Source organism: Thunnus maccoyii, chromosome 2, assembly GCF_910596095.1.
Source record: "Thunnus maccoyii chromosome 2, fThuMac1.1, whole genome shotgun sequence".
Classification (NCBI taxonomy): Eukaryota; Metazoa; Chordata; class Actinopteri; order Scombriformes; family Scombridae; genus Thunnus; species Thunnus maccoyii.
The window spans coordinates 23,528,691-23,806,072 of NC_056534.1; the positions used below are offsets into that span (position 1 = coordinate 23,528,691).

General features: G+C 39.6%; 13 protein-coding genes, 1 long non-coding RNA gene and 2 other non-coding genes across 41 annotated transcripts; 7 read left to right on the top strand and 9 right to left on the bottom strand.

Annotated features, from left to right (window-relative positions):
• Positions 1-7,294: 7,294 nt before the first annotated feature.
• Positions 7,295-34,325, bottom strand: wdr17 (WD repeat domain 17). Of its 7 annotated transcripts, none has more exons than XM_042422832.1 (33): positions 32,586-34,325; positions 28,264-28,392; positions 27,565-27,748; positions 27,229-27,459; positions 26,899-27,009; positions 26,501-26,641; positions 26,026-26,148; positions 25,420-25,607; positions 25,095-25,263; positions 24,706-24,797; positions 24,265-24,347; positions 24,037-24,123; positions 23,462-23,626; positions 23,069-23,184; positions 21,765-21,851; positions 20,901-21,050; positions 20,683-20,813; positions 19,078-19,203; positions 18,775-18,930; positions 18,247-18,311; positions 17,447-17,579; positions 17,303-17,368; positions 17,112-17,200; positions 16,174-16,273; positions 15,906-16,045; positions 15,316-15,427; positions 15,042-15,183; positions 14,411-14,513; positions 14,153-14,254; positions 9,793-9,891; positions 8,704-8,771; positions 8,120-8,217; positions 7,295-8,017 (listed from the first exon to the last, which is right to left on the bottom strand). In XM_042422832.1, exons 2-33 carry the CDS (start codon positions 28,384-28,386, stop codon positions 7,898-7,900), a joined length of 3,900 nt encoding a protein of 1,299 aa, XP_042278766.1. In that variant the 5' UTR covers positions 28,387-28,392; positions 32,586-34,325; the 3' UTR covers positions 7,295-7,897. The 7 variants fall into 7 exon arrangements, 6 of the variants coding, with proteins under 6 accessions (XP_042278766.1, XP_042278751.1, XP_042278760.1 ...); XM_042422817.1 differs by lacking the exon at positions 32,586-34,325 and adding an exon at positions 31,808-31,946; XM_042422826.1 differs by lacking the exons at positions 17,303-17,368; positions 32,586-34,325 and adding an exon at positions 31,808-31,944.
• Positions 34,326-34,424: 99 nt separating this feature from the next.
• hmgb2a (high mobility group box 2a) lies at positions 34,425-37,216 on the bottom strand. The gene is made up of 5 exons (XM_042422958.1): positions 37,113-37,216; positions 36,088-36,247; positions 35,648-35,796; positions 35,343-35,517; positions 34,425-35,145 (listed from the first exon to the last, which is right to left on the bottom strand). Exons 2-5 carry the CDS (start codon positions 36,232-36,234, stop codon positions 34,972-34,974), a joined length of 645 nt encoding a protein of 214 aa, XP_042278892.1. The 5' UTR covers positions 36,235-36,247; positions 37,113-37,216; the 3' UTR covers positions 34,425-34,971.
• A 4,443-nt stretch (positions 37,217-41,659) lies between these two features.
• pmm2 (phosphomannomutase 2) lies at positions 41,660-50,175 on the top strand. Of its 2 annotated transcripts, none has more exons than XM_042399189.1 (8): positions 41,660-42,482; positions 44,512-44,623; positions 45,011-45,087; positions 45,294-45,385; positions 45,461-45,560; positions 46,373-46,448; positions 46,664-46,779; positions 48,583-50,175. In XM_042399189.1, exons 1-8 carry the CDS (start codon positions 42,408-42,410, stop codon positions 48,685-48,687), a joined length of 753 nt encoding a protein of 250 aa, XP_042255123.1. In that variant the 5' UTR covers positions 41,660-42,407; the 3' UTR covers positions 48,688-50,175. The 2 variants fall into 2 exon arrangements, with proteins under 2 accessions (XP_042255123.1, XP_042255132.1); XM_042399198.1 differs by lacking the exon at positions 41,660-42,482 and adding an exon at positions 43,601-43,745.
• Positions 50,176-51,545: 1,370 nt separating this feature from the next.
• On the bottom strand, positions 51,546-65,467 carry mtmr7b (myotubularin related protein 7b). Of its 2 annotated transcripts, none has more exons than XM_042393237.1 (14): positions 65,125-65,467; positions 64,063-64,188; positions 62,384-62,546; positions 61,833-61,990; positions 60,124-60,252; positions 59,892-60,026; positions 59,661-59,793; positions 59,376-59,485; positions 58,450-58,575; positions 58,274-58,323; positions 56,606-56,806; positions 55,638-55,772; positions 55,352-55,478; positions 51,546-54,352 (listed from the first exon to the last, which is right to left on the bottom strand). In XM_042393237.1, exons 1-14 carry the CDS (start codon positions 65,146-65,148, stop codon positions 53,978-53,980), a joined length of 1,992 nt encoding a protein of 663 aa, XP_042249171.1. In that variant the 5' UTR covers positions 65,149-65,467; the 3' UTR covers positions 51,546-53,977. The 2 variants fall into 2 exon arrangements, with proteins under 2 accessions (XP_042249171.1, XP_042249180.1); XM_042393246.1 differs by having other exon boundaries at positions 54,200-54,352; positions 55,303-55,478; positions 65,125-65,466.
• A 2,971-nt stretch (positions 65,468-68,438) lies between these two features.
• Positions 68,439-138,176, top strand: LOC121908717 (microtubule-associated tumor suppressor 1 homolog). 7 transcript variants are annotated; one of them, XM_042428961.1, is made up of 21 exons: positions 70,520-70,996; positions 72,250-72,308; positions 72,541-72,598; positions 92,064-93,743; positions 93,840-94,271; positions 96,895-97,126; positions 101,842-102,063; positions 106,513-106,761; positions 108,110-108,277; positions 118,745-118,786; positions 121,328-121,446; positions 121,691-122,038; positions 127,974-128,040; positions 132,553-132,676; positions 132,925-133,015; positions 133,693-133,798; positions 133,989-134,062; positions 134,714-134,812; positions 135,560-135,676; positions 135,933-136,030; positions 136,729-138,176. In XM_042428961.1, the coding sequence occupies exons 4-21, from the start codon at positions 92,544-92,546 to the stop codon at positions 136,940-136,942; spliced, it is 4,002 nt and encodes a 1,333-aa protein (XP_042284895.1). In that variant the 5' UTR covers positions 70,520-70,996; positions 72,250-72,308; positions 72,541-72,598; positions 92,064-92,543; the 3' UTR covers positions 136,943-138,176. The 7 variants fall into 7 exon arrangements, with proteins under 7 accessions (XP_042284920.1, XP_042284895.1, XP_042284910.1 ...); XM_042428976.1 differs by lacking the exons at positions 72,250-72,308; positions 72,541-72,598 and adding an exon at positions 80,129-80,246; XM_042428986.1 differs by lacking the exons at positions 70,520-70,996; positions 72,250-72,308; positions 72,541-72,598 and adding an exon at positions 68,439-68,461.
• Positions 138,177-138,178: 2 nt separating this feature from the next.
• On the bottom strand, positions 138,179-145,679 carry LOC121908752 (fibrinogen-like protein 1). 2 transcript variants are annotated; one of them, XM_042429031.1, is made up of 7 exons: positions 145,326-145,679; positions 140,118-140,286; positions 139,811-139,970; positions 139,634-139,731; positions 139,466-139,554; positions 138,776-138,969; positions 138,179-138,583 (listed from the first exon to the last, which is right to left on the bottom strand). In XM_042429031.1, exons 2-7 carry the CDS (start codon positions 140,227-140,229, stop codon positions 138,352-138,354), a joined length of 885 nt encoding a protein of 294 aa, XP_042284965.1. In that variant the 5' UTR covers positions 140,230-140,286; positions 145,326-145,679; the 3' UTR covers positions 138,179-138,351. The 2 variants fall into 2 exon arrangements, with proteins under 2 accessions (XP_042284965.1, XP_042284957.1); XM_042429023.1 differs by lacking the exon at positions 145,326-145,679 and adding an exon at positions 140,746-140,985.
• trnar-ucu lies at positions 145,513-145,604 on the top strand. Its single transcript is given in 2 exon segments — positions 145,513-145,549; positions 145,569-145,604. It is a non-coding gene; the product is annotated as a tRNA-Arg (tRNA).
• Positions 145,680-149,138: 3,459 nt separating the features above from the next.
• Positions 149,139-149,211, top strand: trnak-uuu. Its single transcript has one exon. It is a non-coding gene; the product is annotated as a tRNA-Lys (tRNA).
• A 2,391-nt stretch (positions 149,212-151,602) lies between these two features.
• Positions 151,603-158,382, top strand: LOC121884454 (scavenger receptor cysteine-rich type 1 protein M130-like). Its single transcript, XM_042393289.1, has 9 exons — positions 151,603-151,640; positions 151,952-152,242; positions 153,513-153,815; positions 153,954-154,271; positions 154,499-154,816; positions 155,496-155,798; positions 156,709-157,026; positions 157,163-157,483; positions 157,839-158,382. Exons 1-9 carry the CDS (start codon positions 151,607-151,609, stop codon positions 157,865-157,867), a joined length of 2,235 nt encoding a protein of 744 aa, XP_042249223.1. The 5' UTR covers positions 151,603-151,606; the 3' UTR covers positions 157,868-158,382.
• Positions 158,383-158,598: 216 nt separating this feature from the next.
• On the bottom strand, positions 158,599-178,561 carry patl1 (PAT1 homolog 1, processing body mRNA decay factor). Of its 2 annotated transcripts, none has more exons than XM_042390507.1 (20): positions 178,462-178,561; positions 174,986-175,091; positions 174,519-174,740; positions 173,996-174,244; positions 171,779-171,867; positions 171,164-171,244; positions 168,679-168,879; positions 168,101-168,202; positions 166,434-166,520; positions 165,453-165,670; positions 165,007-165,151; positions 164,039-164,156; positions 163,834-163,931; positions 161,639-161,698; positions 161,388-161,533; positions 161,101-161,260; positions 159,950-160,075; positions 159,411-159,502; positions 159,133-159,282; positions 158,599-158,964 (listed from the first exon to the last, which is right to left on the bottom strand). In XM_042390507.1, exons 1-20 carry the CDS (start codon positions 178,474-178,476, stop codon positions 158,943-158,945), a joined length of 2,487 nt encoding a protein of 828 aa, XP_042246441.1. In that variant the 5' UTR covers positions 178,477-178,561; the 3' UTR covers positions 158,599-158,942. The 2 variants fall into 2 exon arrangements, with proteins under 2 accessions (XP_042246441.1, XP_042246432.1); XM_042390498.1 differs by lacking the exon at positions 178,462-178,561 and adding an exon at positions 178,358-178,447.
• A 62-nt stretch (positions 178,562-178,623) lies between these two features.
• LOC121882332 lies at positions 178,624-184,233 on the top strand. Of its 4 annotated transcripts, none has more exons than XM_042390521.1 (5): positions 178,624-178,728; positions 179,205-179,368; positions 180,347-180,460; positions 182,477-183,125; positions 183,484-184,233. In XM_042390521.1, exons 2-5 carry the CDS (start codon positions 179,222-179,224, stop codon positions 183,711-183,713), a joined length of 1,140 nt encoding a protein of 379 aa, XP_042246455.1. In that variant the 5' UTR covers positions 178,624-178,728; positions 179,205-179,221; the 3' UTR covers positions 183,714-184,233. The 4 variants fall into 4 exon arrangements, with proteins under 4 accessions (XP_042246455.1, XP_042246480.1, XP_042246464.1 ...); XM_042390530.1 differs by having other exon boundaries at positions 178,625-178,723; positions 179,204-179,368; XM_042390538.1 differs by having other exon boundaries at positions 178,632-178,728; positions 179,209-179,368.
• Positions 184,234-193,316: 9,083 nt separating this feature from the next.
• LOC121904831 (CD48 antigen-like) lies at positions 193,317-209,119 on the bottom strand. Of its 2 annotated transcripts, none has more exons than XM_042422621.1 (6): positions 208,675-208,926; positions 204,261-204,560; positions 201,032-201,328; positions 200,792-200,902; positions 196,162-196,229; positions 193,317-194,892 (listed from the first exon to the last, which is right to left on the bottom strand). In XM_042422621.1, exons 1-6 carry the CDS (start codon positions 208,709-208,711, stop codon positions 194,737-194,739), a joined length of 969 nt encoding a protein of 322 aa, XP_042278555.1. In that variant the 5' UTR covers positions 208,712-208,926; the 3' UTR covers positions 193,317-194,736. The 2 variants fall into 2 exon arrangements, with proteins under 2 accessions (XP_042278555.1, XP_042278556.1); XM_042422622.1 differs by having other exon boundaries at positions 194,807-194,892; positions 200,788-200,902; positions 208,675-209,119.
• Positions 209,120-222,474: 13,355 nt separating this feature from the next.
• Positions 222,475-234,620, bottom strand: LOC121909054 (CD48 antigen-like). 3 transcript variants are annotated; one of them, XM_042429435.1, is made up of 5 exons: positions 234,604-234,620; positions 231,133-231,432; positions 227,509-227,808; positions 227,244-227,354; positions 222,475-223,302 (listed from the first exon to the last, which is right to left on the bottom strand). In XM_042429435.1, exons 2-5 carry the CDS (start codon positions 231,428-231,430, stop codon positions 222,980-222,982), a joined length of 1,032 nt encoding a protein of 343 aa, XP_042285369.1. In that variant the 5' UTR covers positions 231,431-231,432; positions 234,604-234,620; the 3' UTR covers positions 222,475-222,979. The 3 variants fall into 3 exon arrangements, with proteins under 3 accessions (XP_042285369.1, XP_042285359.1, XP_042285378.1); XM_042429425.1 differs by lacking the exon at positions 234,604-234,620 and adding an exon at positions 234,026-234,281; XM_042429444.1 differs by lacking the exon at positions 234,604-234,620 and adding an exon at positions 234,026-234,281 and having other exon boundaries at positions 227,240-227,354.
• Positions 234,621-235,875: 1,255 nt separating this feature from the next.
• LOC121909071 lies at positions 235,876-243,442 on the top strand. Its single transcript, XR_006099363.1, has 3 exons — positions 235,876-235,959; positions 240,591-240,770; positions 241,335-243,442. It is a non-coding gene; the product is annotated as an uncharacterized LOC121909071 (long non-coding RNA).
• Positions 243,443-243,530: 88 nt separating this feature from the next.
• LOC121909047 (NACHT, LRR and PYD domains-containing protein 3-like) lies at positions 243,531-258,299 on the bottom strand. The gene is made up of 15 exons (XM_042429414.1): positions 258,159-258,299; positions 256,443-256,597; positions 253,414-255,330; positions 252,546-252,722; positions 252,105-252,353; positions 251,720-251,890; positions 251,443-251,616; positions 248,464-248,513; positions 247,798-248,366; positions 247,640-247,695; positions 246,608-246,822; positions 246,177-246,445; positions 245,803-245,919; positions 245,563-245,704; positions 243,531-244,898 (listed from the first exon to the last, which is right to left on the bottom strand). The coding sequence occupies exons 2-15, from the start codon at positions 256,595-256,597 to the stop codon at positions 244,576-244,578; spliced, it is 4,584 nt and encodes a 1,527-aa protein (XP_042285348.1). The 5' UTR covers positions 258,159-258,299; the 3' UTR covers positions 243,531-244,575.
• A 1,511-nt stretch (positions 258,300-259,810) lies between these two features.
• Positions 259,811-272,054, bottom strand: LOC121883032. 4 transcript variants are annotated; one of them, XM_042391522.1, is made up of 11 exons: positions 271,937-272,054; positions 269,390-269,529; positions 267,584-267,671; positions 266,053-266,326; positions 265,303-265,623; positions 264,884-265,195; positions 264,176-264,264; positions 263,971-264,064; positions 262,015-262,116; positions 261,826-261,887; positions 259,811-261,348 (listed from the first exon to the last, which is right to left on the bottom strand). In XM_042391522.1, exons 4-9 carry the CDS (start codon positions 266,111-266,113, stop codon positions 262,016-262,018), a joined length of 978 nt encoding a protein of 325 aa, XP_042247456.1. In that variant the 5' UTR covers positions 266,114-266,326; positions 267,584-267,671; positions 269,390-269,529; positions 271,937-272,054; the 3' UTR covers positions 259,811-261,348; positions 261,826-261,887; position 262,015. The 4 variants fall into 4 exon arrangements, with proteins under 4 accessions (XP_042247456.1, XP_042247454.1, XP_042247455.1 ...); XM_042391520.1 differs by having other exon boundaries at positions 263,971-264,264; XM_042391521.1 differs by lacking the exons at positions 267,584-267,671; positions 269,390-269,529; positions 271,937-272,054 and adding an exon at positions 265,739-265,841 and having other exon boundaries at positions 263,971-264,264; positions 266,053-266,129.
• Between the last annotated feature and the right edge of the window lie 5,328 nt (positions 272,055-277,382).

The window sequence follows — 277,382 nt, forward strand, 5'->3', positions numbered from 1 at the left end:
CTCATCAGGAGGAGGGCCTTAAAGCGACAGACTGCCTGTTAAGAGACAGAGGCTGAACAATCCAAAAATAAAAATATAGAGCTGAAAATTAGTATAATAGATCCACTTTATTCATCCCCTGACTTAGGTGTAAGCACCACCTACAGGTCAAAATTAAAATAATAATAATAATGTTGATATCATGCTGTGTGCATGTTGATATGCATGTTAGCATTCAGCTTTTAATCAGGTTCATTTTAACATTCAAGTTGTAAAATTCAGTATTTTTCTGAACATCCACATCTTGGTGGTAAAATCAACATTTCTGAGCCCACCATACAAAAGATAAAACTCTTTTCATTTAGTTAACAACATGGTTGTTACTCTGGTGCCAATTCCTTTTACAGTTTTTGTTTTGTGTAGCATCTATCCAACAATACATTTTCTGGTCTGATCTTTACAGCCTCACAGGGCAGCTAAAATGGTTAGATCTTTGCTACTCATGTTATCTTTTTATGACAGGTTCAAACTGATTTATATTCTTCTTTTGCTGACTTCTTGTGGCAGTTGGGTAGATAGCATAGCTTAGCATAAAGACTGAAAGGGGAAAGACTACTAGAGGTCACTGTTCCCGGCTGTTGTTTGCTAGAAAATAACTCAAATAAAAAAACACAAATTGTTGTTTTTATATTTCAGTTTAATTGTTAATTAGTAAGCTTTAAAGATCTTGGTGGATGTATTTTTGATCACTCATCATAGCTTTCCCTCTACTTCCAGTCTTATACTAAGCCAGTTGATTGCTGGCTAGTATGTAGCTTCATATTTAGCATATATTAGTGATAGTGCATTGATCTTCTTTTCTAGTTATTGTCAAGAAAGTGAAAGAGTATTCCCTAAGATGTCAAAATGTTCCTTTAATTCACCCTTTTTGTCACAGTTAGCTAAGTTGGGGTCTGTTTGATTTACCACTTATGAAGCAATGAACACTGACTGTCCATTCTTGCAAACAAATAAACATATTGTTACGTCCCTCATTAAGCGGATGATGAGACATTAGCCGGTTTTCACTGCAACTTTATTGTGCACAATAACACAGGCTACTGTGGGCCATAGGCAATGCCAAAACAACAAAAAGACCTGCTGTAAACTCTATTTTCGATTACCCTCCTCGTATCTAGATTAATTGCTGAGTCCCCAAAACAGGAAGAAGAAGCACAACCCCCTCCAACTCTCAGCCAATTGCAAGTGCGCTATGTCCCACTGATCACTGTTACAGGTAGCTCACATGATGGACAGGCTTCACAGTGTCTAAGCTGACAACAACATCACTGACATTCACTGACAGTCTGGAAATATCAGTACTGCAACTCAACAGACCTTATGTCTGAACTAAACTAACATTTCTTACAGTAACAATCATAACAGTTAAACACTAACATGAACACACTCTGTTACACTAACCCCCTTCTCAAAGTCCCTCACCCCCAAGGGGCCAAACAAGGTCTTTCAGGTATCCTGGTGGCCTGTGGTCCCTCTGAGGCTGTGTCTGACCTGGGGAAAGGAGAAGAAGGGCCGGGGCAGAGTCTGGGGAAGGCACAGGGTAACGGGGCAAAAGTCCAGTACTGGGGGGTCAAGTGTGGTATACGAGCCATTGAAGAGGGCTCGTATACCATTGACATGGGGGAGTGTCAGAGCAGTGTCCAAAGTTCCTTGTGTCCCACACCCCGGACCTGGTGGGGTGGCCCTACCCTGATAGGGGGCAAACCTGTCTCGATGCAGGGCAACTCTCCTTCCCCTTGGCAGCAGCTCAACCCTATACACAACCTCACCCAGTCTCTCTAGGACCCTGCAAGGTCCCATCCATTCGCTTTCCAGCTTTGGGCACCTGCCTTTTTTCCTCTGCGGGCTGTGCACCCAGACCAACTCCTTGGCCTTGAAATGCTGTCCTCTGGCCTGCACATCTAAGTTCATCTTTTGTTTTGCCCCTGCACTCCGTAGCTGATCTCCCTGCCAAGTATGAAAGGGGCAGGAGAGCAGGAGGTGGAGTCCTGTGCACAGACCAGTATGCCATTAGCACAAGGGGCACATGGGTATCCCAGTCCTGTTGGTGTTTAGCTGTCACAATGGCCAGCTGTTGTGTCAGCGTGTGGTTAAATCTCTAAACCAGCCCATTGCTCTGAGGGTGGAGGGGTGTGATGCGGGTCTTGTGGGAGCCCAGTTTTTCACACATGGCCACAAACATGTGGGACTAAGAGTTCCTGCCCTGATCAGTGTGAATGACTTTGGGAACCTGAAACCTGTTGAACATTCCCTCCACCAGGGCATCCACTATGGTCTCTGCTTCCTGGTCCGGAAGGCAGTATGCCTCAGGCCACTTAGTGAAATAGTCCGTGGCAGTAAGGATGTAGCAGTTACCTCCCTCTGTGTGGGGAAATGGACCGAGGACATCAATGCTCACTTTCTCCATCGGGCACCCTGCTGGAAACTGCTGAAGCAGGGCATGAGATCTGTCTGTGGGCCCCTTACAAGCCATGCAGCTGTCACAGCAGCGGCAATAGAATCCCTGACAGAGGCAGCGGAGCATTTTGCCAACCTCGAAGTGACCAGATCCCAGAGCTCCATGCACCACCTGAAGCACCACCTCCCACAGGGCCCTTGGCACCACCACCTGCCAACATGTCTCTCCCGTAGCTGGTTCTTTCCACCCCCTCTGCAGCACTCTGTCACACAGACGCAAGACTTCAAACATTGACCAGAGTCCTTTTGTGACTCAAGAACACATGCCATCCTCCTCCCATGAGGGTTGGAACTGCATTGCCACCCATATGAGTACTAGCCTGATGTCAACATCCTCCTCCTGTTTGAGCCTCCACTCTGCTGCACCCACAGCACGCTCAGCCAGCTGCCGCTCTGGCCCCGCTGCCGCACATTTCACCTCAGTTTGCAGCTGCTCAGCCTCCTGTGCCTCCTTCTTCTCACAGTAGTGGCAGTCATCAGCGACGCAGGGCCGGCGGGACAGTGCACCCGCGTTTCCATGTTGTGTAGCTGGCCTGTGGACCAAGGAGAAGTTGTACGCCTGTAGCTCTTTGATCCAGCATGCCAGCTGGCCCTCCGGCTCTGTGAACGACATGAGCCACTGCAGGGCCGAGTGGTCAGTCCTGACCGTGAAGTGGAGACCTCCAAGGTAATATTTGAACTGTTGGATGGCACTGATCACAGTGAGTAGCTCCTGCCTAGTGACACAGTAGTGACATTACAGGACATGTCTTCTGAGATATGCCACCACTCTCCCCTCTTGATGTCACCTGGGCCAACACAGCCCTCGAGCCAACACTGCTAGCATCAGTGTAAAGGACGAAAGGCAGGGCAGGGTCAGGTGGGGAAAGGACCGGGGCCTCCATGAGGGCTCTCTGTTGTGTGGTGAATGCTGCCTGACACTCCTCTGACCACAGAAACGTCTCCCCTTTCTGCAGCAGACGGAATAGGGGTGCAGCTATGCAGGAGAACCCCCTCATGAACCTCTTGTAGTAGGATGACAGCCCCAGAGAGCTCTTCAGATCCTGCACAGAGCTTAGGGTGGGCCAGTCCTTTACAGCCTGCACCTTGTCGTCCATGGTGCTAACACTACCACCTCTGAGCCTGTGGCCCAGGAATGTGACCCTCTGCCTCAAAAAGCAGCATTTCTAGGGGTGCAGTTTCAGTCCTGCTGCCACCACCCTCTCCAGCACCCACCTAAGGACCTTGAGAGCCAACTCGAAGGACTCACCATGAACAAGAGTCGTCCAGGTACACAACACAACACATTCTTGGCGGGGGACACGAGCAAGCACCCTGTCCATCAGTTTCTCAAATGTGGCAGGGGCATTACAGAGGCCAAAGGGGAGGACCTTGAACTGCCACAAGCCCCAACGGGTGATTAAAGCAGTTTTGGGTCTGTCCTCAGGGGCATGGGGGGCCTGCCGGTATCTGCTGCGTAGGTACAGAGAAGAGAACCAGGAAGACCCCATCACTGTGTCCAGGGCCTCATAGATGTGCGGGACGGGGTATGGGTCCTTTTTGGTCACCTTGTTCAGGGGTCTGAAGTCCACACAGAACTGCCAGTCATCCTTTGTCTTTTTGGGGACCATGACAACTGGGGAGGCCCAGGAGCTGGTGGAAGGCTCAATGAGTCCAGCCCGTTGCATCTCCTGCAGGGCTTTGTCCGCTGCTGCCTGCCTGGCCAGTGGGAGGCGTTGAGGTCTCATCCTGATGAGTGGTGCGTTCCCAATTTCGATGTTGTGTTGAATGAGATCTGTCCGGCCAACATCATCTCCTTCAGCGAAAAAACAGTCCCTGAACTCCAGAAGGAGCTGCAACAGCAGACCTAGCTCACTGGGAGTCAGTCCATCACAGTTTCTCTGCCAGACCTCCCTCACAGCCACAACTCTCTTTCCTGGGTCAGGCAGCATGGCGGACACGGGGTGGGGGTGTAGGCCCTCGGTGGGCAGGGTGGAAAGTGGAGCAAGTAGTTAATTGGAGGGGGTGCAGCAGGTAGCTGGGAGAAATGGATGTGGCTGTAGACCAGTGGCAGGCGAGGTGGAGGGCCGTGTAGGTGGTTTAGTGGGGGGGTGCAGTGGGCAGCAATGTCGGTTGTTGTCTCGGCTGCTAGCACCGCAATGGTGTGGGCTGTGGTGCAGCCCGGCTGGGGCAGCCACTTAGACATCTGGATGATGTGTCCCTCTGGAAAAGTGAGTGTTCCTCTCTGGTGTCCATGACACAGTCTAATGCCCCAAGAACATCCAGCACCAGTATACAGTCCTCCAGATTCATAACCTGTCTTCTTTCCTACCCCCAGAGTCACTAATGCCTCTCCCACCATCGGGGTCCACTCTCCAGTAATTGTTTGAAGTCTCACTATGGTGGGGAAAACCATTGTGCCTTTATTCACCACATCGGGTTTCACCAGGGTTGCTGAAGAGCCTGTGTCCACCAGTGCAGAGCAGTGTGTCTCCCCAATAGTCACTGGGGCTTACCAGCAGTCCCCTATCCAGGTTCAGCCTAGTATCACAAGTCGCTCCAGCTGACCATCCACATCCTCTGCCGGTTGCACCACCCCCACCTGCTTGTGCTGTGCTGCATCTCTGCCTATGTAGGGTCGGGACACCACCTCGGGGATCCACATCATCCTGATTATGTGGTCCCCATCCCTTTTCCCTGCCCCGCAGGGACATTGGGGCACTGCCGAACCAGGTGGCCAGGCTGTCCACATCCCCAGCAGATCCTTGAGCGTGGCCTGGTCTGCTGCTTCTCCCAAAGTGAGGCAGCATGCACAAGCTGCATTAGTTCCTCCGCCCAGGCAGGTACTGCTGCATCCAAATCAGTCCCACTTGCAGTCCCCACCTTTAGTAAATTGTCCAATGTGGGCCCCAGGGGACCAGCACACAGCATCTCTCTCTACCAAGGCTAACTCCAAAGCCTCTAAGAGAGACCTGGGATGAGCCAGCAGCATCTGGATACGCAGGTTGGATGGTAGCAGTGTCTTGAGGAAATGGTCCCAGGCTACTTCACTCTGGATGGCAGGGGGCATGTGAGCATAAGTCCGGTGAACCAGCCCCTCAATGTCATTGGCAAGATCCCTCAGTTGCTCCCCCGGTCGTTGCTGTCGGCTGTACAGCTTAGACCGGAGCAGGCTAGCCACTGAGTATTCTCCAAACCGCCTCTCTAGCATTCCCACTAAAGCATCATAGTCACTCCTATCATTTGGGCTTAATAGCAGCAAGCTTGACAGAGCATCACCAGAAAGGCACATTGCTAGCTGATGGGCTTTCACTTCATGGACCAATTGCTGGCCTGGACTAACAGTTCAAACTGGGCATGAAATGCCTCCCAGTTGGCCTTGCCATCATACCTGGGAGTCTTTACTGAGGGTGGCCCCAGTTCACCATGGGGTTTGATAACTGTAATCCTGGCCACTGCTGTTTCCTCTTAGGTGATGCGTTCATTGTCAGAGTGGCTGGGGCAGCCAAAGCCAGCCTTGGCAGCCATTTTGACAGTCATCTCTCTCACCCGCTCTCTGGGCTCTGCCGCTGTCTAAGCCTCAGCAGCGCCGTAATGATCTCGTTCCTCAGCTCCCCCCATCACTTGATTTTTGACCAATCTCCTGGCAGCATGTTTCACACCGCAGAGCAGACACAGCAATCTTCTGTTAGCTCATTGTGGATGAGATGTTAGCTGGTTTTGACTGCAACTTTATTGCATACAATAACACAGGCTACTGTGGGCCTTAGCCAACGCCAAAACAACAAGAAGACCTGCTGTGAACTCTACACTAGCCTCTCACTTAGCCCCCTCATAACCGTTAAACACTAACATGAACACAGTCCATCAGTAGCTCCAGCTGTGTTTATGTTACTACTAGGCATGTGTTATAATTGAGATGGTGAAATTTGGCTGTGGGCCTATATGCATCAAGATAATGCAACATGTGAGTTGTTCCTTTAACTCCTGTGTCCTATGTGTGTGTTTCAATCAGTGTATACAAGGATTTAGTGGTTTGAACTGAAAAGTGAACTGTTATGCAGATTGTGACATATGGTTTGATCGCAGATGGGGTAATTTTTTGGGTTTTCCCATACCAGTCAAACTATCATTCTTTGTGTACTTTATCATTAAACAATTACATTTACATTACATAACAATTACATTGACCTTTTTGTGATGAAAGCACAAATCCAAAGGCTACATCATGTACATCATGTGTAGTCAATTTTTAATTCTCTTTAACACCTTGTTCTGCCTGTATACTATTTTGCCAGCTGCACTACCAATGCTTACTTAAACTTATGCTAATATGCCATCATATATTACATGCTGTAACATTATATATCACTGGTAAATGATGATTACAATTCTTACTTTCCAGAAGAGGGCATAGACATGAAGAGGGCATAGACATGCTTAATAACTCATGATGATGGAGATGCTCAACTGTTCTTGCATTTGCTAAAGAATTGTTCTTGCATTTAGATATGCATGAGTTCTGTTCATTCCTCTACATTACATGCATGAATTAATGCTTTTTCATTATTTTCATAATCTATTGTCAGTTGCCTTCAGGCAGAAGATGCTGCTGCATTTGTACCAAGAGCACGTGTAACAGACACTTTCTCTCCTCAGGCCATCTGTAGGCTCAGCACTGTCTGGTTTATGCACTTACATATTCTGCCCATCGTCTTTTACTGCTACGGTTCTTTGTTACTGATGTCATTTATGTTTTTACTATATATGTCTTATTTTTGTATCAATATGAGTGCAAAAAATAAGGACAAGTCTCAGATCAATATGCAGTGGTTGCTTTATTCCCGTATTTATTTATTTTTTTACAACAATAGAAGAAAGTAATTCAGATTTATACCCTGTATGTACATGCTTGTACCTTGAGGAAACATTCACTGGAGTAAAGAGGGAAGTCTATCACATGACCCACATGTATGTTTCTCATTCAATTGGAATCCCCTTTCACAAATGATGCATGATGATTTTATTGGCTATGTGTTCATCACATCACAGCTAAGCTAACCAATATCAAAATCTACCAAAACCATGAGCTTGTTTGAAACTTAATCAGCCTCACAGCATCACAAATGTATTTGTTTGCTGATGTCACTACATTTGTTGGCTCAGTAAATTATAAAAACAAAACAGTTAGCTGAAGCACAAAAATGTAATTTTCAGCCCATTTTTCATTTTTCTTTTCCATTACTACACTACTACTATCTGACTTTTGTTACTTTTCCCCCTCAAACCTGTAAACCCTTCTGATGGAATGTCCTCTTTGTGTGTGTGTTTGTGTGTGTGTGTGTGTGTGTGTATGTGTGTGTGTGCACACGTGTGTGTGTTCGTGCATGTGCGTGCATGTGCGTGTTTGTGTGTGTCTGTGTTAGAAGGGGTTGATGCGAACTCCTGTTCCCAGTGGGGAAAAGGGGTTGACTTTAGCCCACATTAGAGCATCGTTAAGGGAGATCGCTGATTTACCATCCTCCAGCAAAAACACTGGACCCTGTACATAAAGACAAAAACAGAAATGCATGAGAAAGGTCACACCTTGTCAAGACATAACAGCGTAGATACACACTAACTAATAAAACATAGAAACACACACCTGAATTCTGTGTCCAGTGAAACAGGACAGTTGCACATCTGAGTGGCTCGGCAGATTGGAGCCAGTCACATAATCAGCACCACACAAGACTGACACAGCTGAGAGAGGGAGGACACATGCTTTAATGGTTAAGGAAGACACATAATATGTTCTCACATTTCACCTAATATTTGGCAAACACTCAGCTAACTTAATAGTTAGTCCATTATAATTATTTATGGAGCCTTACCAGAGAATATTGCATTCTGCTTTCTGCTTCTTCTGCTCCTTCCTTCATTTCTCCCTCTATGCCTCACTTCTTGGCTCCTAACTCCTAATTTATTTCCCTCCTTCCCTGTATTGTCCTGTTAGTTTACAATCCACACGAGCCAATCACTAATCAGCATGCTTAGTCAAATTAGCTACACATGAGGCTCACTGCCCTTCTCAGCATCAACACTCTAGATACAATCAGAGCTATTATGACCATGACTGGGGTTTGTTGATCCAGATGTCTACACAAGTCTACGCAAAAATGTCTTTTATGATCAGTATTTGATTCCCATAAACTCTCCTGACAAACTGTTCAGAACTGCTATTTTTACCAGAGTCTGTTGGCTGGATTCTCCTCTCAAGGCAGCTGAACTCTTCTTTTTGACACTCTGATGGAGGACTGTTGAAAACAGACACACAGACAGAGGGACACTTGTGATGCTGTGTATATGCACATACGCAATGTAGAGGTATTATAGTGATAACAGTCGCTGTCAGTAAAACTATGCCAGTGAATTCAAAGATATGGTAGTGAGTATGCATATATTTGTAGATCTATATTTGATGTGTTACTGTTGGACAGACAACAGGACGACTGCTTCCATGAATGCCCTGTTCTTTGGGAGAAGATGTAGAGAGCAATGTTCTTCCTCATTACTGATTTCGAAGTGGTCTTCTTTGCAGCATTGGTGTCCAAACAGTCCACAATATTGATGCCACTCTTCCCTTATATGCCTGACATTACATATGCAAGGTCTACAGGCTAATTCTTGCAATTCAAAGTCTATTTCCTACACAAACCCAATGAAGTCTGTTAGCAGACTGCCAAGACACTATAGCTTGATCAAATGAAAGCCTCCATCTCCAGCCTCATTGATTCTAAAAAAGCTGCACAGCACTCCGAGCTCCTCCTTGGTTGACTTCACAAAAAGAAGTATGATCTGTCAGTTAGGCAATATCATGACCATCTTTGTCATCACATCCATCTCCAGAGGAGATTCAGAGGCTCTTCATGTATCTCAGGTCAGCTTAACTCTCTCCTCTTCTGTGTTGCCTTGGTAACTGGCCTCATCATGGCCTTAGCTCTTAGCTTTACTGGGCAGCTGAGACTGAGCATGATAACAATGCAGAGTCGTGACTATGACAACCTCGGCAGTGTTCCCCTCTTCACCATCTGCCTCTAAAGCGATTCTGCATCATTTACAGCAGATGATTGAGGAGAAAGCTCAGTTACCATCTTCCTCTTTAAACCTCTTCTCACAGTTGGTCTAATTGGTGTAAATGTATGTTTGTTTGTTTTTTTGCAAAATTATACTTCATGTATTGTATCAAATGTAATAATAACATTAATTTGAAATAACATTAACTGTGTGTGTGTGTGTGTGTGTGTGTGTGTGTGTGTGTGTGTGTGTATAACCTACTTGCTGTTACTTTGTGTGCAGACCCGCCAGGCATCCAGCTCCGCAGACAGCTGCTCGATCTTCAGTGGAACACACACTTCCCTTCGTTTCAACAACTGACTAAGATACAGAGAGGAAACATGGCAGTTGCATTACAGACTCATTATTATTATTATTTTGTGAATAACAATGGTTACAATACAGGTGAGGTACATGAACACATAAACAACCAAAGAGAGATAACAGATGGTAAGACAAAAAGAAACAGGAGGGTAAGACAAACTAAGGAATATGAGTGTGTCTACGCTCAGTGGGCCCAAAGGAGACCACGGCCTTGCCTGGAGCTGCACCGGAAACATCGAAAGCAGTGCGACAGGATGCAGAAGCTGGGCAAGCACGGAGGAGTGCAAGCGAGGCTAACTGTGAACCCATACAAACTGGCAGTTCCTACAGTCATGCTGCCTAATGTTCTCTGGACAGCAAAATGGATTATTTCACTCCCCCATCAGTACTGGTCACTCGTTGACATGCAAGAGCTGTTAACATTCAACTGAGACATGTACTTTCTTTATCCTTTCTGTTGTTGTTGCACTGCTGTGGGCTGGGAGGAACAACATTTCGGGGGGGGGGGGGGGTTGTGTATGCCAATACACAAGAAAATGACAATAAACTAAATCTTGAATCTTGAATCTTGAATCTATATGTGTGTGTCTGTGTGTCTGTGTGTGGAGTGTGTGCTGTGTGAGACCAGGGTGATGGGAGTGGGGTTTGGGGGGTTAGGTGAGCCAGGATAGAAAAACATTCATACACAAATACACTCATACCCACAGACATACTGGATACACAAACACATTCACATGGCACATGCATGCAAATATTTCTCCTCCCATATATGTGGGGTAAAAATAATAAATAAATATATCAGTCGTGGGGGTGGGGTTAGGTGGACTCAACGAGTGTGTGTATGTGTATGTGTAGGTGTATATGTATGCATGTGTGTGTGTGAGTGTGTGTGTTTGTGGGGTGTATGTGGGAGAAAAAAACATAAAAAACAACTGAGAGTAGAGGACAATTAATGATAATATGAAAAAAAAGTTTACGAATAAACTGGATCCAGAAAAGAAAAAGGGAGGGGAAATATCTGCATACACACATGACAATTAAATATACATGTACATGCATATGTTATCCACAGTAATCAATATCATAGTTGTCATTCTATAAACATGTGTGTTTCAATAATGTAATAATAATATTCATATATTTCATATATCCTATCATTCTTAACTTTATATCAATGCTGGACTGTGTAATAATTCACCTAATAACAGTTTCTATAATTGCATAAAGATAATAATAATAATAATCAACATGGCATGACAGTACATAATGTATGTATAGATAATATTAATAGTTGTCATATTTTGCAGATAGACAATGGTAGAGGACACTGTACGTTAAAGTAAAAGTATAAGCAAATCCTTAGATGAAGACAAAACAGAATGATGAATACAAGGGAAAAAAGAAAAAGAGAAAATTAAAAAAATAAATAAATAAAAGAAGAGGTGGGGTGTGATGCCTGTGTGTGTGCAGGTGCAGATCAGATTAAGAATTTGTAGGAATCACAATGTAAATGGAGTGACAGTTATGTGTATGGGCAATGATAGTGTGAATATTTATTGTGGATGGTTGACAGGCAAAAAGTGGTTATGAGTATAATTTGTGTGGAGATTAAGAATTAAGACTGTTGATAAATGGATTCCAAATTATGTCAAAATCATTGTTTTTGTTTTTGATGGAGGAGATAATTTTTCCATTGATATGTATTCAATTAGTAGTAGTAGTATTTTTCCAAATTGTAATATTGATTTTATTCCTTGATTTCCAGTTCATGAGGATAGTTTTCTTGGCAATGGGTAAGGCTACGGAGAGTCTTCTACTGCATGTATTGTTTGGGTTGATGTTGGAAACGTTTCCTAGTAGACAGAGTGATGGGGATAGTTGGATGTGGCAGCCCAAAAGAAGAGAGAGGATGTCAGTGATATCCCGCCAGAATTGTTTAATTGGTGTACAGGCCCATGTGTCATGCATATAGGTGTCATTAGTGTTTTGTGTAGAGTAAGGACAAATTTTAGTGTCTATAAAACCCATTTTCAACATCTTTTCCCCAGTGTAGTGTACTCGATGAATTATCTTATATTGTATGAGCTGGATGTTCGTGTTAGAGAATAGAGAGAAAATGTGTTTGCAGATTTGAGTGCAGAAGTCAGCAATGGGCTTAATTTGTAGATCTTGTTCTCATTTTTTGGAAGGGACAGATATTAAGTTGGACGTAGAGATTATCTTGTAGATTTCAGATATTAGTTGTTTTTTTTTTAGTTGTGATGTTGATTAGGTTTGATGGTAAGGAAGGCAATTCCAAGTTAGATGATTTGATGTTGATTTTTGTTTGAATGGAGGACTTAATCTGTAAGAAATTCTAGAAAGTGATTCTCCCTAATGGCGTACTTCTGGACCAAATGAGGGAATGTGACCAGAGTGTTATTATGAAAGATGTGTTTGAAATGTGTAATACCTTTACTAATCCATGATGTAAAGTTCATTGGTTTCCTGTTAATTAAGAAATCAGGTTTGTTCCATATGGGTGCGTGTATGGTAGGTGCAATTTTGGTGTTAGTTATTTGGTGAAATTCCCACCAGGCTGTCAGAGTTGTAGCTATTGTTGGGTTTTTGAAACAAGAGGGGCGAGTAATGGAACAGCTTATGAACGGTAGATCTGAAATATGGATGTCTTCGCATAATGTTTTCTCTATATCTATCCAAGAGTTGTCAGATTGATTTGGGTTGGACCATTTGTGGATGTATTGTAGTTGATGGGCAGTGAAGTAATGGAGGAAATTAGGTGCTTCCAGACCACCTTGGGATTTTTGTTTTTGTAAAGTAGTTAGTTTGATTCTGGGTTTTTTGTTTTTAAATAAAGTTTTGAGATAAATGAGTCTAGTGATTTGAACTGGGGATCATTGAGAACAGGTAATTTATCATAGGTACTATAGTCATTTTAATTGTTGCAATTCTGCCAGTGAGAGATATTGGTAGATTCATCCAATGTTGAAGGTTGTCCTCTATGGTTTTCAGGAGTGGGTTGAAGTTAAGGATGACTAACTCTGATAGCCTGGGGGAAATGTTAACTCCTAAATATGTGATATTACCGATGCGCAAAGAGAGAGGTAGGGTTTGGACTGCCACACCCCCGCTATTATGGCTAAGTGGTTGAGTGATGGATTTAGACCAGTTGATAGTGGAATCAGAGATTTTAGAGAAAATGTTTATGAGGAAGATGGTTTGGGGTAATGTGGTGAAGGGGTTTCATAGGTAAGGTAAAATATCATCTGCATAAAGACTTATCTTATGATGTGTATTTTTTGTTTGGATTCCAGTGATGTTCATGTTTTGACGGATAGCTGCTGCAAGTGGTTCTAAGAATAAAGTAAAAAAAAATAAAGATGGGGAGAGTGGGCATCCTTGCCTGGTACCCCTGTGCATAGTGAAGCGTTCTGATGTTAGTCCATTGGTGGATATCATGGCCATTGGTGATGTGTACAAAATCCTCACCCAGTGGATAAATGATTCACCAAAACCAAACTTTTTCAATGTGAAAAATAAAAATGTACTTTATCGAATGCTTTTTCTGCGTCCAGAGAGACAATGGCTGATGGTGAGTTGGTGTGTGATGTGTAGTAAATTATGTTGAATAGTCTTTGTAGGTTGCTAGATGAGTGTCTTCCTTTAATAAAGCCAGTTTGGTCTGGGTGAATAATGGATGTAATAACTTTTTCAATCCGTATTGCTAGGGCTTTGCTGATGATTTTTGTGTCTGTGTTGATGAGAGAAAGAGGGCGATGACTTGATGAGGAGGTGGGGTATTTGTCTGGTTTAATTCAAGAGTGATTGTAGCAGAGTTCATGTCTGTGTGTATTTACTTGGAAATACAAGAAGTGTGTTGATGTTTTCTTGGCTTGGTTTGTAACTTGATGAGTAGAGGTTGACATAAAAATCTTTGAAAGTCTTGTTTATTTCTTCTGGTGGACAGACTCTTTATTAATCCAATTTCAACCAGATTATGGCAGTTATTTAACAAAAAAAATCCTGTGTCAGCAGCCTGACGTCAGGCATCAAATTATGATTACAAACATTGCTGTACAGCTTTACCCAAATTAAATCATAGAGCTTCACTCAACATGTTCTTGCAGACTCATGATCTATTTAACAAAGCTGAATGATAAGCACATAGTACAAATAAAGGATTTATATCCACCAACTGGGAAGGGATCTAGCTGATGATGACCTAGCTCATGAGAACAAATAACAGTTGTGTGTCTACCTGGTGTATTCGTAGAGTGCAGGTACAATGCTGGAGTACTGTCTTCTAATGGCCAGCAGACCTCCAATATAACCACACAGGATCAGCAGCTCACTGCGGGCTCTACACACACACACACACACACACACACACACACACACACACACACACACACACACACACACACAAAGATCTATATGATGATCAAGTCTGATGAAGTAACATCATAATGGAAAATAATAAAAATAACTGCTAATACTAAAGTAATAATGGTTTTACTCAGTCAGTTTGGCCATGATGAGGCGGTCGGTTCTGATGTAGCTCATCAGGTCCAGGATTGGCTGAACACTATCCACTGTCCAAGCAGATCCAGTCAGCTGTTCTGGTAAGGATGCAAATTAAAGAGAGTTTCTGATTAAACACAGTTTTATAAAGATCGGAAGAGGTGATGTAAAGATTTAGTTTATTTTCTTCAGTTTAACACTACAGTTGTAATGCACAAGTAAGCACTAAGTGGTAGTTACTGGTGTTACTCTTATTACTAAATGAGTATCTTAATTGCATGTCTTTGAAGTCAGCAGTTGTGAGAAATGTTTGGGTTGCAATTACTATCAGGCCTAATTTTTTCTAGTGTCTTCATAAGGATTGTTTTAGAATGTATTTTAAAATATATATTAAATCTGCCCTCATCTGAGTGAAGAGGCAGGTGACAATTAACAAGGGGAAAGAAGGAGTCAGTATCAGTCAATGTCATAAGAGTGTTTTTCTCTCCAACTTTCAGGCCACCATGTCAAATCCAAGCATTTAAATATCCCCAATTTATTTCAGTTTCCAGGTCACTTGAATGAAGTTCATATTTAAAATGTGGAGACATTATGTTAGGTGGGTGCTGACACTGAGGTGTCAATACCTTTGACGTGATCTATTCCTATCTGAAGGGCGTTCTCAGGTTCAGAGCTCAGAAGGTGAAATTTAACAGCTGAGAACAGATCTCCTTCACACATGGCTTCCTCTGCCAAGGCCTTACACTCCTCTAATGAAGGGAGACCGCACTTGAATGACAAACAACACATAATCATAGTCACTGTAATAATCATTATTACTGATATCATTATCATCATCAAACATGGAGCCTCCATTCTGTTTTATCCATTTAACAAAAGCTTTAATGGTTGCCTACTCACCCTTTCATGTAATTGGTTGATGTCATCAGTGCTTCCTGGGTAAAATGCACACAGCTTAGCCAATAAAATGTCATTCTCAGGAATCATTTGCAGTAGATCAGCTGACAGCTCCCTAAATGTAAACACAGCAAAGAAAAGATAGTAAAGACTACACCTTACAAACAGCCACTGTGGATGCGTTGTTGTGTACTGTAACCCTGGTCCTATGAGCAAGCTCCTTGCTCATCTACAGTCAGTCAGACTGATGGAGGCAGAGGTGGGTTTTGGCCAAGCTGAAGAAAGGTTGGAGTTTATCCCGACAGGCTAACAGTTGGGCTACATATGTAGAAGTCAGAACAGGACTAAGGTTACAGTGAAAAACTCAGTGTTATTACAGCTGGCTTGTCATTAAATTCAACTTCTCACATGAAGGTAGATATCATCTAGCTGGATATGAGCACATTAATGGTTGGGATTGCAACATGAAAAGATCAAGATCAAATTATTTATAAGTAGGAAAAAGCAAATATAAGCTCACAGTTAAACAGGAAGGACTACTCTCAAGGATAACAAAGCATACACTGACTGGATATGTGTAGATGGATACTCACCATGTAGGTGTGATCATGTACTTCCTGGCCAAGAGTTCAAGGCAGTAAGCAGTGCTCTGATTAGCTGCTTCTCCTAAGACGATACCCACACATGCGGCCAACTCCAGCTCATTACCTCGGATCAGACTACACATGGCTAACTGGAAACATGCACACACAAATACATTTTACACATCATTTTGTTGACATAATCATAAGTAATAATAAATGTAAGAAAATGGAAAAATATATGTTGCTGGTGGTCACATGCACAAACTCATGAGTGTACCTTGATGTTGTCCACAGCTAGGTGGCAGCACGCTGCCAGGACAGCGCAGCCATCCTGGAAGTACCACTCAGCTAGTTCCCTACATACCTTATGGAGGAGACTGGACAGAAAAAGAGCAAATAAAACCAGGAATTATGATCATAAAGCATCAGCTCACATTCTGGGAGAAATCTCAAAGAGTTGTTAAATTAGCCTAATTTTTCATAGCAAGGATGTCCAGCTTATTTAGTAACACTAATGAAACTTTTATCTGGGTGAGAAGGTGTAGCTGACTAAAATGCCAGGTACAGTGCTGTTTTTAGACGCTGTGATTGTTTGATCCATTCCTCCGCACTACATCCTTATTCATCTAGATTGCACATTTAATCATCACACACAACTAGGTTACAAATATTGTACTGTGAGGACAAAGATTGGTAGCATTTAAGTTTTTATCTGTAATTTGAGTTTGGTTGCAGTAGCAATTTAAAGTTCTGCAAACTCACTGCTTTCAAAGGTATTTTAAATTCCTGTGACAAAAGTGGCCGTCAACAATTATGATTATGATTATTATGATTATTATGATTATTATGATTATTATTATATCATATTTTTTCATTTAAAGGGTCATATTTAAAGCAAGTCATAAGGTCGTCTGGCTCATCACCCTATTCCCTCTCTCGAACCTCAGGTATTAGTCTCCTATCCCGTCAAGTATCTACATTTGAGCTGTATCTCCTTTTGTCAGGTATCCTGAACTATAAGAAAGACATTGAATATCAGCACAATGTGTGTCCTAACAGCAGCTTCAGTCCAAAGGTATCTGTGTCAGACTTAAGCTGCCCATTTTGGTTAAGTGTCAGTTTCAAGTTCATTTCAACTTGCATAACAAAGGTAAATGATTAACAGAAAGTTAGCATTAGCGTGTGTGTGTGTGTGTGTGTGTGTGTAAGCTTTACCTCTGGTACTGTTGTCTGTTATCCACATCATTAGTGGTGTGGTTGACTGGAGAGCTTTGAGGTGCACGAATGTTTCCTTCACATGCTCCCTAAAAAAAGAATATTATTTTTTCTATTTATCTTTCTCCCATGACATATTTGTAAGTATACTTACATCAATATTATCACCACCATCTAAATTATTACTCAACTTCCTCATATCGTGCACCTCTCTGTCTGTTTCCTGTGTCCCACCACAAGCTACCATTCATCCATTCCTGAGGAAAACTACAGTTCTATCATCTCATTATTTCATTATTGTCCTTATATTTGGTATTCCTGCTCCCTCTCTGTACCTGTGCTATTAGCAAGGCTTCTAGCAGTTGTCCTCTGCCGGTGAAGAATGTTACAAGTTTTTTAATGTCTCCTGTGGCGATGCAGTATGGGATAGCGTCATCATTATCCTCAGCCATCAGCTGATCAGCTCTCCTGCAAAATAAGCATAATGAATCCAAGAGATAATGTATAACTATGAACAACATACAACACATAAAAGTTCATCATTTGAGCATTTCATCTTTAAAAGCTTCAGAATCTGTACATGAAAAAGGGGCAACATGACATCATGTTGAATGACAAGATGAATCATCCTGGACAAACTCTGACTATAGAAATGTAACAAAGTAAAGTTTGACACAGCTGTTCAGGGGACAATGTTTGATTAATAAACACTGCTGGAAACAAAAAGCCATTCATTTAGGTATGAGGTGTCAAGTCTGCAGAGCACACATTATGTCGTTTTTTTACACTCTGTAGTTTATTATTTTAAATTATATGAAGTATTTTGCCTGTTTATATTATTGGTGTTCCTGTTACTGTCTCTCTGATACATCAGATTATTTCCTCGGGAATCAAAAATTGTTGAAAATCTCTTCTTCTGTGTTATCTATGCAGATCTATATTTGCACTACACTATACTGGTGTTGTTCTTATTTTGTCCACCCCCAGTTTACCTGCATTAAGCAGTGGCATTCAGCACTGAAATGGCTCAAAAAAACACATCCTAGCACTCCTCAACTGAACAACATGTGCATTGGTTGTATTTATCACATTTATAATCGAAAAGCTGAAATGGAGAAACTGAAACATGGCTTACCTCTGCATGAGTTTCTTCCAGTACTTCATGGAGACTCCTGGTGCCACAGATAATGCTTTCTCCCACTGCAAGAGGGAGAGATAATGCCCACTCTTCATTACTTTAATACATTGTCAATATAACCATTTTCTTTGTTTTCATTTCTGTCTGTCCTCTCATAATAGAAATAACATCATAACTGTGGCTGTCACCAAATATACCTCAAGATAATAAAACTGGCTGGTTTGATGCCCAGACATCACTCGCTATAACCTCTCCCCTCTCTCAGAAGTCCTACATGCTAATCCATCTTTTCTCAATTTCTTTCACCTCCTGGTTCCAAAATGTTAATCAGATATCATTAACATCAGTGGTTTGACAACCGGTGGGAAACTTTGCTTGGTTTAAGGTCTTTGATTCAGGTATAATAAACATGAATTTGCATTTGACATTATATAATTGGAGCCGAAATAACAGTCTCACTAGTGTCAGAGTTTTTTTTTAATTGAGAGGGAAACAACTACACATGCACCCTCACACATACTGTACCTGTCCCAGCTCCACCATTAATTCACAGTATCGCTGAATCTGTCCCAGTCTCAGATGGATATCTGCTGCTTCTTTCAGCCTCTCCTCTTTACTGGGAGCTCCAATACCTCCTCCAAATTTAGACATCTTGACTATAGTGAGCTCCTGGGCCTCAGACTATGAATGAAGGAGAATGGAAGACAGTGGAAAAGAGAAGTAATACCCAAATACCTGCAGATTTTAACATTTTAACATTTTAATTATTGTCTCCAAAAGAACTTGAATGACGGAAAACTGAAAATTTGAGTGAAAAGTGACTCTTACTGTTTTAAACTTCAGCAGGTGTTTCATGTGCATCACTCCCTTACTGTAGCTGCCTGGTAGCAGTGAGTCATCCTGACCATTAATGACTGACACCAAGTCCCACAGGTTACTGCTGCCTCCTGGAGGCTGTAAGAGGATAAAGTACACACAAATATGCTCATCAATTCATCATAAATTTACATTTGTAAGTGACAGTATACTAAAATCTGTGTCTGCTGTTGTTTTTTACGAGATCTAAGACACTGGGTCAGACCTATTAGATTGATTCTACAAGCTGCCAAAGCTTGTTAAAGGCAATTTAAATGTGTGTATGACTTTGATATGCACATATCAATACTCAAATAATAGTTTTATTCTTTATTTGTTGTTGTTGTTGTTGTGGATGCAGTTGTCCACCACATGCAGGAAACAATGAAAATTTGAGGATTTTAAGAGCAAAAAGCCGGGTCCAGGTGAAGTGGCTGGACATTGACTTGCAAACTGTATTTTTTGATCTGAAAAACATTCTGAATATCTGCTTGTGTCTAAGTGAAATACCTTAGAGTGATACTCTCACTTGTTTTTAATCTCAACAGAAATACAGAGCTGGACCTCTATTTACATGCAGTAGAGAGAAGTTGTATTAAGGCTTTTTCTTCTCTAATCCTTTGTTTGATTTGCATTTCCTCTAAGTCAACATAAAATAAAGGGTGTGGAGGAAAGTGTTGACTCACCTTCCAATTGCGTTCCAAAGTCAAACAGTTTAAATGAGTTTCATACAGAATAAACAAAGCTGCACTTTCGTTAAGGCTCAAGATAATGTCGGGTAACCTCTGAATGCTTAGGGTAAAATCAAATGCATCTATAAACAATAACAGCTATATACTACACAGCTTCTCATCCTTCTGTTATTACCTTTTACCTTTTCACTACCTAATGTGAAAAATCGGTAACAAGAAGATTACAACAGTTTTATCTGCAATGTTTTTTAAAGCCTTAAGTGGCACTTCAAGGCCAGAAGAGGGCGTCAAAGACCTGAGTAAAAGCTATTGAAGCTTGATGGACTAGACTTGGGGTGCTAATCATGCTTCCCCCATTTCCTGACTGTTCTGCAGCCTTTGACCTATTCATCAACCAAATAAGGTATATATGATGTTCCAGCAACATAGAGAACCTTAAAAATTGATGTGCAAATCAGAAATTCAGATATACAGTACCAGTGAAAAGTTTGGACACACTTTCCCATTCACTAGAATGAGAAAGTATGTCCAAACTTTTCACTGGTACTGTATTTCTGTTTTATATCAGCATTTCCAGTTCTGAATTATATATCCCTCAGTGGGAAACATCAGCTTTGTACAGAATATGGTGGTTTTTGATAAATTACAAAGGACTCCAGAAGTTTAAGTGTGTACACATGCAGCATGTTTGTAGAACCTGAGGCTAAATCCTGTCCTAGCTGTGTTGTCTATCCTGAGATAAACTGCTGAAGTACATCAGAATCTGCAGGAACATTCAACAACTTTGACACATGATTGTCTACAGGCAGGCATCACGAAACTGAATTCAGTGTCATATCATCACATAACACCACCACTGTTAAATAAGTATTAAGAATGTAGTTACCGAAAAGCATTCAGAGAACCAGCGTAGCTTCTTGGCCCTGATGTCTAAGCTCAGTTTATCCAGATCCTGCTTGATGTCTCTGGACACTTTACCACAGAGCAGAGGTGGTGAGCCAGGAACCATAGCTGTATCTGCAGAGACACACATGCCCAGCATGGTTAAATAAGTCTTACATTAGAACACTGTAAGACAAAATAAGATCAGGAGTCTCTTCTTACCAGTGTTTCCTATTATCTTCTCCCAGGGCTGGTTGGTAAGGATGTTTAGTAGCAGTGGAGAGATGAGTGGTGTGAGAGACCACAGCCTCACTGTACTGTCTCTGCTACAGCTGGCCATGGTGAACGGACGACTCTGATGACATGTTAAACCTTCACACAGAGTTTGGTAAATACATTGGTGGCTCAGGTTTAAAACTCAATGGCAACAAGCATGTAATAAATCAAAATTTCACTGGGGCTTGTGTGTTACTGTATGTCTGCCAAGGAGAAGAAGAAAAGAGTTTTTAACTAATGGAGCCATCGTCTATTTATATAAGCACTTTGAGTAAAATGCAAATACAAATACAGTATTTTGCAATTTAAATACAACACAATATGGTGCCATTACTTTAAAATACGGTGCACTGTACATTGTACACCTGCTAGTAAAACACCATTGACCTAAACACCATGTTGTAGAGAACAAATGGCGGTCTTACAAAGACATGATGTCTCAGTTTTTTAGATTCAAAACTTCCAGTGGGCTTGCTCAGTTCCCAGTCCCTGAGGTAAATCTCCTTTAGGTTTCTCATTTCCAAAAGCTACATACAGTATGCAATATGTCTGGTCTTGTGAAAAGTAACACAGCACTGTACCATGCCTTTCTAAAACCATTGAAAACTGTATGTTCACATACATACAGCTCTAGAATCATACCAGCACATCACAGCAGGTCATATTTACTCAATTTAATTTATCTTAATTTCATGTAACTGATATTTCTATTGGATTTTCACTCAAGGACGTCATGCGGGACTTTACACCCGTCAAGTACCTCCAGTATTAATATTCTAGTATGTTATTCTTCCTATGACTCTGTCTTACCATAGACATCAGCTCCGTGGTCATAGACTGTATCTAGACATGTGCCGTCCCTTGTATCCCAAACTCTGATCGTATAATCCCAAGAACCTACAAACAAATACAGTATTTTGCAATTTAAATACAACACACTCTGATAATATGGTGCCATCACTTAAAAATACTGTGCACTGTACACTGTACACCTGTTAGTAAAACACCATTAACCTAAAATACAACACCATTAGCAATAGCTTAACAATACCTTTCATTACCATATTGGATGTGATAGAGAACTGTGACACAGCTATACAGCAGATGTCTTGTGTGTTCACTACAATCCAATATTTAAGATTAGGTGAAATTACTAATAGTACTGGTTCTATGCAAAAGTGGACTGCAGTATATCAACAGGGCTTGCAAGAGTTTAAGTTCTCACTCCTCTGTCACCTGAATGGCTGCAGAGATTTTAAGCTTTCTAAACAGGACGCCTGGTTTGATGCAGCATTTAAAAATTGGACGCTTCTTGAAACTCAGAAAAGCTTCAGTATTGATGCAGAGATGATATACATGTTGGAGAGACAAATTCTGATGTAGCTAACATTAGCTATATAAGCTAATCGTTATTGATGATGTGACATTGACTAACAGTCCACAAACATCATGACACTCTCCCATTGTGCTTAAACAGGAGGTCAACACATACAGTAGTTTAAACCTTTTTATTGTGCCCCAGTTACATTAGCTTTTACAACTAGTCTACGTACCTGAGCACGTCACTACATTCACCTTGTACTCAGTATAGGTGTGGACTGATGTAGTAATGTTGAATAGATATGCTAAACATTGTTGTAAAATGTAGCTTCTTATCGAAAGCACTATATCTGCTGTGGCTAACAGGTGGTAAACCTGGAGTTTTTAAATTAAAGTTCCACAAAAACGCTGACAATTGCAGGTATATGCACTCACTGATGTATATGTAGTTCCCAAAAGCTTTCACTAGATGTTGCTAAAGAGCCATATTTTACTGTCTGCACCTTCTCCATTTCTGATGGTGTACTTTTTTCTTGTTTCCCCTCATTTTAGATATGGGCCATGTCTTCCATATCATTAGTGGTAAAAATCTTTCATCTAAGTTACTTTTCAACACATCTACTTGCTTCTTGCCTGTCTGGTGTAGCAAGATGCAAGTAGCTCAACAGTGTAAACACTGATCACATAGCAATCAGAACAGAAGATAATTGGAAAACAAAGCACAAGGAGAAAAAAAAAAGTTCCGCTGTAAGTTGACAGGTTTTTATAAGTGACATTACTTTTAGTGACATTACCTGAAATGAGGAGGTAAGGGACCTCTGTGTTCCACATTAAGCCTCTGACTGGAGCTGTGTGACCACTCAGCACATTGATACACGCATCCTGTGTGTAATCCCATATACGAACAGTACTGCCCAAACAGAGACACACAAAGATTCCTCCTTTTAATTGATTTAACATGATTACTTAAAGGTCTAATCCTTATTTTCTTCACCACATGAAATACAGATATATATATATATACATATACAAGTGCAGTATTTATATTCTGAAATTATTTGCATCCTTGTCTTCTTTGCTGTTCCTTTTCATTTGCTGCTACAGCGAACCATTAAATGTCCATCACATCCAGGAAAAAACATTTTGAACAGTCTGTAGTACACCTCACTCTCTGTGTCTGTACTCACCCATCATCTGATCCGGAACACAGTATTCCCTCTCTGAGCGGAGACCAGCGGACATGGAATACTTTAGCTAAATGCCCAGTGAAGACCTTCAGAGGTTGGTCTGAGCTGGTGGCCAGGTAGTACACACGGACATTTTTATCCTCACAGCCTGTAGCAATCATATCCCTACAAAGAAAGAGAGAGAGGTTGGACATTATGTGAAAAACTGTGGCCACTTAGCAATTACCAGATGACACAATACCTTTATTTTTGACATAATGAATGTGTTTGAACATCACAATATGGAACAATTGTGTTACAATTATACAAAGAACAGAACAGTATTATACAAAGGACAGCTGTACACATTTTTTTTTACCATAATCCTGCTTTGTTTATCTAGGAATATCTTATAATTGTGTCTTTTTAAAGTGTTGTCTTTCAGGCACAGAGGTAATTATATATGAAAAATACATGAAATAAGTAAAGCAATAATTAATAGGTCTACCATAAGTATCCAGTTGCTGCATGAGGTGACTAGTGATTGTAAACAGTCTACCCCAATGAGAAAGATGACTGATGGGTTGAGCTCTTACTTGTTGTTTTGGCTCCAGTCACAGCCAAACACAGCCGCGGGATGTTTGTACTTATGGAGGATTTTACCATCAATGGTCCGGATGATACTGTTGTTAAAAACATGTAAAGATATAAAGGAATTTGAGATACATCAATGTCATAAATTCTTTTTGAAAACGTCAAGTGTTTTTACATCAAGGAACAACTATTCTCACAATGGAGATGTGTCAAGAGAGATGTCCACTTACCAGAATCCATCTCCACTACAGGTAGCAATCCTCTTAGAATCCTTATGGCTCCATGATATACAGAATATACCATTTTTACCATGCTGGGGGAAGAGAGAGAGAGAGAAGTCATCACCATATGATAAAAGATTTAGAGGGCTGTTTGACAACGACAGAACAATATAAGAGCAAATTTACTTCAAACTTTAATTAGAATAAACTGAACTGGAAAAAAAAGAAAATTCAAAGTTATTAACTGTTGCAGCTAAAATAATTACAGTCTTGAGTCATTTGTTAGTCCTCTAAAATGTGATGCAGTAGCATATCATAAGTGACACTAGTGACACCACTAAAGAACACATTTAGGACCTTTAATCATTACTAGTGTAATAATCATAAGTCCTAAATGTGTTCTTTAGTTACACAGTTACACAGTTTTACAGCACTGAAAGTCAAAGTAACCTCATTGAAGCGAGTGATGATCTTTCCTTTCCTAACGTCCCAGATGAATGCTCCATTACGAGAAGTTGCCCCCGCGATGCAGTTCAGGTCTCCTTCAAAGCACACACAGACAGAAAGGTCAACAACTTTGACATGAGCAGAAGATGATATGATGTGGTGTTACAATATTCTTGCCGGGATGGGACTCATTTATTTACTGTAGACAAATATGCTGACTGGGATGTTTATGTATGTTTTGCATCACCGACAGTAGAGAAGATTACAAGTGATTCTACAAGTGATCCTGAAGTCATTCTTCAGTTATTTCTGGTTCTAGTGATCAAGTTTCAAACAAAGATTTTATCGTATATTTGTATGTCTGTGTGTGTGTGTATGTGGAATTAATCTACCTGGAGCCCAGGACAGGGAGTAGACCACTCCTTCATTGCCAGGGGAGGTGTAAACAGCTGTTAGTGTGTTTGTGTCCCAGATTTTGATGGTTCCATCAAAACTAGCTGTGGCCAACAAGTTTGGATCATCGGGTTTAAACTTACAGTCGAAGATGGTCTCTACATGACCCTGGAAACGATATAAAAACGGAGAGAAAGAGAACTGTGCTGTAAATTCAACAAATTAACTAGTCCTTCAGTTTAAGATATTAGCTTTCTTATAAAATTATAAGCCAAGAACACAGTGTGAGGCATGTTCTTGCATTACTTATTTCATTCAGAATACCAGGTCTCGTAGGAAGTCCCACTTCTTAGCTCCCATGTCATAGAGTCCCACCCCTCCATCCATGAAGCAGCAGACAGCATGACCAGGAGGAAGAGAGAAGGACCGGTTCTGTGACAGGGTAGGGGGAGGTACCGCCTCACTGGTGGAACTGGTATGCTGACTTTTACTGGGACAACAGGAACTCTGAGCTGTGGAGAGAGACAAGTACAATATCTGGTTCTCTTATTCTAGAAATCTTGAAAGAATTTAAGCCTTGATATTTCTTCATAGTCAGTCTTAAACTCATGCCAGGGACGGAGCCTTACAAGAGGAGGAGAGCTTCTGCTCAGTGTTTGAATGGCTGCTTTAAACCCAGACAGTGTAAATGCAGTATAATAACTAACATTAGCAGATTTTGTATCTCCTCTATTGTGTTTTGGTGCCTGACACAAACAAAGCTGTCTTTCAGGAGCACCAATCTGAAGATATAGATTTAGTGTAAAACTTGCACTTGTAAGAATGTACTTTGGCACAAGATTTTTAAGCCCCTGCAGCTTTCAACAGTTGTGGTTTGTGCATTTCTGAAGTTTATACTGCAAGTCTAAAAGGTCTGATTCTAAATTTGACCTTTCTTGGCAAGAGGGGAGTTGAGGACGTGTAAAGCATGAAATCCGGTCTTCTTCAATTTAAAGCTGTCCAGAGGAGTAGAGCGAGACACATTCCATATCCTCAACACTCCAACCTGAGAGTCTGACAGAGAGACAGAGACAAATGAGACAAATGTCTTTGCAGCCAAAGGTCTTTAAACTGGTCAGTAAACTTAATGCATGGATGGTATTAATATTAACTCAGTCTACTATCTTAAAGTCCTAAAATATTAAGTATTACTGTAGTTTTAAGAAAATAAATGTACTCATGGATATGCAAATACAAATGTATAAATACATAGACAGATGGCTCGGTGCAACAACATTTCCCACACATCACCTAGCTGGTATGTTGGAGGCTGAGATGAAAGTCCAACTTACAGCGGTAAAAATATTGAGGCAGAAGTGAACCCAGATCACACACATACCCACATAAAAAATATGTGTTTTTTTACCTCCAGTGATGAACATGCCTGGTGCAGAGGGGACCCAGGCAAGACACTGAACTGATGCAGCGGCTGAGGGGAAGCAGAAGGACGTGATACAAACCAAGGCCTCACTGTCCACCAGCCTGATACCATTATGGAGGTTAGACACTGTGAGAGAGAGAATACATTCATCATTAAGCATCTGTGGTGGTTTTCATAGTCACAGATATTTATGTAATAACCAATGACTGCGTGGCTTACAGTCATATTTAGTACAAGTATGTTATTTCTTGGTACTAACTTGTAAATAAAAAGCAAAACTGGGCAGTAATTGTATCATAAATTTAAATGGTCCTTTATTCTTCTATTGTATGCCCCTTGGTGCTATTGACAACATAAGTTATAATATACTCATTTTGTACAACCTAGTAAATAGTCAGTTGACAAAAGGTCCCACTCCAGAGCACTGACTGGGTCCTCTTCATCTGTCCCCTCTAAAGACTCTGGACGTAACACATGCTTTTGGCTCTTACACCCTAAACAAGAAAAGTTAAAGAGGTTAATAATAATATTTGTGTTTACAGGCATGACTCTTCTTATGCAACGTGAAGGAAGGCTCAGGATTGGGCATGTATATGTAATAGTTCAGCTTTGAGTAATGAATATTAGTCAAAGAAAAGTTGCCAAAAGGACACAGTGGCATGTGCAATTGTGTTTTAATTTGATTTTTAATGAGTTGAGGAAAACAGCTATACCTGGCTGAAAAATAGACAAACTTCCATCTGTGTGTCCAAAAACCAGTTTGCCCTTCTTAGTGGGGTGCCATCTGAAGAGACAGATATCAGACAGGAAAGAGTGGGCTTCTTTATGCACTGTGACCCCGGGGTCAGGACCTCCATAGACCCAGATATACAGCGGACCTCGCTGGGAGACAAACGCCACTCCGTCAGCTGAGTTCCAGCACCAACTGACTGACGCAGGAACACCTGGGAAAGAAAGGGAGACACTGTAGTACTTTACGGATGGGAGGACAATGCAATAGCCTAACCTCTAACTGTGCCAATAAAAGCTGGTGTTGACCATCCATTTACCTTTAGTATTGTCCAGTCTTGCTACAGCCTTTTGTTCCGCTACGTTCCATACGATGAGCAGGTTATCAGCAGAGGCTGACGCAAACAGATCTGGATTGTCAGGACACCAGCTGATGGCTGTTATGGTCTTCTTATGTTCTGACATAATGGACCTCAACTTAAATTCATTGTACTGCTGGTCCAACTGCAAAGAGGAGATGGAGAGAATAACATTGAAAGAAAGAATCAAATGAAAAGAAAAATACAAGAGGCTCTGATTTTTTCCTGTGATTGATAACACATACAATTTATGAAACCTCATGAATATGCGATTGCAGACAGTTCATCCAGAAAAACTGGACTAAACTGACATATCAAACCAAAAGACAAAACCAAAAATGCATTGTGTTTGAATGAGATTTGGGTGGAGGACTATGAAAAATTATATTGTATGAGGTTTGCAGTATCTAGACAACATGTACTGTGTACTACTGTATTGACTATTGATCTCATGTGTATCAAGTCAACCATTCATCTCTTGCCTGTGATGAAAGCTAAGGTAGCAGTAAAATAACGGCAGCACAGTATGTAAGAGATGCTCCAGCAGGTAACCTCTAGCACATTTGCTTTCACATTCACACCCTCATGAAATCACACACACACACACACACACACACACACACACACACACACACACACACACACACACATACAGTTTACCTGGTAGATGTATATAGCTAGAGTAGCACAGTAGGCGAAGCGGTCCCCACTAGCAGCACACACATCTTTATTCCAGGGCTGACAGCCTGCTGCCAGCAAACCCACCTGCTTCACCTTGGCCATCCTCACCTGGAGACACACAATAGCAAAGCATGCTCATTAAGTTTGTATTCAAGTAGTTTGACAAAGAGGAATCATTTGCACAGATTCAGTATCTTGTTCAGTGTCTGATAAGTGGCCATGATTTTGTAGACAAGCGAGTTAGAATTAGCTCAATTGTGAATGAATAAATGAATGGCGGTAATAAGAAAACTGATATTTTTAGAATAACTTACCAATAACTAGTATTCTCCTGATTCCTCCATCATGGCTAAAATGTATCTCACACTTTGTCCTAAACCCATTGTCAGCTCATTTATATTGCTTTGTATTGTTAGGTGTTTGTTATTTTGTGTCCCAAGTTCCAACACATTACAATCCAGCACACCAATCACACTCAACTTAAACAACACAATTACATCAACTCATCTCTAACTAATATTTACCACAGCGTTGTGGTACTGGTTGCATTACAGTGTGCAGTTCTACTACTGCCACAGTAACACTGACAACACACTAACATACTATGTGGATCCACAGGTTGAAGAGGATAAGATGATTAAAGAGAAAGAGACATGTAGAGAGGATTGAATTAATCTGTGCTGTGATTGGCTAAGACTGCTGTTTATCTACTGACTGAGTACTGTTACTATGAGAAACTTGACTCACGTGACTCAGCTTACAATATGTCTGAATGATTAAACTCCACTTACACGTTCTCAAACTAAAATTATCCAACCCCCCTGGAGGAGATTTTCTTTCCTACCATAAGAATCAGAATTGATCTTGACATTTTTCTTGAGAGGATTTCAGGATAAGTGGATAGTTAAACCAGTCCTACGCATTTGCAGGATGTTTCTAGAAAGTATCTTCACTGGAGATGCTCTAAGAAATGATAACAGATTCATGAGTACCTACTATCTACTCACAGAAGCATGTTGAGTCCATAGAGCTGCACGAACAAATGTGAGCTCCATGTCTTATATTTAATCTTTTAGACTTTTATAATAAAACGTGGTTTTGAGGCATAATGGGTCGTTTCACCCAAATCTCAGAGGAGATAAAGAGGTGGAAGAAGGGAAACACGGGAGCAGGGATTTCCTATCAAAGGTAATCTTCAAAAAGCTGTGGATGTGCCCCATAGCCAGTTACCCTGTAACGTCATCCTGTAAGGTGCAAATTGGCTAATTTACATATTCTCATTTCTCACCGTCCATTCTCTTTTTGATTGCATAATGGTGTAATCATTTAAAGAGCAATGATGTGCAATTGTCACAGTAATGACTGCACAGCACTATGATGGAGAAAAATATAGGCAACAAGTGGACCTTTTTGGGCATCCCATAATTACATTTTACCAATATTTGTTGGCAAGTCTTTGAAACAAGATGTAGTTTTTACCTCTACTTTCTCTTATGTTTTGTTAATTTCCTCTGGTCAAAATGCCACTGTCTTGATCTTCTATTTTCTGTTTTTTCTAGTGTTTGGATTTCATTTTTTTGGGTCATTTGAGACATCTTTCACAAGAGTATTAATGTGATTGTTGGTATTAATTTGAGGCTGAAGGGCAACATCTGCATCAAGCCACAACCAGACTGATTTAATTACTCTAAATTGAGTGTATACATTAAACTATATCTTTGTAATAACTTGTATGATGATTGTAGGCATATCAGATTTCTACTATGCTTTTTGTTTTTAATATACAGACAGTTTAATTATACAAGATTCTTTTCAACCTTTTCAGCACCACAGACAGTAGCCTTAAACCTGTGTGTGAAATCACTCTGACTGCTGTTTTTGGAGATGTGAAAGTTCATGGAGTCACAGGTAGAAAACACTCCTCACCTCTAAGATCGATTGTTACTGGGAAACAGGGTCCTGAGAGGTTCTGGTCTCTCAACATGAAAGCCAGATTCATTAAAATTCAGTAGTACTCTTGTTGTTTTGGGAGCCTTGCTCTCACAGCGACACACACAGAAGAGAGGAGAAGAGGCTGAACTAGTGTTAGTGGAGCCTAATTAAAGGTAATAAATACTCACTTTTTTGCAGATGACATGGGTTTTTCTATAGACAGGGGCTGTGGACAGATGTAACTTTTTTGTAGTAACCCATGAACTTAACATGTTCATGTAATCAGATATTTGTTACTTCTCAAACTTTTGTCAATAATTTTGTTGCTCTACTTTATCGTCCTGAAATAGTTAAGTATGTATCTACAGCCAAAGTAGCAGCATGGTTCTGGGGATGGCAATGTTGGTTTGTTGATGGATTGCTGTGAACATTCATGTCCCCCAGAGGATGAATTGCGATCACTTTGGTGTTTGGTGTTTCATCTATTGTCATCATCAGGTCAGAGTTTCAATTTGTAATAAAAAATACTTTTTGACCAAATACCTGCAAACTAAAGATATTCCCATCAGCCTGTACTTAAGCTAATTGGCCAATGTCATCATGCTCAACCTATGATTGTGAACATAGTACACATTATGCCTGCTTAGCATCAGAATCTCGCTACCAGGTCAAAAGTGCATCAGTTGCATCACAGAATATACCGTCTCTTTAGAGAAAAGAGAAAGAAAAGATAATATCCATACATTATACTGTAGGTACACCATTCATTCAGTTTCAGCTGTTAGCACAGCATCAGCCTCTTTATCAGTTAAAGTGTCTTTTCTTAATTCAGTATTGCTACATTATGTGTAAATAAAGCAGCCTGTTAGGTACTGTGTGACACATAGACCCACTGAGACAGCCAGCAGCTTGGATATATGTAGGTGTGTGTCTGATTGGTGTCAGGAAAAAGGCCACTTTCTCTGGTGGAGTCCATTATTTTCTTCTTATTCTCCACAAATACACATTTTGAAATATTTTATGAATGTAACTTATAATATTATTTTGCAATTTGTAATATTTTATTGTATTATATTTATTTGACCAAGTATGTAATTTCTGTTATTGTTGTTAAATTTAAAAAACAAGTCTTTTGGTTGTAGACTTGCTATTTTCACCTCAATAAACTCATGAGCACAAAAGAAAAAAATAGACATTGTGACTTATCATAGCGGGAAGCCACAGATGGAATTACTAACATTAATGATGGCTCTTACATGAAGCCTCTCCAGAGTAGTACTGGCTCACCTAAATAGAATGCAGCCTTCATTCATGTTATCAGGTGGCGTGTGTTTTCTGTTTTGGCATGTCAAGATGTCTGCCATGGTAAAATAAGTCTATTACAGCTAAATATGTTCCCAGGGGGCCAATCAAGACTTCTCAGCCCTAAAGGGCAGAAGGTTGTCTCTCTCTCTCTCTCTCTCTCTCTCTCTCTCTCTCTCTCTCTCTCTCTCTCTCTCTCTCTCTCTCTCTCTCTCTCTCACACACACACACACACACACACACACACACACACACACACACACACACACACTTAAACCTGTACACATACGGATGAGGCAGTGCTGTGGTCATCATTACTCTGACACTTCTCCTCGAGGTGATTTATTCTCCAGTGAGCAGTTTTTATCATTTTCAGGTGAAATGAAAAGACTCTCTCGCTTTCTAATACCGAGAAAAAATTGAGTGAAAGGTGAAAGTTGTGTTACACGTCTACATTACACATGACCGCTGTTTCAATAGCGTTTCATTGATTAATATATCAGCACATACGCGGTTTTAACCCAGACGCCAGGCGTATTTTGCACCTGCAAAACACCAAAATCGTGCTCACTCGGTGCTGATTAACCGAAGAGGCGTTCACTTGTCACAAGGAAACTAAGTGAATCACAACAACGTCGTTTTAGATACGATAATAATGTAAAAGATGAACGCTCGCCTCCACCACCGTTAAATCAATAGGCTAACCCTGTTTGCAAGCTGCTAACGAGCTCTTTTCAACCCAAATTGCTGCCATCACTTCATTAGCCAACCAGACTCGGTGTGACGTTTCATTTCTGTCTGTTTCTATTTATATTTCAAAAATATGTAGATGCCATCAACAGGTCTCAGCAGCACAAACTAATCCGTGTGAAACTGTTTGTTACTGAGACACTTGAGTGTCGCAGATGTGGTCCGTCTGACACCACAGAACAGCAGACGCACATTCTGCAGGATTTATATCTGTTTATGTGTGCAGTGTGTATGTGTGTGTGTGTGTGTGTGTGTGTGTGTTTGTTTGTTTCAGCGCTAATGGGCTGCTGGTGTGTATAAGTGTATTTTCCTCTTACCGTCAGGTGTCGGCTGGCTCGTGCACCACGGACAGCTCCCAGGTGCTGATCTGTCCTCCGCTCACCGTCCTCCGGCGGCAGTGATTGGTCCGTGAGAATAATCACTTTGATCAGCTATTGGCTGTGTGGGGTGTCAATGATCTCTGTATTTACGCTCTTCTCATGACTCCAGCATGATGTATGATTATATTAGTGTGATCCAGCCAGGCTTCATTTCACTGGATCAAAACTTGTGTCTGGATCACTTCTACAGACTTGTTGGTCCTATTTTGCAATGACAGTTCAAATGTAATTAGCTGATTTAGGGTCAGTTCCGCACAGGGGTGGAAAAATGATCCTTTACTTAAGTGAAAGTAGTAATACAACAACCCAACAAATGTCCCATTACAAGTAATGGAGTATTTTGGAGTATTCCAAATATTGAGTAAAAGTACAAAACTATTATCAGCAAAATGTACTTTATGATAAATGACCCCTTTAATTGTTTGGGATATTATCACTTTACTGGCAGATTTGTTCACTTTTTATAATGAAATAAAACTTTAAGGACTCCATTCTATACTAAAATGACTTGATAAGAGTTCTTTTTTTTCACTGAACAATGAATAATATTTTACAAGTTACTACTAAAATTCATCTGCAAAATACAAAATCCACACATACACTGTCTAATCCACATGACTGCCATAAGGATCAGCCATAATCACCACTGAAATTCAGCTGACATCCAGCTGCGTCAGGCAGACATAAAGGTATGTGACAGCAGTTCTGGTAGTCAACAACTGTAGCAATTTTCTAATAATAGGCAAATCTTAGTGAGTAGACAGATTTAAGTAGGCAAACGGATGAAAGCGTGGAGCCCATAGTCAGTATTGTCTGTGCTACATTCTACATACTTAAATTATTACTTATTTATCCTTTAACATTAACATTAATAGAACATGACACTTTATCAAGCCCCCGTGACTGAGGGCAGTAACCATAGACCACTGCATACCTTCTTATCAATATATAGGCTATCACTTTCCCTTCAGGGGAAAACATCTAAAACTGATCCTAACTTGATAAACCAAGACATAACTTCAGCCAGCCTATTATTATAATTACCTTTAACTATACCAAGACATTCCACCAAGTGAACAGCTGACCATAAAAGAGGTATCATGAAAAGTAGGCCCACTACACAGTTTTCTCATTACAATGCAACCTTAATCAGTTGCTTGAATAGAAATTAGGTTTCCCCCCTACTATAAACTGCAGGTATGAGCAGATGATGTGCCCCTGCCCACAAGTGCTGAAATTCCTAATGGTCATGTGATGTGTTCATCATCATGAATGAAGCTGTTTTTCAGAGGGATGTTTCACTGAGTCCTTTAATTACAAATGTTAGTCACTTCAGAGGCTCTGGCTTTGTGGCCTTCTACCCTTTAAGCACCTAGTGCTGCTGATAGGCCTGTTTGACAACCCAGTCTACAGATCACACGACATTACACCCATACCGACCCTGTATGTTTGTAGTTCACAGTCACTTGCATACAAGTCATGTGCACATGGCATAAAACCAGCTTTGACACATTTTGTCATTCCCTATGTCAGAAAGACCCCTGTTAAATATAGTCGTTACATTATAGGGTTGTACAACATGTCTAACTTTTCATTTACACTGAAGATGTATGATTAGTTTGTGTAACCTTGGAGAATGCTTTTCCTGCATGCTTGAAGTACCCTCAACCTACAGATTCAGTACTTTACCCTTCAAGTGCCAAATTCATTACAGCAATACCATTATGAAATACTTCATAAATACCCGAGCATCCAATTAACTGACAGTCCACACAATTATAATCAATATACAAAATTTTATTACAAAAAAATTCGTTCTACATGAAAGTTTTCAAAGTTCCACATTAAAAATGGCTGCAAACATTTTAATCAAACTACAGATAAATCCTGGTAGTAAAATGACTGAAGAAACAGCACCACTGAACAGAACATAAGCAGTGCTTCCAGAAACAATAAATTCTTTAAAACTTGACTGATTTGCTGCTGCACAGTGCCTGTACAGGAGTTTTAGTCCATTGTAATATCAGTTTGGTACAGGAAATCCATATCTGAGTGCCCATTGAGATAGCAAAGAGGCTTGAAGATGTGACAAACCAGAGTTTAACAGAAAAACTGTCTTCATAGGGGGGACTAAGTGAGAAAATAAAAACTAAATCCCTGAATTTGAAAAGGAATACAGGTCTGGTATCCTACAGAGGCAGACCAACAGGGACAGCAGGCTATACTGTTGGAATCATCCACACAAAAAAAAAACAAAAAACAAAAACAGGAGTTTAGCTGAACAATGCATTGCAAACTTCACATCCTTTAACATATAAACCGCTTAGTCATCATCGTCATCATCGTCGTCATCATCTTCCTCCTCCTCATCGTCGTCGTCATCATCGTCATCGTCATCAACTGGTTCTGCTTTCTTGGCAGAGGGCCTGCCCGGCCCACTCTTCTTACCAGCATCACTCTTCCCCATACCACCTCTGGCTCTGTAGGCAGCAACATCCTGAAAAAAAATAATAAAAATAATACATTTAACATTAGACACCTGTTAATCATTCCCCCGGTTTGTAAGCAGTCTTCATCAATAAAGCAAGGTTTAAAAATGTATAAGCACATTAAATACAGCACAACCAACTCCTCAACATCAGTGAAGAGGCCGCACCTTCCTAGAGTCATGCAAAAATTAAACCAGGTGCATACCTTCTCATACTTTTCCTTCAGTTTGGCAGCCTTAGCCTCATAAGGAGCCTTGTCTTTGGAACTCTGTGTAGCCCACAACTCGCCAAGCTTCTTGGCGATGTCACCGATGGAGATACCAGGGTTCTCCTCCTTGATCCTGGGGCGGTGGTCAGAGCAGAACACGAAGAAGGCAGAGCTGGAGGGAAAAGATGGATGTGTTAAAGTCAGAAAGCACCAGATTGTACTTATGCACATGAGCACACTATATATTTGTATTTAAAAAAGAAAAAGAAAAAGAAAAACCCTGCATGGGGGTGGGGACTTACGGTGGCCTTTTGGGGGCGTTGGGGTCCTTCTTCTTCTTGCCCTTCTTCGCGCCCTTAGGGGGGATGTATGATTTCATCTCTCTGTCATATCGGACCTTGTCGTTCTTAGCCATTTCTTCAAACTTCACCTTTTCTTTGGCTGACATGGTCTACAAAAAAATTTAAATTATAATATATAAAAACAACAATCATGTACACAGCCTCCAATTAGTCTGAAAACAAAATAAAGTCCTTTACTCATTTTGCCAACAGCTGTTGGGCAACTTAAATTACACAATCCTTCGTGTTTTACACACTTGAGTACACCTGGGACCTTGTTCCTGCTATGAAAATGCGATACACATCCAACAAGCACTTCAAATGCACATAAATTTCAGATACAAAAAAAGGACTAAAATTATTTATGATTTTGTATAATTTCTAAACTGATTCCAACTTACCTTCCATCTTTCAGAGCATTTCTTGGAAAACTCGGCGAAGCCCACACTGGTCCCTGGGTGTTTCTTTTTGTGCTCCTCACGGCAGGTCGCGACAAAGAAAGCATATGATGAGGTTTTACCTCTTGGCTTATTTGGGTCCTTAGTCATGGCTGCGATTTATCTAGAAACGATGGAAAAAGCATTGCATGAAACAACTCTGACAATACTAATCTATTAACATTTGTACAGTTAGAAACTCACTCTTAACTTGTATCTGCACAATAACCAAACTTAGCATAGTACACAAGCCTGAGTGTATCCTTAACGTTATGTTTAGTCAACTCAACGCAAGCAAATATTCACACATAAGTCGTCGTTCGACTCCTGCGACTAACATTATTGTAACATACAGGCCAAGCAGACGCCCAAGGGTGTTTTAAGGCTCTAATCGGATTTCTGCCTTACTGGGACAAAAAGACGCGACTCCATTTTGTATCTTCCCGCCTAAACGAAACTGCGCCCAAACTTACTAAAACAAAGTGACCTAATAGACATTTACTTCACTTTCACACGGCTGGTGTTCTGCCATTACCCAGAGAACTACCAGCCACAACAGTGAGTCCGAACCAAAAGTTTATTTAGTTCACATAATTCAAACTTGAGCGCGTCGGAGCTGCCGTCATGTAGCCATGCTAAGCTAACGTTATCAAACCAAATGGCGTTTGAACGGCATGTTGCGCACTAACAGCAGCAGACTGGCGGCCTAACATTAGGTCACCAGGCCGAAAGAGTCAAAAGCTCGCTGTTCGTCGTTTGAAACAAGAATCCGACGGCTTTCATCATGAACACAGTTTACGGCAACGATGTGATACAACATAGAAACGATTTAGAAGAGTAATAATCCATTTATAGATTTTAGTTGGCAAATATGTAAAAATACGAGATGTGGCTGTCGTGCACTTCAGACCACATTACCAAAGAAAACACAGGTGACTTTAAATAACAGAATTAGCAAAATATAATGGCCTGACACGGCGCAGTCTTACCTGTTCCCAGATGGACGAGTTGAAACGACTGAATGAGGAAGAAAGCTCAACTGTTTTGTTACCGTCTGCGAGGCCCAACTAACTTGACTAAAAATACTTCCACAACTCCTCCCCGCCCTCAGCGGATTGGTCGGATTTAAGCATTTAGATTTGAATGCAAGGCACGTGACATACACACAACGCTGTGATTGGTTGCCTTGTGTGACATAAAGACCTCAAGTTTGTATGTTCTGTCTGCACACTGATTGGTTGAGCTGGGGTTTTAAACACACGGCGCGAAAAGTCCTTTGTTTGCTTGGAGTCAAAATATATTGAAGTGTTGATGTGTAGCTGGGGCTCATTTTAACCGTTTGTTTTCCACATTCGATTGTCGGTGGCAGAAGCAACTACAAGACCGTTTATATGTCCTTTTATTCAACAAGTTGTGGCACAAATGGACAACTCTTAACTGGCATTTAGGTCAAGTCAAAAACAAAACTGCTTGTTGACATTTATGACTGCTAAACTGTCCAGAAAATGAAAATAAGATTCTCAGACTTAGTTTTCCTGTTCAAAATAGGAGTTCAATAGCGTTGTAACATACTCAAATCTAATAAGTTAGAAGTTGAATTAATAATCAGAAAAATAGGATTTTGTTTTGCCAGAACATATCACAATATATTATGACTATGTGATACCAAATAATCAATACCTGCTATAGGGTGACCAAGTGCAATATACGGCTGTGATGTAAGCACAGTATGATACTTTCATATTAAGACAGCCTCTATCAAATGTCAAAGCAGTGAGCACCTTGAAAAAGCTTAGTGCTGTAGCCCATGCATTCACAAAAGAATAAATAATCAGAGATTTTAGCAACTCCAAGATATCAGGATTACAAGAAAACTATAATTATGAGAAAATTACCTGAGAGAATGCTGATAGCATTGATGCATTCATCAGATAGTAAAATAATTTTCCCCAAAACATTTTTTTAAATATTAAAAAAATAACTTCATGTCAACTTCAATTAAGTAACTACAAAATTAAAAGGTAAATTGACCCGGTGCTAATCACTACAAACCTGGCCCAAGTCAGAAGGGAGTTAGGGAGAAATGGTGTGTTTGGAACCTCAAGCCCCTTCAGATAAGGAGCCTGAACAAGTTTTATCTGAGTGCAGGAAGACACAGCCTAGTGTTATAACACTATAGTGTTGGTTGACAGCCACTTCAGGTCCACTGACTACAATGGGTCCAGAGCCCACAGAACCAGCTCCAAATCCCTGAACAAAACTGTTTGGAGAGATAAAATAGAGTATAACAGTTCACAAATATGAATGCTACAATATAAACAAAATTAAATAGAGTATGGGTTCTAATTATAACAAAATGCTGTGCTATACTGTAGGTTCCACACCAAATGCAAACTTCATAAAGGCTACCCTGTGCAGTAGACTGAAGTAAAACAAACCATAAATAAATCAAATTAAACTTCATACTCTTTGAAGATTCATGCTCACGAGAGGTGACAGTTATGACAGTTTTGCCTAATTAAAAATATATTTATGAATTCTGAATATAGCTTTAGATTTTCTATGTATGCAGCTAATGAACCATCTCCATGCACAGGTCTGATGCTCCTCTCCCATATAGTTCATCCAGCCCACACAGGTTCTCACACACTTTTCTAGACTGGTGTCTTAGGGTTGATGGGCTGGGATGTTGGTCTTGTTCAGTGTGAGTACATACACTTAAGTAATTTGGTAAATATTGTCAGTTTTCTGTAGAAATTATTATTATTATTATTATTTTATATGTGATGTAAATGAGAAACCTGCTTTCCTAAATCAAGCTAAGCAGTTGGAATAGATGGAGAGTGATCCATCTGAGCTGGTGGGGCATCAGACTTCATCTGTCGTCTTTAGGTCATCCATGCATAGATGGGTTATCTATCTGGATTGCTGAGGGTGGGGGGCAAATACAATATGTTTCATGTTTTATTTCGACAAAAGGTTTGTTGAAAATATACTCCCCACTAAGTAAAGCACTCTGAGTCAATACAACAACCCTAATTCTCCCAAAACGTACATGGAGGAACAAAACAGTAGGCTAGACTAATACAGCACCACAGACTATAGCCAAACTATATAAACATGAAGCTTCCACAGAGTTGAACCAATATCTTTCTATTTCCGGTCAACGGGTGTAGGGGCATCTGTCATGCTGGTTTTGATCCTGAATCATATTTAACGAAGGGAAAAGGTTTGCAAGTCTGTAATGATTGTAATGACAGCCTATATCTTCAACCTTGTCAAAGATGTAGGCCAGAGCAGTGGTTCCCAACCTGCTAGCCCGGACCCTCAAGGGGTCCCAAGATAAATCTGAAGAGTAGCAACATTATTAAAGGAACAGTAAGACATCTTGGGTAATAGTTTTATTCACATTCTTTCCAAGAGTTAGATTGATACCACTCTCATGTCTGTGCTTTAGTGAGCTGAAGCCAGTTAGCTTAGCTTAGAGCTTAACAGGTCAGCCTGGCAAAAACATACTAATCAACACTAATGTACTAAAGACTAAGAGTCTAATGCCATGGTAGCCACTCTGTGAGCTGAATGCTCAGCATGCTAGCATGCTCACGGTGATAATGCTAGCATATTATGTTTAGAATGTAAAATGTTTACTGTGTTCACCATGTTGGTTTAACATGCAAGCGTTCGCTAATTAGCACTAAACACAAAGTACAGCTGAGGCTGATAGGAATGTCATAAATTTTGTAGTTATTTGTTCACAGACAAAAGTATTTGACAAAATGTTGTGCTGATGATGGCTCTTGATGAAGTTAATAGGCTATATTTTATCCACAGGGAACCATGAATGTTTTGTGTCAATCTTTGTGATAGATGTTGAGATATATCATAGCATAAGTAAACACTTTGTCTTGCTGGTGGCACTATAGGAAAAGTCTGGAGTTCACCAAAGTCTGTAGGATTCATCCTCTGGGGACCATAGATGTTTGTACGAAATATTATAGCAATTCATCAAATAGTTGGGATATTTATTGGGATATTTCAGTATTGAGCCATGCCATTGCCAATAAATAAATAAAAACATTTTTTGAGGTTTCAGATGGAGTTGCATAATGTATTTATTCTTGATGAACAAAGTGTATTCATCTGTCAGGCTGTTTCCCCCTGCTGTCTTCATGCTAAAGCTAGGCTAATTGCCTCCTGGCTTTAATGCCATACAACAAAGACACAAACGTTCTATCAATCTTCTCACCTAATGCACAGAAAGAAGTGTATTTCCCAAATTATCAAATTATTTCTTTAAAGCTGTAAGAAAGAAAAAAATATTTCGAATTACAGTAAGTAACCTATATTTTTTTGTTCTTTTCTCTAATTTGTCCTTTTCTCTTGTCAAATACTTGATGTGTTGCTTTAAGAAACTTGTGCAGCATCTTACTGAGAAACAATTAAAATGATAATCTGTTGGGCACAGCAGTGGTTGCGTGTGTGCACGTTCCAATTGTGCACAATTTTCATTAGATTCTCCAGTGGATAGTCAGTCATAGAGACCTATATCTCTAAAATGAATGTCCCTCTATCTCTGCTGTTCAAAAAAGCTTATAGGCTTCTAGCCACACACGAAACCTGTCCAGGACATTAATGCTGTTTTCCAGCTCAATGCAGAAAAATGTGCTGTGTGTGATAGAGCCCAACAATATGAGATTTAAAACAAGATGGTTTTACAAACAATATTCAAGATGTTCATTAGACATCATTAGATATCCAAACTTTCAGTGTCACAATCAGGGCATAGACATTTTTAGACAAAAATGGAATTTAAAATAAAAGAATACAGTTTCTGGCTAAATAGCATGGTACTGCAATATAAAGCAAAGGCCGATACAACACTGTTGATAAACAGTGTGTAGAACTTTTCTTTGCATGTTCTCTAATTCTCAAACAATAAAACACATTGAAGTGCACATTAAAGTCGAGCAAGGTGAGGACCAATGCTCGAATTGGACATCATTATTTATTATTTATTGCTAATTATGACATGCATCAATATTCTCAAAAATGTTGATTCACAGCTGCATGTAAAGGCTAGACATGGTCAAAGTGTCATTGTGGTAAGTGCAGGGAAGTCTGTCTCAGAGACACTCTGTAGCATGGTGACAATTACAATTTTTTACAATTACAATTCCACCTTGAAATTGTCCAGCTTCAACTGGAAAGAACGCTGCTGTCAAATCAAACATCATAATTTGTGTTAGCTTCTGTCAGGAATTCTCTTAGTATGTTGATGGGATGAGGATGCTGTGAGAAACATAGGCCACTCTTTTACCAGAGTGGAGCACAGAGCATCCTAATTGTAACCTTAGTTACTGTACATAAATACATTCATTATATATATATTTTTGTATGTGTAATATTTAAGTGACTTTAGCTCTAATCTGCCATTGTTTTACAGGGAGTGTTGTGAGTGTAACAGTAACAGAGTAATAACAACTTCTTGGCTTTTGGGTTTTTTTGTTGTAGTTTTTTTAATTCAAAAGATTTATTGTCAAACATCAAGGCATAGAAAAACAGTAAACACAGACAACACACATTCAATGAGAAAAAGATTTAGCAGTGTTTTAGCAAATATATCAATCTTCTCACCTAACATTCAGAAAGAAGTGTATTTCCCATATTTTTTTGTTCCTCATACTTTACATATGTCTACACTTTAATACTATACTTTTTCCTCTTCAGGCCTCAAGAAATTATTCAAACAATTTAAAAAGGAAAAACCTATTTTTGGTCAAACTGCTCATGGGTCATGTCAACATAAGTCCATAACCTGTGATGAGGGGTCGCAAGAATGAAAATTTATTTCAAGAGGTCTCAAGCCAAATATGTTGGGAACCACTGGGCTATAGTGCAATGAAGATCTGTAAGGAGAGCGAGAAAAGACTTCAGAGGCTGGATGGGTGTTTCAGCAAATGTTTTCATGACTCCTTCACTATTCCACCATCAGGAAACAGCTCACAATAGCTTGAACGCTGTTGAGCTGTCAGGATGTTTCATGTTGACTCTACACCCCTGCGCAACATGGTGGCGGTATGCACCTTTTACGCTGGTTTACTGTCCGCCAATAAAAACACAAAGAAGAAGCACAACGTAGCGTCATGCTTACGTTTGCACCCCGTTTGTAAATGCCAGACCTGCTGAGCTAAGACGGGTCCGGTAGACGCTAAAGAAGCAGAAGCCTTGACAGGAGATTAGTAGATGTTGTTGAGGACTGAGACTTAAGTTTATGTAGAGACAAGATGAGTGACGTCAGTGTGGACTCCAGCACGCTTTGCCTCTTTGATGTTGACGGCACGCTCACGGCCGCGAGACTGGTAGATAATATGTGTGTGTGTGTGAGAGAGAGAGAGAGAGAGAGAGAGAGAGAGAGAGAGAGAGAGAGAGAGAGAGAGAGAGAGAGAGAGAGAGAGAGAGAGAGAGAGAGAGAGAGAGAGAGAGAGAGAGAGAGAGAGAGAGAGAGAGAGAGAGAGGTTACACCAGACTCTATTCATACAAACATCTGTCAAGTAGATCATGTCAGTTGAACATCCGGTTCCACGTTGTTATTGTAGTTCTTCCGAGCGATAATGTGCTCCACAGAAACGTGTACTTTGACCATCGACTGTATAAAAATATGGACGTAGTTACCGTGACGTCACTTGTTGGTTTCTGAAGAGCGGTTTTGACCTGGATGTATAAACAGAGTAAAGAGAGTTCTCTTTGTACATCCATGCTTAAAGTGAGCCGCTCCGGCCATCGCCATTTTGGCAGTGCGTGACGCTGCCTAACTCCCAGCCAATCAAAAATGGGAAAAGAGCTGCAAGCTGAAACAAGCCACCTAACGTTAGCAGCTGGTGGACCTGTCACTCAAAGCAGCCATGTCGTTCATTATGCATAACTTTACGGCTTAATAAAATCTAAACGGGTGAGTTATAAAAAAAGTCACCCCCGGTACAGTTGTCATCAAAAGGAAAATTAGCTATAGAGACCAAAACCGTTTTTTGTACCAGGCTGTATACAGGTTTATTTCTGCTGTAAAGTTGGGCATTTTCACATGAGGGTCAATGGGATTTGACCTATGGATTTGACTCGCTTTTAGAGTCAGCCTAAAGTGGCCATTCAAGGAACTGCAGTTTTTGGCACTTCCGCATTGGCTTCATTTTTCAGCCCCGGAGGTTCCCGCTTGACTTTGACATGAATAAATGACGTAAGCCGATATGTGTCACGGGCTGCCATCAGCTAAATTACAGGTTGAGCCTTTGCTAAATAAGAACTATCATGTGAGCTATATGTGCACATGACTGGCTCTGCTCAGTTGTTGGTTTGCTGCGTTTCTTGCAGTAACAGGAAGTGTCTAGCGGAACGTAAAGGCTGAGGGACCAGTGTAGTTTATAGTGTTTGAGTTGCTGAAAATATTAAACGTTGACAATAAATATTGTTAACCCTCCGCATGTATAGTCACTGTTGTCACCATCTGCGTTCAAACACAAACCTTTCGTGTTCAACAAGTCTGCCGCTTTCTCATATGACGCTGATGCTAACTGTGTTTCCATAGGGTTCCACTAGCATTTTGCTAACAAGCGGAACCACCTCCGCCGGTAAAGGGATTCTTCTTGTCTTGTGCCAATTAGTCCAGTTACACGGATGTGCGGCTGTTTCTCCACAGAGAAGATCTGTAACTAAATTCGAGCTTTAACCAATCTGTAACTGGCAGATTGTTTACACAACAATTTATGTTATGTTTGAGTTTCTCCTATTAAACTGTTGCAGTTCACTATAGGCTCAATCCCAGTCACTGTCAGTCATGAGTGTCTTCATATTCAGTAATGTGACCACTTCTGTTTTCAGTATCTTCTTCCATGATTTGCAATCATACCACAAGTGTGCTCCTGAGTAGGGGTGTGATTGTGCGTTACCATCTGTGTTTGGAGACTGATTGTCTAAAAAGAAAGGAATAGCATCATAAGAGGGTTTAGTAAGTGTGCTTGTGCAACAAAGCGGGTAACCTAAAGTGCAATCACTGCTCAAAATATTACAATAAAACAACCACTGAAGCTACAGAAAGTTAAAGTTATAATCTCAAGAAAAAACTGAGCAATCGAAACAGTGGATATGAATCCCAACAACTGAAATACATGCAGAATGTAAAATACTACTAAATAATCAAGATGCAGTAGCTGAAGATAGTTGAAAGAGTAGAAATGGACTCATGCTGACTCTATCAAATGGCATGTATTTTTCCGTCTGTTGGCTGTGGTCTAATCATATCTCTTAAAGGCTTCACCTTGATTAAGTGTTGTTGCTATGGTTTCTGTCATTTGTGCTATCACGTCAGTAAATTAAGTTGTGTGTGTTTTTTTTCAGCCTGCAACTCCGGACATGTCAGAGTTTCTTGACAAGTTGAAAACTCGGGTTCGAGTCGGAGTGGTGGGGGGCTCGGACCTTGTCAAGATCAAAGAGCAGCTGGGAGATGATGGTGAGACACAAACTCACAACCAAAACCACGCACAATTCTTTTGCTGGAAGGCTTCTACAGTGAAAAGTTGTTGGAGGAAGTCAGCAATGTTACCATGTCTCTTTTTCTCTTCTCACTTACGGCCGTGCTTTGGCCCTGTGCCTTTCAAATATGTATTTCTGATCTTAAACAGAGATGGTACGCCAGTTTAAGCACTGAAACTGAATGTAAATGAGCTGAAAATGTGTGTCATATCGAGATGGTGGGCCACCATTATTGAGTCTATTTTGAGTCAACTTTTTTCTACTGAACATTAAGAGCTGCTCAACTCAGGCCAGTACCTCTACCGATAATTTCTTTGCCATCAGATCTTCTTGATTATTTCTTTCTCTATGTGTCTGCATACAGTGATCCAGAAAGTGGACTATGTGTTTGCTGAGAACGGTCTTGTGGCCTACAAGAATGGACAGTTAATCTCTGTTCAAGTAAGATTGACTTAAAACGCCTTTTTTATGTGAATGCTCTCAAGTCTGTATTGTGAAAGTCCTCATTTAACAGAGGCAGATGATTTTCCATCCTATAATCTTGGTTTTATAATCTCAGCTCTTACAGAGATACCCTAAATATGATGACGTGGCCTCATGTTACAGTCACCAGGAAGTTAACTTTGTCTGCTTGTTGTTGTTATCAGTCCATCCAGGCCCACATGGGTGAAGAGCTACTACAAGATTTCATCAACTTCTGTCTCAACTACATGGCCAAGATCAAACTGCCCAAGAAGAGGTACAGACATGTCAAAGAAGGGTAGGAGTGATCAGGTTGAGCCTCACAGTGACTGAATTGTGTAATGTTTTACAGGGGGACATTCATTGAATTTCGTAACGGCATGTTGAACATCTCCCCTATTGGACGCAGCTGTACACAGGAAGAGAGGATAGAGTTCTACGAGCTGGACAAGGTAGCACACATGCATTTACACTGAGTAAGATTCCTTTGGCTTGAGTCAGAAAATGCATCACTTAAAGCTGCATTAATCAATGTTTTTTTTATCAATAATGTATCATGTGACTGTGCAATGTGAAAGGGGTCGCTTATTGTGATGATCTCACCGAGAATTATCACCCGACTCTGAAGTTCCCCTCAGCGCTTCGGAGCGATTCAACGTCTTTCAGCTCATTGTTTTATTTTACAGTCCAGAACTTAATTGTTTTGGTTCAGTCTCATGGCTCTGATCAACCTCAGTAAAGTATTCCGCGTTATAAAGTGAATATTGGACTTATATTTATTAAGTGAAATACAAGTGAAATACAACTCCTAATGAACGCTGATGTTGCTCTGTATCTGCTGGATATGTAATGTTTGCTAACATGTTTGACAAAACAGCTTATTTAATGTGATAATATATCACAATATATTGTTTTCAGCATGTTCTACTGTCCCCATCTGGCCAAAAAATGAATTAATGCAGCTTTAACTTTGCCTGTCTTTGCATCTGTCACTCACAGGATAGCAAGATTGTGATAGAAAATACATGTAAACTGGTATTTTTCTTGCTTTTGGTGATCACACTGCCACCTAGAGGCAGATGTGTGCATCCTTTTGATTAAAGAATGTTTGTTTTTTGTATTTGTGTACATCATTATTAGCCCAAAATTTAAATATCTCTTTAACTGAAGCAAGAGTGCAGAACTTGTTTCATTGTCTGAATAAGAAGATAATTACAGATGACAGCAGCTGCAGGGCTGTGATTCTTGTTTTTGGCCCCAACAGAAAGAAAAAATCAGAGAGAAGTTTGTGTCCATATTAAAGGAAGAGTTCAAAGGAAAAGGATTGTCATTCTCAATAGGTGAGTCAACTGCATTCAGTACAGTCATATAGTGTTTGTGTCTACAGTGGATATATTTTTTAAAGAAACGTAGATCTTGTCACATACATACATGACGTGCTTTAAGCAGCTGACCATGAAACCAGATAGTAAAATAAGGACCTCAGTTGTGGCCGTTTCTTTCTCAGTGTGATGTAAATTCTCCACATCATCTCCTTCTCTTTGTTTCTGTGCAGGAGGGCAGATCAGCTTTGACGTGTTCCCTGATGGTTGGGATAAGAGATACTGTCTGGGGATTGTTGAGAAGGACAACTACTCAACCATTCACTTCTTTGGAGACAAGACCAAACCTGTGAGTATGCTAACTACTGCACAATAAGGCTGATTGCTGTAGATCCTACATGTAAATTCTTTGAAAGGTAGAATATCAGTAGAACTGCTAGGTAAAAAGATCAGATAGACAACCCACCTGAATGGCACCGTAGCTGACACCTATACAGTCCACGGGCAGAGTTTAATCATTCAGGTTGCTCACTCACACGCAAACCTGGCTAAATTTGTCCGTCCTCACTGACCATTTACACATTCACTCTGTAGAGCGTTATTGAAAAGCTCTGTTTTGGGTTTAAAAAACATTAGTTTAGTGTGAACAGAGCCACAGTGGAGAGGAAAATTTAGCCATGGTGTGGACACACTCTGAAAACACCTGCTTCAAGTTTTATTATGGAAATGTAGCTGTTTTAACATGGTTTTTTTATGGTTGGAGATCTTTATGAAAATGACCTGAAAACACCAGTGTGGACACATCTTGTTTTCATACGTTAAGAGTGTTGTTTTTTTTTAGATTTAGCTGGTGTTGTGTGGTTATAGTCAGAGTTGCAGCTTGCAGTTGCAGATTTATATGTTTTACTGTAGGTTTCTTAATTGTGGTTTAAAGGTACACTCTCTGATTTTTTTTATAGCACAGAACAGGACTTTTAAACCCAGACATTTCCTCTCAGCTCATTGCTGATGTTTGAAAGTTTTTTGAAGCACATTTTGTGATTTTGGATACATATAAAAAAAAATCAGAGAGTGTATGGTAACATTTGCGAGTTAAAGCCTAGGTGACTGCAAGATGAGGACACTCCAGATAAATGATAGTCTGCATGCTGTGCTGTTGTAAAAGTGGTCTCACCACACTGACAAGGCAGCACTCTGAGCTCTAACTGACCACCATCTCCATTGAAAAACATTTTCCCATTGATCCACTGAATCCTGAGCAGTTTGCTGTGCATATAGCAGACTGATGGCCCTTTCACACATAGAGTATGCAGGAATTCTGGCCTCAAACATCCATGTAAGACTTTTATTTTTGGGCATTTCAACCATGACATGGTTGGTCTTTATAGACAAGTTTTTTTTTCTCCACACTGCAGTGGCAGAAATGCCAGAAACAATGATGAATGTAACTTATTTTGTAACTGTTATATATCCATCCATGAATTATTTGTTGACCACAGACATTGCTGGGGGGAAGGGTTGAATTCTTCTCTTTTATTCTCTTTTTTCCCAACAAAAAAGAAAAGAAAGCCAATAAAAAGGGAAGCTGTAAAGACTGGTAAAAGAATATCTGCTGCCACACAAATAATCTCCTCTTGAGAAGCTGATTTAGCTACATACAGTACATGACCACTTGTACTAAAAAGCAGTTTGAGTTTCAGTTTGTCTCTGCCAGTAAAAATAATCAGTTTATTGCTAACTTCCTGTGCCACTCCACTGAAACTGAGAGTGACGACATCCTCTGTTCTGGATGACTGAAAATCTTCTAAATAAAACATCTGAAAGCATGTCTTCACCTTGTCATTACGGAGTTATTTGTAGATTGGAGGCAAAAACTGAAATCAACAGAATAACATGTTTAGAAAGTCATATCTGCATAATGTACATAAAGCACGGTTTGTGCTAAATTGTGAAATGATCGAGCCAACTGTTGAGTCACGAGTCTTGTTCTACTTTTTTTTTTTAGTGAAGTTGTTCACTCAGTTTTGGAGAGATAATTCACCAGTCTGAGCTTTGCAGAATGTTTTTCAATGGAAAAAAAGCCTTCAAGAACATTTTACAGAAGACTCATAACTATTGTATCTGTGTGTGTGTGTGTTTTTTTTTGTGTTAGGGAGGAAACGACTATGAAATCTACTGTGACCCCCGGACCATCGGCCATGAAGTCTCCAGCCCAAAAGAAACACAACAGCTTTGTCAGAAGCTTTTCTTCTCATGAGCGAGAAGCAGCAGCTGTTACCATATGTTCCCATTACTTGTACAAAACAGAGAAGAGAGTTTATATTTTAGAGGTCTCATTCATCTGTGAGGATCTAATCTTTAGCTTTCATTACAAAAATAATGAATTTAATGCAGAATGAGCCAATGTCACTGTGTCTTTGATAATGCCAAGGAAGAGAGAGTCACTGACAAATGAGAAGATAGACTTCTGGGTTTTCCTAATGGAGTCTTGAAGCGTCATGGCTTTAAATGTGATAGTAAACATGATAGTGGGTATGCTGACATTTTTTTTATCAATATTTTTTTGTGGCAAATCTCCAACATTGTGCGCTAACTTTTTATTTTAGATGAGATGAGAAATGAGATTCTGTCTTGTTATCTCAGCATTACCTCATGGTAAAGGTTGAGCCAAAACCCTTACCAACATAATTGCTGGAGATGAAAAATGCAGTTGTTTTGTGTTTTTTTTTTTTTTATTCACATGTGAGTCTGACCATCATGTTCTTGAATCACTTATCTGGAAATCCAACATATTTGTACATGGCCTAAAAAAAAGCCTGGTACTGTTATTCTATGTAATTGATGTCAATACTGTCTGACTCTGAATCTGCTTTTTTTAACTAATCCCCAACTCCCATCTGACCCTGTGTGCCTCTGATAAGCTGCAGCAGAAGACTCTTTGATTTAGCATTTCAGATGTGATTTTGAAGTGTACTTCAGTTAGTGGAAGCTGTAAGGAGAGTCATGTCAATGTTAGTGTTAACAAACAGGCCTTTTTGGATTTTTTTTTTGTTTTTTGTCTCAGAGCAAATTTGTCAGTCAAATGTCGTGGCCGTTGCTCTGACGTCTCTTTGCTCGCATTTTCTGTGAAAGCCTTTTGTAGGTTTCACACTTGTCTTTGTTTCATTATGTTTACTATCACTGCTCGGTTTGATCCGAACAAACTGGAATCCTAGCCAGATGTTTTAGAATAACAAATATCAAAAGCTTTCATGCACTGACAGCATTGTAAGGCTGAATCACCTTGCTGTTATGGAAGTTAATTAACTAAAATATATGTTTTTATATTGTAAAGTCACCAGTTAGTGTACTACTTTTAGGCGAGGAAAAAGCTGCAGGTTAAAATATTTCAGAGGAAAGAGGTGTTGAACAAAAAACATCTGGTGTTATGTAACGGTTCTTGCAGCACAGCAGCAACAGAATCAGAGCATCCTGTGAGCCTGATAGATTAGTCACTTGTCTGTTACTTAATCTGGTTGAATTTCCCTTCTTATTAAGTGAAGTAATAATACAAAACACAAGTGCTTATTGATATTATTGGCCCCTTAAATGTTATAGAATATAGGCTATCTGAGACTTATGCTTCATACAATCATAATAAGTGATGTTATATGTCAATACATGACACTAAAAACCTGAATGAAGAATCACCTTAAATTCTGCTTAGAGAAAGATTAGAACTTTGAGAAATAAAAGAAGGGAACAATACATGATGTCATGTGTGTGTTTGGTGCTGAATTCTTTAAAATAGACATAACACAGGCAAAGCCTATTTAAATATGGATCCCTTACATGTGCTTATTTAAGAATCCTGACCATGGTATACATGTGCTGCCTTCAAAAACGTATAAAATAAACTCGTTAGTGCTCTCTGGTGGAAACCTATATACTGTCAACACTGTTTCTAAATGACCTCAAACATGAAGTATTTTGGCATCTCTGTACTGATATTTCTTGTTATTTATCTGCTGACATATATGTCAATACCAATATGTCTAAATCACAATTTATATCAATATATACATGTCAATATATCTACCAAAATATCTAAATATGAAAAATACAGTTGATCAGTGTGTTGTGATGAGAATCTAACAGCTTGAGCCCCACAGCTTGCTAGTTGTCTAGCACGCTGTTAGACTCAAGCTGTTAGATTCATGGCTAGCAGCTCTAGACAAATTGCTAGTTGTTTAGAGCTACTAGCCATGCTAGCATCTCTAGACAACTAGCAATTTGATGGATTACTTAAATTATCCTTTGACTTTTCCTTTAGCACCACCAGTTTTCACTTATTTCTTGATATACATGTATCTCACCAACTTGGCACATAATCTGGTACACACATTCATGGTCCCCATAAGATAAATTGTAATAACTGTGATGGCCTGACTTTTCATCTAGTTTATGACCAAAAACCGGCAAAACTAATGATGTTCCCATCACAGTTCCACTTTGTGTTTAGTACTAATGAGCAAATATTTTCATGCTAACACGCTATACCAACACAGTAAATATGGTAAACTACAAAACATCAACACTCTAGCATATAATTGTGAGCATGTCAGTGCACTGATGTGAACATTTAGCTCAAGTAAAGCCTCACAGAGCTGCTGGCATTGTTGTCGACTCTAAATCTTGTTCCTGGTTTCAGTAGCTCAGTTGTAAAATGAAATTTGCATTTTCAGTTCAGACTTTGATATTCATAGTAATATAAGCAAATGTACTGTACTGAGCACTGTACTAAACACAGAAATGCAATCATCCAATCACAAGCCAAATTTAAAGCCTCAGCGTATTTGGGTTTCATTGGACAAATGTAATGAGACAAATGTTTAAACCCTCTAGTAGACGATTGAAAGTGTATTGATCTAGGATGTCATTTGTTAAACTGCCCCTGCATCCACAAGTCTTTCTTCATCAGTGTCTTTTCTCACATTGATTGGCACTGTGATGAACCAATAAAACAGCAGCAGAAATTTGAGGTGTTTACAGGTTAAAAGCCTTGCTGAACTTTGGTACTGAAGCTGCTTTTTAAAAAAAAAATATATGTCATGTTAAAGAATACATCAGGCCAAATGTATTTCTGTTGTTTCCCTTAAACAGTGCATTTATTGATATATCATTAACATCAATGGATACAGAACACACACACATACACATACACACCACAGTCTACAGTGAAATGTACAGGTAAGAAGGAGAGATCAAGGAATTTTTAGCTCATCAGATTCAGTTGATGTTGTTCACAGCTATGCTGCAACACCTCTCATCACACACTGGCTGCATTTCCTTTAACTTCTTGTATGCCAGCACTCCTGCCATGGCCAGTGAAGTCAAATTTTTCTAACCTGGTGCACCAGTACACTCCTCCACTGCTTTGAATAGAGTAAATTTGTGAACTCTATTAATGTTGGGAAGTCAGAGTGTTGGATCACCAGTCAGTAGCTTTAAGAAGCTATTCAGTTAGCATTCGCTTGGAATACATTCAGTGCTTTCTTCACACCTACAGTGAAGCAGTAATGTTCACCTGGAGCCAAATTTGGTTTTCATTGTCAGCTTCACAACAATGTGCTCTGATAGGTCAACTCTCACAGTAGATACCACACAGACAAACACTGTCTGCTTGTTATAATATGGAATGCACTGGACAGTGTAGAGACCATGAAACAAACTGAGACGTGTTTACATCTCTTAAACATTTCTCAGAAGAGTTCTCACTGTTGGTACTCCATCTACATGGGAATGTAAAAAGTTGAAGATCACATTAAAGGACACAAATGATAAATTCTGTCTATATGATGACATTTGAAACATCAGCTATCTGACAAGCCTCTCTGGACTTCATGAAATACGCTTTCTTATCTGAAGGATTCGATAGGTCTTAAATCGTATTACATCAGTGTGGATATCAGGTCATTGCAGAATGTTATACAGTACACTGAAACATAATGAAGAAAAAAATGGCTTTAAAATAATATATTGCACACAAAAACACAAATAAAAATACAGTATTTCATCTTTTGATGTAAACATGAATAATTTTGTTCACATTTTGCTCTGGTTAATGACCAACAGCTTAGACTGATTCAAGATATCAGGCTGCATTCATGTTTCCTTCCTGTTGTCTTTTTTTTCTCCTGTATCTGCCTCATAGCTGGGAAACAGACATGTTTTTTTTTTTAAAAAGTGCCCTTCTACACTTTTCTAACTTAGTTTCCATATCTTTGAAGTTGCTTGTTTCTAATATGAACTAAGTTATAGTGTATATTCTATAATGTGTAACTCTTAAAACCTAAATACTGTATATTAGCATTCATGGTTGTTAACTAATATTTGTTTTTAAAAAGTATTCAAGGAGGATTTAAATATCTTTAAAAATTTTAAGAGCTGAATGCAACAAAAATCAGGCTTCATCTAAGTTCTGGTCAGGGAAGAAACGGACAGGTTTTATGCTGTCGGCTTGCTGGCCTCTCAGTGTTTAGACTATATAACAGAACATTTTACATTTTCTCTCCAGCAGCAACTCTCTGGATCTGTTCTTGCGCTCAGTTGTAAAGGCTGATGACCATCTAAAAAAAGCCCTCAAACTTGCATTTTCCTCTACCTGAACTAATGACATTCCTTTTCCAGAGAAACAATGTTAGTTTTATTTCTAATGATATTCCTGCTGAGCTACAGGGAAGACTTAGCGGCCACTGGTTACTTGGTCTTGGCTGTGGAATAACCATGTTATATCTGAAGGACAATCCAAAGAGATATGACGTCGCTGACAGCAGGTTAGGTTGTGAGTACAAACATCTGCTGCTTTTAGTGTGTCTAAAAGTTTCAAAATGTGTTCCAACAATGTGGGAAATAAAGGAACACATGGGAGGAAAATGATTATAGCTAGTCTCCTAATACATCTTATCTTACACCACAGTTGCAAATTCATTTTATATTTGTTTGAGGAGAAGTGTTCATTAATGAAATATCTTGAGAAATACTGACACGAGTTATGTGTTTCTCATGTCAGGAAGCCACTTGTTTGAATTATCTTGTGAGTGCAGCAGCAGTGTGTTTGTTCTACTCACTGAACCTCTCATGAGGCCTGTGTTGTACATTATTTCAGGCTGGTTCCATCTACCTTTTGTCCACCTCACAGCAATAGTGCATCCCTTAAATAAAGTACAAATGACAGTAATTGAGACCACCTAAAAACAGCATCTACATATAAAAAAAAGCAGGCTGTCTGGCTTTGTGCAACACAAAAAATGTCAGATTAAAACAGAGCCTTCGTCAAGAAGGCAAAATGATAAACAGCCAGTGAGGTTTCCCTAATTCACCGTGACTCCCTTTATACCATGAGACAAACTAGAGTTGTCTACTAGAAAAAAAGAGATAAAATGCAACTGCCTTTCAGTCAGTCAGGAGCCATCTTTACTCGTCACAGTCTTCTCTGCTCCCCGACATGTGTTTGAATAAATATTTTTGGGGATCTACGAGAGTGATTTCCAGCTCCGTTATTCCAGTCAGGCAGTGGTGAAGGCGGCCTCATCCGTGTACGGGTCCTTGCCGTCGTCCCCGCCGCTGGACGAGCGGCTGCTGAGGTCAGCCACGCCCGACTCCAGGTCGCTGCAGGTGGAGAGATCATCGGGGTCGTGACTCTTGAGCTGGACAGGCGGCCCTAGAGGCAGGGTGAGAGCGGGGTCCTTCGTCTGAGCTTTCTGATTGGCTGGTTCAGAGGAGAGTGCATGACCGTTGTCCTGTGCAGGGCTGGTGATTGGGTCTGTGTAAGTGGTGGGCGGGTCCGGCCCGCAGTGTCTCTGACGCTGGCGGCTAGTCTTCCTCTGCGGAACCTTGATCTTCTCCCACATGATTGGCTTCCCTGTCAGGGCTGCTATCCTCTGCAGAGACAAACAGAGAGAACAACACATACACTTTACTTAACTAGCTGAGATGTCTTTCATTCATTTATCAGTATCAAGTGTTTCTCTAATTCAGTGTGCTGCAGGGTTAGGAGGTGGGAAGTGTTAGTTATGGTGGATGGCTGAACTCTAGAGTTGGACATCAGCACTAGAGTCAGTCAACAACTCTAGGATTAGTATCAGTGAATGTTTTCAATGGACACAGTTTTGCTTGTACTAGAAATGAAGTTATTCCCTGAAGATGGGAGCCTGGGAGGTTGCCATCCAAATAATTGTAAGTAATTATTTTTCCATCGGCTGCAAACGACACATTTAACATCCTCATACTTCATGTAGGGTTTGGAAATTCATTATTTTGTTACCATCTACCAACAAATAGCATCAGAATAATTTGAAGATACTATTACAACATAACAATTCTACACTTTTACCTCAATACCCCAAAATCTTGTAGGATAAGAGCGATAAACTGCTGCAGGTCTGGTTGGTCCTTTCTCACTGCGACTGAACAGACAGTTTGGATTTGATTGGACTCTTCAGTTGAAATGTCTCTCTGGCGGTGGGCAAAGATGTGGCCAGAGACACCAGAGTTTCATCTCTTCTCTGTTGCAGACACACTTTCTGATAAGACTATTTACTACTTTTATTTACTGTACATACGTATGTACAAATAAAATATTTTTCATTTAAACAATGCCTGATCAAGAAAGCAGAGGCATAAAAAATAAAGATAAATTAAAGCAAGAAAAATGCCAGTACTTCTTGCCAAAATTAGATGGTAGTTGTAGTTTCTTAAAACCTAAAAAATATCATCTGGGAGCTCTGCACTCTGTCAGAGAAAGATTGATTTTGGAGTGATGGATATTGAAGTTGAAGAGTTGAAGGGTTACTATGGAGGTGTTACAACGGTGTCTTTGTGTGTTGTATGCCTTGGTTGGAGCCCGGGTGGTGGTGGTGGGCGGTTCCTCCTGGCGGTACCTCCTGGTGATTGGTCAGCTCCTCCTCCAGCTGCTGGGATTCCTCCCTCACGGCAGACAGGAAATCAGCAGGCGACTGGCGGGGAGGCGTCGACTTCTCCACGTGGTTGTATAAACCCTTCCACATTCTGAAGAAAAAAGGAGGAGAAAATGGGAAAGCAGCCAGAATGTTTTTTTTTCTTATGTAGATTTGGGAGAATCCGCAGGTATCAGAAAAATCAATTTAAGATTTTTCAGATAAATGAGCTTTGTGAATCCGGTAGTGTGTGTTTGCTGCAGTGACTCACTTGAAGCAGTAGGGGGTGGTGTTGGGTCTCAGGACACCCTGAGTCTGACTCAGCTCGGCTTTGTACAGAGGGTTGGTGAACTCTGCTCTGTCCTTCCATAGCTGAGGCCACACAGAATGACTCCGCTCACGAAGCCTGCCGTCCGACACACACACACACACACACACACACACACACACACACACACACACACACACACACACACACACACAATGCAGTCACACAGCTTCATGATGCAGCACTGAGCCTGGTTCTCTTAGTATGTTCTCAAACACAAAGTGAATCCTCCTGCCTGGATCTTCAAGCAGCACTAAGAAACATGTTTATTTGAATAGATACTTTATTTATAAGCCTAAATCAGTGAGGGGCAGCACCTTGTTTGCTCCTTTTCATCCTATTAGCCAAAGTGAAAAGGACTTTACTACCCTCAATTCTGCTGGCAGACATCCAGACTCATGTGCCACAAGTTCATTGAGGGCAGGATAATTCTGATGCCAAAGGGGCCACAAAAATGAATTGATTATATGAATGTTACTGTTCTGCGTCATATAATAGGTCACATGATAGTCTTATGTGTGTGCATCCTAATTAAACTGCAGAGGACCTGGAAAGTTAGAGATGTGATTTGACTTTTTATGGTTATAAACTGTATTTTACAGACCAAAAGAAAGCAACAGACGTCAGCCAATGAGATAAATTATAAAACTGCGGATATAAGTTTCAACAGTGTCAAGAAGTACAGAGTAGAAATAAAACTGTACATATTTGACTCTGGAAATTTGATGTGGAAAGTGTTTTAGCTACAATATCTGTGGCTTAAAGGGGCATGTGTGCATATGAATGTATGCAGTGTTTGTGTATGGAGTTTCCACTTTTTAAAATAGTTTTTACTGTCTTCATCTGTCACACAATAGATTAAATCCAGACAATCCAGTATGTATATGTGTGTGTGTGTGTGTCAGCCCTACCTCATATCCCTGCGTTCCTTCTGGCAGTTTCCAAGGAAGGTCCCATACTGGCAGGAGTAGACGTGTGTGTGTATGGCGATGAGGAAGCGCTCATTGAACTCAAAGGCACATGGGAACTGCTCAGACAGCTGCCACACACACTCCAGGAACTGATCGATGACCGGAGACACCTCTTTAGGATCTCCATCCAGGTGAGCATACCTGCAGGGAGAGAGCTCTCTCTTTACTGTCCATCACACTACACATACTCTTCAAAACATCCATTACACTGATTTATAAAGAAAAATAACATTTTTCTTTTCAAATGGCTGAAAGATCAGTTTGAAGAAATTCATGAATAGTTCAGACAATTAAATGACAAAAAAACGTGTTTTGTAAGAATTAGAGCTATGTTTATTATCTCTTTTGATAATTGTTATAACTTTCACTCAATTTATTAACTGCTGACCAAAGTTTTCTCTCTTGTATTGTTATAAAGCTGTGCTATTGGCTGAGCAGTTCATTTTTGATGTGAAGAAAGTAGGCAAGGGAAGCTAAGTCAACCACAACAACAGTATTTTCCAGGTTTGTTTTTCTTATTTATGTTTATGTACTCTCCTTATTTCCTCTCTCTTTTGTGTATTGTTCTATGTTTTGTAAGTACATTTCTATGTTGATTTTGATTTAGTTTTTTTTCTACTTTATACAGAATGTTGTAGTTCATGTTATTATTTTTTTAATAATAAAAAGACCGGTCAATAAAAAAATGTAATTGATTATACAATAATAAAAATATGTATTGGTTACAGCTCTGATTTTAATCATCCATGTGCCTTAAACTTTTGCTGGAGGCAGAAAAAATAAATGTACAGTCACTGTTCAAACTGGTGTATCTGAAAAAGTAAGTAAAGCTAAATATTATAATTTACGTATGATCAGTAAACAATGTTTTTAGGAAGCAATGTGGGAGTCAACTTCACACCTCTTGATATTTGAAAGTGAGAGCTCAAACAACATTTGCATAACCAGGTGCTCCTTCGATTTCAGTATATTTGAACATAATCTGTATGCATAAATGTCCACTTAACTTGGCTTTTGCTTGTTTTCCAGTATTTTGGTTTAAGAGAAAACAAAAGTTTGCACACAAACTACACTCAACGAAGCGGATTCCTTCACGAAGACAACTCCAGTATATTAACTATTCTTTTATTCTAATTTGCCATCATGACAGTGGTTACTTCAAGTTCTTACTTCACAACAGAACCATAAGTTCCACCAACTGGCAGACACCACTGATCTCAAACATGCATCCACAGAGCCACAGATGTGTCTTATAGTTGCACCTAAAAGGTAACATTCAATTTCTATTTATCCATTGTCTGAAACTTATGTAGTGTTAAAACATGACTTTAACTGGTGTGACCCATTTGACAAGCAGACTGTTCAAACTGACATGTTTTTATCAGATTTCCAGTAAACACAAACTGCACACCGCCACCTGGTGTTACTTTTACAGGCAGATATGTGGGACCTTTATTATGGACAGCTATTCTATCTGCAAGACTGCATGCAAAATATGTAACAGCGGTTGGCCCTGTCTTACAAAATGAGATAAAACACAAAATGATTGTAATGGTGTTGCTCTGCAGACAGTGTGTGTGTTAAAGTCAGACTTTACCAGTTACTGACCTGTGGGAGAACTTGTGTCCGAAGGAAACCCAGTCTCTCTCTATCAGCACCTACGAGAGAGGAGAGGAAGAGGAGTGAACAGGAATGAGACGATGAGGCAGAGGGAGAGGGTCGGAGAAGGTGAAAGACCACCTAGAGACCACGCAGGGACACTAGTTTGAGTGTGAGTCTGTTACCATGAGTCCTTTGATGGTTCTGTAGTATGGATCCAACAGTATACTGGCTACGGAGCAGGCCTGGGCTGTCCTGTCCCAGCCATCTGAACAGTGAACCAACACACTGATCCCCTCATCTGCCACCGCCTGGAGAGAGAGAGAGAGAGAGAGAGAGAGAGAGAGAGAGAGAGAGAGAGAGAGAGAGAGAGAGAGAGAGAGAGAGAGAGAGAGAGAGAGAGAGAGAGAGAGAGAGAGAGAGAGAGAGCAGTTAGGCGAGAAGGCCGAACACTTCCTGGTTCCAGCTCCTCAAATGTGTGGATTTGCTGTTTTTTTCTGGTTTTGAACTGTTGCTGACAAAACAAGCAATTTCTAATAAATTGTTACGGGCATTTCTCACTGTATTTTGATGTTTTGTAGACTACATGATTTATTGAATCAAAAAGTAATCCATATTAACAGTAGCACCAATCGTGTCAGTTGCAGCTCTGCTTTGGAGGCCAGCAGAGGCTGACAGTCATCTCATTAATGGAAAGTATACTACTGTCTTCTCATCAATGTGTCAGTGATTCAATATGAACATGCTACGTCACCTGCCATTAACAGTTCTCTCTCTATATTATGTGATTGGATTGGACTTCTTTTTAAGTCCACACCCCCAGATGAATTTCATCCTCAAACTTGTTGTCTTCAGCCCCACCTGACAATTTTTACACTTAAGCAGTCCTGTATACACCCGCAAACAGACTGTGATGTGTAGAATCAGTGGAGTTTACCTTTTAAGAGTGTATTCTCTTCTGTTTAGTCTTATCGTAAATGCTTAGTTGCGTTTAAAGCAGAGTTTTATGATTTTATGAATCTACCAGATACTGTAGCATACATGCTGAGGTAAACAGGAAGTGGTTGTTTGTGTGTTTCAGTATTGAATATGTTTGTGGTTGTGTACACACCCTGGCTATGAAGACCCCAGCATCTACAATGGCTTTAATGTGTTTGAGCCAACCAGAGTTCTCCAGACCCCACAGGAAGTCAGTCATGGACGGAGCTCGCATCTCGCCAACTACGTGGAGAAGAGAGAGGAGGAGGGTTACACACAAACATGAGAGAAAATAGGAAATTATACAATCAGAGGAAGTTTGTGTATTTACTGTTAGCAGCTCTGTCTGATAACTTGAATACTTCCCCGTCTCCATGCCACTGTGCCACTTTGTCATTCATGCAACACACACTCTTACCGTCGATGATTTTCTGCTGGCTGCTCCTCATCACATGAATGTTTTCGATGCCAATAAACTGCAGCTTGATGTTGGTATAGTGGTCTTCATTCTCATATCCTTTACCTGCTGCTCGGTTTGCCATAGCGTTCAGCTGGACACACACACAAAAAAAGAGTACCGTATATGAGAATATTACAGCTCATTGTATATTTATAATTGTGTCTGAGTGTGAGTATGTGTGTGTGTTACTTTGGGCCTGGTGTCCACCACATAGATGTAGTCACTACCAGGGTTGGACTTCATCACAGCCTGCAGCATCATCTCATCCTCCTGACAGCGTCCACTGAAGCCTGACAGGGGCTGACTACACCGGCACACTGCAGCCTGCAGGGCAAGTAATATATCATCATTATCGTCATTGTCATCATCATCATATTATCATATATTGATAGATTTATTCCTCTGTGTGTGTCACACTGACCAGTGTATCCTGGTGGAAGTAGGACAGAGCAGGAAATCGTCCTCGACTCCTGAACCTTGAGCTGCCCACGATGATGGCAGGTGTGGCCGACTTTGGAACAAACAGCTCTGATGGGTACGTATCACACACCTGGGAGAGGACAGATGTATTTTACTGTTAGGAGCTTCCAGTTAGATACACATTATTTATCAGTGATGAGACTTTTCATGCTGAACTATGTTCCTGGCTTCCCTGTAAGGAGATTCAAGAAATGTAAGATTAAAGTATCATGCTAGCTAGTTCTATTTTTTTCTTTGTTCAACAAATCCCTTGGAAATACTAAAACAACAATGTGTTAGTTTGTCTATTAATACTTTCTGACAAACCATTTGTGTCACTCAGTCACTCCTCCTGAAGAGGTAGTTTAAAAGGTTTAATCATTGTTTTTAAGCACATTTTAAGCACACAAGGGCAAAAGATGTATTTTTTAAAGACTACTTTCTACCACGCATTAATATGCATTTAATGCTCTCGTATTAATGCTGCTAGGATGGCGTACAGTATGTGGGATGGAATCAACATAAATAGCAGTCTGTGTGGGTAATAAAGAAACACATTACCCAGCGCAACAGTGTGGCTCATTTATGTTTTTTACAGCTTCTGGACAACAATGAAGCTTTACAGACATTAATTGTTAGTAGGAAGAAATTCGTTGTTTGGTTTGGTCTTTTCATGGGATATGTTGACAAAACAAAAATACAGAATATTGCCAACCTTATCCTTTAATAATGTCAGTATGTTTCTCTTAATGGTCACTATGCTGCTTCATGTTTCTCCTGCTACCAGATTACCAGAACGAATGTAAAGCATCATAGCACTGTGGTGTTGTGTATATAGAGTTTGACAATTTCAAGATGTTCCAGATGTGGTTTTGCATTACTCTACTGTACAGTATTTGATTAATGTCCACACATGACAACATCAGGGATAGGCAGCTATGTGCATGTCATGTTAGGGGTAAGCAGACTATTGGTCCAAACATCAAAGAAATAACATGATTTTATTCTCTCTCTTTAAACCAATGTTTGTTAGTGAAGCAGAGAGAAAAAACTGATGGTGTTGTAATGTGCAATGAACACTTTAAGGAACATGACTGCCTATCCCTGATATATTTAAGTAAGTATTAAAAAATTGGACAGGCTGATATGCAGACCACCATCAATATAAATATGCAGAAAAAGAATGATTGCATGAATCTGACGCCAGATTGAGTAATAAACTGTGAGTTAAGATGTTTGCTCTAAAGCTCACTTTAAAGAGAGCTGCTGTATGTTAGAGGAGGTAGCTGCTGATAAGCAGTCAGTGAGGCTTGTATTATCTTATCTCTGACCTTGTGAATATCCTGAGCACAAGGCATGTTCACTGCACTTAGAGAGCAATAAGTGGGCAGCTAAAGACTATAAAATATATCACCGTAATAAACTTCACTTAAACTCTATCCTGTTTTATACGAGAATCAGCTGTCTCTTTACAACAGCACAGTATTCTATAACAATATTATTCAGCATAAAATTACTCCTTTCGGGATTTCCCAAATGACTGGTCAATCTCTTCCTATTCCTTTTAAATACGTTTTATTTCAAATATCAGTTAATGTTTTTAGTGTTATGATCCAGGAAATAATAACTGTTTTTCTGTGGCTGGTGTTTTTCTCTGGACATGTGACTGACCCTGTATTCACTGTTGGCTGCTGTAGCAACCCACAGGTTATTAGGAACTCCCATCCTCTTGTAGTCAGCCATGAGGTCCATGAAGTTCCATGATTCTTCTCTCTCCTCCTTGTTCACATTGGGATTGAAGGACAGGCAGTACAGCTCACTATACTTCTCTGTCACAGGAGAGGAGATAAGAGGAGAGGAGACGAGAGGAGAGGAGACAAGCGGAGAGGAGACGAGAGGAGGGGAGAGGAGGAGAGGAGAAGAAAGAAGAGGAGGGGATGAGAGAGGAGGGGAGAGGAGGAGAGGAGAAGAAAGAAGAGGAGGGGATGAGAGAGGAGGGGAGAGGAGGAGAGGAGAAGAAAGAAGAGGAGGGGATGAGAGAGGAGAGGAGAGGAGATGATGATTTTAAATGAGTATTTTTTATGTGTTCAATATACTGTAAGAGTGACACACACACACACACACACACACCTGTTTGTGACACCCTGGTCTAACAAGTGTTGGAGTCCATGAAAGCAAATTTCTACCCGCTGACACACACAAATACACACACACTCACACACCTGGTCGTGACAACCTGACCAATGAGGCTTGGACATCCAAACAGTCTCTCTCCTGCGGGATGAGGAGCTGGAAGATTCGGAAGTCCTTACAACGCAGGATCAGCTGACTTCCTGCTGGTGACGTGGGAGGCCTCTCCACACTGCTCACCATGCTGTGCAACACCTGAAACACACACCTGTCCTATTATTCACTGAGGACATTCACAGGAGGATCAAACCCACATAAAACACACATACACACACACATTGCTTCAGTTTCTCTATCTGACTGTGAATAACAAATGAAAGGTTTCTAACTGTGAGTATGGAAGTCAGTGATATCAATCAGCAATATAAAAAAACAAAAACTAGTATAACGCCCAACATGTGTCAGACTGTTGTGTAATCCGTCTTGTGACCTAAAACATTCAGGAAGGAATGTCAACATCAGTTTATGGGGAAGCTTCTGGGTTTTTCTAACAAGAGGTGAGAGCCGCGCAGTGAAGTAGAAGAAGTAGTTGCTTTAGCAGCTGTTTTGTGACACAAGATAATTGAAGTCTGCCTTCTTTGTTGCTGCTAATCCAGTCGACACAGTCAGCGCCCGTTGGGTGAAATCTGACACCCCTGGATGCCTTTATTATCTAATCATGTCCAGAGGGACAAGGCAGCCTCCTCATCCACCTCCTGAAGGAGTTCTGAAAAGGGGGAAGAGTGACATCTTTCCATCTTGTGTCTGGAAATTCAGTAGTTACACAGTCATGACAGAGATGAGGTAATACCAGCGCTTTCAAAAGACTGGTGAGATTGAAAAATATGAACATGCCACATGAAGAGTTCACTCTGTTTGATTCAAATCACACTGAAGCTCAAAAATGGCCAACTTCCCAGTGGCCAGTCTTCATGACAATTCTATGCTTAAGTGAGTTTATGTGTTTCTCCTGTATGTGCTGGCTTTACTAAATGTACTTTTACCAGATTTTTAAAGAGTGATAATCTCATGTTGAATAATTGAGAAATAAACAAAAACATTTCTTGAATGCAATGAATTCCATGATGTGAATCAGAACATCTATAGCAGTAACGTGTACTTCTGTTTATGAACACGGCTTGATGTTTCCTACAGCTACACTGCATTCTCTATCCAGCCTACCTTCAATAATCAAAAGATGACAAGATCAAATTATCTTCTCAAATCCCTCGGTTTCATTCAGCTGTTATTCTCATAATTGAAAAAAGTACTTTTGACATCTTGATTGGAGAAAATATTTTGGCATTTCTGTCAACATCTAATGAAATGATACATATGAAGTAATCCTGCTATGATAGAGGAAGTGTCAGAATTCATTATCAAACTGTTGCTTCTCTGCAGATCATATTTCGGTCACAACATGTCCTCATTTTGCTGTCCACTGGCAGAAACAAATCTTTCTGCATGTCTGTGGGATGTTTGGATGGAGGGATATCTCAAAGCAGGTTATTACTGAGGATGCATATAAAAAGCCTATCCAGAATAAGACTTTAATTGGAATATGAGTCTGTAAAGGACAGGAGAAAGAAAGCCAGCCTTCAACTTCAGTCAGTCCAAGCAGGCAGTGATGTGACAGAGGATAAACAGAAATACAGTGTCCAAATTATTAATAATAACATTTAAGCGTATCTGCCTTGACTGTGACATATGTGGCACCCCACTTCTGGCTTACCCAGGTCTCCTTGCGTGTCTCAGGGTTGTTTTCTACAAAGATGGTGTGCGTGGCAGAAAGGTAGAGCGTCCCAATACTGGCCTTTCTCTGGCCTGACGACCGGTCCAGGAGACGCACATTTTCCACCTTACAGAGGCACACACGCACATATACACAAGGTCAGAGATGGAAAAACACCCACAGATCGAACACTACACATACTGAGAAAGATAACATAGGAACACCCATACACTCAATGGCATGCACATGAACACAAAACAGATAATTACTCTGTAATAACAGCTCAGTATCCCTGGCATGACTCAAAAGACTACACATAATGTTCATTGAGCTCAAATTAAAGTGTGTCTGAAAATCAAGGTCATTCCTTAACCAGTGTTTTTGTATGGAATGTGTGTTTGTGTGCAACAACGAACCTACATACCTGAGTCTGGTGCTGGCATGTAACAACTTGTTATGTGTGTGTATTGTTAATGCATGTGTCATTACAGATTTATGCATATTCTGCGTGCACTATTAACCCGTTTATTTCCTGTATGAAGACAGTGGGACCCTGATGATGTGGTAATTAGGAGGATGGGGGCCAGTGTGCCTTTGCCAGACTGGCAGACAGGAGGAAAATGGTGGTGACCAGCACGATGCAGCGTCATGGTGTGAGGGCAGATTTCCTTGAGTATAAAACATATTCATATTCCATGAATAATAAAATAAATATCTGAACGCCTATGTTTGCAAGAGCACACGAGCATCCTTCAGCACATGCGCCAGTTTTGTTTATAGCTATGTCAATTATTCCACAATGCAAAGTGGCGGTGTCCATTATCGGACAGAGCGAGGTTTTAGTGTTTCACTGTGAACACGGTGGCAAACTGTTTGTTCAGCAGATGATGCACTGGGCTGCACTGACACAAGGATTTCAAGCCTGCAGCAGCACGAAGTGTACCGAGAGGATGGATGGAGAGAGAGGAAGAGAAAGCTAAACGGGAGGGCATATCAGCAGAGAAGACACAAAGACGAGCGACACAACAGCCACGTCTCTGGCGGTGAAAAGCCGAGCTTTACCTTGGGCGTCCGGATGTGCTCCATCACTGCCAACCAAAATGGTGGAGGTGGAGAGAAAGAGTGGCCCGACGTGTTTTGTGGTTTTCACCGTCAGTGGTTATATTCCCCGTTTCACGTCAACAAACGAGCTGTACTCTGCGTGGCTGCTGTTCCAGCACTGTCCTGAAATATTCTCCATGCTTCCCGCCCTCTGTGTCCGGGCTGTGTTCGGTTAAACTGGAGGAGAAATGATTCTACACACACACTACCCCCTGTTAACGGTACCGGAGCTGCCTGTCTCCCTGTCTCCGACAGATATGACGCTGATAACAGCTGCGTACTACACTGCTGTCACCATGACGACAATAGTGCGCACAGCCTCCGGTTATACCCTTCAAAATAAAACCCAGTGTTCTCATATTTGTTCCCATCCTGAAGCCTGAACAGCACGTGACTGTGTTTATAGAGCAGAGGAAATAAAGCATAAACACACGTACAGACACAAAACACAATAAAAACACAATTGAATAGAAAATAGAAAAAATACACAAAGGAAAGTCTGAACAAATGAGTCTTGAGCTGCTTTTTAAAGGTGTCCACAAAGTCCACAGATCCCAAATCCAAAGGTAGAGAGTTCCAAAGTTTATAAGCCACAACCTCAAAGGCACAGTCTCCTTTAGTTCTAAACCTAGATCAAGGAACAACAGCAAACCCTGATCAGAGGACCTTTAGACCTGCTGGTGACACAGGGCTGCAGTAGATCTCTAATGTAGGCAGGTGCCTGACCATGCAGAGCTCTCCAGGTGATCACAAGAACTTTCAGTTGGATTTTTAATTTGATAGTGAGTGAACACCAGTCTGAATCGGTGTCACATGAGACCTTTTGGAGGACCTGGTCAAGAGTTTAGCAGTAGTATTTTGGACCAATCCAGGGATGTTTTACTGAAGCAGGTGAAAAGAGTAGTCACGGGACAATATCTCAATAAACAGTGACAGTATCTTATCGCAGAGTACCAATGAGCATAAAATATTGTTTAAATTGTGAAACTGCAGGCTTCTAAATCATCTGGAATTCCCATTAATTTATTAATTTAGTTCTTAATGCAAACAGCATCAAGAGTAACAGTATAAAAAAGATAACAGGGGTGGAACGGATGTGACAAAAAAAAAAAAAAAAAAAAAAAAAAAAAAATATATATATATATATATATATATATATATATATATATATATATATATATATACAATTATAAATGAAATAAGTAAAACAAGAGACAGAATAAACTGCTACACAAGCTGACTATAGTTATATGAAACATGAGAGAAAGGGAGAGAAATAATGTAATACAGAATGTAACAAACAAAATGGTAGAAAAAACTAACTAGACACCATCAATTCTTAATAGAGACATTTTAATGGAAATGTTTGAATGATACATTTTGAACAAATGAATACAGTCACTTAGTTCAGTACATTTTTGCAGAAAAAAACACGTGGCGCCTGTAAGAGTTTTATTTTGGAATTTGTAAATGAGAGACCAATCATTAATCTTGACAAACTTGATACAGGCTCGTGCCAAGCGCGTGCTCGTGAGCTCCCAAGGATTATTCGTAGTTGCGCGTGCGCAACTTCCACCCTCTCCCGCTTGAGTGTTTTCAACGCAGTAGATGACAAATATTTCTTTTCGTCTTTGTATTTTTTGTACTCAAATAGATATTATTTTTGTCCTATGTGTTTTATTTGTTGATTATCTTTGATTTATCTACTGTAGTTATTGTTTCTTTTGTGTGCATGTGAAGCACTTTGTGACCCGTGTCTGTGAAAGGTGCTACATAAATAAACTTTACTTACTTACTAAATTGTTGTCATTTTAATATTGTGTTTTTTAGTATTATAAATTTAAGTCTTCTAACCCCCACTTCAGTGATCCATCCATGGCTGGGGAGATCAGAAATATGCAAGTCTGTTATATTATTTCATTTTTTATATCACAACTTAAATGCACTTGGATAAACTTTTTGCTTTTGTGTATGTTAACTGTGTTCCATAGCTATATTTTACACTTTTCTGTGACATTGGTGCTCACTTAGAGTTATCTTTCTCTCTATTTGATTAATTTTCCTCACTTTTTACTTAAATGGTAGTGAGGCACTTCATCAGTGTTCACAGACAGGCTCAGTCTTAGCCTGTCGTGTGTGTTGCACAGCAGTCCGGAAGAGCAAGTGGAAGTCACATTGCAGTGTTAACACACACTCAAGTGCAGACAAACAGTTAAGGTGATTATGAAATGTTGTCATGCTGTGTAGGTCTCAACCTGTGACTGAAGAAAACAGGAGTTGATTTGTCACAGTGACAGACTGTGTTCTTGCAAACTCTGCCATCGAATCTTAAAATTTGATATTTTGATTCTGTATTTGAATTTGTTGCTCTGGAAGGCGTTTTGTAAAAACAATGTTACAGTTAAATGTACCCAAAGTACATCTGTCTATACCAGTGGAGGCCGGTCCATAGAGGCAGAGGAGGTTGCTCCTCCTCTATTTTTTGAGAGGCAAGAGGGAGATCAAAATATAAAAAAGAATAGTTGGTTGAAATAAACCATTACCAATTCTCAGTATTATTTATAAAATATTTTTCTCTCTTCTTTGGAAAAAATCCATTATTGAAATTCTGGTTAAAATGCTTCAACAGCGACACCTGCAGGGCAGGAGGAGAAAGAGCAGTGTGTGTGTGAAGTGGTGGTGGGGGAGAGTGAGGTGGAGTGTGGGGCAGAGGAGGACGGGTGCCTGCTGTCCTCCGCACTGCGGGATCTCTTACGTCAATTTAATGTACTTTTTTTTCATGCTAAACTATGATTGGCCAAGACATGTAAAATGACGTTCCAAGGGAGGACGTCCTCCCTAACCAATCAACAACCAGAATGTAATATTGACATTGCGTCGGTCCAATGATAGTTTCCAGATTTCATCTTCAATTCTCTCCACTGTAAGGCAGAGTAGCAGCAGAAGATAACTCCTTGCGTTAGCCAATGCAACAGTTAGCTTGTTGTAGCAGCCTGAAGGACTCTTTATACATCCATGGAAGGACTATTTAGGACTGTTGTTAAGCTAACGGGAGAATGGATTTGGACTGTGCAACGCAGCAGCGGCAGGACGCCTCTGGGGAGGCTGGAGAAAGAAACCACCGGAGAAACAACCAGGAGAGTTAGCTTGTTTGTCATTGTTGCTAATGATATCAGACGGGTTAAGCAGCAGCCACAAAGTTCTGTTAACTAACAAACAAGATGACCAACAGCTACAAATGGATGCTATGACATGAATACTTCATCTCCATGAAAGAAAGAAGAAGACGTCAGATAACGTGAGTCAGATACAGCTTCTCTCTCTCTGTCTCTTTGGTCGCTAATTTCATCTCTGGTGGTTAAATATTTCTCTGTGGCTGTTGTGTGAATTTATCTCCTTAACAAGAATGCAGCAAAGATCATATAATGTGTTGTGGGTAGTTTGCTTGTTGAAGTTACAGTGAGCTGTCTGGACTCACTCATTCATTTGGAATGATCCAGTTTTTAATTGAGTGGTTGTTAAGTCAGCTGCTGATGTTGTGTGATTAGTGAATGAGTGTGCAGGAGGTCGGGCTGCTGGCTTGTGAGAATTTCTTCAGTTCATTTTTAAGCTGAATCTATATTGAGTAATAAGCTTAAAGTAACTAGAATAATAAGTGTTAACATGTCAACTTTGAAGACTATATTTTGTATGTTGTGCACATAGATCAGAGTGTGTAAGTCATGTATTTGATACATGCATTAATACTTTCTGATGTGAACCTACACTTTTAGATCTGTGAATGTTTTTAGTGTTCAGTCTTTCTAGTATTCAGCACTGATCTGTACCTGTATCAGATTATAAGCTTTGTGGTACTTTATATATTTCCGTATACTAAGAAAATACACAGGAAACACATGTAAATCATGTGATATGTTGTCTGTTTCTGATGAGAACATAAATCTGTTGTAACAATAGAACAATACTATAAATTTGAATTTTGCTTTGTTGGTAAAATGACACATTCTGAACCACTCCACAGCTAAAATGAGCACTTCTTTGTTTAGAAACAATAAGTTTATGCTTCACCACTCAGGGGTTTTTGCTTTTGAAAGCAAATTGTTTTATTAGCATATATAATTGCCCCCCACCCCTCCGATTTCATCAGGTAGAGACAATGATATAGTATGATGCAGTTTGTTGTAAGATTCCGTGTTGGTTTTCCTCCTGTCCTCCCCAATTTTTTGAGTCACCAGCCGCCACTGGTCTATACTGTCAAAATACATCAGAATACAAGATTATTCATATTTAGGCTGACTTTCCACTGTACAGCTATTGTTGTAACCTCTATCCACATCACCACACTCTGTCCCATTAAACCAGTGGAAACAGTTACTGCTTGTTGTTTGAATTGAACTTTCTACAGAAAAATGTAGCCTACTATTTTTTTTAATGTTTTAAATCAAGTTGGGGCCTTTGTTCCATGCTTATTTTCATTCATTCATCCATTCATTCATATTATCCATTTATCCAGAGCAGTTTAATGAGTTGTTTTGTCATCTGCTGTTTAAAGTCTAAAGTCGTATTTCTGATTTTGGAAATGATTTACCTCCAGAGCTAAAACAGCTACACAACTGAGCATTTACTCTGTACATTAATACTCTAAGATTGTTATATTGTTAGTAGACTGTGAGGCTGCTGTTATTACATTATAACTCTGTACTGTTACCTGATACCTTTACATGATTTCATTATTGAAATTGTCTCAGTTTAACACTCAGTTACTCAGTTACTGTCAGGCAGTGACAATGTACACAACAGTCACTCCAAGTGTAAGCTGTTTAAAGTAACCTTTGATACACTATGGCTGAGTGAAATTGTATGAAAGTTTTTACTGAGCAGTTACAGGTTATTTCTTCTACAGGGAAATACGACTGAAAGTAAGTCATTGTATTTTTTTATTTTTAGGCTCCTCAAAATGTGTTAGTGTGAACATGTGCACATATGAGGAGTGAAATGTTTCCTGGTCTCAGTCATCGGTGTATGCATGTGTGTGTTGTGGGTAAGTAAGGTAAATGATTGAGAGACCAGCGGTGTGTTTAACAGAGTATGAACTAATGCCCTCTCTAAACCCATTTAAAGCATTCTTCATGTGGCCACTAGATGGCAGTGTTAGAAATGAATGGGCAGAGCAGGTGAGATACTGACTGTATATGTGACAATCTGTACAGCACGTGTACATGTACTGCGGTACGTGGAGGCTTAGCATCTATTTTAGAAATTTAAAAAAATCAAATGAAACAAAATAATGAAAAAAATATAATGAAATGTAAAATTATATAATAATATTATAAGACATGTAAAAAGTTTGTTGAGCATAACAGCTAGTATAAAACAATTATCTTCTTGATTATATTAAACAACAGTATCACCATTGCAATAACTTTTTAAGAAAACCTTTATCGTTACATGATGCCAGGCTATTATTCCTCCGCCAATTAATATAGTTCCTGAAATTATGAGTAGGCTGAAAGTGTGATGGTTAAATTGGTTCATTAACTGTCGTGTATCCACAGGTGTGTATTCCTGTGTGTGTGTGTGTGTGTGTGTGTGTGTGTCTGGGCTCCTTCGTGACTCAGCCCATCAGACTTGAGGACTGCAGCAGTCACTGATTTTCTGAAAAGACTGTAGTCATATGGACCATTTGGACCTGAAGGCATATCTTAGATGGGATTTGGAGGGTGTGCGTTGGATATCGGATGTAAAGGTAGTGGTGCTGAGGTCGTGGTGTATCCAGGTGAAAGCTGCGGACAGGTTACTCAGAATAAATCCCACACAGAGGCTGCTGACGACGGTAAGTGAGTTTAACGCCTGTTATTACTCCGCACTGTCGTCTTGTTGTGAATGAGAGACTTTATACTGTTTGTCACCAACTATCCTGATATGTTAACGAGTGTTTAGCCTGAAATAATGCCGTTTAGCCCAAAGCTAGAGAACGCCAAACTCCATTTAAAAATACTACCGTGTAATGTTGGCTCGTTTATGAGCAAAATGGGCACCTCGCTAAAACAAACCTAACACCTTTCAGAAGTTGACAGATTCTTATGTCAACTTCGGCAAACCCATTATTCAAAAATCATCCAGTTATTTAAAGTAAATTTGAACTTTATTGTATTAATGATGCTTGATATAGCCTCATGTAGCAGTAGGTTGTTGAGGTAAAAACAACTGTCAAAAATACGATTTTATCGCAACAAGTATTGTTATGTTGCACTGACTGCATGATGAATCAACGCCTGGTTTCTAATAATACGTAGGGTGGCCTAAATTAGTTATGCTCTGACATTTATACCTTTGCAGATAAGGAAGCATAAATTTGACACATTTTTGAATGGAGTTTGGCGTCGCCTCCTGCCTGTGCTAGAAAATTACTACATCTCGAGGAAAGGTGACGTCGGCGTTTGTCTTTTGTACCCTGAACAAAGTTGACGCTGATCTGTCAAGTATTTATAAAAAAAAAAAAAAAAAAAAAAAAGCTATACAAGTCAACGCCTTCTTATAATGCGGTTTTTCAAGTTTCAGCCAATTACACAGTTTCAGACTTAATAGAGTTTTAATCCCAGTTAAAGTTACATCCCTCTGTATTGTCAATAAGACCCTACTTTAGAATACGTCATTATGTCTGCACCCTCAGCAGATCTATCAGGGCAATGAAATGGCTTGTACCATTTTGTGTGTGTGTGTGTGTGTGTGTCTGTGTGTGTGTGTGTGTGTGTGTGCGTGTGTGTGTGCGCGCGCGCGCACGCGCGCAGGTAAGGTTACAGTTGTGTGTACAGGTGTATGTGTTGGCTCTTTTGCTAGAATAGGTACTGCATATGTTGACATTTTACAAATTCAGCACATGATGTATGTGTGTATGTTTTGTGTTTGGCTGTTTAGGCCAAGCACAAATGTGCATTTATGAATGGTAGTATGCAGTTATGTCCACGCTACTGCTTGCGGCATTGTGTGACCATGCAGTAGTGTCTGCCACTGTCTAATGGACATTTCTGCTGCTGCAGCATTCTGAGTCTTACATAACAGGTTGTCCTCTGCATCATCCTGCAGGGCTGCCTGGGATTAAATAAAGACTCGGTGCTTCTCCTTGGCATGGCAGAGCTCTCTCTGTGAGTGATATGAGGATGCACCTCTACTGCTTTATCACAGCCAACTTTAAGGAATTGTGAGCTCTGTACTTCAATGTGTTGAATGATAATTTCTTCTCCATAGAACAAAATGATAATGCAGGCCTCTCTTTGATGCGGTTGTTGATCAATACCAGTAACCCAACCAGTAATTCACTCTACGGTCTAATGTCTGCCTTGCAAAAGTCACTTTGTGGCTTTTTCTCTATTTTAGACTCCCTGAGCTGAACAAAGGACATTGCTATCAACCCTGAAAAAGCAAAAGATGCAAGGTGATATACAGCTCACTCGTGTGTATTGTGAAAATGTGATCCATGTCTGTACATAACCAACTACAGTACACTGTGCCAGAGTTATTGCAGTTCCTTGTTCACCTACAAAGGTTGATACATGTCTTTAATTACTTACTGCTACTGTAACCAGCAGCTGATAGTATTGCAGTGCATGACATCACAGGTTAGATTTAGAATGGGAGTTTAGTGTTGTTGTATGAAGTGCTTGTCAAGATTTTTTGATTTATCTTTAACTAGATGATGAGATTTGTTACAATAAAAACAAATCAGTGATCATACGACTGGGGACCATGCCACCCAATCATATGATGATTACATAAAGAATGAAATTACCCGTTTAACTAAATTAGAATTAATCTGAGAAATCTGAGGAACAAAACACTATCAAAAGTAACCTGCACCCTTTTATATGCAGTGATTTCCTGCCAGTGTTGATATGTGACACTACAGGATGAAACTTTGACTTCTCATTTTGCATGGATGGGATGTTCTTCCATTTGACCTTGTGGTGTAGGTTGATTAAACTGGTGTAAAGCTTTTTGCAGCTTCAAAATGCAGTTGTTGCAAATAAACCTTTAGTTAGATCTCTTCTGCTCAGTAGTGCTTTCTTCATCCTCTCTTTGAGTTGATTTGCCAACAGTAGGATTCCTAAATTGATTTTTTTTTTGGCAGCTCACACATTTAAAATCCTTACATTTAAAACGTTGAGGGTTGCAAATTAATTTTAATGTAATTCTGCTCGAAGAATTAAATTTTCTTGCATATGCAAAGTGTTTCTTCCTTTTCTCTTACTATACTGCTTTTGCCTCAGTTGGCAGTAAAGATGCCAGTATATCAGGTGCCAAATGTCTGCAAGTCTAAATCCATCCGCTCTTTGTTCAAGTGTGTGATTGTGCAGATTGAGGCTGTTTATGTTCATGGGCAGGGATGTCTGTGTATGTGAGCATTTTTGTGTGCATGTGTATGAGGTAGTTGTTGGCTCTCCTCTGCCCAGACTTGTTGTTGGGATTAACGTGGTAACTTGTTGTGATTGATGGAGCTGTTATCCACAAGAACAGATGAATAGGACAACCCTTCTCTCTTTGATGCTATGTACTCTACTACTGATCCAACCCTGATCCTCATCAGCAATTTAACTTGTCATTTTACCACAATGGTAACCTGTCAATCAAAGTGAAACTGAATGGTTCAGATCTGCACTGTCTCATGGGAAACTTTCTGTCCTACAAAACCTTTAAGAACGATCCCCGAGTGGTGTAAGTCACAAACAGGTGTTATCATGTAATAGATTTAATGCTGCTCTACTCAATATTTTTATATTAATCATGAGTCGGATGACTGATTTGTGATAGGAGTTGCATGTAGTGACATACCCACCAAAAATTAGCATCTGAGCCGGGTGCAGTTACCCTGAGCTATAGGGTGCTTTACAGCGTCAGCCTCATTGTTTTTTTCAGACATTTTTAGCCCTGATAAACCCACCGTACACTACCTGATCAGCAACAAATCGCAACTTGACAAAGTTAGCAACTAGCTGGTCAACATAGTGGAACATTTAACAGCTTAAGAGCCAGATATTTCACCCAGGAGTTGGTGGTGACAGAGTGAGTATTGAACTTACATTTGTCAGGTTGCATGAAACAATGGACTCCAAATGAATGCCGTTATTGCTCCTTGTGTGCTGGATTTGTAATTGTTTGCTAACATGTTAATCAACTTCATCAACTTAACGAGGCGATAGTGTGTAAATGTTACATTTACAGGTGTTTGCACTTCCCTCAGGTGGCCACAAAATCAATTAATACATCTTTAAGTTCATGATTGGATTTTAAAAACACACCAAAAGTAGCTAATGGCTTATCTCTTGTAGAGTAGCATCAATCTGCCGTGACATTTTGACATGTCCCGACATGGAACGCACTGCTGTATTTATTATTCGAATGTTTGAGTTCCGGGTTCCTGCTGTTATGTTCCTGCTTCCTCATTGGCATGACTTAAATGGAATAAAATCATCCTTACAGCTATGAATACACTCTTACATTACCTCTGTGTGTGTGTGTGTGTGTGTGACATCACTATAAGCCAAGCATCAAAAGCAACAGATCAGTTTAGTTCTGTCTGATAAAAATGAAAGCTGAAGTGAGGTTAAAACTCAGCAAAGCAGTAAAGCTGGAAGCTAGATTAGATCTGGGATTATGAATATCTGTAAGAGGAGTTCTGCTTTGATGCAGCAAAGAATAAATGGAAAATAAATGGATTTTCACTGGGTTTCTAAAGTCACACAACTTGTAGCAGATGGAGGAGCATGCTTCACACTCTCCTCAGTCTGTGGCTGGAGTCTATTTTTGGTTGTTTTGCTGCCTTTCACGCGCACTGAGCAGCTCTCCTCCTTTCCAGGCCTCAATATGAAGGTATCTCAGGTCTGTGCTAGTACATAGTGGCTCTATTCAAAGACTACACCACAAGCTAGAGTTATTTAGCACTTACAGGAGGTGATACTGGAAAATATTAACACCGTTGCTGGCTTCAGGTTTGCATTAAATACTAGCTTTAAGGCAGAATAATTTGTGTCTTTTACAACTTCAAATGTTCTGTAAAACCCATCTTACAACCTGTCTGGCACTGTGTGTGCAACAAACGGGTTTTATGCTGCTGTTAATCTGCACAGTAGAATTGGTTTCATTTTATGTTTGGAATAAAAATGGAGAATATGTCTAATAAAAAGCTCAAACTTTAAGTAAGCTTTGCACTTTTGTTGTCAGTTCAGTGTTCTGCCTGAGGCGGGCGATAAAAGAAAGTTGGAGGTGAAGACTGCACTAAATTAGTGATTGAGACAGCTCTCTTAACTAATCTTTTTCCCCCCCAGTATATTATTTTACCGTACAGTATAGACTGTAACAAGTTGAGAAATGTCCATCAGCATTTTCTAGAGACTAAGGTGACATCTTCAAGTGGTTTTCTCCAATCAACAGACCAGTGGTTGGAAATTGTGAGTTTATGATTAATTCATCACAGCTCACTTCAGTATAAATTATGATTAAAAACACCTGCTTAACTCACTTGGTTGTTTTAAAACAAATGAAGAAAAAGAGCCACAGAATTCTTTCTTACTTCAAATCTCTTTTCAGTCACCAATGGATGTGATAAGTGTGTCTACGTATTACTGTTGATCCGTCAGGGGTAAATGAATGATGCTGGTGTTTCATCACCAAACATGTATGTTGACACTGAAACACTGCTGGTCTTTCTGTTCAATTAGAGTTGAATCCTTGAATTCAAACACAGCTTTCACTCTGCAAAATAATCCTCAGATGTTATAGCTGTAGTTCAGAAATAATGTAGGTAAAATAACTTTTCTTTTGAGCTGTTTTGGAGACTACTTGATAGATTTGTGGCACACATCTATCTGTTGTACATAACAGATCTCAGGATTGAATCCAAATCTCCTGAGAGAAGAAATGCTTTGGTGTGTCTGAGCGCAGCCAGTAGAGACTGCTGTTATCTTGACAGCTACACACACAAACTTTTCCTCTCACACTTCCTGTGTCAGGCAGGAATTGATTAGAATATCTATTTTAGTCTTGAGTTTCCAGAAAGACCAGTGACAGAGAGATTATATTATCTCCTAATGCCACTGGCAGCTCCAGAATAGTCTCACTACTTTTTTTATCCACACATGCGTGCCAGTGTACGTACATGTAAGTTTTTCGTCTGAGAGTTGTACAATTAAAAACAAGACAAGAGTCATGCACTGTAACTGCACTCTTATTTGATCCCAAAAATGATTGATGACCAAATGCGTCCTCTAAACTGCTCCACAGGTGGTCCACATTCTGCTCTAGCCCTTCATCTGTCGCAGAATAGTGTATGTATGCTTCATGTTTGTGCACAAGTATTGTTCTCTAAGCCTTTTCTGCAGGACCCTAGTTGACTTGCATGCTTCTAAAGCTTAGAAATTCATCCCACGCGACCATGTAAGCTTCACTTGTGGAAAACTTCAAGGCCTTTTTTTTTTTTTTTTTTTCAAAGATCAAAAGTTAATCAGAGTATTGTGCGTTAATGAATTCCCCTCTGCTCAGTCACACTGTCTGCATGTGAGGAAAATGTGGAGAAATTCATAATTGGTGTTTGGCATCGGGCCAAAGTTGCATGGTTTCAGCTTGTGGAGACATTTCAGCGTGAAGCATGTTGGATATTTTGAGCAGCATGAAACACAGTCAGTACATGTACATGCAGTTAAGCTTACACACTTGCTGTAGTCCGCTCACATGCATGTTAAAGGTGTTTTCTTCACTAAGCTCTAGCATGTGCCGTATAATAACTGCTTGGGATTTAACTCCCGTCAACATTCTCTATTTGTTCATGAGGTCTCACAGCTCCTCTAACCTCTATTTTATTTAAACACTCACACTGGGCCTTTTGGCACGTTTCACACAATCAACCTCTTACTGAAGTAATAATAACAATGATGCCATTTTTTCAGGTGTCTTAACCTCTGGTCCTTTCATTTTACTTAGAAAATGATAACATTTTATTTTAAGTAATGATTTAAGAAGAACAATCTTGTTCATTAAAACCTTCCTGCTGGTTGTCATACTGCTGGTTGCTGAGTCATTTTAAATTTACTGGCAAATATTATCACTTCAGAGCGATAAATAACCAGGTAATAACAAACTGAACTCAATAATGCAGAAACCTGGATCTGGAAGAAAATCAAATTTAAACCCCAAACACTGATTTTCAGTAACGTGTTTAATGTTTCACAGACTGCTAGGGACAACTAGAAAAGATAAAATGACAGAAAGCTATTATGAGTGCAGTATAAGTCAGCAAGCAGCTCTGTAAGCCTATAGAGTATTTAAAGATTAAGAGAAAAAGTGGTGTCTGGGCACCACTGGAGCATCATGTGTGGCCCTTGTTGAGTAAGTAAGAAATTCTTACCAGGCAAAGTTGCACTTTCAATGAGTATATATAAGTAGTTTTTATTGAACTTTATTACATGTATGCATCCAATGTAATTATACATTCAACTGCGCTATTTATAAAGCCCCACAAAGGCTAGTGTACGTACTGAAAACTCAGTCACAGTTGGGGACCAAACCTGGTCTGTAAGTTACCTGAACCAGGTGTGGCTCATTAACTAAACATGGTGGAGACACCAGATAGTAATGTATTTGGTACAAAGTAAACTGCAGCCCAATAGCGTTACACTATAACAATTACTATTTTACATTATTTTCTTTCAGTAATTTTCTGTTCAAATGAGTACTGAATTAATTATAGCCATCGCGTTAGCTAACGATTGCCTTCATTCACATTCAGCAGACACTGAGCAACGTTAGCATTCATCTGGAGTCGTGTTTTTGTCCACCAGGTGAATGTAAGTCTAATATTCATTCTTCTTTTAGCTCTGTTTTGGTCTTCAGCAACTCCTGAGAAAACTATCTGGCTCTTCAGCTGCTAAATGTTTGACTTTCTTCACAAGCTAGTTGCTAACTTTGTGTGTCTGCTGTTTGCTACTTAGCAGTTAGCATACAGGGAATACGTTACTCTTTTTATAGAAATGGCTGACTTCAGTTTTTACAATAGCAGTGAGACTGAACTGAACTATACAGTAAATGTGTTATAATCCCAAAATAATGACTGAATGAAGGCTGAAAATCTCCATTAAGGCAAGTTTTTTGTCACAATTAGCAACACTTGCACATTAGAGTGGTTTTGTTCAACAGTATCAAAATGTTGATCAATGCTAGTTTAAGTTTGTATTATTAAAAAAATCAAAAATGATAGATGAGGTTATACAGTACTAAGTTTTTTTAAGGTTATTTTTTATTTTTATTGGATTGATCCTTTATTGGATAGTGAGCAGTGAGGTTGCAGACAGACTAGAAATAGGGAGAGAGAGATCAGTTGGGTACAATGTGCAACAAAGGTCCCTGACTGGAATTGAACCAGAGACATCACAGTTACAAGGCATGCAAAGTGTTTGGCTACTGAGGTGCTCCCATACTCATTTGTTTTAAGTGAATAAATCAGCTTGTGACATCAAAAAATGTTCATGTTGAGTGTTGTAGGGTGAATTGTTGTCTGTTAATGCCGGCCATTGTTGCCTGACCAAAGCAAGGAGTTCATTTGATGTTGTTTCACCACCTGATGTCAATAAATCTAGAGTAGACACCTTTAAAAGCCAGATAAATTTGATATATGTATAGACAGTGTTAATATCATCGGTCAGTTTCACTCTCTTTTACTTATCAGGGTGAAATGACATGAAATGGTCGTATTAGCTTTACTGGGCCAGTGAATTGCTCAATCAGCCGTGATGGATACAGTTATTTTCAAAGGGGAGTTTTTGCTGCAAGGTCTCAGTGATGTGAGTGATCATTCAAATTATGCAATCTTTGTATTTCAATTCCATCCATGTTTTGAATTACAGTTTGACCAGTAAGTTTGTGTTCTGTTGCTACAAATGCAGTGCAATGTTCAACAAATGTTTAGTTGTTTTGTATTTTGTAGTATTCCTCTCCTGAAAGGAAATGACTGCTGTTTTATAATCTGGATCTTATTATTGTCTGGGTGTGGGTCTAAACTTTGTATTTTTGTACATCATTCTTACTGGATATAATAAAAAATTTTACTCATTGAGATTGGAAAGCAGTGACATCACCAGGACCAACAAGGCTTTACTGCCCCATAAAACAAAATGACCATATAGTCCCAACATTTTAAATTTTTGATCAGTAGCAGTGACTCAACCATAACCTGTCCAGAGATTTCTGTCTTATTGCTTACTGAACAAAAACTCCTCACCCTCTGGAGTTTCAAGACTCTCAGAGCTCCTCCACCACCCACACTGAGGATTTCAACTGCTCAGTGATGAAGGCTGGTGCTAGAAAGTAGCATATCATCATTATCATTTTTAGCTAAAGAAAGACTAGAAAACCTTATCTTCAAGCACAAATGTGGTGACATATTTCCTCTTCTGCTGGATCTATTTTCTAATTAGCAAACCCATTTCTCTCTCTCTATAGGGTCAAGTGCTGGTTCATTTATGACAGGAGCTCTTTTCTACACAGTGGGTTCTCCTGACAGCTTCACACTATAGGAGTGTGGTAGACCTGGTACAGGAAACATGACCAGTGTGTGTCTTTGTGTGTGCATGACACCGTTTCTTCTATTTGAGTTTTTGGATGTTCGAAGTCAGGACATTTTTGCCGCAGGATATACGCTTGGGTAATAATTATGAATGTGAAATAGACCAGCATTATCAGACTTGTGCTTGGATCAAGGCATTTGCTAATCTACTTGTTTGGTTAATATTCCGTCTATTGGCAGGACAGACATGACCAATTTTCTGTAATCTTGCTTGGATCAGTCCTTTCATTGGCTCACTGCTGCCTGTTTCACTCCTACCTCTCACTCTCCATCAGATTACATGAGTTACTTTTCCATTACTCTCTTTGCCCCTTTCTTCTTTAGTCCAAAACCTCCCTCTCTGTTTCTCCTCAGGCTCCTGCAACCAATAACAGGGAGAGGGCCCAGGCTGCTTAGCAACAGCCAACCCAGTTGGACTGGTCAGGACTGGTCCCTCCTATTTTTTGGGGGTGGAGGGTGGACCCTGACCAGGGTAAAGTTACCTGGCAGACACACACACACACACACACACACACACACACACACACACACACACACACACACACACACACACACACACACACACAAGCTCTCTGTAAACACAGACATGGGACTGACTATCCCCTCCCACACTAGACCTTGAGGAAGGTGTGTGTGTGTGTGTGTGTGTGTGTGTGTGTGTGTGTGTGTGTGTGCAGTTTGCATTGACTAACACACACACAAACGTGTGTGTGTTAGTCAATGCAAACTGCTGTTTCTGGCACAGGAATATGGCAAGAGGGAAAAGGCATTCCTCAACTAGCTCACACACACACACACACACACACACACACACACACACACACACACACACACACACACACACACACACACACACACTTCTTGTTACTGCAGCACTGAGCAGCATGCTCGTGTTTCAGAACCAAAAAGGGAGGTGTATCCTCTCTCCCTCTTTCTATCTCTCTCTCCCCCCACCACACTATTCTCTCTCTCTCTCGCTCTCTCTCTCCCCCCCCTCCCTCTCTCCACAACCGTCACAGCCTGCGTAGTCTTTCCTTGCCTGCTCGCACACACACCCACCCACACACACACAGAGCAGTGATGGGGTACAACACATGAACGTGCAGCGCAGTGCAGCGAGAGGTGTATGTATGAGGAGGAGGAGGAGGATCGAGTGTGTGTGAGGACAGACAGCTAAGCGCACGCCAGTCTGAAGTGAGGAGTGTGAGCGAGCTGACGGAGCTTCCATGATATTTTTTTTTTTGCTGGATGTGTTGTTTTTTTTTTTTTTTGTGGCAGTGCAGCCTGAGAAGAAGGAAAGAGAAGAGTAAGTTATGGCTGTGGCAAACAGTTAAGCAAGGGATCAGCACGTGTACATGCGTGTTTTCTACTTCATCAGCGTGTGTGTGTATGTGTACATTCTAGGGCATAGGTCTTTTAAAAGTTAAATGGTCAGTGCACTTTGAGATGTTGACTGGTGCAAAACAAGTCAATCATTTAACATTAACTTGTGTCATGGTAGATTATTTACAGCCAGATTATTGTACACAACTCATTTCCTATATAGTGAAGAGAGTAGGAGTTACGTTTTTTGACTAAATTTGGAAGTCATCTTTATATTTTCAGCCGTTAAAACTTTTTCTAATAAGATGGACTTGGAATGTTTTGATATTTACTCTGAAAGTTGGTAAGTTTCCAGTACAAAGTTTTGTGCATGTTATATCCTAATTAGTAAAGTAACTGTGACTCTGATGAAGAGAATAAGAAGGTGATGCCAGTGTGACGGTGCTGTGGCCAAACTGAAGACACAAACCAGTCATGTAGTCTTTCCTCTGCATGTCTTTTGAAGACGGTGGGTTTGATAGTTTCCAGATGCTTTGTCGAGATGATTACACATGTAACTAAATCCCCTCTCAATGTACGTACAGTTGAAGCATTGTTTCACAGAGCTGCATGTGGCGGGTTTGTAGTCGTCTTTGTTTAAATGTGGTTTAACATAGAGGTCGATGCTGCATTCTTTATTTTGTCAAAAATCCATATTACTGATTTTAGTCTACGGAATGACTTTGAAGAAGTAATCTCAACGCTTTTAAACAAAGTTAAATTAGAATGTTTTTAAGTTTCATCAGTTGATTGTATGAAACCTATAAGCCCTAAATGTCTAGCAGTCACAAGGTTTTCTTGTAATGTCACAAGACAAAGTAACCTACTGTATGCTTCGCTCGCTCTAACAACCGTCGTTGCTTCAGCTCCCAAGTGAAGCTAACTGTAACAAATGATGGATTAATATCATCCTAGGATGACATAACCTGCTAGTGATGATGAAGTTCAGCAGCCAAAGTCGAGGCGTCGCTGTTCCCAGAGGAAGCTGAGTCTGTGTAAACAGGATCACACAACGGTTTAGAAAGCAGAGATACATTTAGCAGGTCACCGGGAAGGTAGAGAGAGGCCTCACAGGAGCATTTGAGATGTTAATGATGTTTTGAAAAGCGCCATGCAGATTTGGAGCTTCATTTTTTACGGACTGTCTTAAAACCAGTGATATATTTTTTAAAAAAAAACAGCTGTGGGGCTTGAGTGTGTTTCCTGTGCATTATCGCCTGTTTCAGGACTTTGGTCATGCAGTGAAACCGCTGTACAGCTCAGACTGTGTGAACATTTCTGACCATGTATGGACACAGGTCACGTGTTCTGGTTCTGTATTTCAATGATGGGAAACATTTCATTCCCCCATCACAAGCTCTACTGCAGTGCTATTTAGAGAGCAGTACCTTTTACTGGACTAGTTTAGAGTCACCACTCGTATCATAGTTCAAACATATAGTACAATAATTAATCAGGGATGTGGTGAAGGACAAACCCGGCTTAACTCTGCTTTCTTGCAAATTTTTGTTTTGATTGGAGATATTCTTATTCACTTTATCAGTACATCACAAGTTCAAATGAATCCCCGTCCACCGTCATGTATCCAGGTATCGATCGGTTAAGATAGCGGTGGCGTCAGAGGAAGAGGGACTGCTAGCAGGTTATGTAACAGCTCAATCCACAGTACGCCATATAACCTCAGGACCAGTCCTAATTGGAGTGGCAGTCAGCCAACCAGCTCAGTCTCTCCATCTAGTTACCTTCGTTGTTCCTCTCCACGCCTCTCTCACTGTCCATTATGATCACTCTCATTACTCTAATGCTGCTTCTTTCTGTTTCAGCACTGACTCACTGTGTTTTATACAGTTTCTCCTGACATTCACTGATCTAAATATCATTTCCCTCCTGCGATCTTTTTGCTCTCAGTAGAAAGTCGAATTTTCAGCTGCTTTATAGACATATGAGTTTATCATATTAATATCATAGCGTTCTTAATGGAAAATACAGTGACATTGATTTGAATGTTAATGTTTCTTAACATCTCTCACCATCTGTTTCTCTGCCATCCTCACTTTGGAATCATAAGGAGAATCAGTTGTGCGTGTGTGTGTGTGTGTGTGTCCTTTACGTCATCTGAACACACACACACCCTGTCAGCAGTGTCACATTTCCTGCTACGACCTCACACGCAGTGTTTATGTTACGTCAGAGTAGAATGGATTGCAGATGCATGCGCACAAATTTACACATGCACACACACACACACACACACACACACCTCTGCAGTGACTGTAGGCATGAGAATCCTAATGGCAGAATGACACAAGCTGGTTATTAAGTCACACACACACACACACACACAGTCGCATTCATTTCTCAGAATGACTAAGCACTCTGTTTATTTCTATGGCAACCACTTTTGCTGTGTTTGGGGTGTCCTTCTGTGTGATGCAGCGGGAGGCTGAGTTTAACTTCCACCGCTGTCTTTCATACACCAATGTGTTAGCAATCTGTGTGTGTGTGTGTGTGTGTGTGTGTGTGTCCATTGTGTGACTGCAGAGGTGTGTGTGCAGTGATATCAGCACTGCTACTGGATGTTGCTGTAATGTGATGCAGTGGTGACGCTTGCCAAGTGTTTCTATGAAGGGAAAGGTGAGCTTGCTGTCTGTTAAAAGCTCCCCGGTTGGCTGTCTGCCCAGCTGAAACAAAAAAAACCATGAGCACAGCGCCTTCATCATTTTACATCATTAATTAATTAAATGAATTCTAAATCACTTCATTAGGCAGCTGGAGTCGATTGTGTTCAAAATCTGAAATAACGGATAGATGGTGTTATTTGGAAATAGCTAATTACAATGACAATAATTTGCTAATTTACTTCCACACTGCTTGCGTTTTAAATCCCCTGAAAGACAGTTGGATTGAGACTGTTTGTATAATGTGAAATTACTTGTGTAATGTAAGCAGTTGTGTATGAGCTGTTGCTCTCATCCTGTCAGGTGGAGGAGTCCTGATCAAGTCTTGTTGCCTTTGCTATCATAGAGCTCTAATGCAGCCAGTAAGAAATCAAGTGAAAGTGGTTTGTGAAGCTTCAGCACTGTGTCTTTGTGTCTCTCACCCCATCTGATGCACCCTGTCAGATTTTTTTTTTTATCAAAAAACTGAGCAGTAATCAGAAGTAATAGAATAGAAAAGTAATTCAAGTGTTTGTCAGTGTCTTATCATCTTGTTAGTTGTAGTAGATATTATACATTTTGAAAGCGATTGGATAGATGAGTAACAGGAATGTCGGCGTGTTGTAAAGGTCACATTAAAGCTGCCTCTCTTCCAATGTCCACTTGATATGGCTTAAAGTGAACTAGGATCACAGTGGGCGCAGCCAGTATTAAATCCCACTGTGCATTTCTGCTCGAAATTTATACCAAGCAGATTCATATACTATATTTGTTATTTCTCTTCTTCCTTTTCTGTCTCTATATGATCTGCTCAGCTTTGTCCTCCTTCATCCAGCTGGTTGTTTTGGCTCCTTTTTCCCATGAGCACTGACTGTAGACTGACTGACCATTGGCGTCTCTTTGTGTTGTAAAGTTTAGATTTATATAGTTGTTAGGAAACACTGTTACTGGTAATACAGATAAAAACCATAAACATTTGTTGGCTGAGGACTTGGCTCCTATATAAGATAGAACGTCCTAGTCAGCAAATCAGATTTCACTGTGCTGTGTGTACAATCACTGCTACCCTGCTGCTCCTGGCTTTGTGTGTGTGTGTGTGTGTGTGTGTGTGTTCACCTTTGCATGTCCCAGTGAATATTCACACTTGAACAATTACTGTTACACTCTCTGATGTCCTCAACACTGCTCTTTGAAAAATGCCATGTTGCAAATTTCAGGGCTGTCAGTTTTACTTAAGTAAATACTGAGGATATTCTCTCCCAGTCAGAGTATTACATGAAGCACGGTAGCATGGCTTTATAACTACTGGAAATAGGTGAAGCTATTGCTCAGATAACATCCAGTCCAGTGATTTACATTATGGGATGTATTGGTGATTTATGACACAAAACAGTAAGACGATGTAGCACAGAGAGCTACATTCTTCTAGTTTCATGTGATGTGCAAAAGAAAATGTCTTGAAAACATTGTCCTCAGTAATGTCAAAGAAAACTGAAGAAGCTGAATTCTATCAATGACAAAATTGGCCGAGATCATCATCTTCATGTTTCACATATATTATTGTAAACAGAGAAAACCTGTATAAGACAGAAAACGACAAAGAGTCAAAGTAGTCTGGCAAAACTACTCAAAATAGTAGTTAAGTTACTCCTTAAGAGACGAGTATTGATTGGCTGTCACCATGTTGCATGACTCTCGTCCTGAACCGAACCTTCAAGTCCGGTTCTAAATCCCATAATGATCAGCTAAGAACAATGGAGCTGACTGTAGGTCACCACAGATAGCTTCTAGTGCAGTCAGCTGTGGCTGGCACGGCCCACTGTGAGGCTGATTATTGCCTTGTTACACACACACACACACACACACACACACAATATCATGAATCCTCTCAATCTTATCACAAAGGGTCAAGATGATGGATTGACATTGATTAGGGTGAAGTGGAAAGTAGAAAGGCAGAAGAGAGAGAGAGGGTTGAGACTGGAATGGCAGATATTTAAAAAAGTAAAAGAAAAAGAGTGAATAACTCAAAGTGATGCAGACAGTGATGTTGGAAGAGAGCTGGTAAGATAATATAAAGGTTAGATAAACAAAATGTTACAGTCCTCTCAGGTCACTGGGGAAAGGATGATGAGATTCACGTTCACATATTTAAAAATATTTGTTGTGCTACTAGTCTCTCTGGGCTCTTGAGTTGGTTTCCATTCCATCATCTTTATGTGTGTCTTGTTATGTAACTCTGATAAGTGAGGAAACCTCAGCTCGCTGCAGCCGCGAGGCTCGTTGTACAAGTGGTGAGGTCTCCCTCCTTCATGGCAGTTTGACTTTGTTGATCCAGTGATTCTATTGTTTGACTTTACCTCAGTGTACCATGATTAGAGCAACGCAAATAAAAAAAAAAAAAAAGAAGCTGGATTTGTTGTAGTCCAGCCAAGCTGAGGGCTGTCCCCTTGAACAAAACAAACACCCCCTTCAGAGCTTGAGAGCCATATGAAGTAACACAGCATCTGCAGGGGTTTATTACATAACAACAATCAAATGGAAGACACATATTTTGGAAACGGGTCACCTATTAGTGCTTGTGAAATTTAATAGTGATTTGTACATTTAAACAACGCTACACAATCATTTCACTCGTATTCATTCTAAAGAGAACAAGGACTCATTAAGCACAGTTAGTTGAAGCCAGGAACACACTGGGATGATCACATCTTAAACTACAAGATCATATTTTGATCCACGTCCTAAAAATCAAACATGATTGATGTTATCGATGAGTGTTCTGATTGGTCGGAGGCTTCTAAAGGAGATTAGAGATTTGTCCGTGGTAATGAGGAGGAGTATGCATGGCTGAACCGGGATTATGATTGGTTCTGAGCGTTTATTAGTATATCAGTATCTTGGGAGAAAATAGTTTCACCTTTTAATGCAACTGTAGGTCATCCTCAGGTCAATGAAACATCTGAAAATGTCTTGGAAAATACAGTAAATAATATTCTATGTTGTTATTATTATATATTCAATGCATTTATTAGAAGTCTTTGTGAAATATGTTTGTGCTGCACCTACATATGCATTGCATCTGCCTTAATATCCTGTAGAGTTTACTTTTTTTTAAATTATGACTTTTGTATTTTCATAACTTACTGAGAGCAGTATGTGTATTAGCAGTAGCAGTAATAACACAGAACTGCTTCACTGATATTCAAGCAGCTTCTCATCAAGTTTGAAGTCAATAACTTGAACTTTTTCCTCATTTGAGGAAATGTTCCATATCTAATGAGTTTTTCCAGCTGGATTCAAATACCCAACAATTGTTAAAGACATTAATATACTGTTACTGAACCATGCGTAAGCCTACTCTTTATTAGGCCTCCTATAATTGCTGAGGAGTGTCTCTTTAATCTTGTGTTCACTCGTGTCACTCTTCTTCTTCTTTACTTTTTCCTCTTCCGCTCCATCCAGCTCCAGGCATAACCTGCTCGACAAGCGTGTCTTAATGCGTAGCAGGGTTCAACTCTTCAACAATAGTCATTAAACTTGTGGATTAGCCCTGTTATTCACTTCAAACTCTCACACACACACACACTAAGTCACAGTGAGGCTAATGGTGAAACTGATTCTAACAGGAGTGGATGAGACGTTTGGTTGGTGGAGGGCTAGTTGAGGAGTTTGAGCCAGAGGAAGTCAGTTCAGTTTTAGAGGCTTCATGTCAAAGACAGTGGGCTGCGCTCTCTCTCTCTCTCTATGCCTGCCTGTAATGTAGGACAGTCTTTCACTCTGTGTCTTTCAGTCTATTTGCATGATAGAAGAAGAATTAGCAGAGTGCAGTTGTTGATTTAGAAAATAAATGACAGTAAGAAACCCACAAAATGAAAAAAATGTTCATCAATCAGCAGACAATAACACGGTAAGAAAAAAACACATATATAAAAGAAAAGAAAATTAAGAAAGAATTAGACGTCATTTATTATACAATTTCTTTTTAAAATTTTAAATAAGATAAGCTCTTGAAATAATTTGGCATTCCTTATCTTCCATACAGGCCATGTTTAGTTTTGTAAAATGCAAGGTGAGGATGGACGACCTGTATTATGAGAATGAATATAAGAATGAATTTTAAGGAAGTTGCTGAAAGATGAAAGTGTCAAGAAGAGTGTTGCTCATGGGAGAATGTTGGGTAAATTAAAGAGTACGGTCAAGACCTGTTGTATGTGAAATATACCCTCAGATAACTTCTGTTGTGATTTGGTGCTATATAAATAAAATTGACTTGACCTGACAAGAGTTGGAGCATTAAAAGTCTGTTTTATTCTCAGGAGAAATATATGGATCTGATGTCAAGGGACTGTGCTTTTGAGAAAATCGCCCTCAAGAAAACACATAAAGAGCAAAGTGAAATGACTTTTCATCAGGATGTGAGTTTGAATAGCGATGTTCCTAGACAGTCTGAAATGACCCAGTGAATGCCAGAGGGCAGCCGCCGTCTCCTTTTCAAGTCTGATCCCTGGTGTGCTGGAGTCATTTCCTCTACTATGGGTGTATTTCATCGGTCTGGTATTTTTGCACTGCTCTGCCCTCAGATTAGCTGTCAGTAAACATGTAAGAAGACGAAGATGAAGAGTTTCTATAGGTGATCCTCTTTTCTTTGGCTGCTGAACAGTGGTGGCCATCAATGTTCAATGTTAACTAGCAAGTTCTTTGCCTCTTGACTGAAAATGGACTTTTGATGACTTCCAACTAGAGGTGACGTGATATACCAGTATTGACAATAACCGTGACATTTAAAAAATGAAATGCTGAAATCATGTTAATAATCAAGCACCTCTTAAATCATTTCCGTTTCTTTCTGTCCTTGTTTTGTCTCCCTCCTCCAACACCACACACACACACACACACACACACACACACACACACACACACACACACACCTTGTGGATCTTTTGTTTGTCAGTTTATCGGGTTGCCTTTTCACTATCCATCAAGTCTAATTGTTTTTTTGTACACTTTTGTACAGTTATGGTTACAGACTCTCTCTCCACCTCCCTTTGGGGGGTTTTGGGGGGACTGTTGGGCAAAAGAAAACATTTTTAACAACTGATGGCTAAATTGTGATGAGCATTTATCACTGTTCTCTGGTGTTTTGTTAGTCGCAATCCTAGAAAATACTGTGGATATACACTTTAAATAAATACTTTAATGTCAAATGGCTTTAATACTACAGACTATCTCCCAACATGTCAGAAAAAAACACTAGGAGAGGTGTTGCAGCATAGCTAAGAGATGGAAAAAAATGTTAGAAGCATGCATTAGTCCACTGTTTGTTACTGCTGACAAAAGGGTTCGACTCCAGTCTGAAGGACAGACAGATTTTTGCTACTAGATTCTCTGCATGATCCGAGCTCCTCCGATGAATCTGCTGCATTTTTGATACTAACAGTGACTCAGGTTGGCTGTTTGCCTGCTCTCAGACAGACCGGAGGTGAAGCTGACAGAGCAGCAGCTTGTGTGTGTAAGTCGAGTGTTAATGTATATTTGATTAAGCCGAGCTGACTTCGCCACCTTCACCTCAGAATACCACATATCTGATGCTCATCTGGAAAACTGTCAGTCGACACTTGTGTCTCAAGCCTGCTTCATAGTTAATACAAGTGTGTGACGTACACAAGCTCTCTTCTTATATAGTGAGTAATGAGAGAAATGCTCCTTGTGTTATTGAATGTGCTGCTTGTGTAAACCCTGTAATCAAGCCTGTAAACCAAACCTAACAGTGGAAGTAAGGTGACAGGACTGTCAGACTGTCTCTCTGATTTGCTCCAACCGTCCCTCACATTATTGATTAGTGCAGAGGTCGACTGCAGGGATCATACAGTGAGGACATGCTGACAAGTCGTTATTATCCTGTCCACCCATTGTATTCTAAATGGGAGAATTCAGCACTTTATGATCCCGATAAAGACATTTATAGTGGTGTAAAACTTCTGCAGCAACAAGGAGGTTTACTCAAATGAAAAGAAATGATTGTAAGTGGTTGATGTCATCTAAGCTTGTTACAGGTAACTCTGCTCCTCTAAACACAGAAAGGTTGATAGATCCTGTTTCAGTGAGGTAACGGTTTCCTGAGTAGTTGAAGGCTGTAACCGTACGCCTCTTCTGTCTGTCTACCTGGAAGTGAGTCGACTCTCTCTGTGTCACCCAGGGGCCCTGCTGTCATTACTGGATAATGGAGATGGAGTGCTGTCCTGGATCTGATCGCCTTTATATAGCTGCTCCTCTCTTTTTCTCTTTGTCCCTGACCCACATACACACACACACATGCATACACTCACTCACACACACACACACACACACACACACATACAGCAGGTGTCAGTCTCACTCTTTGCATACCGCAGTGTTTGTGCGCAAACATGGTAGGACTCTCTTTGCTCATATCGTCAGCCTGAGCAGAATGTGGTTGGACTGTGCTATTTATTTGCTATTTTTTATTGATTTTGTACAGAAAGACGGCTTCCTGCTAAAGCTAGAAATCAGACTATCAAGGCTTTAGTTGATGATGTCATCAGTTGACTTTATGGAGTCTGTCATTCCACACTTAATTATTGCATATGTGTTTATGGTTTTATATCTTTTGGCTATGAAAATATTTTGCAAACTGCAACTGCAAAATGAGTTTGACCTGATGTGACAAGTGTTCACACCTATTTCACAAGGGTTTCTAAAGCTGTTTATCATCAAGACACACTGAGGAGTTTGTTCAGTCTGTGTGTTACCAGCCTTGTAGTTGCAGTCATTAATGCACTAAATATAGTTCTTGGTTTTAGCCTGCAGAGGGCAGCCTTTCTCAACTCTTTTACCATGGAGCCACTTCTAGTCATGAATCAGTGTGCAGACAATGAGTTGTCTTGGCATCAAACATAATGACAGTTCAGTTGGGGGGGGGGTGTATAATTCAGACTTGTATGAATTACAGTTGTCATTTACAATTCGGACAACTTTCAGAAATATGGATTGTCAACTAAATGTCTGTATGTACATATTTGGTAATTTTTTTTAGTGAACATTGTAGATCATATCATCAAAAAGTGGAGCCAGTGTGAGATGTATTAAATATACAGTATGAAACATGTTCTGTACTCTTAATGCTCTTTATTACACAACCTCTCATTTTCTCCTCTCACAGCTGTCTGACTTGATCCCTCTGCTCACTAGCAGCACATTAGTAGCATTTAGAATGATGTCTACCTCTTTCTTATTGTTTTTTAGGTTTTGAACAGTTCGTTTAATCTGAGCAATTTGGGCAAAATGAATGAAATTTGTACAAAATACTGACATGATGTTTTCAGCATGTGTTCTTGTTTACCATGTTTGGGGCTAAATCAGGATAAGACATAGTAATAATACTAATAATCTTTATTTATAGAGCACTTTTCAAAATCCATGTCACAAAGGCAGCAAAATAAAACAAACAAATCATAAAATCATTGGGTTTTAAGTGAACAGATAAAAAACTATTTAGTGTATAAAAACCAGTTCAGTGTAAGAAAAAAACAAGAAATAAATAAAAGACAGTTCAAAGATTAAAATCAGGAAAGGCTCTCTGATGGAAGTATGTTTTAAGAAGAAATCACTGACTGAGCTGACCCTGAGAGCCTCGGGGCCCTGACTGCAAACGCTCTGTCCCCTTTAGTTCTGGAACAGATAAAAGACCTCTGCCTGAGGATCTCAACGTACCAGCTGGTACGGTAGACGAGACACTGCATCAGAGCTATAGCAGGCAGTAATCAGTAAGATCTTTAAAATCAATTGTAAAACACACTGGGAGCCAGTGTAAAGAGGCTAAAACAGGAGTGATGTGATCATGTCTTGGTTCTGGTTAAAAGCCTGGCAGCTCAGTTCTGTACAGTCTGGAGTCGATCAATAGATTTTTGGTTCAGGCAAGTAAAAAGGCTGTTGCAATAATCCAGGCGTGATGAGAAGAAGGCATGTAAAATGGTCTCTGTGTCTTTAAAAGTTAATATAGATCGTATTTTAATATTTCCAAGATGATAAAAACATGATTAAATTACTATCAAACCAAATGTCAAGATTCCTTGCAACAGGCTTGATATGATCCAATAGGGAACCAGCAGATGGCTGAATTTGTTTCATGATGACAAGGCAATGACTGTAGAAATGACATTAAGTCAATTGATTGATTGATATGTTGGTTTTTTATGAAACGTGCTTGTCTTTAACTTTTATTTTTCCTTTCTTTTGCTATTTTTCAGATGTTTTGAACAACAGAGTCCCAAAAAATTTTGCATCGTGTCTTCAAATAGGATAGAAGGATCAGTCACAGGGCCCATAAGTGGATACTTTTCTAAATTACAGTTCTGCATTTGACAAGGAAGCGATGACTTGCAGCCCTTTTGGAAATACCGCAGCATTTTTGAGCTCTGTTTAAATTATATAAGTGGATGGACTGCAACTCTGTGACATACTAAAGATATTATGGGAACATGGATTGGAAAAACTGCCAACTCTGCCCTACGGAGAATGGATGGACATTTTATCAAATCTCAATATAAAGCGTATAAAAAGGTTCAGGAGTAAAGCTCAAATTATCATTCTGTAAATAGCATTTGTCTTTTTTTTTCCACAACCAGCATGAGAAGGCCGATGGTCAAGTAAAAGCCTGCACATCACAGATCAGAAGAAAGTTACAACATTGTACAGAGCGACTGACTCTCGGCCTTCCTGACCTGAAGATGAGTGTTTCTAAGCCTAGTGACATCTTCTCTGTCGGGGGGAAGAGCGGGTCCAGCATGACGCTTCCTCTTCACAGTGCAGGAGACCACAATGGGAATGCTTTCTCAATTTCCTCTTCTTCATCCTCCTCCTCCTCCTCCTCCTGCCTGGGGGAATTGTCTCCTGAGTCACTGCGGAGTCTGAGCAGCCTCAGTGGTGGCCGGACTGACAGCCCGCAGGATTATGACATGCTTGAGGTCACTCTGTTGACGACAGTTATGACCAAAACGGATGAAATGACAGATATTGTCATTTCAAAATGGTCACAAGAGGAGGAAAATAAACAAGATGGTAATGATGATGTCTCAGTGGGAAAGATGCAGACGGTGACAGAACTGTCAGAATCCAACGACAACTCTACATCTGTTTACCTGGACGCCAACAGCAGCGAATACCACCAAGACACCTGGAACGACAATGACAACCTGACACTGGCCCTGTCCTTAACGACACATGGCGGTAGCCGTGGTAATAATCATGACCTCAGCAGTGGAAGCAGCAATGGGAGAAGACGTGGCTCCTTAACTCCTGATTCAGATGCAACAGAAATCCCTGAAGATGACGATGAAGAGGAAGCTTTGTTTCTGTCAGTGAGCTCTGACGTGGATGTGCGGAGAACCGGCATGATCCTTACAAGCTCGAGCAGTCAGTCTAGCGAAGGCCCGCTGAACCCAGGTGACTCCGCTATGACGACTGAGCTCCAGACAGAGGGGGCTGTAGCTGCGAGTGTAGCCGATGACAAGAGGTCAGAGCAGGTGTTAGAAGTAGCCGAGGTCGCCTGTCCTCTGGATTCACCTGGGAAAAGCCAGACAGAGCCTTCTGCTTCTGAGGACCTTAGTGAACCCACCCAGATATCACCTTCTACTCACTCTTCTACCAATCCAGTTCAAGATGCTAAAGAAGTCACCATTCCCCCGCCTGAGGAAGCTGAAAGATATGCGGTGAGCTCCAAACCCGCCAACTCCAATACTAGCCAGCCAGCCAGAGCAGCAAAAACCAAACCAACCGCTGTGACTTCAGCTGCCCCCAAGACTGCGGCTTCCACAGCCATCAAAACCTCCAGTCTTGAGGCAAAGAGAGTTTCCAAACTGGACCTAAAAAATGTCAAGGCTAAAGTTGGATCTCGTTCCACCTCGTCCCCCCCTAAACCACATGGCCAGGTACTGTAGTATTATTGAAAAGCTTACATGTACCAGGCATTGTATAGTTGTCTTTACTGCAACATTCGTAATTCTAAACCTCTTTCTTCTTCTCAGCAGAACAAACCTGCTCCAGCTAACGGAAAGAAAGCTGTTCCTAGGAAGGAAGAAGTGCTTTCTAACGACGGGGGTAAAAGGCAAAGGTCATCTCCGGTCAAAGTGGCCGTGGTACTGAAACCCATCAGAGGAAGGAGCTGTAACCTCAAAACCAGCCACAAGACAGCAGCCAACGACTCTGCTCAGCCAGAGAAGAAGAGTGTGACCGTCAGTCGAACACTTTCAACCTCGACCAGCTCACTGGGCTCAGAGGTGGCTGAAGAAGGACCCCAGGACACACCCAGGAAGGCTGTCCAGGAGGTGCCTGATACCGTGGAGAACAAACATCCAAGTGAAGCTGCTGGTGAAGAGTCTGTGGAGGATCAAAGGGAGGGTACTGGAAAGGCTTTACCGACAGAGTCAGCTGTGGAGAAAACAAGGACTCCTAGCCGGGTGAGTACTATGAGCCTGTCTGAGTATGTTTAAACCTCCATTGCCTCAGGCTTGTGTGTTAAGTCACAGATGAGATATTAAAATGATGTTTTTTTGCATTCAAATGCCAACAACAACCAGGAAACAGATCTGACTTAAGATGCAGGTTATGCATTATAGTCATTGTGAAATAGAGTAATAAGTAATAAGTGTTGCCATCAGCTGGAACATATCATTGATGAGAGAACCTGGTAGTTGAGAGTGTGTGTATGTGTGTGTGGGGGGGGGGGTCACTGGGTTTATTGGGTCTGTTAGTAATGTATAATTGGACATAAAAATATTCTCCAGCATAGGGAGACACGATATTGGATTTTTTGCCGATATGCCGATATTCCCAACTCACTGTGGCCGATTGCCGATACCGATACATGCACATATTTTTTTCCAGATGGCTGAGGAGACTATTATACATGCTAGCATAGATTGTACAAAGTATGATCAAGAAAGACAATATATGAAGGAAGCCTTAAAACTTTAATGAGAATTAATCTCTGGTCCACACTCCGGAGCAGAAGGTGGCGGGAATGCGCCTAATACGCTGGTTGCCAACTGCCGTCGTGAACCAAAAAGATCCCCCCCCTGCCCGTCGGATCAGCTGCTTCTTCCCACTTTAACCTGAATAACAAACCGGGGCTCAGTGCTCCGGTTGGATCCACATGGAGAGCCAGGGCTAATGTTAGCTGGGAGGCTAGCCCCTAATGTTAGCCCCGGTTCTGCATTTCATTTTAGAGTTTTTATTGGCCTATACCGATGACGTGCCGATAATATCGTGCCTCCCTACTCCAGCATGATTACTTTTTAATATGAGCCCAGGTTGTTGCAAATCTGAGTATCATTTATAAGTTCCGGTTTTGCAGCTAAATTGAAGTTAAATGGTATGTGCTCGAGCCGAGTACACTGGAGTCGAACATTTTCGATAACATTTGCAGGTCAGAGGTAAGTAGGATGCAATAATTATGGAAATTATATTTCAAGCCTGGAAAATTAAATGAATAATGTTCTCATGCAAATCTGCTTTTTGTTAAATGGCATTGAGCTTTAACCGTCTGATGCCCTTAGCAGTGTTGTTGTTGTTGTTTACCAACATTTACATACACAGGAGACAAAGTCAGTGTAATTTAAAGAGTGCAGGGTGTTTTTAAATGAGGGAGTGGTAGGTGTACAGTATGTGTGCTCTTTCTTTGGTATGTGTTTTTAAAGATTTAGTGAGCCAGTGACAGGTTTTAAACCTGCCCTAGCATATTCTCTCATGGGCAGCCTCAGGGGTTCTCTCAGCATAGGGTGTGTTTAAAACACGTCAACTGTGCTACACGCACACAGAGCAGCCTATACATGTACATTAGAGACAAACATGTACAAAAACTGCTGTGGAAGACAAGATGTTCTGAAAGGTTGTGATTAAGGTCAAACAAGGACATTTTCAGGAAGTTAGGATCAACAAAACATAATATCTACCTCGCTTAGTTATGCACACTGATAATGTCATCCATGATGATATGATATTCACATGTGATGCGGCATGTGTTAAGATGTCTACATGGTGGACAACTCAAACTAAACCATTTATTTTTATTGATATTCAAACAAATTATAAACTAAATCATAGACTTTCACTCTTCATCCTGTATTATTTAATATCACCAAACAGAGCATCAGTTAGGCCTAGTCGAGTTGCCAGCTAGCATGTCAACACATGATTTAGTCTGTATTGGTATGCTTCAGTAATCCATGGACTCAGCCTCTTGGCTTGGCTGAAAGGTCGAGGAGGCCATAAGCTACAAGAACACTCTGAAGTGTTTCATCTTTTCTGAATAAGCTCTGTGTTTGCTACTCTGTGATTTTGGGTGAGGAGGTGAAGGTGATAGGGCAAAAAAGTTTCTGAATGACAACATAAGCGCATCAAGGATCTTATCTGCAAATCCTTGCAGTTCCTGGAGTTGACATAAGAATCGACTTGTGAACAATCTGACAAGAAAATCTGTAGAAATGAATCCATGTTGGATTGATAGTACAAGAAATCTGACAGAAACAACATTTTTCCTCACTTTCCAAAGTCCCTGACCACTCTGTTAGCACAAATAGCTGAGCAATGACAACTGAGAAGAGTTTCTATAAGTTGAGTCTTTCCTCTGAAAAGACAGAGACAGACGCCAGACCCTCATCCACAAACTCACTCCATGTGTGCTGGTGTTTATAGAGTCAGAGGGGGAGGAACATGGAGGGGTGGGGGTGGGGGTAAGAGCCAGAGAGAAAAAAATTGGCCTGGTCAGAGCCTGGATTCTCAAGGGGAATGTACAACACAATAGCAATTTTTTTTTTTTTTACCCCTCTTGTGGTTGTAGCACACTCCCAATTTTCCCTCCTCCCCCTCTTTCCTTCTCTCTCTTTTCCTCCTCCCCTCGTCTCAACACACACACTCTCTCCCTCACTCCTCCCCTCTGCTCCTTCACTGCCTCCCTCGCTTCCCTCTGTCCACATTTCTGACTCTGAGCGGGGAATGGCTAACACCATGGTCTCGGTGCGCAGCTCCGAGCTGGGGCCCCTTGGCTGGGACTCTGTCACTAAACGTCAGCTCTTCCTACAGAAAGTCTCCTCCAAGCTGGGGCCCAATGCCAGGCAGCAGGCGAGAGGCACCAGAGCGGATAAGGGGCCCTCAGAACCAGCTCCACCTCCAGGCTCAGGGACTGGACCTCCAGGACAGGGGAGCTCTGGGCCCAGGCAAGCCCAGACTGATGTCTCCAAGTTGGGAGAGGGTGGACAGAGCACCGGGGGTGGATCTCCAACGAGAGTGAGACAGAGCCTAAGTCAGAGCCAGGGTGAGTCAACATGTCTTTATGTAGAGACACACAAACATGAACCATTTCAGTACACACACACATTTACTTCATGAAACCTAAAACATAAACACACAACAGCATGCTGCACGTGCACTTCTCAACAACACACTTCTCAGCTTTTCTATGTGAAGACTCTCTCTCTACCTTCCAGGCATGCAGACTCATGTGTCAGTCGGTGTGTGTGTGTATGTGTATGTGTGTGTGTGTAATGGAAGAAAAATTCTGGTTCGTCTCTGCAGCAGACTCAGGAAATGAGCAGGCTGACACGGCAGGGCTGCGAGTTAAAATGCCTTCCACATACCACCACACCACACATACACACTGTTTGGCAGGCCCTAACACACACACACCGTTGTGCGATTTCCACACTTTGTCACATACAGTGAGCAAGTTGCTGACGGACAGGCATGTTCTGTTAATGTCTGCTGTAAGTGTGTGTGTGTGTGTGTGTGCGCAGCTGGTGAATTAAGTTCGCCTCCTGCTCATGTGCGTTTTAACTGCAGTGTTGCATAAGAGCAGAACTCTCTGTCTTTAAATCTTTATCTTTAATCTCTGTCTGCATTTATACTGCAGTTCACCAACTATAACTGGACACTAGGACTCTGTTTGTGTGTGTGTGTGTGTGTTTGTGTGTATGCAGACTAATTGTACCCTCGACTTCCCTGTTTGTCTTCAGAGGAAGTTAAAGAACACATGGGTAACATTTTTCTCTTTCATGCTTTTTTCCCTTTTTCTCCGTCATCCTCTCTTTTTGTTTTTCTCCTCTTTTTCTCTTTTTTTTTTCTCCAGGGAATTTCAGGCTGCTGTTTGTTTCCTGTCTGTCGCATTGTGTGTGTGTGTGTACCAGCAAAGTGATTTGAATTGAATGGTGAAATGGGGAGGACTGTTCGCGTCATGTCAGTCACATCCTGATATTGTTGCCTTAACTCTGTGTGTGTGTGTGTGTGTGTGTGTGTGTGTGTGTGTGTGTGTGCTGCTGGTGATGAGACACTGTTGAGACACTCAACTTAAACATGGTGTCCACTGTCTGGTGTCAAGTGGCTTGTAATTCCACTCTTGTGTTTGTGTGTTTGTTTGTGTGTGTGTGTGTGTGTGCATGTGTAACTTGACCCTTGTTTTTCATAATCACTGAGCTGCAGTGTGTCATTTACATAGCGGAAAATACTTATGTGCATATTGTGTGTGTCTGTGGGTGAAATGTATGTGTGTGTGTCAAACCAGATCTTTCTCCTCATAAAGGTCACATTCTGATGGACAAAAGACGGTCTGTCCTCTTTGCTGATACACAGGAACAAACGGATGCCTCTTGACCTCAGACTAAGATCGCCATCAATGGATTCTTTTGAATATATGTGTGTGTGTGTGTGTGTGTGTGTGTCTCAGCATTTGGCCATTTTGAATTTGGTCTTGACCAGATTACTTACAAATATTTTCCATTCCAGGTTTAATCTCTTTACAGTTAAATCTCCTTGTAAGATAAAGAAAAGTCTCCAAAATGATGGCAACCTGACCAGCCCACATTTATCAGGGGGTCAGTTTGGGGTCAGGTCTCGCTTTAGCAGTACAACCCTTTCCAATACAGTAGATTATCTCGTTGGTTTACTTATCTGTCAAGTGATGAGATGCAGATGCGCGCTTTGCAGTTAACTTGAACAGTTCGGTGTTTGCCGTTTGACCACATGGACCCTAACCCTTATAGTTGTGTCTCCTGTTCACTGTGCTGATTCATGCTTTCACTTTTGAGTTTGAGTGTGGTTAGGTACTCCACAACAGTGAACTGTTGAGTGACAACAACGCGCAGCACTAGTCATGTTGCACATGATATTGTTAGAAAGCAGGGGGCTGATATCCTCAGAGCAGGAGTATTTACTAGGGGTGTGCCCGAATACAAATACGTTATTCGGCAAAGCACAAATAGTGGGTTTTTTTTATGAATATTTGTTTAATACAAATATTTTAAAAAATGATTTGTTTTCGGGAAGAAAAAAACACCCATGTCAAATACCAGCACGTAGGTCGGTTACATCGCTATCTCAGTCTTTCTTCCTCTGCTCTGTTGTTACATCTATCAGCAGGTCTCAACGAGTGGAGACACATCCACCTGCTAGGTTGTTTATTCATGAACACTTATTCTAACACTTTAATTTTCTAAACTTAAAAGCATAATAACAGGATTTTTAAGCCTCTTTCGACTTTTATTTGAATACAAATACAAATAATTTAGCTGCCTCAACAAATACAGATACAAATACTGGGCTCTCTGCACATAACCAGTATTTACGTCGAAGCAGTTTGCATTTGCTCCAATGAATTCTCAAACCAATTATTATGATCCACAGACCACAGAATAATGGGAATATGACAGTCTTCTCTGAATATGATAGAATTGATAACTTGGTGTTGTAATGTTGAATGAAATAGTTGTTTGTACCAATAATGGTAGCAGCATCACACTGAATATTTAGCTCCCTTTTATATTTTTGTGGAAGTTACATAAGTATGCCAGGGTCATGCAGTTGAGAGCAGGACATACTTGAATTATCAAAATCTCGTTATTGTGTTTATGTGCCTGCGTCGGCTCGGGCAACTGACATTTGAGGCCGTTTAGAAGCATTTACGAGCTACGCTGTTTCAAAAATAAACTCGGGAGACAAACAATAAGCAGAAATGTTCGGTTTCTCGCATTGTAATGTCGCTCAGCTGCTGATTCTTTAGACTCAGGTGCTAAGTTAGAGTTTGGTCTTGAGTTTATGGTTAAAATGAGGTTAATTTAATTAGGTCACTTAAAGGACCTGAATAGTGTGTTTTTTTATGTGTACATGTGTGTTTTTGTGTATCAACAGTAAGCACGAGGCAGATCTATAGTGAGCCAGCTCTTAACAAACATTGATTTCTTAGGTAACAGAATCCAGCTGCTTTCCTCTGGCTGGCGTTTCATCAGAACTGAAACCAAACGAAGCCAGATGTTTCCTGCTGGCTTCAGTCTCAGTACAAGTTTTACTGCTGCTCTACCTTCATCAACAGAGACTCTGTGTGTGTGTGTGTCTGTTAATGTGAGGTAATGTAATTGTGGTGAACACATGTAAACCCTTTTCCCTCTCTTTATAACAACCCTTTTTTTTTTTGCAATTCTTTGTGAGGCTTTCTCTCTCTCTCTCTCTCTCTCCCTCTCTCTCTCCATCTTTGCCAGACAAGACCAATGTTTGTGAGAAAGTCTGTGAAGTTTTGAATGAAACTTTAATAATCTCTGTGGATAAATGAGGTTGTTATAGCGCAGCAACAAAAATAAGATAGAAATAGTAGAGCAGTTTTAGTTTTAAACATACAAAAGCGACTGTATTGAATACAAATATATGAATTAAATGAATTTACAGCATATGCACAAAATATCAATATGTGTAAATGTGCCATTTAGGAGAAAATGATTCTGCAACACAGTGAGACTCCCTTGAAATCCAAAGAGAGGGAGGATGACTTACTGTATATCTCACCTTATACAGTATAGTCATCAGTATGTCCATAGGCCCGTGTGTTTAAATAGGCGCAGGGACAGTTTCAGCCTCACGTCAACTTTGAGAATAGGCACGGAGAGTCTAAATGTCTAATATTAGATGAGATTTATTCTCATGCTTCAGATAGAAGAGCTGTGATTTAGGGTCCTGTCACTGCAGACGACTGTTGAAGTCCTGTTCCTATGTGAAGATAGTTAGTCCTTAAACTGTAACGTGTCACAGTGTCTGCTCATAAGGTTTATCCCAGAATACTGAATGATTCCCGAATGAAATTTGAAGACACCAAAATCTTTTTTCTTTAAGTCAGAAAGTTAAACACACTTCAGAGGTGGGAGATTGTGGATCTGCATCATGGACACATGAATTATTTTACTGACTATTTTCTCATCTATTAACAGTGAAATAGAGATCTCTGTTTGTTTGTCGCGCTTTTGTTCGTCTCTTTCTGCCTTTTCTTTTGTCGCAGTCTTTTGTCCTTACCTCACCCACTCAAACCCACTGGCTCGTTCACTGACATACATACACGCACTCTCTCTCTCTCACTCTCACACACACACACACACACACACACACACACACACACACACACACACACACACACACTCTCACTCACTTCCTAGCATCTCATGTCCCTGGTTTGGTGTGAAGAGGAAGGCATCATGGCTCTCAGGGGGAATTAATTCTCCTTTGCTCTTAGGAAAGAATGTGTGATTCAGTCCACAAAAATGATGAGAGTTTGAGACGTTGTGTTGTACATTTCCATAAGAACTTCAGTCTCTGCTGCTGCTTAAGTTCTCTGGATACCCACAAAAGACCCATTCAGTACTTTTTTGAAGACTTTGAGTTATAGATGGAAATTTAGCATTTTGCTGGGTTAAAGTTGTCTTGTTTGCCTTGAAATATGAATGACACATCTGAAAGGCTAGATTCAGCTTCTTTTTTTTTTTTAAACAATTGTTATAGAGATATAATAGGACCAAGGCCTAATATTATGACTGCTGTCATTGATGATTGTGGATGTTTTCTATCTGTGTTGAACAATAATCATTTAATTGTCACACTCATACATTTTCTTAACAACTAAAGTACCCATAATCCTCACCAATTCATGGTTAATCTGTGTTGGGCCTGTAATGATGAATAACGCCAATTCATGGTTTTCTATCTCTCTCTCTCTTTCAGGTATCCCTAAACCTCGCACCACCACAGAGCGAGCATCTGCATTGGCTGCCCCGGGCCCCGCAACATCCAACTCCAAATCGACAGCCAATCAGCAGCCACCATCAGGGTCTGCGGGACGACCTGCTGCACCCAGTGCGTCAAAGCTTCCTGTTAAAGGATTACCCACAAGCCTCAGCTCCTCGTCTCTGGGAAGCAACGAGAACAATGGAGCCACAAGCAAAGGTGACGATGGTGTGTGTGTGTGTGTGTGTGTGTGTGTGTGTGTGTGTGTGTGTGTGTGTGTGTGCGGGTGCGTGTGCGGGTGGGTAAGAAAACTCATCTGAAATGTACACACATTGTATCTCCAGAGGTAGTTTTCTTTGGTGTGGTTTCCCTCTCAGTGCTGACTTAACTTCCTTCTCTTTCCACTAACAGTTTGAGTTTCTCACACACACACACACACACACTCTCTCTCTCTCTCACTCACTAGCAAGAGAATCAGTCCCCGTCATTGTCCAGAGTTGCTCTTTCCCACAAGTAGCACACATCGGGAGATTGTCCGTGTCAGACGCGTTGTCACCTACTGGAAATATTCTGTTTGGTTTAGGCGATGGGTGGCGCCTGGGTAGAGCGTGCAGGAGGCAGGACACGACTCAGAAAGTATGCTATGAAATCAGTGTTTTGTTTACAACACATCGAAGACGGCAGATGAGGCTAAGGACGAATCAATACTACATGTACTTCAACGTATCCGCAATATTAACGGAAAAGCGGAAAGCAATATACAGGCTTGAATGTTTGTATTCTTCCGGTTGGTTTCACGCCAGTCGTTTGATAGAAACATCATCAACACTCGCTTGCTGTGAATTCTTCGGACAGTGACCTGCTGTATTCACACATGGGCTCAGCCGAACATTACATGGAATTTATACTAGGCAGCTGGCAGGTTAAAAGTCTGTTTAATGTCCTTTCCAACTGATTCGGACATTTTTCGCTCTCACATACAGCTCCTCAGGGTAATATCTAGATAAGTTCAGGGTCGCATGTGTAAATGGGACTATATACACACACACACTCACCTATAATATATACAATCAGCAGCTAAAAGTGTACTGACACTCTTGTACAAACAGGCTGTTAGAGTGAAATATACGATCAGTTCCTCCCTCACTGATCACACCATCATCACCACCGCTCGCCCCAGGGATTCTGGGAGTGAGTGAGTGTGTGTGTGTGTGTGTGTGTGTGTGTGTGTGTGTGTGTGTGTGTGTGTGTGTGTGTGAGAGAGAGAGAGGGAGAGAAAGAGAGAATGTATGTGCACAGTAATATTCCCTCTTTCCTCTGTGGAGGTCAAAGAGCACATCTGGTCAGGATTCAGAGCACAGGCGGTGTGTATGTATGTGTTATGCACACTCAGGACGAAGACGGAGCTTTAGTGTTTTAAGTGTAGCTATCATTTTTTATCTAGTGAACAGTTCGGATATGTTTTATGTACTTGTGCATGATTAAGTTAAGATTCAGTTAAGATAAATAATTGTACATCATCGGCTGGTGCTGTGGGGGTGTGTGTGTGTGTGCGTGCGTTGTCTGCAGCGCTATTCTTTCAAGAGCAAATCCACCTTACACTAACTCTTAATATCTGATGTACTCGACATTCCTGGACTCTTTTTATTGTTTGGTGTATTTTCTTAATTCTGGAGATAAAAGCCAAATGTAGACGATGTTTGACTTACTGTGTCAGGTTTTAGTCTCAGTCCCTCAGATCCAAAGAGATAGAGCCTGTTTCCAGATTCACCACTGTGCAATGATGTTTAACTCTAATTTTATTGTTCCCAAAGGGGAAACATGTCTCGCAGCCAAACACACACTAAGCATAACGCAGATACAACATAATAAAATACATGAAACATTTTATGAAAATATGTAAAAACAAACGACGCAAGCTCAAGTTAAACAATAGGAACATCCTTCTACACCATCCAAGCCAATCATCCACGTCAACATCATTACCCATCAATTGTATATGGACAGTCTGACTCATCATGGCAGTGTGAGGGAGGGATTATTTCTCAACCTGTTAGACCTGGTTTTTGGTGCTCTGAATGTCAGCTCAGAGGGCTGGAATCTTAAAGTCTGCCTTCAAAGGATAAAGAAAACATGTTATAGTGACTCAAGCCTTTTGAAATCGCTCTATTGTGTAAAATGTGAGACAGGCCAGGCAGTTAAAACACCAATGATTCAGTCATAAAGAGAGACATCTTTAGTAGAAGAAGCAGAGTGTTTTAAACCAACAGACACTAGACCAGTTTCTGCTCTTGACTTTGACTGTGGGTCTGACAAACTTCAGATAGAAGAAGAGTTCATGGGTGGCAAACTGTCCTGAGTAGGACTAATTTGCTATGTATTCTGGGTAAATTATTCATGGTTGTTTGGACTAGAGCTTTCAACTCTGTTCACTCCAGCAGATAATCACTGTGATTACAAAAGCTGTAAGGACATTTTAATGGAAAATATTATTAAAAATCCATCCATTCTCTGCTCATTAATCAGAATTTGCTTTTACTGTAACCATGACAACACAGCTGTAAGTTGTTTGAGAGCCTGGAGATGTTTTGGTGGCTAACCTTTTTAAGGATAAGATTAAGATAAGTAAGTTTTGTGCCGCTGTCTAACTTGTATTAGAATACTATAAGCACAGAAATAAGAGCTAATGAAACCAGCACCAGTATGACTCTACACTCTACAGTCCAGGCAAGGTCTCTGGAAAAAATGAATAAAAGTGGCAAGTTATGTTTCAAAAGTGTGCAACAAAGAAGTACTGAGATTTTTTTTTTTAACAGTCCCATGTTTTAGTATTTCTAAAATGTGCTTGTATATATTTAGGAATTGGAAAATGTTCCTTTCAATGCTTTTCTTCTGTTGCATTCCACTGTGGCAAAGATCTCCACAATTTTCTCATTTGACCTTTCTGCTTTGCTGTTTATAGTTTCAACCAACCCTTACTAACCCCCCCCACACCCCCTCCCACCCCCCCCCCCCAAAAAAAAAGAACCATTGACTAAAGTCTGTGAGATGCAGTCAAAGGCTCCGAAAAAAAGCTAGTAAGTGAACCTTGAGTTAAGATAACTTGGCACACAGAAACATTTAACATTTGTTAAATGTAGAGAAAATTGAGACTTCAGCCTCACAGGTTTTCTCCTCTCCTTCTCACACATCACATTACAGTGCTGGTTAGAGATCACTCGGTCGTTATGGTAACCGGATTACATTTGAGTTGCCTAGTTCCCATGGTAATATGAAGGTTCTGTATTTAGTTGCGTCAGAGAGGAGCATCAGTGTAGTACACAGCCACACAGTTAGATTTGTATGTGTTTTGCCATTTTATAAACACATAAAGTAATGATTCTCATTTTACGGTTAGTGAGTCAACTTTGTGTCTCTTTGAGAAAAAGGTTGACTCCAGTTTCATCCACCTTTTGATATAAAACAGTTTGGTTGATCATAGATTGATTAAACAGTTGATGACAAAGGATATTGTGTGTAATTATTAACATAGGTTTCAGTAGAAAATACAGTATTAGTGTCCAGTTATGGCTTAAATACAGTAAAAAATCAGGCAGCAAACACTAAGCAGTATTTTATTTTTTGGTATGGAAAGGGTCAGATTTCCATAGAACATATTCACACAAATGACATTTTCCTCTGTGGCTTCTCCACAGGCTTCATCTGCTCCTCTGTGTCATGCAGTGCCACATGAACATTGTTGTTGTGTTTCTGCAAGTCTGGATCAGTTTTTATAATTGCAGAGAATAAAAAGAAGTAAAAATAATCTTGCAAGGAAGGCTGCCAAAGCACACAACAACAGAACTTACTCCTTTCTGCTGTTTGTTAGCTGAAAACTGCCGAGGTCTGTGTAAAACCACATGTATGCTGTCACATGTTTCGATTGCTTTTACACTCTATCTGGTTCATCTGACTTAATAAAATCAGAAGAGATACAGTAAGTGAGCTGTATGTGTGAACAGGGTGATAGAAACACACACATGTACATAATCCTTCTTTTAGATCAACACCAGTAGATTGACATCACACACATCCTTAAATACACACACTCCCAGACACACCTGGAACAGATGTGATGGTATCTAATGAGGAAGATGTTGATGTTACCCAAAAATCTCTGATTAACATGACTGATGTCTGTAGTCATGACTCAACACCCAACACCAGCTGAACACCCTGCCCCAACAGTAACAACAACAACACAAACACACACCTCACACACAGACATCTGATAAAACCCCCATGCTTTCATTCCTATGGTCTCATTGGTACAAATGGGGCGAAACTACCACCAGATAAGTTGCTGGGCAGCCGTTAAAGAGCTTCATAATCAGCCCCCTAATCTTATCTCTTCCTAATTAAAGAAATTCCCTGTGGGGGTTGATATTGCTGTGTAGTACTGCTGTCCGTACTCCCACACACATCACCACAGTTTACTGTTCAGTAAACAGAAAAGTAAGTTAGGGAGAAGTTTGGGCTTGATAATAATGTAAAGGTTTGTTCATGATTACAGACTCTGCTGAATTTTGTTTCCTCTGTTCATAAAACGTTCCACTTCCACTTTTTGTCCTACCATTCATACAAATGATTCTTAGTGTTTTAATATCTCCCGTTTCTTCTCTCCTTCAGCCCCTCCATCATCTCTCGGAGCTCCAGCACCAACAGGGACCAAGCCAGACGAGCGGCCCAGCCGAATCACTCTTCCCGCGGGCAGCCAGAGCGCGGCAAAGCTCACCAGCTCAAGCGCCACAGCTCCCCCCTCCACCAGTACTCCGGGTGACGCAGTTAGCGCTAACAGCAACGGTGTCACTGCTGCTCCGAAGCCTCCTGCAATGCGGAGCAGAGCTCTGTCACTGCAAGCCAGGACCACGGCTACAGGTGAGAGTGTGTCTGTACCCAAATCCTTTCATACCAAACAAATGTATTAACTGCGTCACATGTGAGAGTGGTGATACTGACTGGACCAGATCAGTTTAATGAAAGTCAAATATGTGTCTGATGCACAACATAATTGAACAGTGTAATCAGCACTCTTAGTTGTTGCATTGAAAGAAGAAAGTTCTTTGTCATGATCATTAGCAGATGAATCAGCGACACAGTTTCACTCTCATTAGCAGGTCGTTCATCAGTCATGATTGTTTTTACTTGTTCAGTGAGAATCAGATGGGGTTTTTGATGTCAGGGCTGTACATTCATCTTTTTATTTGGGACAGAGACTGTTTCATGTTCATCAAAGGACTCTGTGTGTTTCAGTTACTCCATTGAGAAAAGTTGTTGTTCTCTTTTTCAACATTTAACTGTCAGCAGATTTTACTTCCTGCCATTCGGGGCGACGTTGTCGATACCGCAAGTTTGCAGTTTGTTTTAAAAACACACCGAGCAGAACTAATAACCAATAAAGCAACGGGAGAAGTGGAAAAAGAAGAAAATATCTTTTATTTGGCAGAATAACATCATCAACAAGACAAGTAAATGAACAGCTGAACCCAAGTACTAATGGTTTTGTAGGATGGATGCAGTGTAGATGCATATTTCTAAAGAAAATGTCAATTAAAACCCATTTTCACATTTTTGCTGTATTTTTAATGAATATATATAGTTAAGATTGACTTAAAAATCCATGAAAACTATTAAGAATAGATTTGTTGTAAGTAGTTTTTCTTGCATGCTTTGTATAGTAAATGTGTGTATTTTTGAATCTGAGAAAGAGAGTGTGACTGCGTTAAAGGTGCAAACGACTCTGCAACTTCCTCTCTACTTATAATAAATACTAGTCAGCAGGTAAAGGCTTTGTAACACACACTACTTCAGTCCCTTTTCTTCACACAACAGGAGAGAAACGTCAAACAAATAGACAGCTGTTTCAGCGGTCTATCCCGTCTGGGTCAGGGATTGGATAATGTGATCCTATTACACAGGGAACAGAAAGAACAGAGAGGGAGTGAGAGAAATTATAACTCCAGCTGAGCAGTTAGCTGTTTAACATTTAAAGAGTGAGGATTGAAGGAAAACAAAAAGAAGACGGTTGAAGATAGAACAACTTCCTGGTCGTAATCCAGCTTCTATCTTAGTTGTTGATATCTCAGGGTGACTGAGGTGGACTTACTTTCACAATTCCAGCTGCCTTAACTGCGACAGGTCAACGTTCGAGCATCAGCGTCCGGCCCTGTGAGGGAAACACAAGCGTCTGCTATGGGCTTTGACTTCTTCTGCATCCTCTCCACAGGTTTGAAGGCCCCGTCGGTCACCAGCCACATCACAGCCAAGACAGCAGCCGCCAATCAAACAGCAGCAAAGACAACTTCTGCTGCCAATCAGGGGCTGATAAAGCAGGCGTCCCAGTATCCCTTGCAAAGAAGCGGCTCAGCGAGACTCAGTCGACTGAACAACTCAGGTGAGGAAGCGTGAGAGGCTGTTTGTAAGGGTTTATGAGTCCTGTTACCTGTTTGTGTTGGCAAGGAGAGATGTTTGTGTGTAAAAGGCTGCAGGTGTGTCTAAACCGCATTAATCCCAGGAGGTTTGGCAGTAGCTACAATGGCAAACATCCAGATATCACAGCTACTGTGCGTGTTTTGTGTGTGTGTTGATGTGCACCATGAAAGTGTTGAAAGGAGGTCACCAGTTAGCTGTTAACTTATTTTTTCTGTTATTCTGTGTTTTGACAGAACAGCTCTATGTTCTGTACCAAATGTGAACATGTTGCTGTTAACTGTCTGCCCTCTGTTCATTTGGCACTAGCACTAGCTTTGGCTGTGACCTCATATAAGGGTTCAAATGATATGGCTCTTTGAAATCCGATGCCTTCATCTTCTGGCTAATGTCTTCTCATAGATGACCTTTATTGATCAATTCTGCAATAAATATGTAATTAGTCCGCCTGATATTAGAGGTTTATTTTAAAGCAACACTGTAAAATAATTGTAACATATTTGCTTGAGGGTGTGTTCTAGTTTCACATTGTGGACCATCAGTCCTGAAGCTCACATGAAAAGACGGCAACTCATGTCCTTGACATGCAAGTGTTGAAAAGCTTTAGGGTTAACAGTTTCACCACGGTGTCTGACTCATTTGTTAGCAACCATTTTTATTTGGTTGACCATATGCAAGACAAGTCTGGTGTGAGCAGTCACTAGCTGTGCCATCACAACTTTTTAACACCTTTTAATCTCTGTGTGTGTGTGTGTGTGTGTGTGTGTGTGTGTATATCAGTTTGAATGAGCAAAATTGAGATCACTTGAGATCGTGCTATTAATCCTCAACCACACTGCTGGATGTTTACTGTTCTGCACACACAAACACACATTTGGACTAACTGACTACAACTCACACCCTGGAAGCTTATACAAACATAATCATCATCCCTCTGCAGTCTCTGTAATTATTCTACCGATCATGTCACACACACACACACACACACACACACACACACACACACACACACGCACACACACTTGATCTTTGAATTTAGAGTGGAACCAGGTTTGCATCTCAGCAATACTTAAATTGGATTAAATCTTAAGTGTGCCGAAAACGCTTGTTTACTGTTTGAATTTCCCAAGTGGACATTTGACCCACAGTAATGTGCAGGAAATGACCAAGTTCAACATTTCATACTTTTGATGTCGTGTCATTTTAAATCTTAAAGCAGCTCTAGAAGCGAATTTTATTTGATATCAAGACAGTGTTTCAACAAGTAATGCAAGTAGCAGACATAAAATATGTGACATTACAGACGATGTCTTAATGTTGGTGTGTGAAATGCGCTGGTCGTTATAGAGCCTGTAAGTACTGCTGGTTTCCTCCATGCGGGCCTTGTGAAGCCGGGGCCTGTGGTTGCAGCCTTCCCAAATGTGGTGGCTCTGGTCTGGGCCCGGGCGCCTGGCTGCCTCCCCTCTGTGGCCGGTCCTGGAAGTCCCTCTGTGGCCTGTGGGGAGCCGCTAGTCACAGACATGCTGTCACCCTCGTGATGGCTTAACCGCCACACACACACACACACACACACACACACACACACACACAGAAGAAGGCAGCCCCACACATGCATTTGATTCATACACCTCTCTCTCTCTCATTCACACACACCACAGCAGCCCTCAGGCGACAGTGGTTAGCAGCGCGGGCTTTTAAAGCTCTCAGTGGCTGTCTTTAGCTCTTTTTGTCTCTATTGAACATGGACTTTATTGATTCTGGCTTACACACACACACACACACACACACACACACACACACACACATAGCGCTCAGGTTTTATTGTCCATGTCTTGTGCTCTCAGGGGACTATTTATGTGTCATGGCTGAGTTGTAATTTTGTAATTTTTGAAGTCTGATTTGAAGTTGTTGAGTCATTTCTTTCTCTTGTATTGTATGCACTGTACAGGGTGAGATTTAAGCCAATTAAAGCTGCTGCAGGCAAGATTTTAGTGTAAAAATGCAACCATCTTATCAACTTCAATCACAGAGTAGAGCTGCAGTAAAGAAAAGCGTGTCATACCCACCAGTCGAGTCAAACTAAACAAGATTACTGGCTCCGCGCTACATTTACCTCTTGCTGCCATGTGGGGCTGCCAGTGTGCAAAGCTACAAGCTGCAGCTGTAAGTGACCAACTGTCTTGTCTGAGTGACCACCTTGTTTCTGGAAAGTACACCATGTGATAGTAATCCAATAATGATGTGATGGTTTTACTGAGCCAAGTTTGAAATAAGCACATGTTGTTTAGAGTCTCAATATCAAATATGGAAATTCATTGTGTCATAGTGTATTTGAATAAGATCTGTGGATACCCAGGTGATAATAACATAGTCAGTTAAGTTTATTTCCATTTCGATCATTGCAGTTCTCTTGCAGATCTTCAGAAAACATTCTCTGAAAACAAGCTGCTACTTTAAATGTCTGTTGGAAGAAGAACATTGAGGAAGCTCTTGGCAAGTGTTACTCTACTGCTCTTCATACTGCATCAAGTGGCCACTTAGACTTTTTGTAAGTTAGGCTTTCTCCTCTTAAAGGTGCAGTGTGTAGAATTTAGTGGCATCTACCGGAATGGACTCGGCAGAAATGGAATATAATATTTATAAGTATGTTTTAATTAGTGTATAATCCTGTGAAAATAAGAATCGTTGTGTTTTCGTTAGCTTAGAATGAGCACTTTATATCTACATAGGGGGCGGAGCCTGCTATGTCGCACCACCATGTTTCTACAGTAGCCCAGAACAGACAAATCAAACACTGACTCTAGAGAGGGCCTTTCATGTTTCTCACAAGCTTCATGGCCACCGTAGGTTCTCCTACACACTACAAACTGCACCTTTTAAGAGTAATGTAACTCGTATGATTTATTGTTTTCATGCATACCAGATTGTTTCAGGCTATCCTTGGTAACAAATTCAATATACACTCAGTTGCCAGTTTTAGGTCCATGTAGCTAAAACTAATACAGTCTAATAAAACAGCCCTGAATATCCTGCCTTCATGAAGTTAGAAATAACACCTCTGAAACAGTTCCTGCAAATACTGATCATTATATCCTTCATGGTCATTTCTGATGCTGAAGTTCGTGTTCAATTGTATTGTTATACTGAGAGGTGTTTCTAATATTTTATCTACCCTCATATACCCTGATATAAATAGGGTGGGCAAAATATTAGAAACCTCTTAGTGTATGCAATACAATTCAATAGCACCGCAAACTATAGTCTCCAAAATCAGCATAAGTTGAATCAGCATCTCTCTTTTGTTGAAAGTAATTTCTGCAAAAACATTTCATAAATGTAGGAGTATTTATTTCAGAGCTGGCATTAGTTTTAACTAGGTTGACCCAATAAAGTTAGTGTTGTGAAGGGCAAAAAAAAGTAACTACCTGTTAATTTACAGCAAATATGGAGAGTAAAAGACAAATGACAGTCCAAAAACAAACAAAAACAATCTGAAAGCATTATAAGGCGATTATAAACTTTATCCTCGACTTTCAGCTTATAACTGTCATTTTGAAAACCCCACTAAATTTTCAATGTGAATAAACAGCTGAGCTGCATGTGTAGTGCAAGTGTGTTGGTGTAAAACAAAGGCGTCTTTTCACGAGGCGTCTGGGTTTTTCATGAATAGCCTTAATATGGCACCTGCCACTGAGAGATGAAGAGAGAAGATGTGTGTTTGTGTGTGTGTGTGTGTGTGTGTGTGTGTGTGTGTGTGTGTGTGTGTGTGAGTGAGAGAGAGAGAGAGGCAGGGGCTCCTCCCACCTTCTTGGTCTCTCCAGCGTTTCTGTTTCATCGTGGTCCTTTCATCACATCTAACCTTGACATGTATCATCTCTGTTGCTCTCTCATTCAAACGGAAACCTAGAGAGGGCGAGAGACCAGAGAAAATAATGATGGAGGGAGCGAGCGAGGAAGCAAGGAGGGGAGGAAAAGAGTGAGCGAGCGGTGGAGAGATTATTCAAATCCCACCCACTCCCCCTCCCCCTCCTCCCCTGCAGCATCCCTCCCTCTCTGTGTATGTGTGTGTGTGTGTGTGTGTGTGTGTGTGCTGGGTTCACAGAGCTTTAGAAACAGCAGTAAAATAGAGGGAGTGTGTAGATGCTTGTCTTTGTCCAGCCATCAAGCGTATTTGTGTGTGTTGTGAGCCACATTTCTGTGACAGTACACACACACACACCTTTGTGGTGTGTGTCAGTGGGACAGATCAGTGTGTGTTTTGCGTGTAACAGCAGAGACGGACTACTAATCATCAGCAGCGTTGAGGATTTTCTCTCCTCCCTCCCTCCCTCACACACACACACGAGTACTACCTCTCTCATTCCTTCTCGTTCTCTCTCTCCATCTTTTATCGCCGGATGATTCACTACCACCTGGACGACAGTGAAGCACACAGCTTTTTGGCGCCATTTTCTCTTCTTCTTTTATTGGCTGGGCTACAGCAACAATTTCTCCTGTTTGTTTGATTTTTTTTTTTTGTTTTTGCCGTGGCGACTCTGCGGCTCTGAATCGATGGAGAACTAGCAGCTTAACGGAATCCCCCTTTTTTTTCACTCTTGGTTTTTTAATGCTTCTGTTTTCTTTTGTACCAAGTCAAAGGTTTACACTTTAAATTCAAAATCTGATTCTTTTTCCGGACCTCCACATGGCAGTAACAATCTCTAGCTCTTTTCTTTCTTTCTCCTGTGGAATAATTTTCACTCATTTCTGGACTTAAAGAAGAAAAGAGGAAGATTTTGACGTGCATCTCATCCTATTCAAGTACAAAATTACACTGGGAGATCCTGTGGACATCAATACATTGGAAACAGCTTTATAGTAACAAAAAGAAATAATTTCCTGAAACAGGTGACAACAGTACGCTGGAGAGACGTGCAACATCGGGAACTGGCAACACCAGAAAGATCCAGGTTAATATTTCCAGCAGCTGAGGACTTTTTGAGAGTCCAGAAGAGCAGACAAAGTGCTGAAAGTCGTACTCGATCTCTTACACAAAAAGACAATCCAGACTCAAAACACCAGACCGAAACCAAGTCTTACAGCAAAGACTTTTTCGTCCACTGAAGAACATTGTCAGTACTGGCGGACAAGCAGAGAGGATGTTATGGTCTCCCAGATTATCGCTGTCCAACTTCCATGTGAAGCTGACGGCCAAAGGACTTTTCCGAAATCTTCAGCTGCTGTCGGGATGCAGGAAGAACACTGTGGTCTTCCACGCAGGTTTTGAGACGCCGCTGTCCTCCATGTTGGCCCATCATCTCACCATCCAGCAATTCATTGATCACTGCAGTGTGTCATGAACCTCCAAACCATCTGTGACCCCTTTTAGAAATCAGAAAAAAGTTCTGATTTTTTCACACTTCTACACTAACCTGCTCATCCATCCATCCATCTGTCCATCCATTTCTCATCACCCCCCCTCCTCTTTGCCATGTGCTGTTATGGAGTTTCAGGCCTGAAACTGATATCCAGCACCTTTTTCTTTCATCCACCGTAGATACACATGGCGGGGTTGGGTTTAAATGGGATGCTACCACACCCTAGCAAAGCAGCTAGAGTGCTTTGCTAGTCTTCAGCTAGCATAATGTTTACTAGTTGAAGACTAGCATAATGTTTGCTACTTCCCCTTCATTAGCTTCCCGTACTAAATGATTTTCAAATGTCTTGAAGCTAATGTAGCATCATTAGCAGGTATACCCAAAAAACACCCAGCTGCCTTACCATAATAAAACATTTATTTTATGTATATTGTCTGCCAATCACCTTTTTCCATATTACTTCTTCCTTTATGCTCCGTCTACCTCTTTTTCCGCTTGTCTGACGGGTGAAGTTGCCTTTGATTATTGTGTAGCGATCAGCCTTTTTTTTTTTGTTTAATCTCTAGTCATGGGATACCAAACCTGACTCCAGATCAGCCTCAAAGGCCACTTCACCCTCTCCCCCCCCCCTCCTCCCTCAACTCCTTCTGTTTCCCGCATGGCGTTGGCAGCCATTGTTGCCTCCGTCTCTCCTCCGCTGTGGGGCTTTCAGTGTTGTGTACGCCGGCTACCACAGCCGCCATGGATGTATAGGGTTACAATAGGGCCGTCAGATATCTTAACACTAGTGTGTGTGTGTGCACATGAGTCTGTGCGTGCGTGTGTGTGTGTGGAAGCTTTCTGCACGAGTGCTTCAGCAGTGGCGTGATGAATAGCCATGACTACCGGCTCCTTTTAGCTGCGATACCCACGCCTAGAGGGGCACCAACCACGTGACTCACACACACATACACAAACCAGAAATAGCCAAGGACGCATCTGGCTTTTACTTATTCAACCATTAAAAGGGTGCTCTCTATTTGTGGAAGGCTTGTGTCTTCTGACTAACATGGCAGAGAATCTTTACTCACTGTTAATGGTGTTTCTTCTGTTATAATGTAAAAAAAAGGAGCTGCAGAGCATCCTGTGAACAGTTGTTTGTGGCATTAGTGCTATGTGATAAGAAAAATCAGTGAGACAGAGAGGATGTCATTGTGAACAACTGTCATTGAACTTAGACTGCCAAGCTAACAAGACACAACAGTGCTCAGTGTTAGCATTGCTTTGACTGTTTTAGATCTCTGCTGTAATCTCAGCTGAACAGAAAATAAGGCAGTGGTAAGTCAACTAGAGCAAGCAAAATATCTGACTAAATCAATAAAGCTGCTCTTTTTTTTTTTAAAGCGTGCACGTGGTCATGTCAGAGTCAAAAACATGATCCACTGCCAGGCGTTTCTAATCAGAATTCTGTTTAGTGAAAATACAGAATACAAAGTAATCACATGTGGGATGTGCATATGAAATTGATTAAAAGAGGAGCAGCTGTAAATGGGCAGAGATTAGATAATCCTCCAAAGACACCAGAGAGTTGAACATTTATGCATTTTTGCTTTGTTCACAGGGAGCAAAGAAGCTAATGGCAGATTTGCCCAGTTTAACTTCATCAGCTTCACATGGTTTTGACTTGTATGTTTGCCAGTATCATTAGGCCACTAGGCTTACTCTGACACATAAATTTCTTTCATGTGTCTTGGCTAAATTGCAGACTAATTCCTTCATCATCTTGGCAAATCGTCTTGATCCATTTACTCTCTGCTGGAAAATTGTCTGCATGTTTTTTCATGCTCGGCAGCAAATTATCTACTAATCAGCTCATGTTCTGCAGCCAGTATTTTCTAATTTGAAGTTTTTGCTCATAAGAACATGTTCTTCCCTGTTCTTTGGTAAATATTCCTGCTCAACCGCATCACCATCACGCTGTTTCTTTCTGAGTTGCGCTGTGTGTATTCTTACCAGCCCATCTGATCCCAGCAGCACGTGTTTGGCTGCAGTATGTTTTCTCAGTCTGAGCTCCACAGACCCACTTCCCCGCTGCTGCCTGCCATCGCCCTCAAATGTAGGTTAGAGCAGGCTTTAGTCACCACATGTGCGTGTGCGCACACACTCTGCAGAGACACGTGTGCACACTGCACAGTGGTTCAGCTAAGGCTGTCCAATCGTGCAAGCTTTAATCTGATGTGGAGGTTGCTTTTTTTTTCCTAATGTGGTGGCAGATGAGGGCATTAGAGGATGTATCTGCTGGACTGGAATATTTTCCAGGCTCAGCAGAGGTCTACAGTAGATTTCAGCTGCAATGTTCTCTAATTGTAAAACTAGGTAGAGATGTTCTCTTTGAAGAATATCAGGGGCAATAATGTGCAGTTTATCTTTTTCGTCCACATCTGGAGCTGCATTTGATCTAGAAACCTCATATAAAATGAGTAACAGTTGTTTAACACAGTGTCTGCCTCTGGGACCAAAAATGCTTTATGTTTCACTCAAAAACAGCCAGCGGTTGAAGTGGTTTAAATTATCTGTGCATTAATGTCACTGTGGTTGTTGAACCTCTTTAATGAGGAGCAGGGTATCATTTTCATACAGAATTTCTATTTCAGTCCTTTTTTTTTTACTCAGCATGTGGTTTGTGAATTTTAAATATACTTCAGTTTTTCTCAGTGGGATGTCTTGCCACTGAAGTGGTTTGGCTCACCTATATGATGATAACCATCCAGAGTTTGGTTGTAGCCTTACAATCCCAGCCTGACTGGTTAGATATTCTCCACAGCAGTGTTACCCATACATAAGGTCATGCAGAGCCATTGGCTGCATTTCTATCCAACTGCCAAGTCAATTTGAAGCAAACCTTTGAAATGTTGCCAAAAATAAAATGCTAATTAGTTGTTTCTCCAACAGTGTTAGTTAGTGAATAGTGTTGTTTGGATTCTGGTAATGTTTTCCATTCCAAGGTGGTCAAAAATGCAGATTGCATATATTATGCAGATAATATAGTGCAGCTTTTTAAAAATTCAGTACATGCTAATATGCATAAATATATTTGGATGAACTATTGTCACACAGTTTATATGTCTCTGCCTCTACTGAGCTTTTTCTGTTTTTACTCTATTCAACATCTTTTTGTGGAACTAAGAAAAACAGTTTTCTCACAGTTCTACTGAGACCAGCATGCACCGAGAGTAAAAACGTCAAGCAGTCTGTCTCTCTGTGATCATGCTGGATGACACGAGTGACCGGGTGACAAAAATGATCACAGGTTGTTGCTAGGTAACCAGATGGTCTAGTTTGCATGTAAACAGGGTCATATAGTGGACACACACTTGTGAACAGTGACTGCTCTGCATGATTGTTCCCAAGGCAACACGTGGGAACAATCTGTAACTGAATCTCGTAGCGTAGAGACAATGAAATCTATCGATCTAATCATGACAAACTCTTGATTGCCAGTCCTGCTGTCAGTTTGATTTGGTCTTGCACAGTTGCACAGTTCCTCAAGCAGCCACCATCACTAGACATATTTGGTACAGTAAAGACTCTCTCCTCTCCTTACATCTCATCATAAACCCACAAATCAGTGCATGTTTATTCACAGGTCTTCCTGCTGTTGTTGGAGTCACTGTCAGATTATGTTGTGTAGTTTCAGAACAGTGTTTGTCTGCAGCCTTTTGTATGGCTTTGTGTAGTTTCAAATGTACAAACAAAATAATATAAAAGATTTCTGCAAAGATTACAATAAGTGTGCTGGAATGAATTTGAGATTATTAAAATGGTCTTGTCTAGTATGAGCCCAACCACTAGAGGGCACAGAAACACACTGTCCCTCCTTATAAACATCTGCATGCTTACATATTTAGTTTTTTTATCATCTTACTTATAACAGTTTTAGTGTAGTTCTAGATGCCTGTGATTGATTTATAGGATGCCAATTTAAGCTCTGTAAATCAGTTTGAAATCACCTGCTCCACAGACAAAACCTAATCTAATCCAGCCTCTATTGGAATCTTCTTTTTCAGATCCTTCAGATTAGATTATATTTTTGTCATTCGAGTAATCTGAATGCAGCAGGTTAAGGAGATTAGGATCGCCACAACTACCTGGAGTGTATGTGTTGCTGTCCCTGTTTTTCCTGCTCTCTCTGTGAGGCTGACACACTTTTTTGTCCTGCAAACACACATACCGAGTAATCCAGCGCTAATCTGTCTCTGAAGCGGCGGTGTTTGATTTGGCCAGCACCACATGGCGGGTACAGTAAGCTCACAGTTTTTCGGCCTGCACCGGCTCTGTTGACGGAGGATTTGTCTGAGTCTGCGTTAATGACGGGGCTTATTAAAGATGGACCCACAAAACTTCTTAATCTAATTAAACCTTGATGTTGCCAAGAGCCTATTCTACTTTTGGGAGGCAGGTTTTACAGATTCAGGATTTTTGGTATCTGTGTCCTCATCACACAACATGTATTATTCCTATGTGTGGTTTACATTATTACACACATGAAAAGTGAAGGAAGCTTGTTCAGGAAGCTCTGTGGACTGTTTCAGGATGCTCTGATGAAGAAACGGCTCATTCGCTTTGCTTTTTCAACCTCTTGAGTCAAAGCCCCCACTCCTCCTCCACATGACCTTTTATTCCTTCACTCAACCAACCAACCAACCAACCCCTGACTAGTTTTCCCTCAATGATTCAGTATACAGCAGGATTCCTATTGAGTGATCAATTGGTACACAGGATGACTGACGTAATAATGATACTTATCATAAGTGATGTAGAGCTGAAAATAAAAACAGCTGCCATACACTGCATAACAAATAAGAAATATATGAAATGTTTTCATTCTTATGAATAATTGAAACTAATTCAGATGGTCTCTACATTCAATTATTGGACTGCTGAATATACAGCCAGCATTAACTATGAGGCCCACAATGATACAGTCTCTTCAGGTATCATATGTTACGCAGGTCATCTCACTGTGTACTGAAGGAGACTCTCTCCTTTACTCCTCTAACGTGACGTGCATGCTAACAGTCTTGTTTCTCTCTCAGTCTGGGCTCAGCAGCTCTGCATGACTGCCTGGCAGACTCCAGGTACACACCTGCATCACCCAACACTCAAACAGACCATGAGCAACAACAACAACAACAAGCTGTTATTTTACCTGCACATTTTCAACACCAGACAAACACTCCAGATGAGATGTGTTGCTGGTTGCTGTCAATTAGCAGCAGCAACTCCCTCGCAGTTATTTAACAGAATTGAGTTTTGAAATAGAATACAAATCAAATGGGAAATTACATTTTTATCATCTTGGTTGAAGTGAACATGTAGCCTCCCTGAGTGTCCTCAACAGCTAATTCCCATGCTTAAAAATGGAATTTGCATTGGTTGACACACATGTTTCTCCTTAACAGTAATTTAGCTTGAAGTGTAGAATGGACATTAAATTAATTTCATTCAGCTTCCTTTTTTTCTGCAACTTTTAATTGAAGACACAAGGAATGCAAGCGCAAAATGAACATGAAAGCATAGCTCTGTGTGTGTGTGTGTGCACACGTGTACACCGTCAGTTTTTTAATTTCTTTAATTAGAGGAGGAAATACAGTGACAGTGTGTTATATCTCTCACGCTCACCAACTTGCTGTAATCATTGTCACATATCAGTGTTCATAACTGGTCATACTGGAGTCTGTTTACAGATTATCTTAATGAGCCTGGATGAGATTTGTGTGAACTCAAGTTAGGTCTATGTTTCTATCCAGGTGTCAAGTGACTTTTGGCCAAGTGTCATGTCATGTCATGTCAGATCTGAATATCCATCAGGATAAACTGAACCTAGCGCGCTGTTTAAGTGATGAATCAGTAGCTGATCCAGCAAACCAGGGGGTTGTTTTCAAACTGAACTGATGAAGCATTTTGTACAAACACTCTGAGGAAGCGTCTTGTCTCCTGCGGCCCTTCAGTGTGGGACTGACAGCAGCAGCAGGTTGTACCGTGGAGCGATCAGGGTGTTTGCTTCTGTCATTAGATGCTTCTGAGGATGACTCATTGATTAAAGTGAGTCAGTGTTTGACAGCATTCAATTCAGCTGTTGCTCAAATGTCAGTGCGCACTAATGATTTTCTCCTCTCACACTGAGGTGCACAGCGGTCCGATCCATTTTAATTATTTTCGTCCTTTCTTGTTCTTCACTATGGTTGATCAACAGGCTGATATAAAGCAGCATGTTCTGCTTGGTGTCTGCCAGTAGGTGGCAGTATCTGTGAGGAAGCCACTGCTTAACCCTTGTTGAGCAGGTCTGAGCATTAGCGCTAGCTACAGTTCCAGTTCAGGAAATGTGAATTACAATTTGGATGAGGTTTTCAAATGGTATGAATGAGGACCGATCGTGACCTGACCCTCTCCAGTGCTGTGCATTGTGATGAAATCTCACATGCCATAGATGAGCTTCTGGTTTGAGACAGACTGAATTTGACTCTTGATGAAAGTAAAATTAGAGAATGAGAATTTCAACTCATTAGAGCGATCCCTCAGAAATAATCTGCATCTTCAAAGCATCATATTGCAGATGACAACACAGCACTCATGGTCCTGCAGGCTGCACTGCTTTACTTGTCCAGTGACTGCACTTCTGCACAACCTGCAAAAACTGTTCGACTTCATACAAAAATCCATTGTTAATTCTGAATTATTTACAGGCTTTTTGCACCTCACTTTTTGTCTGGAGGCCCCACTGTCAGTGGTTGAGCAGAGCCTGTCAGATGTCCTTGGAGCTCCAAATGAACTGAGATGTGATTTTTGTTGATTTTCAGTCAGTGACATCAGTCAAATCTGTGATAAGTGACAGTGGTGGTAGTGGTGCTGATGACTGTGTTAAGGTTTATTTACGAATATTTATGAAGTACAGTGAGCTTTATTTCTAGTCAGGGAACCACTCTGGAGCCTGTGGAGCCAACATATAAAAGATGTAAGAATGGAGGGAAAGGTAGTGTAGAGAGAGAGAGAGAGGGAGGGAGAGAGAGATGCAGTGTAATGAGATGGACTGCAGGGAAAGACGAACTGGAAGAAACAACAGTGAAGCAGAGGATGTGTGTTCTCTGTCTCGCTCACTTTCTCTCTCTCTCTCTCTCTAATTGCTCTGTCTCTGGTAATGCACTCCTTAATGCACACCAAGGACCCATCACACACACACACACACACACACACACACACACACACACACACACAGACTGGCCATCATTACCACAGAAATCCCATGATGCATCTGTCTCAGCATAGAACAGTCAGTAGGGCGTATTCTCATTTACCAGATGAGAGCGAGTGTGTATGTGTGTGTGTTTTCTGTGTTTTGGATGTTGTGATGGTTGAGCCCAGACCCCAAACTGACTGATACTGTGTGTGTTTATGTTCACATCCTTTCTTTTGTTTCTTCTTTTTACTCACATTGCTTCTGTTTGTTATTTTATTCAGAGGATGAACAAGTGTAGTTTCATGTCGTGACCCTGCTGTTGTGTGTACTTTACAATTTGTTAATGGGATGAGTGTATTTTTTGTGTGTGGGGAGTGTGTGGACACCATGTTGAATGTTGTACCCGCTACCCACACACTAAGTGGACGCTGTTCTCTTGCAGTGGACAAAAACAAGCCCCGGGAGGCACCGGCAAGATCCACAAACTGCAACAGCAGCTCACAGCTATCAGCACCTGCAGGAGGAAACAACCAGAACCAGCAGCAACCTCCACCAGACCTGGTATGTCCTCTTCTTTTAGTTTTTTAGCTTTAAGATGCTAATTCAGCTCCATCATGGGTAAGACACAACATCAGTGTTTACTGTCTCCTTATCATTACTGAACAGACTCTCCACTCTTCCTTTCTGACTGCCGGTGTGTTGACCTGCATAGCTTAGAATATTTTATACTGACAGTTAAACCCAAAATTCAAATCTTTTGAAAAGCGTCTGCATAGTGAATGTATGTGGTGTTATTTCCTGCTAGGTACCGGATGTTGTAAATGCAAATGCACCAGCGACATCAGTTCTCCCAGTGCCTGCTGTTGATACCGCCAACAATGGGGCAGGCACCACTGGAGCCTCTGGGCTCGGGTTCAAAGCAAGAACCGGGTCACGGTCCAGCCCCAAAACAGCATCCCGACTACAGAGCGCATCCAAGCCTGGCGTGGTCGGAGCTGTCGTTGCAGACGGGACACTCACGGCTAAACAGAACCAGAGCAAAGAGCAGGCAGAGAAGAAGAACCAGGCCATCAACCAGCTGAGGAAGCTGCTTGTCCAGGGGAATAAGAGAGTGGAGGCTCTGGCTACAGTCATCCAACATCTCTTCACTGAGGTACTTCAGTTTTTTCTATGGTTACCAAACTGAAAAATTATACTAAAATGCAGGCAAAGAGCACACTATTTAGCTGTTTGAAAAATGAATATGGTAATTGTCCAGTACTGCTGTCGGTGATATTGTTTCATTATTTAGGGTTGAGAAGCTTGAAGTACAGTAAATACTGTTTGGCTGCAAGACAGGTCATGCATGAATCAGCCCACACTGCTAGGTTTGCATACTGACCACAATGCAAATGTGACCAGGCAGTGATTCCTTTTTAAATGAAACGAACCAATAAGGTCAGGACAAATATAATGGTGTAACAGTGACTTCATGTGAACAGCAGTTTGCAGTTAGCTTGTTAGCTAGCTCTGCTGTATCTGGTGTGCACACAGATATATTCTCTGATTTCCTAAATCTCAATATCAATGCTTGTGTATTGCTTTGAATTTCAACTGTGACCTTTGTTGACCTTCAAAATATCAAAAGTTAACTGGGAGGAAATTTTGGGATTCGAGTGCCACAACCAAACATTCAGCAGATCCAGCAGAAGCTAACATTGGTTTCTAAGCCTACTTAGGGAGCTAAAAGTTTGCTCATGTTAATTGAGAGGATTCTTCTCATGTTTTGAATTTTGAAATAAAATCTACCATATTATACACGACTTCAACACAAGTCAAATGGCTTCATATATGCTTAGCCATAGTTTACACACAGTAAATTCTCATAGGACGTCTGTGGTCGCAACAGCCTTACCAGAAATCCTGCATAGAATATGGTGTCTCTTTCTGTCTGGTGTGGCTGTATCAAACTTGGTGTGAACATTTTGGATGTAGCCTCTTCTAACCCATACCTCCTGTTACTGAGCGATCCCCCCACAAATAATAATACTGTTTGTGGTAATAGGCTGTGTTTCAGTTGATGGGGATGGGTCCCTTTCTTCTGCTGGGGCACCACGCCACTTTAAAGGCAGATAGGATGGACGTGTTTGTACATGTAAATACAGTATGGTCTAGCGCAGCTTTAAGGAGGTAAATTAGGGGAAACGATCGGTTATCTGCACACCTTCCTTCCCCTTCGGCAAATTAGAGCAAAGCACCCGCAGCCTATAATTAAAGCATCAGTCAGCAGTTGTTGGTGATATGGCAGTGTTGCTATTTAAGGTGCTGGTTGAGATGCTTGTAGAGGAGGAGTAGAGTAATGGCTGTTTTTAGTAGGAAGCATCGAGACAGCAGGGAGAGGCTTGTCTGAGTCCACACCCAGTTGCTATTAACAACAACAACACATGATGCCATGGAAACATCCTGCTGCTGGCACTGATGTGCTGACAGATCTGTGAGTGTGTGTGTGTGTGTGTGTGTGTGTGTGAGAGAGAGGTTGCTCTTAATTTGAGAGTGTTGTGTGTGTTGTGTGTAATAGCTATGTGATTGTGGTTAGCTCTACCTAGCATTAGTGCCTGTTGTCAGCTGTGATGGGGTTGTTTACAACAGCTGATGTTACCCTATTAAGATGTATGTAGTATGTGTCTGTAGCACACATCTCGAGAGGTTTCCTCAACAAGCTCTTTCATGTGTGACTGACTTCAGTCAGGCTCAGCAGCTCTGTAGCCCCGACACTTCTATTGTTTTTTCAAGGTATAAGTTGAATGTTTTTGAATAAAACACTCCTATTCCTTCCTGGTATAAACACACTCTTTCCTTTGGTATGCCATAAACACATTAAGAAACTCCTCAGGGGATGTTGGGTCTGAGTGAAAATTATTATTAATTTAAAGAGTAAATAATTCCAATAAAATGTCGTCACCTCCAGAAGACCTTGTACAGTTTTGTTAGGGGGTTAAACATGGCTGAAGTCAGTTTATACTGTATTGGGCTGCTTCATCACAGGTTGAAGGCTGCTGATTGGCTCAGCCAGGGACCAGGATGTGTTAATCACAGAGTCCCGGACATGGATAGGCTGCTCTGTAAATATTTGCTGTTTGACTACTGGGGCTAGTGATTTTATGTTTGCAGAGCATAATGCCATGTGAAATAAAAAAATGTTTGCAGATAAATACTCTCTCTGGTTCTGCCTCAATATCCATCAGTCAGCTGGGCTCACATTCAGTAGGCCTCTGCAAAACCCTTTCCACTGTTTTACATATGTATGAACCTTACACTTTGAACATATCTGCTGTCACTTTGAACTTTCATCTTCTTACTCTTACCTATATCACTTCCGCTAGAAGGTCAAAGGGCCCCGCTTGTCACCAGATAAGCGCCAGATCTGTTTTGCAGGGGCTAGCTAAGAAAGCAGAAATGTTTCAATAACTTATATGCATGTACAGACTATTCCAACTGTTGATATTGGCAGGACAAAGTCATTTGGTGTTGGCGTCACCAAATTGTCATCCTGCATTGATGATGTATTTTCCTTACGTCCTTGTCAGGGATGCATCAGAATGCATTAGCATTTACACTACAAAAGAGACCAAGTGTAAACAGGGTCAAGGTGACCCTTCACTGATTACATACAACATGCAAACAACACTAACAAGTGACTTATGTTATATTCTTTTTTTCAAGGTAATAAAATGTACTCGACCTCAGGCATACACACACACACACACTTGTCTTCAGTGAGTGTGTGAGAAGCAGAGGACAGCTGTTATCTGCCCGCATGTCTCTCTCTGAGAGAAAGTAGCTCATTATCTGTAGAATAACCTGTTATCAGCAGTAACAACCCTGCACACGTACATGAGTGAGTGAGTGTGTGTGTGTGTAACTGTTGCATAACTTTCAGGTTAAGCTTTTTGAATCAGCCCCTGATTAGAATGGTTTTGTGTATTAGGATAAATGCTCCATTTCCGTGGCAGTTTTCCAGCAGAGTATTGTGAAAGTGGGACATGGGGAGAGCTGTCAGAGGTTTACAGTGCAGCAGCCCTCCTGACTGGGTTATTGATTAGATGGACAGCCTGGTGGAAGGTGGAGGGGAGAAAGGGAGTGATGGACAGAGGAGAGGGAGGTGGTGGAGGAATGCAGCAGTCCTGGAACTCTGTGATTTGTGTGTCTGAGATAATGTGCACTTTATCTCAAGCTTGAATACCAGCGCTATCTAATCTGTTCTCCACACTTGAATAGGTGACTGCTGAATATAAACTGAACACTTGACGCTGAGCTACCTTCCCCTGAGGCCAGGCTGTGGGGCGGGAGGGGGGGGCTGTTTGGTGTAGTGAAAGGGGTTGGGGCTTTAGTTTGGGTGGGTGGGGTTATCAGGATACTCCACCCATACTAGTATGACATTAAATACAACTTCTCTGTCTATTTTGTGCACTTTGTGAGTGTTTCAGATCTCGGTGACTATAAATGGCAGCAAAAAGGGGGTGTAATTAAAAAAAAGTTCCCCTCAAAGCTGGAAGTGTCTTTTTTAATTTAATAGCTTGTATTTTTATGAATGGAAGTTTTCTTTTAATTTCCATTTCTGTCTGTTAAGTTTAGTAGCTTTTATTTTGAAACCAAACTGGACATACTGAGAGTTATGGTAAAAAAGAAAAAGACAAATCCTCTTTTTGAGTGTTGGTAATTTTGTGGCGTACTTTGAGAACATGAAAAAAAAAAGAACAAGAGAGACAAATACTACCCTGAATTTAAGAAATATGTTCCAGCTTTTGCTCTTTTCTGCACTGTGAAATTTCAGCTTGTGCATATTGGAAAAGAACAGCCTGTGTAAACTTAAACATCATAAACACACATAGAAGTAGAAAGTTAGAAAAGATATGCGTAAAGACAAGAGAGGCGTGTGTGTTGTGTGTAAATGACAGATAAGAATAAAGATATAAAGAGAGGAAGGAGGTGCAGGAATAACTCACATTCCTCCATCTTACAGTATCCAGGCAGGAGGAGGAGAAACAGATGGAGGGAGGAGGGAGGACAGGGAACTCTGTGGTTAACAGGTAGAGAGTGGGAGGAGTGTAAGTGGCCGAGTGAGCCATCAGTTACACACACACACAGAGAGAGAGAGAGAGAGAGAGGGGGAGAGAGAGAGAGAGAGAGAGCGCGTCTCATTCAGGAGGAGTTTTTTTGCAGTTTGTGTCGTCCACTGGTGTTAGAGCGAGAGAATGAGGGAGAGGAAGGACTGAAAAAAAAACAAGGGAAAAGCACATTTTGAAGTGTGTGTGTGTGTGTGTGTGTGTGAGAGAGAGTGTGAGAGTGTGTTTGTGTGCGTATGAGTGTGTCTTCGTTCACCGCGACATGGGCTCCACAGCCAGCAAAGCCAGCAAAGCCAGCAAAGCCAGCAAAGTCCATCATAAGGCCCCCCCTCATCGCCGCAAGAAGAAACGCAAGGTGTGTGTGTGTGTGTGTGTGTGTGTGTGTGTGTGTGTGTGTGTGTTCACTGCTGTAGATGTTTCTGTCTTTACATGTGCCGCTCTTTTCTTTCTCTTCACTGCTGTTGGTCTTTCTGTCAGGGAACTCTGATCAACTCTCCGGAGAAGTCGGGGATTAAGGAAGGAATTTTACAAACGGGTCACTTTACAGGAATTTAGCGGAATGTATTTTCCATTTAGTTTGACACACTCATTGTATTAACCGCTGATTTTTTTCAGTCCAAACCTTTTAAGTTATGAAATAGTTCACCAAGGCCACAGCGGGCCTGAACTCTTTCATTTTGACTGACTTATTTATTTTTCTCACCGACATCTTTCTACAACTCCAATAATCTCTCATATATCTGCAGTTAGTTTTCACTGCTAGAAACATTCGCTCATTTTCACAAGCTGTCTTTGTGCTACTCATTCTCATTGTTGTCTCTCGTCTCTATCTGCTCTTTCACTTAACTGACCCCTCAGACAACAGATGGACTTTATGGCTCTGTGTGTGTGTGTGTGTGTGTGTGTGTGTGTGTGTGTGTGTGTGTCTTTGAAAGCAAGAAGGCAGGAGCACAGGCATGCGGTTTCCATTGTAAATTCCACTACTTCTGCTGTTAAACTACTGTCACTTATGCATGTTTTCTTGAGTGTAGACGTGTTAGAAAGAGTAAATGTTATGCAGTAATTCATTCAGACGGGGAACTATAGGAGCATAATGTTGTGTTTTGGAGCGCAGCAGTGCACTTTGGTACGCTCAAGTTGAAGTGTGTGCTAGTCCACGTGTTTACAGTTGTGTAGGTGTGTGAGTCTGGTGTAGGCAGCTTTGTAATCTATGTGTGTGGTAGAGAGTGAAATTAATAGAAAATATAGAAGAGGCTTGTGTCTGGTTATAAATGTATACATGATTGAAAAATTATATGTGACAAAAAATAAAAGTTATATGTGTGTGTGTATATAAAAATTATACATTTACAATTACAGTGGAGTTTTTCAAGTTTTATCGTCATGTGGAGATTTTTCAGTCACAGTTGCTGTTGTGAGCAGTATAAGACCCTATCCTGTCACCCTATATTAACAAGCTTACTCTAAAATGTAGGAAAGTACTGTCTCCTCTCTCTGTATTATTGCAATCATGGTCACAACCTTGCTTCAGCTGACCTTTACAAAACTTCCTTGCAGTTAACTATAAAGCCAGTGATCGCAACCACCTATATGTGATCGGTACAAACTTTGAAACACAGAATGACAAATGTCTCTGGGTGTATCTGAAAATCATCCTTTATATATTGTCATTATGTATGTCTTTGCCATTTTGTAGTGTTGTCCAAACATGTTCCTGGTCACTAACTGAGAAGTAACCACCATTGAACGGGGGGGGGGGGGGTTAGTGTTAGTGAATGGGTTAAGGGTTAGGGTTAGGATTAGTGAATGGGTTAGTGGTTAAGGTTAGTGAATGGGTTAGGGTTAGTGAATGGGTTAGTGGTTAGTGTTAGTGAATGGGTTAAGGGTTAGGGTTAGGGTGAATGATTTTGAATACAGCCTCAGTGTGCATTTATCAATCTGCTCGTCTGATTCTGAATAGAGTCTCTTCTTCTCTCTTTCTAGCGCGAGGAGACCTTAAAGCAGAAGAAGGAGTTGTCACTGGAACTGGCAAACCTCCGAGACGAGCTGGGTAAGAGAGGGATTTTTTCTACACATCCACACACCCTCACGCTCAAGTGCTTGTTCATTCTCCTACGCATTTTCTTTCTCTCGCGCGCATTTGCATATGACACATGCATACAAAGCTTATCAAGGACAGGTCAACCGCCATCCGCGTTATTTCAGTTTATAATAGTGAGGTGCAGCTGCTCCTCGTTCTCTAGAAAGGCTCAGCGTAGGAGAAGCCTCTGCACAGCCACCTGTCAACATATTTGGCATCTGCACACTGCACCTGTGTTTTTATCAGGTTGTTATGTTTACATGAAGACCAGCAGATTATATATTAACATTAAGAAATTTTCAGGGTTTAAAATTTGAGACATTAGTGTGATTGCTATAAACAATTTTAAACTGACAGCCTGTAGCATTTCATTTGACAATGTGTGTGTGTGTGTGTGTGTGTGTGTTTGCCACTGGGAAATCTGGGGCCCGTTTCACTGAAGAGGTTCGAGAGCACTGCTAACACGCAGGTCACAAATGGGGCCAGTGCCCCGTTTAACAAATACTCACAGATAGCAGATACATTTGAGTCCTGCAGTCGTCTTGCATGCCCATGCATAAGTCGCAAGTATGGTGTTTCTTTTGATTATTTAAACATTTGAAAATGAACACCAGAGGAAATGATGTCATTTTGCAAGTTGCAGCTTGCATGTTGCAAACTTGGTGAAATGGGCCCCTGCTGCACAAACAGAGTAGCTTGATGTCACAAAACAGGAAGTGGGCACTGAAGTGGTCAAATGAGAGTTTTTTATTATTCTTATTGATATTTTAAGCACATTTAAGAACTAGCAGTCTACTAGTACTTGTATTAATAGTCGCACACAAAGGCCTTCCTTAATCCACACAGTCAACCACTGCCCATTTGAACAATCTAGAGTCAAAGAAGTTCAGTGGAGCTTTCAATGTAAGTGCAGCAGATGAGTAATCTTCAATAACAAGAGATGATCCTTCCACATAATGCAGAGCGTCACCTGGAACCAGTTGGGTGAGTTCAGAAAATAATTAAGGAACAATTTCCGTGTCTAGTGTACGCGTGTGTTTGAGGTGTTTTTACTCAGTAGTGCTGCAGCATCTGACAGCCTGCCATTTAACTGTCATTGTGACAATGCACAAGTTCAACCATAATGGTTACAAACCATGTGTTTACAAAGAAGGAAGGGAAAACAGGCAGGCGAGGAGGAGTGTAGTGTGTGTGTGTGTAAGTGAAAGCGGACACTTCAGACATGCATGATGTATTTTATTAATATGCTTAATGCCAGTGGTTCTTTCAGATTGACTTACTTTCATCTGCTCACAAACTGCCTGTAGTCCAGTAACATCAACACATCCTGACACACTGTATGTGTCTCTTAGAATAAAGCTTTCTATTCATGGATCTGAACACAAAACATTTAGGTCACATTATCTGACATCCGCCGGAATTAACATTACAGTTTGTGTCCTAAATACTTACTGATACTGGTATGTATGGACTTGGATAGCTGGGAGTGTGTGTCATGTCAATAGCACCTCTGCTAGTTTGGCTGATACAGCACACACACACACACACACCTACAGACACACTAATGCACCATACAAACTACATACACACTCACTAGATACATAGTGTGTGTTTGTGTGTATGTGTACGTGAAAGCATGCATTTATACACACACTCACACACACACACACACACATCCATTGGCATATTAAAAATAACCATGAATGTAACTTAAGCTTATTCGAGTATTTGAACACACACACACAGACACGCGTTTGCTCTGAATGCCATCTTAAATTTGGCTTCCACGTATACACACACAAACTGCCTGCCTACAGCACATACACACACACACACACACACACACACAGACACAGCAGAACATCTCATTCACCATCACTTTCTTTGTAAAAACACCCTCTCTTTTTCCACTTTCCCTCTGTACATCATTCTGAGCAACACTGACTATAATCTTTTCTTTTACTGCGTGTTTGACTTTTGGCCCATCTCTTTACACACAGAGCTGAGGAATCTCAGCAATGTATAGACCCCTGCTGTCAACACACACACACACACACACACACACACAGCTGTCTGTTAAACCTTCATACTCTCCAAGTCAAACAGACAGGAACGACCTGTTCCTGTCTTGTTGGGTAATGTTAGGTGGTTTAATAGTTTTTTACTGTGAAGTTTTACAGTGCAGTTACTGTACCGAAACCGCTGCAACTATTAGCATCAGGTCAGAGCAGCATTCCTGCTTACTCTCCTACAATACAGGTCTTGGTCACCTTGAAATGACATGTAGTTTACTCTGTAATGATCAGAATAAAAGCAGAGATTGCTTCAGAAGCAGTGTGTGAGAGAGGTTTATACTCAGGAAGGTTTCAGCCAAACAGGTTGAAGTCTCCTCATTCTTTGATCTATTGATCTTGGGGCGCTTGAACCTGTCCATGAACTATGTGCAGAATTCCCCTTTGGCTGAGTGTTTGACAGTTTTATGGTTTGCTGTCAATAGGAGGGAGAAAGCTGTGAAAGATGTGTTAATTAACCTCTTACCATGCACCCAATTTTCATGCACAAGAAGAAAATAATGAACCCAAAATAAAAAGGTTACTGTTCTTCAACCCTTTTGATTACAGTCATAAGCCTGGTGTCATTTAAAAGATTAAAGTTTTACAACCAAAAAGTCAGAATGAGTATAAGGGATACTGAAAATAGCACCACCAAGGCTAAAGTGTCCCACGATTGGACAGTGTCGTTTAACAAGTTAAAACAAAAACTTTTGTGTCTGCAGCCAACAGTAAAGGTGAGAGTCTGGCAAGTCAGGAGCATTTCCTTGATGGTGATCTGTTTTCTTTGTTCCAGTGACATTACCTGCGTTCACTGTGTCTCTCATGCTTTCATTCTGTATGAAAAGCAGTAAACCCCCCCCCCCCACCCAGGCAGACATTTTCAGACTGGAGAGATGAAGAGGGGTCCAGAAATGATGTCATGATTTTACTTTACCACTTGCCAAGCACCTGCTGTCACACACACACACACACAGAGTCTATGTTTTCCGGTGTATGATAAAGAACAAGCTTGTGTCTAAGCTGCTCTCAGCTGTCGCTGGCTTTTGTGTCTCCATCACCACGGTGACAGGCGCTCACACTCGCTCTATAGAGCTCCATTCAAAGGGGAACAGCAACTGTCCCAGCAGCAGCCAGTTGTTACTATATAGTTACATAAGGTAGAATAGTTCTATTACAGGCACAGTCAACGTGTGTACAAGGTGCTTTTTGATTCATTTACGTTTAAGTGATGGCATCAACATGTCCCTGGTATATGATGATGGTTCTGCTGCTCTATGTTACACACTTCACTGAGTGATACATCTCTGTTTCACAGTCTGTGACCTTTGCAATGGTCAAGATAACCACAGTCCCAAAAAACTAGTGTGGCGGGGGGGGGGAAGAGGGTTTAGTGAGTGCGACTTGCAGTGGTGTAAAAGTCAGTGAATTGCAGAGATCTTTTCTAGTCCAGGTGCTTAACTCTTTATCTGGATGTTTCCCAAAATATGTTTGATTTTGAAATCGACTTAAATTAACGTAGCATGTGATTGAAGGTGGAGACAGAGGGGAGCATGCATGTGCTTGTGAGAGTTTAAATTAGTCATGAGAGGAATGAATCCTGCTGCATACTTCTGAGCTGACTTGCAGATGTTAAGGGGTTGGATCGCTCGTCTGCCGTAAGAGTAATTAAACTGGAATGTGGTTGTCAGGGAATGCTGAGGAACACACACACACACACACACACACACACACACACAGAAAATCTGTTGTTCATTTACCTGTTGAGACAGTGACTGTTCCAGACATGTCCCTTCTCCTTACAGACTGGACTGACATAATGTTATGATGATTGCATTGGTGGCACTCATGGTAAAATGATTTATGGTAAAACTGTAAATGATCAAAATGGTAGCTCCATGATTGCTCCACATCTGGCCATGATTGCTTCACATCTGCCCTTTGAGGTTTTTCTAACTGTGTTGTGTAATAAATAGCTGATTCTCATTCTCATTTATTCTTTTTTTTTTTCCGACAATCTCTAGCTGCAGGTCAAACCCTGACACATTTGGAATAGTTGACTGCAATTAATCAAGATTTTCTCTCATCATTGTCAACCATGAAACTATTGTAAAATGAGGAAGATTATGTCATTGTTTAGAAGACGGCACTTGATCCAAGAGATTTAGATTGTTGGAAGGGCTTTTTGCAGCTCTGTGCTCTAATAATAATATCAGTCAGTGAGTTTAGTTTTCCATCACTGATCATGTTGAAACTTTTCTCTATTAAATCTTGCTGTAAAGAGTTTCACAAAACTAGATTATACTCTTCATGTAGTTTCTTGATTAAATAATAGTTCATTCCAAATGTCTTCAGTCCAGGTACTAACAAGTGTTCTCAGTACAAAAGTACAAACTAACTATCGTCTCCTGCTCTTCTCATCTCTGTGCAGTTGAGTCGTCTCAGAGCTGCGAGCGTCTGCAGAAGGAGAAGGAGGAGGTGCGCGTCAGCTTGGAGGAGGCCTTGAAGAGGCTAGAGGAGCAGCACAAGGAGGAGCTGGTGCAGCTGGAGGACAGGTGTGGAATTCACCTCTACTAACGTGTGCATGAGTGAAACACTCAGCCTCACATAGTGTTACTGTTTGAAATATTCTCTGTGAGTTATAAAGAGGTTCATACGGACACATCGAATGCAGGAGATGGTTTGAAATGGCACAGAAAACTCTTAAAAAATATAATGAAGGATGTGGAAATGTAAGCCTGCACTGATTCTCCTGTTTTCTGGATTTTATTTCTAATTGTATGTTTCTGTTTGTGCCGGTCAGATTGAGGAGTTTTTACCAAACAGAGTGGGACAAAGTCCACCAGACGTACCAGGAGGAGGCTGATAAATGTCGCATGTTGATGGAACAGCAGGTCAGAACACACACACACACACACACACACACACAGTCACACAGTCACACCTGTTGTGCATACACAGGCACAAGTAGTTGCCTGTTAGTCTCGTAAAATGTTCTTTGGCCTGCATCTCTCTCATAAAATTTTTATTATGAAATAATTACAGAGTGAAACATGACAGGTGTATTATTACATTTAATAGATTGATTAATTAATCTACAAGCAGTTTGACATGTGGTCTGTATTTAAAAGTTTCTCTTGATCAGCTCTCTAAATTTTGAACGTTATCTAAAATGATGGCAAGAGGTTGCAGAGTACTGACATGAATGGAAATATCTGACATTTCCCCCTCCTCAGACTGAACTCTGATTGGTTCATAGGGGCTTGGTGTGACTGTCAAAGCTCTGGTTTAGTATTGCCCTGATCTCACACCCTGATTGGATTCAGCACACAGCTGCTCATAAAAAAATCTCTGCCAGAGATCTATAACCATCACCATGGTTACATCTCTGATGCAGTTGATTGCAATTAAAAATCCTTCAGCATGAATGTGAGACTCAGGTTACTTGATGGTCAGCAATCACACGTCTATGCTGGAGCTGCTTCATGATCAGAGATGAACCTTTACTGGATCGGACTTCAGTATTTGGTGATTTCTTAGTGTGACACTGATCTGTATTTGTGTCCTGAAGGTGGAGGAGCTGAGGAGCCGACAGGAATTAGAAAGGAAGAACCAGGAAGTGAGTCACAGCCAGAAGATGGAGTCTCTCAAGCAGCAGTATGAGACCTCTATACAAGGTGTGTTCAGGACAAATACACAGCTTTCACATCTCAGCACTTTAAACAGTCAAAACTGAGGACTTTTCTAATTAAAGAATGAATTACTTTCATTTACTGAATGAATATTTTCATTATTAGTCATTAATTTATGTAATGTTGCTCAATCAGTTGATACATATGTGTTTGTGCATTTGTTTGTACATTTCAGAACTAAAGAGGATCCAGCAGACAGACCTAGAGAACCTGGAGAAAACACTGAAGGAGACTGAAACTTCTCTTTCTGTAAGTGTTGTTCATGTATTAATTCTTACACTAAGTTTCAAAAGAATGTACCCTATATGTATATAGCTGATAAGAGCAGGTGATCTTTATCCATGGGGACTTAGTGTCAGAGTAGTTAGAGGTTTCGTGTTTTGCTCACAGACACCTCAACAACACACACCAGCTGCTGCAGGAATCTAACCAGACTTTTCCAGTTTGGTTAGAAAAGATAGAAGAGTTGCTTGCTAACCACAAATATCTTTTCTGGTTGGTTTCTAGGAAAAAATGTGGAAATTCTGGAGCACAGCTGATGATTTATCATTGGAAAATTGTCATTTTTGTGTGCTGCTTAACTAAAAATTGAGTTGTCCAGTTTATAATGTTAGAAGCATAACATCCACTCCAAAAAATGTGACAAAGCTATGATAGATGACATAAGCAGCATGTCTACAATTTTCTACCTGCCACTCACAGGGGAAGTGTTTTAATCCTGCAGTATGTTTGCACTGATAAATCCCTCACAGCTCTGCACTACAGAAACAGCAGTTTAATTAGTTGACCTCCTACTGTTTTTGACTCTAAAGTGACTGTGTCGCTTTGTAAAGCTGAATGTTCACTTCATGACTTTTGTCTGTGTCCTCCTCCTTTCCACATGTCTCTCCCCCCCACCAGGAGAAAATATCTGATCTGTCAGCAGAGAAGGAGGATCTGAATGAGAAGCTGAAAGCAGAGGAGGAGAGGAGGAAGCGGATACTATCAGACAAGAATCTGGTAAAGTTTGTTACAGCTGTAATACACAACATTCAGCTGGCTGTCACATGACACTCTTTGCTCAGACAGATGACAAAGACTTTAGAGAAGTGTGAACGTAGATAACGATGAGAGGAATGTCAACTAAATGAAATAGATGGGATGTTGTTGCACACAGAAGAAACAAAGACAGATCAAACCTGTTTGCAAGATGTCAGGTTAATTGCACAACAGACTTCTCAAGTCAAGCCATCAAGCATCGTTCTTACTCTGCATGCAAGACTTGAATGAAGTACAACCAGCAGTGTGTGAGCTGAAGAGCAGTCCTCATCATAGTAGTGTTAACGCTGAATCTGTTTCTCTGCTACACATGACTTCCCTCTGCTGGTCAGGAAGAGCATCACACACTCAAACTTCCTTCTCTCTGTCTCTGTGTCCACAAAAATGACATGATGAGCATGATTACTGTTACTACTTCTAACATCTGACCACTGCGGATAAAACGCCTTGAAGATGATGTAGATAACATACATGTATATGTTGTGTCCATTAAGACAAAAGACCAGTGACTCATGCAGTGACTCGCGTCATTAACAGCACTCATCTCAGTCTGTTGCTCTGTCAATACGGATGCTTCATCTTTTAATCTGTCATGACTTGGCTCAGTATTGTTGTTGTCTTCTGTATCTTTGTCTGTGCTGCCATAGTGAGTCACTTTATCTGAGCGCATTAGCTTGCTCTAACCTGTGTTTGTTTATGTGTTTGCAGAAGGACTCCCACACTGTGTATCTGGAGCAGGAGCTGGAGAGTCTGAAGGTGGTGCTGGAGATCAAGAACAACCAGCTGCACCAGAAGGAGAAGAAGATCATGGAGATGGACAAACTGGTGAGCATCAATCTATCTGGATCACATATGATTATTTGGAGAGTTAGTTACCCATGATGGGGTTTTTCTTCTCTCTTGAGTCAAATACTGGGAAAAATCCTGAGTACATTTTTCTCTCTTTTTTTCCATTGTTTTGGCATAAAAATGTTCCAGTTTGAAGATATTGAATATGAGCACATAACATACAGTTCAGACATATTGACCTTCTTTAGATAGTCGATGCTGGTAGCTGACAAATCTTGTGTGTGTGTTGCAGGCGGAGACTAATGTGAAACTGGAGGAGTGTCTGAAGAAGGTTCAACAGGAGAACGAGGACTACAAGGCCAGAATGGACAAACACGCTGCTCTCTCCAAGTGCGTACTCCTGCTGCTCTGTGTGTGTGTGTGTGTTTTCTGCCACTGCTGTTAGTTATCCAGTGTCTCCATCTTTAGCTTCATTTCTTCATCCTGTAACCTGTAACAGTGTTTTACCCTCTAGGACAACACAGTGACTGACACAGTTTATGCATTAGTACCACATATTTAAATAGTCAAATAGTCACCTGTGATGTAGTTTTAACTCACTGTCTGTGGATTTTTAGCCCTTCCACAGTGAACAAAAGGTCAATCGTTTGTGTGTGGACTGAATGGTTTTATCTCTCATCTGAACTTTGTCTCACATTTGCCACAACTCATAATATCTGAGATAAAATAGTGGGATTTAAGCTTTTACACAACAGGAGAAACCAACTGTTACCCCGACGACAGCCACATGAAGGAAGTTTTTGTGATCAGTGTGTCATCTGACTAGTGGAAACTGGACATTTGTCAATAGACTAAGTACATTTTGGAGCACAGATGGTCAACTCAGCTCTGTCAGTTGCTTCCCAGGCTGGTTTGAGATATTCTGATCTTTTCAGAAAAGCTTTAAAAAAAGAGTTAAACACATTAGTAGTATGAAGCAGTTATTACAACCGTTTCAATCCAAGTCCAGTTCAATCCTTTCATAGGGTCTTTTATCTACATGAACCATGACTCTGTTAGCCACTACAGCTCTCTGTGTCCCCCTACAGGCAGCTGTCCAGTGAACAAGCCAAACTCCAGCAGACGCTGCAGAAAGAGTCCAAGGTCAACAAGCGTCTGTCCATGGAGAACGAGGAGCTGCTGTGGAAGCTGCACAACGGTGACCTGCTGGCTAGTCCCCGCCGCCTCTCACCCACCTCACCCTTCAGCTCCCCACGGAACTCTGCCTCCTTCCCCACTACCGCACCCTTGTCACCCAGATAACCCACACACACAACAAACAACAACCCCCTTCCTCTCCTCTGACCTCCCGATTCTCCTCATCATCACCTTTTTCAAGCCTCGCAAGGATCGAAGCTATTCCAAATACAGTGTTGTTGGATATGAATCCCATGATGAACTTGTACATTTTGAATAATTAGCATTAAAGACACTTGTTTTGAAAGTGAAAAGACATTACAGTGGCACAGATGCACTTAACGTCTGAGCGTGGGACTGGCCTTGCTCTCTATCAGTCTCTGTCTACCAAACGCCTGGTTCTCCAACAAACCTTTCTTCTTTTTCTGAAGAAAACCTAAATAACAGGCACACCTCAGGGTCTGTATATAACGCCTCACTCTCGTTATGACTATCCTTACCATTTTCTTTTGTTATGTTGTATAGTTTAAATTCAGCTCATCCTGTTCTCTTTCTGAAGAGGTGGATGAGAAAAAACCTTGGCTTCGTGGCGTATGTACTTGTGGAAACAGACTCAAAGTTGTTTGGGTTTGGCAAATCATAAAATGACGGGTATTTGTTGGTGGATTTATGTGGATTGTTTCGCCTTCTCCCTTTTTAAAGAGGACATTTTTTTCCCCAAAGAGTGAAGCTCAATCACTGTTCTGCTTTGGACCTCTGGAAGAAGTGAATGAACTTCATGTCCTTAACGAGGGCCAACAGGAACAAATATTCACTTTGTTCATCTGAGGAAGTGACCTGAACCTTTGATCCAATGAATATGTGTTCCTCCGTGTAAGCTCCTCACAACCGCTACCTTAATCTACTATGTGGAATGTAATCACCCTTGGATGTTAAGTCTGAGCGGGCCAGTTCAGGCACACACACACCCTCTCAGAGCCATATGCAGTTTATTTAATGAGGAGGGTGCTGGACAGGACCGTGTACCCACTCCCACCCCCATTTTACTTTTTCCCTTAAATCCCTGATTAACAAAGGAATCCGACCCCACATCCTCTAAAATCACCTCGTGCCCAAACAAACAAGGCAAAGAAGCTGAACTGGTGAGTTAATGTGTCTTTGCTTTGGGTCACATGTTAAATTACCACAAAACCTGCCAGTGATGGTTGCAGTCATTTCCACAGTGAAAACTGACACACACTGGCCTCTGTTTTCACTTTGTCTGTCGTTTGTCCTCAAAAAACCTCAGATGTGCCCAAAATGCCTCAGTGAACCATGTTCTGTTTTATTTTGGACACAGAATAAATACAATATGACATAAGATTACAGCAACATTGTTTTATTTTCAATTTTCATAAAAAAATACAATGATGCAAAAAGTGTAAAAAGTCAAACAGGAATACAGGAAAGAGTTTACCAAGTTTGTACCCTGTAACACATGTGACTGATGTTGATTACTGTATGTAAAGCAAGGAACAACTGTTGCTATCAACCTATCAGCCATGAGGACCATCAATGATGTTGCCTGCTGCTTTGCTTGGGTCGAGTTGTCCTGGCAACGGGGCGATGACCGGCGGCGGATGCTCGAGGTCAGCGGCTCGTACCATCATGATCACAGATTTGATGGAGTACCACCAACCGTGCCATGTGTACCACACCACCCCGTCATCAGTCATCGCTTGGTACGGTCCTTTGTAGTAATGACCATTGAGGTTCCCTGAAGCACACCTGCCATGAGGAAATAACAAGAGAGGAAAAGGAAAAAGATGAAACACACACATACATATATACATATATAAATATATAGCTATTTTAAACTTTGCTCCCTTGTTTTGCTCTGTTTATTTGTAACACTTACTTCTTCACGGCATAACTGAAGCACCACAGCAGGACTAAAGTACTAAACTAAAGTATCTGTACCTGCTGAACCACCAGCCTGACTTGCTGTGTTTGATACACTTGGCGTCGTCATTCAGCTGGTCGTAGGTGCTGAAATTGACCCCGCTCGACCCCAAGCCTGGACCGATCCATTTCTGCCCAGCAGAGGAGGGGTCATCAGACAGAGCATCCCCTGCATTCCCTGTGTATTCTCCCAAATGTAACTGGTACTGGTCCTTTGAATGGAAATGGGAGTAAAAGCAAATAGTTTCTATAAAATCATAAAAATGTGTAACAAAATAATCTAAGCTCAAGAAGGCAAGAGGGTTTAAGAAAAAAGACATGGAGTCAGATTGAGGTGAATGAATAATAAATTAGGTGAAGCAATAAGTTATGTGAAGGGATGAAAAGGAGGAAAATCATTTAATAATTTAAATATGAGAGAAGAAAAAGAGAAGAGAGGAGAATGAAAGGGAAGAGATGGAGAACAGCTGGCAGGGAGACCAAGCACAGAGCTGTTTCCACAGTAAAAGTCATGAAAAACAAAGAACATGCTTAGTCTAAATAAGACCCAACTGTTATGGGAAAAGAAGAGAGGGTGAGGTTAAAGAGATGCCTACAGAGTAGAGAAGGAGTGCAGTGAATAGATAGAGCTGGGAGATGATATGATAAATGAAGATAGATGGTCAGAAGTGATCAATTGTTAATGTTTCTCTTTTTAATCTTTTTTACCTTTTCATCATCCACTTTGAAGTTCTTGTACTCTGCATAGCGCTGATTACCCTCAAAGTCCTCCATGTCGATCCGCAGGTCGTAGTTTCCTAGAAGACACAGAGTTATACGGACAACCATCCTGTAATGTCTGACAAACCACCCACACACATGCAGGTACACACACACCTTGTGAGGTGATAAAGTGTAACGGTTCATTGCCAAGCCAGAATTCTCCATCAGGAGAGTAGAGGTCTCCAAATCCATGCTTGTACTCCACCCACGATCTGCACACACACATAGTACATTTACTGGCAGTGTCAAATTTTCTTGATGCATTCAGAGAGTAACTTTAACTCCACACACCTGTCAAAGCTCTCCTTGCCGTCTCTTCTCCGCTGAAAGACGGTCCAACCACCTCCATTGTTCATGTCACAGTAGACGCTCAGTGCGGTGGGAGAGCCATCTGGCCGAATCACATACAGACCACTAGCCACGTTACCATCTGCAAACACCTCGGAGCAGTCTGCACACACACACACACACACACACACACACATTATATATATATATATATGTCGTTAAATACTCAAATCAGACAGGTAAACAATTGGTTGGGTGCAGTGGAAGCCAACAGACTCATACCGTACCTCTCTTGGAGGTCAGTACCTACCTTTGTAGAGGTTGTCAGGGCCCAGGTGTGAGTTGGGTATGTTCTCCAGCTGCTGGGCCTGGCTCTTGTGGAGCTCCTTGATGTAGCGATGCTGGTCGTTGATCACATTCATCAGGCCCTGGATCTCTGCTTCCAGACGAACCACCTTCTCCTCACATGGCACAGGAGCCTGGACCGAGACAGAAAGACTCGGATAGTATCTGCACATCAAGGATTACCCCGGACTTTGAGTGAAGGATGCAAACAGTCAGAACCAGTCAACAACCTAGAAATATGTATAACTACAGTGACTAAAGACAGACAAGAAACATGTTACAACTGGACATAAATTGCAATGGTGCAGCTCTACAGCCGACAAACAAGCTGTTGTATAAAAGCTGTTCACAGTGAGGTCTGTGGATTATCCAATGTAACAGGAACACAGATTCTTGGAGAAGAACTGTTGTTTTGAAAATGGCATTTTTAAATGAAAAAAAAAAATCCTATCACCTCTTTTCTGTTGGTGTGAAGGCAGAAATCTCAGAGACAGATATTTCTAAACCAGCACACATAACACAAAACTGGAACATGGTATGATTCAAAATCCCATGACATGGTATAACATATTATTAATTATGGAGTATCTTACCGCCAGAGAGGCAGCCAGGTGAAGAAGAATGGCCACTGATGTCCTCAGCATTCCCATAATCAATGATCTGATCAGACTGGATCAATCTAACAAACTCTCTTGTCTCCCTTTGTCTGTACAGTCTGACTGACTGTACAGACTCTCCTCTGACCTGTTTGACAGTTTGAGTTTGCAGCATCACTTCACTGCTCTTTCTCAACAGGACTCTATTAGTCTATCCATCTCCCTGCCTCCCTCTAGTGGTTGGAGTAAATAGTCTTTGTGTTTGCTCCTAATGCCTCTTGAACTATCTTGAACAGTCAGAAGGGTGACTGCCTGGTGGGCCATGTGTCCCACAGGATACAACTACTGTAATTTCATTTGGATATAATTTAACTTATTTAATATCAGGGCAGGGAGAGATGGAGTTATGAATGTGTGTTATAAATTGAGATCACCAACATCCCCAACAACAGAGTAATTGTCTGTATTTATATAGTACAAAGTAGGGGTTTGCCCGAATACAAATACATTATTCGGCAAAGCACAAATAGTAGGTTTTATACGAATATTTGTTTCATACAAATATTTTAAAAATTATTTGTTGGGGGTGTTCCCTAGAGATAAAGCTGAGCTACTGACACAAGCAACACACAAGTTCTCTTAAAGACTCTCCATAACCTGTTGTTCCCCTTCTCCTTTCCACAAAATTAGGTTGTAAAAAAATAGGCAATAAATGAAAAGTGCAAAGCAATAATTGCCTTTAAAGTTCTTCCCTACACATTACACGATGTGCTGTCTCTGTGTTATGGCTGTACAAATAGATAGGTCTGGCTGCAATGAGGCGATGAGTAAAGTTTTAGCTCAGTAATCATAATAATTTTCTAAAATTAAGGGTGTAATAAAAACAAAAACAGGATTTTTAAGCCTCTTTCCACTCTTATTCAAATACAAATACAGATACAAATAATTTTGCTGCCTCAACAAATACAGATACAAATACAAATACTGGGATCTCTGCACATCCCCACTATAAAGTTGTAATTTTTCCCGCACTAAGCATCCCTCAAACCTTGCCGGATCCTCCTCTATGGTCCTGCTAAACCACTACTGATGTAATATATTTTTGTCCACTAGTGTGCGCTCTGTAGCCATTTTGGCAGAGTGTCTGTATTTCTGCTGGTTGACTCCGCGGGAAGTGAAGAAGCAGAAGCAGCGATTCAAACTTAATGACTAACTTCACTGAAAAGTTTATCCAGAATATATGTGGATAACATTGGTAATATTAATTGATATTAATAATAACGACCAACAACAAATAAATGTATTGCTCTGTCTCTCGTATTTGTTACTGACATTTATATAACTAACACTTCAAATATGACTTGTTTATTTACTGAGTTACATCGTGCACACCTGTGTTATTGTTGATCAGACAAACCCTGGCGTGGCTTTGTTTATCTGAATCAGTTTATCTGTCTAATTATATCAGACAGAATAATTCTTTGTGGGAATTCTGCATCTTGTTGTCTGAGCTGTCAGAAACTGATCTAGACTCAGAAGAGTTAGTTTTTCCTGTTTTCAAATACACGTGCACACTGAGATTTCACTAAGTTATTGACCTTTTACACTGAAATGTCATATTTTCATTTAATTTCTCTCATGCTTACACCCTACCCTTCATCCTGTCTGTCTCCTGTGTTCTGAGAACAGGCTGCAGGTTCAGTAAATCCAGATTTCTTTAGTTCTGTCTTTCTCTGTCTGAAATCAGTGCAGTTCAGGTTCATTTAGCTGCTGAACAACTATGAGGAGCATGTGGAGCAGCAGCACTGATAGATATGTTTATGAATGTATACATTTAATATTTTTTCTTGGTAAGAGCAGAGTCACAGACAGCAGGATGAAGTAGCTGCAGCTGAGCTACACAAACAACAGATACCTGCTCAGCTTCCTCATCATCACCTCTGACCCTCAGCAAGCGGCCTTCACTCAGGCCTCTAACCCTCCAGGTCTGATGGCTCCAGGATGAAGACAGCACACTGGGTCAGTGCATAGTTTCAGTTCAGCATCATACTTTTTCCACAGCTGATGAGTGCCAGTAATGTCACTGGGTTGTGCCGACAGTCAGCAGACACCCAGCCTGGTCTGAACCAAAAGTTTCTCTGTGATCACAGCGAATGGATACGTTTATAACTCTGTGACATCATCAGGAGATCTACATCAATGGACCTGATGCTGCTTGTCAAGTAAATATGCACTTGTGTTTATTTCATAGTGTGATGTTATTTTGTGTAAGTTGTTTTTACTTATGTTTATTTTGCTTGTCTGTGTTTTTTTTATTTAGTCTAGTAAAAGCTCCTGTGTCTCCTTGAACTGCTCTCATCTTCAGTCCTTCAGTGCAACATGGTGAAGAATGAAACTTTTACTGCTGTTGGTTCAAAAACAGACAATTTATGTTCATTATATCACATTCAGGCGTACTGACTTCTGTCCCTCCAGACTCTTCTGCTCATCCTCCTTCACCTCAGACCTCCATACATCCCTCCTCTGGTCAGACTGCAGCCTCAGCACCAGCTCTGACAGGACTATAACCAGCCATGTCTGTATTTATTTGTGTATTCATCAACAGCATCAACATATATATATATATATATATGTTTGATTTGATCAAATGTGTTGAATTATGAGTTCAATAAATGTCTTGAATCTATCTATTGTCTGCCTTGACTAGTTGTGGGAATAACATTCAGTGATCTTTACACAGACTGTTTAATGTTCATCAAAAATGACAAAATTAAGGAAATGTATATATGAAAAAAGAACATAATATTTAATAATGATAATTAATTAATAGTAATGATCATTGCCACTCTGGGACACTGCAGAAACAGATTATCTGTCATCTCAATGAGGCTTTCCAGGTTAAATGAAGGTTAAGTAAAATAAAAACAATGATAATGTCTTTAAATGGTAAATGACATAACTGTTTCATGGTCAGACCGCCTTTTATTCCAGTCAGAGCAGTCATCTACATTTTACACAACACAACTTTACTGTATGAGTGTTTGAAACACATTTGGACACATTTTTCGTTAATTTCTTTCTATGGTTTATGTTATCAAAATGATATTCACCCTGAACACACTGATAATAGTGAATCAAAATAAATCAATGACTACTTGAATAAATATTTCCATATTAACTGTAAAATGGTGCATGGTAGCGGTATAAAACACCACCAGAAGTCCCGCCGCGGCTGCAATCAGACTCTTCTGTGAAAACCATGGATGTATCATTGGAACTCTTATTCTACATCCATGGTGAAAACTCGCAAACAGGACTCCTCTGTAGTGCCGCCTTAGCCACGTGCCATTATCCAGAACAGCTTCTTCCGTTTTTTTTCAGCGTAAAAGCAACATCGTTACAAACCCACAACACTCAAACATAAAAATCAACGAAATATTAAACAAGATTCTGACACAGGGACCCTGTAAAGGGGCCTAAAGATCGCGTATAAATGCAGAAACCATCCTATGGCCCTCATCTATTCACCACAGTAACCTTGGAGCCTTTGACTCTCAAGCATCTGAAGCTGCTGTCAGTCTTGTATAAGTATTTCTTTTTTCTGTTTCCACAATTTGTGCTGCGCTCAGACATTGAATCCTTGACTACCAATCTACCGTCAGCTACAAAGAACAAATGAAGGGTTTAAAATTCAGTGCAACAAATTCAATATTTTTTGTGTCACTGGATGCTGAATCAGTCCACTTATGTAACTTAAAGCTCCTCTTTTTTTTAACAGCTGTTAATTTGTTTGGCCAGTGTTTAGACACATACATCTAGTCAAGTTAAAGATACATGTATGTCAAATCAAATGGAGACATTTGAGTCAAAAAATAACTATAGTGTTTAACATACTGGGTAGCAAAAGTAACTGTTAAACAGTGTGTCCACATATTTCCAGATTGTCAATTTTACTATGCAGGTGTAAAATCCACTAGAGTTCCTATAATGTTCATGCAAACGTGTTGTAAGATTATGTAGCCATCTCAAAGAAATGTTCAATTAAGAGTATGTTTTGTGTGGTTGTGGTTCAGTATGCAACCTCTATAGTTATCAGATGCTACCTATAGTGGTAATTCACGTTATATAATTGTTGCAGTGATTTATTAATTTATCCTGATGCAGTTGTTGCTTTGAAAAATGTTGCTCTGTTATTTTGAAGGCTCACAGAGCCAAACAGGAAGTCTGATCAGGTTCGTACTGTGCCATGGAGACTGTTGGGACAAATACGATTACGGTCCACTGTGCTGCCTTGAATACGGACACAAACAGAAATAAAACTCAACTTCTTAGCAGAACTTATTATACAGAGTGTAAGACCGATGCCTTATATGAGAATCCAGTCACAGAGCGTAGTGGAAGAGAGGCTAGCGGCCTTCTCCAAAACCGCTAACGTTAGTTACTCTAAACATATAAGAGGATACGCGTCCATGCCCTGAATTGTTGTGCCTGCGGGTTTTCAGGACAGTGAATGTAATATTATTAACGCCAGTCCCGACCAGGACGGCGCTCTGAGAGCTGATATGTCGACTCCTTACCTTTGTCCGTCCCGTTACTGCTAGTATACTTGTCGAAGTACCAGTAAAAGGTTTCTTTCAATTGTACACCGTGTACTGCTTTACATTACTTTATGCTAAGTACTTAGGAAGTTACAAAGGGAATAATGAACGCTAACTGTTAGACTGTGAGAAGTTAAATCTGCTTATACGGTTGTTGTCAACAGGTGGCTCCGTGGCGCAATGGATAGCGCATTGGACTTCTAGTCAAGCACTTGAGAGGTGATTCAAAGGTTGTGGGTTCGAGTCCCACCGGAGTCGCACTTTTGTCACGTATCGTTTGACTTGGGGCAGGATTACACAGGCATGTTGCTTCTTCCTGTTCTTCTGTTTATGTTGCTTATTTAGAGTCTGTTGTATATGTTCATTGTTAATTTCATTGGTTATTTTGTTTTATTTCTACTTAAGTATACACACACATATACACACATATATATAGCCTATATATGTATACAATGCTGCCCTGTTGTTAGCTCTATTTTCTCCTCCTCTTCCTCCTCTGCCTTCTCTCTCAGACAGTCCTCCTGAGTGTGTTTATGTTGCAGCTGCTGAGGACTGTTGGACTGATGGCGTTCTCCAGACAATATTCACATATGAGAAGCTGAAATCGGAGTATTTAGTCTTTTTTTGTTCTTAAAAAATGACTCCAAATTGTCCTGAGAATTGAGTTGTTGTTGAAATCAGCTGAAAATTCAGGCATGACAGAGTTGGACAGAGGAGTGCCAGGAGGAGTTTGTTGTGTTGGAGTACAGAAAGTGTAGCTTAGTTTTATCTAAAAGATTTTCAAAGTCATGGCTGAATATTTCCCTGTTTTGACAACAATTCTCGAAGAGTGATTTCACATTTCAGAGTGACATCAATAACAAACAGACTGGATCAAGTGAAAGATAAAGAAAAAAGTTTTATTTCTCTATATAGTCCTTCCCATAATGTTGTCAGACACTTATAATAACAATCTGAGCCTGTCAGTGGCAAAAACACACACTCAGTGGATGCATGTTGACGGGGTGCCATCCCCCCAAAGGAGTACATTGCCATTTGCAGCTTTCGGTTGAAGCTCTCTTGCTGAATACTGGACCAATATCAAAAACTGTCGTCCTCATTAGTCACTTAGACATAAAAAGATGGGAAAATAGGGTCCAGGTTGAAAGTTTCCCTTTAAAGGATTCACAACAACACACTACATAGCTATTTTTGTGATGCAAATACAGTTAAAATAAACACACTTGATACTGTGACAGCTGTTTCTGTTTCAAGGAGGGAAGTGGATCAAAAAGCAATCAATTAATTGTTTAGGTGTAACGGAAATAACCAGAGTGAATACGACTTTAAGTGGATGAACAGAAATATGAGGCATTAACCATCTACTTCCGCACCCTTCAGTTCAGTTGGTGTGGACAGTGTAGCAGATGCAGAAAAAGTCTTGCCAATTATTTATATTTTATTTATATTTTGGCAATATACAAAAACTGGTGTTAGTAAAGGCAAAAATAATCCATTTGTTACTTCAGCTGCTCATTCTAGTCTTATATAGTGAAACAATACCTAAACAAATGTTTATAACCGTGTATTGAAATGTTTCTAATATATGACAATTATATTTCATTCACACACATGCATTTATTTTGAAGGGATTAGTAGTCAGTTGTCACAGTCATTACAATATAGCCTAAGCAGGAGAAGCAACATAGCAAACTGTTAACATGCATTCAAGTGTTTGTAACTGAAGCAGCTGGAATTTGTTTTCATTTCATCCATACAAGAAAATAAAGATTGATACTTACCCTCATCATGATGGGTATCAATTCATAGTCACTAGCACAATAAGTAGAGCACCAAACACAAACGTGGTGAGAACACGACCAGAACATGGTCAACATGAGAAGGAAGGGTTTAAATGATGCTTCAGTGTGAGAGAACAATTCAGGCGATGCAGGATGTTTTTGTTCCAGAAGTCTGTGGTAGTAGCTGTAAGACACATAAAAGAATCAAAATAAAATAGAGACTGAATAGAAAATACATTTAATAGCAATAATTATATTGTTCTAAAAATATGTCTTCATTGTACTTAGGCTAGTATGAATAATATCACCACTGAAATGATTTAACTTTTCCCCCTTTGGTGTACTAAAACACGTTGGCTCCCATGACAGCATGTATCTACATGTATCTATGTACCTTTTTCACCAAAAAGAAAAAGGAAAACGAGACCCACCCATGGCTTCAGCAGGAGCTTGTGAGGTGGAGGAGGAGGGTCAGAGGCTAGGTGCTGCTTCTTTTACAGGTATTGTTGTAGCTTGTGCATCTTAGTCACTGGAGCACAGCCTTTCTTCAGTTTAAAGGCTGCATAGCCATCATCCGTGCTGTCCCAGATCTCTCCACAGGTGAGCCAAAACCGACCAGCTGGTCATCCTCTGATGCTGCTGCTGCTGTCGCAACCAGCTTGATAGCTGAGAAGAGGTTGGATTTCTCTAAAGCTGAGGGCATAGCTCACAAATGACAGTAGGCTGTCCTTGCTGTGTCCCTCTGCCATGAAGACTCCTGCAACTTCTTCCTTTTCATGACTCTTGAGCAGGTAGATGGCATGCCTGATGTCATTCTCAAGGAGCCAGCAGAAAGACTTCCCCTTGTATTTCCCAAACTGCAGGATATTCTCTCCAAACACCTCTGTTTTGTCTGAGGCATTTGTGCTATACAAACTAAATTGTACATATCCAAAATTACATTTTCACTAGTCACAATTTATATCTTTTTTTCTTTCTTGCAGGGTTTACTACAAGCTTTTCCAGAGAGTGGGTCAATGAAATTACATTAGAAGTGGGAATTTGTATGAATAATATCCTTAATGAAGTAAAGCAGCATGTCTATAACTTTAAGGGACTGTAGAAGACAGATGATATGCTGAAGTTTTCAATAGATTTCTATAGAAATAGATTTTTAAAAAATTCTTTCTCCCTCCCCCTCTCTCTCCTTCCAGCTAGTGAAGGTGTTTTGCCAGAGGCACGTGACTGCACCAATATGAATGTCAGTCCTGGACAAGGTAAAATCAGTTCGAATCCTTTCACTGACAACGTGGGTTTTTAAAACCAGCTCGCCTCACGAGGCTGTTCACAGACAGAGCTGGGCACACCCACTGCCTATTGATGCGGGTAGTGGAGGCGGGGCTGTAGTGAAAATGCTTCTTGCATATTTGTAATTCCAGCATGGCAAACAATAAAAAAAAATGAGCAACTTTGAAGTAAAAAATATGATTAATACAAACTTGATGTGCCAATATTTTCTAATTACATTTCTTTTTTAAACAATCGCCAAAATAATTAGATTACGTTTTATTGGTGTTTTGTGTTTTTCCCGTTTTACCCATAGATTTAGGTTTTACCTAAAGGCAGATCTGGAAAACTCCTGCAAAGAAGAAGAAGAAAAAGGAGAACTTGGCCGATGACATCAGTTAGGGGCGTGGTCAAGGCAAAACATCCCGTCATTATCATAGGAAACGAAAACTCGCGTTACGTTTGTCTTTATTGTAAGAAACAAGTTGACAGATACCGTTAGAATATAAAATATACTGTATACTCAGCTGATCCGCAGCGCTGTAGTGTTTAGTTAGGATGACATAAGTTATCTTATCCATGGTTTCAGCTTCCCTGCACAGCTGCTTATGTGTGCCTGACGAAGCGTTTTACACTGACATCTGGTTATCAGAGAACCTTGATCATTATATAAATACTTTAAAAAAAAAACCTATCATAAGAATATATTTCTACAAAAAAGATGATCTAAATGAAGTTTCCCAGAGCCCGGATAGCTCAGTCGGTAGAGCATCAGACTTTTAATCTGAGGGTCCAGGGTTCAAGTCCCTGTTCGGGCGGTAGTCGTTTTGGCAACTTCAGTAATCGCGATGCAAGTTCTTTAGTGATGGTACTTAAGACAATTACAGTTAGAGGACACGTTCACGTTTTTTAAAATCTACAAGACCTGTGCAAGGTAAAGTAAAGCCAGTGTCATGTCCTTCCTAAATGAAAAACTACAGAGTTTACAGATACGAGTGACTAAATCCTCAGTATGTCTCATGTCTGAAGAGACGTGAGACATGTTGTATAAGATAGAAAACATACAGTAGAAATATCACCACCATGCTGTGAAAATCAAACACATCAAGACAATAGCGACCAACTGTCACCATCATGTAGCATTTGCATGTTTTCCATGTTCTACATACAAACCAGAGTTTTTGCAAAGGTATGAAAATACACTGAATAATGAATAATTTCCAATGACAATTTTTTTACATTTCATACACAGGGTAATTCATTGTATAACACTGAGACTAAGCCATTGAGACTAAAATAGAATAATTGACATGAAATGAATAAATTAGCAAACTAAGAGAAACAAAGAAAAAGTTAAACAAATTCTAAGTTACACACAAGGTGGAAAACTATATAAATATAAAAACAAGACTAACACTTTCTAATGAGTTGTGGGCAGCAGTAATTTTGTCAGTGAAAGACATATAAAAACATTTCCATTGAATGATTGTACGATTTCATTTTAATCTTGACAGTCATACTGCTCCAAAGTAAAAGAAAGTTATCTTGACAAAATGATGAGCTATTGGAGCACACTGTCAGCGTGTTCAGTGTGAATATTGAGTCTTAAAAACAGCCCCCTTATGTGTATTAATTAGACAAGACACTCAAATAGATTCCTTGCTGTTTTCGTTTACATCATATCTCATCATTGCATATAGTAAACACAAAGTCTACATCCTATATGTTGGCAAGCAGAGTTAAAGTGGGATTTCCCTTCACAATATCCTCAAGAGTGTTGCTGTTCACTACAAATGTAAGCATGCAAACAGGAATCAGTTGGGCTCAAAGACAGAGCAATAAGACTGGACTCATGCATGTACAAGCAAATATATTATTTTGATTAAGGTTAGAGCCACTTTCACAGCCACTGTTAAGCTTTAGGGTTGCAGGCTCCTACATAGTGAAAAGGTCAATATGACTGTTGGTCATGTTGGTGAGGCAACCGGCTGTAAGCTGCAGGTATGACTATGCAAACTAGAGTGTTGTGCATAAAGAGTGCAGAGTACAGCCCCGCTGTGTTCATTGAGCAAACTACCTAAACTCAAACTGAAGTGTAGGTTTAGATTCAGGTTTACATGAAATCAGAGCAGAATTAAAAATGCTGTCAAGCCATCGGAGTTTGGTTTTCAAATGGTCATTAGTAGGATTTTGTTGTTTTGTTCTGCTAACGACAGAGACCTCCAGTCTAAAACCAGAAGAAAAACATCCAAGTCTGTCCAATGGTGAGTAACTGCGCTAAAATACTGCTTATTGACAGTAACAAAACCATTAAGTGTGAAAATTGAATGGATTACCGTACACAGAGTATACAGTACGGACGTAATACTCTACATCCATGTGGTTTCTTATAAGTGTTGATTTGTTTTAATGAGACAGACTCATTTTATCGTTGTGTAAGACTAAAAACAGTCTGCTGAAGTCAAGGGCAAGAGAATTCATTCCCACAGAATTAAAATAAATAATAATAAAAAATTCTGGTCAACATCCCAAAGTTTTTAAAGACACAAAATATGCCTGGCAGAATTTTAGGTAAATGAGCATAAAAATGACACCTAAGACATCTAGAATATTTCCATTTGATGACCTGATGCAGCATGGACACACACATGGACACCATGACAAGTATGAAACAGAAACAGATCAGCAGGTTGTGTATGAGTTATGGGAACTGCACTGCTCCTTTGTTAAATGCAATTGTGAAACAAAATGCAGTGGTTGCAATCTTCTATGATTAATAAATTACACTTTTTGCTATAATTCCAATATTTTTCAGATGTTTTCTGATTCTCATGGACTTTTCTTAATTCAGGATCAGATTTCTAAGAGAAGGGTGTCTGAGTCTTTACTGCCTTCTTTCCCTGTTCAGCGCCTCATGATGCTCGGCTGGTCGGAGGAGACAGCCGCTGCTCCGGCAGGCTGGAAATGAAGCACCATGAGGAGTGGAGAACATTGAATGTCAAGGACAAAAGGGCTGAAGCCATGACTAAAGTCAGGTATGCACAAGTGGCGTGCATGCAGATGGGTTGTGGCTCTGTAGTCTCCATAACAAACAATAACAACAACACTAACCAGGAACCAGCATGGGAAGTAAATTTCAGCTGCCGTGGCACTGAGTCAACCCTGAGAGAGTGCAACGACTCCACAACACGCAGAAGAGTGCAGGGCAAAAACATGACAGCCTCCAGCCTGGAGGTGATCTGCTCAGGTAACACAGAGAAACTTTTGGCATCAAATTGTATTTTCATGTCAAATTACAAATATCAGTTTTAGAACAGTTTTACTATTTTCCCAATCAAGTTTCCACATCAAATATTTACCCAAATCCTTCATAGTCCTGTTTTAGCTGCAGAAAAGTTGCATGAAATTGTAACTTTCCCCCATATTTATACAACCCAACCAAGCAACACCTTTTTAAACAAACTTCTGGAGAGAACAGGATGCACGAACAAAACTCATATGTCCATTTTAAAGGTTCTCTTAAATTAAACGTCTCTCTGTCTCTGTGGTTGTTTGCAGAGTCTGTGAGGCTTGTGGGTGGATCGCGTGTTTGTTCTGGCAGTGTGGAGGTGAAGTCTGATCAGGGTTGGGCCCCAGTGTGTGAGGATGGCTTTGACTCTGAGGCTGAAAAGGTGGTCTGCAGGGAGTTTGGCTGTGGGCCTCCAGTGCTCATTAGGTGGTCGTTTGTGAGAGAAGTAAAGCCGGTCTTATCAAAAAAGTTCCAGTGTAAAGGCAACGAGTCTCGTCTCCAGGACTGTGCCAGCTCAACCCGCAACAACTGCAAACCAGCTTCTGGAATTTCATGCACCAGTACTGTACACATCTATCAGTTTTGTTTTTTCAGACCTAATGTGAGCTAGTGAACCATTGTGTAATGTTTATTGTATGCATTGTGAGAATAATCCCCTCCTTTTCCATTTGACATATTTACAGTATAATTTACAGTATACATTAAATAATAAGTACTGAATTTTACATTGATACCCAGTATAATCACACTAAGCACAGCAACAGTTCATTGCACTAAACAGTGCTTGACATGACAACTCCACAGGCTTTAGCAGTGCTGGAGCACTGGAGTCAGCCGTATAACAGACACTGTTAGCGACTAGCTGGTGAACATAGTGGAACATTTAGTAGCTTTAGAGCCAGATATTTCTCTCAGGAGCCAGTGGAAACCAAAAACAGAGCTAAAAGGAAAGTGAATATTGGATTTACATTCATCAGGTGGCCAGAACCATGACTGAATGATACTGTTGCCCCAAATCAACTGCATATGTAAAGAAGCAACTGTGCTAACATGTTCACCAACGACTTTATAAGATCATAATATGTCAGTATTGTGTTTACAGCTTGTTGCGCTGCCCCCAAGTGGCCAAAGAAACCAAACAAAAAACTATGAACGCAGCTTTAAAGAAATGAGTAGTCAACTAGTAGTCACTGCAGCTTTACTGTCCCTCTGTGGGTTAACTAATGAAGAATTATTTTTTAATACCCTATTTGTGAAAAAATATTCTATATATAAAAATATTCTTAGTTGACCAAGATCCAGTTAGGACCAATCTACAAATCCTTTTATATGACTAATGGAGTAAAACTAAAGGCAGTTCTACTAGTAACATGGCACAATACATAAAATTGGTTTTACCTCATGAAAATAGTGACCTCATATCTGTCTTGTTTTCAGCAGAATATATTCACACTTTCTACTGTGGTCACCAGTGTCTCTGATCTCTGATAGCAATCTTACTATTTTGTACACTCAGGTAGCACTTTAGCAACTATTCCCTATATTTTGACAGCAGCCATAAATGTATGCCAATCAAAAGCTTGAGTATTATTCAGAAAAAGGTGAATTTCAGTGATAATATGAATATTTATAGATAAACCCAACAACAGCTACTGACATGGTGACTGATAAAAAACACTAGGAATTTGGGAGGGGACAGCATGTGTGGGGAGACCACATACTCACACCAAGACCAACGTTTTTTTTTAATGCAAACAATACACAGACTGCATGAAACAGTGTGAAACTTCCTTTTGGCAGGTGTGCACTGACTCTCTTCTCTCTGTCCAGATCCTCATGATGTGAGACTGGTGGGGGGAGAAAGCCTCTGTGCAGGCACACTGGAAGGAAAGCATGATGGAGAATGGAGGCCCCTGAGTGATTTACGGTATTTCTGGAAACCACAACACTCCGCTGAGGTTTGTGAGCAACTGGGCTGTGGAAGTGTAATCTCAACAGTGGAGCATCATCTGCAAAAAAGTCAGCATGTGTGGGAGCTGTCAAGTGACTGTCATGACAGTCGAATTGATTCTTCATTTTGTAAATCCTGGCATGCGAGTGGTTCAACCATATCAATGACTGTGACTTGTGCAGGTAATTTATAAAACACCAGTATGTATGTATCTATGCAGACTGAGATTCAGATTGAGTTTGTCTTCAGCTTCACCAGCCCTCAGGTCCACAAGCTGTTAATATAAAGTATTCTTTTTAAACAACTCTCTCTCTCTCTAGAAACTGTGAGACTTGTGGGAGGCCCTAAAAGATGCTCAGGCAGGCTGGAGGTGAAGTCTGGTCCATCATGGGCATCAGTGTGTGAGTCATCCTTCACCCCAGAAGATGCACAAGTTACCTGTAGTGAGCTTGGCTGTGGGTTTCTACTTGAATTCTATTCGAGGGATTACAGCAACCTTCTTCAAAATACAGAACACACCCCGAGCCCGGTCTTTAATTGTGGAGGCAAAGAGAAGCATCTTCTGGACTGTTCCACAGACACACTCAATGCCACAGAACAGGAATGTGGAATGTGGAGGACTTACATGACCTGCATAGGTACAAAACAATACAAATGTATCCAAAGTTTGATGCTTTGGATATATTATTTGACATAATGCATTCAAATGCCCCTAGAGATAGATTAGAGACTCGGCATATCTCCTCCTCTGACAGACCACATGCAATGGATTTTTTTTTTCAGCTATGGATCTAATATATTAATGCATATTGGCTAACATGCAAAAAATGTGAGTAATCCCTTAACTCTCTTTTTGTCTTTGCAGAACGTCCAGTGAAGCCTTTTATAACCATATACACCCCGCAGCATGTTTTTGATGAAGACCCTCAGCTTTTTAAGGGCCAACGTTTTGCCATCTCTTGTTCCACTAGTACAGTTTTGAAAATACTCTCCATCCGCCTAAAATTTAGAGTTGGCAGTGACCACCCTACTGAGTGGACCCAGCCAGCTGTTGATGGTACCGCCAGGTTCTTCTTCCCTGCTGCAGAGGATGCACACCGAGGGACCTACCAGTGCGATTACAACTATGATTTCAATTCAGACGTTTTCTCTGAACCGAAGACCCTCTATCTCACTGTGAAAGGTAAACCTGAGTTAATAAGTGCAGCAAAGTATCCAGTTTATTAAGTATCCAGTTTCTTAGTAGTAAGAATGAGAATCAAGACAATATCTACTGTCTGCTGTCTTATTCTAGCCAATATAAGTATGTAGGCTTTATTTTGATGAGCATCTGACACTGAAGGAGAGTGTTGGGGTTTTAACTAAGTCAGCATGTAGAGTGCTGAGATCAATACTGAACAAAGTCAAACTATGTATAGATCTGGATTCCCTGTGAGTATGTCTGAATAGCAGCTCACTAGGAAGATCTTTAATCAGGACATTTTTCATGGACATCCCCCGACTGCTGAGGGGAAGTCTTTATTTTGTATGATTTAACATTTTTTTCTCACACAGTGCAAAATCTGATGCAAGGCGCAAACTGTTGGTCTATTGATGTTGGGTATGAACCTAAATGACAAACATATTGTCTCATAAAAATAACATGAATAGAACCTTCTGTGAAGAAAAATGTAACTACAAAGGCAAGATCTCTGTGTGCAGTTACATTCAGGTACATTACTGCTAGCTGTAGAAACAAGTAGGTTTAACTGTGTTCCTGAGGACCTTTATGTGCATTACATAATAGACAACAACTACTACTACTACACGCAGTTATGCAGTTTTATCTGAAACTTGGCTTGTGACTGATGTTTTAATTGCAGAGCTCCATGATGTGAGGCTGGTGGATGGATTCAGCCGCTGTGCTGGCAGGCTGGAGGTGAAGCATCAGAAAGAGTGGAGACCGGTGAGTTACCGGCACTCCTGGAGTCTGAAGGAAGCAGCTGTGGTGTGCAGTCAGCTCAGCTGCGGCTCGGCTGTTTCAACCAGCAAAGTCGACAACTCGACTGAATTTCTGCCTGCATGGCGCTTTTATTCTGATTGTGACGGCTCTGAGCATGCACTGATGGATTGTGGGACGGTGATGGAGTGGTCTTCCTCTTCTACTGTTGAAGTGGTCTGCGCAGGTGAGAATAGCAGCAGTGTTGTCTTTACATTTAGCTGAGGATGATTTGAGTTACAGACAATGGATGTCTTTAGTTACACCTCCATGAGTCTATGGAGGCAAGTCCATGTTCCAAGTCTATGTTAAACAAGTCAGGTGCCCAAATGAACACTGATACATGTTTTTCTTGCTATAATCGTTCCTCCTGTTTATGCTGACCATTAGAAGTTCCCTATGCACAATCCATAGTCCTCCTTATGTGCAAAAATGTATTTAAAAATTTATCTGAAGCTAATATGAAGCTTCAGCATCCAAATGAGTCAAATCAAGTAGATATCTTTCAACGTCACAGTCTTTTTAGTGTCAAAGTTCCTCCTTTTGTTACTATACTTCCACCGCAGCTCAACAGGGAAACACTGTCCGAGGAAACACAAAGAGGGAATTTGATGCTAAAGAGACTGTAAATGTGTCAGATATCCACTTAATATGACTAACTCAGACTGCTGAAGCCTCATATAAGCTTCACATCAACTTTTAAATGCATTTTTGCACAAAATGACTGTGTGGACACACTGTGGATTTTGGCCTCCATCACTTACATTCAAAGCGAATTTGAAGGGGATCTTTTAATATCCAGTATGAACAGGAAGAATGATCACAGCGAGGAAAACTTCTTTCACTGTTTATATGGACACCTGACTGTTGTTTTAAGACACACTTGAAAAATTGTGAACTTGTCCTTTAAGTCTCTGTAGCAGTTTTTATTGCAAAATCAAAGACTGATTTGTTCGATTCTGTCAGATCATTTATCTCTTTTACCAGACTTAATACTGTATCAATGCTCCTGTTGTAAACCACTAGAAGCTGGAAGATTTCCAGCAGAGAGAAGCTTGTGTATTCCTGCATTCTCCTATTTTCTTCTTTTCTTGCAGACATCCTGCTTCAGCCGAATATAACTTTTTACTCTGTGCTGCCTAAGTCTGATGACCAGGAAGTGCAGCTCATCATCGGCTACAGCTTCACCATCAATTGCTCCACACAGCCACAATACCCCGGAGGTCACTTCAGCCTTATCTTCAACAGTCTCAACCAAACCCACAGCCAGACCCAGCCAGCTGTCAATCACTCTGCCCTCTTTACGTTTACTGCAGCAGAGGAGTCTCAGGGGAACTACAGCTGTGTTTATCACAACTTTATTTTCAATCATAACTACTCCTCTCAGAGCCAGAGCCTCTCTATCACTGTCACAGGTAGGAGAATTGGATTTTTAATTTCCTTGTAAATCATTGAGCTGTATTATAAAACAATATAACAACAAATGATGTGCTAGATGTGATTCTTACTTGTGTAAACTTACCTGCACTTTTCCTGCTAACTCCTGACTAGACTTTATAGATGTGATGTTGGATGATGGAGTGATCAGAGAGGACTACAGCAGTCCCTGTGCTGGAAAGCTGCTGGTGAACTACAAGGGTGAGCTGAGACTGCTGAGTGCAGAGTCCACAGTCTGGGACCTGAAGCATGCTTCTATGGTGTGTAGACAGTTGGGTTGTGGTGCTGCTGTTTCAACCAAAAGCGTCAATCTCCTCAATAAGGAAATTATGTGGCGTTTTTTCTCTGACTGTGATGGATCTGAGTCTGCGCTGATGGATTGTGGAGCTGCAAAACAATGGCTTTCCTCCTCATATGTTGAGGTGGCCTGCACAGGTGAGACATTAACAAGCACTAGGATGAACATAGATACTGACCTCTTATCTGGCTTGTGCCCTCTGGTTATTCCAATGCTTAAATTAGAAATGTTTTTGAAGTGTGTTTTGGTTTGGTTTTACTTCTGAGAGTAACTTGCCAAAGTGCATTAAATGTGTTCCTACATTAACATTGTTCAAAAGCAGACTGAAAACAATTCCTACCCGGATGATTTTTTGTGTTTAAACTGCATCTAATTGTTGTAGTCATTTGGCCATTTGTGCATTCATGTATATGATGTTTTCCTTGCTTACTAAAACTAACTGTTACAGTTGAGGCAAATGTAAAAATAACTACTCATGCTGTGTCTTTCCAGGCCAACAGGGGACACCAGGCAAGAAATGAGGACGTGAAGCAGGAATGTTGAAACCTGGATGGTCTTCTTCTAAGACGTAGAAAGACTCCTACAATCTACGTTATATTAGTGTTTAGTTATTAGAATAGATTGTATTGATTAACTGCAGACAGTGGGAGGAAAATGGGTGAGAAATGGATGATTGTTACAAGCAGGAAGTGAGATTAGGCTGTACTCTTCTTTTATTCAGGACTAACTGTACTTGAACCTCCTACAAAGCAATAACAGGAGTAACCGTGTTATCCCTTTCTACCTTAATGTGAAGCTTTTGTTTCAGTCACTAAGATTTTTGGTTTATTTTTCATGAACTTTGTATTGCAATCTATAATACATGTTGACTATGTGTTTAGCAACAAGGTATCACCAATTTGTGGGTTCCTGTATGCTATCATGTGAATGTAAGTGATGTAGTTTATGTTCTTAATATTATACTGTTATTACAGGATTGCTACAAAATTAAATAAGACAGTAATCTGCTTCAGCTGAATATAATTTTTTACTCTGTGCTGCCTAAGTCTGATGACCAGGAAGTGCAGCTCATTTAACTTGGTGGATGGAGGCACTGTTTACTATTCATATGGGCCCCTGACTGTTGTTTTGAGACAGATTTCAAAAAAGCATGATGTGTTTTCTACTTGTTTTACATGTTTTGGTTCTAGCAGTGTGAGACTTGACTGAAACATTCAAAATATGGAGGATGTGTAGAAAGAACAGTCGTCAATTTTATATAATAGAAATACTTTTTAATTTCAAGGTTCATCACAGGCTTAAATCGTAAACAAGATATTTAAAAATGCAGATTTCATTTTTATCGTCATTCGAACTCCGTTTCTCATTCGCTCTCTGTGTCACTGTCGATCAGGCACGCACGCACACCACAGACTAAACACAAAGAAAACAAAAGTGACTAGAGATTCTGCTGGATTAAAATGATCCACTGTGGACTCACCTCAAGACCACACACACACACACACACACACACACCATTCACTCTTCTGGCGCACACACAAAAAGAAAGGTCTGCATCGTGGGGAGGGGGGGTTGTGTTGATGTCTGTAGTAACTTCTACCTGGACAAAGCAGAGATCCTGAGAAGGACAAACACAAATATATCAGTTTTATTTTCACACTGAATTTGTAACATTTTTACTCAAGCAGCTCCTGATTGGTCTATGACATCATCTGTATATGTATAAGAACCAAATACAAGCGAAACGTAACATGCTACTTGTTGTGCGTGTGTTGATGCGACTCACTGTAGCTTGTCCTGTAACAGCTCCAACCTCTGCCGATCAACGTAGCGTGAGAAGAGGGAGAGCAGGTTGGGAGGTGTGAAGAGGGGAGGAGAGAGGGAAGAGGAGGGAACACTGAGCAGCTCCCTCGTCACTGAAAACACCAACTCAGTCCTGGATGGGGAGAAAAGGTTGGATGGTGTGGGTACAACACAACAGAAATGGGAAAAAAAAGAGATTCAAAGAGGGGGGAACTAAACCTTTTTTTCATCACTGACACGCAAAAACACACAGCGGCTCACCATCGATTGTCGTCCATGAGTTGACAGTTGGGGTCAGAGCTTTGCATCCTCTCTCCTTCACTCAAGATCAGATACAGCAGTGTCACACCGAACTACACGGAAACAAGCAGAGATGTGTGTGTTTGATGCTTAGTTGGACATTTTTCTTACTGTCAAAAAAATCCCCTTGTTTCATTTTTAAAAAAGCTCAGTTATTTCATCAAACAGCTGGAAACTGCACTTTTTAGCAAACAATACTCAAACAGGTGTAAATAAAACATTTGCTGGGCACTAGTGAGTATTCAGTCAGCAGGACAGTGTGTGTAGAACATACACTCAACAGTGTGTGTCTCATGGTAATAATTGAACATGTCAGCCAGTGCAACAGTGTGACTCATTGATGTATTAAATCATTTTTGGACAACAATAGAGCTCTATGGCACAGAGGAACAAGACAGATAATGAGTTAATGAGTTCCTGTATGTTTTCCTCAGGCTGCATCGTGTGTGTGTGTGTGTGTGTGTGTGTGTGTGTGAGAGAGTGTGAGTGTGAGTGTGTACCTTGTTGTGCAGTACTGTGGCCAGTTGGCCCTCGTTGCCCTGAAGCTCCTGGAGCAAGTCTGTGAGGGCAGAGCTCGACAATGACTGGATCACTGTAGACACCGGCTCCACTAACCAGCACAGCACCTAAACAGGAGGGCAGAGACAGAACATGGAAGGCAACGACTGGTTAACAACTTGCAAGGTGAGCAGGTTGCTGTGATGTTTGCCAAAGCTCCACCTACACTAGCTATATAAAAATGAATACACTTTTGTGAAATAAAACATGAGCATTTAGGGAAAAAAAGCTGAGCAGAGGCACGGTTTCCCACAGCAACTGCATATATTGAATGATTGAGGTTACTGTTATCTACTATTATTACTACTACTATTATCTACAAACAAAAGTGATCCCAAGAGAAGATGCATCAGGATGTAGCTAGCTTACCACCTCCGAATATGTAGAATAAATGCAGAACTATTTAATTAATATCTATATTAATGAATGTTGTAATGAACATTGTGCAAACTGCATCCACTCTGCCAAGGCTACACAATCCTCATCAACATTTATTTTAATTAGAGCTCAAGTATTTTAAGATGTTTTGTAAACTAAAATGTGTTATACAAGTAACGTAGCTCCTTTCAGGAATAGCTCAGTGCATGGTTGAGAGAGAGTGTGTTTTAACGTCTCACTCTACTACTACATGCTGGTACTCTGCTGCTGTGGATCGTAACGGAGCAGTTTTATAATTGTCCGTCGTCCAACTGAGTATTGATAACACACTTAGTATTTTATTTGAATGTGGGCACTGATGCTCGAAAATGAACTAAATGGGTTTTATTTCTATTAAAAAAAAAAAAAAAAGCAAAACGATGGTGGGGGTGGTGGGCAAGTAATGGAATCGGTGTATATCCTAACAAACAAACAGGACTGTCACATGTTTATGTATTTCACATGTGCTACTGACACTGCCTTTGACCAGGAGATTGCCATCAGGCCCCAGACCCTGTGATGTGGACACCCCCTCTGCTCCCACATAGTAAGGATGGATAAATGTAAATGTATGTATGTAGGAACACAGTCCTCACAGTTGGACTTGGGTAGGTTTCAGTGGAACAGCCTGTATTTAGGTGTGAAAATGATGTGGCGTGGTTGTTGAGATGGTTACCTGGTCTTGCTTGTCCTTCTTTGCCAGAGCGGGAAGGTTGCGGGCAATCGCCATGACAACGGCGGCGGCCTGGGGTGAGGGCAGGAAGGGGAGGAGCCTAGAAATGAGCCGCTTGCCCTTCCTCACCGACATGATCATCACACACTGCTCATCACTCACTCTTATGAGAGGAAGAGAAACAGAATTACTGTGTGTAAAAGTTGTACTGAGTTAGATAAGAATAAGGATTGCCATGTGCAACCCAGGTGTTTCTCTATTCATTCATTTAATCTATCCCTTCTTCCTACCTGTCGTCCCACTCCTTCTCCTGCAGAGAGCTGCACAGCTGCATGGTGTTGGTTTTGTGCTGCTCCAGCAAAGCTTCCCTGTCCTCCTCTGGTGCATGGACAAAACGTTTCTCAAAGTCTTGAACCTCCAGCAGCAAACTGTACATCTGAAAAGGGTCACAGAGGTGTTTTTAGGATCCAGGAGTGGTTCCTACAGTTTGGTTGAACCATGTGGAAGATTTGTTTGACATACACAGCCATCCTCATCCTACCTTTTCCACAGTGTACAGGATCTGTCTCCTCTTATTCCAAACCTGCTTCTCTCTCTTCTCCTGGAGACAGACAGGCAGACAGACAGTCAGGCAGGCAAACTGACCAACAGGACTTAATAATGGACAGGAGAAAAGCTCCAGAATAAATTAATGAGGAAATATTCAAGAAAAAGCAGAGTGAAGATGAAAATGCTTTATGCCTGTATTAGTCTTTAGAACCACAACAAAAATGACTGACCACATGACCAAAGCCAGGCAATCAGAAATAAACAAACTACCAGAAATCATCCTTACTGGTACAGTAGCAGTCAAAAGTTTGGACGCTTTCCCATTCATTTTAATGAGAAAGCCTGGTTGTGTCTAGTGAGTGAGTGTGAGTCATTCCCTGTTTACTATATGGTACAAAATATTTGCCCTCCACCATTTTATTTGAGAGACAGACTTTTGAGTGTGTAAATTTATCCATTATCTAATGCCCTCAAAAATTACACAATGTAACAGAAAAAAGTAGTGTCTGTGGCATGTACACTACTATCTGCTAAAAATCCCACAATGCTAAAAATTGGTTACAAATGATGATGATTATTAAAAGGACCAGTGTGAAGGATTTAGTGGCATCTAGTGGCGAGGTTACAGATTTCAACCAACTAAATATCCCTCCCCTTCCAAGTTTGTAGGAGTACTCAAGCATGAAAGGTCCTCTCTAGAGTCAGTGCTTGGTTTGTCCGTTCTGGGCTATTGTAGAAACGTGGTGGTGAAACATGGTGGGCTCCCTGGAAGAGGACACGCCCCCTATGTAGATGTAAAGGGCTCATTCTAAGGTAACGAAAACACAACGATTCTTATTTTCAGGTGATCATACACTAATTAAAACATACTTATTTCTGCCAAGTCTGATCTGCTGGATGCCACAAATGTTACTGTTCACTATTAAGTGAACTTCTTAGAATCTATGATACAGGGAGTGGGAGTGAAAGACTAAGAGTCCACAGCCATGACAGTAGCTCTATGAGGCTGTACTTTAGCACAGCAGTGCTTTGAGCTAAATGTTAATGTCAGTATGCTAACATGCTAAGCTGATGTTTAGTAGGGCTGTTGGACAAATTTTGGGAGTTGACTATAATTTGAATAGTAAAAAAAGAAAAAGATACTTATCAAATGCTGAAACTACTATTTGAATGTGTGTGTGTGGTTTTTTTAAAATTTTTTTTTACATTTTTTAATAAATGCGTTGGCTAACGTTAGCAAATTTTGCCCTTCTCGTCTTGGCCTACCCGCATGTGAAAACAAAACACTTTTGTCATGTCTGATGAACAATGAAGTTTTCTGATTCTGACTGAATCACGATCTCACATTCAATGTGCTAACGTCAACCTCTAACATTACATATCAGAAATGGCAGAAAGCGATGCACCCACAGAGATCACCACCTCTGACCATTTAAGAAGTGATGTGTGGAAAGTTTTTGGATTTCTGTCAACAAATGAAAAACGTTTTAGAAAAGCAGGCCCACAGTAAAAGACTTGAGCCCAATGATCAGTGCTGCGTTTTGGGGTTTGGACACAGAACTCACACTCGCACCTTCATTCGGGCTTGAAGTGCATCTTGACCCAAATAATGTCACGTATTGATGTAAACAAGGGCATACTGATGTAGATTTATTTATATTTCAGTTAAGTGCGTAGTTTAATTACTATGATACTATAATTATATTTTAATTGATGTTATTCATTTTGTGCCTAAGCTTAATTATTACTTAGCAAGAAAGCTATCACCTGTGTATTGGTAATGTTGGAATGCCCTCTAGTGGACACAACATATAACGACCACATGCTGATAGTGGCATTGGGAATGCATAAGCCTGTGTATACATTTATGTGATCATAAACCAAAGTATTGAACAAACTGAAATGTTGACCTGATGATGGCTCTAGATGAAAAGTCAGAGGGTCATCAAAGTCATTAGCATTCATCCTCTAGAGGCATGAGTAACTATACAAAATCTCACAGCAATTTATCAGATTGTTTCAAGACATTTCACAAAGAGTCCAAAATGTCAACCTCATGGTGGCGCTAGCGGAAAAGACCCAAGATCACCAAAGTCAGGAGGTTACCATGAATATAGACAGACTGAACTTTTCATTGAGGGGTTAAAAAGAGAACATTGTGTAAAACAATGAAAAATGCAAACATGCCTCGTCATCTGTACGAGTTGTCACCACCGCATCAATCATCTTGCGGGGGTTGTTGACGCTGGAGACCGTCAGCTTACCCAGAGAGCCTGCAAACTGAACTGTTGACAAACACGAGTTGACATTCAGTAGAAGTCTCCAGTAGTGTGTGTTTGATCACATATTTTGGAGAGCAGATAATATTCTGGTGAGTTTTGCTGTTTCTTACCTGGTCTATAGGTGTGTTCAAGCTTGGCAACCTGTGGAGTGATGAGTTTGGTGGTGTGTTCCTTCTTGCTGCTGTCTCTCTCTCTTTCCTGACGTTTCTCCATCTTTTCATAGTAGTTCTACATGTGTACACACACACACACACACACACACACAGTAAGCTCAGAAACCGAGTTCACAACTCTTCAAGGAATGATTACAGGATTTCTGCAACAACTTAAATTTAAGACTTTTTAAATATAAGAAAGTAATTTATAGGTATCTAATATTCAAATCTAGATCCAGCTGTGTTGAACAATAACTCCACATGATATAGTCAAATAATGTGACCTGGACCCAGGATCATATTAGTTAAATTGACACTTGTCCATTTTAAGTGGATGAATGTCGTAGCTACTGTGACTAACTTTTTTTGAGGAAATTGAATTCAAGAATTTTTAAGATTTTTATTGTTATTCCATTTCAATTATAAGAGCTTGAATGAAGCTTCAGTCCAGATGCTGGTTCCAGCCTCCAAAATGAATGAAGAATTTGCTTCCTTTCCTTATCTGATATTATTTTAAATAAAACTTCTTTGGGTCTTGGACTCTTGGTCGGATAAAACAAGGAAGTTTAAGGCACCCTGGCCTCTGGGGAAAATGTGTTTTTTTAACTACTTTATGAAATTTTACAGATTGAGCAATTAAAAATAAATAAAATCAATAGATAATGATTAGTTGCAGCTCTAATATGTATCTGTACTTGGCTCTCAGTTTCCTTACAGAGATTCACATACAGTACCAGTCAAAAGTTTGCACACACTTTCTCATTTAAGGGAATTGGAAGGTGTATTCAAACTTTTGACTGGTACTATACATCCCTATCTGAACTGACTAGGAGGTGTGATACACCAATAAAAAACACATTGAAGAGCCAGATTATTTCCACTTAACACAGCTAACAATAAAGATAACTACATCAACAACCAACCTGATAGTAGTAGTCATCCAGGTAAGGGTCAGTACTTTGCAGTTGCATCATCTGGATCTTGGTTACCCATTCCTTCTCTTTCTGAGTCATCAGGTTACTGTAGGGGTCCCTGTTGCGCCGGTCCCCTCCAATCCTGCCACGGTCCCTGCAGGGAGGTAAAGAGACAAAGATCGAGTCAAGTCAGTTTTATTTATATAGCACCAAATCATCTCAGTGCACTTTTCACATAGACCAGGTCTAGACTGTACTCTTTAATTTACAGAAACCAAACATTCTCCCATGAGCGAGTACTTGGCGACAGCGGCAAGGAAAAACTCCCCTTTAATGGGAGGAAATCTCAAGCAGAAGCGGGCTCTAGGTGGGCGGCCATCATCACAGTTCTGAGTGGCAATGCAGCTCTATTAATGTTCATATATGTCTGCACACGCGCACACACACTTCCTTACCCTCCTCGGCTCTGCATGCGCTGAGTGAGCATGCGGCGGTGCTGGGGGTGGAGATGGGTGGTGTTGTGCCGGATGGGTGGCGTGTGGTTGAGGGGGCCATGAGGGGGCGGCGGGCCCATTCGGTGACCATGTGGAGGAGGGGGCCCCCCGAAGAAAGGCCTGAAACCACCACCACCTGGTAGCAAGGGAGGCGCTGGACCACGGGGAAAACCGGCCACCTGGAGAGAGACAGACAGACAAGATTTGAGTGTTAGAGAACAATTCATGTGAAACAGTGAAGGACTGGAGCTGCTCTGCCAGTATTACTCTTCTCAGAAGCACTTTCCTGTAAAGTTCTGCTCTCGTAATGTGGTTTCAAGGTTACACACAGTAAAAGATATGACTTCACTCTGAATTTGTTTTTTTCCCTCTTTTGACAAAGGTAAGTGTTTTCTCCTGTTTCCAGTCTCTGAGTTGAGCTGGGCTGAACATGTCTAATACTATCAGTATCTCTGTACTGAAAACACAGAAGTAAAATTGATGTCAGTCTTCTCATCTGAGAACAGCTAAGACAACAAGCAATTGCATTTCTCAAAATGTCCAGAGTAGTCATCCCACTAGTGCTGAAGTCAAAAAATACACCCCCTTCTTCATTCTCACTACAATTGCTACTAGATTTACTAGAATTTCTTTCTTTGTTTTGTATGTCTGCTCCTTTTGAAATGTATGTTTTCTTTTCCATATTGTGTATGTCATTAGTGCTTTGATGATGTCTCTTAATTATATTATTTTTCCTGTACAATCATTTTAGTCTCCTGTATTACGTCACTTCTGCGGCAAACCACAGTTCCCAGGAAGAATCATTACAGTCTCCAATTATCTTATTCTCAAAGTGTTACCTATAACGAAAGTTGTACTGTGTATCTAAGAAACAGGCTGTTATCAGAACCATACCAAATTTAAAATACTGTGAGTGTGTGTGTGTGTGTGTGTGTTACTAACCTGAGAGTTGAGCAGCTGGGCCCGTTGAATCTGAGACAGAACTGGACCAACTCCGGGAGGGAACGGGCCGCGACACAGTGGAGAGTTCTGAACAAAAACAGCAAATAGAAACTTCATATCCCTGGAAAAACGGAAATGGTAGATTCTTTGTCTCTCCTTAATCAGAAATACATTACTATTTACTACAGAAATAGTTTGCCATTTTGGGAAATAAACTCATTTGGTTTCTTGCTGTGAGTTAGAAGATCGATCATATCTGTACTGTAAATATGAAGCTACCACCAGCAGCTGGCTAACTTAGCATAGCATAAAGACTGGAAACAAGGGAAACAGCTAGCTTGGCTCTGTCCAAAAATTAAAAAAACCTACCTACAAGCACCTCTAAAGCTCACTAACTAACATTATAGGTTGTTTGTTTAATCTGTATAAAAATTGAAAAGAAAAAAACAACAGTTTGCTGTTTTACTGGGGCTATGTATGTTGACCAGGACCAGTTGCCAGGTAACCAGCAGAAATTCCCAGAAGTTACTGGTCCCAGGCAAAATACAGTCCAGTTAGTGTGCGTAATACAGCACATAGCCCCTTGTAGAATGGAAACTAGTATCAAATAATACTTCTATCCCAACACAACATGAACAGCTATTTGGCAAAAGCTTTGACCATTTTTTAGAAATGTTTTAGAAGTTTTAGAAATGTTGTATATATCAAAGACAGGACATTTTAATGAAGGTCCTTTATTGATGGGGACCTATTATGCTCATTTCAAGCTATATTTTTATCAGGGCAGCACATATCAGTCGTATCAAGTTGCCGCCAATGCAAACCCAACATTTCCTCCTTTTCCTGCTTCAAATTTAAAGCTTTTAAATGACTAAATAACAGGAGACTTTTATTGTGAATAATTTACAGGAAGTGAAACATGTTTCTCACTGAATTAGCGGAGCTTTGTTAGCACACTAAACAAATCGAAACGACAACATAGAGATATTTGGAGCTCTTTGTTCAGTAGATCAGTTAAAAATAATGAAGGGAGGAATAGTACAAGCAGGAACAGCCACAGTGATGATGATGTAAGTAGTTTACCTGTTGGAGGTACCAACAGGTAAACTACTTATTTTACTTAGCTGTGTTGTGTAATGGGGTCATGTCTTGGCGTGACTACCCCAAAACAATCGAAAAACGCCATAATGTTAGCAGACTGGAGCAGTGAACTGGCGCTTTGTGTGTGGAGCAGATCACCATATAAAGAAATCCATCACCAGCTGAAATCGGCTCAGGCTGACAGTAGAAAAAAACGTTGGAAATTGAGCGTTCAGAGCAGTCTGAAGCTGGTGTTTTTTAGCTCACAGGGATTACTTCTACTGAGCATCTGACATTGTAACATTATATATATATATATATATATAGAAAAGCATAATAGGTCCCCTTTAAGGGACTGCGAAAAAAAATTATAACACAAAACTAACAAAATAGCTTTGCAGACCCAATGTTGAAGCTGTTCATTGTCCAGTTCAAGTGAAATCACAGACACATTAATTTGATGACTTGTGTCATACCATTAAACTTTAAAGACCCCCAGGATGTTCCTTGATTTGATGTGCATATAAAACTGAAGAACTGAGGGGGAGGATGGAGGAGAGGAAAGGTGGAGCAGAGGAAAAACTCACAGCTATATTGAGGAGGGTGTTGGGTGACAGACGCTCAGGGAAAGGAGGAGGGTATCTGTGCTGGACCGGGGCTCTCACATGAACCGGCGTGGGGTGGTGAATCTACACATACATACAGATACAGATGTACACACAGAGAAGAGGCCGGGGTTAACAGAGACAATGGTAACTACATGTTGAGTAATATCACAACATGATGCAGCATGATAACTAAAACAAATGAATAGGACTGCTGGACACACTATGAGGGGGCTATCTGAAAAGACCAACTACATATGCAAGTATAGAAATTAAGTTCTGTGGGAAGGCTGGCTGGGCTGAATAGCATCCATATCATTTCAAGACTTTAAAAAAGTACATCTACTGTAAATATTGTATCTGTAAAGCCCCTAGAGTGTATACTGTAGAAAATGTACTGCCTCTACAAAAGTAGCATTCCAGTTATAACATATAACAATGATAATAGTTATAGTTTATAGGAGTGTTTGTCAGGTCTTTAGGAATAATGAAAAAGAGGGAATGACAGAGGAAAGATATCAGAGAGGAAACACTGAAGAGAAGAGTTGTGTGCTGTCCACCTGATGATTCATGGCGTGGCTCATTGGCTGTTTGGGTGGGGTCCCTATAGGCACTGCCCTCACCGGAGGGGAGCCAATCACAGGGGACGAAGAGCGTGGAGGTGGGACCCTCTCTGACAAATCTCGTCCTTCATCATTCCTGCCCTGAGGTGGTTGTTTGGGGAGGCCCACCTCCTTTATTATAGACATTAGTGGACTATCCTGAGGAGGAAGAAGACAGTAAATGAAAAAATTACAAATACACAGATGGCTTGTCCATGATCAACAGCTTGGCTAAGTCCTTTCCACAATGAGCCTATTGTATAAATCACATCACCAACATTTCCTGTAATTTTGAGAAATATTTTGTTACAGTTAGTGCACCATATAGTTTAGATAAATTAAAGTAACATGGGGTGCGGCCTAAAATTAGTCATACACATTAAAAGGGAAATTCCGTTTTTTTCAACCTGGACCCTATTTTCCCGTCATTTGGGGTCCAAGTGATGGGGACAAACATTTTTGGAATTGGTCCAGTTTTGACAGAGAGCGCTTCAGCTGGCAGCTGTGAAATGGGCTGCAATGTAATCCTTGGGGAATTGCACCTGTCAAAGTAATGTATGTCCACCAAAAGTACTTGTTTTTGCCACTGACAGGCTCAGATTATTATTATTAGTCTCTGACAACAAAGTTGTCACAGAAACTAGCTGCTAGTAGCAGCATAATGGCTAACTGCTTAGGGATCTACAGATGGGTGATAAATTAAAAGGAACAACAAGTACAGGTCTGAATGCTTGACCCATTCAGTGAGGGGATCCAGTGGCTCTGTTATGCTGTGGGGGGCATTTTGCTGGCATGGTTTTGGTTCACTTGTTAGATTACCTTGCAAGGCTGCTGGATTTGCGAGATCACAACACAAGATCATGCAAGAATCCATCTTGTCAGGCTTCAAGTTATGTGCTTGTGTCCGAACCACCGGTGGTTCCGTGTAACAAACCATCTGGCATGTCAGGTTACCCTTTAGAGGGAAGGGTCACTGCAAATCAATACAAAGTTGTTGAGTGATCACCTTCATCCTATGATGAAACATTTCTATCCTGATGGGAGTGGTCTCTTCCAGGACGACAATGCCCCAATTCACAGGGCATGAGGGGTCACTGAATGGTTTGATGAGTATGAAAATGATGTGAATCACATGCTATGACCTTCCCAGTCACCAGATCTCAACCCAATTGAACACCTATGGGAGATTTTGAACCAACATATTAGACAGTGCTCTCCACAACAATCATCAAAACACCAAAGGAGGTAATATCTTTTTGAAGAATGGTGATCATCCCTCTAATAGAGTTCCAGAGACTTGTAGAATCAATGCCAAGGTGTACTGAAGCTGTTATGGCAGCACGTGGTGGCCCAACACCTTACTAAGACACTTTATGTTGGTTTTTCCTTTGATTTGTCACCCATCTGTATATCCGGTGCAGCTTGCTGGCTAAGCGAACCACCCACATATTCATCTGCGCATGGCTGTATGTTTTCACATATAAGGCTGACTTTTACTGCGGTTAGACTGTAAGCAAACTAAAAAAAAAACTAAGTGCAATGACGGATTATCCCGTGGACTATTATGAGGAAGATCTTGAGTCATTTCACTTTGACTGGCCAAGCCTATTTATTTGAACTGGAGTACACAAAGGGGAGATAAAACAGATGGAAGAGGAAAAACCATGCATGAAGGCAGAAAGGCAACAGGACTGCCAGGAAGGACAAAGTACAGTAATGGTTACCTCAGAGAAACTGCTGCTGTTCCTACAGTCACTACTCTCTTGAAGAGTGAAGAGAAAAAAAACTTTTTTCTGCAGAGTCAGAACTGTAGCTGCCAGATTTGGAAAATGCCAGATTTGAAAAAAAAATCCTGAAGTGTACACGGATGAGAGTAATCTTAGCTGTGTAACTATTACAAATGGATTTACAGCGCTTGTCAACACTGTTGTCCTGGAGACTTTACTGATAACTACTCTACTTCTCTAGCATGAACAGACGCTGATATTATAAACAGACCCCACATATTCATCTGCACGTGCTTGTTTGTTTACATCTATGAGGCTGACTTTCACTGCAGTTGGACTGTAAGGAAACTAAAAAGTTAGTTATAATGCTGCTACAGGCGGCTAGTTGCTGTGTTTACTTTTGTTGTCAGACAATTATAATAACAATCTGAGCCTGTCAGTGGCAAAAACAAACACTTTTAGTGGACTTACTTTGACAGGCGCATTTGCCCCTAAGGATTACATTGCAGCCCTATTTGCAGCTGCTGGCTGAAACGCTCTCGCTCAGTACTGGAACAATTCCTCACTTGGACCCAAAATGATGGGAAAATAGGTCCCAGGTTGAAAAATACCAGAATTTCCATTTAATTCAACAGCATCTTCACAGGATAGGCCACACAACTACATGGATGACCAGTGTTTGGAAGAAACAGCCAAAAGCAACAAGTGTCCCTCACCTCCATGTGTGTAACCAATCCAGGGGTGACACTCACTGGTCCGAAACCCATACTGTTCTCCCAGATACTGTGAGAGTTCATCTACGAGGAACAAGAAGAGAAATTAAATTTAGGGATCCTGAAACAAAACAATTCTACACAAATGGGCTTTAAATCAATGTTGGTTGCTCAGCCAGCCAGTTATACAAGCGTTAACCCAAATTCAGGATATCATTTCAATCTTAATTCCACTTGTTTCTCTTCCACCTGTCATTATAAAGCTAATTCAAAGAGGAGTTTCAGACCTTAGATAAGTACAATGTTTTCCAGTAAAAGCTGAGAAGCTGCTGATTAGTAAATTGTGAACATATAAACCATACGTGCATGAAAAGACTGCACAGTTGTGTCTTTTATTATTTTACATTTCCAAAACCTGATGTGGCCTAATAATTAAATGCACCACTGATTGGCATGGAAAAAAACAAACACTTAGTATAACAGAAAGCTTCTTCTCCCACTTGTCCCATTGTATAATCTGGAATAATATAAACATAACGAGATTGCATTTTTACCAACTGCTTTGAGGGCATTGTGGTTTACAAATCAGCACACAGAGACAGCCATTTAAACACTAACCTGGCCCATAGGAGCAGTTCCTCTGCGCAGCAAGTGTTGCTGTTGTTGGTAGCTGAGCATGGATGAGGGAGGAGGGCCAGGAGGAAGGCCTGGAGCAGAGCAGAACACAGCAGACCTCAGTAAAACAGGGCAAATACATAGAACAATACAGCAGAGTACACTGCATTGTCATATCTGTGTTTTTTCCTCATAAATCAGCAACAGCTTCTTATATGCTGAGAGACCCTTTGTGTGTTACAAACTGAAAGCGCTCTGTAGCAGTGTAACCCCCACAAAATAAGATACAATTAGGCCTACAACTAACAATTATCATTATCAATTAATTGATTTGTCATTTGATCTATAGAATATCAGAAAACTGTGAAAATGTTGATAACTGTTTCCCAAAGCCCAAGATGCTTTGTCCCGACCAACAGTCCAAAATGATATTCATACTATGCATACTATCAGAGGACTAAAGAAACATTTAAGAAGCTGGAACCAGAGAATTTTAGCATTTTTAAAAAAATGATTATCAAAATAGTTGCAGCTCTAGATACAACCTAAGCTAAACAATGACAACACAGCACTGTTCAGACCAAACAAAACGCATGGTGAATTATTTGATTCACTCTGTGTGTGAGTGTGTAGATTTGGATGGGTGACAAATTAATAGAAAATCCTAAATAAATGAGTAAATAAATGCTTTGATACAGGTCATGGGGTATTAGATGACATGAGAATGTTGTGAATCATTTACTATGGCCTTCACAGTCACCACAACAGTAGACAGCACTTGATGTATGTTAAACAGACACGGAGATCTTTGACAATCTTACGCCTGGCGCAAAGCGGCACCAAGCACAGTCTTTGTTAGTTTAAGACAGATGCAGTTGTCATTTTCCAATCCAGCACCCATGTTGTTAAAATAGCAAATGCACTTGCGCCACTCAGAGCGCCGATGGGCGTGTTGGTCTTAAAATGAGGTGTGGTCAGGCGCATTGTTGGCGTATTGCTATCTTGAGGCAGCAGAGAGCGATTGCGCTATTGACCAATAAAAACCTGGTCTGAGGTCAACAGCGCAATGTTTCACTGTTATGTTAAGGGAACATTATCATTATAGTAATATGCACCCACACAGGCGGGTGCACAACATACACTCTGCTTATTACACACATGGACGCGCAGCAGCGGACAAACATGCAAAAGATTACAAATAAAAGGATTATAATGTGAAGATTAATATTGTGTACATTAACATATTTTTAAAAATACATGTCATAATGCTTAGTCTTAATATTTATCGGAATTAACTAATCGCAATAATGACGGATTAAATTGTTTAATTATTTGACCAAATCGTGTCGATACACGTAGGCTGCATCAATACATGATGACATGAGGAACACGAGGAACACATGAGGAAATAAATGAGATGAAAACAATGATTAAACTACAGAAGGAGATAAATCTGCACAGCTTCTAGCTGCTGCCAGCAACAGGATCAGAACCTCGGAGAGCTGATCAAGACCTGATAACTGTGTTGATGATTCTTTACATGATTAAAATGAATGGTTTAATTTTTGAACAATATTTAACAAATATTCTTTAACATTTTTGAGAGTACAGTGACCAGGTTTCCATACTTTCAACAATTAAAATCCCGCTGATTTCACTTTGCGCACGATCAGATCCGTTGCCTCTGCAGAGAAGCGTTCCTTCTTACTACTTGGCAAATGCGCCATCATAATAGCAATCCGCCAAGGTGCAAGCGCACCTGGCTCTTAAAGGGAATGGGAGATGACAATGTGATTGGTTTATGGCATGTTACGCCGAAAACACACCCACGATTAATTAGGAGACTATGGACAACCACTTTGAACCATGCGTCTGGCGCACTGACCATTTTTCTGCCGTTAAAATAGCAAAAGTGGATTTGGGCACACCCTAAATGCACTTGCACCGTGCGCTTCAGATCATCTAAGACAATTTATGTTGGTTTTTATTTCAATCTGTCACCCAACTGCAGTCACAGATGTTAATGACTGGTACAATTCTGTTTACTTTCACACTGATGACTTGGTTCACTTGCACCATCATGTTCCACAAACTGAATTATAATGAAATTTAGTCATTAGACAGAAAGAGGATACAAGCCTCCTACTTGAAAAACTGACTGATGACTGATGTCATCAATATAAAAAAAGTTTTTATTGCATTCTTTTGTTGATCCTTCACCTGAAGTGGAGGGCCCAGAAGGCAGCTGGGGATGGGGGTGATGAGGATGCTGGTGTGGTTGAGTGGATTGTGGGATGGGAGAGGGCTGGGGCAGGACTCTGGGTCTGTCCAGGCCCTGCAGAGCAGACAGGCTTGGGGAGGGACCAGGCCTCTCTGCCGCTCCGACCCCAGCGATGGCCGGATCGGCCTCCAGGATCAGTCTGGCCAGGGACTCAGCCAAGTCACCTCCTCTTCCTCGATCCTCCACATCTGAAACGGCAATTTTACTTTAGATTTTACCTCAGGTGTATTATTGCTGTTCTTAATTTCATCACCATCATCAGTACAGGGAACAGCTACAGTAAAACAACCAGCAATTCTGTCCACTTATTCCATCAATTTGGCCTGTTGCCAACTACACTTTTGAACTTTTAAAAAATGTAATAATGTTATCAGACAATCCACAAAGCTGAAAGTGACCAGAGAAATGAACAATATTCTTGAGTCAGTTCTGTAGCAGCATCTCTCTAATGACATTACTAACCTGGTCGAGGCAGTCCAGAGGAAGACGAGAAGTTGAGTGAAGGGAGGGATGATGGAAGGGGGAGACTACCGGCAGCGGGAGGGAGATGGGTGGCGGATGAGTCCTCAGCTCCTCCTAAATTTGATTCCCCTCCCATCCCCCCTCCTCCCAACCCCAGCCCTCCCAGCCCGTCCCGCTCATCGAGCTCAGCGAGGCGCTTGTGTTCCTCCTGCCAGTCATCATCTGAAAGAGCAAAGGAGCCAAAAGTGTTGGTGTTTGTTCTGTGATAATGAGTCATCTATGCTGCAAGCTTACACTTTTTCTAAGGCCATATGAGTTTTTTTTCCTCCTTTTGGCTGCAAACTTTGAATAATTGTCTCAATGTTGTTTTCACAACCACAGTGGTAGGTGAGCAACAATGATACAGGACACCTACAGTTACCATACAATCACTTCACTTTGTTTTACTAGAAGTAAACATGACTCACCGATGGCCCCAGCTCCAAAAGTGTCATCGTTGAACTGATCAATTTCATCTTCTTCTTCTATCAGTCCCTCGTCTTCCTCCTCCAAGGTACAGTCTTCATCCAAGGACTGCAAAGACAGCAGGGCAGAGAGACAGAGGGACATTACGATAGATGGCGAGACAAGGAATAGTGTAAGGAGGCAGGACATGGAGACATGGTAAAGGAGTGACCAGTTGAGGTAAAGAAGATGATGAAGGGAGGGAAGACAATAGTCGAAGCATTAATTGTGAGAGGGAGAAAGACAAGAAAAAGGGAGAGGAAAAGTGAATAGTGACATGAATAAGTATTACTATCAGATGTAATGAAGGGTTGGGAACAAGAAAAAAAAAGGATAAATATTTTTAAATGACAGGTTTTTACAAAAACACTAGTAATAACTACTAACCAGTAATAAAAGGTTTTGTAACCTCAACAATGAGAAATTAAAATAAAACGTTTTTTTTAGAATTTGAAATATATTCTCAATTCTTTGTCAGATTACTAGAATTTCATCAGCTGGGAAGATCTTTTTTTCCCTGCTGATTGACATGCATTAACATACAGTCTTCAATTGTAATATTAGGCTGCAGAATCAGACTCTCATGACCAGGTTTGGTTGAAAGCAAAATTATTTACATTAATTTGACTGGTATCCATCCAACTGTGAAAATGTATGCAACACCAGAAATGAATTCAGGAAAGGAGACATCCTCTAATTCCCTTGTTTGTCCCGACCAACAGTTAACAACTCAAAAATATTTAGTTTACCTTTCATTCAAACCAGAAAAAAATTTAGAAGCAATTATCAGAAAATTTGGACATTTTGTTTTTAAAGAATGACTCAAAATGATTGATGATTAATTTAGTAGTTGGCAACTAATCGGTTGATCGACTACTCGTTGCAGCTCTATATTGATTAGACCTGTGCTTTTCCTGCCATGATAGGTATGAATTCTCTGCTGTGCTAACGGTCAATCGGGTTCCATAATGCGAATATTCTGTGCTGATTATCTTTTATTGATAAATTGATTTAATATCCAGAGTTTTGTTAATCAATACTAAAGTGTATCTACGGTGGTTGGAGATGCTCTGGAGAGGTTGCTATTAAGAAATAATTATTGGATGTGCTGCATCACATACCGTTGCAGGGGAATGTGCCAATGCCATCTAATCACAGCTTCTCTAAACGGCACCGTTAAATGTGAGGATTCACTCACTGTGAGCGGGAAACTGGCGACTTCTGACTGCTGCTGAAAACAAGCACTGAGACCCGGGGAGACATGGGAGCAGCTGCTTGCTAACGGCTACGTGTGTTTACAGCAGAGAGCAGAAGGGAGGACAGACGTCTCACTCAACTACTCTGTGCTGCGACTCTGCTGCTGCTCCGGATGCTCACGGAGCAGGCACTTACAGTTTGTAATTGTAGCGTCCATCATACGACTGAGTATTGATAGAATGCATTTTACAAATTAGAGTTTTTTTATTTGATGGACGTGGGCACTGATACGCGAAAATGAATTAACTACTATAAAAAAAAAATTAAAAAAAAGCAAAATGATGGTGGGCAAGCAATGTAATTAGTGTACAGTGTTTCCCCTATAACTGTACAGGCCTGGAGGGACGTCAGGCCAACGAGAACATCCACCGGGCCAAAAAAATCTTGTTTTAATGCCAAAAATGGATTTGAAAATCAATAACATTTGGGGGCCTCTTCGCAGTGCTGTTCTGAAATGTGAGTCAACCTCTGTGTTGTTGGAGGAAACTCATAGTAGTGTAGCTGCTTTAAGGAATAGGGCAGTGCGTAATGTGTACGCTCAGTGAGTGTGTGGTTGAGCGAGTGGCAGAAAAACAACAGTAAATGTGAGGGGAGCGGAGGAAAAGGTTATCAGTAAGTTGTCAGTCTGGCAGTAAATGTACAGTACAGGCTACAGTGTGTCAGTTAATAAATGCTGCAGATTCTCAAGACCAAGGAAAACCTTGTCTGTTGTTTCCCCAACTTCTGGAAAACTGAAGGGAGTTAGTGACAATGGGTTAGCCTAACCTGACCATGCTCACTTAAAGTGGACTGACCATTAAAGTGGACCAACTGTTCCCATTTTAATGTCAATCTCAGCCGCTCCTTTACAGAGAACGAAGAAATGTCTGGCTGCTGAGTTTCTCCCGAGTACCAGTAACCCCCCTCCCCCATGAACTTTTCTACTTAATGTCTCCATAGAAATTCTCAAAAATTATATAAAAAAAAAAAAATCCTTTGAACCAAAGGCCTGATAGTTTATTAACTTTCCACTTTAGTAAATCTGCTGATTTAAGGCAAGTCATACAGAGGGTCAAGTTTATAAACTAACGGGTTACTGCATTACCCCACTTTGCAGTCATATTGCCTCAGTGTTTCTTAAAATATAAAATGGCCCTGGGCTCAGTGCATCAAACACTTGATTTCACTACACATTATACTAAAAATGTATGGAGTGGACTACTTGGTTTAACTTGGAAAATTAACCATCAATCTGCTGCTGGTAATGTCACATGGACTATAGTAATGAATGGGTGAGACGATGGTTCAATTTTAGACTCAACTGGTGGCGTAGAGCGAGTGAGAACTCTTAAGTTAATGTAATAATTTCTTTCCAAAAATATCTATCCTTACTTGGCTTAGCTAGCATGATAAAATTACAAGTAGCACAAGGCTGATCGACTGAGGTCAAAGTGTGCCAAGTTAGTTTTAGAAAGTGAGCGGTAAGTTAAGTGAGAATTCAGTTTGACTTCAATATATGTACACACACATATATATATATATATATATATATATATATATATATAGCTTTATCAGTACTTTAGAAGATTAGGCAATTATCTTATATTATGACATTATAATATTAGTTAGCCAAGTCAACAATGACCGAGCGTGGTTTCTCACCGTGAAAAACGTAACTGCATAGCAGATAAACTAGATATAACGTCAAGTGTACCAGTTAGGAGCTGGCTTTTAAACAATCAAATTCAAATAATGAATATATGGAATTGATACAAATGAAGACTTCTTCTCTGTAACTAGCAAGACCACCCGTTAGCCACAATGCTACATGCTGACGTTACATTACGCAGTTCCCACGTCGATGGAAAAATGCTGCTCTAAAACTAACAAATAAGATACTGTCTGGTAACCGTTTATAGCTAGCATACACGGACCTTTCATAACTGTGGTTAATTTATGAAACAATAGGCTCATCCTCTTCAACAGGGGAAGGGAGCGCTCAATTACCCTCCGGCTCATGACACTAGGAAAGCGGGCGGCTTCACAGGCCGCCAGCCACATTGGATTTGGCAGACGCATAAACATTAGACAACACTCACCATAAAAATCACACACAGTCTGGAATTACTACCAGCTCTAAGCAAAACGTCTGACATTGTCTTCAGGAAAGTGGCATATTAGTTTTTGTGGATATTAAACTCACCTGAAATCGAAACATCTATCTTTCTGGAGAAGAAGCGCATCGGGAGCGAGGCGGCGCGCAAATGACGCAGTAACGACGTTCACTTGAACGTGTGTTACGGAGCGACGTGAACGAGCACGTATTTGGGCATAAACGGGGGCGGCGCTGCTGTTTTTGTCTTAAATCGAAATCGACTCTTTGTGTTTACATGTCTGTCGCTCTCTCTCTCTGTTGATAACGACGAAGAGTAGCTATGAAATACCATTAACAGAGACTACAACACAAACGGTAAAAAAGTGGATAAATTCTTATCCTTTATCTTTACACTAATTTACAGCAGTTGTCACTGTCACAGCTTTTTATTATAGCCTATTCATAAATGTAACTATAATAACTTCCTTGAACTCGTGGTTTTATGACTCATATTTTAATCTCGGCCATTTTAAAGATGAGGCTATCAGCTAGCTGGTACATGCTGGCACAATTTAATGTTATTCAAATTCAAGAAAATATGTTGAGACGAGGAGAAATTTACTGTCCTCACGTGACCTCCCTTAATAATAAGTCATAATAACTGTATAACAGTGTGTGTGTGTGTGTGTGTGTGTGTGTGTGTGTGTGTGTGTGTGTGTGTGGGTGGGTGGTTGTGAACGTACAATTTTTGTTTTCTCTCTGAAAAGGTGTTTTACTGTGTCTTTGACACTGTGTAATGTGCAGTGTGTAAGCCCTTTACTTGTCTGCTTGTATGTGCGTGTGTTCTTCAGTCAGCTTGAGCCCTACCATGGTACAATGGCACCTCTGCACTCTAGAGCACCTCATGAATTCAGGTTTTGGCCGTCCTTTTCCACGACATGGCCTCCAGCTCCTGTTTTGGTTTGCCAACCACTGTGTGACCTGTGAACTCATTAACTCTGTGCTCGTCATGAAGGTAAGATTTCTAGATTTCTAGGTAGATAAAACTATATTTGGTTTGACAGCAAATATATCCGGTACTAATAACGGACTGGATGAATCACATTTGATTGTTTGCCTGGTTAAAAGGACAGGTTCACAATTTTTTAAGTCTGTCTTAAAACAACAGTCAGGGGCCCATATGAACAATAAACAGTGCCTCCATCCACCAAGTGAAATGAGCTGCACTTCCTGGTCATCAGACTTAGGCAGCCCAGAGTATAAAGTTATATTCGGCTGAAGCAGGATGTCTGCAAGAAAAGAAGAAAATAGGAGAATGTGTCAAGTGTTATATTGTGATGCTGGAATATACAAGCTTCTCTCTGCTGAAAATTTTCCAGTTCTGAGTGGTTTACAACAGGAACGCTGATACAGTATTAAGTCTGGTAAACAGATAAATGATCAAACAGAATCAAACAAATCAGTCTTTGAAACTGCTACAGAGACTTAAAGGACAGGTTCACAATTTTTCAGATGTGTCTTATAACAACAGTCAGGTGTCCATGCGAGCAGTGAAAGAGGTTTTCCTCGCTGTAATCATTCCTCCTGTTCATACTGGCTATTAAAAGATCCCCTTCACATGTGCTTTCAATGTAAGTTTGTAAATTGTTTTAGGACAGAGTTAAAAAATTGTGAACCTGTCCTTTAATGCTTGTGTAGTAACCAGCACATTTGTGATTTTCCCATTTCTCTCTTATTAATCAGTAATTTTGACACTGTTTTGACAAGCATTTCTCAACATATTGATAACCACATCAGACACCCATAATATTGATGGGGATTATCTGCAGCCTATATTCAACCCCATACGAGGTCACAGCACACTGACCTGTTAATATCGTTATAATGTACAGTATTTCAAGATGTCACTACAGTAATATTGACCCAAATTAATGTGTATAATAAATAAGCAAGTACAGTTAATATGTGAAGTGACCAGATTCTGTGGCCACAGCTGGTGTCAGATTGTCAACCAGAGAGAGGGTTCTTCGGCTTCCATCTGTTTGGTAATAATGAGGGGCTTCTGCCTGTACTGAGCAGGCCCAGGAGGGGCATGAGTAAGAGAAAGGTTTGTGGTACATTTTCTTTCTTTGATTTCTTTCTTTCTCTCTTTTTCTTCATGTCTGGGAATTAATGGCTGCATCCCATTTATGTGTGAAGGTTTCAGGCCCTTGTATTGTGCATGCATTATGGGAAATATTGTACTTTCTGCTCCACTACATTTATTTGACAGCTATAGTTACTTTTCAGATGAAGATGACACAATAGATAATATAACAAGCAGGACCGGACTGGGAAAATCATTATGGCTGGGAAATATAGCATGAAATATAGGCCCAGTCAGGCCACTTTTTAAGGGGTGGGTCTGGGGGTCCACCACTAGGAAAATTTTAGTTACAAAGACTTGAATTCCTGCATTCTGGTGAATTTTAGTGCATATGAATAATAAACTAATGACTCAACAACTGCTTAGTACAATGTACTGTTATCCTCAAATAAAACCAAAGGTGCATATCAATAAGGAGGGAGACGACACTATTACTACTACTACTGTGGCATCAGTGCTTCTCTCTCCACCTTCAAAAAGAAAAAAAGCAAGAGCACAACACACCATATCTTTTAACGTACCAATATAATACAGTTAACAGCTCTCTCCACCTATTCAAAGAACAGAGCAAGAGCACAATAACCTATTCAGTTTACTGATATACACTAACAGTTACCCATCAAAGGTTAAAATCGCCCTTTAACCAACACAGACATTAAATAACATAGATCTTTAAGTTTCAACAAATTATAGTAGCCTGAATATTGTGACAGAAGATGTTGTGTTGTCTCAATAACTTTAAATTATGAGCTCAAAGTATGAACTCACTGACTGAAAACAAATGAATTTTCAAATCATATCGACCACATTAACTAGACTAGATATGCCAATTATGCCATCAATGTTTTTGAGGAAATTAGAAGGGGAACTACCACTTTACTATTGATTGTCCTGTTTCTTGGCAGTATTAATATTGATGGGATGATGATTACGTATCGGTAATGTTTATTTACTTTTCTTTTTTTCTCTCTTTCCCTTCCCTACCCTTCCTCTTTTTTCATCTTGCTGCTAAGTCATTTAGCTGCACTAAATGCACTCGCTCCAAATTAATGAAACAATTTTAAAATAAACACATTATTAAGTGAAACCAGTGGTTTCCAACTTTTTCGGCTTTTGACATCTTGCAAAAAGCAGTGTGTAGTCAGGGTCACATTTCAGATGTCTATGAGTTGTTAACAGCTCCACCAAATCGTGATTTTCCCTCTAAACTTCCAACATGGTTCCATTTCAATGGGTTTCCTCAGCCTTGGCATTGATTCAACAGTCTCTGGAACTCTTCTGGAGGGATGAACACCATTCTTCCAAAAGATATTCCCTCATTTAGTGATTTGATGGTGGTGGTGGAGAGCGCTGTCCAACACATCAGTCCAAAATCTCCCATAGGTGTTCAATTGGGTTTGAGATCTGGTGACTGTGAAGGTCATAGCATATGATTCACATCATTTCCATACTCATCAAACCATTCAGTGACCCCTCGTGTCCTGTGAATTGGGGCATTGTCATCCTGGAAGAGATCACTTCCATCACGATAGAAATGTTTCATCATAGGATAAAGGTGATCACTCAGAACAACTTTGTATTGATTAGCAGTGATCCTTCCCTCTAAGGGGACAAGTGGACCCAAACCATGCCAACAAAATGTCTCTCCACTGCATAACAGAGCCACCAGATCCCCTCACTGTAGGGGTCAAGCATTCAGACCTGGACCAGTTTTTCCTATAATTTGTCACCCGTCTGAATATAATGATATATCTGTCAGCGGGACCAAACCACTACTTTTAATGCAATACTTTAACTACATAAAGCTCATAATATTTATGTACTTTTACTTAAGTAGGATTTTTCATGCTGGACTTTTACTTGTAATGGAGTATTTTTACATTGCTGTATTGGTATTTTTACTTGATTAAAGGATTTGAATACTTCTTCCACCACTGCCTTATTCACATATATTAAGTTCTCTTTCTCTCTCTCCAGATGGCTTACTTTGAAGTTGGCAACCTGAACACAGAAACCTACCCATCTTCTGCAAACCTCCCGACATATGTGAGGGAAAATTATGAATTCAATGGTAACTGTGTTAATTACAATATAGACCGCATCATCATCAGTTACCAGGTGAGAACCAGGGTGGTAGAGACGGTGTATGTCACAGAGCATGACACAGCTGTCTTTGGGAGGTTCAGTCCTGACAGGACTCATGAAATCAGCTGTGAACTGATCCAAGCCCTGCAGAACCCACAGCTAGATCTCACCACCTTTCTCACCCAGATGGGCTACTATGGAGATATGGTGGTGGTTCAGGATAACAATATAGATGAGACACACTACCTAGAGCCCTCTGCTCAGCCAATGTATAACATGGTGCAGACCAACAGTGGATCCACAACAATGGAGCAAAGTGACAACTTAAGATTCTTCTCAGAAGCCTTCAATCAGCAGCTAAATGTCAACATAGAACCATTCAGCTCTGACCAGCAAGGGTACTACACTGTCAACATAACCCAATACAACAGCGGACTTGCGGTCGAAGTGCAACCTAAATACAGGAGGCCTAAAGCCAAGAAGAGACAACAAGCTTTGTGGCAAAGTTATTGCCATTCTGAGTGGGAGCGGGCTTATAAAGGTAAAGGTGCAGTCAGCATTTGCTCCTGTATGTGTCTCACAGTTCTTTCTATTTCTGCAGTGGGATCATTTACACATAAACAAGACTACACAACAAAAAAGAATTTTGAATCCCCAAAAGTGGACATTAAAGTATACAATTGCAAAATCTGTGATTGGATAGTGAATATAGCATGAGACCTAGTAATCAGTCAGTAATCAGATGGTTCATTTGTCCACCTTTCATCCACATTTGAGCATAACAGTTTAGTGCTTATGGCCTTTTAAGTTGACCAATTCAGTGTTTCACTGAGTAATACAGGATATAATGACAGGCCAGATTTAATGTTGCTTGCCACTTCTTGAATTTCTGTCTCTAGGTTTTGCTGAGGAATCCAATAAAAGGAATGGAGGAGGCGGTGGAGGCGGCGGCGGCATCGGCCTCATCAGAATTCTCCTCAGTGTTGGAGCGCTCTACTTGGCAGCCAGATGTTTCAGCTGGCTGAGGAGCTGGTGGAAGACGGACTTGAATGAACACGTTCTCAAGATGATACCGTGGAGGACTCCAAGTTATCAACGTACACATATCATGCTGGATTATGTGTATTAGATTTTTAGGGTGTAACTTTTGTAATAACATATGTTGAATTCCTGATATTCTGTACAATTATTACTAAATATGTGTGATAAGTAATTTATAATGCACAGGAGATGATCTGGATTGATTGAGGTCCTGCTTAGTGGTGAAGTCTCAAAATGTTATACTCCATACTGGACTTTTTCAAACTATTTTCCATACTGGAAAAAAATTACATTGTAACATTAATGATCTTGTAAAGATCTTAAGCTTAATTTTGAGAACATGAAACAAAACTATTATTAGACTGTGATAATGAATTGTGTTCACAAAACTGACTGAACTAATAGAGAAAAAAAATACAGAAATTCCTTTTAGTCCATTTTTAAACCTAAAGATGTCATGATTGTCAGTCATTGTCAATGATGAATGATCGATTACATTGTGAAGACTGAAGTTGATTATATTGTTATAAATTGATGATAAAAATAATTTTATTGAGGCTAAAGTCATTGTCTTGTATAATGTGTATATGACAAATAAAAAAAACTAACTGTACCTTACCTCATCACCATGAGAGCATTTCTTTGACATGTTGGTCGGACATCTGCTTTACAGCAGCTTTACAGTTTTAAATGTCTGTAATAACACATTATGTAATAACTTGACAAAATATAATACATTTTCACATCATTACGTAATAATACCTTCATTTTGCAATAATCTGCCGCATTTTGGAATACACAGCTTGAATGCAATATGTAATAAATGTCCCTGCATTTTGAAATAAATGATTAGCTATTACAGTGGTTATTAGTGTAGGGTAGTAGCTGGAGTGGTTCACAGGAATTTTAACATCACCATAGGTGCATCAGTAAGAATACAAGGAGACTGACATTGTTCCTGTTCTTAAGTTTTATTGCCACAGTGCACACATATTGAGCAGCTGAATGGGAGACTTGATGTGGATATGGTTTATATGTGATTGACAAATAAAAATGCGTAATACAAACACAATGATTAATTAAACATAAATAGGTACCTACAATTCAATGACTATTAGTACTCTACCTCCCAAACAAGGGAGGGGGTAGACCTACTACTAATAAAATAAGCAGAGCACTACATCACAAGTATGGCATAAACAAGAATTCTACATAACACAATAAGTTCTAAGGATTCACATAATTGCATCTCCTTAAGAATTACAGCTAATAAACTGTTCACTGGCCACTTACACACAACAATCAGTCTGTACTATCAAGTCACACAAAGTTACCAAAACAATATTTACCAATAAGTATACATACGTACTGCATACATTGGTTAAGTATCCAGCCACATTCAAACATGAACCCACAGACCATTTAACTGCAGCAATATAAAGGCAAAATGACTCACATCAATCACACATAACCATTGGTACCATGTGACATAGATGCAGAGGATCCTCAACATGTGCTCACTCTTGCTGCCAAACAGAACAACAGAAGGGAGGAGGACATATAGACTAGCAGGCAATCAGTTGAGAGTGAGTTGGAAGTGGATGATGGGTGATGGCTCTTTTCAACAATTAGAAGAACCAGGAGTTGTACTTTTTAAGATGAAAATGTAATAATACAGTACATTATGTAATAACCTACCAAAATGGATGAATGTCCATCTGTACATGTTATATTTGTAACAATTAAGCTAAATTAAACTTCCAAAATATTAAATTAGACTGGCATTATAGTTGAACCTGACCTTAGTCTAAACAGCTACATAAAAGCAGTAACAAGATCAGCTTTTTATCATCTTACAAATACAGCCAAACTCAGGGACTTCATGTCAAAAGCCAACCTGGAAAAACTCATTTACACTTTTATTTCTAGCAGGGTTGACTGCTGCAATGGTTTTTTGATAGGTCTCCCCAGAAAGACCCTCAAAAAACTTCAGCTTATTCAAAATGCAGCTGCTAGAGTTCTTACAGGGACCAAAAGGTCAGACCACATCACCCCGCTTCTGAAGTCACTACACTGACTTCCTGTCAGCCACTGAACTGAATATAAGGCAATGTTGCTTGTTTATAAATCAATATCTGGAGTGAGACCAAATACGTTACAGACATGTTTAAGGAGTACACTCCTGCCAGGCCTCTCAGGTCAAGTGGGAGTGGGCTGCTAGTAGTGCCCAGTGCCAGGCCTAAACCTGGTGAAGCAATCTTTAGTCACTATGCTGCACATCTCTGAAAGATACTTGCTGTCAATCTTAAAAGTAGCCTAATCCTCAAAACTTTTGAATCAGAACTCAAAACCACAATGCTGATGGATGCTTTTAGTTAAATTAAGTTATTTTAGTTATTTGAAAATGGTAAACTTAATTTAAATCTTGTTTTTATCTACACTGCAATTTATTTATTCATTGTTGTTATAAATCTTTTAATCTTATTCTAATTCAGTTTAAAATTTGCATAATCCTGTCAGTATAATACTCAGTGTTGTGCAGTTTCTACATCTCTATGAATCTTCAGATACAGTTTCTATTAAGTTAAGGAATACAATGACACTTGACATAGTTTTGATCTATGAAGGATACTGCTAATCTACTGAACTAGTAGTATCTTTTTAAAATGGATTTTTAGTCAGTATGATTCATGCTGGAATGCATAAAACAAACATTGTAGTTATAATGTTACAATTTTTTATGAATGAAGACACATTTTGGTAGGTTATTACATAATGCACCATATTATTACAATTTCATAAAATAAGTGCAACTCCTGTATTTTGTAATAACCACTGCAATATGAAATCATTTATTACAAAATGCAATGCAAGTGCTATTACATAATCAGGTGAAAAATTATTACATTTTGTCAAGTTATTACATAGTGTGCTGTTACAAGGTCAATACAGAGGAGGGTGCTGTTGTAGAGCTCCCAGAGGTTCTGGCAGCAGCAGATGGCAGCATTGAGTAAGAAACTAATGGAAAAATCACTCAACATGTTTGTCCTCCTCAGGAAGGTGAATAGGTTACAGGATGCAGCATGGTGAGTGAGAAAACAGTGACAGATACAAGTAAAAAAAAAAACCCAAACACATTTCCTACAATTCTTCATTATAACCCAGAACTAAAGTTCTTAAAGAATGTGAAACAGATGGTCTCGTTTACTAAAAAGGTACCACCTTCTAATACAACACCCTCTACAAAACAAAACAGTTATAAGCTGTTAATAAGAACAACTTTTGGGTTGCCAGGTTTAAAACATTGGCAATTCATTAATTAATACACAAAGCTTTTTCATGTGTACAGTTAAGTCATTAAAAGTTTTTTATTTATTTATTTTTTAAAAAAAAGATAATTCATCAAGTCTGCGGCTGTAAATGTTAAAAAAAAAGTGTGTGCCGGAGGAGGATAAACACCAGCCAAAGGGGATTTTTAACAACCTGGCAACCAAAACACTGTTTTGATTCATGGCTTATAACTCATTTATCATCAGTAGTAACTTATTTATTACTCATTAATGAAGCCATGAGTTACTTCTAATCATACAGAAATATATAAACACTTCATGGTGTCTTATTAGAAGGATTTACCACAGAGATTGTACCACAGTGTTTGACCTCACTTAAAGTTAAATGTGAAAACATGTGGGAAACACACTTCTAAATAGTGATTTAAATGATGTGCTCTCATTTATGTTACCCTCAGGTTTGTATCTGTGTATTTATTTTTAACATTTCATAATAAGTATGAGGTATCAAATCATACAACTTTAATAACACTAGCAACCTAACAATGTACGTATGTCTCCAGATTCTCCAGTTGCGTACACTGGGCGACAGGCAGGCTTCACCCTGAACAGATCAGCTGTCTGTCACAGAGTTACATATATACAGCAGACATTTATGGGCTATTTTGAATTTCCAGTGAACTTATAAACATGTTACTGTATTATAACTCATTTGTAAGAATATGATTTTGTCATTTGTCATTGAGTCAACCTTGCATTGTGCAATAACACTGAATTGGCTCTTTATTTACTGTATGCTTCTGGCAGCAATGTACACTTTCACCTTGATGAAAATTGTGAACCAAGTTTTTTTTTTTTTTTTGACATTTTGGTAAACATCATTTAAAAAATAAAGAATAATAGGCTAATATGTTAATTATATTCTGACAGATATTAACATAGACCAGATTATAAGGAACAGAAACCTTTACCTCTCTCTCTCTTTGTGCTTTCTATACCCACCATTGACTTCATCAGACAGACATACAGGCATTTACCTGTAAACGCTCCATCCATCTGACAACACCGACAACAAACTCTGTAAGCAGACAGAAGGAGCAGCTCTGATGGATCAAGAAGAACAGATATATGTCAACATAGAGGAGCTGCGTGACACCTGCCGCACTAAACACCAAGAAACAGATGAAACTGGTAGGCCTGTATATTTACCATATAGTATACTGGAACATGAACTTTGATATGGCTTCCGAATAGCAGTCATGAAAACACTGGTAGTAGAAGTCTGACACAAGAATAACTTAACATTAACACTGTCCAGAGCCTATGTGTAATTACATTTATATATTTAATTTAGTTATATAAAGACATACATATACAGGTGACACATTAAAGGAAAAACTGGTACAGGTCTGAATGCTTGACCCCTACAGTGAGGGGATCCAGTGGCTCTCTTATGCTTGAAGAATGGTGTTCCTCAGTCTTGGCATTGATTCTACAAGTCTGTGAACTCTACTGGAGGGATGAACACCATTCCTCAAAAAGATATTCCCTCATTTGGTGTTTTGATGATGGTGGTGGAGAGCGCTGTCTAACACATCAGTCTAAAATCTCCCATAGGTTTCAATTAGGTTGAGATCTGGTGACTGTGAAGGCCGTAGCATATGATTCACATCATTTTCATACTCAAACCATTCAGTGACCCCTCGTGCCCTGTGAATTGGGGCATCGTCACCCTGGAAGAGAACACTCCCATCAGGATAGAAATGTTTCATTATAGGATAAAGGTGATCACTCAGAACAACTTTGTATTGGTTAGCAGTGATTCTTCCCTCTAAGGGGACAAGTGGACCCAAACCATGCCAACAAAATGTCTTCCCACTGCATAACAGAGCCACCAGATCCCCTCACTGTAGAGGTCAAGCATTCAGACCTGGACCAGTTTTTCCTTTAATTTGTCACCTGCCTGTAGCTGCCGAGACTAAATGTGAGAGAGGAAGTTTTTAAAGCTTTTTTACTGTCTGGAATTGATTAATTGAATAATATTAATAATATGGCCCTGTAAGTTTCATTAAAACCTTGTACATAGATAGACTTTGAAACTGATGAGTGTCAATCTGAAATTCCATTTTTGATTTATTGATTCATGAAAAGTTTTGGGATTTGGGACCTGTGAGATTGTTGATATCTCTTAAAATGGCTTCAGAAAAAAAGCTTAATTTTCATGCTAACTAATATGCAAATTCAGATGAAATCAAACACTCTTGAAAAAAAACTGGGACACTTGTCAAACATATGTTTACAGATCAGTAGTTCTTCCCAATGATAAAATATCAATCAGGAAGTGAGAGTAGACAAAGACAGTCTAGCTGTACAGTTTATTTCCTTGGTGTGGTTCATGTCACACAGTTAGCAGCTGTAACGTGAACAGACAGCACACACACTGATACCACAAAGCTCCTAAAGAAGCAAACAGACGCGTCATGTGGAAGTAAAACTGCAATCTGTTTAAACTTGACCTATAATTACACATGTGATTCATCATCATTTGACTGTATGTTCCACAGGATAAACATGAATTTATAGGTTATATAATGTTTGCTGTTTGTGTGTGTATACAGGTGTTTTATGTTTGTCACTTTGCAACATACAGTATGTGTGTTGAGACTGAAAATCAATTTTGAAATATTTTAGAACAGCCAGTTGAGAGTTGTGGCCACTGTGTGTTGTCTGTATTGTTTAAGTTGTCTCTGTGTTAAAAAGCATAAATATAGTTTTTTAAAAAGCCATTAGGGAAGAAAATTTCACACTGAATATTTAGTTGATTTCTGCACATCATACTCAATACATGAATTCAAAGCTTCCTTTCACTTGTCTGACTGCTTTTTTTTTTAGATAATGTCTACATTATTTTGTCATGTTATGAAATGATGGTAAGAAATGTCATTTTACACCTTTATTGGTTGGTACTAGCTCTTAAGATTAAGAATTGATAATACATAATTAACTCAACTTAATTATGTAACATTCAATTCAATCTTAAGAGCTAATATATATATATATATATGTGTGTGTGTGTGTGTGTGTATATATACAGTCATATAATAATTTCCTCATCATGGTAAACTTTACACTTGCAGAAACCAAGCCTATGAGAACAGACTTTGTGGCCGGATATGAAACTGACACCTGCTCATCTTTTAAGGTGGCTACGGCTTGTATGGGACTGCTGTGTTTCGTACTGCTGACCGCTGTTGTAGGAGTCAGTGTACAATGTGAGTATTCAGACAGAGAAAAGATGAAGTGAAGCACAGAAGAAAAAGTAGGACAAGCAGTTCTGTTTAAAAAATGTTTGTGGCACATGTACTGTACTTGTGTTCTGCTCTTTTGTCTCTCCTGTCAGATGACAGAGACTACAATCAGCTGTCCAGAGACCTGGCCAACCAGACAGCAGAGAAACACCAGCTTCTGCTCAGATATCACAACCTGACAGAAGAGAGAGACCGGCTAAAAGACACTGTCAACAGTACAAAACTTCTGCTGAACAGAGTGATGAAGAATGTCGGTGAGGATTCATCTCATACAGATGAGATGATCAAATAATACAGAAGAAATGTTCTTACCATTTGAGATGGCTAAGCTAGGAGAAACATAATACACACACACACACACACACACACACACACACACATATATATATATATATATATATATATATATATACCATATAATGCACTGATCCGGTATCTGTGCCAATACTGATAATATTCAGGTTGATCAGTAGCTACCAGATGTGACAGATCAACACTGAATGTAGTTTCTTTGGCCACAGCAATCATTTAATTATGTTACCACACATAAAAATGTACACAATAGGTACTAACTATAGTGCCTATTGTGTCAATAACTTTACAGTACAGTGTAATGATGAGATGATGGCTAACAGACTCAGCTAAGACAACTAAAAGATGAAAACTGATAAAAAGATAAAATGGGCATTGTTTTTGTCAGTACAGTAAATATGACTCATTGGTCACTTAACCTAACATGTGATGTGAATGCTTCTCTGCACAGTGTGATAAAAATTCTTCATATTGTAAATAAGCTGCTCCAGGCTTTTAATGTGTCTAAAGAATAAATATAATAAATAATTATAAATAATTTGAAGTTGCTGTTGTCAGAAAGAAAAATCTGGAATTCATCATTAAAAAAATCCATCAAGCTGAGATTGACTTTTCCCAAGAGTACAGCTTACCTCAGATTTATCCCATGAATAGTTAACCATTTCTTTCACTATCAGGTTATGAAATGTGGAATTAGCTGTCCACAGCTGCTACATGGTTTATTTCCTCACATGTTCCATAAAGTGAACAGTGTGTGTTTCCTCAGGAAAATGCCCTGATGGATGGAGTCAGTTTGGCTGCAGTTGTTACTACTTGTCCACAACACTGAGCACATGGGACCACAGTAGACAGGACTGTTTGAACCAAAGAGCAGACCTGGTGATCGTTAAGAGCCGAGGAGAAATGGTGAGGTTAGAAACACACTAATATGTGCATCTGAATGTAATGAAGTGAATGAAGTTTAACTTTTAACCCAAACCATTTCCTAAGGTGTTTCTGAATAAGCTTGGAGCTCATTTGAAGTTTTGGATTGGGTTGAGTCAATCATCTACCCAAAGTAACTGGATGTGGACTGATGGAAGCTCACTTAGAACCATGTAAGTATTAAAATGTACAGCCTCCCATGTGAAAATACATCCAAATACAAAGCATAGGAGAAAAACATATTTAATTAAAAACAAGCACACATAATATAATAGTAACAAAGCTCTCTACACAGTTCAGCAGTACTGTAGAGAAGAAATGAAGGATTCACCAACACATAACAGCCTAACAACAGATCTTGTTTACAAAGTCATTTGTGTAAGACATGTCTATCTTTCAATAATTACTTACTCATATTTTCTCTCTCTATCCTTGGAATTGGGATTACTTTCTCTCTAGGTATTGGCAGTATGGACACCCATCAAGGAACTCCTTCAGGTCTCAGAATTGTGCATCTTTTAACAGCTTTAATGCTAGAGTCTTTGAGTGGATGGTTAAGTCATGGACTAGTGAGTCCTGTGCTCATTACCTACGGTGGGTATGTAAGAGGGAAGTTGAAGTGTCCCTTCTGTGAGAAAAATATCTTTGAAAGGACATTGTACATAAACATCTAGATGGTAATGATTATAGTGATGATGTGTATTAGCAATATGACATCAATAATATGAACAATGAAACAGTGGATCAAATGATTGTGTAATATAAAAAGAGTTGCTCTTAGTAACACAGGAAAGATCAGCTCCCCTCAGCTCTATGGATGTTTTTAGCATCTTTTAGCTACATGTTTTGGTTTTACAGCCTGCAACTGTACTGTTGTGGTCAGTTTAATAACTTTCAACAGTGTCATTTTCAGTTCATGCTGCTATTTTTTAGTAAAAAAGCTGGTGAACATATAGTGAAGCATTTGGCAGCTAAAGAGACAGATATTTTCCTTAAAAGAGAGTGAATATTGGACTTACACTCATCAGGTCTCCAGAAACTCAAATTTAAATTATTTAACGTAAATGAATCCTTTTATTGCCTTAGTTAGTTAAATATTGATTTTTTCAGTTCCTTTGTGCCATTTCCTTTTATTTAACCGCCCCATTTATCTTCTAATGTTGTTGCTAATCAACTTCTTCAAATGTTAGCTGGTCAAGGTTATAAAACACCTCTGAGGCCTGGTTTTAAAGTTATGCCCATGTAAGTTAACAGAGGTATATTTAGGGAAACAATTTCTGTTCATCCCCATTAGAAACTGTTTAAAGCAGAGTTTGGACAGGATTAAAAATGGGTTCAAGTTTATAGTTAGAACTAGGGTTGCGCTAAGATTAGGTTTATGCATACCAAAGATGCACTAAATAGATAGTGTACTGTGTGGGATGTTGAATACTGACATTAGATTAAACATATGACTGGATTAAGATACACAAATACAAAATGTTAAGTCCATGACGTGAGCCAGGACAAAAGTCGGAAACAATGTCTTATGCTGTGAAAAGACCAGGTGCCAGAAGGCTATATGATGAATAATATCATTTGTGTAAGAATGTAAGAACCTCATCGCTCAGTACGGTGTGATGATGCAGATACGAGGAATGTGTGGGAGTAGTTTACAAAGGGAGGTGTTTTGTTTCACATCTTTCACTGACATGTTCATTAATCTAAATGTGCTGTTGAACCCACTTCTTTTTCAAATCCACAAACAGTACAATGCTATGTGTTGTAGCATTGACATTTAGGCAGAGAACTGGGCTGTGAATTTGTTTATTGTGTTATTATTTACTGGCAGTGCATAGACATAAAGAGTTCTGTAAGTAAAACCTTTTTATTAACTTTTAATTGTTGGATATTTGTTTTTGATGAATCTATTTAGTCATGCTAAAAACAAATATTTTCCTCATTTTACTATTGGACCTCAAAGTAGCACTGTGTTGTTTGATTTCTTAGATATTAAAAAATAACATGCTTTTATTATACAGAATTTTCTTGCAAGTCATATTTGTGGTCAGCAGCTAATGAGACAAGTTTGATGTTAGCAGCATTAAACAGAAAACAGTGAATGATAGCAACACCCTGGTTGTGGTGTCATTAGGGGGCAGAAGTCACTAACTGACTGGTAGCCAGGTAGCCTGGGTAAAAATATATTGGCTACCTTCCTCTTTCTATTAATTGAAGCCTCTTTTACAGCATAGTATCTGTTGCACCTGCCAGGCAACCAAACAGTAACTGCCATATGCAAAGCAGGTGGTAGACAGGGACAGAGAGTACAGAGTCCATTATGTCGAAGGAAAAGTAAAGTGAAATGAATGAATGTATGTTTTCCCACAATGAGTTCCTGCTTTAAGTCACCAGTAGCATGAATGGAAATTGATCATTTTTATTTGATTTCTTCTTCTTGAGACACTGTAAAAAAGAGGAACACATGCAGAATATAAAATTTTCATAAAAAATTTAAATAGAGCATAGAATGGAAATCTTTGCTCTTGCATCAAGCCTGATTTTAGATTGTTTTAGATGTAGACAGTTTTATAATTTGTAGCCATATACTTTAACTGAGTTTTATTAATTTTAATAAACTGCATTATTGAGGCAGGAGATTTTTTAATAAGGAAAGGTCATTACAGACATATTGTCACTGACTCAGACGTGATGTTTTTCCAGCTAATTGATGTACGTTTTCTACAACCCACCTTACTGTCAGATCAAAGCAGCATGGTAACATCTAGAATGTGGTGCTTGATAGTCTTTGAGAGGTATGCTTGATCCAGAATGTAGTGGAAAGTACAAACTACCTCCAACACAAACACTTCTCCACTGCTTTCATACACAGCGTCTTTATTAGCTTGAAATGTTTGCATATGCTCACAAAGGATGAAATATATGACCTTGGAAATGTTATATCAAGCTTAACTGTACAAAGTGTAAATATGAGGCAAAAATGCAGTAGCAAAGCAATACATCAAAAGCTAGACAAAAGAAAACTAAAAGGAATACTACCAAAAGAATAAAATAAATACAAAAAAATGAAATGGACACAAGAGCTTTACATTTTACACTGCCGATGGAATCACTCCTCTCCTCATTTGGTGCATTTGAAATGTGATAATGAAACACTTTGTAGTTTTGCCAGACAGCTCTGTGCACTTTAGTCTGAAAGATCTGAAAATATACTTCCTTGCTGACCACTGCAAATTCAAGTTCAAGCTGCTGATTCAAGCATGTCCACACAAATGTTTCAGTGATTTGCTGCAAAGTTGCTGTATGTGGAAAGCTCGTCTGAAACATTCTCTGCTGTGTCTGTATGAAGCATGCGATGAGCCTCCAATTTATCGTAGACTGTTGTTAGATTTGAGCGGTCAACAGTTCCTGGTGAATCTGATAAATTTCCTGCCTGGAAGAACAAAAACAGAGGAAGTGAGCCATGGCTTGAAGGATGGGAGTGAGAGGGAGTTTTTGCTTTTACGGGAAACTTGAGTGAAATATCTGGTTGGTGTCTGGGAGAGGAACTCCTGAGTGTGTTAGCAAGATAAAATAGAGACTTTAAAGTTAGGAAAGCTCCAGTCAAGATGGAGATCCAAGTCTCTTTCTGCTGTAACAGTACAACAGTGCTGTGAATTTAATTTAACAGTTTATTTTGCCACTGATAAATGTAATTGATCTGGTATTGTTCTGTGTTTCTTGATGGTCAATCTATCTAAGCATTGTAGCACTGTGGGAGGTACGAGTAAATATTTTGCTTTCCCCTGTGAAGCTGTAAAACTGAGCTGACTCTTAAGTGCTTTGACGTAGAGGAATAAAGACAAAACAATTTACACTGCCCGTCTAACCTACATTAATCTTCCTCTTTAGACTGTTCATGTTATCGGAGTCACAGAATGGAATGTCTGTTGTAACCTGGTTGGCTGATATATGGATAATATTTTCATGCAGCCAATTTCCAGTGAATTAGATTAAAGGGGACATATTATGCACATTTCCAGGTCTATATTTTTATTCTGGGGCTTTACTGGAATATCTTTGCATGATTTACAGTTTAAAAAAAGCCCACTCTGTTCTGATTGACCAGTTCTTTGTTCTTTCCAATTTGCCAGTCGGCAGACAGTCGGCTTGGGAAGCTACATCAAAAAACCAGGAAACAAACTATTGTAGTAGGATTTCACAACTTTTTCTTGGTTTTTATTCAAAATATCAATATCCATACATGTTCAAGCCGAAATTCCGATCTAAAATATGAGGTTGGACAATGTGTACAACATGTAGCAACAACCTTAGCAACCAAGAATACAGTCATTTAGGTGAATGTGCGATGAGCTTACATCAGCCCGTTGGCAATGTAGAAAAAAAACATTGAAAAGGAAGTGTTCTTGACTTGCAGGGAGCATTTCTACATATGATAACCTCAAGTTCTGATGTTTAACATAGAAATCCGACATCATAATGGTATGTAAATAACGGAAAATCACAAAAAGCATAATATGTCCCCTTTATGATAGACATGTAAGCTATGATATGACACCACCTGCAAAGCCTCAATAATTCCAGCAGACATGATGTATTTACTTTGTGGGTAACTACGCAAACATTGTTAATATTAGCATTGCTTAGGTTCAGGGATCATTATTATCATACCTAAGGTGTATTTGTGTGTGCAAATACAAACCTGACAGGGTCTGTTGCCAGATATTTGGACATCAGTATAGTTGACACCTGTGTCTGTGTTCACCGAATCTGCAGATACAAAGAGGAAGTTTTTTATAAAATAAAATAAATAAAAAGTAAAACTTAATTTTATATACAGCACAAAACCAGGGTTACAAAGTGCCTCCAGAGGGAGACTGTTCCATAACAGGACAACAAAAGCTCAATAACCGAGTTGTAAGGCATCAGCAACTTACTGATATATGGTGCAGTCAAATTGTTTAACACCAAGTATTAAAATGATTTTGAATTCAATCCTAAATTTGACAGGAAGCCAGTCTAAAGAACTGAATAACTAAGCCAATGTTTCTAAGATATTGACCCTTTCTAAGATATTGACCCTTGAGGAACTCCAAAGATCAGAGGAGGAGACACTTTGTCAGCAATGGATAGAAGAAACTGGTGATGTGATAAATATGATTATCACATCACCAAATATGAAGACAACCATTCAAGAACTAAACCAAATATCCCAACTCTAATAACATATTATGATTTATGGAACTGAAAGCAGCCTTTAAATCCAGAAGAACTGAGATGCAGCTTCAGGTGCAGAAACCAGACTCAAATTTGTCAAATAAATTGTTTTCCTCTACAGTTTCTAATAGTTCCTTGCAAGCATTTTTTTCTATAAAGCATGTTCATTGACTTTTAAAGTTATCCTTTAACTCACAGAAGACAAGGAAGAAAGGTATTAGAGATGGGCATTTACAGTATAAGTTCCAGTTTCAACATCCTTTTCTCTCCTTTAATAGAAGGTCAAAACTATTGGTTTAAGATGACATTTTCCAGAGTTCATGCTTCATGCAGTTTATGTCTCTATGGTAACTATTGTGTCATATGTTCCTTTGAGTGTCAGGAAAGCGACACTAGTGGTCACATAAACACCGTGGTTGCTTAGTTATAACATCCTGTGAGGTAAAGATACACAAACCTTATATGACCTGATATGGTTTGATACAAGTGTGTGTGTACTTGAATTCAAATGAAAATGCGTGAGCAATCTTCTCTTAGAGCACACACAAGCAAAACCCAAGGCCCTCTAGTCACAACACCCGCATTCATCTCGGTAACAAAGAGCTTTACAGATGAAACATTGGAATTTGGGAAATTCCACCATGATAAATGATTTACAGTATGTTGTATGTTGTCATGCTAACAAAAGAAGAAGCTCTGTGTTCCACCACAGCCTTGTGTTAAATGGATGAGGGAAAACCACCTACAACTCAGTATTTTTAAGACTGAACTCATGGTGATCACAGTCCTACTGTTAAGCAGATGCACCTCACTCTCACAAAGTCTGCTAAAAATGTGTAAGTCGTTAGTTGACAGTTGACTAACTTTCACCAAGCTTGTTGCATCTGTCACTTGATCAAGCCACTTTTTTTTATAACACACACATTTTACTACTGTAACGCCCTTCTGGCAGCACAGCCAGCATGCACTGTAAAACCTCTGCAAATGGTGCAAAATGCAGCAGCACAGCTGGTCCTCAAACAGCTGAAAACAGCTCATGTCACTCCACTCTTCATTACTCCACTGGCTCCCTGTTGCTGCTTGCATGAAGTTCAAGTCACAAATACTCTCCTACAGAGTGGCCACTAGCACAGCACCCACCTACCTGAACTCCCTCACTTAGGTTTACGCACCATATCATACACTACGATCTGTAAATGAACAAAGCTTCGTCCTATTGTCACAGTGAGGCAGGAAATCTCAATCCAAACTCTTCTCCTGTATGATCCCTCAGTGGTGGAACGAGTTGCCATACTTGATTCAGTCAGCAGATCCCTCTCTGTCTTGACCTACAGTAGGTCCTCCAAGAGTGCTTGTTGACCTACAACACTCATTCTCTTTGTCAAGATCTTTCTCAGTCTTTCTCCCATAAAAGAGTCTGTTAGGCATTTATATGTTACTTCATGCACCTGTAGCCTTGTGGCACTTCTGTCAGGTGGAACATGGAATTGAACGTTGAGACATTTATTCTCAAAGGCTTCTCCTTGACCTACTTTAATTGTTGGCTGCCTCATTTGTACATCACTTTGGACAAAAGCCAAATGAATGAATGTAAATGTAAAGTGAATTTCCTCTTGTATCCCTCGTTCTGTAGTAGGACTGTCAGATACATTTGCCCCCTCATTCATTTCAATGAGACCACTGCTGTGATTTTAAGTAAAATCTGTATAGATGGATGTTAAGTCCTGACTATTATGTCTAACATATAATAGAAAAAGATAGTAGGTTTAATTGCACATGAATGGCAATCTCACAGGGATCTTGATGTGAATAGATGGGAATGAGTTTGTGGTGGACAGAATATTACATTTCTATGTAAAATAATGTCATAAAAATGGAACATCAATGAAACAACAATGATTGCTTGCTAATTCAAAGTTTGTGAATTAAAATAAAAACATGATTAAAAATATATTCACTACATCTGCTGTATCTTCCTGTGTGATAAATATTTGTCTCACTATGTGTATTATTCTGGGAAGGTGGGAAGCTTTCCAACTTATCTGTGGCCTTCAGGCCACTTCCCTCAATTGTTGCCTTCCTGTTTACTTAATAAAAACATTGGTTATTTGTCCAAATGTCAAATATGACCTCTGTTGACATTTACATGACAAGGACCTTTAGCAGCTGTCTTAAAATATGTCTTGACTCATGTCAAGAGAAAAGAAGAATAAGCATGACATTACAGCAAGATAGAAAAAACAAATGTCAGGCTGTGACATAGGTAACTGCTGTTTGCATCTTGTTTCCTATCAAGACCACAGTCATTTCTGAAGTTGAACCAAGTAGTTCTTTAAACCATGATGACAAATCTTCACTTATGACTTGTAACCCCTTAAAACAAAACAATGCTACTTACAGGTTGCATGAGTCTATGGGTTATAACCAGGGCCTACATTTATCAAACTGCTAAAAGTCACATTTTGGAGTTGAGTGAAAAAAAAAGTTGAAATTTTTACTCCTACTTGCAAACTAAAGAATAAAATATATTAAATATAGTATTTATATTATTTAATATAATATTTTGTTTCTAAGTAAGTTAAGACTTGTAGAGGTAAGCACACCCCTTCTGAGACATGTTCTGGAGTGATTAAAAATTAAGCTAACATTGATCTTGTTTCTGATCCCTTTTCATGCAACATAACTGCACTTGTCAATATGATACTAAATTCCCCTTATGAAATGTTATTTCCTATGTACTGAGTCTACCAGCAGCAGACTTTCCTCCCTGCTCCAGTTTGGTTTTCTTTCTTGATTAATTCCTAATAGATATTATATATTCCTATATTAAATATTAAATATATTAGATTTTTGTTAATTTCACATAATTTCTTATGGAGATATTAAGGATTTCACACAAATAAAATTAACTTTGTTAAAAATTTTAATAACATATGCTTCGCACAAAAACATATTTTTTTTAAAGTATGAACAATGGGTCAGGCATAGGGTAAATCCTGTTGTCTGATTGGCTATTGCCATCTGCTCACATGTGATTAATCATGTGATCACTTGAGAGATGAGATGAGGTTGTTCTTACACTTTGCTATAAGCAGGAGTAAGTTGCTTGGTTAATGTGTGTTATTTTTTCACTTTTTTACTCCTAAGCAAGTACAACTAAAATTAAAGTGCTTTTTTTGTTTATAACAGCAAACATAACAATCCCCCACCCAACCAGCTGCAACAAGAGCATTTCTGATATTTCCCCAAAGACATTTTTTCTTCATTATAATAATACAAAACTATAAACAATACATTTAAAAAATGTGTTGACATTATTTTTTACTTCAAAGAGGGATGATTAAATGTGAACAGGCCTTGATCAACTAAAGAATGTTTTTCATCCTTTTGCTTGAATAAGAGGTCCAGGGGTAAAATTATCCACTACCTCACAAGAGAAAAGCAATGTTTAAAAAACTAAAAATAATTTTAGCCTCTATGTGGTGGAGCTTGTTGTGTTGTGTTGTTGTGCAGCTTTGTACGTGGAAAGAACCTGAGACAACCAAACTCTGGTAACGCGAGTTCTTCAATAGCCTTTTGTCAAACCATCATGCAAACTCAGTCTCTCGAGCTCCATTTGCATTAACAACCACAGTAAAATGTGGAAAGTACCATCTGTTAACAGGCTGTGGGGCTGAATGGAGCCACTTGTATGACAAACAGATACTGGATATTATGGTGATACACATATGTCTGCAAGTGATGCAAAATCCCCTCACATTCCCACAACCAGAGGAAAAAACAACTTAAACTATTTCTGCTCTGAATAGAACAGTTACAAATGTATGTGTCATGTCTGAAATGATCCCTTCAAAGTAGATTACACATACGAGAACCAAGGTGACGGAAATACAGACAAATTATTTCTTCTTTCAGTAGACCAGCCCAACATGTTTAAATGCTACTGAGCTGCACACTTTGAAGGCATATTTGGCCGGTATGATCCAGTCCAATAAAACTGAGAGAGGTAGTATCATATAGTATAAAAAACTGAAAGACAGACACATAACATTTAACAGGGATGAAGATATGTCATAAAACAATGGGCGAAAAACAAATAAATAACAAATACCTGCCTTGTGTTTGTCTGGTTGTCGTCTTGGTTTTGTTAAGACACTTCTTCTTGGTAATAATGGCAATAAGTACAACAAATACAGCAAGCACGATGGAGATTATAATTCCAAAATCTGTCAAAAAAACAAAAAACAAAAAACACCCAATATCAATGACAAAATCCTTAAATATTATTTTTTTTAAATGTAAGAGTTTGGGGAAATCTATACGAATTTGAGTATTTGTGTTGAAATTACTCTTACAATATCTTGTGTTTGTGTCATTACTGTTGTCTGCATCATCGTGTCCACAGAATGTCTTCATATCAGCTACAACAGTCTTCTTTTCAGCAGGGTTGGCAGCCTCACATCTATAAGAGGAGCTGAAATCCTGCTTGTGTACAGTGAGAGGCAGAGAGAGAGCAGAGCTGCTCTGGTTCAGTATCTCCTCGTCTTTGTACCACAACAGTGTCGTCTCTTCACCTTTCTCCACAGAACACAGCAAGATGCAGCTCTCAGCACTCAAATTCGATGTGTTCACTGCAGGAAGTGATACAGACTCTGGAGAAGAAATTAAGAATTAGACAATATGAGTAACTTTAGAACCCTAATCTACTTCTAATCTAATTACCGTTCATTCCACAGACATTCTACTAACAGTGATAAGTAAAGTTTAATGTCTAAATAAGCCACTTGCTCTTTTTTTGAGCAAACCTGGGAAAATGCCCAAAATATAAAAGTTGATATGCATAACATGCAGCCACAGAGAACCACTGCCATAGACCAGCAATTTCATCCAATAGTTTGAAGTAAACACATTCCAACAACTGAGAATAAGTCAACTATCATCAGTAAATATCACTGGACTGCCCACATGCCAGTTTGGCAGAAATATTCAGTAACATCCTGTTTTACCCACCACAATTACTGCTGTTATTTCATAATTGTGGCAACTGGAAGCTAGAAAGTATGAAGTTATGCCTCAGTGCAACAGTGGTGTCAAGAAGGGCATCTCTGAGTCTGGCAGTGGAAGGGTTAAACTATGCCTCTTAAACTACTATGAGCAAAAGTTTGACTGTAAAGTCAGCACTAACTTTTAGTTAGTTCCACACTAAACTCACCTCTTTGTTCAGCTGCATCATCTCTACTTAGTTTTAACTGAACTATGATGTCATTCACTATGTGTCCAAAATCACTCCCTATTTCACTCACTACTCCTTACATGATAGTAACTCCATTCACTCAATAGTGAGCAGTAAATTGAGAAATTGGACACTTACTAATAATCATAATTTCTGATCACCACTAACAGGTGTTTTCAAACCTATAAAATGTGGCACATTGCATTGTGGGATTGTTAGCAGAAAGTAGTGTGTACATACCATGGTCACTATTTTTCATTCCATTGTGTGAATTTTTGAGGGCACAATATTGTTTATACATTTACACATCCAGAATTCAGACACTTCAATAAAATGGCAGACAGTAAATAAAGTGCACTAGACAGTTAATAGAGAGTGATTTCAGACACAACCTGAGCCGACTGTAATCAAAACACTGTACAGAACGTTTCATCTAGTTCAGCATTTGGGTAAAATGGAAGAGAAAGAGACTGACCAGTGATGGAAATGAAGATACCTACAATATACTATTTAATGAGAAAGTAATGTATGCTATCACATATGAACTAGCTAACATATGAAACAATGCCTGTTTGTGTGTTATCTCATTAATAATTCAACATTATTCAGCTCCTGTTGTACTTTTGTTGTTTTTTGTGAGGGTGAGGATGGCTGTATCACACAATATGGTCATAAACAACATCAACAAAGGTCTCTGGAAAACAGTTACAAGTTTCTGTTACAATCAACCAAGTGTTGCCAACAGCAATTCCAACTGCTCACAGCATAATATCACAACATTACCAGGTAACAGGCAACAGTCAACGTGTCCACAAAATCCTCTGGCTCTACTATCATTAGTGGCTACCATCTGCCACTGCCATGACAACAGTTGATGATTGATGACTTACACCTGCCTGTGTACATTATGAGTTCTATCATATTTCTAGTTATAGTTCCAGTTTCACCTCTTATACACCAGCTCTGTGCAGGTTCAAACACAGTTTTAATGTAGTGTGGGAGTTATGCTAAAACTAATACAGCCCTAGTTTGTGCCTCATGTATTAGCATACATTCGGTTCACACATGTAACTATCAGCCTCTTTAAAAGATAATTACCGGGTGCTGTTTTAAAAACCCAGAAGGTCATTTAAAAACATCAACTGTTGTTCTGAAGGTATTTTCAGAATCCTCAGACTCTTCTAACCAACTGGATGAAACTATATGTTCTGTCTGCTGAATGAGAATAAAAAATCGTTGCACTTTTTTCAGAATCAAAACAAAAATGGCAGCCCGCCCAGCTACCTGCATCAGAACCAAAGTCGCACTTTGGGAAACAGATTAAAAATATTTATTATTGTGTAGTGGACAGAATAGTTTTTTTATCCAGATAATTACAAGAGTCTTTGAGGATTCTGAAAAGACCATCAGAACAACGGTATGTGTTTTTAAATTATCTTAATTGACTGATTATGTTTAAAAAAATGCTTGTGTTGTTTAATGTATCCCTATACTAGAACCAAACACAATGAATTATCATCAACAACAAAACCAGACTTCTACTATCAAAATACATGAAGCTGTCATGAAGATGTTTCACATTGTGCTCACGAACAGCATCTGACATGTTGAGAATCAGGTATAACTGGTTGGCAGGTTTTCCACTAATATTGTATCTCAAGTTTGCTGCCAAAATCATTTTGTCTTTTACAGTGTTTCATTATAATCAATTAATAAACTGATCATTTTAAAAAGTTACTGTAGATACATTTAGTAAAACTGCATTTTAATGATGTATGAATAAACTCAGAGTAAAACAACAAATAAAAGCTCATCATATTTTCTAAATAATAATTGTATTTCCTCATTCTGTCATTTTAAACAAAGCTATGAAATTTTACTCTTTGATATTCAATAATTGATTTAAAGACAGTCCTCTTTAATTAAAAGTTGAATAAGCACTGTGACGCCTAAAACTTAAATGAAATCGAAGCCACAGATCAGCATCAGGAGTTCGTGTTTCCTCTCTGTGGGTTTAAAATGATCACAAAATGGAAACAGTGTTAAAGCAGGAAACAGATGAATTGTGAGGTGGAATATAAAAGACAAACACATAAATGAATGGAGGCCAAAAAATAAAAATATAAAGACTTTTTAAGATAAGTTTTGCTTATTCCATTTCAAAATGCTATTATTTATTCTTCATTTCAAGACAGAACAAGGAAATTAAATTATGAATTAGCCAAGGTAATGATCCTGACACTGTAAAATAACAACTATTGAGGTGGCACTCCATGCTCCCTAATCCCATGTCAAGCAACCTGCTCAGATGACCCACAGGTCAGTACACTGGCAGAGGAAATGCAACTTACCATACACTGTGAGTTTGTAGGATTTAGTGAAAATACGTCCTTTTTTAGAGTCAATAGCAAAAATCCCTGAGTCATTCCTCTGCAGTCCTGTGATTGTAAAATTTCCATTGTTTTTATCCCAGTGAAGTCTGCCTATGTAAATGTCCACTTCTATCTCAACTTCCCCCTTGTTCACTGCAGCAATATTTGTTCTTTCAAATGAAAGATATCCTTTCTCCTTCACAGGGTCAGGTAGAGTGATGGATCCTCCCTCAGTGCTGGTCAGGTTCTTCACTTCCTCATTAGCAGATGAGATTATGACTGTAAAGAAAAAAGACACACAACAGTAAGCGCACTGGAGGCAACATTTGTAACTTAGAAGGAATATACAGATGTTACTGAGATGTACAATGTGGAGCTGATCCACTTTTTTATACATGTTCTGTCCTTCTGATACTGGTTGTTACAAACTAAACGATAAATGCATCTTAAATATGTTTAACAGCAGCGAATGAGATAAAACTGTCTTGACGAGATAAAATTAAAGCAAACGTTTCCATTCTTGTTTTTACTCCTCGCTGCAGGTGAAGCAGCTGCAGGGACCCTCTCTCCCACTGTATATCTATGGAATTGAGCACCAGATAAGTGCACCAGATTTTACTTCTTATTTTGTATTTCTTGTATTATATTTGTTATCACTGACAAACTATTAGACACTTTCACTGTGTTGGCTTTGTGTTTGGCATTTCACCACACTGACAATGTTGAGGAAGTATCACAGTATCTGTTCCGTCAGATGTAAATGTGTCTGTAAAGCTTCCTGTGTAGACACAGTTTGGACTGGTCAGACATTCTTTCAGTCCATGTTGTTGATGTAGTTGAGACCACAGTTCCTATTTGGCCTCCTTGCAATTCTATGGTATTGTACATGTTGCCTTTAGGTAATTAGCCTTGAAAACAATGTATATTGAAGAAGAATACCCTTTTGGGAGCAGACTTGATAATTAAAGGAGAATACACATTTGGTTTGGAGACTTGATAATCAAGTGACATCTGAGACAACTCTTTGATCAAACATATGCCAATTGTGTCCTTCCCACCTCCTGACCCCTGCTGATTTGACCCCTCCTGTCTTGCCCCTGGATTTGCCTTGATCTTGTATGTAAATGCCCTCCCCTCCTATCTTTTGTTCACCATCTGTTGGTCACTGCTTTGATCCTTACTGTATAAAGTCTTTCCATTTCTTCTGCTCTGGGTCAGTCTACTGTATCAGACCAGCTCTGTGTCAGTAAGCTCACCGCATTTCCGGAATCCTATTAAACCACTTCCACTACAGCAAACTTTGAACAAGGACTTGAGTGAATTTTCTTCAACAATATAAAAATCAACGTCATTTTCATACAGATAGTAATTATGCTGAGTGTAGGCTGAAGGCTGATGTATCTTAAAGCATTTCTATTATCACACCACTGTTTCTGAATTGTATACTGATTGTTCTTGAACTTCATAGTAGCTTTCCTGTGTTCATATTACAGACTGACATCCTACCTGTCGGCCTGGCATGGATTATTTGTATTAAGTACCTTTTCCCATACTTAAAAGGGACATATTATGCACATTTACAAGTCTATATTTTAATCTGGAATATCTACTGGAATATTTTTGCATGATTTACAGTTCAAAAATGAAAATAAATACTGACTCTTTATGCAGCCCCTCAGTTTTGCCTCTGTCTGAAACAGGCTGTTTCAGCTCCTGTCTCTTTAAGGCCTCCCTCCTGATGAGCCTACTCTGTTCTGATTGGCCAGTTTTTGGAAGCTGCACCATGGGAGACTTCCGCCTGTGAAGGCCACGTCAACAAACCATGACACAAACTATAGTATCAGGATTTTACTACTTTTTCTCGTTCTTTAATCAAAATGTAAACTTCTCAGATACATCTGTACATGTTTAAGTTGAAATCAGATCAGAAATATGAGAGTGAACAACATAAAGAACACATGGAAATCCTCAGCAACAACCTTAGAAACCAAGGCTATGGGACGGAGGGCTGTTTATGATCATAAGCAAAGCAATCGTTGAGGGCAGGTTGATTTCTACATAAGTTAACCTCAAGTTTTGGAACTTAGACCTTGTTTAACAGATATCTGACATCGTAACAGTATATAAATAACAGAAAATCACAGAAAGCATTATATGTCCCCTTTAACATTTTAATTACAATTCAACTTTTATGCTGGTAGTTGCATGTTGCAAATTACACCTGCGTTGGTTCTTTATTGTTTCCAAAAGTAAAAAAATTTAAATATAAAAGGGGTAACATGGAGGATTAAGTTCAGACCAGACACACCAGATAGAGAAAAATGATACACAGTAATTAAATAAGGCTCAATGGACTGGTATGTTTCTGATAACCTTAATTTTCACTGCTGTGAAGAGGAGGTTAAATAAGGTCACAGTTTTTGGATTTTTCAGTGGTTTGTAAATATACTCAGACAGACTGCAATCTTTTGTACGGTCAGTGCAGATTTAATGGATTGGGTGGAAACACCTTCCTCTAAATGTGTTACTGTAAGCAGCTGTATTTACAGTAACAACACTATAAACTGTTGGATGGAAAAACACTGCAGTTTCATCAGCTTGCTGCTATTAAGTGATAACTGAAGCAAAAATACAACGAAATATATTTTTCATTTCTACTGAACATATTTTGATTTCTAAACCTTTCTCTCACAATGTTCCAATGCTGTATTGCACCTCTAGATTTGTTTCATTTTCAAACTTGTAGTCTTCAGCCCCAACCAATAATGACTCAAGTGACATCACTTGAGGCATCACTTGTCAGATTTCTCCCTCTGGAGCCACAAAAGGCTTTCCACAACTTTTACATATGCTGTAGTATTTCCCAACACCTTTATTCAGATCTTGATGTGTTAAATTACACTGTAAAAAAGAACAACCAAGACACCTCACTAATGAACAATTACAGGCACATATCAAACTTCCAATTTTTAAGTAAAATCACTGAAAAGGCTTTTTCTCAACTGCTAAAAACCTTCTTGTCCCTAAATAACTGTTTTGGTGTTTTCCAGTCATGATTTCAGAGCAGTGTCATCACAGCACTGTTATGTTAAGGTCTTGAATATCTACTTAAAACAGCAACAGTGGAAAAATTTCAGCCTTGGTATTATTAGATTTCAGTGCTGCATTCGAGCCAGTCGACCATAACATATTACTAGACAATCTGGTAAAATGTATTAGTAAGAATTCTAGTTGAAGGATCAGAACTAGTTTGTGTCAATCCGTAAACATGTAAGCGTACAGAAATGCTCCGTTCTCAGGCCTCTTCTATTCAACATCTACATGCTCCCACTTGCTAAGATTATGGAAAACAACAAAATCACACAAATTTACATAACAATATCACCAGGTGACTTTGGTTGCATACGTGTAAGTGCATTGAACAAATCAAAGATTGGATGTGAAAAAAATTTCTCCAGTTAAACAAAGATAAAACAGAAATAACAAAACAAAGAAACATAAAAAAAATGTTTTTGGAGCCATGATTGAAATGATTAGAACACAGTACTCAACTTCAATCACTAACATTAAAGACAACAAACCAAGCCAGGAATATTGGTGTAGTCATGGACTCAGACATAGATTTTAATAGCCACATTAAGAATATATTAAACTACTGTAATGATGTAATAATGTCTTCACAGGTCTCTAAAAAGTCGACCAGACAACTGTAGCTGATTCAGAGTCCTCACTGGATCACAGACCTCAGATCGTCTTGTGTGTCACACAATTGATTTTAAAATAGTACTGTTGGTTTATAAAGCATGAATGGTTTCATTTCTGATCTGCTGCTAATACATTATGACCCATCCAAACCTCTGAGATCATATTACAGATATATTTAGTCAAAATTAAATATGGAGAAGCAGCATTTTATTCTTATGCGCCATCTGGAACTCCCAGAAAACTACCAGAAAACTGCAGGTCTGTTTCAAATCTTGGTTCTTTGAAATTGAGGCAAAAACCTTTAGAGAAATTAGGTTCGGGGTTATTTATGCATATGTCTGACTGCACTGTACATTTTAATTCTTCCGTTTCATCATATTTTTATCTTGTGTGTCTTCTGTCACATTGAAAAAATGCTATTGAACTTGAACTGCTGCGGACAAATGAGGAGACCAAAGTGTCTTTAAAAATCTATTTAAAATGTATTTAATGTTCGCACCAGTGCTATTAACTTGTTGTTGTTTTAAGCCTCTACTACTTTACCCAATATTTGCACAGTACCTATACATATCACACTCTTACAACTCATTACAGTAGTATTTATTATGTATTTAAGGATTCCTCTAATACACCTACAGCGGTTGGGTAAAGAATAATGAACAAATACGTTACGAAGTTAATAACTTACCCGTAAGAAAGAGAATAATTCTCATCTGTGCCTCCATCACAGAGTTCAGATAGAGACAGACATTCTTTGTTAATTCCTTAGATATCAAAAGGTTTGTGAAATCTTGTCCAGTTAGAACGGATTCTGTGCTCACAGACGTGTCTCGACCTGCGTTGTGCACAACTTCCCATTCCTAACTCGTCAAATACTTTAGCTTAACAATACTGAGCACGTCCGCAGAGCAGCGAGTGCTCTGTGTGTCTGATGCTGTGTGTTCCGGTGCAGAGACATTGATGTGAATTGTAGTGTCTGTTACAGACGTCCAGAAACTGTTGTGCATGTGTTTTGTCATTGCCCAGATGTGATGTATGTCTGCGTGTCTTCTTGTTTAATTTGTTTTTTCAGTCCCCAAAAAATCTTCTTAAAGGTGCACTGTGTAGAATTTAGTGGCATCTAGTCGAACGGACTTGGCAGTAATAGAATGAAATATTCATAAGTATGTTTTAATCAGTGTATAATCACCTGAACATAAGAATCACTGTGTTTTTGTTACCTTAAAATGAGCACTTTATAGGGAGTGGGTCCTCTCCATGGATGTATAAAGAGAACTGGATACAGGAAGAGCACCAGGCTTTGAAGCCAATTTGACAAGGCGGCCAAACCATGTAATTATAATGTCACGTGATGCACACTGGCCCAAAAAGACTTTTTCCCATAGACTTACATTGTGAAAGAGACGTCTGTAAATCAGCGGATACATTTTTCTGAGCGTCACAACCCCCACGAAATGACTTGTCTCACTATCAGAATTAAATCCGTTTGGTCTGATCACATTTCAAAAGCATCGAAGAGCTGCATGATTGAATTGTTTTATCCCCATTGAAGTTAGCCGGAGGGCTAGTAGCCGACTCAGCCAGTGAAAGTCACAAGTGTGCATGCTCTATGGGCCACACAATGTGTAAGATCTGGGTACTTCCATACCGGGAAGTTGATTTTTCTTTGCTTCATGCGCCACTGAGCAACTGTCATAGGAATGAACAGGGCCCTGCCTCTGACGCTGTATCCAGTTCTCTTTATGCATCCATGGTCCTCTCCCACAGAGCCCGCCATGTTGCACCGCCATGTTTCTACAGTAGCCCAGAATGGACAAACCAAACGTTTTTCATGAGTTTAGGTTCTGTAGGTTCTTCTACATGCTTGGAAGGGGAGGTTGAGGGGAAGGGTATTCAGTTGGTTACAATCTGCAACCTCACTGCTAGAGGCCACAAAATCCTACACATTGGTCCTTTAATGCTGTTTCAAATCACTGTTTAGTTTAGTTTTGTTCGTAAATTGTAAGTTGAATAAATGTTATACCCAACATATAATAAATCCATCGTACTGAATGTCATATCTGCTCATTACTTCTCAGTATGCACAGAATTAGATTTTAAAGATGAATTTCAAAATTAACCCTGAATCAAATGACTCCTGGTTATGTGAAAATGTTGCAAACACTACACACCACTGAGAATTAAAACCCCATTGCAGCTGTATTTGCTATTATGATTTTTTTCTGTACGATTTTAACCCCGTTCTTTGTATCTGTTGTTTTGAAGAGAGATAGAAAACAATAGAGTTACAGAGCAGCTGGCTTGAAGACAAACAAAGACAGAGCAAACAAAGACATCCGGCTTGATCTCCTGAATATGACCTGCAGTCACTGACAAAACTAGTCGGTAATATACTATAGAAACTCTTACAAAAAAAGAGCGGTGAAAGAGAAAGAACAATTTAATGTGATACACATATTTATCTGTAGTTAAGATATATTTAAAAAAGTAAGACTTATGAAATTAATATTGGGGAGTCAAAATGGCAGCATCAGTAACTGGCAATCTGACAATTAAAACAACAACATTATATCTCTAGATATTAACTTGACTTTAAGTTCTGACTCAGACAAAAGAAGTACTTTCTGTAATGGAAAAGTGAAATATAATTGTGTCCGGTATCCAGCTCTTATAACACATCCATGTTCTCACCTGTGACAGCTGCATAAACAAATAATAGTAGTAAGATTTCATTTCTTTTACTTGTTCTTTACTTAAGGACAGAAAAGGTTAGTCAGCTCTGGTCAAGGTCCAGATCTGCCCGCGACAGACGAGGACCTGTCATCTGATTGTTAGCTGGGGGGCTCCTGGATTGAAGAGGGAAACAAGGTGGCAGCTGTCCACTGCTTGAGCAGAGAATGTAGAAAACTCCCTGTTATTCTTTAAGAGCTCCATTTCCCAGCAGACTCTGTTTTTCCCAGACGCCCTTGCTTGATCATGTGACGCTATTCCAAGCAAGCAGCAAGTCACATGTCTGCTGTCCAAGCTTGTTAAGTTTCTCTCTCCGTTTTGTGAAGACTGATGTGCGTCTATATGAATGTGAGTCATAGCAAATTGTATTTGTATAATGTTGATATTGGCTCAAATATTTATGTTACTTGGGAACTTTCAAACTGTCAGATGATGTTAACTGATTCAGCTAATATGGTACTAAGCTCAGGCTAATTCTAATAACCCTTGTAGTGGGCACTAGCATATAAATACTGCCTTCATTAGTAGTTTGGCCAATTAGATGCCTGGCCAATCCTAGTGCATGAATGCTATGCAGGGCTTGTCTTGCCAAGAAAATTGATATCCATAATAATGCCTCAGCCCCGCCCTCAGTGAAACACAGGGAGCAGAGGAGAGGAGAGAAACTAGCATGACCACGTACTAGAGACTTTGTATTCGAATAAAAGTGGAAAGAGGCTTAAAAATCATGTTTAGTTTTTATTACGCTTTTAATTGTCGAAAATGAAAGTGTTACAATAAGTGTTCATGAATAAACTATCTTATGAAGGAGGTCCCCACACCGGGTCTCGAACTGAAGTCTTCCAGATCATAGATGACTGTGCTGACTACTGAGCTAAAACTCTACCTATCACCTCACCTCACCTCATTGCAGACAGACCTCTACCAATTTATACACAGAGACAGCACACTGTGTAACGTGTAGGGATGAACTTCAAAGGTGATTCTTGCTTTGCACTTTTCATTTATTGTCTGTTTTTCACAACCTAACTTTGTGGAAAGGAGAAGGGGAACAACAGGTTATGGAGAGTCCCTTGGGAGCCTTTTGCATGTGTCAGTAGCTCAGCTTTATCTCTGGGGAACACCCTCAACTCTGGGAGTGATGTCCAAATTAGGAAATGTGCGTCATGTAGCAGGTGGATGTGACTCCCCTCGTTGAGACCTGCTGATAGATCTAACAGCGGAGGAGAGGAGAGACACTGAGATAGTGATGTAACCAACCTGCACGCTGGTATTTGACATGTTTTTTTTTCTTCCTGAAAACGAATATTTTTAAAAATATTTGTATGATACAAATATTCTTAAAAAAAACCAAACAAAACAAAACACTATTTGTACTTTAATGAGTAACGTATTTGTATTCAGTAACACCCCTATGAGATACTAAGATGGTGTGCTGTACTTTAAAGTGAAGTCAAAATGCAGCTATCATTTTCAACCCCAGATGTGACTCAGTAGGGTATTTACTGCAAATAGTAAAACAGCACATCAATTAGTTTATCTAGACTTTTGCGACACATTGGTAGCAGTGAAAAAAGCTCATTTCTTATAACGATTTCCAAAGTGACTCCTTCATCCTGGACAATTGGGTTAAGATGTTGTTGCATTATCAATCGGTTTTCTCACTAGATATCATGATATTAATGTGCAAGTAAATATGCTGTTTGTAAATGATTTCTGACATTGTGTCATCATAGGAAGTGATGTTAATGCTAAACAATAAAATGCTTAAACAATAAACACACCTTATACCAGTACAGAAAGCATAAGCATGGTTCAGGTATAAAAATCTGTATGAATAGTCGACCTATTTATCATAGTTTCTAGTATCAAATTCCTTTTAACAACAGCATTTGAAGCACTATCCTCTAAAATACCATAAAGTTTTCTGACTTCACTTATTGCAACATTTATGCTCTTCAACTGGAAACTTGGCTGTTACTGAAGAAAAACCACATTTTCCTCTTCCTGTTACGCTTTATAATGCAGAATGAATGAGAGGAAAAAAAGCTCTATTGTCACCGTCCAGCCATTCAAGCCATCTAAGTTAAGACATGCATGAGTCAAAACACGCATCATCAACCCATGGCAACCACTCAATGCACACTTTCATTTCTATAGAAACCGACCACAGAAAATGGTTTCTGTCAGTTTCTCACACAACATGCAGAGCTGTCTATATATTTTAACCTTTTACCATTTTCCATTGATGGGAAGTTAGCAAGATGCGGAGCTTTCACAGTCTGCAATTATATTAATATTTGAATGTAAACATGTAACGCTGTTTTCAAACTAAACGAAAAACTTGAAAAACTGAGCAGAGAAACATCATAAATGCAGATGCCTCTAAACAGGACACAAAGTTTCACTGAATGGTTTAATAGTTTTAATGAGTATGATGCGATTCACTGTGTGAGAAGACTGCTTCCTTCCCTTTTCACTAGACCCTGTTCCCCAACTTTAGCTTTTTTGTGTTTATGATGTCAGGTCACACAAACAGCAGAACACAAACTTGTTTTTGTCATAGTTTTATTTATGTTCCATAGGTGTTATGATCTGTTTAAAGGTGTCAACCTCACTGTGGTGAGATATGATGTATTTTTGTCATTGTTCTGTTTGTGGTCTTTTGTGCAGATCATTATTCATTTAGTGAGCTCAACAGTGTGCATCATCACATGTTTTATTTGTTCCTGGCATGCAGGATGAATATTTGCATGGTGTTACTTGGAAAGTGTGGCTGATGTAGGCCTAATCAGTTTTGTAAGGGCTGATTATAAATACAGTAGGTGCTCATGTGCAGGTTTTAATGCAAATGCAATTTGCATCCAAAATGAGCTCCAAAATTGCACTGCACTGCCGAATCAGCATATACACAGCTGAGCCTCTCCCTCCATTGCAGCACAAGCTTGTTTCTTTGGAAACAGGAAATTACTGAACAGGCGCAAATGCAAAAAAATAGACTAGTGCCCAAGGAAAATTACATAAAAACTGGATTGGCTTTTGCTCTGGCAGGAAAACCAAGCCCATTGTCTTTGTTCATACATTTAAATTGTGTTTAACACAAAAGAGTTTGAAGGAAAATGGAGAGGCTGCTATGTCATAGTCTCATTATTCATAGTGACAAAGGTTTAGATTAAGCTTAGCAATAGAGATCTTTGTGGTTTCCCTCCAAGCTGTGGTTATGGCTGTACTGAACAGCTTTGAAATGAGAATGTATATAAGTGAGCAGGAATTTCCTGAAAAAGAAACCATTATTCTCAGCGAAACTTCCTAGAATAATAGAAGTTTGAAAAATGGAAGAAACCTTGTGTGTGCTGACTTGTTTGCATCTGTGTTTATTTCTCAAATTTGAAATTCCTAAATGTCATTAGCTGTGTTTCGTATTTTTATGCACATTTTGAAGTATCGCATTAGAAAAGGTTGATGGAAACAGCGGAATTTGAAAAAACTTCCCCTATTTCGCAAAAGTTTTTACACTTGCTTGAGGTGGTTTTTGCTTTTGGGAGATGGAAACACCTTTGCCGAACTCACATGACTGATGTCTCCTCTGTATGAGCCTATGGTATGGTAGCTTGACAGTTTGAAATAAAGATTAAAAAAGAAACTTATGTTTTTTCTCCACTGAAGATACAAAAAATAACGGAAGAGATCAGTATGGAGCAATGAGGAAATTAACAAAACTCAAATTACTAATTGAAACAAACAGAAATATCATATTTCCATCATGTTTTCTGCATTATCACTTTTTGAGGTTTGACTGGCGCTTGTTTATCTTGTTTCACCCTCTTCTTCTGCAGTGGTATAATGACACCTGACAGGAGAATTAGCACCATCTGCTGCTTATCTCGATGAACCAATTCCCAATATTCGCATAACAGTAGTGGATGGAAACACGTATAAATTTGTATTTTCTTTTGCCTATTTTCTGAATATTCTGTTAAAATTTGTGATACATTTGGATGGAAACCCAGTCACCCTTCACTCAAAAGTGTGCTTTTCTTATTTTTACTTCACTTAAACATTTGAGTTTAGGAATGATCTTAATTTGCAGGGTTTGGCACTAGAAGGCTGTTTTCACATTCAACTGCTGCAAGAAAAAAGTTTCTCTGTGGTCAACCTACGACCATGATTTGTGACATCACAACTAGTGAAGCCAATCAAAACTTGAAACAGTATATCTTGTGTCCAGCAGTAACATTTTTATAGAATAATATTAGTATTGTCATGCCCTCTGCCTCCTAGTCTTTCTCCCCCTCTCTGTGCAGGTTGGGGCTTAATGACTAATGTCAGCCTGCTGTGCTGGAGTTGGCCTCAGCTGCCCAGGTGTTGCTGATTGGAGTCATCAGCCTACTTATGCTCCTTGATTCAGCCAGTCAGCGCTGGATTGTAGACTCAGCTACACAGTTAGTCCTGTCTCCAGCTCTTCAGGCATTTTGACCCTGTATCTTGTTTTTTCAGTTTAGTCTGCCATGTTCTTAACCCGTTTTTCTTCTGTCCAGGATCACCAGCTCTCTCCACCCAGACTCCACCTGCCTGAACTCCAGACAGGTTCTGCCCACCTGCCTGCCACACTTATTCAGCCTTCATCTACCCCATCATCTGCCTCCTCATTTGTCCCACACCTTCACTTACAATAAACTCCTTGTAACTGCCATCTGTCTCCTGTCTTTGCCTTTCAAGGCCACCTACCAGGCCTGTAACAAGTATATTCATGGATTCTGGATTTTTCAACAAGGGAGAAACATTTTAAGAGTTTTTTTCAATGATGTTATTGAACTGTGGAGGAATCACATCAGACAAAAGTTATTTGAAGTAGAGTATTTTTATGTGTTTTAAAACATGTCTTAAGGGGATTTTTAATAACACTTTTCTGGTCTTTCAAACAGCCTACATTTATATCCAGATGGACTTCAAGCCAAAGTGAGCTCCAGCTTTTCATGCGTTAACAGTAACTCCCACCCCCAGACTGATGCTGGGAAAGTACCATGTTCACACAATGGCTTTGATATTGATAACACACTGTAATGGACACCATGTGAAGAAGAAAGCACACAGTAGCTTAGTACATTTACCTTTGGAATTTAGGAAGTAAGATCAGCACATCTTAAATCATCTTTTACTTTATTGTGAAAGTAAACAAGCAAAATTCAATATTTTTTATGTAATCAGTGTGGGAGTGTATCCAAAATTGCATCAACAGACCACATAGGCTGGAAAAAAAAAAACAATAAACCATGCACACACACACCTGCATGGAAAATACAATGAAAGAATCACTTTCACTCTTGTTTTCCCCTTCCCTTCCCTTCCCTATTGTATTTAAGCTCCATTTCCTGTTATGTCAGATTTGTGATCAGGAATTTCCCTCAAAGTAGTCACGGTCAGAGGTCTTAATGCATTTTTAATATGTGAATCATTTATAAATAATGAGAAATAAGAGATGAAAGGAGGAATGGGAAAGGGTGTGATAACAAACAGACAACTGTTTTTATAGTTTGGACATTTTGTAAAATTATAACACAAATGTGGCTGAGACTGCAAGAACAGATAGTGAGAGAGATTGGCTGTGGGCAAGTCGTGGCTTGTGGAATCACAGAGCATTAATCCAAGGGAAGTAGACTCTTTCCTCTCTGCCAAGCCCTGCCCCCTCTCTCAAACAAATAGTCTCATGTTATCAGGTGTTCTTTTTTTCTTTGTTTGGTGGTTAAACTGCCCACTGAGAAGAAGATAAAAAAACGGAACATACAGAAGAAATATTTACTCATCATAAACTGTTGCATATGGTCATGGGATGGTGCAAATTTGTCACTGATAAAAGGATAATGTCAGGTTAAAGTAAGGTTCAAGGTTCACTGAGGGGGGGAATGTTTTGAGCTTTTGAGATTCCCTGTCAAAATGTTAAAACAAATGAATGCTTAATGTGAATATTTTGGGGAGTACTGTGAGTGAGTCACTGGTAATAACTGCTTTTCTGTAGGAGTTTTATGATAACAGCCATGCTAATAATTGTCTTGCGTCAACATTATGGGTTTACTTTAGCTTGAGGAGCACTTAATATAAGTGAGGTCAGCCACAGTGGCGACAGCAGCTGCTGTTTAAAGATGGTGTGGTTGATTATGCCAGAACTTAATTACATGAAAGCACAAACAAGGTTAAAGTAAGGGCACAACAGCTATACCAGTATGTGGCTGATTCACAAAAGATCATGTTTTCAACACACACAACCATTTCCAGCTATGCTGAGGGCATTTTCAGAGGAAGGAGAGTTGTCTAACTGGTTTTACAGAGCTGGGTGTTCAAACAAAATTTTAAATTAAGGTTTGCACAAGCAAACTGTATCAAGACCTGATCTAGATCTATATGTGTTACTGCCGAATTACTAATGAAGTGAATGTCCTTTTCCTGTCTGGTCATGTGGAAGCTGATATAACTGTAAATGGAGGAAAAGTTTTACCTCTTCCTCTTTGTCTGAAACTGTGATGAATACACTCAGAGGAGCTGCTGTTTTATATGCCTTGAGAACTGAAAAGAGATTAAATGATGTCTGATACTGGCAATGTGGATTAATTCTTAACTTAGACAAGACTAACTGTTGAGTGACAGAAGTGTGAAAGCATCACCAGGCTGTGACTGACCATCAGTGGCTCTAATTTAACAGTTTTAACTTCACAACATACACATACAGAGTTCAAAACTCCAAAGCAAACTGTTTACAGCAAACGCAGTACAGTGAGTGTATGTGGAGCTTATGTCTTGCTTGTGTGAAGCATGAACACTGAACATGAGCTCCTCCTTGTGTTCACCTTCATTTCTTCAATCATTCAGACATGCAGACTGCATTCACAAAAATCAAAAGAAATATCACTCAAAACAAATCATGAATTCTGTGAATTTCTTTACATATGGATATCTGAACAGGAAAAACAATGCCTGCTGACATAAAAGGATGTACAGAGTTACCAGTTCCCATTATAAATTCCTCCATCACAGTCAGCAGGATTTTCTGTTAGCAACGCTTATTTTATTTTTTTAATATTTTTATTTCTTCTTTGGTTTGTTGTTGTAGGTTTACACATTTACCATGGCAAAATGTTTTTTTTAGTTATAGTAATATATCCTAGTCATGCTAGTCATGTATCTATTGTCTAGTCATGTTTTTGTTGTTGTTGCAGTTGCTGTTCTGCTTCTCTTCCCCCCAACCACTCCTATGCAACATAGAATGCAATGACTTCAGCTGCAAATGAACTCATTAGAGAAAACTGTGTGACCTTGTTTTAAAATGTCATACAGAAAAAATAGTAGTAGTAGTATTGTAGTAGTATGGTTCTGTACTTGGACCAATTCTATTCACCTTATATATGCTTCCTTTAGGTAATATTATTAGGAAACACTCCATAAATTTTCATTGTTACGCAGATGACACCCAATTATATTTATCAATGAAGCCAGATGAACCCAATCAGTTAAACAAACTCCAAGCATGCCTTAACGACATAAAGACCTAGATGACCTGCAATTTTCTACTACTAAATTCAGATAAAACTGAAGTTATTGTGCTTGGCCCTAAACACCTTAGAAACACATTATCTAATGATATAGCTACTCTGGATGGCATTACCCTGGCCTCCAGGACCACCGTAAGGAATCTGGGCGTTATCTTTGATCAGGATATGTCCTTTAACTCCCACATAAATCAAATTTCAAGGACTGCCTTTTTTCACTTACGTAATATCACAAAAATCAGGCACATCCTGTCCCTAAAAGATGCAGAAAAACTAGTTCACGCATTTGTTACTTCTAGGCTGGATTATTGTAATTCCTTATTATCAGGCTGCCCTAACAAGTCTCTAAAGACTCTCCAGCTGGTCCAGAATGCAGCTGCACGTGTATTGACTAAAACTAGAAAAAGAGACCACATTTCTCCCATTTTAGCTTCGCTACATTGGCTTCCTGTAAAATCTAGAATAGAATTTAAAATCCTTCTCCTAACTTACAAAGCCCTTAATGGTCAGGCACCATCATATCTTGAAGAGCTCATAATACCGTATTATCCCACTAGAACACTGCGCTCCCAGTATGCAGGCTTACTGGTGGTCCCTACAGTCTTTAAAAGTAGAATGGGAGGCAGAGCCTTCAGTTATCAGGCTCCTCTTCTATGGAACCATCTACCAGATTCAGTCCGGGGTGCAGACACCCTCTCTATGTTTAAGAGTAGGCTTAAAACTTTCCTTTTTGATAAAGCTTATAGTTAGGGCTGACCAGGCTCGCCTTGGATCAGCCCTTAGTTATGCTGCTATAGGCCTAGACTGCTGGGGGACTTCCCATGATGCACTGAGCTCCTCTCTCCTCCTCCTCCTCTCCATCTGTATGCATTCATGTAACATCAATGCATGTCACTAACTTTGCTTCTTCCCCGGAGTTTTTTGTGCTTTCTCATCTCACAGGAAAACCTGGGTCCCGGGCCGAGCCTTCGCGGTCCTTCACAGTCCTGATGGCATCCTTCCCTGTCTATTGATGCTTATGCTTGTTGTGATTGTTGCTCTCCTGTCCCCCCTCCCCCCTCCCTCTCTCTTTCTCTCTCTCAACCCAACCGGTCAAAGCAGATGGCCGCCCACCAAGAGCCGGGGTCTGCTTGAGGTTTCTACCCGTTAAAGGGGAGTTTTTCCTTACCGCTGTCGCCAAGTGCTTGCTCATGGGGGAATTGTTGGGTCTCTGTAAATTAAAGAGTACGGTCTTGACCTGCTATGTGAAAAGTGCCTTGAGATGACTTCTGTTGTGATATGGCGCTATATAAATAAAAATTGATTGATTGATTGATAGATTGATAGTATTGTCATTACTACTAAAGTTTAAATAATACAGGCTTAAGTCGTGATTTACATGCTAGTTTACCAAATTGGTCGTTTCAGTACCTGTGCAGCTCAGTAACAGCTCACTAACCACAATTTCATGAATTCAAAATGTATTTAAACAGTGATTCAGAAGCTCTGTGGTTTTGAATTGAACTGACCGTTGGATCACTATATGTTTCACAGTGATGATCACATCTGATGCTGAGGAAGTGAGGAACCTGACCCTCTATTGGACTTCAATGGAACATCACTGATCTCTTTCCAATCACAAGATTGCTGAGGAGTGACTCCAGGATTCATACTGTCGACTTTAAAAAAGGAAACATTTTCTTTACAACTTACAAACTCACAGTGTTCAGTATGGTGAGATATATGTGTTTACACACTGTGTTTGCGTTAATAGTTTTAATTAATACATTACAATTACATGTACATACAGTTTCCAGTCCTTGTCATATGCAAATAATGTTAATCAGATGATAGGATGATAAGAGGACTTCTTCATTAGTTCATTTCAAATACATCACAGTTAGTAAACCAAATCACTGTGGCACTGCTTTAGGTTAAAGGGCTGGTTAACACAAATGAAAAAAAAAATCTCTTTGACCTGTAGTGATAGTTCTGTTTTCATTTTTATTTGCTTTGAGCAACACAAGTGAAATTTCATTCATTTCTTTTGTACTTTGGTGGAGGAGAAATCTTGAATGTGGATTTTTCAATACACTGAAGAAATTAAACCAAAACTATCTGCATGGGTTGGTAGTTATGTGAGGAAGTGTGTTTCATATATATATATATAATTTGGGTGAACTGACCCTTCAACCAAGTGTCGTGATTACACTGTAGCATCTGTGTAATTCTTTGTTTTTAATGTTTCCTCTGCAGAGTTTGTATCACATCCTGCAGTGAACAGATCAAGTGTGAGCGCTGAGAGCTGCATCTTGCTGTGTTCTATGGAGAAAGCTGAAGAGACAACACTGTTGTGGTACAAAGATGAGGAGATACTGAACCAGAGCAGCTCTGCTCTCTCTCTGCCTCTCACTGTACACAAGCAGGATTTCAGCTCCTCTTATAGATGTGTGGCTGCCAATGCTGCTGAAAATAAGACTGTTATAGCTGATATAGACATTCTGTGGACAAAACAACAGACAAGAAAGGTAAGACTCAATCTTTAATTTCCAAACATTCATATTCTCAATGAAACATAATGGTTTAGTGTTTATTTCTGATGCTCATGTTAAATGTGTCTGGCAGGTGAGAGTAAGACATGTCCCTGGCTGTTCCTATTTCCCATGGTGGCGTTTGGGAGTTCTGTTGCTATTATTATCATTTTGACATTTGTGAAGAGAAAGAAAGACACTGTGACAGCTGCACCATCAGCTCTACACTGATGTCAGTGCATAACCACAGCTAAGTTGTTACTAACACAGATCACATATTAACAAATAATAAACTCAATGTGTTTTATATAACATAGTCAAACATTCAATAACTTTTTGACATGATATTCTGTCCTTATCTCAACAGGTGCCATCTTCAAAGCTGTTGGTCCAGTCCCAAATAGAGTTGGTTTGGTGAAGCAAGTCATCTTCCAGGACATGTAGAGTGGAACTAAACTGAAGTCTCAACAGGAAAATAACCCAAATTATACAGTCAACCTTTATACCTGGTTGTTTTTAGTTGATCTCGTTTTCCAATCATTTAATTATTGAGCCCAAAACACAAATACAAAAAGACCTCACACAACTCAGAGGATTACATGAAAAAACATTCTTCCTCAAGTCACATCAATTCACCCTAAATGACTCATTAAACCAGTTTTCTTCTATCAATATGTAACAGAGTCAACTATACAGCATATGTATTATAATTACACAAAATTTGTAAATAGTCACGTCCTGACGTGCTACTTCTCCAGGGTCAATATGTGGAACATTTAAGACTCACTGTACCCCTACGTTCACTTTCGTTGGTGCCCCCCCCCCTTATAAATGATGTCCCCCACCTTTACCTCTCCCCTTTGGTTGTTGTACTTCATGGGGGAGGTAAGCGACGTTGTGCACTTCCTGTGAATTACAGGTGTAAGTTTGTTTATTAGCTTGGACTTCTTGTGCAGTATGCTAACACATTTCTGTTATTTAATTTGTGTAGGAGCCTGAGCTAGCATCACAATTGACCGGACGATTTCTTTTATGTACTTCTGTCGTCAGTTGCCGGAATAAACGGTCGCCTCCAAAGACACCCTGGTCTGAGCCTCTTCCTTATAACACAATGCTAGAAACCACCGATTACAACTATATAAAGTTCTAGTCCTCAGTATTGTTTCTGGTTTACATTATACAATGACACACAAATTACTTGTGGTTTTGTGTGATGTTATGTGAGTTTTAAACCTGATTCTGACATTTTTAAGAGTGATAACTCCTAAATTTAAGTTTTGGCCCCAAAACAAAAAATAAAATAAAGGTATTTTATATTCTCAACCAGAATTATATTCAATTATATTCAGACAATTGTGTAGAGAGATAATATTAGAATAAAATATGTTTTATTACTCAAATTAACATAGAAATGTGAGCCAAGTATATATAAAGTCCAAAAGCACACAGAATATATGATTAAATCCATAAAATATTCTATTAAAATCTCAAGAAAAGTATAAACAAAGTATACAAATTTCTGACAAAAAGGAATGATATGAAGTGTGGGCTGCTTTGCATCAGGCTAATGTGACTCCACATTGTATTTACTAAACAGGACATCATCTGTAACTCCAGCATCATTTTGAGGAGATGGCAGTTACTCACCATGCACTAAATCTCAACTGCTCTGTAATGTGTGAAAATAATTAGCAAGCACGTGAAAGCTGTTCATACATTGATTTATGTCCTCTTAAGTGTACAAAATGCACTGCAATAATTAATCATGTTCAACAGCTACAAACAGCCTTCACTGTTCCCCAGCACACACACATAACGATATAACTTTCCTATTATCAAGTTTTCTTCTTTCTTTGCAATTAAATCAACAGAGATATAATTGTGATTTTGAGATAAAATAAACAACTTTAAGACACTTGATAAGGAATGTTTTAGAGCAAGAAGTGTATGCCAGTGTCTCTGCTCGCTCTTTGTGGTATCACTTACATTAAAGTCTGTTGACACAGTTTGAAAAAATGATTAAATGTAATGTGTAATTCAGGCTGCAGGGCTCTGCTGTGTTGTATATCCTATATGGTTCACTTCCTCGACATCTGATTCATGACATTTGCTCGAGTATAATCATTATTTATAGTGTTTCACTTCATTGCTTTTCAGATTGAAATGATGATATCATGGCTTCATATGATCATCACTCTAAATATTTTTTGCATCAGATTAAGCCGAGCTCTCTGCAAAGGAATGTATCATCCTCGGAGAAGAGGGTAATCAGTTTTTCGCTGGCATCGCTTCCTTTTTTTTGCACCATGTCAATCACGTCTCGTGCTTTGACTCGCCCGGGTTTGGCCATGGCTGCCTCCCTCTCAGCATCAGTTATAACCCCGTGTCCCAGAAGTTCATCCAGCAGCTTGTCCACAACAGGATAAGACACTCTGTAGATAAACGCTGACCTAACAGTTTGCAGCTTCTCTTCTGCTGAGATGTTGTCTCCCATCCTTGGCAGATTTTGAACTGATGAAGCACCTGAAGATGAAGCTGAAAAAAGAACTTGATTCAACAACAGAGGCCAGCTAGAAATTGACTACAGTGACACTCATCCCAAAGCCTTCATGTCTAATAAAGGTACATCTTTGGTTTGCAAATATAAATGGCAGAATTAAAAAAAAACAAAAGCAACCTCTAATATATATATATATATATATATATATATATATATATATATATATATATATATATATATATATATATATATATATATATATATATATATGTATAAAATATTATATATAATTTCCAGCAAACATGACTTAAACAGGAGGAATACTGGCTAGGCTGCTGTGTCTTCAAGTCTGTTTGCAGTGAATCTGTTAGAGTCAGTCAGCCCTACAAGTATTTTATTAGCTCTGTTTAATCTGCAGGAGTTTCTGAAGGCTTGTGTAACATGTTTTTCTGCCACGGGGGAAATAAATTCATGACAAGTGAAAGCAAGTCCAAAGTCTTCCAACATCTTTACGGGATCATCTCTCAAACAGCCAAGAATTACTGCAGCCACACATGATGAGGAGCTCAAACAGACAGTCTGAAAAGAGGTAGGCCTATCTGTTTTTAAAAAAAAATCATTACAACTCTTTCAACAGCCTGACAGGAGAGAGTGTGAGTATGTGACTGATAGACAAGCTACAAATATGTGATTTGCTTTCAGCTTTGATGGTATTAATTCACTTTTATGAGAGAAAAGGTTTTCAGACTGAGGACTTTCTTCTTCTTGGATTTACTCTGGGAAACGTATCCATCCAGATGAGTGTAAGTGTGTTGTATGCTAAAAAAGTCTTTTTCCAAAAAAAGGTGTTGGAAAAGCGGGGATGTCTCATATTAGGACAAATATGGTAAATCAGGCTTTGGATACACTCACAATACTTGTTAGTGGGATCAATTAATTGTTGGTGATGGTCTTTTCCGGGGATTTGAAATCCGATCTAAAATATAAGATTGGACAATTTGTACAACATGTAGCAACAACCTTAGCAACAGAGAATACGGCCATTTATGGATATGTGTGATGAGCTGATGTTACCGGCCTCAAGCCTAGAGGTACCTGGGCCAGTAGCTATGGTGCTACACAGTCCTGGATGGCTGCGGAGTAGTAAGGAACAGACACAAGTTTATCGGAGTGTGACCACCTCAAGTGCCATTTTATTCTGTCTCATCAAAACCACAATCTTTCAAGGATGTTCAACTTCAATATCATCCTCATCAGCCAACAATGTATTATGTATCCAAAATAAACATATATCCCCCCTTAACTGATACTGCCCTCTGTATCTTCAGTTATTACTATCATTACAATCATATTTCAGTCACATCATGAAAATATCATTTCACATTCAACTGGTTTCCACTCTGATCATACAGGTTTACTGTTATGCTGACTGAAAATAAGTTGTTTCAAGTACCAGCATTTTAGCCCTAATAATACTTATATAAATGGAATACTGTTGTATAGATGCACGGTCAAATGCATGAAAATGATGAAACAAACAATTAAATTTCATAACTTCAATGTCAAATACACAAAGATGATGAAACACAATTAAATCTCATAACTTCAGTGTCAAATGCAAACAACTTTTACTCCCCTGTCATACTGTTTTTTCCCTTTGCTGATGATTTTTGACTATTTTCTGAGGCAATTTTGTATGCCTCCTGCATCCTACTTGCCCATTTTTGTGCAAACATCTGTCTGTCTGGGGTCCCCTGCTCAGGTTTGAGGTCAAAGAGTAAGTCGATTGGTAGGCGTGGGGCTCTTCCATATAAGAGAAAGAATGGTGAGTATCCCCTAGCTTCATGGGTTGTGCAGTTGTATGCATGCACAATGTGAGGGAGATGGTCTTTCCAATCAGACTTTTTTTCTTCATGTAGCGTTTGAAGCACCTGGAGCAGTGTTCTGTTCAGATATGCCAGCCAGTTGTTGGAGTCTCTGAAACAGTGCATTCTCAAATTCCCGCCCCTGATCGTGGTGTAATTTTTCAGGGTAACCAAACCTAGGGATGTAATCCTGGAATATTCTCCGCTGCCGTCATCCCTGATTTATTCTTGGTGGGGCACGCTTGGGCAAAGCGGGTCAAATGGTCAACCAGAACAAGTATATATTCATAGCCTCCTTTGCTGGGCTCAAGGTGGAGGTAGTCCACTGAGACAAACTCAAATGGGGTGCTAGATGTTATGGAACCCATGGGTGCTTTGTGTGGGACACAAGGCTGTTTCTGCTTAATACAAGCACACCTTCTGATCACGTAATCCTCTATTTCCTTTTGCATGAAAGGCCAAAAGAACCTCTCTCTTGTCAGATGAATTACTTTGTCAGCACCAACATGTCTCATGTCGTCATGCAAATTCTTATGCAGCATTTGTTTCAGTTCAGTAGGGAGAACCAACTGTTTCCTCTGACTTGCATACCTGTACAGAATTCCCTTGTCTAATTAGGGACCGAGCCCAAAAGGCAGTAGTCCTCACCTAAGGGCGATGACGCTATTGTTTTTCATGTGTTTGTTTGTTTGTTTCTTTCTTTCTTTCTTTATTATTACACCACTTAAACCCTTAATTTGACCCCCTAAACATGCTCAAAAACTCACCAAATTTGGCACGCACATCAGGTCTGGTGAAAGATTTGATAAAATGTAAAAATTAACCCCCAAAGTGCCAAAATGTGCTCTCTAGCGCCACCTATGTAACTAAATTGGCCGTAGAGAGATCAAACCAAAACTCAATTATTCGTCTCATCAAGACCTACAAATCATATGCTGACACCTCTGATCTAAATCCAAAAGGGAAGTCAGCAATCAGCCTTTCAAAATAAGACTTTGCCCCAATTTTGGCTCCCGAACAAACGCCATCTCCTCCGAAGGTGTTAATGGTATTGGCTTCAAACTTTAATAGATGACTTATGATACTGTGCTGAAAAAAAGGTGTAATAACTTGAATGGTTTGGATTTTATAAGCCCTGAAAGTTCAGGGCAGAGGCCTCTGACGTCTAAACTATAAGTCTGACCACTTTCAAACCTGTATCAATGGATGTGGATGCAGTAAATGTTCAAAAAGATGTGGGTTCACTCACACTCTCCATTCAAATATATGAGTATAAGTAACCGTTGGATGTAATGAATGAATGACGAGGAGAAATACAGAGGAGGAAAATGAAACTGAACCTAAGTGTCCACAGTAAATCATCTGTTGACTGTTTGGTTATTTATTTATGCTTTAAAACATAACTGCCGTGAAATAATCAGAATATAACGTTGTATTTCTTTCATGCAGAGGTTTTGTTCTCACTACCGCTCGCCCTCATTACTCGACCACCGCCGCTCTTTCTCTCTCTCTCTCTCTCGCTCTCTCGCTCGCCGGTGCTCTGCTGGTTTGCGCTGTGTCTGCCTTATGCGGCTGCAGAGAAAACAGTTTTGTTCGCTGGGTCCTCATTTGACGCTCCAAAATCGAAACAAGGTCGGAGTTGGGGCGTTAAGACATTTTGACGCGCCTCATAACGCTTTTAGTACGTTTCAAACAACAGGTGCACTTCAAAACGCGCGCGTCAGACGCTTCCAGTGCGTTTAGACCGTATTCAGACCAAATCAGGCGATCATAACTGTCTACAAAACGATTTCTGCCCTGAATAGAACAGTTACAAACGTATTTGTCCTGTCTGAAACGATCCCTTCAAAGTAGATTACACGTATGAGAACCAAGGTGACGGAAATACAGACAAATGATTTTTCCTTTCAGTAGACCAGCCCAACATGTTTAAATGCTACTGAGCTGCACACCTTTAAGGCATATGTGGCCGGTATGATCCAGTCCAATAAAACTGAGAGAGGTATTATCATATAGTATAAAAAACTGAAAGACAGACACATAACATTTAATAGGGATGAAGATATGTTATAAAACAATGGGTGAAAAACAAATAAATAACAAATACCTGCCTTGTGTTTGTCTGATTGTTGTCTTGGTTTTGTTAAGACACTTCTTCTTGGCAATAATGGCAATAAGTACAACAAATACAGCAAACACGATGGAGATTATAATTCCAAAATCTGTCAAAAAAACAAAAAACAAAAAACACTCAACATCAATAGAACACAAAACAATATGTACCAATGACAAAACCCTTAAATATATATTTCTTAAAATGTAAGAGTTTGGGGAAATTTATAGAAATTTGAGTATTTGTGTTAAAATTAGTCTTACAATATCTTGTGTTTGTGTCGTCACTGTTGTCTGTGTCGTTTTGTTCATTGCAGGATGTCGTGATGTTGACAGGAAGAGTCTTCTTTTCAGCAGGGTTGGCAGCCTCACAGCTATAAGAGGAGCTGAAATCCTGCTTGTGTACAGTGAGAAGCAGAGAGACAGCAGAGCTGCTCTGGTTCAGTATCTCTTCGTCTTTGTACCACAACAGTGTTGTCTCTTCAGCTTTCTCCACAGAACACAACAAGATGCAGCTCTCAGCACTCACACTCAGTCTCTTCACTGCAGGAGTTGATACAGACTCTGGAGAAGAAATTAATCGAGAATAAAAATTAGACAATATGAGTGACTTTAAAACCCTAATCTACTTCTAATCTAATTACCGTTCATTCCACAGACATTCTATTAACAGTGATAAGTAAAGTTTAATGTCTAAATAAGCCACTTGCGCTTTTTCTGAGCAAACCTGGAAAAATGCCCAAAATATAAAAGTTGATATGCATAACATGCAGCCACAGAGAACCACTGCCATAGACCAGCAATTTCATCCAATAGTTTGAAGTAAACACATTCTAACAACTGAGAATAAGTCAACTATCATCAGTAAATATCACTGGACTGCCCACATGCCAGTTTGGCAGAAATATTGAGTAACATCCTGTTTTACCCACAACAATTACTGTTGTTATTTCATAATTGTGGCAACTGGAAGCTAGAAAGTATGAAGTTATGCCTCAGTACAACAGTGGTGTAAAGAAGGGCATCTCTGAGTCTGGCAGCGGAAGGGTTAAACTATGCCTCTTAAACTACTATGAGCAAAAGTTTGACTGTAAAGTCAGCACTAACTTTTAGTTAGTTCCACACTAAACTCACCTCTTTGTTCAGTTGCATCATCTCTACTTAGTTTTAACTGAACTATGATGTCATTAACTATGTGTCCAAAATCACTCCCTATTTCACTCATTACTCCTTACATGATAGTGACTCCATTCACTCAATAGTGAGCAGTAAATTGAGAAATTGGACACTTCCTAATAATCATAATTTCTGATCACCACTAACAGGTGTTTTCACACCTATAAAATGTGGCACATCGCATTGTGGGATTGTTAGCAGAAAGTAGTGTGTACATAACATGGTCACTATTTTTCATTCCATTGTGTGAATTTTTGAGGGCACAATATTGTTTATACATTTACACATTCAGAATTCAGACACTTCAATAAAATGGCAGACAGTAAATAAAGTGCACTAGACAGTTAATAGAGAGTGATTTCAGACACAACCTGAGCCGACTGTAATCAAAACACTGTACAGAACGTTTCATCTAGTTCAGCATTTGGGTAAAATGGAAGAGAAAGAGACTGACCAGTGATGGAAATGAAGATACCTACAATATACTATTTAATGAGAAAGTAATGTATGCTAATCATATATTAACTAGCTAACACATGAAACAATGCCTGTTTGTGTATCTCATTAATAATTCAACATTATTCAGCTCCTGTTGTACTTTTGTTGTTTTAAGTGAGGGTGAGGATGGCTGTATCACACAATATGGTCATAAACAACATCAACAAAGGTCTCTGGAAAACAGTTACAAGTTTCTGTTACAATCAACCAAGTGCTGCCAACAGCAATTCCAACTGCTCACAGCATAATATCACAACATTACCAGGTTTGAGTGCTCATGTCAGTGTCATCATAATGTAAATAATCTCATGAGCAACAGTCAATGTGTCCAAAAAATCCTCTGGCTCTACTATCATTAGTGGCTACCATCTGCCACTGCCATGACAACAGTTGATGATTACACCTGCCTGGGAGGTGTACATTATGAGTTCTATCATATTTCTAGTTATAGTTCCAGTTTCACCTCTTATATACCAGCTCTGTGCAGGTTCAAACACAGTTTTAATGTAGTGTGGGAGTTATGCTAAAACTAATACAGCCCTAGTTTGTGCCTCATGTATTAGCATACATTCGGTTCACAAATGTAACCATCAGCCTCTCTAAAAGATAATTACCAGGTGCTGTTTTAAAAACCCAGAAGGTCATTTAAAAACATCAACTGTTGTTCTGAAGGTATTTTCAGAATCCTCAGACTCTTCTAACCAACTGGATGAAACTAGATGTTCTGTCTGCTGAATGAGAATAAAAAATCCCAAGTTGCACCTTTTTCAGAATCAAAACAAAAATGGCAGCCCGCCCAGCTACCTGCATCAGAACCAAAGTCGCACTTTGGGAAACAGATTAAAAATATTTATTATTGTGTAGCGGACAGAATAGTTTTTCATCCAGATAATTACAAGAGTCTTTGAGGATTCTGAAAAGACCGTCAGAACAACGGTATGTGTTTTTAAATGACCTTAATTGACTGATTATGTAAAAAAAAAAAATGCTTGTGTTGTGTAATGTATCCCTATACTAGAAATTAACACAATGAATTATCATAAACAACAAAATCAGACCTCTAGTCAAGAAAAAGGCATAACTTTTTATAGTGTTTCATTATAATCAATTAATAAAATGATCATTTAAAAAAGTTATTGCAAATAGATTTATCAAATTTGCATTTAAATGATGTATGAATAAACTAAATATAAAAACACACAGATCAGCATCAGGAGTTCCTGTTTCCTCTCTGTGGGTTTAAAGTGATCACAAAATGGAAAAAATGGAAACAGTGTTAAAGCAGGAAACAGATGAACTGTGAGCTGGAATATAAAAGACAAACACATAAATTAATGGAGGCCAAAAAATAAAAATATAAAGACTTTTTAAGATAAGTTTTGCTTATTCCGTTTCAAAATGCTATTATTTATTCTTCATTTCAAGACAGAACCAGGAAATTAAATTATGAATTAGCCAAGGTAATGATCCTGACACTGTAAAATAACAATTATTGAGGTGGCACTCCATGCTCCCTAATCCCATGTCAAGCAACCTGCTCAGATGACCCACCTCAAGATGAGGATCGGACCCAAGTCTAATGTGGGTCACTCAGTGAAAAAGGACTGAAGCAGGATATGCTGACACAGCAATAAAAGGACCCCACACAGCCTTATGATGGAAAACATGAGTTCTGAGAACATCAGGAATGGCCATTGTGAATGACACGAGACATCTATTTTATAAAAGTTTACACAGACATCTTGTCTCTATTTTTAAAACCGACATCAACTCATTCTGTCTTAACTAATGGACCTGGAAGGAACATTCATGAGTTTAGTAGTTTTGTTTGGTTTTGTTTTGATTTGACAAGCTGAATTAAACAAAAATTAAATCCAATATCTCCACAGACTGCGCTGCTCTTTTTCTTCACTTGCTGTAAATTGAATCTGTCATTCAGACTGTGGCAGTTACCAGTAGAGTCTGTGGCAATATTGAATTCAAACACTGATTTTGCCTGAAGCAAACGTTTTATCAATCTGGACAGACAACAGACATCTGTGGGGTCATATTGTTTGTCAGGTAAAGTTTTCCCCCTGTGGTTTAAGTACAGAAAGCTATGTGATGGAAACACAAAGTAACATACAGACTGCTGAGGTCACAAATGGAGCATCATATTCAAACAATGCTATGCAAAACACTGGTCAGTATACTGGCAGAAAAGATGCAACTTACCATACACTGTGAGTTTGTAGAATGTAGTGAAAATATGTCCTTTTTTAGAGTCAACAATATAAATCCCTGAGTCATTCCTCTGCAGTCCTGTGATTGTAAAGAGTCCAGTGTTTTTATCCCACTGAAGTCTATTCTTGTAATTTTCCTCGAATATCTGCATTTTCTTCTCATTCACCATGGCAACAGTCTTTGTTCCATGTGAAAGAAATCCAAACTCCATCAGAGGGTCACGTAGAGTGATGGATCCTCCCTCAGTGCTGGTCAGGTTCTTCACTGCCTCAGTAGCAGATGAGATCATCACTGTAATGTACAAAGACAAACAACAGTCAGCGCAGCCATATCATCTGATAGAGGCAACATTTATAACTTAGAAGGAATATGCAGATGTTATTGAGATGTACAGTGTGGAGCTGATCCACTAACTATGACTTTCTATTGCAGCCTTAAACAATCACTGTCTACCAATGTGTATGAAATCCTGTGATCACTGTCTTTACTGTCACATTTTTAAATATTCTGTTGTACATTACATTGGTGGTGCATCACTGATCTGGAGGAGTTCCATTTTCCTCTCTTATTTTTTACAAATTTTGATTCATTTACTGTCCTTCTGAAGCTGGTTGGTACAAACTAAACATTTACAATAAATGCATCTTAAATATGTTTAACAGCAGCAGATGAGATAAAACTGTCTTAATGAGATAAAATTAAAGCAAACGTCTCCATTCTAGTTTTTACACCCAGCTGCAGGTGAAGCAGCTGCAGGGACCCTCTCTCCCACTGTACATCTATGGAATTGAGCACCAGATAAGTGCACCAGATTTTACTTCTTTTTTTGTATTTCTTGTGTTATATTTGTTATATTTGTTATCACTGACAAACTATTAGACACTTTCACTGTGTTGGCTTTGTGTTTGGCATTTCACCACACTGACAATGTTGAGGAAGTATCACAGTATCTGTTCCGTCAGATGTAAAAATGTGTCTGTAAAGCTTCCTGTGTAGACACAGTTTGGACTGGTCAGACATTCTTTCAGTCCATGTTGTTGATGTAGTTGAGGCCACAGTTCCTATTTGGCCTCCTTGCAATTCTATGGTATTGTACATGTTGCCTTTAGGTAATTAGCCTTGAAAACAATGTATATTGAAGAAGAATACCCTTTTGGGAGCAGACTTGATAATTAAAGGAGAATACACATTTGGTTTGGAGACTCGATAATCAAGTGTAGTCTGAGACAACTCTTTGATCAAACATATGTCAATTGTGTCCTTTCCACCTCCTGACCCCTGCTGATTTGACCCCTCCTGTCTTGCCCCTGGATTTGCCTTGATCTTGTATGTAAATGCCCTCCCCTCCTATCTTTTGTTCACCATCTGTTGGTCACTGCTTTGATCCTTACTGTATAAAGTCTTTCCATTTCTTCTGCTCTGGGTCAGTCTACTGTATCAGACCAGCTCTGTGTCAGTAAGCTCACCGCATTTCCGGAATGCTATTAAACCACTTCCACTACAGCAAACTTTGAACAAGGACTTGAGTGAATTTTCTTCAACAATATAAAAATCAACGTCATTTTCATACAGATAGTAATTATGATGCTGAGTGTAGGCTGAGGGCTGATGTATCTCACTGAAAAGGCTTTTTCTCAACTGCTAAACACCTTCTTGTCCCTAAATAACTGTTTTGGTGTTTTCCGGTCATGATTTCACAGCAGTGTCATTACAGCACTGTTATGTTAAGGTCTTGAATATCTACTTAAAACAGAACAGTGGAAAAATTTCAGCCTTGGTATTATTAGATTTCAGTGCTGCATTCGAGCCAGTCGACCATAACATATTACTAGACAGTCTGGTAAAATGTATTAGTAAGAATTCTAGTTGAAGGATCAGAACTAGTTTGTGTCAATTGGTAAATATGTAAGTGTACAGAAATGCGATTGGATGTGAAAATTTTTTCTCCAGTTAAACAAAGATAAAACAGAAATAACAAAACAAAGAAACATAAAAAAATGTTTTTGGAGCCATGATTGAAATGATTAGAACACAGTACTCAGCTTCAATCACTAACATTAAAGACCACAAACCAAGCCAGGAATATTGGTGTAGTCATGGACTCAGACATAGATTTTAATAGCCACATGAAGAATATATTAAACTACTGTAATGATGTAATAATGTCTTCACAGGTCTCTAAAAAGTCGACCAGACAACTGTAGCTGATTCAGAGTCCTCACTGGATCACAGACCTCAGATCATCTTGTGTATCACACAATTGATTTTAAAATAGTACTGTTGGTTTATAAAGCATGAATGGTTTCATTTCTGATCTGCTGCTAATACATTATGACCCATCCAAACCTCTGAGATCATATTACAGATATATTTAGTCAAAATTAAATATGGAGAAGCAGCATTTTATTCTTATGCGCCATCTGGAACTCCCAGAAAACTCCCAGAAAACTGCAGGTCTGTTTCAAATCTTGGTTCTTTGAAATTGAGGCAAAAACCTTTAGAGAAATTAGGTTCGGGGTTATTTATGCATATGTCTGACTGCACTGTACATTTTAATTCTTCCGTTTCATCATATTTTTATCTTGTGTGTCTTCTATCACATTGAAAAAATGCTATTGAACTTGAACTGCTGCGGACAAATGAGGAGACCAAAGTGTCTTTAAAAATCTATTTAAAATGTATTTAATGTTCGCACCAGTGCTATTAACTTGTTGTTGTTTTAAGCCTCTACTACTTTACCCAATGTTTGCACAGTACCTATACATATCACACTCTTACAACTCATTACAGTAGTATTTATTATGTATTTAAGGATTCCTCTAATACACCTACAGCGGTTGGGTAAAGAATAATGAACAAATACGTTACGAAGTTAATAACTTACCCGTAAGAAAGAGAATAATTCTCATCTGTGCCTAAATCACAGAGTTCAGATAGAGACAGGTATTCTTTGTTAATTCCTTAGATATCGAAAGGTTTGTGAAATCTTGTCCAGTTAGAACGGATTCTGCGCTCACAGACGTGTTTCGACCTGCGTTGTGCAGAACTTCCCATTCCTAACTCGTCAAATACTGTAGCTCAACAATACTGAGCACGTCAGCAGAGCAGCGGCGGCAGCAGCAGCGAGTGCTCCATCTGTGTGTCTGATGGTGTGTGTTCCGGTGCAGAGACATAAATTTTATCCAGCTAAAACCTATGTTAAAAAAAAATTAAGAGACATTGATGTGAATTGTAGTGTCTGTTACAGACATCCAGAAACTGTTGTGCATGTGTTTTGTCATTGCCCAGATGTGATGTATGTCTGTGTGTCTTCTTGTTTAATTTGTTTTTTTCAGTCCCCAAAAAATCTTCTTAAAGGTGCACTGTGTAGAATTTAGTGGCATCTAGTGGAACGGACTTGGCAGTAATAGAATGAAATATTCATAAGTATGTTTTAATTAGTGTATAATCACCTTTTGTTACCTTAGAATGAGCACTTTATAGGGAATGGGTCCTCTTCATGGATGTATAAAGAGAACTGGATACAGGAAGAGCAACAGGCTTTGAAGCCAATTTGACATAGCGGCCAAACCATGTAATTACAATGTCACGTGATGCACACTGGCCCAAAAAGACTTTTTCCCATAGTCTTACATTGTGAAAGATACATTTTTCTGAGCGTCACAACCCCCACGAAATGACTTGTCTCACTATCAGAATGAAATCCGTTTGGTCTGATCACATTTCAAAAGCATCAAAGACCTGCATGATTGAATTGTTTTATCCCCATTCAAGTTAGCCGGAGGGCTAGTAGCTGACTCGGCCAGTGAAAGTGTGCATGCTCTATGGGCTACACAATGCGGAAGATCTGGGTACTTTCATACCGGGAAGTTGATTTTTTTTGCTTCATGCGCCACTGAGCAACTGTCATAGGAATGAACGGGGCCCTGCCTCCAACGCTGTATCCAGTTCTCTTTATGCATCTATGGTCCTCTCCCACAGAGCCCGCCATGTTGCACTGCCATGTTTCTTCAGTAGCCCAGAATGGACAAACCAAACGTTTTCACAAGTTTCGCAGCCACCGTAGGTTCTTCTACATGCTTGGAAGGGGAGGTTGAGGGGAAGGGTATTCAGTTGGTTATAATCTGCAACCTCACTGCTAGAGGCCACAAAATCCTACACATTGGTCCTTTAATGCTGTTTCAAATCACTGTCTAGTTTAGTTTTGTTAGTAAATTGTAAGTTGAATAAATGTTATACCCAACATATAATAAATCCATCGTACTGAATGTCATATCTGCTCATTACTTCTCAGTATGCACAGAATTAGATTTTAAAGATGAATTTCAAAATTAACCCTGAATCAAATGACTCCAGGTTATGTGAAAATGTTGCAAACACCACACACCACTGAGAATTAAAACCCCATTGCATCTCCAGACACCTTTAGACCTCTTTTCAAATACAAAACAATTTAGGCTCATATACAATATTGATCTTTTAAAAGTGTATTTGCTATTATGATTTTTTCTGTATGATTTTAACCCCGTTCTTTGTATCTGTTGTTTTGAAGAGAGATAGAAATCTGATTGTTAGTTGGGGGGCTCCTGGATTGAAGAGGGAAACAAGGTGGCAGCTGTCCACTGCTTGAGCAGAGAATGTAGAAAACTCCCTGTTATTCTTTAAGAGCTCCATTTCCCAGCAGACTCTGTTTTTCCCAGAAGCCCTTGCTTGATCATGTGACGCTATTCCAAGCAAGCAGCAAGCCACATGACTGCTGTCCGAGCTTGTTAAGTTTCTCTCTCCGTTTTGTGAAGACTGATGTGCGTCTATATGAATGTGAGTCATAGCAAATTGTATTTGTATAATGTTGATATTGGCTCAAATATTTATGTTACTTGGGAACTTTCAAACTGTCAGATGATGTTAACTGATTCAGCTAATATGGTACTAAGCTCAGGCTAATTCTAATAACCCTTGTAGTGGGCACTAGCATATAAATACTGCCTTCATTAGTAGTTTGGCCAATTAGATGCCTGGCCAATCCTAGTGCATGAATGCTATGCAGGGCTTGTCTTGCCAAGAAAAGTGATATCCATAATAATGCCTCAGCCCCGCCCTCAGTGAAACACAGGGAGCAGAGGAGAGGAGAGAAACTAGCATGACCACGTACTAGAGACTTTGTATTCGAATCTTTAAAGTGGAAAGAGGCTTAAAAATCATGTTTAGTTTTTATTACGCTTTTAATTGTCGAAAATTAAAGTGTTACAATAAGTGTTCATGAATAAACTATCTTATGAAGGAGGTCCCCACATCGGGTCTCAAACTGAAGTCTTCCAGATCATAGATGAATGCGCTGACTATTGAGCTAAAACTCTACCTATCACCTCATTGCAGACAGACCTCTACCAATTTATACACAGAGACAGCACATTGTGTAACGTGTAGGGATGAACTTGAAAGGTGATTCTTGCTTTGCACTTTTCATTTATTGTCTGTTTTTCACAACCTAACTTTGTGGAAAGGAGAAGGGGAACAACAGGTTATGGAGAGTCCCTTGGGAGCCCTTTGCATGTGTCAGTAGCTCAGCTTTATCTCTGGGGAACACCCCCAACTCTGGGAGTGATGTCCAAATTAGGAAATGTGCGTCATGTAGCAGGTGGATGTGACTCCTCTCGTTGAGACCTGCTGACAGACGTCAGTTTTTTATAGTTTTATAGTTTTAATGAGTATGATGCGATTCACTGTGTGAAAAGACTGCTTCCTTCCCTTTTCACTAGACCCTGTTCCCCAACTTAAGCATTTTTTGTGTTTATGATGTCAGGTCATACAAACAGCAGAACACAAACTTGTTTTAGTCATAGTTTTATTTATGTTGTGGTCTTTTGTGCAGATCATTATTCATTCAGTGAGCTCAACAGTGTGCATCATCAAGTCCTTAAAGCAGGTAGTGACTGAGGACTGTCATGCAGTGGCAAGAAGAGTAACGCTGTTTTCAAGCGAATTAAAGTTGGTGTACTTGCGTCTGTGTCGGTCTGAAAAATTAGAAAAGAAAAAATATGCTGCATCCCTGCAGGAACCCAGTAGGGACAAAACACAATGTAGCTTCACAGTGATATATTTGCAAACCAGTTAAAAGACATTGATTTGTATGACAATCTACTATATTGGATGTGTACTAAATATTAACAGTACAGAAACAGTGGTCATCAGGTTATTAAAAATGTTCTCTACAGCAGGCAGCACATAGTTTCAGTCTTCAATGAAATGTACAACTTAATAATGCAGCATTTTTGTGTATAGAAAATGTCTTTATTGACTCAATGATGTGACATATGAATGAAAAGTACACTGTACCCCAATGACAGTCAGTGATCTGCCTTTTACTTTAGCTTATCCTTGTTTTTCTTCACATATACTGTATATATTTTCAAATATCTGCAGTACTCCTCTCTACATCAACAGTACAAACAGCACAACTATAAACGTAAAACTCATTAAACTCATTACAATTGTTTTTTTAAGCCTACAAAATATACTCATACTAATTTATAACATACTGCTTTATGATTTTGTTACTGTATTATTTTTAAGATTTTTCAGGTTTACTTATTTAATTCCTCTGGTTAGTAACCATCTGCTAAGGGTTCCCCACAGACATTGTTGTGGACAAGGTCCACAAGTTCTGTAAACTCATCAGCTCATTCGTCAGTCTATCCTCAGGTTTTCATCCCCAGTCCGATGGTCAAATTGAGTGTATGAACCAGAGGCTCTCCAACCAGACTATCCCCCGTCCAGTGCTCCTATGAGTACAAACCTCCCATCTTTCCGGATTTCGAGCAAGGTTCCCTCTGTCCAGACCTTCAACCATCCTTCAACCAAGCCTGGCCATTGCTGCTACATTCCTCTGCCCACTACCAAAAACCAGCTGATTGGTGTTGTATCCCTACACCCTGGTAGTGTACCGCCAGAGGTTGTGACTATCGACCTGCAACATTCCCTTAAGTCACGCGAGTTGGCATTATGCTTTGCTGGTCGAGTTTGACATGTAAGCCCACCGAAAACTGTTCAACCTTCTTATCATTATTGGTGATCCGGCCTATAAGAAATGTTTCATCAGCGAACTTAATGATGGAGTTGGAACTGTTCCTGACCACACAGTCATGTATTTTCAGGTCTCAGGTGTTCAGAGCTTTGCCTGATAAAGGTCTGAGGACCAAAACATTGTCAATTAAGTTAGTACAAGTGATGGTGAGTCCAAGTCAATGCATCTTTCTCACATGGGATGGAAACCCAGTCACCCTCCACTCAAAAGTATGCTTGTTACTTCACTGAAACATTTGAGTTTAGGAATTTCCCTCAAAGTAGTCACGGTCAGAGGTCTTAATGCATCTTTAATATGGGAATCATTTATATAATAATGAGAAATATGAGAGGAGGGATGGGAAAGGGTGTGATAACAAACACAGAAAACTGTTTTTATAGTTTGGACAGTTTCTAAAATTAGAACACAAATCTGGCTAAGACTGCAAGAACAGATAGTGAGAGAGGTTGGCTGTGGGCAAGTCGTGGCTTGTGGAATCACAGATCATTAATCCAAGGGAAGTAGACTCTTTCCTCTCTGCCAAGCCCTGCCCCCTCTGTCAAACAAATAGTCTCATGTTATCAGGTGTTCTTCTCAGTGGGCAGTTTAACTGTCAAACAAAGAAGAAAAAAAATGGAACATACAGAAGAAATATTTACTCATCATAAGCTGTTGCATATGGTCATGGGATGGTGCAAATTTGTCACTGATAAAAGGATAATGTCAGGTTAAAGTAAGGTTCAAGGTTCACTGAGGGGTGAAATGTTTTGAGCTTTTGAGATTCCCTGTCAAAATGTTAAAACAAATGAATGCTTAGTACTGTGAGTGAGTCACTGGTAATAACTGCTTTTCTGTAGGAGTTTTATGATAACAGCCATGCTAATAATTGTCTTGCATCAACATTATGGGTTTACTTTAGCTTGAGGAGCACTTAATATAAGTGAGGTCAGCCACAGTGGCGACAGCAACTGCTGCTTAAAGATGGTGTGGTTGATTATGCCAGAACTTAATTACATGAAAGCACAAACAAGGTTAAAGTAAGGGCACAACAGCTATACCAGTATGTGGCTGATTCACAAAAGATCATGTTTTCAACACGTACAACCATTTCCAGCTATGCTGGTGGCATTTTCAGAGGAAGGAGAGTTGTCTAACTGGTTTTACAGAGATGGGTGTTCAAACAAAATTTTAAATAAAGGTTTGCACAAGACCTGATCTAGATCTATATGTGTTACTGCAGTATTACTAATAAAGTGAATGTCCTTTTCCTGTCTGGTCATGTGGAAGCTGATATAACTGTAAATGGAGGAAGTTCTACCTCGTCCTCTTTGTCTGAAACTGTGATGAATACACTCAGAAGAGCTTCTGTTTTATATGCCTTGAGAACTGAAAAGAGATTAAATGATATGTCTGATACTGGCAATGTGGATTAATTCTTAACTTAGACAAGACTAACTGTTGAGTGACAGAAGTGTGAAAGCATCACCAGGCTGTGACTGACCATCAGTGGCTCTAATTTAACAGTTTTAACTTCACAACATACACATACAGAGTTCAAAAGTCCAAAGCAAACCGTTTACAGCAAACGCCAGCAGTACAGTGAGTGCATGTGGAGATTATGTCTTGCTTGTGTGAAGCATGAACACTGAACATGAGCTCCTCCTTGTGTTCACCTTCATTTCTTCAATCATTCAGACATGCAGACTGCATTCGCAAAAATCAAAAGAAATATCACTCAAAAGAACAAATTATGAATTCTGTGAATTTCTACATATGGATGTCTCAACAGGAAAAACAATGCATGCTGACATAAAAGTATGTACAGAGTTACCAGTTCCCATTATAAATTCCTCCATCACAGTCAGCAGGATTTTCTGTTAGCAACGCTTATTTTATTTTTTTATATTTTTATTTCTTCTTTGGTTTGTTGTTGTAGGTTTACACATTCACCATGGCAAAATGTTTTTTTTTAATTATAGCAATATATTCTAGTCATGCTTGTCATGTATCTATCGTCTAGTCATGTTTTTATTGTTGTTGTTGTTGCTGTTCTGCTTCTCTTCCCCCCAACCACTCCTATGCAACATAGAATGCAATGACTTCAGCTGCAAATGAACTCATTAGAGAAAACTGTGTGACCTTGTTTTAAAATGTCATACAGAAAAAGTAGTAGTAGTGGTATTGTCATTACTACTAAAGTACTGCTATTTTAAATAATACAAGCTTAAGTTGTGATTTACATGCTAGTTTACCAAGTTGGTCATTTCAGTACCTGTGCAGCTCACTAACCAAAATTTCATGAATTAAAAATGTATTTAAACAGTGATTCAGCAGCTCTCTGTGGTTTTGAATTGAACTGACCATTGGATCACTAAATGTTTCACAGTGATGATCACATCTGATACTGAGGAAGTGAGGAACCTGACCCTCTAGTGGACTTCACTGGAACATCACTGATCTCTTTCCAATCACAGGACTGCTGAGGAGTGACTCCGGGATTCATACTGTCGACTCTAAAAAAGGAAACTTTTTCTTTACATCTTACAAACTCACAGTGTGCAGTATGGTGAGTCATATTGTGAAGATTGTCCCTTCATATGTGTTTACACACTGTGTTTGTGTTAATAGTTTTAATTAATACAATACAATTACATGTACATACAGTTTCCAGTCCTTGTCATATGCAAATAATGTTAATCAGATGATTGGATGATAAGAGGACTTCTTCATTAGTTCATTTCAAATACATCACAGTTAGTAAACCAAATCACTGTGGCACTGCTTTAGGTTAAAGGGCTGGTTAACACAAATGAAAAAACAAAAAAATCTTATTGACCTGTAGTCATATCTAACCATGCAGATAGTTCTGTTTTCATTTTTAATTGCTTTGAGCAACACAAGTGAAATTTCATTCATTTCTTTTGTACTTTGGTGGAGGAGAAATCTTGAATGTGGATTTTTCAATACACTGAAGAAATTAAACCAAAACTATCTGCATGGGTTGGTAGTTATGTGAGGAAATGTGTTTCATATATATATATATAATTTGGGTGAACTGACCCTTTAACCAAGTGTCGTGATTACACTGTAGCATCTGTGTAATTCTTTGTTTTTAATGTTTCCTCTGCAGAGTGTGTATCACATCCTGCAGTGAACAGACTGAGTGTGAGCGCTGAGAGCTGCATCTTGCTGTGTTCTGTGGAGAAAGCTGAAGAGACAACACTGTTGTGGTACAAAGACGAGGAGATACTGAACCAGAGCAGCTCTGCTCTCTCTCTGCCTCTCACTGTACACAAGCAGGATTTCAGCTCCTCTTATAGATGTGTGGCTGCCAACGCTGCTGAAAATAAGACTGTTGTAGCTGATATAAAGACATTCTGTGGACAAAACAACACAGACAACACAAGTATTCAACATTCTGTTTCTAAAGGTTCATACTCTCAATGAAACATAATGTTTCAGTGTATTTTACTGGTGTTCATGTTCAATGCGTCTGACAGGTGACAGTAACACATGTCTCTGGCTGTTCATCGTGGTGTTTGGGAGTTCTGTTGCTGTTTTTTGACAAACATGAAGAGAAAGAGAGACACTGTGACAGCTGCACCATCAGCTCTACACTGAGCAAAAATCATCTTTCAGAAGACAGAGTGGAGCTAAATTGATGAGCTCTTCTTGTATGTGACTCCATCATTTATAAATCAAAAAGAAAACAATCCAACTGACATTTTCAAATGAACTTGAAAAATAAAGTGGTAAGGTTCATCATTGTAACACACTCTCCTGGTTGTGTTTCTTTGTCTTCAGTTTATAAACTTATCATCAACAATTTAAACCAAAGTTCTAAATATAAATAAGAGTTTACTGAATGATTGCACATGACTGTTGGTGTGTGACACTGATGAGAAAACCTTTTCTGTGGGCCACTTAACACAAGTGGGTAACACGTGGTATTCAGCGGCAGTCACAGTTTACTGTGCTTTGTGTCATATGATCCACAATGTGGTCAAACAACCACAGTTTGAAAGAGATGCTCTAGCTGCACTTTGATTTCTGCTCAGACATGACATGAACAAGCAGCCAAGCAGGGTCAGAGGTCACCATGGAGTTATATGTGAGGATTACCATCTTTTTTATAGGTAAACTTTTAACTACATAACTGATGGCTCTTTACCTGATCAGGGCGTCTGAAGGGTGGAATGATATATTTTATATATTATATAATTATATATTTTTGTGATTTTAGAGGTCTTTTTAAATGAATGTGTGCAGTGTTGTTGTACTGTTTGATAACTGTATGACAGTTTGTATTATTAAAAGTCTGGTAACACTTTTTTTTTTTTAAATTTTACAAGTCCCTTCATTTTATAATAAATTGCTGAGTAATGGTAATTTAACAGTAAATGTTTAAGACATTTTACAGAATGGTGGAATTTGTTATGAGTTATAAGAAAAAACAGAAACAAGAGTTAAGTTGGTTTAGTTGGTAAGTGGTAAATTGTTAATTAGCTAAATTTATTCTCAGTGCGTAGTTTTGTGTGTCAAATTATATATATTAGCATAAGAGTTTTTAAAAAAAAATAAAGGTAGCTGGCATTTATTTGAGCTATTAAGAAAGAATGTGTGTAAATAACTGAGAAAGAGCAGCAATGTCTGTGTAGTCTATGATGTGTCATTTTTAAGCTAAACTGTATTGTGGAATTAATGCAGTTTAAGCATGAATTTTGAATGACTAAAACTTTAAAAAAAGGTTTGATCAGCTACAGTATCTCTAAACCAATATGAACATTCAATGTACTGCTGTGGCAGATCATATTTAGACATACAGTTTTTGTGGACACTGCTACGACATCACAGATTTGAAGGTTTTTTAAGTAAAAGCTTCTAAACGGAGGAATCACATGTACAGAACAGAAGCAGTGTGCAATCATCAGTAAGCATCATTATCTATAGTCTATAATCTATCTATCATTTAATAGTTCCTTAATCTCAGAGGAAGTGCCAGCATTGTTACGAGATAGAAGGAACACAAAACTGTTTGGGATGAATCAGAGATATACAAAGTCTGATTTATGCTTCAAATGTTATCACTCCATTGAATGTGCATTATCAGTGGTTCTCAGCCTTATAGATATAGGTTAGAAGGGACCTGCTACACCTACTAGTAGGTTAAGCAGGGTGTTATCATCATCACCTTTGAGTTACAGAAACCATCTAGTGCATAACGCCAATTCAATCGAGTGATAACATTCGAAACAGGTGGATTGATATATTTCAATTGTCACGAACTGGCTCAAATTCAGTGACAAAAAAGGGAATCATGCTTGAATAAAGTTCCTAAAATGACGTTTATTGTCAACTTAAGATAAAATATAATAATAATGTTAGTCAGGTAGGTCAACTCCTAAATTTAAGTTTTGGCCCCAAAACAAAAAATAAAATAAAGGTATTTTATATTCTCAACCAGAATTATATTCCTAGCACTTTTGGGGAGGCTTTGAAATAGCCTTTAGACAATTGTGTAGAGAGATAATATTAGAATAAAATATGTTTTAATACTCAAATTAACATAGAAATGTGATCCAAGTATATAAAGTCCAAAAACACACAGAATATATGATTAAATCCATAAAATATTCTATTAAAATCTTAAGAAAAGTATAAACAAAGTATACACATTTATGACAAAAAGGAATGATATGAAGTGTGGGCTGCTTTGCATCAGGCTAATGTGACTCCACATTGTATTTACTAAACAGGACATCATCTGTAACTCCAGCATCATTTTGAGGAGATGGCAGTTACTCACCATGCACTAAATCTCAACTGCTCTGTAATGTGTGAAAATAATTAGCAAGCACGTGAAAGCTGTTCATACATTGATTTATGTCCTCTTAAGTGTACAAAATGCACTGCAATAATTAATCATGTTCAACAGCTACGAACAGCCCTCACTGTTCCCCAGCACACACACATAACGATATAACTTTCCTATTATCAAGTTTTCTTCTTTCTTTGCAATTAAATCAACAGAAACATAATTGTGATTTTGAGATACAATAAACAACTTTAAGACACTTGATAAGGAATTTTTTAGAGCAAGACGTGTATGCCAGTGTCTCTGCTCGCTCTTTGTGGTATCACTTACATTAAAGTCTGTTGACACAGTTTGAAAAAATGATTAAATGTAATGTGTAATTCAGGCTGCAGGGCTCTGTTGTGTTGTATATCCTATATGGTTCACTTCCTCGACATCTGATTCATGACATTTGCTCGAGTATAATCATTATTTATAGTGTTTCACTTCATTGCTTTTCAGATTGAAATGATGATATCATGGCTTCATATGATCATCACTCTAAAGATTTTTTGCATCAGATTAAGCCGAGCTCTCTGCAAAGGAATGTATCATCCTCGGAGAAGAGGGTAATCAGTTTTTCGCTGGCATCGCTTCCTTTTTTTCGCACCATGTCAATCACGTCTCGTGCTTTGTCTCGCCTGGGTTTGGCCATGGCTGCCTCCCTCTCAGCATCAGTTATAACCCCGTGTCCCAGAAGTTCATCCAGCAGCTTGTCCAGAACAGGATAAGACACTCTGTAGATAAATGCTGACCTAACAGTTAGCAGCTTCTCTTCTGCTGAGATGTTGTCTCCCATCCTTGGCAGATTTTGAACTGATGAAGCATCTGAAGATGAAGCTGGAAAAAGAATTTGATTCAACAACAGAGGCCAGCTAGAAATTGGAAGAATTTCCATAACTCAATGGGAGCTCTTCCATGACAAAATCATTTCAACTCTTTCAACAGCCTGACAGGATAGAGTGTGAGTGTGTGACTGATTGACAAGCTACAATTTCAGCTTTGATGGTATTATTTCACTTTTATGAGATAAGGCTTCCAGGATGAGGACTTTCTTTTTCTTGGATTATCTCTGGGAAACGTATCGACGAGTTTGTAAGTGTGTTGTATGTTCAAAAAAGTCTTTTTCCAAAAACATGTATTGGAAAAGAAGGGATGTCTCATATTAGGACCAGTATGGTAAATCAGGCTTTGGATACACTCACAATACTTGTTAGTGGGATCAATTAATTGTTGGTGTGGGTCTTTTCAGGGGATTTGTTATAATAGAAAAAATATCAGCACTTACCCTTTAAGATTAGGTTAATAAGATTAGGTAGTGTTTATGCTAAAGGCCCTAATTCTTATATAATCAAGTCATAACTTGTCAAAATTTCATAAAATTCCAGGAATGTCATGACAGAAGAAGAAGTATGAACACTGAACACTTTCAAAAGCCACTGCATGTGCATGGCTGCATATGGTGTTATTTGGTGCTCTATCGACTGAGTGACATTGTATTTACCAGGCAGATGAAGGCAGTGCTGCCAGACTTGTGCACTGTCTGGATCTCGCAACATCAGAGTCACTTCCTCTGTGCTCGTCCTCAGGATGATCTCATACGACGCGTGGTAATTTGGGCCGTAATTGTCAGAAAAATGTGCACGCTGAAATGAAATGAAGTGGAAACATGTCATTATACCATATGTTGGGGTTTGACTTGTATGCAGAGGCAGCAGAAGTTGTGTTTGATGATCATACTCACCGGTGGCTGTATTTTATAGCTGTCTGGGTCACTAAAGAGGCTGTAATATTGTTCTTTGTAGAGACGACAGCAGGAGGGGGCCTTGATGAACTCAGATTCTGTATGTTGTGCTTTTACCTTCAGTGATATCAGAACATTTTGTTAGAGGATTTAACTTTATTACTCACAAAGATGTCACTGTTGAAGTTTCAGTCTTGAAACATGAGGACATTACCATTACTCGCCACAAGAGGACACAATGTGCTAACAAGCAGATACTTAACAGTGCTTTTGGGGTGATGACATGAAGCCTAATGATCAGATTATTTGAATACAAGTGTATTAGAAGAGTGTATTATACTGATGGTAAACTATGATGTGACAGAGGGTTTTACCTCCAGCAGAGGCACGTTGCTTGGTAGCAGAATCACACTGAGGATTTGTTTCCCTGAGCGGAGCGGTGGTCGCAGGAACAGCAGGACTTGGCCATATACTGGTTTCGTTATGAAATTCAGAAACCTCTTGATGAGATCCCAGACGATGCCAAAGGAAGAGAGGTGAGGGACGTCCACAATCACGTGGGTGTCAGTAACCTCCAGCGGCTGTATGATGCTCATGCCATCCTCAGTGATGTTGACGACAGCGAGGCTTTCAGAGACCAGTGCTGTGAATATGTAGAACCATCAAATTAGCCCCATAACAGTTTCACTCAGTGTCATTTCCATCGCAGCATTTATTCTACAAAGTACTGTTACAGACTTTAGGTACATAAAAGAAAACACTATTTTCTGTTGGTTTAATGTGTGTGGCGCAATAGTGTTCTTACCAGGTTCAGGTTCACAGTGTGGGAGATGGAGCTGACGGATAGAGTCCTCAGCACACTCGATGCTGAACAGCGGTCCTGCAGGCACCTTACGAGCTGGCTGGAGGAGCATGTCATTCCAAATCAGAGTCCTGTACATGACCTCCCCCTCATGAGTCACATTAAACCCCAGTCCAGTCAAAGAACAATGGAACAAACCTGGACCGGGGAAAATGAACCTATAAAACACAGAACAATGGAAAATACTCCCATCAGCCATCATTGATGGTAAAGTTCAAATCCAAATTAGATAATCAGATATTGTGTTCATTAATAAAAGCCTACCTGCTTAATTTCTGTTTCTACAAGTCTTTTTTTTTCCTTATATACCTGTACAAGCTATATTTAATGCACGTTTCTTTTTACAAACACAAACTGCCTTGTGGTTCTTGTAAATTCCATTCATGCTCTGTTTACGCCTGTTTTTCAGAGGTGGAGAATTTTCTGTGCAAAACTGACTTTCGCAAACAGCACAATGTTAGTAAATGTTAACGTGTCTCCTCCAATTACTTGTGCTGTCCTCAAATAAACGCATATGCCAAGAAGAGAGAGGTGCGCCATCTGGTCCTGAGTGTACTATGAAAAACTACAACCTGTTTTTGTTTTTAAATAAATATTGTAATGCTAATGGTACAAAATGATGTGGAATGCATAGTTTTTTGTCAAAAACATCAAATATAGATTGATCTTTGGTCTAAAAAACTGAAAATTTCCATCATAATTTCCTTGAGTCCAAAGTGATGTCATCCAAAATCCAAAAGTATACAATTTGCAATCATGTGAGACAAAGAAAAATAGCAAATCCTCATATTTGGGAAGCGAGAACCATCAAATGTTTGTTATTTATGCTTGAAAAATGACCTGAACAATTCATTTTTGGTTGATTGACTAATCCATTAATTGACTAATTGTTGCAGCTCTTGTTTAGAATAACAACTTGAAAAAACATCAAACTAGGAGGAATACTGTGAATTGTTGTGTAATGATATTTTGTACTTGTATGAAATGCCGATTCTTTCTGTTGTCACCTCAGGTATGAAGCTTGACTGAGCCTGGAATCCAAAAAGACAAAAACATTTTTTAAAAATGAGTTTGTTTGTTCACAGTGATAGCATCTTGTAGTGCAGTGCTATGAAACAACCAGAAATACTCACAGGATCCATTTTAGGCTTCACTACTCTGGACAGGGTCAAAGAAGATACAGTGTAAACAGTGAACGCTGGGTAGAGAGGCTCGGTGAAGGTGGTGTGGAAAGTATGAAGGAGAGTTTTTGTGTCACCAGACAGCCAGTAGAAAGACAGGATACCAGCTGGCCAGTCCAGAAACAAACCCAGTCTCCTTGGTCTGGCCAGGAATGCTTGGACATCAATGATGGGGGCAGGAATAAATGTCTCTGTGTGGCCGTGACGGAAAGAATAACCGTTCCACACAGTGATATTGAAACACCAGGCCTTGTTGCTCCGGTCAATTTCTGTGTCCCACCGTCCTTTCCTCTCTATACTCTTATATGCCACACCAATATTCACAAATCCTTTCCACTCCACTTCCCAGTAGCAGCGTCCAGTCAGGCCCTCTCTACACAGTACTTGGCTCTCTTCATCAAATCTCTCTGGGTGATCAGGATATGGCTGCTTCTCTTCAGTAAACTTCACTTCCCTGTTGCACTCAGACAGGAGGAGGTGTTCATTAACTGTGTTGGGATCATATGTGAGATCACAGGCATCTATAAAAGAAATAGAGAGCATGATGGTTAGGTTTCAGTCTTGTCTGTCAAACAATGAAAACTGACAGAGTAGAAATTCAGTGAATAAAAAGCTTACACTTGTTCAGATGCTGTGGGTTTACCCAGTGCTCTTCATCATGCTCCACACTGAGGAACACAGAGGAACAGACAGTGAGAAAGTGCCTTTACCGTGGCAGTCATTAAAATGGACATCAGATATTATTACAAATTAAACATGAGGCTCACATTTTCTCATGCCATAGCAAATTAAGTTTGCATTCTATCCTATTATGCAACATTTTATTATTTTATAAACAGACCTAGAGAATGTTTCTTATTTCACAAGTTAATAGGAAATTCTGACAATTCTTGTCTTAAGTTAATTATACTTGACTAAATAAAGATGAAGTACATGCCATCGGTACTTAATTGTGCTGATGATGAATGTTCGATTTAAATGATAAATATTCTTCTGCTCAGATCTCACATTCAGGTAAGAACTTAAATTACAGGATGCCAACATTAATTTCTTTTCAGGTTTTGAAGTCTTGCAGCTAGCAGAGAATACACTCAGTTGCCATTTTATTAGGTGCACCCAGTTAAAACAAATGAATCTAATACAACAGCCCGGCAGTGGTGGAAGAAGTAATCAGATCCTTTACTTAGCCTAATTACCAATACAGCAATATAAAAATACTCCATCAGAAGTAAAAGTCCTGCATGAAAAATCCTACTAAAGGACATAAATATTAGCAACAACATTTACTTAAAGTAAAAGCACTTGTTCTGCAGTGACTGATCTGTGATTATATGACATCATTATTTTTATTAATAGTGAAGTGAATAGTAATAGTTTCAACGACTTTATACATAGTGTAGTCCAGTGGTTCCCAACCTAAGGGTCGGGCCCCTCCAAAGGGTCACCAGATATGTCTGAGAGGTCGTGAGATGATTAATGGGAGAGGAAAAAACAAAGTTCTGATACACAAATCTGTTTTCAGTTTTTGGACTTTTTCTCTAATCTCTGATTTTTGGTGAAATATTGGATCATATGAACATTTAGGGAGGGGAGGGGAAAATCACTATTTGGTGAAGCTGTTTTACCTTACGAGGCAGCTGGATTCACAAGATCACGACATCACGCGATAACCTCAAGTTATGTGCTTTGAACCACTGGTGGTTCAGACCAATCAGCATCCTATGAGGGGATCTTGTGATCTCATGAATCCAGCTGCCTCTCAAGATAAGACTGTGATAGACAGATGGTTCATCCATCACCTACCGAGTATTTTTTGAAAGTGCCTGTTCTTTTCCAAACAGTTTCCGAGAATGACTTCTCAGATGGTTCTGTGTAACAAACCATCTGGTGTCAGGTTAGGAGCTGTTAAAAACTCATAGGCTACGTTCACACTGCAATCCTCAGTGCTCAGTTTGGATTGATTGCTCAGGTCCGATTTTTTTGTTTGGCTATTCACATTATATTTAACTCTATCTGTCAGCGCCTCTCCACAAGACTCTCATGGCAAGAGACTTAGTTCAGACAAGTGACGTAAAAGTTGCACAAATTCCGTTATGACTGTTCAGACTGAGGTTGCATTGCAAAAAAAAAAAAAAAAAAGACCTGTATCTGATTTAGGACCACATATGAAAGTGGCCCAAATTAGAATTGAAAAGATCAGGTTCCATGTGATTTGTGCTGTTCAGACTGTTATGAAAAAAAACAAAACAGGTCTGAGTCACATAGGAGCAAAAATATCCCAAAAAAGTATTGGGATGAGACATCTGAAATGTGACCCTGACTACACACTCCTTTTCGTAAGACGTCAAAAAGCCAAAAAGGTTTGAAACCACTGGTTACATCTTTAACAATGTGTTGTACTTTAAAAGCTTGTTATTATTATCCATTGTGTCAAATCTTCATCTGAAAAGTAACTAAAGCTGTCAAATATATGTTGTGGAGTAGAAAGTACAATATTTCTCTCTGAAATGTAGTGGAGTGGAAGTATGAGGTAACATCAAAGTACAAGTACAAGTACAAGTACCTCAAAACTGTACTTGAGTACAGTAGTTGAGTAGTAGTAGTAGTATGCTGAGTTACTTACCACCACTATAGCCCTGAAACAAATCCTACACGTTCAGTTTTGTTGAATCTGTTTAACAGAAGTGTTGATTACAGCCTCCAAAATGACAGTAAAGTTGAATTAACACCTTTAAACACATTAAAAGCTCAACATGATACTTTGTAAGGGCTATAAAGATATGACGTGAATCGGCCTCCAAGCAGAGGGTAATTCTTGAGTTACTTTCAGTTCTTTAAGCTGTAAACAAAGAACATGCTCTTTTCCCGTTTAGTGTGCACTAGCCTATCCTCAGTACCCCAGTACCTCAGTTGTTTCTTTCCAACAGTCAGTTAAGTTTGGACATGAATACAGTTTGAAGCCAGACCTGTTTCAGTCTGTAACGTTACTGTACTCGACAGAAATGCGCACTTTGTTAATGTGCTGCCATTTTAGCTCGTAGTTTGAAGCGAAATGAAAATCGCGTTTTGCTGTAAAATAACTGGTGAGCTGTCGTTTTTTAACGTTACTCTTACAGACATTTTTCAATATTTTCCTACCGCTGACTTAACTGAAACACGGTGTTGCTTCAGCCTCCTCCTATATCTGTCGTCTCGACAGCTTGAGATGACGCAACCGCTGCCGCATGTTTATAACCAGCCTGCCAGCTTCCTCTCTGCTGCACAGAGCACACACCTCTCAGAGAAGTGCTTTTTAAAGGGCCAGTTCAAAAAAAAAATTCTCACTGACTTACTCATTAGCCGGTCATGAAAGAAACACTGAAATAAATATCATAAGAACAGAAGAAATAATCTCAGAACTCCCCCTGAAAACAACATATAAGCACATAAATTGTGCATCCAACGGACTGCAGCTATACTCTATTTACTCTGGGATGGTCAGCAGAATAAGTTGACAGATCATATGATATAATCGCAGGAAAACACTACCCTAAAACTGCTGTCTGTATTTGGGAAATGAAACCTTAATTTAAGGTCGGAACTCTACAGTTTACTAACCTGAGTTTTTCCAGTCTACATTTTGGGTCCTCCAGTCTTTCAGAAAGTAGCTTCACTCCTGATTCTCCTGGGTGATTGTAGCTGAGATCCAGCTCTCTCAGATGGGATGGGTTGGACCTCAGAGCGGAGGCCAGGGAGGCACAGCCTTCCTCTGTGATCCCACAACATGACAGCCTGCAGAGAAGAGGGTTCTCACTAAAAAAATACCACACCTCACCCTGTATTGCATGTTGCATAATATCTGATCAACGTATGAGTCCAGGATGTGTACCAGTACCTCAGTATCTCCAGCCTACATTTTGAACTCCCCAGTCCAACAGAGAGCAGCTGCACTCCTAAATCCTGCAGATCATTGCGGCTGAGGTTGAGCTCTCTCAGCTGAGAATTTGAGCTGAGCACCGAGGCAAACACTTGACAGCATTTACTTTTCAGGAGACAACCGGGCATGCTGCAATCAAGACAAAAATGCATAAAAATTCAACATTTTTGCTAACAAGAGAACATTATGTGAGGATGATGCTGTCACTATAGGCAAGGCAAGGCACATTTATTTACATACTGTAGTACATTTCATACCCAGAGGCAAGCCAAAGTATACAGGCAAAAACACAAAAAACAAATGATGAAAACAATAAAAGTAGACAAGCACTAAATACATGTACCTGAATTCCTCCAGTTTACAGACTGGACCGATCAAGATAGTGGGAATAATAGTCAGCAGACTTAGTTCATCGTTGACATCATCATACTTTTCCTTCTTCTCCACTTCTTTAGAAAAATATCCACTATAATCTTGTGGGTAACTGTATATGCAGTCAGTCAGGTCCAGCGCTCTCAGGGATGATTGTTTTAATTGTAGCAAATTTGTCAGTGTGTGACAATGACGGAAATCCAGAGAAAACCCAGACAATCTGTACAAAACATCACATCATTTATAAACAAGGTGTAGTGACAGTCTGTCAGAGGTTCAAATGTACTGGGATGACTTCAGTTAATAAACACACACACAAACTCTAGTAATTATAACCGAAAACTTCTCACATTTTAAATCGACGGTGCACAAAAGTCTGGGGAATTAGTTCAGATTTTGATCATAAACTGACCTCAGTATCTGAAGTTTGCAGTTAGGACTTCCCAACGCAGCAAAGAGAATATCAGGAAGAGAAACGTTGGCGTTAGAAAAACACACCAGGCAAAGCTCCCGCAAGCAAGAGTCTGGTGACTGAAGAATGGAGAGTAGTATCGCAAAGGGTTTATCACTCAAATGGCCACTCTTGAGTCTGTAAACCAGAAGGAAAGCAACAACAGAAAAAAAGATGAACTCTACAGTGAAATCTTATAAATATGTATAAATATATATATGATAGATTCTCACGATGCTATATGCACCATCTTTTGATGCTTATAATTTAAAGCTGGACTGTGGGACTTTTTCTGGCAGTGATAATAATTACAAAAACACTGTTGACACTTATGTCATAGGCTCCACCTTAGCCTACTCTGTTGCTACTGTTGCAGCTGTAAAACGGTGGATAAATTGTTTTGATCATCACACATTCCTCGCAAAATGACTCATTTCACTATCAGAATTTGATCCATTCGGTCTGATAAACTTTGTTCTAAAATTTGTCTAAAAGAGCTGCACGATTAAATTATTTCATCTCCATTCAGTTAGTTGCTCGGCTGGTGGAAGTCTGGTGCACACTTTTCTCAAGGGTGTATAATTAGCTTTCCAAAATGTACAGAGACAAGGAGAAGGAAAGACCCTTCTACGTACTATACATGGTAAGTTGTAAGCTAACTACAGCAAAAATCTGTATGGTCCATAAGTGATTTTCAGCAAATAGATAGAGACTGCAAAACCTCTCATGTGGTCAAACCTGCAAATATCATAACACAGTAATTCAACTCACATTCAGTCTGAACACACCTATTTGCATTAAATCAGAATTTACTTTATATGGTACTTACACTGCCCGCTTGCAGTTCTTCATTGGCAGGATAAGTTTCTCAACCCCCACCAATGGTGTCATGCATTTTGTCAAGTCAAGTTCATCAATCAGTTCCCTGGATATTTGCAGCATGGTGGACATTACTGAGCAGTCAATGGGTGAGAGTCTTGCTCCTGAATGTAGAAACATTCTGATGTCATCCTGGAATCTCTCTTCTTTTAGCTCATACTTGCAGAGGAAAAGATTCATGCACCTCTCCTGTGGGATGTTTCCTGCATGAAAATTTCGAAGGTATCTCTTCATCTCCTCAACAGTCTCTGAGCTGCTCTTTGTCTGTGGTAGTAAACCTTGTAGCATTTTCTGGTTGGACTCCAGTGAGAATCCAAGGAAGAAGCAGAGAAACAGGTCCAGCTGACCTTTCTCACTCTGCAAGGCCTTATCCACAATCCTCTTCTGCAACTCAAGCAAGTCCAGATCTGTAGGGTCAACATCGAGGAAAGACTTCAAAGTGCTGATGTTCTTTGTCATGCAGCAGTGGAACATGTAAAGAGCAGCGAGAAACTCCTGACAGCTTAAATGCACAAAGCTGAACATCTTTTTCTGATACAGCCCATGTTCTTGCTTCAGGATTTCTGAGCAAAATCCACAAAACATTGAGGCCCTGTCGACATCAATGCCACATTCTCTGAGGTCCTCTTCGTAAAATATGATGTTTCCTTTTTGCAGCTGCTCGAACGCCAGCTTGGACAGATTAAAGAGCATGGCAGCATTCTGTGATTCTGAGCTTTTCTTCCCATACTTCTGTGTTGTTCTGTGTGTTTGAATTAGCAAGTAATAAATGTACAACTCTGTCATTGTTGTGATCGTTCGACTCCTCTGGTCACCCCATCCTTTCTGAAATACCTCAGCGGTGATCCAACAAAAGACTGGGATATGGCCCATGAAACAGAAGCTTATCATCCCTCTGAGACAAGACAGGATTTCTTTGGCTTTCTTTGGATTAGCACTGAATCTCTTCATGAAGTATTCTTCCTTCTGTCTGTCAGTGAACCCTTGCACTTCTGTCATCTGGTCAATGTACTTAGAGGGAATCTGACTGGCTGCTGCAGGTCGGGAAGTTATCCAGAGCAGAGCGTTCGGCAGCAGGTTCCCTTTGATGAGGTTTGTCAGCAACACATCCACTGTTGATCTCTGATGTTCGTCACTCACTCTCATGGTCCCATCAAAGTCCAGTGGAAATCTGCTTTCATCCAAACCGTCAAAAATTAACAGCACTTGCTTGTTAACAAGTGTCTGTGTATCTTCTAGCGGTTTCAGTTCAGGGTAGAAGTGAAGAAGGAGTTGCAGAAGACTGTACTCACCCTCTTTGAGCATGTTCAGTTCTCTGAAAGGGAGCACGAAGATGAAATAAATGCTCTGGTTGGATTTTCCCTCTGCCCAGTTTAGGGCAAAATTTTGGACAGCAACTGTCTTGCCAATGCCAGCAATCCCTCTTGTCATCACTCTTTTGATGGCTTTGTCTTTTGCGGGTTGTTGCTGGGAAATGTTCCTTCCTGGTTTGAAGATATCCAGGCAGTCAATCTGTTGATACTCTGAAAATGGTGACGCCTGGTCCGGGAGTTTAAACTGATCGAGAATCTCATGTGGTTGGCAACCATATTCCTCAGCCTGTTGAGTAATGTAGAGTCTTGTGTAGACATTTTTGAGCTGCGATTGACTGGCTGACGTGCCCTCGTATATGAATGTAAACCTTTCCCTCAGATGGGCTTTAAGCTTCTGTTTAACATTCTCTGTGATTGCATTCCCTTCCATGTCTGCAGATCCTTCACCACATCCAGAAAGTCTTTCTGCATCTCTGCCCTTACCACCCCTGCTCTCTGTTTCAGTGGTGTCCATCTGATGTGGACCTTGGTTGTCCACATATAAAGATCGTAACCTGAAAGTGGGGAAAAAATAAAATAAAATATATTGTGTATCATCACACACATCAACACAAACAACTGTATGGGAATAACTTTAGCTCTATATCACTTTTGAAATGACTTTGATTCATCACTTTCAGGCTGACCAGCAGCAGTTTGTATAGTAAAACTACATGCTCATCATTTGAAGGGAGTATCTGATACAAGCTTAATAGCATACTAGATGACTTTGACTTGGAGCAGTACTTGGGCTGCGACTGATGACGTTTCACAAGTCCACAAGAAGGTACAGACAAGAACGCAGATTGGCGAAGGCCTTATTATGTCTCTTTTGCTCAGCAGCAGCCACTGTGACCAGCTGTGGCAGATACAGGATAATTAAAGGCCTTTCTCAATGTCATCAGGCAGGGCCCAAGTCCAGTCTCAATTACAAAACCACATTTACCTAACAACAGTCCAAATGCCAGAGGTGTTCTTGCGCCACCCTTTACAGTATATGGGGAGTGTATTGGGAGCTGATGTGTAAACTAAAACCCCAAGAACTGCACTGATACATTTCATCCATGGTATAAACTTGGACAACACTATCTCAGCATGCATTTCACATTGGTCACCAGATCAAGGACAGCCAAGCACATAACTAAAAGGATTATGACTTTGGACTTCAATTTGCTTAGAATGCAGGTTTGAACCTGATTAATGTGTATAAACAAAGACCTTGAATTTCCCTTAATTTCCTGAGATTCTCTCTTTAAAGTTATCATTTGATGAGTGAGCAAGACCACCAGCAGGATACAATAAATATGTCTTTTTACTTTTGTAATAAAACTATATAAATATTTATCTGTGATATGTTAAAATATAGTATAATAGCATAAGAAGAGCCATGAAGTCACAGTTTGCTAACAATTAGCCACCATAAGCAACCGTTCATACCAGACCAAATGAGGCTGTAGCAGCAAAACCCCTGAGTTTACTGAACTGAGCCCAGCTGTGTTTTATTGCACATAAATGAGACCTTTATCCTCAGAAGTTTATGTTAGTTCTTCTTTCAAATATTGCATAGTCTTCCTTTAAAGCTGTGTTTTCAGCATGTTGTAATGTGTATTATAGACTGGTATCTTACCTTTCCTCTAACAGACTTGCACCACTGGGGCCTTTCGTTGGAGGATCTACATCCTCTGTGCTCTTCGTCTTTCCATCTTCCTCCCCATCCTTCTGTGGTGACTCAATCACATCTACTTCCTCATCCATCTGATGTTTTCTCGCAGTGCCTGCCATCTTTTGTAGAAACAGGGAGCGGTACTATAGTTAAAGCCGAGCAAAACTAAGATGAAAGTTGAAGTGTTTGAGTAAATAACACAGAAAATAATGAGATGCAGAGGGGAAGAAGAAATGGTATGCTTCACAGTTTTTCCTGTAATAACAGAAATATCACTTACTGACTTTATTACTAACAGTGTGCTGCTTACTCCGACATGTCTTGGTCATTGTGATATGTACAGCATACCGTTTAGATAACTATAATGGTACAGTGAGTATTTTAAACACAATGTTACATCATTATTTCAGTAATGTGACTCTTGTTGACACAATAGAGCTATCTTATCCTAAACCAATAATCATTTTATCATGATATAACCTGTACTACCTGAACATGATATAACCTCTACTGTACTGTGGAAATAAACTACATCTCTGTTTTACATCAACAACTGCAATCTGGACACAGATAGAAAGCTGAGCATAAACTTCATGTGTAGATTCCATGCACTCTAAGACAAAACCACAAACAGCAGTCTTCATAAATCATTAAAAACACAATGATCTATTAATAGCTTGTTGTTTTAATTAGACCAGAGCATTGAAGCACAGCATTAACTTAATTACAGTTAGGTTTGAGGTAGGTATGTCAGACGACTTACTTACAGGTTTGTCTGTGTGGATTATTTATTGCAGCATGGCTAAGACTGGTAAAGACAACGCTTTAAATTTGTAAAACATGTAAAGTCTGGGGACCAGCTCCACCCTGTTCCTATGTCTCCCTCACTGTGGACTGTTGACCTCACAGAGTGACAGACTGCGATATAGCCTACCTACAGGTTTACAGGGTGTGGATATTGCACACTATTCAAATTTTCAAGTAAGGGAAGCAGCACTAAATATGAAATTACTCCATTAAAAGTAATGGTCCTGTTTTCAAAATATATACTTTTTGAAGTAAAGGATTAGCAATAAAATGTACTCACATATCCAAAATCCTATTTCAGAGTAATGGTGCCTTTGAGAGTGTTACCTGTTTAAAAAGTTAATGTTTAACCAGATGGATACTGTAGATAACACGTGGCATTACAGCTACTGCATACTTACCATGTCGGATAGTTGATAGCTGCTGTAAAGCTATGCATTATATATTTTGTCTTATATAAGATTAAATCTGAAGATTTAACACTTTCAGCTGTCATACAATGTAATGGATTAAAAGTAGACAAAATGATTTACTTTTGAAATGTTGTGGAGTAAAATATAACGTCTAACAATGTGGAAGTGCTTCCTGAGATCACTACTAACGCCACTTGAGTATATACAGTACACTGATATGCTACAAACACATCTGAATTTTCTCTTCTCCGTGTAGCAGTGGTGTATTCTCTCTGGCATTGTGTTAAGGATGACACGCACACAGTCGCTTCTCAGCTCTGACCCGGATTTATTTTGGAAACAAACCCAGCAGAATTAGCTCTCAACAGCTAACTCTCACAGCAGCAGTAATAGAAAATATACACACGGGCACCAGGCATAGCAGACTAGTGACCGAACCAATAAAAAATATTACATGTACCTGGTAACAAACACAGCGGCATTAGCTCTCAACAGCCAACTCTCACAGCAGCAGTCACAGAAAATATACACTGAAACTAAACAAAAATTAACCACTCGCTGCCGATATCTAACTGCGTCACGAGTATTGACTCATTACACATTACTTGTGACTGAACAAGGGGCGTACCCGCGAAGTCTGCGAGGGCCCGTTAAAGGGGCGTTCAAGTACACACAAAAATTAAGACTCCGTGAAAGCTTACAAATTGTAAGAGTAACAAAGTAAATAACATAATATTAAAAGAGGCAGGTGACTAATAATAAATTAGATTCAGTGCATATTCAATAATAAAACATGGCAATATGGTTAGTAATGGCAAGTGGAATCACTAACTCCGCTAGAGGCAGCGCCCCCATTTTAATCCAGTGGATGTAGAGATATTAATGCTTATATGGACCTGTACATTTATCTTAAAAGAAAGAGAAGAGCCCGAGTCAGAGCGGGAAAAGGTCAATAAAGTTTTATTCAGTGTCGTCCATTAATTCCTCATTTACCAGACTTACATTTCCTTAATGATGATAAAGTGGAATCTGACTGTGTATCAGGCTGCAACTTCATTACATTTTAAATATATTTGTTCAGCTTTAATCTGACGCACAAAACAAAGGAGGCAACAACTGAAGATGAAAAATATAGTTAAAGATTTAAAACATATATAGATCAAAGACACAGAGACATGACTGTAAAGTCACAGTCTGATCAGTAATAATGTGTTTGGGGATTTGTACTTGAAAAGGCGTTGAGGTTAAAATACAGAATATTTTAAATTGTTAGACATCTATTTGTATATCAGCTCAACAGCATTCAGTGACTTTATTTCAGCAACTTCAACAAATGTAGTAAATTTAAACATTGTCAGTGAAATGCTGTTAAAACACGTTAAGATTATGCTCCCTATTTAAAAATCTCACTTTCAAACTACATTCTGCAGCCACATCACAATCCTGCTCATTCAGCATATTAACATATAATCTCCAATATTATAGGAATGATGTTCCATCGGTGCGACCAATCACATCATGAGTGATCCCATGTGTCTAAAGATTCATACAGATTGCATAAATTTAAACTGAGATTACACATAATGTGCAATAAAGATTTCAGGTCAGGAGCTGCTCTAACAAACTGACAGAGTCACAGAGTTATAACAGAAGGACATGCAGAGGTTTGATTCTGAGTTGAGGATCAATTCACACTGTGGAATATTTGAATGTGAGAGAAAAAAAACACTGTTCAAATAAATGACTGGTGCGCATTAAAGCGGTAACATTCTGAGTAAGTTCTGAGTAACTAAACTAAAATCCAACCAGGATTTCGACTCTGACAGATAGTGAACCTCTGCTAATGAATGCGCTTTGATACAGACTGAATTAATGAGGAAATGAAACAGCGTGTCTGGCTCTGTAAGAGGGAGGAGACAGAGAGCAACTCAGGGTTTGTTGAAGAAAACCTGCCAGCGAGCAGGTTAGTTTCACAGAGTCAGTTACTGCAGTTACTGACCCCAAGTTTAAGTTAGATCTCTTTCTGGAGCTGAAAAACCAGAGTTTCCCTCATCTCAGGGTGAACAAACTCAGAGTTTTCACTAAACCTGCTTTCTGAAACAGGCCCTGGGTTTTCCTGTCATTATTTATTTATGTTTATGTATAGGGACAAGTATATAGAATGAACTTATGCCACAGCATTTATAGCCTGAGCTAGTTTGAAATGTCCGTCCCTAGATGGGCTTTTAAAATACATAAAACTCAACAGTAAAATACATATGGAGCTGCACAAGACTCAACAATACATATACATACATTTAAGCACAAAACACAAAACTCAACAGCAAAAGACATACAAAGCAGCATAAAACATACTGTAAACAAACATACCATAAAAGTTTCATAAAACAACAAGGACCAGATCCCTCATGACTACATCCTCTTTAAAACTGTTTCAGTTTCCAGTCATCATCCATTTTGTTTTCTGTGGGTAAAGAGTTCCACATGTTGAGCAGTGAGGATTTACGGAAGGGCACCTAATAATTAACATAAGTTGGAAATATATGAAATGTATTTCCACACAAATTCAGGGACACTGATATTAAATTAAATCAACTTCTGTCATGTGAATGGATTTTTACTTACAATATGTACAAATTATATCCACACTGAAGAAGAAATAATGGTTAAAAAAAAACAAAACCAAAAAAAAAAAACAAGGATAACTGTGTTTTTTGATAAAGGCAGAGGTTAATTGTTGACTTTTTGGGTGAAGACAAAGTGACTAAGTAAGACTGATGATCAAGATAAATGGTTAATGGCTGGTGGAAATTTATCAATGACTGAACAACAAAATTCCTATGGAGAATATACACACTTTATATGATGGTTAAGGCAACCTACTACAGAAGAGAAATTATATTGTTTCAGATAAACTTAAAGGAGCTTCAACCCAGTGTGTGGACTCTTTGGATCACAGCATGAATATAAAATGATGAGCAGAATCTATGGCAGCGTGTGGTGAAGGGTGATGGCAGGATGTCTTGTGGTCTGTATGCAGTTTCCTGCAGCTCTCAGTAGGCTGCTATGAGTTCAGTCTTTAGCATTCAGACATGCAAGGCATCTCTTCATGTCTTCCTTTCATTCTTTTCTATTCAGTTCAGTTCTGAACGGACATCTAAACCAGGGTGATGACTTGGTGTAAATTCTAAGGTTTCACCTCTGTCACCAGATGCTCACATTATCAATAAATAATCAGGGATATGTGGCATAAGTTTCTAGACATGATATTCAAGGTAAATTTCCCAAAACCATCAGGATGTATGTTATTATAGGACACCAAACACAGCACATCTAGTCTAGTTAAAACAGACGTGAACTGATACTAGTTATTCGTGCTGTAATAAATGTGCAAAAGTAAGCCCATACTAATATGAACATAAAAGCATATTTCAGCGGAGTAAGTCCTGAGTTCAACTAAAGCATCTTTTCAGATGTTGGTCTGCTCTCTCTCACACTCACATCCTATTGGATGCTCTCAGTGCACAGGGAGAGTGAGAGAGGTGAAAATATTAGAGGTGATAATAAAGAACGTCAGTAATACTGAATACTATATTTTTTTCTCAGTTGTTTGTCAGCAGACCTTGATTTTCCGCAGCATCATTCCTGCCCTAAAAGAAGAACATATTATGTACATTATATTTTGTGTTTAATTAGTCCATTTTTATACTGAAACACATGCACATCTATGTTTTCCAGGTGTTGAGTCCAAATGTATCCCATATCCTGTACACTATATCTTATAAAAGACTTTTGACAATTTCAAATGCTCCCATTATTATTTCAAATGAATGTGTATTAAGTCCAAACTGTTTCTTTGTGAGGTTTAGTATGATTAAGTAAATTCAGGTGTGTCTTGGGTAATTAGTGATAAACAGTATTATTTAAAAAATAAAAACAATTTTATATTTAATAATAATGTATTTGTTATTATTACTATATATAGTATATCCTGATATATTCATTAGACAGGTTTCTAATTCAATTTGGTTCTTTGGTTTTTAATGTTGCTTGTGAAATGTCTTTGTGTTGTGTGTTTTCTTTGTTTTTTACGCATATGTGTGAAGTTTTCTGATAGTCATAGATACCTCTGAGACATTGGTGTCTTGAGATGTTGTCTCTTGTTGCATATCTCCCATATTAAAGCAATCTAGATTAGAAATGAGAGATTAAACATAAAGACAACATGCCCAGTTGACAGAAAATATTAACAGAAAATATTGTCAACAACAATAATAAACAATTAAAGATAAAAAAAGAAAAATGTTATCACATACTCTATGCTCCTTGGTATCTTATTTGCCTGCACCAATATGATATGGATATGACCAGTCCAATCAATACAGCCCCTCCAATAATCGACCACATTGTGCTAGAATCTGTAAATGAAAAAAATGCTTCACCATCACATTTTTCTCTCCCTACAAAGTACTTTTTGCCAGAAACATAATGATTGCATGAACATCAGCAAATATAGTCATTCCATTAAATAACAAAAAGTGTGTATTAATGTGTGTGTGCATGAGTGGGAAAAGACATTTACAGTTATGCTACTGTACTGTGGCTTTCACTGAGTGAATGGTTTTACTGATATTTTGTAGAGTTATAAATGCTTAATCATACAATTATGCCTATATTTGAAATAACAACTGAGGTTTTGGTTTTCTTTATTGTCATATCTCCTGTTCCTCTTCTCTGTCTTCCCCTCTTTTACAGCACATTACAGCAACCAAATGTTGATAAATGAGACTGCATAAGATTTCATAAAGCTGCTCTCACTCATTTGATTTGGCCAGTCTTTGAGGTTGTGTTTTTGGTTTTGTTTACCAAAAATCAGGTTTTTTAATGTCCTCATTTAGTAAACAAAATGCATTCTAAAGTTAAGTTGAGGCTGGTACGAGGCATGCTTAATATTTCTGCAACTTGTGGAACTGTGGTAACAATGCTCCAATAAATCTTAAAATCTAAATATCTGAAACCCTGTGTGTAACACATTGTGATTATTAGTCCAGCACAGCCTCGATGTTCTGATCTCTACTAACTCCTAGCAGCTAAATGCACTGCTATGGACACTGACTGTGCCTGTTTGCAATTTAGTGATGGCCAATTAAAACAATGAGCTGAAAGACATTAAAATGTTCTGTAGAGCTGAGGAGACTGCAGAATCAGTTGATAATTATTGTGCCTGTTTGGAAGGGGCTGATTTCTAGGCCTCCAGCCGCTATTTCAACACATAGAAAAATTAATACAGTTTATGTGGGGTGTGAATGAGTATATACACCAACAACATGAAAGAAACTAACACTCTATTATACACAGATGTTATAAATTATAACTACTTTAATGTTCTTTTCTCATTTCAAGTAGCCTAAAATAAGGGCTGCATTTAAAAATAAAGTAATTTGCAGCCTAAAATAAAGTGGATTGATCATATTGGGCCCTTAGATCATTCCTATTTTCTGTGTCTTCAGTTCGGATTTGAGTGGGTATGTTTGCAGGTGACCTACTCTCAACCATGTACCTGAATGCCTCCTGTGTACACACAGCGTTATCTCTCACTGCTGCTGATCTACTAAACATGCTGCTCACACTATGCTTGCTCTAAAAGATTTGCGCTTTGTCTGTAGGGGCACTTCAGAGTCGCCACGGTCTCAGAACATATGAGACAAACTGGTTTTGAACTGCCCATCGAAGTATTTCCTTCGTTTCGTCATCGTATATTGGGCTCTGAGCGCTTCCAAAAAGACAGGTGACCTATGATCAACAATGTACCTGAACGCTTCTTGTGTAGTCACTTGCTGCTGTTGCTGATCTGCTAGCTCCGGCACGGAGTAAGCATGTCCATTCTTGATTTAAAAACTCTGTTTTTGCCATTTACTTTTCTCTTTTGAGAGCACTTTTCTCTGACTTGTGTCACGACTTGTCTCTGGTCTCTCCCTGACATACTGGAGTCAGTCGGCAGAGCCCTGAAGTTCCACCCTGCCCCTGCACAGTGGGGCTGATCACTGGTTTATTCAAAGTTTATTAATATTAAAGGTATTGCGTGTCCGAATTGCACCAAATTCCACATTGCACTACCATCAGTCCCCAACCATACACCCACCAAGTGTGGAGTCGATTGGATGAATGGTTCAAGAGATATGCAACGGACATACAGACAGACAGACAGAGATTCCTTTCTTAGTAGATTGATACAAAAATGCCTGAGGGGACAGAACAAACTGCACCTGTACCTGTAGCATGAGGTGGACACCACTCTGTGGAGTTGACATGGATTGTCTCATTACTGACTGGGTTGGCTGCCATGCAGCTGTACATGCCTTCATTCTGGATCACCAGAGGGAGGGAGAGGTTAGTGGAGATGTCTGGGTTGCTGGTCTGATTTATTTTCTTCCCTCTGCTGTACCAGAACAGTGTAAGTTCAGGTGCATTCCTCACAGAACAGTTAATGTGGCAGCTCCCGTCATTCAGCAAGGGTTTTGTAATATTGGCCTGTGCTGAACTGATGTGTGGAATGGGAACCGGTTCTACGAAGGAAAAAAAAGGAAAGTCACCATAATATTCAATCATACTTTATAATAGCAGTTAACATTTTTTAGGTGATGAAATGAACCAGTAAGCAGGCCACCACATAAGACCTTAATAAATATAGTGCAGAAGTTTATCAAGCTTAATTAGCAGTGCTTTGGCGATCAGATTAATGTGTGTTTAGAGTTTAAGTATGGGACTCAGTGACAGCTGATAGAGGTGCAGGATGATGGCTTTTAGTAAAAAAAAAGAAAAAGCATCATATTGTTGAATTTATAATATTTCAGATAAAACAATCACAAGCAAATGTGGAGAGGCTCATGATCCCCTGCAAGATGTTCATACACGATAACATCACTAGTATTCAGGACTTCTATGTGCTTGACAGGTAAACATATATCTTCATATGCGCTAATGTTACTTTTCTTCTTAAAGCTAACATAACTTATGTGAGGGGGCTTCTGTGCTTTCAACCCGTGCTGCCTGGCGATGTTTTCAGACACACACAGGTCAGTTCTCAATACCTGCAAGAGCAAACTGCTGCTCTGTTCTGTATCAAGGCTACAAGACAGATACAAACACACTTTGCATGTAAAATGTTACTTCTAAAACACCTACCAAAGACTTTAATTGAAAATTGTCTCAGTATGTGTGGATCGTCACCCCACAGTAACTTGACACAGTAAACCCCAGCATAGTTTTTTGTCACTCTGATAAAGGTGAGGGATCCAGTGTGTGGGTTCAGCAGCAGAACACCCTTGAAGCTTTCATCAATAGAGGTGATATTGTTCTTCCACTGAGCTATCAGCTCGCCAACAAAATCTGGACCCTGTGTCCACATGACTTTACGATCTTTCTGTAGTTCCTTTACTCCAGTGTCCAGAGTAACATTTTCCCCCTCCAGAACTTCAATAGAAATGACAGCATTATCTGGAAAAAAAATCACAAATAATACAGTAAAAACATTAAAGTGTCATTAAATCTTTCAAAGTGACAAAAGGCATCACATCATCGAAGGTAGTGAAGAGGTCACTCACCACTGACAAAGAGGTTTAACATTTGCATATGCATTCCTGTTTCCAGAAAAAACTGAGCATTAAATATTCCGCTGTCATTGATGGTGAGGTTAGAGATGGTGATTGATCCATTTTCTACATCTGTGTGTAACCTGTTGTCAAATCTGGTCCCATTGACACGAGTGACTTCTCCATTAGTGACAATAGTAATTGCCTTGATGGGGGTGTGGTGCCCAAAGGTCCAAAGAAAATTCCCTGAATTTTGCCATGATTTGTTGGCGTACAGGGTCACAGTCTCTCCAACCCGCTTCATTACTGGCAATATTTCAGAAAACACACCACCTGAAACAAGAAAAAAAAGTATATCAGGGTCAAGAAGAAATTACAGTTCCTCAAAAATATTGTGGAGATGAACCAACAACTGCCTGATAAAACTTGAAAATTGTGAAAGACACACAAAGAATTTGTCAAGCCATTAGATTGAAATGATTCTTGTGTCCTTTTCCTGCAGTTTTGATGTATACTGCTGCATGATCCTTAGTGTTTACAAGCAAGCCAAACTGAAACACATAAATGAAGCAAGAAAATGAAATTCATCACTTTGTTTTAAAAACATTTAGATTCATGGTGAATTTATGTTTTATTCAAGTAGAGCACTTTTCAGTGAATTAGCAGGCAGGTGAAAAACAAGTTGGCATCATGCTGATAATGCAATGCGATTCTGAACTTGCAATAATGCACAATAGGCATATGTAATAAATCAAAATTTACCTATGAGAAATAAGATGAGTAGCCCATTGGTAGTATCATTTCTCCTGCTTGGTGAAGACATATCCAGTCTTATTTCCAGGTGTAGGTGGGTTTAATCTCACTCAGTGCAGCCCAGCGCTTAACTTTACAGTTTTCATACTGTGAGGAATACTGAAAACTGTAGCAGAAGTTACGGTGATGTGTTTCTCTCTCTACACAGGATGCGTTCAGGCACACTGTTGAGTGTAGGTCACCCATGTACTGGAAGTTTTTAAATGCCTAAATGAAAACAAATCTAACAAAGACATAAAATTAGTTGTTAGTTGTAATTACTGTCTATGCATGTATTAACTATTTGTCATAATTAAATGGAAAAAAGTGTTGAATGTTCTTCATTGTGACATGAATTTTCCATGCCATATTAATATCAAATCATAAGAAAGAAAACAAAGTGAAAAAGGCGCATTACATTTCAGTGTTGTCCAGCAGAGGGCAGTTAGACTAATAATAAATAACAAACACTTGTCATTAGTTTTCATGAGGAGGTCCAAAGACCATTTTCTTTTTTGAAACGAAGACGCACTTTTCATGCCAAAATAAAAAAACACAAAAACAATTATTAGCTTACCGTAAACAACTGGTTTAATGGAAGAGGATAAGCTAATGCTAACAGATGTCTGCAAAGTAGTAGCTCGAATTCTGAATTTCTGAAATTCAGCACTTTTTTGCATTGTAAGAAAAGCAAATAGCAATGTGTCTTGTATTGAAGTTTTTGCTAGATTTATTATTAGTTGGGCATTTAAATCTTCCATAGTTAAGCTGACAGCAGCCAGTGGTTGATAAGTTTCAGAAAAGTGAAGTACTGTAACTCCACTCTTTCACCTATGAGAACTGCTTTGTTTCCTGTGGGGAAAAAAAGGAAGTTAAGGAAGATAGACATGGGACTTACAGCTTTTTGTGCTGGCCACTCCTCCAGTCTGTTACATCATGCAAATAAATTCTTGCTCTACCTGTTCCAAACCTAATTAGTTCCTGCTACACTGCAAATCGCACTGCTGGTAAGAACAAACTGCATGAAATTACTTTGGGTTTTTATAACTTTCTTGTTTAAGACAGCTATTTGTGTTGGGTGTGCAAAAATGCAAAGCTGATGCATATTTTTGTATTTTCGAGTAAATTGCTGATCTGCAGGACTGGCTGTATGTTTCTGTGGTGTGTAGTTGTCAGTGGACTGGACACACTGTACCAGCATGCAAAGGTGCAAAGTTCCCTTCACTCTTGTATTTGTCTTTTCATGTTTGGCAAAAACTAAAAACCTCAGCCTGTCTGTGATCTCAGCACTTTGTGACATTCATTATAATCAGAACTCTCATAATCAGCAGCTTTTGAGTTTACTTTTGGTTTTTACTTCTGCTTCATTATTTCCCAGCAAGTTGCAGGGACAGTGTGTTTCAACTTGCAGAAACACTGAATATCTGTCTGTGACCAGATTTGTTATTAATAACTGATATGCAATTAAGAAATGTTTGTTGTTCTTACTGTAGATGCAGACTTTGTTGAGCTGCAGAGGGGCTGTTGTAACATTGTTGTTCAGTGTTTAGTCTGTGCAGTTGATTCTGGTTGATATTTCCCATCTGTACCTGTAATATTTTAATGAATCATTATGCTCAGTGACAGCAAGTAGTTTCATCATTAGCAGAAGCCATTTGTGTTTGAGAGCAGTTCAGGTAATAAAGTCTCTAATACATCTAACACATTTCTTTGTGACTGGCTGCTGTTTAAGACAGAGTGACCAAAACTGAAAAATGGTCTGTGAAGAAATAAAAAGTGAGGAATGTTTTATTGTCAGGCTTTTCAAACTGTGGTCAGGAGGAATCCCTCATATCAGAGCTGGATGACATCATGACATTTGATATTTACAGTTATTTCTGAATGCTTAAACGCTAACAGTGATTCTTTAAGCACTATCTCTGAAACCATTAACACTTGTAGTCAATGCATGTTCTCTGCTTTACACTCAGTTTGTAATTTTATAACACACTTCTAGCAAAACTGTAAACATTGCTACACTATTTTGCCAGTTGCTTTTCCACACTGATATGTGAAAACACTTTTAGATAATGAGTTCACTTACAAATCAGAGCTTGAGCACTATACTGTAAATAGGCCACAGGTAAACATTTTGGATGTTTGGACAACAATGGAGGCTAATACTGGACAGAGAGTCATGCCAGGCCTGGATACGACACTCCAGGTGATATTTCCCACGCTGCCCAGCTCAAGACAACATTGCATGTGATATGGATGAAGTCTTATAGCCAAATCCACAAAGAAGAGATTTAGCCAAGTTTTTTCTGTTCTTTTTTCTAACACAAATGTTTTTTTTCATCTACTGCACTTTTGTTGTTTAAGGAGTGTTAAATAGATAGTGCCTAAGCAATCAAAACAACAAACAAACAAAAAAAACAAACAAAAAAAGACTGCAGGGATGAAGGGCAGTGATACAGTGTAAAACTGCTACCATCTAGCGGCAACATTGAGAAATGCAAACATGTTTTTTTCTACTGGTATTTTTTACTCAGGCACTATCCCTTGCGAAGGAAAACAATTTTTGCAAAACTCCTCAAACTCTTCAGTTGTTTTTGCATTAATACAGTACACACAAACCATCATTTGAATAAGGACATGGAGCACCAACTACACACTGACAATATAAATGAAAAACACTCGTGGCTTTTGCTTTTTCTGTGTGCAGGGCATAGCAGTTTGCAAGTTTTGTCATACATGTAGTAAACATGCATACACACAGGTATCCAAATGTGTAATGTATGGATGTGTATTCTGAACATAACACACTATCAATACAAATATGGGGAAAAAGTTTTTTTTATTTTTCTCAAAATGTTCAAACGCTCCTCAAACAACAAAAGTGCAACAGAAGAAAAGAAAAACATCTGTGTTAGAAAAAAAGAACAGAAAAAAATTAGGCTTAATCTCGTCTTCCTTGTGGCCATAAGACTTGAGACCACATCACATGAGATGTTGCCTTGAACTAGGCAGCACGGAAAGTATCACCTGGAGTGTCGTATCCAGGCCTGGCATTATGTCTCTACAAGCCCCTTTCATTGCCTGTAGAAGGGGAATGCATTGTTGGGGCTGGCGATCATTGTTGTCAAACTCATTGTTGTCCCAGATGATAAGATATGTGGGCTGCTCTGGTCCCTGGTCATTAGGAATTAGTCTATTGTGGAGGCTGTCCAAATGTGATAATGTGTGCAGTGTTGTAAGGGTCTAGGATTGCATGATGGTGAAGGATACCGTTTTGACTAATAGATGCACATATTGTTATGTTACCAACTTGTTCCGAGATGTTGATGATGGCACGGTGTCCGATGATGTTTCTGCTGTGGCCCCTTGATTTTGTTTCAGGTTGAAACCTGCCTTGTCCACATATATTAGCTCATGATGCTCTGCATCTGCTCCTAGCTCCTTGACTTTCTGAAAGAGACAAGACAAAAACTGTAGCACAGTAAGAAATGACAGGGATCAGTCAATATGATGTAGCACCATACACTTCCAGATCCAGTAGCAATGATAGGATAGTATAGCTTACTTGCACATATTCACATCTCAGTTGTTTTACATGGTCTCTTTTCTTTTACATGGAGTTTCTTTCGAAAGGGAGTCTGTACAGCTGCTTCATCCTGATTCTGTTGTGTTTCAGTAGACAGGACAGTGCAGAGAGACTCACTCTGTTGACATTTTGGAATATGGTGTTATCTGCCATTATGTGGTCCTGCAGTTCTCTGAGTCTGATGCAGTTATTTACAGGGACCATATTCCAATGTGGGTCTCCTGCTCTGGGGTGAACAGTAGGTCTTTTCCACCAGATACTGGTCCAGTATGACTACAGCACTTACAGTTACTTACTGGTTCTCATTTCGAACTAACTGGATGATACCTGCAGTATAGCAGCTCAGATTTAGTTAAACCTGTTGCTCAGCCTCCCTCGTGTGTGTGTGTGTGTGTGTGTGATGTGTAGGTTGGTTTTGTGTGGTAGGAGGGCTGGTTTTCATGCCCCTTTATTCTGCTGAAGTGCGCAGCACACACACACACACACACACACACACACACACACACACACACACACACACACACACACACACACACACACACACACACTACCGTCCAAATATATTTGGACAAATTGTATTTTGATGCTTTGGCTACATTGCTCTTGAAACTTTCATGCCAATAAATGCCACTGAATTTAAGTGATAAACCTGCAAATGGAAGGTCTCTCATTTGCTTGTTAGTGTTAGTGTAAGTAGTTGTACTTTATGTACATATTGTGGAGAAGACAGAAGTTTAACTTGAATGTAACCTTTACCGTCATAGTGCTGAACTTCAGGAACAACACTTTACATATCTGTTAACAGTTGTAAATTGTGATAGATGGTCAATGTTGTTTTATTTTTCCAATTGTAAACTTCCAGATAATACTCTTTTTCCTGTACCTGTGTTTGTTTCAAAGTAAAAATGTCATGAAGAGTAGCAGGAAATGGACCCAAACCAAACAAACTACACTGATGAGGGGATGAGATGCAAATGGAACAGGAGAACGGGAAGGGAGCTGATTGGCTGGGGAAGACACAGGAAGCAGGCCAGGGCTAATGAGGCTGATAAAGAGCAGAGGCCTGTTTCAGAAAGAGGGTTTAATGGAAACTCTGAGTTTGTTCACCCTGAGATGAGGGAAACTCTAGGTTTTCAGTTTCAGACAGAGAGTTAACTTAAACTTGGGGTCAGTTACCGCAGTAACTACGTTTCTTTCTATCACCTCCCTCTTACAGAGCCAGACACGCTGTTTCATTTCCTCATTCATTCAGTCTGTATCAAAGCGCATTCATGAGCGGAAGTTCACTATCTGTCTGAATTGAAATCCTAGTTGGATATTAGTTTAGTTACTCAAGGAATTTCTAAAGTTACCACTTTAATGTGCATCAGTCATTTATTTGAACAGTGTTTTTTTTCTCTCACATTCAAATATTCCACAGTGTGAATTCATCCTCAGCTCAGAATCAAACCTCTGCATGTCCTTCTGTGTGACCTGAAATCTTTATTGCACATTATGTGTAATCTCAGTTTAAATTTAAGCAATCTGTATGAAGCTTTAGACACGTAGGATCAATCAAAAATTTTCTCTATCACTCATGATGTGATTGGTCACACTGATGGAACATCATTCCTATAATATTGGAGATAATATGTTAATATGCTGAGTGAGCAGGATTGTGATGTGGCTGCAGAACGTAGTTTGAAAGTGAGATTTTTAAATAGGGAGCATAATCTTAACGTGTTTTAACAGCATTTCACTGACAATGTTTAAATTTACTACATTTGTTGAAGTAGCTGAAATAAAGTCACTGAATGCTGTTGAGCTGATATACAAATAGATGTCTAACAATTTAAAATATTCTGCATTTTAACCTCGATGCCTTTTCAAGTACAAATCTCCAAACTCATTATTACTGGATCAGACTGTGACTTTACAGTCATGTCTCTGTGTCTTTGATCTATATATGTTTTAAATCTTTAACTATATTTTTCATCTTCAGTTGTTGCCTCCTCTGTTTTGTCCATCAAATTAAAGCTGAACAAATATATTTAAAAGGTAATGAAGTTGCAGCCTGATGCACAGTCAGATTCCACTTTAACATCATTAAGGAAATGCAAGTCTGTGAAATGATGAATTAATGGATGACACCGGACAAAACTTTATTGTGTTAACTTATTGACACTTTTCCCATTTATCTTTTTTTAGAAATGAATGTGCAGCGTCCGCACACACATGCATTCATATCTCTACGTTTACTTGATTAAAATGGATGCTCTGCCTTTTATTTACCTGTTGACATGGTGACTTGTAGTATCGGGGCTCCATTGATGATAGCTTTTTTTATTCACCACGCACACACTTAACTCAGAGTGAACATACTCAGAGTTGATTGAACTGACTCTGATCAGCTGTTCTGAAACCAAAAACTCTGAGTTTCCCATCTTAGGGTAGGGAGCTCAGGGTCTGACTCAGAGTTTGCTGAACCTGCTTTCTGAAACACGCCCCAGGTGTGTAGATGAGCAGGAGGAGAGAAAAGCAAGCACAGGAACACAGGAGGGAAACACACAGCAAACAGAAAACCAAAAAAACAGAAAACCAAACACAGGACAGTGACAGGAACCTGTAAGATAAACACTTCCAAAGAAAATGTAACAATCTCCTATAACCTGCTGTCTTCCGAAAATAATAACATATAAATGAATGAATGGAATTTTATTATTGTGTCTTACATACAATTCCATGCCCAGCCTGTATGGGCTTACACCATCAATTAAAACAAGCCAGGACCAGAGTACAGTGTTTACATTGTCAAACAACAGAGAAAATAAACAACCAAAGCATTTTTCAACTAAAGGTCCTCAGATCATCACTGAATAGGGCAGAACTCCTAACTCACTGACAGAAGCTTACTATGTATTGCTGAGAAATCAAAATAAATACTAATTAAACAATCTATCTTGCCTTCTTTTGCAGGCTTTTGAGATAAAGTAAGCAAACTTAAACACATCAAAATTAAACAGCCATTCCAGTTTTTGCTCATCTGAACACCAGAATATTTCAGGATTTTGTTGAGCAATTTCATGGAACAGTAACTCTCTTAAGTCATCATGAGTTGTACAGTACAACAGAATATGGGACCCACACAGTCTGTTTTCCTCCAGAATATTCTTGAGTCGACCAACCTCAATGGCCAGAGGGAGAATACCAGCTCTCAACTGTGCAACCAAAGATCTTTGGCTTCAAGATAAATGAGGTGTAACATATAATTTGGGGCCAAAATTCAGTTTGATATACATATATGTCCTTAATTTTGGCTTTGACAGAAACCATTTTTCTTCAAATTTCAGTGAAGGCGTACTTTTAATGGAGTTAACATTACAGCACAGACCATTCCTGTACATATATAGCATATCCAAATTCTCAAAAATGGAGTAAAGCTCTTTTGCCCATGGAGAACTGTGTGATTTGCTCCACATAAAAAAAGGAAATACTTTATTTATTCTGTTCTTCATGTTCATTCTGATTAAAAGGTTCTACAGTTGGATCACTTTACATTTACATTTTTGTTATACAGACTGGTATCCAGCCCATGTCTCCCTGAATTGCTGGAATCAGAGCAAATCTATGAACCCCCAGAAAACATTGTATAGGTCTATTCTGTATGGTGTCTATAGTTTTAGAGTCTTTTAACATAAATGATCTATCAGCAGAGATGTCAGCCAGGGCTTAGATTTCATTAAAGACACACCAAAACCAGAAGATATAAAACACGAACAAACTTAACCCATAAGTTCATATATCTCAATAACTGATTTGGTACATTTACTTAAAGTGAACAATAGTAGAATAACATAAGAAATGACCCCGCACACTGAATCACTCTCATGCTGTGATGCAGTGATTATGTTCATACTTCTGTAAATGTTCAGACAGTTACAGTTAGTCTGGGAAAAAGTCTGTTGGCATCTGGTGGACTGGTGGATAATGACAGGCCTTGGGAGTAGGAAGAACAAACATGGCCAGGAGGAAGTAATGCAGAGAGCTGGGGATGAAAGTGTGTGGAGAGAGGGACTGAGAGGCAGATTGTGACAAAAAATGCAAATGTACCCTGTAGTTATTTAGTAAGTATCCCAAACTTTAAAAAAGGAACTAGTTTGCATACCCTCATTTTGTTATTGTCCTGTTGATAAGCAGTATATGATAATTTTGAAATAAATCATTATCATTATTTTATAACCAGACCAGTATTTTTAACCACTTGTCCTTTATCTGGTTAAAAATACTTACAGTAGCCTGTAAGGTCTCACAAACAGCATATAGTTTCTCAATAATGGTCATACTGTACCCTGTAATATTAGAATAGCCTACATGTTTGAAAATACCTACAGTATGGTTAAATTGTTACCACCGTATTTCCTAACTTCACATCTTGTTCTCTTGTACCTATATGTATGTATCACTACGTACTGCACTGGTACACAGTTGGAACCAAAAATTAGAAACTAAACATTGCAGATTGTAATCTAAATCAATAATGTTTGCTGCAGCTTGAATTACAAAAGTTGAGCAAAAGTTGTAAAAGAAGGTAGAGCTATCAGCTCAGGATCACATCTATTGCTGGTGGTAATTCATTGATGATTCATTGCAGTTAGCCAGTCCCTCTCCCCTGCCTGGCTTCTTTTTGTTTGGCTTTTGGTTCATCTTTATCTTATTCACTTGTTCCTGCAGTCATAGATTTCTATCTTTGTGGAGTTAAAGGCAGCTGCTGTCTGTGGCTGAAGCTATAAAATGAGTTATTTCAACATAATATACTTTTAAATCTGACATCGACTCTACTCATGTGATGATTTGGGACAATTGTCACCAAGCTAGACAGAGACTGTTTCTGAGCTCACAACAATGCATTGCAGATAAGGCTAAGATAACTAGTGGAGGCTGCTGTAGCTGTGACTTTGCCTGCAGGGACACCTGATGCAACATTAAAATGAGACTCTGCTCCTCCCAGCTCCCAAGAACTACCAGCCCTCAAAGTATTTATTCACACAATGATTGGGGTCATTTCAGCTTAAGAGTGGGTTAACAATAAAATAAACAAAACTGAACTGAATTATTCAACTTCAAAATAAAGACAAAAAATACAAATCTCTTACCTAAAATTTAGAAACATGAGACAAGAGATTAAACAAAAATTCAACCCAGCCCTACAAGATCCTTGGGCTGCTACTTGAAACAAGCTATTTACGATATTTTACAAATGTGTAGTTCATGGCTGGCTGGCTGGCTGAAGTGGTGAGAGGAGCCTGCAGGAAAAGTGCATTTGTAGTGAACTGATATGACTGAATTGGCTGAGGTGTTGTGAAAGTATTTCTGAACTCCTGTGGTGTATGTTGGTAACACATCTGTCCAGTTCGATGGAAGTACCAGGTTCGAATCCTGGCAGGAGCATCTGGTTTTACAATATTTTCTTGGCCAATGATGCTGTAACATTAGTCAGTTGCAGAGCAATAGCCATGCTACTGCCATTGCAATAGACATAATCACAATCACAGCCCCAGCCATAGCTGTGGTGGTGGTTTCAGGGCACAATCCACAGCCAGGTATAGCCAGCCAGTGGCTGTACTGAGGCAGGTGACTGGAGAACAGGTGAGCAGGTGGGTGTGGAAATTCAGGGGCAGGGACGGAATGGGCAGAATGAACAGGACTGAGGCAGTTGTTGAGACAGTGATTGCAAATTGAAATTCAAAAAATACTTTACATTAGCACAGACTAGTTGTGATGATAACTGTGGTGTTAGGACTGGAACACTACTGAACTGTCTGTCTTCATAGGTTTAAATATTGAGTTGATGGAAAAAGAAAAAGGAAAACTGTGGCAGGGTGTGACCAGCATAGGAAACATAGCATGCTGCTTGTGAGACACTATTCTCTTCACAAAGTTGATAGGTGACTCAGTCATTCAAGTTAATAGAGAGGACAGTCTCTCTTTTCTAACTCTTATTTTTAAAACCATGGTATCAATGTCCAATGTGAGTTTCAGTTATTTCTTGTCTTTTTATTACCAACTGATCACTGGCCTGTTCAAGAAAACAAGTTTAGCAAAAACTCTGAGTTTGTTAATTCAGAGCTCAGTTTTCATCAGGGTCCAAAGACATGTTGGTCTGCTTGATTTCCTATGCTCAAATAATAAATTCACTATACTATTTCACCTAAAGATGGAGTGCCTTAGTTTTTTTTCCATGGTTGTCTCCACCACTTAATGACAAATATCTAGCAAAGCTTCCTGGATTTTAAGTAATTTCTTTTTGTTTTGTGAGGTGGTCCTGGAGCTGTTTCAGTCAATATCACAATTACTTTTCATGAACTGCTCTTCTATAGAGAGCCAAGGTCATGACATCACTTCCTGTCTTGCCTCTGTAACTCAGTGCAATCTCTCATTCAGCATGTCTTTCATAGGTCTTTGTTAAACAACTAAAGCTTGTTCCTAAAGTTTTACTTTCCATAAGTCGGTATCCACTGATGGCACTTGCTATCAGGAACTTCATTATTTTAACAGTTAAACAACCATTATTTTGTTAGAATACAAAAAGCTACAGCTCCCATGAAAATTTACCAGTGCCATGGATACTCATGTCATTGTAACTTGGTTTCATCTAGATCCATAAAATTCCCCAACAAAATCTTCTACTGTCATTTTCTCAACTGATTAGTTGTAACCTCTGCTCTCTAGAAACATCTACTGTTCAGTCTGCTTTGTCCTGCTGTTACTGCAGATGTCTGAACTAACACTTATGTGGTATCAGTGCATCTGCTTTGTAACTTTTCCAGTGTGAACACACCACATACTCAAAAACCTGCTTAGCATTGCAGAATGGATTTGGGACACATCTCCAGTATGACTAAACCCTCTCTCCGGTTAACACACCACCATTTCCCAGCAGTCAGACAATAAAGACTATATACATTTGCATTCATTTAAGAAATGTATAGAAAGTTTATTTAAAGTGAATGCTCTTCATCTGCAGTGTCTGTGTTAGCTGGCATCATGTGATGAGCCTTGTTGTCATTCTCTGTCAGGGTGAAGCTGTCCACAGTTGCTGAAGGGTGTGGTAAATGTTCTCCCTGGAGGAATAATGACAAAGCAGGAAGTGAGGGGTGTCTGAACCAGATGAAACCAGACATGTTAGCTAAGGCTTGTGTGATGCCTCAGTCTTTTTAAGGCCATAATGATTTACAGTACTTAAAGGAAGGGACAATAGCTGAAACATAATGTAACTGTAAACACTGTGAAACAAAAATGTATTTTCCAAGTTCTTTTCTTGTTTTCCTGTGTTAATTATATATGCCTCATGGATTAAGATAATCTCTTAGAATACATAATAGTAGCTAGCCAGGTGGTAGAAATCTACATTAGCTGTGCTCTGTATAAGTGAGTACTGGCCAATCCAAACACTGATTAAAATTTGAAATTTGTGCATATGTGGAATACCAACCTCACTGTTTCTATTGGCAGATATTTCATCATCTCCATGACGACAGAATCTACAGGAATAAAACAGCAGTTAAATGACTGTGTGGCCAGTTTCATTCACACACCACTGATTTGTTAGATGAGTTATCATCTCATATAAACACTGCAGTAGTTGAGCTGACAGTCTGTTGTTGACCAGGAAAACATCAGTTGACTATTTATACTCAAGGTCCACTTATTCACTTGTTCTGGAGCTTTTGAACATATC

Coding starts and splice junctions, on each gene's coding strand:
- wdr17 (XM_042422817.1), bottom strand. CDS start 31,888: ATGATAAAAACTGCTCACTGGAGAATAAATCACCTCGAGGAGAAGTGT. Junction 25,264..25,419: donor GGGACTTCCTACGAGACCTG/GTATTCTGAATG, acceptor TATCGTTTCCAG/GGTCATGTAGAGACCATCTT. Junction 20,814..20,900: donor GAAGATAATAGGAAACACTG/GTAAGAAGAGAC, acceptor GTGTCTCTGCAG/ATACAGCTATGGTTCCTGGC.
- hmgb2a (XM_042422958.1), bottom strand. CDS start 36,234: ATGACTAAGGACCCAAATAAGCCAAGAGGTAAAACCTCATCATATGCT. Junction 35,797..36,087: donor AATGCTCTGAAAGATGGAAG/GTAAGTTGGAAT, acceptor ATTTTTTTGTAG/ACCATGTCAGCCAAAGAAAA. Junction 35,518..35,647: donor AACGCCCCCAAAAGGCCACC/GTAAGTCCCCAC, acceptor TTTTCCCTCCAG/CTCTGCCTTCTTCGTGTTCT.
- pmm2 (XM_042399189.1), top strand. CDS start 42,408: ATGAGTGACGTCAGTGTGGACTCCAGCACGCTTTGCCTCTTTGATGTT. Junction 45,561..46,372: donor AGTTCTACGAGCTGGACAAG/GTAGCACACATG, acceptor TGGCCCCAACAG/AAAGAAAAAATCAGAGAGAA. Junction 46,449..46,663: donor AGGATTGTCATTCTCAATAG/GTGAGTCAACTG, acceptor GTTTCTGTGCAG/GAGGGCAGATCAGCTTTGAC.
- mtmr7b (XM_042393237.1), bottom strand. CDS start 65,148: ATGGAGCACATCCGGACGCCCAAG. Junction 55,773..56,605: donor AAGGAACGCAGGGATATGAG/GTAGGGCTGACA, acceptor GTCGGACGGCAG/GCTTCGTGAGCGGAGTCATT. Junction 54,353..55,351: donor AGCTGACCAATCACCAGGAG/GTACCGCCAGGA, acceptor TTGTCTCTGCAG/AGGATAGCAGCCCTGACAGG.
- LOC121908717 (XM_042428986.1), top strand. CDS start 92,544: ATGAGTGTTTCTAAGCCTAGTGACATCTTCTCTGTCGGGGGGAAGAGC. Junction 93,744..93,839: donor CCCCTAAACCACATGGCCAG/GTACTGTAGTAT, acceptor TCTTCTTCTCAG/CAGAACAAACCTGCTCCAGC. Junction 121,447..121,690: donor AGCAACCTCCACCAGACCTG/GTATGTCCTCTT, acceptor ATTTCCTGCTAG/GTACCGGATGTTGTAAATGC.
- LOC121908752 (XM_042429023.1), bottom strand. CDS start 140,802: ATGGGAATGCTGAGGACATCAGTGGCCATTCTTCTTCACCTGGCTGCC. Junction 140,287..140,745: donor ACCTGGCTGCCTCTCTGGCG/GTAAGATACTCC, acceptor GTCTCGGTCCAG/GCTCCTGTGCCATGTGAGGA. Junction 138,970..139,465: donor TCAAAGTGGATGATGAAAAG/GTAAAAAAGATT, acceptor TTCCATTCAAAG/GACCAGTACCAGTTACATTT.
- LOC121884454 (XM_042393289.1), top strand. CDS start 151,607: ATGACAGCCTCCAGCCTGGAGGTGATCTGCTCAG. Junction 151,641..151,951: donor CCTGGAGGTGATCTGCTCAG/GTAACACAGAGA, acceptor GGTTGTTTGCAG/AGTCTGTGAGGCTTGTGGGT. Junction 157,027..157,162: donor CCTCTCTATCACTGTCACAG/GTAGGAGAATTG, acceptor ACTCCTGACTAG/ACTTTATAGATGTGATGTTG.
- patl1 (XM_042390498.1), bottom strand. CDS start 178,414: ATGTCAGACGTTTTGCTTAGAGCTGGTAGTAATTCCAGACTGTGTGTG. Junction 175,092..178,357: donor GACTGTGTGTGATTTTTATG/GTGAGTGTTGTC, acceptor CTGTCTTTGCAG/TCCTTGGATGAAGACTGTAC. Junction 174,245..174,518: donor CTCTGGACTGCCTCGACCAG/GTTAGTAATGTC, acceptor TTGCCGTTTCAG/ATGTGGAGGATCGAGGAAGA.
- LOC121882332 (XM_042390521.1), top strand. CDS start 179,222: ATGGTACAATGGCACCTCTGCACTCTAGAGCACCTCATGAATTCAGGT. Junction 180,461..182,476: donor GGGGCATGAGTAAGAGAAAG/GTTTGTGGTACA, acceptor CTCTCTCTCCAG/ATGGCTTACTTTGAAGTTGG. Junction 183,126..183,483: donor GTGGGAGCGGGCTTATAAAG/GTAAAGGTGCAG, acceptor TTCTGTCTCTAG/GTTTTGCTGAGGAATCCAAT.
- LOC121904831 (XM_042422621.1), bottom strand. CDS start 208,711: ATGGAGGCACAGATGAGAATTATTCTCTTTCTTACGG. Junction 204,561..208,674: donor AATTATTCTCTTTCTTACGG/GTAAGTTATTAA, acceptor TTTTCTTTACAG/TCATAATCTCATCTGCTAAT. Junction 196,230..200,791: donor GACAACCAGACAAACACAAG/GCAGGTATTTGT, acceptor TTGTATCTGCAG/ATTCGGTGAACACAGACACA.
- LOC121909054 (XM_042429425.1), bottom strand. CDS start 234,050: ATGAGAATTATTCTCTTTCTTACGG. Junction 227,355..227,508: donor CGACACAAACACAAGATATT/GTAAGACTAATT, acceptor TTTTTTTGACAG/ATTTTGGAATTATAATCTCC. Junction 223,303..227,243: donor AACAATCAGACAAACACAAG/GCAGGTATTTGT, acceptor TTCTTTTTTCAG/CTTCATCTTCAGGTGCTTCA.
- LOC121909047 (XM_042429414.1), bottom strand. CDS start 256,597: ATGGCAGGCACTGCGAGAAAACATCAGATGGATGAGGAAGTAGATGTG. Junction 255,331..256,442: donor GCAAGTCTGTTAGAGGAAAG/GTAAGATACCAG, acceptor CCCCACTTTCAG/GTTACGATCTTTATATGTGG. Junction 251,617..251,719: donor TGTAGGCTGGAGATACTGAG/GTACTGGTACAC, acceptor TCTTCTCTGCAG/GCTGTCATGTTGTGGGATCA.
- LOC121883032 (XM_042391520.1), bottom strand. CDS start 266,113: ATGTCTTCACCAAGCAGGAGAAATGATACTACCAATGGGCTACTCATC. Junction 265,624..266,052: donor ACTCATCTTATTTCTCATAG/GTAAATTTTGAT, acceptor TTCTTGTTTCAG/GTGGTGTGTTTTCTGAAATA. Junction 264,265..264,883: donor ATTTTCAATTAAAGTCTTTG/GTAGGTGTTTTA, acceptor TTTCCTTCGTAG/AACCGGTTCCCATTCCACAC.